Below are 288358 nucleotides of genomic sequence, written 5' to 3'. Positions count from 1 at the left end.
GCATACGTATCTCCCCTTCGCCGTACACACACACAGACAGAAGAAAGGTGTTTTTCCTGCCATTGTAAGACTTTTGCGCAGCACCCAAGTCCAATTAACGGGAAATATGAAAAAGTTTTTAATATGCAGCGCTCAAGCTAAAAAAATCTACCAAATAAAAACGTTTTGCCTGTCAGTCTGTGGATGTGCAGCCTCCTAGGCGGACTCTCGCACGAAAGCAACCAAGTCTAACATGAAATGACAGCGATCAGGCGATCATAGTTTCCAAGCCCTTATTAAAAGACTTCAAAAGTGTTTAACAGTCGCAGTTTTCATGATATTAAATGAATTACGGTGAGTGGCTTCTCTGCTGATTGACTTTCAGTGATTGTAAAGCAATAAAACAACGGTCAGAAAACAGCTCAGCCATGGGAAATGTTTTATTGTAGCTAATGCCATGATGTCCAGCTGTGACTGTAATTAATCCTAGTCTTGAAATAGTATTTTTATAGCAGTTTTGTTTTGTTTTTTTGGGGTTTTTTTTTAATCCCCTTTTCTCCACAATTGTATCTGGCCAATTACCCCGCTCTTCCGAGCTGTCCCGGTCGCAGCTCCACCCCCTCTGCCAATCTGGGGAGGGCTGCAGACTACCACATGCCTCCTTCGATACATGTGGAGTTGCCAGCTGCTTCTTTTCACCTGACAGTGAGGAGTTTCGCCAGGGGGACGTAGCGGATGGGAGGATCACGCTATTCCCCCCCAGTTCCCCCTCCTCCCTGAACAGGCGCCCCGACCGACCAGACGAGGTGCTAGTGCAGCGACCAGGACACATGCTCACACCCGGCTTCCCACCCACAGACACGGCCAACTGTGTCTGCGTCACTAGCCTGAGGTAACACGGGGATTCGATCCAGTGATCCCCGCGTTGGTAGGCAATGGAATAGACCACTACGCTACCTGGACGCCCCCCTATTTCGCTTTTCTTATTGTACACGATTATACAAACGTTCTTACAATAAAATGCAAAAATCTGAATTAAATTAAATAAAACCGAGAAAACCAAAAATGGAGAGGAAAAAACAACTCATAGGGCTCTACTTCAAGCATAACCCTTACTGAAAATACATATTGCCTCCTTTCAACAATCAATAGCTGGAAAAGAAATCGTCCAATAAATGACAAGTGACTAACAGTTATAGTGGTAATATTTCATTTTTTAATCGATAAAATGTTCATATTGCAGTCAAAACAAAACAAAGATGCATGCTTATTAACGCAGCTAGAATGCTTTAAACCTCATTTAAACTACCCACGTATGAATCCACAAGTCTTCACACACTTCACTCTAACAGATGGTGCGTGTATGCTCCCATAAGAACTGTCAATTAGGAACATGTCATGGGATTCCAAAACGCTATTTAAAAGTCTTAGATTTAACACTCGGTGGTGCGTTACCTTGGAATAAGTAGTCTTCTGTGTTCTGGTCGGGGTTGTCGGAGCTCCCCACAATGTCGAAGGGCGACCGGCCAGCCATCATCTCAAACATGAGCACCCCCAGCGCCCACCAGTCCACACTGAAACCTGACATGCACAAATAGCACATATCAAATTATGGACAAATAGGCAAGAAGGATGAGAGAAGGAAGGGTGTGATCAGAACATGAAAGAGCAGCATAACAGTAGAAAAATCAGTCATCAAATAACAGAATTGTGCAAAAACTCTATTTATCATTCAAAAATGATCTCTAATAAAATCAATAGTTTGGTCCAGCTGAATAATTGGTCATTTACAACCATGGTGACTCTGGTGAATCACTGCTACCTGTGAATTATTAATAGCTGGTTTGGTCACTATGCCAACAATTGTGATGAGCAAGGAGAGTTTCAACGCAACATCTCCTTTCTTCTGTTTTCTTCTTTCAGCTTGTTCCCTGTTTCTCAGGGGTTGCCACAGCAGATTTTACAGTTTTCATCGGTACCCTGTGAGGGCACAGCACCAATGGCAGCCGTTGTTAACCCGGGCTTCAGCCAATCCCGTATGAAGCCTTGACCGATCCGGTATGGTCTTGTCAATCCGCATACTGACTTGGCAAAATTTTATGTTGGATGCCCTTCCTGACACGACCACTAACCCTATGTACACGGGCCCAGGTAAAGCGCTGGAAGCCATCCAGGTATTCATGGACATATGCCCATGCCTGTCGCCGGTTTGGTCGCTATGCCAACACTTATGAGTACGGAGAGTTTCTTTTTTTCTTTTTTTTTTTTGATTTCCCCCCTTTTCTCCGAATTGTATTTGGCCAATTACCCCACTCTTCCGAGCCATTCCTGTCACTGCTCCACCCCCCCTGCCTGCCAAGCCGGGGTGGGCTGCAGACTACTACATGCCTCCTCTGATAGATGTGGAGTCGCCAGCCACTCCTTTTCACCTAACAGTGAGGAGTTTCGCCTGGCAGATGTAGTGCTATTCCACCTAGTTCCCCTTCCCCCCCGAACAAGCGCCCTGACCGACCCGAGGAGGCGCTAGTACAGCGACCAGGGCACATACCCACACCCGGCTTCCCACCCACAGACACGGCCAGTTGTGTCTGTAGGGAGGCCTGACCAAGCTGGAGGTAACACGGGGATTCGAACTGCCGAGCCCCGTGTTGGTAGGTAATGCAATAGACCGCTATGTTACCTGGATGCCCCCACTTTTGTTTTAATTACGTGGAAGGACCACACTACTCCCCCCAGTTCCCCCTCTCCCCTGAACAGGCACCCCAACTGACCAGAGGAGGCGCTAGTGCAGTGACCAGGACACACACCCACCCACATCCGGCTTCCCAAGCGCAGACATGGTCAATTGTGTCTGTAGGGACGCCCGACCAAGCCAGAGGTAACACGGGGATTCGAACTGGAGATCCCCATACTGGTAGACCCAGACACCCCGAGCAAAGAGAGTTTCAATGCACCATCTTCTTTCTTCTATTTCTTTTTTTTTTTTTTTTGTCATTCTTGTGAAAAGACATCGCATAAGAAAATGCCTGTGTGGCTCATATCCTCATTACCACTATACCCATTATCATGCTCTCTTAGGTATTACTGTTATAGCCCATCATATATGTTAACTGAAGAATGAATGTACAGTTTAGGTAAATCTGTGTGTTTATGTGCTGGATTTCTCACCATAATCCTCTCCTCTGAGTATTTCAGGGGCTATGTAATTGGGTGTACCGCAGAAAGTGCTGGTTGTATCACCTGGTCTCAAACCCTCCTGCAATGAAAAAAAGAACAAACAAAAAAAGCCACATTATCCCGACAACTTTGCTCACAAGAGTACGTTCCTTCATGACAAGGAGATGGCAAGGATGTCACACACATGTATACGTAGGCCTACATCACATGGACTTTCGGTGCACACTTGTAGCCAAGGCACATTATTGTACCGGGAGTGCACACATCTTTTGACACAGCATACTCACACTTTTGCATGTACACGTACCTTGCACATGCCATAGTCTGTGAGCTTGATGTGTCCCTCAGACTCCAGCAGTACGTTGTCTAGTTTCAGGTCTCTGTATATAATGCCCCGCTCGTGGAGGTAGTTCAGCGCCAGACTTATTTCTGCTGAGTAGAATCTGACAAGGGAGTGAAATCATTCAAGCACAGTTAAAATAGCCTCAGGAAAACAAAGACCAACGCTGTAGTTTCTAAAATAAATTTAGAGGCAGTGAAACCCCCTTGGAGGCAGAAAAATGTAAATACAATGAAAAGCACATAAATACACAAATATATCTAAGCAAAAAAGAAAAACCTGGAATGGGCTCAGTAATGATTCTTGACCTCAGAACCAAATTTTACCTCACTCCAGCCACCACCACCTCAAACAAAACAAAACATTGGCCTACAGCTACCTTCATGGGGGCTAAATGATGTCAGTCTCAATTCTTACTTAAACATGAGGCCCACAGTGAGACTAGTCTAAAGTGAGAATCCGCCTCTACCTTGCATGTTCTTCTGGAAGTTTCCTTTGTCTCTGCATGTGAAACATCAGATCACCGCCGTTAACATATTCGATTACAAAGAAGAGTCTGGAGATGAGAAAGAAAAAGAACCTCTTTAAACTTAAATCACCGGTCATGACAATTTTGGATCTTTTGTTGTGTAACATATTCAGGTCTGTTTAACTCTGTAAGCATTGCAAAGAAATGAGGTGGGAAAGGTGAAGGAGGCAGGAAAAAATAGTTTAAATTCAATTAACCAACTATGTGATCAAAACAAGTCGTGCAACAACACTGTTTTAGTGGAGGATCACACTGCAACTTTAGATAAGGTGTCATGTAGATTGACGGACTTCCTGATATGCGTTTTCAGGTGATTTGTCAAATTTCGGGAACTTTGAAGTATTAATTTGATGCTTCATAGGTGTGAGCCTTTTTAACAAACTCCAATGCCAATGAAGTTGGGACGTTGTGTAAAACGTGAATAAAAACAGAATACAATGATTTGCAAATCCTTTTCGACCTATATTCAATTGAATACACTACAAAGACAAGATATTTAATGTTCAAACTGATAGAAACTTTATTGTTTTTTGCAAATATTCACTCATTTTGAATTTGATGCCTGCAACACGTTCCAAAAAAGCTGGGACAGGGGCAACAAAAGACTGGGAAAGTTGAGGAATGCTCAAAAAACACCTGTTTGGAACATTCCACAGGTGAACAGGTTAATTGGAAACAGGTGAGTGTCATGATTGGGTATAAAAGGAGCACCCCCGAAAGGCTCAGTGGTTCACAAGCAAGGATGGGGTGAGGTTCACCACTTTGTGAACAACTGCGTGAGCAAATAGTCCAACAGTTTAAGAACAACGTTTCTCAACGTACAATTGCAAGGAATTTAGGGATTTCATCATCTACAGTCCATAATATCATCAAAAGATTCAGAGAATCCGGAGAAATTTCTGCACGTAAGCGGCAAGACCGAAAACCAACACTGAATGCCCGTGACCTTCGATCCCTCAGGCGGCACTGCATTAAAAACCGACATCATTCTGTAAAGGATATTACCACGTGGGCACAGGAACACTTCAGAAAACCATTCTCAGTTAACACAGTTCGTCGCTACATCTACAAGTGCAAGTTAAAACTCTACCAGGCAAAGCGAAAGCCATATATCAACAACACCCAGAAACGCCGCCGGCTTCTCTGGGCCCGAGCTCATCTGAGATGGACTGACGCAAGGTGGAAAAGTGTGCTGTGGTCTGACGAGTCCACATTTCAAATTGTTTTTGGAAATCATGGACGTCGTGTCCTCCGGGCTAAAGAGGAAAAAGACCATCCAGACTGTTATCAGCGCAAAGTTCAAAAGCCAGCATCTGTGACGGTATGGGGGTGTGCTAGTGCCCATGGCATGAGTAACTTGCACATCTGTGAAGGCACCATTAATGCTGAAAGGTACATACAGGTTTTGGAGCAACATATGCTGCCATCCAAGTGATGTCTTTTTCAGGGACGTCCCTGCTTATTTCAGCAAGACAATGCCAAGCCACATTCTGCATGTGTTACAACAGCGTGGCTTCGTAGTAAAAGAGTGCGGGTACTAGACTGGCCTGCCTGCAGTCCAGACCTGTCTCCCATTGAAAATGTGGGGCGCATTATGAAGTGCAAAATACGACTATGGAGACCCTGGACTGTTGAGCAACTGAAGTCGTACATCAAGCAAGAATGGGAAAGAATTCCACCTACAAAGCTTCAACAATCAGTGTCCTCAGTTCCCAAACGCTTATTAAGTGTTGTTAAAAGGAAAGGTGATGTAACACAGTGGTAAACATGCCCCTGTCTCGATTTTTTTGGAACATGTCGCAGGCATCAAATTCAAAATGAGTGAATATTTGCAAAAAAACAAAGTTTATCAGTTTGAATATTAAATATCTTGTCTTTGTAGTGTATTCAATTGAATGTCGGTCGAAAAGGATTTGCAAATCATTGTATTCTGTTTTTGTTTACATTTTACACAACGTCCCAACTTCATTGGAACTGAGGTTTGTAGATTTGTGTAGAAACCCTGCACAGAACAAGACAGGAGGAAGCGGGGGGGGGGGGGTGCTCTCACCTGCTCTCTGTCTGGAAACAAGAATGAAGGCCGACCAAGAAGGGATGATTGGATGCCTGTTCAAAAACGTGTTTTTCCGTTTGCACCCAGTCGATGTCCTGAAACAGACACACAAATGCATACACAAACGCGCAAGCACCCACACAAACGTACATTTTTGATCATTCAGACATGAACTTGTGAACGTCGAATAAGCACATTGTATGATCGACCATCTTGAATGGCCAGAGGCCTGCTCACATGTAAGATTCGGTCTGGTAACAGAAAATAGCTGAGCACATAGATGGAAAGTAGACGCAGGCCTCTATTGACAGATAGATGATAATATGTCTGGACATGCATGCTGCTCACGCTGACAGGGCAGGGACGGAAGAACACTCGAGCATCGATTGAGAGGCACTTGTCAATTTGTCAATCACGTTAAGTGCGTCTAATCAAGGCTAACCACCTCTGGTTGCCGTTAGCTGTGCGGCTACATGTGTACGCGGGAATCAATTTTTGATGACATAAATGGTTATCCACACCTTTTTAGAGAGCCATTTGTCTGGAGAGGACCATCAGTATAACCCAAGTTGTTTCAGACGTGAGATACGAGACTCAACCACATTTAACCAAATGTTAATACAGACTCAATTAAAGCAGGATTTTGACACAGGCATCACTCCCATTTTAGGAGGCTCATTGAACCAGAGGAATGAAATGTAGTATGTTTACTGCCTGTCTGATTACCTCGTCGTCATTGACCAGCTCCTTCTTGACTACTTTCATGGCGTAGATGCGCTCAGTTTTCTTCAGTCGCACCAGAAGCACCTTGGCATAGCTGCCCCGGCCGATCACCCGCAGCAGGTCAAAGTCTGCCAGGCCGAGGCTGGATGCCGATTTCCCTGTGTCTCTACTGCTCCGAGCCTTAGTGGGGAGAGGGGATTGTAAGTGGTGATGGAGTGGCTAGAGGGAGGGATAGAGGGACAGGGCGAGGGGAAAGCTTGTTGGAGTAGCATTCCACCATGGGGGAAATGCGATAAGGCCAAATGATGACAAGGAAAAGTCCATCAAACTTATCTTGGCAGGGAAGTTGACAGGCAAAAGGTGTTATCACAATACATTCTCTATTTGTGAAATTGTTGTCTTTTTATTCTATCCAACAGAGACCATTTTTCATTCCCTCAGCTTCTTGACAACTAAGATTCTTAGATTTCCTTAACTAGATATTCTAAGATACTCGCAGATTTTTCTACTTCATAATGTCATCTACCTTAGAAGTCGAAATTTGCTTTGTGTTCTTTCAAATGTTGTGTGTGAGCATCCTACCACACCAAACCTGTTCTTTGTGTAAACTCACCCTGCTAATAAATCAGTTTTCCGGGTGGCGACTTGCTGTTTGCATGACTAATAACTCTGTTTTATGGACCATGCATCTTGATGTACAGGCTGCCATCACCGTTGTTCTTGGTGAGGAAGTCATTGTGATACAATGTGAGTATCACCTTGAAATATCACCATGCTGTCAAGTGCCCATGCCTCCAGTGGATTATGTCAACACGGTATCACCGACTTACCCTTCTTTAAAGGCGCTATGTGTAATGTCTGCTGAACCTGAACATTGACTTTCATCTTTCAGCTAATATGATTAACAACAATAAAAATGGACATGAAGCTCCAGAAGCAAGACAAGCAAAAATAGCAAGGGAGGAAAAGGCGGACACATTCGCCAACGCTATTTTCAAACCCCTTCAAGTAAATATTGTTTGGCACAGTTGCTGCATAGCTCACTGTAGACTGTGAGTGCGGAGTGTAAGTCAAGTCATTGTTGGGGCAAGGCTTCATCAACAGCTAAAACAAGGCTCCTGTTGCTAAACACAGAAAGCCAGGGAGGAGGGTAAGGGGCTGTATGAGTTTGTTTACTCCGCATCAGTCACAACTTACCACCCCTTACTCATATTTACTAGTCATATTATGTTCAGGAAAACCAAAATATTACACATAGCACCTTTAAATCTGGCTCAGTATTCCAGCCTCTCTCCCCTTTACTCCTGCTAAAGCCTGTTCTGCTCTGAAAACCATCCCTGCATCTCGACCATCCATCTATCACACTAACTATCAATCCCTCTTCACCTGATGACCCTCATCCCCAGAGTCTTACACTGTCTGCAAGAGAAGATCCCCAGGACTACTTTTTATCTCCGTCCATCTCTATGTCCAACTTGATCCATCCTTTATCCATCTGCAGTTCTCTCGTTCCATCACCCAACCCAATCCCCCACCCACCTGACGTCCCTGACTGTTAATCAGCCCCTGGTGTTAAGAGCTGTGATAAAAGGTTACTTTATTAGCTCCAGCAAAGGAAATCAATACTCGTACCACTGTGAGGGTGCCTACCTCTGCATGCTCTCTATCTCGTGCACAAGCGTGCAGGCGATCATGTACGCATAGAGTAGCCAAACAAGGACACAAAGATGTTCATGCAGGCCCAGGTGACCTCTTTCTTTCACTCTCTGTCTGTCCACATCACACTAGCTGTCGTTGTCATTCACACTGTCTCACCATTTCTGTCTGTCTTGTCTTTCTGTCTCTCACTCTCATACACTTAAGAGAACACAAACATGTATACGGATGCACACGACGTGACAGGCTGAGACTGTGAGTCACACAGCGGCAGCGTTTGAAAAGAATCCCTCTTACCTCCTTCTCCTCTCCATCGTAAGTCAGGCTTTCTCTGGAGTCTTTATTCTGAGGACCTGGGGGAGGCGTTTGAGAAGGTGACAGACAGAGTGACAGAGTGACAGACGGACAGAAGGAGAGGGGGAGGACAGAAGGAAAGAATAGAATTGAACAGGGGGAGAGAGAGAGAAAAGATGAGAGACAGTCACATGCTTTGTTCACAGCCCGCCACTGCCAGAGCAAATTGTCTGCTGCTCGGCAACCAAGAAAACCCTTCCTCACAGACCAGTACTTCCACTGAAAAATGTATTAAGAAATGACAATAACATTAAACCACTGAACATACACACAGAGAATCAAGGCTAAACTGGGAGGGGGGCACCTCCAGGGGTGACACTCTTCCCTGCTTTAGTTCAAAACAAGAAATTTTTTATATTTCATTATATATGCTGCTTGGTTATGATGCTAGCCATGATGTTGGCATCTTTGTCCGTTTTCTCTGTAAAACAGGCCCTGAAGAGAGACCGCTTCCCGTTGGTGTATGGGTGGCTCGTTCATTTCTGCAGTGGACAGAATTTCAACTGCCCTGCTAACCACAATGACTTAGGCCTTGTTCAGACTGCCGGCATATTGGATTTGTTAATCAAATCAGATCTTTAAGACATAGCGTCTACACTGTTATTTGCAAGTGATCAGATCGGATTTGTGTCCAGACATCACCAAGCTATCTGCATGGGTTGCTGTGGTAACAATATGGGCGTGAACTAGGTACGCTGGTGACGCGGTCTACCAACACGGAAGCATGAGAAATGGAGACCCATCATCTCGCTCTCCCAACAATCACACTGTCAAGTCGCAGTGCAGAACTCCTCCACCGCACCAGACAAACTCAGCGACGGAGGAGGCTGGTAATACATTGCGAAGTTACGTCCTACAGTCATGGCGGGCACTCTGGATTTGACGTCATTGTTGTGTGTTGCGTTGCGAGTAACGCCAAAGATAGTTTAAAATCCGATTTGGCTGGCCAGAGCGTCTGGACTGAGATGCATCTGTAGACATCCAATTGGAATCGCATTTCAAACCACCTCCAAATGTAGTTTAGAGCCGATTTGCAAAAATCGCATTTCATGTAATTTTTTTGCTGTCCAGACTTTCTAAAATCAATCTGGATAGGCCAAAAGAAAAAAAAAATGCATTTGAGCTGACAGTTTGAACAAGGCCAAAGAGCCTAAGCCCTCTCATTCTGATCTACCCCTCAATCACCTGATTGGACTTAAATCTCATCTAGTGGTCAGCTTGAGCTTTCTATAGAAAATGCTCATCTGTTGCCATGAAATTCCCCATGTCTTGTTGTCAAAATCTGTGGTTATTAATCTGTGCTTTTTGTGTATGTGTGTGTGTGTGTGTGCGCAAAGGCATGCCTATGTGTGCATCCGCACGTTACCTGGCTGTTCAGGGTGGTCTAACGGGGTAGGTCCTGGGCCAGGCATGATAGGTTCCTGGACAACAACAACACACCATTTAAAAGACACCACACACAGTGTCTAACAGAACAGTTTCACATGATTATATTTATTTAAAAATATGATTATAATATTCATTTAAAAAATTATAATATTTATTCTCCTCCGTGCAAGATCATATATCAAGTATCATGTTACTCACCTGTATCATCTGTCTGCCACACTCCACGGTGACCAGTTTGTGGCATTTCTTGTGGACCAGCAGTTTGCAGTTGATGCATTTGTAGCCCTGTCTCCCCAGGCCCCAGATACGGTCTGTACAGATGGCGCAGTGGGCCCGCTGTTCACAGAAAGAGAAGAGTTAAAACAGTACAACCAATAAACAAACACCCGTGTTAGCAGAGACACTGGAGACTGTCGAAGACCACTGCAATAGCATGCATCCCCGCCTCCTCGTGGATTGAATCCAACCAAAGCATCCTTTCTGGATTCCTGTCAGACTTCTGACTGTCTCAGTGTGTAGACATATTAATACTAATAACAACAATCATAATAATACTAAGACACAGGTGGCCTGTGGGTGCTGCAGAATAAAGAGGCTGTGACAGGAGATTGTGTGTGTGTGTGTGTGTGTGTGTGTGTGTGTGTGTGTGTGTGTGTGTGTGTGTGTGTGTGTGTCTCACCCTATTGAAGCGCTTGGCCTGAAAGGCATGCCCACTAGCATAATACAGCTTCCTCCAGCGTCGGGCTCCACGCCGATATATCGACTCTGTGGATGGAAAGGACAGCAGGTCTGTGTGCTGTTTTGCCTGTGCATATGTTTGTGTGAGTGAGTGTGTGCACAAAGAAATATCCCAATACGGGTGTCCTTCAGAAACTCCAGTTATCAAATTTTGCTGTTTTGTCTTATTTAACCATTCTGACTGTCAGCTTACAACATCACTGGAACGAAGAAAATGTTTGAGGGATTTGGTACCAAAGCTTAATATTGACAATACTTTGTAAAACGCTGCAAAACTGAATACATGGGTGTCAATGGGGGCAGAGATCACTAATTCATCTTTTTCTGATTACAAATGTGTCCTATCAGATTGCCCTTGAGCAAGACAATCTTCCCACATGCTTTCTCCAATTCCCTCTGCATTAGCACATTAGTTTGATACCCATGATGTAAAATGTGGCTATGCCTGAAAGGTCAGTGTGGGTATGAGCTTCCTGGAGGACACTGGTAGTAATAAATGTGTGAATTTAATGTTAAGGGAAGAAATAGACAAAGATGGGGGGGGTGACTTACTGTCCTCTCCTGGACAGGGCATGCCTGGTTTCTCTGGTACGCATGGGAACACTGGGAAAAGGAAATGGAAAGACAGTATTACGACACAACGCATACTCAACTAAAAACAAAAAGTCTAACAATGTTTATCTGCAGCGGTTTTTACACGTTTCGCTTCCTCTCATCATGTTGATGCCTATTTGTCACACAGACTGGAGCAACTTAGCAACGAAGTTCGCACACGTTGCCCTCGTGATGTCTCTTAATCTCTGCATGCGTTTGACAGACAGAGTGAGGAAAGTAGGAAAAAAAATCTTCCAAGATACACGGGAGCAAAAAATAGTCTCTCTCTTTGTGTATGAACTGAGGGGCAGAGTGTGAGTCAGAGGCAAGACACGGGCAACGGCGGATGTGATCTCGTTAACGAGCAGACCTGGCGACCCCCTGCGGTGCAGTCTCCCCCTCCCCCCAACCTTTCTTCCTCAGCCGCTGAGCTGGCATCCAAAGTACTGCTGACCCCCTCACCTCTCCCATCACTCCTGATTTGTTTGAACTCCATTTACCAACAGGCCCACGCCCCGTTCCCTTCCTCATTCACCCCAGGGTTACAGCCCTATATACACATGGCATGTCAATCAAACGTTCCATATCACTCCGCATATATATATATATATATATATATATATATATATATATATATATATATATATATATATATATATATATATATATATATATATTCTTCCCAAGTCTTAGTCTGCAGACCTCTGTGTTTATGTTGTTGGACAGCTATGTTTCAGAGAAGGAAGCGGGAAAAGCTGAAACGGGGGCAGTAATTGGCTCAAGGGGCCCACACCGAAACATCATCAGCGGAAATAAGGTTTTTTCACAGGTCAGTGCGGCATTTACCATATGTTTTGCTGTTTCATTGTTATGCGTCTGCTCGCCTGCTTTACACTTAAAAAAAAATCATATTTGGCACGCTCACTCTCAGAATGCAGTGAATCGTAGACACAAATAAACAGAAAATGAAGCACTAAAACAAACAGGAAATGACTTAAGAAATATCCCGCTAGCTGTTTGCACACTTGTACATTACCATACACAACTTTTTAGATTGTAGGCTACTGATTTGGTTTACCAAATCAATACTTTGTCTTGGCAAATCATTTCTCCAGCCATAAAACCAGCTTGTTAGTCGACCACATTTCATTTGTGTTTTTTTTTGTTTTTTGTTTTTTGGACAGATGTGATGCAAGATACACACAGAGACGTGAAAATAAACAGGAAACAACCTCATTAGTTGTGCACAACCAATTTGGGTTTCAACCCAAACCAATATCATGACAAATAAGCCATTTCTGGACTGTTGTCAAACCAAATGTAAACTGCTAACAGGCTGCAGTCATGTTGGACGTGTTTTTGGCAGCGAGAGGCGTCTTTTCAGAATTGTTTTCAATGGGTTCCAAGTGTTTTGGGTGCCGTTTTTGCACCCTAAACACCTTGCATTTATGGATAGATGCCTTGAGCATTGAAAAATGTTCAGTTCTGAACAGAAAAACATGCTACATCACTGCGGGTTTTTCTCTTTTGTCCATTCGGAGGAGCAACAGGATAGCAGGCCTTCTCCACTGAACCGTTTACAATAAAGACCAAGGAGAAAGACCTGAACCACAGTACTTTTTCTTTTTCTTTTTGATGATTTTTTTGGGGCATTTTCGCCTTCACTGGCTAGAGTATAGTAAAGTGGCAGACAGGAAACAAAGGGAGAGAGAGAGATGGGTATGACATGCAACAAAGGTCACTGCAGGGCTCCAGACTAACTTTTTTCCACTAGCATTGGTGCTCCTTACTGAAAATTTTAGGAGCACCAGCACAAAATTTAGGAGCACTACTTAAATCGACACGCAACGCAACACACTGATATTTTTCCGTCTTTACTGTATTACTGATAAATGCTTTGGTAACAAATAAGACCACTTACAGCAATAACAATATGGTGTTTTATTTTAAATGTCACAAAGTGAGGTAGTGCTTAAGAGCAAAAAAACAATAAGTTAAATAAAAATGTAAATTTCAAAGTGCTTTTTCTAAACATGGGCACCAACAAATGTAAACATATGGTATGTGGTCAGTAACATTGCTGTCATTACAGCACAAGAACCACTCCGATAAACCGGACACATGCCGTGTCGTTGCTGTATGTGGGGTTAACTTTAACTCCCTTCTTTTTTAATAAGTCTACGTGACCCTTGAATTTTGTGAATGGTAGCTCTTCTTCGGCGATGTAGTACGCTGTACTGAATTTTATTTCCATTTCAGCCTCTTCTGCAGAACGATTTGCAGATGCCTGCCTTTCAAATGCCGTTTGCAGAGATGCTGAACTTCCAACTTCCAGCACCTGTCCCTGCACAGTTTGTGCTTCAGACTGTTGTTGTGCTTAAAGATGGTATCGTGCTTGAACATAGTGGTGCCGGTCGAGGGATCAGCAAACTTGGTTTTCCCCGCAAAAGTTGGCCCACACTGAGAACAACACATTCACACACAAGTTCTCCTCTTACTGGTTTTCACATGATTAAAAAAAACACGGTTATATTGCAAGTCGCACCCAGTGCGCCTAGGTTTAAAATTTATTCGCACCAACGCCAAAACTAGGCGCAAAATGCGACTAAATGGTTGCACTCTGGAGCTCTGCACTGCCTGGAATCGAACCAAGGACGTTGTGGTTATGTGGTATGCGCTGTAACCATTTGGCTACCGGGGCACCTGCAGCAAACACTCTTTCAATCAATCAATAAAGTTGCATTTTTTTATAGCGCTTTGACTCTCTGTGTTTAAGAGAAACAAACAATAATGCAAGCGATAAAAAGAAATACGCCTTTTAACAATAACCAGAGGTAATGATAAACAGGTTAGGTAGATTCATGTAGCCAATTCACTTATCGCTAATGCTGGAACACAATTAATTAACAGGCAAATGCCTCTCATTGTGGAAAAAGCATCCATTATGTGATCTGTGTCAAATCTGATAGGGGAAAAAGGCTGTACGGCACACCTCTTGTTAAAAAAACGCCCAATCTGACTGCAGCCTTAGCTGTCACCACTGTCAAATACTGCAAAATGCATTAATAACTAATGCTAACAGGCATTACAACGAGAGAAAAGTAGCATCACTACTGAGTTGTACCCTGCTGGCTCTAACTACTGGCTTTGCGCCTCAAGCCTGCCTGCGATCAAAGGCTACTAAGGTAGGGTTTCATTCCCACAAGCGGCCACACATCCTGCAAATGGATGCTCTCTGCAAAGCACCTTGATTGAAAACATCCAAATAATGGCATATGGTATGACCGATGGTATTAACCTTGCCTGTGGAAAGGGCTGCCGGACTCACCGTGGATGATGAGCTCTGAGTCCTTGTTGAGCTCGTACAGACGCAGGGCCTCCTCCAGCTCCAGCTGTGATGACACAGTGCAAGGGTCACCTAACCGGAGAGGAAACACACTTCAGGTCAGCCATGAGACTGGTGTCGGCTGGTGAAAACTGGAGAAACAATTTGGTGTACAAGTATCTCTACGCCGAGTGTATTCATTCTAAAATTGACTGTATATTAAGGTTGCATGATGAAAAAGAAATTTAATACTCAAACTGCGATGTGTAAACAGATCTTCTATATTATTTCTTATATCAGTGAAAATCAAAGTTTAAAGTTTGTCCACTAGTGAGAGTGATTTTTTTAGTTACTACTAAAATGGTAGTAACTTTTTTGCTTTAACTTATTATGAAGTAAATGTTGACTGCAATGTAACGGCTAAAGAATAATGACATCAACCACATTTAGACTGGTTCCCTATAAGCCTCGCTTTCACTATGCAATTCTGTCTGCCACCGGGCAGGATCTCACAGGAAAATAAAGGCTTGATTTATGGCACAAAGGAAGTGCATCAACCATTGTGCAACTAAAATAGGAAGAGGATAGTGCTTTTGTTTTCCCCAGTAGCTATTCCCTGAAGTGGAAATGGTGGACAGTGGAACAACTGAAGTGACAGTGGAAACTACCCAGCAAGAGAAAAAGATCTTCTTTGAAGGAGGAGGCAAAGAAGGTGAAGAGGAAGAGTGGCAGAAACAGAGGTAAAACCAAGAGTGAACCTTGGACGGGCATTCCCTCGATGGAGTGAGCTCCGGTGTTATATCGAAATCTGTTTCCCTGCTGAGATCTGTTTCCCCTAGCCAGACGGGAGTGTTTGCACAGACACAGGTTAGCTATTGGTTAGGATTAGGTTAAGGTAAGCGTTACGTTGAAGTTAGGTTAAGGTTAGGTTGTGATTGAGGTTAGGTTAAGGTTATGGGGAAACAGATCTCGATGGAGAAAGAGAGTTCGATACAACACCCGGACTTGAGAGGGTTCCAAACCAACATTCCGTTGGCATTCTTTCTACTGGATCAGTAAGTAACACAACCTGCCTACTTGTTAATACTACTGGATGTTTTATTCTGCCTTTAGCATAGCACTGAGATCGGGGTTTCTAGTTCAAATGGGATTCTTACAGTTGCTTCTTGCTTTGGACAGTAGCCAGGCTGCTGATACATGCACAGCGATCCGGTTGTCTTTGCAACATCCATCCATCCATTATCCAAACCGCTTATCCTGCTCTCAGGGTCGCGGGGATGCTGAAGCCTATCCCAGCAGTCATTGGGTGGTAGGCGGGGAGACACCCTGGACAGGCCGCCAGGCCATCACAGGGCAGCGGCGCAAATAATAAAAACACTTGGAAACGAACAGGGGGGAATGTTGAAAAGTTGTCTACAGCTGCTTTAATTGTGCTGCCCTGTTCAAAACAGCAAATAACCTAGTCATTAATAAAGCAACATGTGTACCCTCATCTAATCATCTTTAAAATGTTAAGTCAGGAGTCAACTGTAGGTGATACAGGGAGGTAGACAACAAAGGCCATTGACTCTACTCTTGGCAAAGTATACGGCTTACACTAATGGCATACAAGTGGCATTATCAGAACAAAAACTGTGAGGATAAAAAGTATTTGACAACTGATAGGATGATAAGACGTTTGAGATACATATTGAACTAATAGGTAGAAAGAATGCAGTAACGGTTACAGAGTAGAACTTACAGAATCAAACTAATCAGTATGTAAACGCACAAGTGTGTGAAACAGAGAGCATCCGGACAAATGGAAACAGCACAAGATCCATGTGTGACTGTCTGCATGTGTATGTTTGGTAGTTGGTGCAGTAGTAACAAACAGCTCCTACTTTTTTCTTTTTTTGGGGGGGGGGGTCATTATTAGCCTCTAGCAATTCTTTCTAGTGAGGTGTGCAGATGGCGATGTGTAGTAGCTAATCAGAGACTTAATGAGTTCGGGCAGCCTGACCTTCTCCCAAGTCCAGTGACATGACAGCTCCATCTTTCCTATGACACGATTACTGGCGCATGACAAACTAACTGACAACTAGGAATCAAGGGTTGTACGTACTTTTCTTGATATACTATGAGTCAAGATATAGTCTGAGAGTCAAGTGAGCAGGTACCATGTGCTCATGAGCAGATAGGAGATTAGCATCAGCTACCACCAATGCTAGCAATTTCACTCTGTGGCTGATGGGTTTTCCCACTCTATAATCCATCGAGGCATGCATCTATCACTGTAGGGTTTTATAAACTGATTTGACTGTAATAAATAGGAGATCATTGCTCAGCATTAAGAATACCAAAGGACATACACAAAATGTTTAAAAGTAGGAAAAAAAAGCATTGTGAGACTATCTGCATAGAGGGACTCTACGTACAGCATTAGAAGCTGCTGCAGCAAGGGATGGTGCTGCTCTGTGGTGACATCCGGGCTTTGTGTGCTTCTGCATGAAGAGCTGTCCCTGTATCCACGTTTCTATTTTGCATTGTTTCATTATCACCAAGTATAATTAATCATCAATTATTTTCACTAAGCATTTTATCTCTAAATCTGTTAACCCATCGTCTACCCTGCCCATTCAGCGCCTATTGTTCGTCTATTCATCATGGAAGAGGGATCCTTCCTCTGGTGCGCTTTCTAAAGTTTACCTTTTTACTCTCTTGAAAATTCTCTTTCCAAGGATTTTTTCTTCATTTGTCAGAGGGCTATAGGGTCTATGGATATAGGGTCTCATCTACTGTATCTACATGATTCTTATTGTGTAAAACCCTCAACAGACTGTAAACAAACTCAACTTGACTACAGTATATATCACAGAATATCTAATTTGGAAAGTAAGTAAAGGAGTAAAGTAATGATTGCAAAAGGCAATAATTCACAGCTCTTATTTAGGGTGCATTTAGAAAAGCAGCAATATAAAGTTAGCAGCTGTAATAAGCAGCTTAGGAGTTCTCCCACTGGATGGAGTTGATATGGAAACAAAGAAAACGGCTCACCTTCCTCATCGATCCACTTCATGGTGAAGAGCTGGTCGTTGTCCATGGAGCACATGTCCCTCACCTCCCCGTAAAGACCCTCAAAGGAGATGGATGGTTCAAAGTGGGTGATCATGATGTCACTGCAAAGGTGAACATTGAGTTTTACATGCTTAGTAGTGGGTTTCAAAACAAAATTTACAATAATGAGCCTTTGTTTATAGCAGATTTTTCATTTCAACAAATCTCAAAGTGCTGTAGAAAAAAGATGATTAAAAGCAGATACAAAACAAGTGCCGATACTAGAAGAGTGCAGCGACAAACCACCCCTTTTTTGGCCTACCGGGAGGATGGAAAATACAGAGGCACTGCCTGCGTATCTCCCCTTTTCCAGTGCTTGGACAAAAAACCAGAAGAGTTAGCACTCAATCGCGGTATAAAACAGGTTTTTCAAAGGATTTGAATCACCACAACCACGAGAGGTCCTTAATCATAGTCATAACTGCACAAAAATTATTAGGCTGACCGGCTCAGTAGTATGCGAGATCAGCAGTGGACTGATACACGCACACGCCATTATAAGACTTACGCAGTGCCCAAGTCGACTGAATGGGAAATATCAAAATTGTTTTAATATGCAGCACTCAAGCTAAAATAATCTAGCTAATAAAAATGTTCTGCCTGTCAGTCTGTGGATGTGCAGCCTCATAGGCGGACCCTCGCACAAATACGACCAAGTCTAATGTGAACTTGCACTTGCCAAAAGCAACGGTTAGCTATAGGCTGACAGGTCCAGAATACAAGATTAGCCAGTAATATGCAAGATTAGCCGCGGACAAATACATGCACAAACACACACACATACATACACAAGCAGACTGCCTGGCAGGAGTAATAAAGAAAATACCCATTTTTGAGAGCAATATCAATTCTCAAGCAAAAGAAAAACATGTGAGAGGCATTGAAGGGCTTTGAAATAAACTGCAAAATTACAAGTCCTGCTCTACTTTTGGGACAACGATCATGAAGGGAACTAGTTTGATTTCATGTAGAAAACAGAAATGAAATGATCTACTCCCTGATGACATGTACTTTTACTCGGAAAAGAACAGGGATTGAAAAAAATTGTTTTTTTGATAAGCTTGCAGTTTCAGGACTGATTAAAAAAAAAAAACAACAACAACTTCCCACATCTATTAATTAAACACCACTAGATATTGTTAGACCTCCCCCTCCTCCCTCAAACTAAAAAAACACTCCACTTGCGACGGAAAGAGACGGGGGTGAGGGAGAGCAGCCCTCTCAGAAGTTGCCGAGTGACTCACAATCTCTCAGTCTGTCACACCGTGCACGCATTTATCTGCACGGCACAATTGTGGGTGTGAGAGCGAGAGAAAAAAGCAAGCGAGAGAGAGAGACGGGGAATGAAAGAACAGGGGTGAGAGAGCAAGCTAGAGGCAAACTAAAACAGAATGGATCACAGTGGAAAACAGTAACGGCTGGGTCGTATCGATGCTCTCACGTCCTCCTCTGTGCCATCAGCTCATGAAGAGCAGAGAAATAACAACCGTCTGTGCTTTCTGGCCTTAAGCAGCAAATAACGACGCCTCTCTGACACACACACACACACACACACACACACACACACACACACACACACACACACACACACACACACACACACACACACACACACACACACACACACACACACACACACACACACACACACACACACACACACACACACACACACACACACACACACACACACACCGAGAGACGGACCAAGAAACATCCACAGACGTAAACGAGCACACACTGACAGACACACACACATCCACACAAACAGGCACACACGTGAAACACACACTAATAGAACGGGGGGGGGGGGTATCTGAGAGGCTTAGTGGGCTGTGACAGAGAATATCGTCCCCAGTGGACTCAGTCATTTGTCCCTCATAATTTCTCCTCAGTGGGGAACTGAGGTAGCGCCAGGATTGATGTCCTCTGCTCGAAGGCTTGTGACCGGAGACTGTGGTGTGTTTTTTACCGGAGAGGTGGGTGCAGACGACACCCAAGGTTTCACAGGCCTGCGGGCAACAGCAGCCCAAGCCTACAGCGGATGTCTCAGCTGAGAGGCGTGTCAGGGGAAGAGGAAAGAAAGGTGGTGGTACGAATGAAGGGCGAATGAAGGGGGCAATGTAGAAAGGAGATGGAGATTGAATGATTGAACTGGAGAAAGAGACAAGAGAGGGGGGAAAGGCTATCCGAGTGGCCAGATTGACCCCTAAGGACAGAAAGGATAAAAAAAAACCTCCGTTTACTGCTGTCGAGGAGCCCAGCCCCATCAGCTAGAGAACTGCAAGTATGTCCATCAAAAAAAAACCACAGGCATTCTCCATATCAAGGACATCCCCAATCCAAGGCCAGTCCAGCCATGGTAAGGTCAGCGCAAAGGCCAGTCCTTTCCCTGAAGCTAAAACGTACTGGTGAAGAGGACAGAAGAATGATTTATAGTGCCAATAAAGAGATGCCTGTCAGTGGCAGTGTGTATTCATTTATTTCATTGCAACTCTGGATGGAGATGCTTTGGCACTGCAGGTAATGCACTCTTTGGGAGTGAGATCCAAATTCCAGGGGAGAACAAACTAATAAAAGGCTCAGATGGAAGCCCGCTCCTCCTCTCTCCCTCTTTCAATCTTCCTCTCTCCTGCTGCCTCTCCCTCTCTCTCTGTCACTCCTCCAGTTGGTGTTAATCATTGCCAGCGAGGGTTGGATGAAAAGGAGCTAGTACCACCATTTAGGCAACTCCAATCCCACACTAATCTCTTTTCACAGGCCGGGATGGCAGCGCTACTTCCTGCTAAAAAAAAAACTACCAGACCCGATAGTTGCGCGAGATAGGAGAGTACATGCAAATAAACATGGAAGTAAAGACCTTTCTACTTTTTCGGCCAATAAAGATGACTCTTTACATGTTGGGAGAGCACCGAGGCAAAGACACACAAACTTCCCCTCACCGAGACTCGAGGGAGGACAGAGACGGCGTTAATACCAGCTGGCAACAAGTCACTGAATCAAGCAGTGGCTGTTCATTAAACACCATGCTGCCACTACAATGTAGTTTAATGTTTAGCCACATCTCAGCCTCTGACCAAATCTCTCTGATATAGACACAGACTGAGCCAATGCCAACATCCATGACAAACTGTGTTGCGATATTCTCTGGAAGACTTACTCCAATTTGCAGTGAGCCAGGAATTTGGAGCATCCTAGGAATAAATTATATAGACAACGGTGTCTTTAAAACCTCGACGGTGGCTTTCTGAGGGCACATAACACTAGTCAAAACTTAAATTTTGAAAATACTGCCACAGCAGATTAGCTCACTGGAATAAATAGATGCATGAATAAACAAACTCGAGAGGAAAATGACGGAGCTATGATACCTAGCGTGTACCAAAAGGAAGGCCTGTGTGTCAGACAAGAAAGTGTGGGAGTTCTCTGGGTGACTAAGGCAGAAGGACTGTAGCCAGCTACTAGCCGGCTCACCACTGGTGAATACAAGGGAGGAAGTGATGTTCCACACAGACCTGGCATTCCTTTCTGCTATCCCACACTGAAGCTTATTACAGCTAAATGAAAAGAGGCGTGGGAGGGTTATCCTTGGGAACCTGATGTATCAAACAACCTGAATGGGACTCTGTGGCCTCATCTGTCCAGCAGGAGGTCATTTGTCACTGGCGAATGCTGAAGTCCTGTACAGCACATGTGCACACACCCAGAGTTCCAGTGCAAGTACAGACAGAAAACATACACACAAACCATGGTGTAAGCTTCAGTCTATAACCACATGAAGAAAAGATGCACATATGCATGCTAAATTCAACACCTACACACACCCCTTCCCCCAGCTCCACTGGCCTAGACTAGAGGATGCTCTGGGTTCCCAAGGCAACACATCGACCCCCTTCGGCAGCAGCTAGGAGGGATTCTCGTTCTTTCAGCACGTTTAGCACCAGACACATCCCGCTGAAGATGAGGATAGGGCTGCTCGTGAGTACACAAACATGTATGTGCACATACACTCACAATGCAAAACCATAATGTGGGAGACTGTCTATCTGCTGTACATCACTCAATATAGGCCTAATACACACAATATACGATGTGTAGTTTTGGAACAGCTGACAATCATAACACTAGCTTCGTCTAGTCAGAAAGGCAAGAACTGAGGAAGCCTATTGGATGAGAGGCGAAACGTCTTCGCGGATATATACCAAGTCCAGTTGCACTTGATTCAACTCCTTTGGATAACCATGACCTGGATGAATGAGAACATTCACAGACTGACAATCATAGTGAGCAGACAAACCTGTTAGCTAACATTTTCACATTTAACTAAAGGGATTGTGCATGTGTGTGTGTGTGTGTGTGTGTGTTTCTTTGTTGGGAAGTTGGAGCAGAAGGTTGGGTGGAGAGATGGTTCTATAGCTTTGTGATTCAGTGCCTGGAGATAGGCTTGCATGCGCGCGTGTGTGAGTGTGTGTGTGTGTGTGTGTGTGTGTGTGTGTGTGTGTGTGTGTGTGTGTGTGTGTGTGTGTGTGTGTGTGTGTGTATATGTGTGACGACGGCTGCTTTGAAAAAGATAAGTAGGTCCTCACAAGAGGAAAAGGCCAGAACTACCCAGTCGAGTCAGAGCAATACCAGTTTCCTGCCAAACAACATGCCTTCCACAGGAATACTAACTGCAATCTGGGCCACTGATCAAGCCAGTTCAGAAGCATTCTGGTATTTGCAGCTCAACCAAACAATGTTGTGTTGATGACGATGGGAGGGTTGGTTGGTTTTATTTAGACAGCCGGTAAATAGTAACGGCGATGGCATGGGGAAGACACAGGGAAAGTTCTGGCACAATTCAATCCAAGGCCAGTGCCAAGGATACTTGACTATCACAATCTCTGGCCACAGAAAATGTGTTTCCAGCTTAAAAGTGACCCACTCGGTATCAGAGAGAAATATTTTTTATCTGGTAGACTTGCTGTACCCATCATCTTTTCTTTTTTTTTTTTAAGATTATTTTTTCAGCATTTTCCATTTTATTTGACAGCGATAGTAGAGAGACAGGAAAGCAGGGGAGATATAGGGGGTGGGATGACATGCAGCAAAGGGCCCGGGCCAGATTCGAACACATGCAGGTGTGGCGAGGTCTCAGCCTTATGTTGTAGGTGCTCTACCCGATGAGCCACTGGGTTGCGCCTGTACCCACTTTTTTTTGGGGGGGGGGGGACTCCCCTTTTTCTCCCCAATTGTATCCGGCCAATTACCCCACTCTTCAGAGCCTTCCCAGTCTCTGTTCCACCCTCTCTGCCAATCCGGGGAGGGCTGCAGACTACCACATGCCTCCTCTGATACATGTGGAGTCATCAGCCGCTTCTTTTCACCTGACAGTGAGGAGTTTCACCAGGGGGACATAGCGCATGGGAAGATCATGCCACCCCCCCCACCCCACCAAACAGGTACCCCGACCAACCAGAGGAGGCACTAGTGCAGCGACCAGGACACATACCCACATCCGGCTTTCCACACGCAGACACGGCCAATTGTGTCTGTAGGGACGCCCAACCAAGCCGGAGGCAACAGGGGGATTTGAACCGGGATCCCTGTGTTGGTAGGCAACAGAACAGACTGCCACACTACCCGGACGCCCAGTACCCACCTTTTTTAACTTGAGATTATGAGCCCCTCTTATAGTTTGGCTGGGGGCTTAATGGTACTAACAAAGGTCTGTGACATTTGTGCGACAGTATGCCACCAAATAAGAACTTGTGTGACCTAACTGCTAAAAAAAAAGAAAAAAAAGAGGCAGTAATAAGTTGTTCATTCAATGGGCATGTAGTAAATTAAACTAAGAGTAGGCTTAACACACACTTCTAATTGTATTTTTTACAACACTAAATATTTAACTCTATTAACTGGTTTGGACAATTTAAGTATCAACTGGATTAAATCATACCGTAATAAAGGACAGGAGCCCATATGGAGCAAAATTAAGGATGAGCAACTTAACATTTCCTTTCACAAGAAGGTCAAGGAACTTAAATATTACAATAACTGCACACCTGATTTTCATTCATAACTTTAAGCGCAGCAGTTTTTATTAGTTATTACACAAAATTGTTGCTGCATAACTACTACTTCTACTACTATTTTCAGCTGCTCCGATTAGGGGTCGCCACAGCGGGTCATCCGTTCCCATCTCTTCCTGTCCCCTGCATCTTCACACATCTCTGTCACACCAGCCACCTGCATGTCCTCCCTCACCACATCTATAAACCTCCTCTTTGGCCTTGCCTTTGCCCCTCTTCCCTTGCAGCTCCATATTCAGCATCCTTCTCCCAATATACCCAGCACCTCTCCTCCAAACATGTCCAAACCACCTCAATCTTGCCTCTCTTACTTTGTCTCCAAACCGTCCAACCTGTGCTGTCCCTCTAATATATTTGTTCCTAATCCTGTCCTTCTTCGTCACTCCCACTGAAAATCTTAGCATCTTCAACTCTGCCACCTCCAGCTCCACCTCCTGTCTTTTCGTCAGTGGCACTGTCTCCAAACCATACAACATAGCTGGTCTCACAACCATCTTGTAAACCTTCCCTTTAACTCTTGCTGGTACCCTTCTGTCGCAAACCACTCCTGACACTCTTCTCCACCCACTCCACCCTGCTTGCACTCTCTTCTTCACCTCTCTTCCGCACTCCCCGTTACTTTGAGCAGTTGACCACAAGTATTTAAACTCATCCACCTTTGTCACCTCTAATCCTTGCAACCTCACCATTCCGCTGTCCTCCGTCTCGTTTCCGCATATGTATTCTGTCTTGTTCCTACTGACTTTCATTCCTCTTCTCTACAGTGCATACCTCCACCTCTCCAGGCTCTCCTCAATCTGCTCCCGACTCTCACTACAGATCACAATGTCATCTGCAAACATCAGTCCATGCAGACTCCTGCCTGATCTCGTCCGTCAACCTGTCCATCACCATTGCAAACAAGAAAGGGCTCAGAGCCGATCCTTGATGTAATCCCACCTCCACCTTGAACCCATCCATCATTCCTCCTGCGCACCTCACCATTGTCACACTGCCCTCGTACATATCCTGCACCACTCTAGCATACTTCTCTGTCACTCCCGAGTTCCTCATACAATACCACACCTCCTCTCAGCACTCTGTCATATGCTTTCTCTAAATCCACAAAGACACAATGTAACTTCTTCTGACCTTCTCTGTACTTCTCCATCAACATTCTCAAAGCAAACATCACATCTGTAGTGCTACTTAGGGCTGGGCAATTAACCGAAAATGTATGGAAACCGACATGAAGAACCACTCACTGACTTATTCTTGCTCATGTCAGTTAATTCAGTTAATAATTTCCCAGCCCTAGTGCTACTATTACTTCAACTGCTTTCATAAAAACAAAAACTTTTACACAGCATTGCTGATGATGAAATTGACAAAAACCCTTGGTACTTCAGTAACCTGCCAATTTGTCGCTGCAAAAACAATTAAAAATAAAGATATTCTAATACTATTATGCTGTTTATATTGCTCATGATGGAAAATAAACCTGAAAATAGTATAACCACTAATAAAAAAATGCACCTTGGGAACAAAATAGTGATGGCTCTATTTTCCTTCATATTTTGTAATAAGTCATGTTTACACAGAACCGCACCGATACTGTACTCACCATATCAGTTACAGTTTTTTGACCACTGTGAAACAGTATCACAGGCATAATCATCGTCTGTCTCGCCATGTAGCCAATCAGCGACCACAGCTCACTACCAAAGACCAGTCTTCATGAGTGCCATGTAGAGAAAAGACTTGAAAAGCCAGTGACAGGCCGGGACTGCTACAGCCTGACACCAGATGTGCTGATGCTGGCACTGATAAACAATAGAGTTATAAATAGAAAAGTATGACCTAATCTTAGAGCTAGCCACTTTGTGATAACAATTTATTTAAAGTTTTGGTAGTACATTCTCCTATTTGGCTTATCTTTTTGCAGAGAAATACATTACTTGACACAATTTAGTCAAAACAGATTAAAAAAAAAAACCTGACAACAAGTGTATCTCATACATTCAATGACGACAATGACGTCAACATCAACAACATCAACAGACCCCCTGAAATATATACCCTAAAACTAGAACGGTGTGAAGCCCTATATTAGAAAAAAAAAGTTCTTATAACACAAGTACTGGAGCTAAGTTTCCATCATAAAGGATGGCACTAGGACAAAGTATTATCACCTCAAGTGTGTGCAGGTAACGTCGCACAGGGGTCCACCACGCTAAAAATGTATGCACCACTTATGATACTGTAGGACACTTTGGTAAACGGTGTCCACCAACTGGTATATGTTAAGCCTATTCTATTTACCCCCCCCCCTTTTCTCTCTAGTTGTACTTAGCCAATTACCTCACTCTTCCGAGTCGTCCCGGTTGCTGCTCCACCCTCTTTGCCAATCCAGGGAGGGCTGCAGACTACCTCATGCCTCCTCCGATACATGTGGAGTCACCAGCCACTTCTTCTCACCTGACAGTGACGGAGTTTCACCAGGGGGACATAGCGCAAGGGAGGATCACGCTATCCCCCTCCCCCCTGAAGAGGTGCCCTGACCAGCCAGAGGAGGCGCTAGTGCAGCAACCAGGACACATACCCACATCCGGCTTCCCACCCGCAGACACAGCCAATTGTGTCTGTAGGGACACCCGCCCACGCTGGAGGTAACACTGGGATTTGAACCGGAGATCCCCGTGTTGGCAGGGAACAGAATAGACCACTACGCTACCCGGAAGCCCTGTTAAGCCTATTTTAAGAATAAAACTAGGCATGAATCCAAAGTCTAAGAGACAATATTAACTGCCATAGATGGAATTCCTGCCAACAACAAAAAAAACATAATGCAGATGATAACCTTGCGTTATGAGTGTTAAAGGGCTGTACTTTGAACATGACCAACAGATTAGACCACTTCCCTTCATCAGTTCTTCTGCATAGTTGAGATTCTTTTGATGCAATCTCACAAACACATCAGATGCCTTGCGGACAGACGAACAGACACTTTGCGATCATAGAGTTTATTGTGTTTTCGGGTGTGTAACAAAGAAATGATAAACATGACGGGTCTGGCAGAGGTGACTTGCAATACACGTTTTTCTTGTCTTGGCTAAACACCTAATGCTGTCTTCACGACCACTGATTTCTGTCACTTAACACAAAGATAAAACTAAAAACTGTGCCTGTGGTGTTAGAAGGCAATTCCTGACACCAACTCAAAACTGCAGTATGGCAGCAACTCAGTCGTATTTGGCAGATACCTTTATCCAAAACAACTTACAAGCATCAGCAACTAGCAGATAAATTTAAGTGTTGGTACCATAGAGTTCTGGTAATTTTATCATAAAACTACTATATGAAACAGTAGTAGTAGATTGCTGAATAATAAGTACCATAGAGTTCTGGTAATCTTATTATAAAACTACTATATGAAACAGTAGTAGTAGGTTTGCTGAATAATGATGACAGCATAGCAGTACAACATGAGGCACCAGTAGTAACACATTTGTTACATAGTAATATCACAGTAGTACAATATGAATTATCAGTAGTAGATTTGCTAAATAATAATCATACCATAGTAGTGATATATATGACGTAGTAGTAGATTTGTTACATAGTAATCATACCTTAATAGCAGTGTATGAAGTAATAGCAGTACATTTGCTAAATAGCAATATCAAAGTAGTACATAGAAATAATATCAGTCCAAAGTGCATGTCATTTCGGGTGTATTAGCGTAGTGTAAGTGTGCCTTAGTATAAGAGGCGGTGAGCATAAGAATCAACACACAAAGTATATTTACACTGCCACATATCAGTGTAACCGACGTATCGTTGACATTGTAAACACAGCACACCATTTTCACGTCAATCCCAGCTCGCCGAGACTGATAGTAACAAGTGACAGTCTGTCCACGATAACAAGATAAGTTAGCTATGTCAGACCATAATTAACGCTGACGTTGCCGACAAATTGACAAGTGTTTTAACGTTGTGAACACCAAGACCTGTGGCTAGCACTTTAGCTAACGTTTGATTGCAGCTAACCAAACAAGCATCTTCTGTGCTTCGACATAAAGTCTTTTGCGACCAAATAAAATATAAATATACGCGGGGGGGGGGACTTCGCTCGTTTCCGCACAAGCAGCGCAAATAACACGGGGACTCATGACAACATGTCCGGGTAGTTTCACTAGCCCGGCGACCCAACACTGACAAGCTTGTTAGCCGCTAGCTAGCTAGCTAGCTAACGCTAGCCAACTGGTAGGGTAGCTTCCAAAGTCGAGAAACACCACCGGTTAGTTCACGAACTTACCCAGTAAACGCACGTAAGCGGAATATGGCTTACCCTTTGTAATAGGCCTTTACCCGGACTTGGTGGGAATTCTCGCCGGGGTGGGACATGGTGCTGTCCCGCAACGTCGGCATCGTAAAGACCCAGTCGCCGAGGAGGACGTGTTCCCTTCACTGTAGCTTTGTGTTTGTGTACCACGCCCCGAAACAGTCGGCTTCCTCGACAAGCCGGGTAACGACGGGAGCAAACGACCCTAAAACGAACGAAGTGCGGTTTCTTTTATGGGGGAAAATCCACATCCGAAGTTGTAGAAAACTTGCCTGGTCCGCCAAACAACTCCCTACCGCAAAGGCCGATCAACGGGCGAGTCCATTTTCGGAATGTCGGGGGCGCGCAACTTCTAATGGATATAGATAAACAAACGCAAATAAATGGGGGGGGGGGAGAAAAAAATCCCACAAACTGGACAGATTATACGGAAAGACGTGCTTTTTTTAAATTAGCATGCTTCAGTTCTTTCGTCTGTTACAACCTTTAGCAAACCACTTCCCTTTTAGTTTACGTCTGTATAAAGGAGATCGTTTCTTTACCAGCATTCCGATTATACCAAGTGGAAGACGAGGGAGGGGGGGCAGTTTTTCATGTGGGGAAAGAAAGCGTCTACTGTCTCTCTCCTCCTGGCTCTGGGTGGCGCCATTGAGTGCTCAAGCTCTTGACAGGACTTGAAGACGATGATGATGATGAATGCAACCATTACCAGCAAAGGGCTGCTGGTCACAGACGGCATCTGTTTGTCTTGATCTGTTTGTCTTGATTCACATTTGTTTTCTCCGTCCTCCTCGTCTCCGTTATCTCTTGTGAATTTCCTCTTCTTTTTTTCTTCTTCCAAATGGCAGATGTAGTTTAAAGGCACAGCTGATAGTAAAACCAAGCACGACTACGGCTTGAATTCGGAGGAAATGTGTTACAACTATTCACACTCAGTCCCTTTCAACGCCAACAACGCAGATTATACGGTGAATTTTCAAATGCTATTGAGCTGGCATGCATCGAATTACAGTAGTCCAGTTAAGAGAAGACTCCACTCTACAAGCAGGCCTTTCTTTATTTCTTTCTTCCTTTCTGTCTGCCTGCCTGCCTGCCTGTCTGTCTGTCTGTCTGTCTGTCTGTCTGTCTGTCTGTCTGTCTGTCTGTCTCTGTCTGTCTGTCTGTCTGTCTGTCTGTCTGTCTGTCTGTCTCTGTCTGTCTCTGTCTGTCTGTCTGTCTCTGTCTGTCTGTCTGTCTGTCTGTCTGTCTGTCTGTCTCTGTCTGTCTGTCTGTCTCTGCCTATCTGTCTGTCTGTCTGTCTCTGTCTGTCTGTCTGTCTGTCTGTCTGTCTAGGAACTGCAATCACTTCAACGTTCATTGTCGAGAGAGGACACGTGATTTTGAATTTTGCAAAGGGTCTTTAGTGACAATAATAACGTGTTTATAACCTCAAATAGAATATAAATCCCGATTCTAAGAAAAAAAAATATTTTTCCTTGTCCCATGCTTTGCATTTTGGTTGATTTTTTTTCTTCCCTTCCCCCTTCAATTTCCCCTCATTGACATTTTCAATGTCAATTTCCCCTCGGGGATGAATAAAGTATTCTGATTCTGTAGCCCGTGGGTCGATATTCTTAATGCTGTGGGCTGCGTGGTTCTTGCTGTCACTTCGGAAGGTATAACGCGTGAGAATATGATGTTGGTTAGGTTAACCGTTCTCATCATGGGAGACAGCAGAGATCCACGCAGGTCAAGTGGTGTTTTATGTCAGAGCTGTAGCTTAGTACCCCTCCAGCGAGTGACGCTACAGAATGATGTGGGAGGCGCGGTGAATCTCCATCAAAACAAACAAACAAACAAACAAACAGAAGTCCTCATTGTCTCTTTATCTTCTGCCCTGATCAAGCTTCGTTGCCCTGGCTGTAATAACCGTCGGAGGTTGTGGTGATTTCAACCACTGTACACCCCCCCCCCCACCTCCGTCCCCCGGTAGCGTTTAGGACGATCTCCTAAACATGGACTCCAGTAGAGATGAGCAAACGGATTTAACGGAATCCCCGCACGCCTGTGAACGGTCCTCCCGCACTGCAAGCGGTGCTGTGTCATCATCTTTTTTTTTTATTTAATGTTTCATTATTATTGGGTGCGATGCGCCGTCTGCGTTTCGCTCCATTTTAGACGGCGGTGACGCGTGGGTGCACGGCGCCGTGGCAGCGTGCCGGGGTGTATGCGGTCAGCTCGTGATGGGTCATGTCCATCAGTTCCAGGCAGGTAACGCCGACCAGAGGTGAATGATTGTGCATGCGTGTTAGCAGTCACCCGTGTAATATGAGCGCCGGGCTCGAGGGGGGGGGATCGATCGGGGGCTGTTGAATGTTGCTGCTGATGGTTCACGAACAATCAAAAAATCGTGGCATGTGACCGCAAATGCCATGGGGCGTGCGGGCAAAAAACATGTTTTTGGGGGAGATCTTCTGCGAGCGTTTAATTAGGGGAAACTGGCGGCGGTGCAGCAAAGCCGAATCAATATTCCGAGAGGCTGCGCTTATGAACCACCGCTGTCTGTAGCCCGGCCACCATACATGCCTGCTCTCTCTCTCCACCTATGCAGCTCCTCTGTGTGTTTGGAAAGGCTGCGCGTGCCCCGTCTCGTTTGCCAGACCCCGTTCTGCAACGCATGAATGGCACAATGGGCCACAAAACGACCCATCATGGAGTCACGTTAACTGTGAGCACACTGTTAGATAGGCCACAGGAATCAGGAGGGACACTTTATTTGTCACCTCTTCCTCGGATCAGAGGACAAATAGGAGCCCCAGCTTTTCGTTTTCTTCCATAATTAATCCAGAAAGAACCGACATCCCGTTTTTAAAAAATGTTGTTGCAATGTCCTAACCCGGGCAATAATGTCCCATACATTGTCACAATTCACTGGTTTACTGTAGGGCTGACGGTCTTTATCGTCTCAATGAGTCGAATAAAACAGGTAGCCAGAAAGTGTATACTTGTTGGCCTAATTTATGCAGTTTTGATAAATTCATAAGCAGAATAGGATTTATCCATCCATGATCCAAACCGCTTATCCTGCTGTCAGGGTGGCGGGGATGCTGGAGCCTATCCCAGCAGTCACTGGGCGGCAGGCGGGGAGACACCCTGGAAAGGCCGCCAGGCCATCACAGGGCGTAAATTCATAACCCAATTATTAAAAAAATGACATGAGGTTTTGCAAATGAAAACGAAACGAAACTCGGCTATAGGGTTTTTAATCATGACAAGTTTTTTTTTACATGTTATTAGACTTGGGGGGGGGGGAGTCCATCGGTTTCTTTGACATACGGGTTAGAGGGTGATTTGTTGGGGACAGTCGAAGTTTAAATGAAAACTACACCAATAAACTCATCTTTGATGGTGGCGAGGAGGTCACACAGATGGCTTTACATCCGTGCAGCACCCAGGAACAGAGGGGTGGGCCTGGGAAACCTTTCCAAAATGTCGGCCTGTTGCAAATCATAGTTTCTACGGGTTCTTGAGAGCTGTTTACTCTCAAACGCGTGTGGGCTGGTTAAAATGCCTCCACCCCCCCCCCCCACACACACACACACAGTCGACATTTTTATTTGATTGCTATGGATTTTCTTCTTCTTCTTCTTTTCCGTCATAGCTCACAGGAACAGGCTCCCAGGGATTTGTGATTCCCATAGGACGGGTGGTTTTGTTCTCGAGACGTGTTCAGCCTGTATACCAGGATGTGCTTGTTCAGTCACAAGCTAAAGCACTCAAATGTCACCCAGAAAACATCGTTCAGCGGCTTTCTGGTTTGGTTTCATACTGTGTCAACCTCACAGTGCAAGTTATCCAAATGCTGCTCAAATTATATATAGTGTTTTATTAGAATTAGTGCTGAAGTTTTAGGGAGTTGTATTTTGCATTTGTTTGTGTGTAAAATAGACAGCAGCTACAGGGGGATGGTTGATATTAGACAGATAAGTAATATGAGCAACGGAGATCTCTCCACTAATGTGAATATTGCGGTTGTTTAATCCCTCTTTGGTGATTATAGGTTTTTGTTGTCTCAGCAGTTCTGCTTTTACTGATTTTCTGTGACCTGGGAGATGGATAGGCAGAGCCCAGGACCGAGGGAGGCTGAGACCAATAGTACTGTTGCTGCCACTGCCCCCAGCCCATCAGCTGTAGTAACCATGGCAACAGCCAGCTCCAGCACCCGAACCTGCTCCCAGGTGCCCTCCACCTCTCTCAGCATCGTCCCACCCAACAAGCACGCAGTCCAGGTAATGGGTAGAGTCGTTCCAAAATGAGATACCCCTTTTTTGGGGGGGGGGTGATACCCAGTTGTTCAAAATAATGAGTTATCAGACAAAAAATGTAAAAGAAGATTTTAACAGTAAAAGGAGTTAACTTAAGTGATTGCCTTATAAAATCAGCAATTTTCAGCGTATTCGCTGCATTTGAATGGCTCAGTTCAGAAAATCTATATTGTAACAATCACGGATGAATAGGCTCGGTAGCCCCTGGCTAACGGGTCGGACCCCTAAGTCGAGCAGTTAGCGATGTTTCCCGCGGTGCGGGCGATATAGGTTCGCGTCCCGGCAGTTCCTGTGGTTGCCCCCCGAATTCGCTACATTGGTGTCGGAAGTGGGATGGTGAGATTGTGAAGGATTGGTGTCATGTAGCGAATTCGGGGGGCAACCACGGGAACTGCCGCAGCCGGGGCGCGAACCCGCATCTCCCGCACCGCGGGAGACATCGCTAACCACTCGACTAAATGGTCCGACCCGTGATCGTTACAATATATTGCATATTGGAAAATGATTTATTCCCAACGTTGGTGCTTTTGAAAATCAGAATACTTTATTTATCCCCGAGGAGAAACTCAATTTCCCCTCTTGGATTAAAAAAAAAAAAAGGTAATAAGACTGTAGCTCAAAGAGTCCAATTTGCTGACAGTGGACTGGTAATGCTCTTGGAGGGGCATTGATGTTGTTGATGTGTGATCTAATAGGTGATCCGGCAGGCCGTCCACAGACCACAGAGCATGGCAGCCCAGTACCTTCATCAGATGTACGCAGCCCAGCAGCAGCACCTCATGCTGCAGACAGCAGCCCTGCACCAACACCAGCACACACCCCATCTGCAAAGCCTGGCCACCATACAGCAGGTTGGATGGTGTGTGTGTGTGTGTGGGGGGGGGGGGTCCTTGCATTTCTTAGCTTAAATATTTCCTGCGTGTTTATACGTGTGGTAGTGTTTATGTTTGTGTGTGATGTGCATCTCCGTGTCAGGGCATAAACAAACCGGGTGTCCGGGTAGCGTAGTGGTCTATTCTGTTGCCTACCAACACGGGGATCGGCGGTTCGAATCCATGTGTTACCTCCGATTTGGTCGGGTGTCCCTACAGACACAATTGGCCGTGTCTGTGGGTGGGAGGCTAGATGTGGGTTTGTATCCTGGTTGCTGCACTGGCGCCTCCTCTGGTCAGTCGGGGCGCCTGTTCAGGGGGGAGGGAGAACTGGGGGGAATAGCATGAACCTCCCACATGTTACGGCCCCCTGGTGAAACTCCTCACTGTCAGGTGAAAAGAAGCGGCTGGCGACTCCACATGTATCGGAGGAGGCATATGGTAGTCTGCAGCCCTCCCCGGATTGGCAGAGGGGGTGGAGCAGCAACTGGGACAGCTCGGCAGAGTGGGGTAGTTGGCCGGATACAATCGGGGGGGAAAAAGGGAGAGAGAAAAAGCATAAACCACCGATCATTCCAATGGCGCAGAATAATTAATTGAGTGTGAAAAAGAGACAGAGGCAGAGTTTCTAATTATCACAGTAACTTAATCAATATCAGGTTTTGTTTTTTGTTTTGTTTTTGTTTTTTTTGTTTCTCCATTCCCCTCAGGCATCTATCCTAGGACAAAGACAGTTGCCCTCATTGCCTTCTTCTTCCAGCGGGAGTTTACCCCAGCCATCCAGCGTATCCGAAAACTCAGTAAGCATTCCTGAGCATATCTACCAACACACAAGGCATGGATACTCATAAATCTGACCTGCACTGAGCAGAAAGATTAACCTGTCTCTCTCCTTTTTTCTCTCTGTCATTCTCACTGCACTGATTCGAAAGATACATCTCTGTCACTCCCAGTCATCCTCTCTTTGTCTCTTTTCTGGGGTTTTGTGTCCCCTCCAGAATGCTCTACCCGCCTCTCCAGTAACAGCCCAGCTGATTAACCAAACCCACACTTCCAGCTCCGCTGCTGCAGGCAGGGCCGTATCCCAGCAGGCCATGCTCCTAGGAAATAGACCGGCCAACTGTAACCAAGCTCAGATGTACCTTCGCACTCAGATGGTACATGCTTCTCAATCACATATCTCTCAAGGCTCTTCTTTTGTCACTGCTGCTGAGAACCGCACTGCCTGTTAGCCTTGTCTCGAAATGGAAAAGAGTTGGGGGAGGGAGGGGAGGGGAGGGGCAGGACTGCTAGTTAGCATTGCATGGGTTTCTTATTCTACCAACTCTAATTCTCTGGAGTTTAAACTGACTCACTTTTCTCTCTCCCTCTCTCTCCTTCCGCCCCGCTCTCTCAGCTAATTCTGACTCCTGCAGCCACAGTGGCTGCAGCTCAGTCGGGCCTTCCCGCTGTCTCCTCCTGCTCCCCTCAGACCTCCCCCTCTCAGGTACAAGGTTTTCCAGGTACCAGGTCCGTGCCTGCCGCAAGAAATGCTGTGTTTATGCCTCAGGCAGTGATGCGGGATAAAATGTGCCTAAGGCATAAGCAATGTTGTAAACATGAGAGAAACATAGTATGTAGCTAAGTGCATGGTGTGCATGTAGTTAGCTACATACTATGTTTCTCTCATGTTTAGAGAAACAAGTGTAGCAACCACATTTAGAATGGGATTTATCCATCCATTATCCAAACCACTTATCCTGCTGTCAGGGTTGCGGGGATGCTGGAGCCTATCCCAGCAGTCATTGGGCAGCAGACAGGGAGACACCCTGGACAGGCCGCCAGGCCATCACAGGGCAATGGAATGGGATTTATATTGCACTTAATTGGAATCATATATGTAGTGTCTAGTTGCAAGTTGCAAGTAATTAAACTTGCTCTATGTGAAGCCAAGGCTAATATTGGACTGTAGGCTTGACTGGTGCATGAGGCCTTAATTATCCAATGTACTAATTAACCACATAAATCCACGGCCAGACTGAACAGGGTCAAAACTTACAGTTTTGTATTCTCAGGTCCAGAGCCTGGCTGTGCGTGCCCATCTCCCCGGGAATGTACCAAGAGCCCAGAGTGTCATCCTGAAGCAGTCATCCCAGTCTCGAGTCTTTTCCCCAACCATGTCCCTGCCCAAGATGTCCATCTGTCCCCTTAAAGCCAGCCAGCAGACCGAACCTTCCACAGAGACAAGAATTCATGCTAGGCCGGCTAATGTCACTCGGCTTACGTCAGGGGCCCACATTATAGCCCCATGTGAGTAAACGTCAAATGTGTTATTTCAGAGATTGCTGTAGGTCCACAGAGAAGTTTGTCACACTCGGAAAGACCTATTTATTTTGGATTTAAGGCGGTCTCTATTAGGATATGTGGTATGGGAGAATATGAAATATAATCTAAGATTGAAATTCCAGCTAACCTGTGACATGAACTTACAATATTGTAGGACAGATTTACTAGCATCATTTTACTTTTTGAGTACCCGACCCACAAAGATTATCTGGGTTGGTGTGGTAAAAGGGTGATGCAACATTCAAAATGTCAAGGTTTTCACAAAGCATATAAAGGTCTTGAGTTAAAAAGTAAATAGAGTGTATCCGTAGGGTGTCTGGGCTCAGCCTTAGTGATAGGGTGAGGAGCTCGGACATCCGGAAGGAGTTCGGGAGTAGAGCCGCTGCTCCTTCGCGTCGAAAGAAGCCAGTTGAAGTGGTTCGGGAATCTGATTAGGGTGCCTCCTGGGCGCCTTCCTTTGGAGGTTTACCAGGCACGGCCAACTGGGGGGAGACGTCGGGGTAGACCCAGAACTCGCTGGAGGGACTACATGTCCAATCTGGCCTGGGAACACCTTGGGATCCCCCAGGAGGAGCTGGAGGGCGTTGCTGGGGAGAGGGACTTCTGGAGTGGCCTACTTAGCTTGCTGCCACCGCAACCCTACCCCAGAGAAGCGGCTGAAGATGAATGAATGAATGAATGAACGAATGAATAAAAAGTAAATAAAATTTTATAGAAATATTTTCAAAAAGCGCTTTAATGCTTTCACATCTGGGTGATTTTTTTCCCGCTTCTGATCTAATGAGAAACGTCAAGCGTTTCAGTTTCGCTGAAGCTGCTTCTTCTGCTGTCATCTTGGCCCCGTTTGCTACGAGGAGTTTTGTTTCTTTTGTTGACTGTGCACGCCCCTGTGAGCAAAAGCAGTAGTGTTTCACTGAAGAACAACTTCATTTGACATAAGCATTGTCTATACTCACCCTCTGGCAGCTTGTGCTTCGGGACGATGTGGAGGGGTGAAGCCCACTGGCTGAGAGATGTAGTGGTGTGCGTAAGATATACAGCGATTAATTAACGTATCTCTAATAGTATCTTTATACCACGTCTGTGTGCCGTAAATCTGTTTGCCAGATTTCACCCGGGAATCTGATCTGGAGCCAAGTGTTTGGATTCATAATATAGCAATATCTAATCTTCTCGCTGATGGTCTCGTTTGGTTATATTGGTCACAGGTGAATAATCAGTGAAACATTCCCAGTAGCAGCTGTAATGGTTCACCAAGCATCATTGATGGAATTGTTCTTGTTTTTCTGCTTCACTGTTAAATTCAAGCACTGTGAGGTTGCAACATTGCAACAATTGTTTCCTAGCGATCTCGCTGTAGTGATATATATATATATATATTATTAGATAGGCATATATTCTATGATTAAAACTGTTTTTTCCCTCTCTCTCTTGTGCATATCCATGTTTTACCATACCAGCAACGTGCTCACCAGTCCAGCCCCATGCTCTGGTGAAGCAACAGCTCACCAGTCCTCCCAGCCAGCACGAGGCGCACCATCAGTTCATCCTCCAGCAGACTACAGGAGGAGCTCCCAGCCACAGACAGCTCCAGCCTCTTACTTTACAGGTAGCGCCCCAAGAAACCAGCAGCAAGCCCCTTCCACTGTCAATCAAACCAATGGCCACTCCCAACCCTGCCACCACCCAATCACAACCCAGCATTGGGACCCCAGCCCCATCTTCTTCCTGTGTCACCAGTGTGTTTGCCTCATCAGTACAACCCTCAAGTCCCGCCTCCACCGTGCAGCTTCTGCCACCTCCTCTGGTGGCAGCTCCCCAGCGACGGACCTCTTTCCCCCCAGTCCAGAGCCAGCCTCCACCTCCTCCCCCACCCTTGGTTCTCCCCAGGTTGCCCAAGAACCCACCAGCCTCAATCCAGAGGTTGTCCCTGCACTCGGTCCAGGCCCTGGCCATCCAGTCTGGCTGTGTACTGACAGCAGAGGAGGAGCTTCCTGTGGCAGAGGCCCTGGTTCAGATGCCCTACCAGAACCTTCCCCCTCCCCAGACAGTGGCTGTGGACCTGAAGGTGCATCGAGTGAAGAACACCGAAACTCAATGGGTGAGGCACTAAGGTTGGGCTTTGCAGAAGCCACCCAGATGCACATATGTGTGTACCTGTGTTTATTAGGGTTTGTTGTGTTTTGTATTTTAGTCAACACAACCAAGCAAAATGAATATCCGGAGTTCAGAGGAGAGGAAAGAGGACGCTTTTCCCAGTCCACAGAGAGGCAAGACCCCCACACCTCCTGCCATGCCTGCTAGAGAGAATGGAGAAGGTATATGTTAAAACCTTTCTTTAAATATTGCTTATGTTAGACTAGAATAGAATAGAATCAGACAAAGATTTCTCAGACACATCGAGTATGAAAATTAAAAGTAGCCTCATAGTCAAGGTCAACCAAGTCCAGACCATTTCTTCAGGGTGTCGAGTTCAAATCAAGTCCAACACTTTAAGGTGGCGAACACAACTGAAGACCAATGGGGCCAAAACCTTCGAGAAAACGGACGCCTGAACAGTGCAAAATCCTATTAAACACCATGACTGTAACGGTAGTATAGTCTACCATTGTAGTCAAAGTAAAAAACTTACTTCACTTTAACATTTATTAAGACTTTTTTTTCCTCTACCAAGAAAGGAATGTTTCATATTCCAATTTTCCAGCCTTTCAGAGGCTTGAGTTAATAACGAAAAGGAAACAAATTAGATTAGGTTGCACTTCATTGATCTCCTCAAGGGAAGTTTGATATTCATCACAAAAAAGTAATTTAAATTCTTTTCCTCAATCAGCCTTCAAAGAATTATCATGAGTCAGCACCGTCTGAGACCAAGTCAAATCTGATTCATTATGCTGTGAAGTCCACAAGACCGAGGACTTCAAAACGCAAACTGGAGACCGGGTCCATACTCATATACTGCAACCCTAATTAAAAGTTTAGACCTTGTATAAAAGGGAGACAAGAGGGAAAAAAATGTTTGACTGAAATTAAAAATCATAGAAAGTGTTGTTATATTCTATCGTTTCCTAATAAAACCACACCTTTCTCTGTTTTGTCTCCATTTACACCTCTCCAGCTGATACGGGTTTGTTGTGTATCGCGTCTAATCATTCGGTGATCCAGTCGCCAGAGGTGGAGGAGCCTTCCCCCATCACCAGCAGTAGCAGTAGCAGCAGCAGCCCCCCCCCTCATCCACCACCACCTCCTCTTCTACCTCCTCCTCCCCTCCTGCCTGCCGTGGTAAGAGGCCTCGGCCAGCCAGGGAGCCCCGAAGGCCACCTTAGACCCCACATCCTCATGCACCTCATAGAGGGCTTCATCATCCGAGAGGGCTTGGACCCATTGCCGGTATGTCCGCTGGATGGTGCGGCGGTGGCGGTGGTCTGTCAGGGCCACCAGGGGGCCTGATTCACAGGTGGATGTCGTGGTTGTGTGCTGTTGTCTTGTCATCCACAGATCCACAGAGTTGCCATGTCTGTTTATTATAAGCGACTTTGGGATCACCCCCTGCCCGAGAAAGTTGCTTGAAAGTCAAAAAGTCAAGTCCCCTCATTGAATTTTCATCCCCTCCCCATTTGCTTCAGATTCCTTTTTTCTTTCTGGCTTTCTCTCTCATTCTCTAGTTAGGTACCGCTAGCTAACAACATGTAACTTAAATATAACCAAGGCTGGCAGAAAAACGAATGGGTTGAAAGGCTGGATTGCCTTGGTAAACTCAGAGAATTGTTTTATTATTATCATGGTTTCACTGCACTGTTATTGCTCCAGCTATGGTGTAATCAATTAAGGGATTTTGTATTAAATCATATCTAACATCAGAATTTCTCAGATAAATGGGGCGTCCGGGTAGTGTAGCGGTCCATTCCATTGCCTACCAACACGGGGATCCCCGGTTCGAATCCCCGTGTTACCTCCGGCTTGCTCGGGCGTCCTTACAGGCACAATTGGCTGTGTCTGCGGGTGGGAAGCCGGATGTGGGTATGCGTCCTGGTCGCTGCACTAGCGCCTCCTCTGGTCAGTCGGGGCACCCGTTCAGGGGGGGGGGGGGATAGTGTGATCCTCCCACGTCCCCCTGGTGAAACTCCTCACTGTCAGGTGAAAAGAAGCGGCTGGCAACTCCACATGTATCGGAGGAGGCATGTGGTATGCAGCCCACCCCGGATCGGTAGAGGGGGTGGAGCAGCAACCGGGACGGCTCGGAAGAGTGAGGTAATTGGCCGGGTACAATTGGGGGGAAATAAAAGGGGGGGGGGGAATCCTTAGATAAAATCTTATCAAATGGGAGTCAGTGGTCTAATGCACATCTGGGGTCATGGACAGAAAAACGTTTGAGTCACTAAAAGCACAAATGAAATGGAATAAATTTTGATTGCTTCTCACTGATATACACTCTGGAAAACACAATTCAGTGAGTGAGTGATAACCCTATCAGATTGGGTGGTTTCTTTTTTGGAGCACATTTTATTTAGGTTGCTTGTTTCTCGCACAAAATCTGGCAACCCAGGGCATCCATGTTCCCCTCCTTGATTAAAGGATCAAGGAAGTGTCGCAGGGTAATCATATTCAATATGTTACAACATTGTGTGTATTAGTCTAACAGGAATTGTTACAGTTCATCATTCCGTCCTTATGAAACCAGATTACTGTAATCCCATGAGATGTAATCAGTTACTCCACAACTCTGTCTGCACATTGTTCCTGTCTTTCCACGCTATTACAGAGGGTTTCTACTTACACTTGACGCAAACTCTACCGTAGGTGGGCCCCTCGCCACTGGTGGCGGATGAGCAAGCCTCACTTCCTGAATCCCAGGAGATTCGGACTCACGGGGACGCGGCGCCTGAGGACAGCCCAGCTGATCCTGAACAGTCAGATTCCACAGACTCGGAGATGGAAAATGATGTAAATGATGTTCCTGCAGCTGATGGTGAGCAACTCCTGTGTGCGTGCACGTGTATGTGGGGGTGGGGGGGGGCGCATGCGCATATGAGTGCGTCTAACAGCTGGTCTTCCAATGTTGCAGAGACAAGGGACAGCGTGGCAAATGCGCTGCAGTGTGAGTTCTGTGGAAAGAGAGGTTACGTTCACACATTCCTGCGCTCCAAGCGCTTCTGCTCCATGACGTGCGTCCGAAGGTGAGCAACTGGCCGGGACCAGTAAGATACTAGCTGGGACTGCTGCGGTGGGCTCACCAGTATCCGCTGGTCACTATGGCTGTCGCTTGAGAGTGTGCTTTCCTTTGTGTGGTAAGTGACCACAAAGGACTGCACCTGTACACTTCAAAAACAGGGGTGTAAGGTTAATATTTCCGTTGCGTGTGTGTGTGTGAGGGAGAGAGAGACTGTGAGAATCCAAGTCAGTGCCCCGTGTGTGTGTGTGTGTGTGTGTGTGTGTGTGTGTGTAAGTAAGAGAGAGGGAGAGAGAGAGAGGGAGGGTGAGTATAGGGGTGTTGATTCATATACTGCTGCGACAAATGTCAGGCAGCCCTGAATGGAAGACACTAGATATTCATAATACAATATTGCTACACATAAAATAGGGCCGGGAAAATGCAGTTACCTCCCGATTCAATATTACGTTATTTCACCGCCAATTCAATTGCGTATTGCAATTTTTTTCAAATATCCAATATATATTGTGATTCAATAGAACGATTTTCTTTTAAGGCTCCATCCCCTCTTATGTACAGCCACATGTGAAAACTGCAATAAGCCAAAGAAAATGTACAACAAAATGCATTTATTTCAAGCCCCATGGCCATGAGTTACAAACATTTAAAGGGCAAGTTTGCTCCCCTGAGTGAACTTTTCAAACAAGTCAAATCCAAACATTCAGAGACGTAGAAGTCTTTACATCGAACCTCTTCGGAGTATCTGTTTGCTGAGCTTCAACACCTGTACCTGCCCCAAAACCGTGTTTATATAGCACATGCTGTACTATTTGGTAACGGAGGTATGGCGTGCTTCTTGGATAACGCGACCAACGTCGGTAACCATGAGTTTGGGTAGATCTTGAAGAGACCGAGTGAAAGACGCCATTGCTTCGCTGTTGTTGTCAGACGGTCGTATCACTTCCGGTGCTGCCCGGAAATGACCGAGCTGGCCGAGTCGGAATGCGGGAGAGAGTGTGCGTATAGTCTACTGTGTCTGTGTCGGAGGCAACACGTTCAATTTCATTTTTCCGCAACAGTAGCTATTAAACTGTAATACCTCCTGTCTTCAGTACTCAAGGAACGTGTCACTGGACATCTGGATCCCGATGAGCTCCGTTTGTCTGATAAGAGAAATTCTTAACCGCAGAATCACTGCCAGGTGTCCTCACACGTCCCTCCAAGCGGAAATCAAAGACAGGAGAGCTTCGAGTCCAGATGCAGACTACCCTTGAAAACCCAGTGGCAAATGCCTACCTATCTGTTCCCACTTAGTAGCAAGGTTCATGACTTGAGTTTACGATACCAACGGTTGAGAGAATCAGAACGAGGATCCGTTTCATTCGCCAACTCTTGGTAGCTAACTTCGAAATGATTTGCAAAACGACAACTCTGCCCCCGCCCCCACCCTTTCTGTGACCAGGTTCAGTGTGAGCTGTACCAAGCGAATCAGCACGTCGAGGGCAGAGAGGACGGGTCAGTGGGGCCACAGGCCGGCGGGGAGGAGAGGACGACCCCCGGGCCGGGTCAACGGGGTCTCCAGAGAACACCTCCTGAGACAGGTCTGATGGTCTGATGTGACACCACAGAGGCTGCTGCCGGGGTCAGGGGTCCTATGACAGGGTGTCCCTGGGGGGCAACGGGTACTGCAAGTGTTGGGAGAAAATATGCAGCCGTCAGTATTCAATCTATCACACGTTGATTGTTTTGTTTTGTTGCAGTGTTCCCAATGGCAGGTTGTCCCGTGACAGCATTTCCTTTGTCATTCAATTTTTCTTTTCTTATCAAACACCCTGAAACGTTACAGTACAAAATATACTTTTCATATGGTAGTTTACATGTAAAGTGCACAAACACAAAAAGAAAACAAAAATGGAAAATGAAAGCCAACACAACGGCACAGCATGATAGAGCACGCCCCCCCCCCAACAACACACAACACTCCACCTGACATACATTAAGGCTTGTATTACATATTACTATCTAATGATCCCCACCATTAATAAATCTGAGGAAGCTACCCCACATTTCACTGAATTTAGACACGGAATCCTTCAGTTTGGCTAACATTATCTCGTATGAGCCAACTAACCGTCATGAGTTCAATCCAGTCCTTATAACAAGGTGAGCTTGTATTTTTCCAGTTCCTTAGTATAATCAGGAACACTTTATTTGTCATTTCACTTCATGTACACGTCATGTACTTGTGTACATGAAATGAAACAAAAATATCGTTTCCCCCAGCCCCCAGCAGCGCAACACAAAGACAAAAACACATATCCAAAAGCTACAAGAACACATATACCCAAACTAAGAACACATCTAAACTAAGAACACATATATCCAAACTAAGGACACATATATCCAAACTATGAACAGATATATCCAAACTAGAACACTTCCAAACTAAGAACACATATATATTCAAACTAAGAACACATCCAACCTAAGAACACATATATCCAAACTAAGAACACATATATCCAAACTAAGAACATATCCAAACTAAGAACACATATATCCAAACTAGAACACATCCAAACTAAGAACACATATATCCAAACTAAGAACACATCCAAACTAAGAACATATATATCCAAACTAAGAACAAATCCAAACTAAGAACATATCCAAACTATGAACACATAGTATATCCAAACTAAGAACACATCCAAACTAAGAACACATCCAAACTAAGAACATATCCAAACTAAGAACACATCCAAACTAAGAACACATCCAAACTAAGAACATATATATCCAAACTAAGAACACATCCAAACTAAGAACACATATATGCAAACTAAGAACACATTCAAACTATGAACACATACATCCAAACTAGAACACATCCAAACTAAGAACACATATATCCAAACTAAGAACACGTCCAACCTAAGAACACGTAAATCCAAACTAAGAACACATATATCCAAACTAAGAACATATCCAAACTATGAACACATATATCCAAACTAAGAACACATCCAAACTAAGAACACATATATCCAAACTAATAACACATCCAAACTATGAACACATATATCCAAACTAATAACACATCCAAACTATGAACACATAGTATATCCAAACTAAGAAAACATCCAAACTAAGAACACATATATCCAAACTAAGAAAACATCCAAACTAAGAACACATATATTCAAACGAAACACATATATTCAAGCTAAACACATATTTCCAAACTAAGCAACAAAAAATCACTGTCCAAGAGAACGAACGCCAGCCAGGATGACTTTCGGAACTGCCGGTCTGCATGGGCTAGCAGTTAGCTTAGTCTGCTCCGCTTCCACGTCCTGTCAGACTGCCCTAGGTGTTTCGATCCTGGCTGCATTAAGAAAGCCTGCAACCTGCAAGGGCTAACCCAAACTGTGCCTTTGTAAGTCCAGCTTTGTAAGTCTTGCCAAAAACATGGCAAGCTTGGCAAGGGTTGATCCAACCACTCCCCAATTGCCCCAACCACTCAGGTCCAGAATGGAGAAACCAGAGGACAGTCCCAGATGAGGTGTAGAAAAGTACCCATAGAGCTGTTACATTACCAGCACTCATTGCTTTGAACTAGACCAAGCTTTTCAAGTCTGACTGGAGTCCAATAATATCCATGAATTATTCTATAATGTATAAATTTACTCTTATGATCTCTTACTGGCCAACGCTTGTTATGGACAATATTCTCCCAGACCTCTTGTTCAAACTCAATGTCCCATGACAGCAGTTCTTGAGATTTCAGCTAAGGCTTGATGCTCCCTTGTGAAAAGCATAAAGGACCTTGAGGTTTTATGAGACAACTGCAAATGCAAATCCCCACTTTAATGAACACTTCATCGTCACTTTTTTTGCTGGAGGGAGTGACACCGGGAAAAGAAAACCATATGTTGTGAATTTGGTTAGCAACGCCTTTTTAAGTGCTATGTGATAATGACATACTTTTTTTTTTTTGGCTACAACACTTATGTTGGTAAGATTGCAATTATACTCTGAGAGCTGTATTGCATTTAGACACGTGTATGACTATTACATAGTTATATGGCTGTATTACACTTGGTAATAAAGTTTTTAGTGCCTTTATAAGTTAAGCGGTGGTGGTATCTAATAGGAACTACAAGTGTCAAAGTAGGCAGACATCAGAGGTGCCAGTATGATATATAGGTAAATACAAACCAATTCAAACACTGGGAAGAGATGCTCATACTGGGATCAAAGCTTTTTTTTTGGGGGGGGGGCAGAAATAGCTTGGCAACAAAAACTCAAAGCCAGCATGTAGCCTCCAAATAACAAGATGACCCAGATAGCATCCAGATGTGGGCCACTTCAGACAATGATGCGGTACTGATGGCCTTCTTCTGGCCCTGACAAAATGGATGTAAGCCTGAAGTGGCCCACATGTGTAACAGCAAATATGGCCCAAATATGCCAAATCAAATGTGGGCCTTTTTTGGCAAAGATACGGTGCTCTCAGCAACATGTAATCTGGATGAGACCCTGAAGTGGCCCGTGTGGTAAATGGTGAATATGGCCCAAATATCACAAAACGAATATGGGCCACCTTTGGCAAATATGTGGCACACTTGGCATTGCTATGGCTTGGTTCTGGCCCAGATCTGGCAAACAGGAGCAGACCACCCAAGTGCCAGCATGCCACGCGGTATGTGGGCCGGATGAAGTGTCGGGTGTGGGACTGGTCCAGGCCACAGCAATTTTGCTATCTAGGGATTTGGTCTTCGTCTGTGTATCGTTTTGGATGTTGGTTCAACAGCCAGACATCTCCTCCCATGTTTCATTTTAATCTCATTCAGCTGATAAAAACACCACGATGCGTCAATTTAAGTTTGTGTGCATGAAGCATTCTGATCCACAAGCCAGTTTGGGATGATATAAAGTCACTTCACACTCAAACTGTCTCATCCAGATTTTTGTTTTGTTGCCCTTTTTGAATCCCTTGCTGGCCAAAACAAGCTGAAACTAAATCTAAACCCTGACTTGACCCCCATTGACATTCTATTCCTGGGATCATTGTTATTGTGCCCCACAGGCCCAGGGGTCATTTGGCTCTGCGGAGACCCGGCAGGACTCACTGAGGAAGGGGGAGGCAGACGAAGACGAGCAGCCGCCCGTTCCCATGGTTACAAGGCTCCGCAGCCAGGCAGAGAGAGAGCAAGAGAAGGAGAGGATGGAGGAGAGGAGGGGGATGGCGGCAGGGACACCTAGTGGTACTGATGGTACTGATGGAGAGGAAGGGGACATCTGTGGTCCATCACAGTGGAACGTGGAACAAGTGTTCGCCTATATCAGCTCTCTGCCAGGTATGATACTAACAACTGACCTCCCCACCTTTCGTCATGGATAAGTAAGGCAATTGATATGAAATTCAGAAAAGTTTGAGTTGTGTTATACATAAGCTACATGAAACAATTTCTTCATTCACATGGTTGATTTTGGGAAGAAGTCCATCAAATCCATGAATGTGTGCCCCAAAATCATTTGAAGGCAAAACAAAAAACAAAAAGTCCTTCACGGTAAAAGCAGAGCAAACGTATGTATGACTGAAATATTAGAGGCAGTGTTCAAGATGGATGGTGGAGTCTGGTGGGGTCAAAATACCACAGTCCCCTTTTAAGCTGTTGCCATAGGCTGACGTATTCTTAACCATGAAAGATTTTCTTACACCAACTGTATTATAAACTATTGAAGCGTTCAGAAAAAAAACACGTCTCGGATTTTCTGAATTTTCTTTCTTTTAATGGTTTTGTGGTTACACTTCCCTTTTACTTACACACACGGTATACTTTTGACTGTGTTAAGAATTCATTTTTATTACGACGTTCATTCAACACAATGTACACAGAACATGCGGTGTGCAAATCTCTCATAAGGATAGAATTAAATATTGATAACAGATTTCTTTATACGTACTTGCATTCCTTGATTAAGATATAACATGTAGCACTTTTAGCCCAAGGGGGGTAGAAAAGAGGGATGGGGGCGTCCGGGTAGCGGAGTGATCTATTCTGTTGCCTACTGAGGTCCCTACAGACACAATTGGCCGTGCCTGCGGGTGGGTGGGAAGCCAAATGTGGGTATGTGTCCTGGTTGCTGCACTAGCGCCTTCTCTGGTTGGTCGGGGCGCCTGTTCTAGGGGAGGGGGAAGTGGGGGAATAGCGTGATCCTCCCACGCGCTACACCCCCTTGATGAAACTCCTCACTTGTCAGGTGGCTGGTGACTATCGGAGGAGGCATGTGGTAGTCTGCAGCCCTCCCCAGATCGATGGAGCATGGACTGGGACGGCTCGGAAGAGTGGGGTAATTGGCCATATACAATTGGGGAGAAAAAAAAGGGGGAACCCCCCCCCCAAAAAAAAAGAAGGAAAAAAAGGGGGATGGTGTTTTTTTTTTATTTGTTTAACAGCAGAGATGGCGTCCCCTTGAACCCCTCCCCCCTTACATCGACCCCTGATTAGAAGTGTCAAATGAAGCTGGAAGTGAATGCAAAAGTAAATCCTTGCACCTGAACGTAGTACGTCAAGCCGTGGGCCCCCCCGGGCCCCCCGTTTGGCTGCAAAACTCAAAACAGTTCCCCCCCCCTTCCCATCTCTTTAGGTGGTCTGGACATAGCCAAGGAGTTTCGCTGCCAGGAGATCGATGGACAAGCTCTCCTGCTGCTCACAGAGGACCACCTGGTCAACACCATGAACCTCAAACTGGGCCCTGCCCTCAAACTGTGCGCCCACATAAACTCTCTGAAGGAGTCTCCGTAGACGGTGTAGCGTTCAGACTGGACCGGGACAAACTGACACAGGTGTCCATCTTCCCGGCTCTCCACTTCCAACCGAGATAAGACCAACAAGGAGGCTCGGCCCTCAAAGTGGCCCGATTCCCATGGAAATTCTCCTCTCATAAAGACGAGGACTGTTTATAAAGCGGGGCAGGATCTAAGCTAGTCTAAACACGACGCTGATTTGGTCGGGTATATATCGCGGTTGGGCAGATTACAGATGCGGATCCTGTTTAACCGACGTCATACACTCCCACGGTTGGTTCACCACGGCGCGGGGCCGCGGCGTAGACCACACACTCGCGCGAGCGACGTGAACGACACTACGAACAGCTCTCGCCAGCATCCGGGGGCGTTCCGCTGTGGTGATCAGCAGCGGTCTGGCTCAAAGTCAGCGGGTGGGAAAATTTGTGTTTTTATCATTTTATCAAACAAGGCTTGCCAGTAAAAAAAAAACAACTCGAATAATACTCATTACACCACTTGAAGAAAAAAATGCTGTGGAAAGTCAAAGTTTACAAAAAAACAGAAAGTTGTCTGTCAATCCAAGGACGGAATTTGATATGGACATGAGCAGGAAACGACGAGGAAGTTATCATGAACTGTAAAAAATTCAATTGATTTTTAGATTGTCTGTTATTTATTACTGCCATACTTAATATACAAATAAAATTATGAAGACCTATGCTCGCTTTCGTATCACAGTGCAAGAACTCTGCTGTTAACAGTGTGACGAGTCCAGTCACGAGGTTGTCGTGAAATTCCAGCGACGGTACCAAGGGGCGGTACCTTTCGCGTGATTGACAGATGACACGCAGAGGATGAACCACACCCTAACTCTAACCCCAACCATCCACAACCTAACCCCTTACCCTAACCAACATATCCGCCTTTCTAAAATGGGAACGTGTATACAGAAAAATAGTTAACAAATATCACCCAGTTTTTAGGATTTCACATGCACGTATGGAAATATCGATTGAGAAAAATTGCCAACACCAGACTACCGAGTGAGAAGTATAACATGATCAGCTTCAGGTGTATTTTCCTTATGTTGAAAGGAGCTGCTAATGATCCCCGTAGACATCCAGCAATTGAGCTAAGCTAAGCTAGGCGAAACTCACCGTTCATCGTACCTTCCCGAGTTTGTTTGATCCCAAGTAGGACATCAAGTAAATGAAATGCGGGAATAATCTGACAGTAAGTCACTCACATAAAGCCTAAAATGTGTTTATAGGTATTTCACTATATTCATAGATAGTTTGGTGAAATACTTTCCCCTCTTCTCAGTACATTGGTACTGGCCAGCACATGCACAGCTTTCTTTTAATATGTGGCTCCGCCGCCTTGCTAAGCTTTAAATACTTCAAACAGGAGTGTACATGTTGCACGATGGATAGTTTAAATGTTGTACTGCGGATGTTTCTATGCTGGGTAGTCAGTCACTGGCGAAAACAGACTGCATTCCTGCACACTACCACTAGAGGACAGGCTTCGCATTGCCACAGTTTCTATGTCAAGGTCGTCAATCTTGAATCCAGAAGTATTTGCAGATGCTATTTAATCCAGGTCTGGTTTGGAGCTCTATCGAGTTCCTGTGTTTAGAGAATTTAGCACAGACCAAGTCAACATCACATCTCTGACCAACTCCTTGAAGGATGCGAGATGAACAACAGCATCAACAGCGATTGTCTCGTGCAGTAACTCTTTTGTAGTGGCTGAGGCAGCAATATGTTTGGATACAGTGTCGAGGACATTCATGTCTCATCCCTGACAAACGGAAAGACAGACAATGAGGGTTCACAAATGAGATTTGGGTACAGTGATGAAATGATTTATTTGAAACAAACCCAGACAGATTGTTATTCAATTTAAAATGTTGTTCCCCTTTACAGCCAGGAGATTGGTTAAAATTTCATTTGGGACACTGCTGTAAGTGCAAATAAGTACATTTTTCTACTGAATGATACATCCTATATATTGTCCATACTAAACATGGGGAATGTGATGCCTGCATGTACAGTAAAACGTATTGATCAATGGAATGTTTGAAGTGTGTGACAATGGTAATCATGAAGTCATGAAAACTAAGAGGTAATAAGGAGAGACAGCTAGTTTTCATGCAGACAATTTGGTATACAAGGCTTCTGTGCAAAAGTTGTTGCATTTAAGACATGAGCAATATTCATGTAATAGAAATGTCATTTATGTCATGAGTGCTTGCTGAGGCAATAAGGTTTATCAGTTTACAGGCACTGCAAAGATGGATTTATTATACATTCCAAATCTATTCCTGTACTTACTAGGTTAATGTTACTGTATCTCATATTGTAGGCTTTGCAAATAATTTTTCTAATATACTTGCAAAATATAAGAGCATTTTAATGTCACCTGCATTCAAAGCTGAAATGCATATAATTGAATTGTGACTTGCTACAGTCCCCTGAATTCGATGAAACCTGACATTGTAAGCTGTATATATTGTGAGGCAGACTATTGCCCCACATAACTGGCCAACCGCCTGAGGCAAGAACACATTAGCAGACATCTATGGCTTTTAAAGCATTGGCCCATTAATTCAGAACCTAAATTATTTCAGAAAACCAATATTTGCTAAGAAAAAAAAGTGTTCATTGTCACTATAAACGCATTAGCAACTGCATAAACTGCAAATATAATTTACAAATTGGTTAAGTACTATCCATGACAATTAAATTACTTAAGAGCCTTTGACATTAATAATTAATTTAGAAAAATACTGGAATGGGTGTTTTTATGAAAATTGCTGAAGTGAATGAGGTCTGTATAGGGCCTCTTTGCTACTTGCTGGTTCTCTAAAACATTACATACAAGGGATGTAACATCCCCTTAAAGAGATTTCTATGAGGGAAGCAGCTATAGCTTATGATGGCCCACATCGACTCCGCTCTGCAATGCATACAGAGACATGGGCAGGAGGAAATTTGAGCATGAAAAAAATGTCACAGTGGGATGATGTCCTGGTTCAGGGCATGCTGCCAGTGGTGAGGCCGTCCCTTGTGACGGATATGGACCGCACCAGCTCCTCCACCCAGCGAACCTCTGTAGCCACCTGCTCCGCCAAGACCTCGTAACGGTTCTCCAGGCGGCCAAACTTACGTTTGAGGGAGTTGGCGGCCAGCATGGCTGCCCGGGCCTCCTCCTGGCTCTGACGGCGCTGGGCCTGGGTGCGTTGCAGCTCCTGGCGGATGTGGCTAAGGTCGCTGGAGATGCTCTGGTTCTCCTCCTGGTACCAGCCCTCTTTCTCCTCATATATAGACAGCAGTGCCGCCACGTCGTCCCGGCATGAGCGCTGGTTGCGCTCCAGCTCCCTCAGGCCCTCCTCTGCGGCTGCGATTTCCTCCAGCACCTGTGAGAAGCGCTCAAAGTTGACGTAGGTATTGTTGGGTGGCATACTAGAGTGGGACTTGATGGTGTACTCCTTCAGACGAGTTGTCTTCAGGCGCCGGCGCTCAGGCTTGCGCCCACTGTCCTCCTGACGCACGTTCCGCCTCTTGATCACCTGAAGGGGAGAAAAGAAAAAAGTAAAGATTTGAATACTGAAATCACAGAGCAACTATCCAGGGCCATGCCAAAGTATGGCAGTCATTATTTGTGGCAATTTTAATATTCATGTGTGTAGCCACAAACTCAAGAGTTTTGGAACCCAATAGAATCTATCACCCTCATGTTCCATGTCTTTGGACTTAAGTCACATTTAAGGCCAGACTTGGTCTAACACCAACATATCCAAAGGAGTTGAATCAAGTGCAACTGGACTTGGTATATATCCGTGAAGACGTTTCAGAAAGGCACAAACTGAGGAAGCCTATTGGATGAGAGGCGAAACGTCTTCACAGATATAAATCAAGTCCAGTTGCACTTGATTCAACTCCTTTGGATAACCATGACCTGGATGAATGAGAACATTCACAAACACCAACATACATCTCAAAACTACTTTCCCCACATGAGCCAAAGCACAGCTTGAGATCCACAAAACACTGCTGACCATTCAAAAGTCAAGATTAAAAACAAAAGGTCAAGTATTTGTCATTAGGGGTCCAAACTTTAGAACCCTTCACGAGGAGATCAGGTCTAGAGTCTGTGCCTCTCTTTAAGTCCCTCCTCCAAACCTACTTTTACAGAACTGCTTTTAATGCTTGAAGCTGGATAACTTTTTAGATTGTGTTTCTGCCACGTCTCTCTTAATAGCCATTCCTTTTATCTGTCTTCCATTAACGTTATACTGTATCTTTACTATATATTACATACAATTCCTTTTTATCACTCCTTACTAATGTGATATTGCATCTTTATTGGATGCTTTGTGTCTTTATTTGCTTATCAAGGCACTTTGTAAGTGTTTCAAGTGCTGTATAAAGTGTCTTGATGCATGCTCAATAATCCAGGTAAGACAATCAAAGAAGGTTGAATCAGTTCATCTGGATACGTTTAGTGACAGATACGTTTCATCACTCAACTAAGTGACATCTTCAGTCAGATGTCACTTAGTTGAGTGATGAAACGTATCTGTCAATAAACGTTGTACCCAGACGAACTGATTCAACCTTCTTTGACATATAAATAAAGATTTGTGAAGAGTAGTGACTGGATGATGGCAGCGAAGAATAAAGCCTAAACTAGTGGAACTTCATTAACCTAACTCATATGAATTAAGTTCAGTGCTGATCTTACTTAGGTGAAAAAAAGGTCTAGAATTTTGTTGGTAATTAAAAAGTAATTGAACGTAGTTGTTGGTGTGGGAGTACTACTCTGCTCTAAAACACCTCAGCTTGATACAGCTTGGTACAACCTCGCAAGTCAATGGACTACAGTTAAATGAAGGCATGAACTATTTTTTTTTTATTTCTCCCCCTTTTTCTCCCCAATTGTATACTTGGCCAATTACCCTATTTTCCGAGCCGTCCTGGTCGCTGCTCCACCCCCTCTGCCAATCCAGGGAGGGCTGCAGACTACCACATGCCTCCTCCGGTACATGTGGAGTCGCCAGCCGCTTCTTTTTCACCTGACAGTGAGGAGTTTCACCAGGGGGACACAGCGTGTGGGAGAATCACGCTATTCCCCCCAGTTCCCCCTCCCGCCCAAACACGTGCTTCGACTGACTAGAGGAGGCACTAGTGCAGCGACCAGGACACATAGCCGCATCCGGCTTCCCACCCGCAGACACGGCCAATTGTGTCTGTAGGGACGCCCGACCACGCCGGAGGTAACACGGGGATTTGAAACAGCGATCTCCGTGTTGGCAGGCAACGGAATAGACCGCTATGCCACCCAGACGCCCTAGGCATGAATTATCTAAAATGTGTAAAACACCCACTTTGATCCAGGGATGTTCAAGGCTGTCGTCAATGGTCATTCTTTTCCTGATTAAAAAAAAAAAAGAATAATTAGTAATTAGTCAGAAAATCATAAAAGTGAGTTCAGAGCTTCACAGTCTCTCTCTCTCCACATCACTCTCTTTGTCCTCCTCAATTTCTCTCTCCCACTCTTCCCCCTACCTGATTTGAAAAAATGCTTACTTAGGATCCTTGACAAGCAGGCGGCGAATAAAATCTTTGGCCAGCTCACTGGTATTGCTGAAGTACTCTTCGTCAAAGTCATAGTTGACGGCTGAGATGTTGGTCAGGGTTTCCTGCTTGCTCTCCCCCAGGAATGGCGAGGCACCGCTTAACCTGAGATGGCCAAAAGGGGTTGGACTCAGGAGGCATGTACACAATGGGCAATGTGGATTTCAATTCATACACAAGACAACAGGCAGTTGTAATCAGAAATAGCACTTACAAAATGTATGTGATCACCCCGATGCTCCTGCAGGAAAAAAAAGAGACAGGATGTTAACGGGGATTGTTGTTCCCGTAAGCACACGGCATCGTAGTTACGAAACATCTTGTAGTCTTACCACATGTCTGCCTCCAGTCCAAGCGGCTCGTAGTTGACTATTTCTGGAGCTGCGGAGGCAAGCACATAGCAAAGAACATTTTGATTCAAGCCAGATGTGGCGAGCCAAAGCACGCCATATCCATTTCATCAGCTGAATGAGGGAAGACATCCTTTCCTCGACAGCATACCAAAATAATCCTGAAGAGTGTAGTTTTTGCTAAACTTACTGATGACTGGGGTGATACTGGAAACTGCACTGGTGTTTCACCCCTCGTAAGTCCCAGAGTCCATTCAAAATGGAAAAAGTCACCATTGCACTGGTGCCAGCATTGTCCCTACCGCTCAACGAAAACATGACTGAACCCAGGTTTTATCTATTGATGTTATATCTACTGGTAAAGGTCTTCTTCAAGTTTGGTCTGTTATTTCTATTTGTAGCCAAATCAACCTCACTTCTCCTTCAATCCTTTCACTACCTGCTTTATTCTTCTGCATCAGGCTGCTATAGTACAGCTATAAAACATTGTGTTATTTACATTATCAATTTACCAGGTAAAACTCTGCCGAGAACTGAAAAAAAAAAAAAAAAAAAAGATTTCATGATTTGGATATTTATGATTCACCTGGTGTCTTGAATGCCTAGAGTTGTGAGTATACCAATAAAAAAGGATCAAAAGCACATGTGTTTGCATATAAAGCTTCAGGATTGTATCTTTCTTTATCTTTTTTTTTTAATCCCCCCCCTCTTTTTCTCCCCAATTGTATCCGGCCAATTACCCCACTTCCGAGCCGCCCCGGTCGCTGTTCCACCCCCTCTGCCGATCTGGGGAGGGCTGCAGACTACCACATGCTTCATCCGATACACATGGAGTCGCCAGCCACTCCTTTTCACCTGACAGTGAGGAGTTTCACCAGGGGGGCGTAGCGCGTGGGAGGATCACGCTATTCCCCCCCAGTTCCCCCTCCCCCCTGAACAGGCACCCCAACCAACCAGAGGAGGCGCTAGTGCAGCCACCAGGACGCATACCCACATCCGGCTTCCCACCCACAGACACAATTGTGTCTGTAGGGACGCCTGACCAAGCTGATGGTAACGCGGCGATTCGAACAGGCGATCCCCATGTTGGTATGCAACGGAATAGACCACACGCCACCTGGATGCCCTGTATTGTATCTATAAATATAAACATTCATTCATTGTGTATATAGATATTGCTGAAATGAGACCGAAACTCACCGACAAACTCGGGAGTCCCAAAGATATTCTTAAACTCATTCCCGGCCTTGATTTGATGAGCAATTCCAAAATCAATCAACTTGATCCTGGGGTTTGGGACATTCTTATCCAGCAGCATGATGTTCTCCGGCTGAGAGATGACAGAATACATTGTTACAAGGACATGGAGATAAAGCACATAACCGTCTTTCTTTTTTTTTCTACTCTAAAACATTTTATTCATGTCCTTATGTCTTTATATGGAGCATCCTGCAAAGACAAATTCCCTGTATGCAATGTGAAAAGTTACCTGGCAGTCAAAATCAACTTTGGAAAAAAAAAAGCCTGCTGATCCATACATTTTTAGATTAATGATGTCATGATGTTAAGTGTTACTTTAAAATAGTGGATATTAACTTTGTAGTGCAAAGAGGATAAAGACAACCTGGTAGTATTGCTAAAGATAAGCTGCACCCCACAGGAACATGAATGGCCCATGTGCATCCACAACACAGCCACGTATTACTGACACAAAATTAACCAGACACTCACTAACAATAGTGAGTCACTAGACTTCCAGTAACACACCATTTGAAGTTCTCACCAACATACTGACTATGACCCCCCCCACCACACACACACACACTCCATCAAGAGCACTGACCTTGAGGTCAAAATGGGCAATGCGTTTGGAATGGAGGTAGTGGACACCGTCCAGGATCTGCTTGAGGAACTGGGTTGCCTCTTCCTCAGTAAGTGACTCCTTCTCTGCCAGGAAGTCGAAGAGCTCTCCGCCAGACACGAGCTCCAGAATAAGGATCACGTCGGTCTTGTTCTCAAAGATGTCATGCAGGGTGATGATGTTGCTGTGCTGAATCTCCCGCAGGATGTTGACCTCACGCTCTATCTCTTCGCGGCTGACCCCCCGCCGGCTGGATGACAGCCGCCGCTTCTTGATGAACTTGGCGGCGTACTCGCAGCTGGTGCTCTTCTCCTTGCACTTCCGGACAATAGCAAACTGTCCACTGCAGAGGCAAGACATATGTAGATTTTGTTTAAGAATAGTTAACAAGGTCAAGTCATTCTGTCTCACCACTTAACATATGTGGCACTTCCCCTTATTTTATTTTTTTAGAAAATTTCATTAAGCAGAAAAAGATACAAAGCAATTACAATGGGTTTAAAAAGAACAGCAGCTCAAAGCGAATATCTGAGAATAAAATAAAACAGTAAAATCAGAAAGGACCCATTCAAATGCTCTTGCAGAATTAAATATTTTTGTTTAAAAGAATCTAGCATTGTGGTCATTTCTTTTTCTTTTTTTTTTTGCCATTCTTCTCCCCACTTCTTCTGAGCCATCCCGGTCGCTGCCACCCCCTCTGCCAATCCGGGGAGGGTTGAGGACTACCACATGTCTCCTCCGTTACATGTGGAGTCGCCAGCCACTTCTTTTCAGCTGATAGTGAGGCGTTTCGCCAGGGGGGCGTGGGAGGATCATGCTATTCCTCCCAGTTCCCCCTCCCCCACGAACAGGCGCCCTGACCGACCAGCTAGTGCAGCGACCAAGACACATACCCACATCCGGCTTTCTACCCGCAGACACGACCAAATGTGTCTGTAGGGACGCCCGACCAAGCCGGAGGTAACACGGGGATTCGAACCGGCGATCCCCGTGTTGGTAGGCAACAGAATGGACCGCTACGCCGCCCGGACGCCCCCATGTCGTACTCATTTCTTGGGTCATTATGCAAGCTATTCCACTTGGAGGGGGTATAGCAGGAGAGTACTGCCAGATATTGTGTGGGTTCATTGTGTTTACAATCCAACAATCTTGACTCAACATCAGAGAAACAATCTAAAATATACGCACCCTCGAACCAGTGATTTTCAGCATGAATAAAGCGCTATGAAAAGATTAAATCTAAACAGCTTAGTCACAAACTAACCAGCCAAACACCAGACAGTAGGGTATGACTGTTCCAACACCACTAAGTCTAGCAATATGACTAAAGGTGGTAATGCTGCATTGTACAATGTAGGGTTGTACCGAATAAGCTTCATTCATAACGTTGACATTTGGATTCTAAATCAACATTCGAATACTGTGCAGCTTTTTTTGCGCATCTATTCATTCTGTAAACAGAATGAATGGGCTGTTTCTGCACAGTTGCAGATATCAACATTCGCTTGGCACTCGGCTCCGTCAAGACGCCATCACTTTCATAACAACAACTGTAGAAAGATGTCGAAGAAATCGCCAGTTTGGAAGCATTTTAAGATCGCGGATGATGATCCTAAAAAAGCGCAGTGAAATGTTCTGATTTTTTTGCCATTTCTCTCACAGCATAATGTTGTTATAAGCTTAAGGGACGCCATTATTTCATGATTATTTTATGCCCTTATTAGATTAGCCTACTGTGGATGAAGCTGACAAGTTATATTCATTAAAGAAAGTTGAGTTATAAAAAAAAGATTACCTCATTTAATCTTATGAATCACCTTATTCAAATTGAGGTTTTTGTTCGAGGATTTTTTTTATTTTTCTTGGAAAGTTTTTATGATGATGTCATAAAATATGACGACAGACAATAGAAGCTTCAAATGAAAAAAAAAAAAGACATTCGGCACAGCCCTACCATGGTGCATGCCTTCTGTAATGTGATTGTGTAGGGAACTGAATGTTCAGCCATTTAACGCTTGTGCCTTTCCCCTCGAGGAAATATACACAGTTCCCTCTCCTTTAAAGACCATAACAAGGCAGAGTGGGGAAAGGCACATTGAGAGGCTGTGACGTCATGATTTTGCTGCATTACTGCAGAAAACAAAACTTGCATATAAAGGTAGGGTGTCAGGTTTAATCCACAAAGACTCGACAACTCATTTACAAAGCTCTGGCTCGGTAAAACGGGATATGGAATATGTCGCTGGACTAATGCACAAGTTAAATCATATAATGCTGTACTACACCATGAGGCATCTGGTAGACGTTTTTAGAAAAAATGTTTACTATCAACAGAAACTGTGAAAATACCCCCCCCCCCCCCAAAAAAAACCAAAACACTGTTTTGATTATGGTGCAGAATTAAAATGGATATAACATACCTCCCAAGCTCCTCTCCCATCTCATAGTAGACCTCAACATCCTCTTGCCTGAAGCCAGCCATGGTTTACAGACTTGGACGCCGATGAGAGCAAAGCCTTAAACTCCACTGGGGTTAATGGAAAAAGAAATGCATTATTGTGAGTGGATGGATAATATATCATCCATGCAAAAAAAAAAAAAAACAAAAAAAAAAACAGATCATACAATGAGACCCAGTGACAAATGAGTATATGGGGGGGGGGCAGCAATTCTGCTCTAAGACATGACATTGCACCTTCGACAACGTGGTTGGCTCTCCTTATTTGGCCTGTGTCAACAACACAGTAGAGATTTGCGGGCCATGCCGGCTTGTGGGAGACCTCTGCATACCAGTCCTACTTGCGTCATCTGCTACTCCGGACCAACTACCTCCAACCCGACGAGGCGCCCGCGTTTGCTCAAGACTTCCTGCTATTTGGCACTGTTGCCGTGTAAACACCGGTAAGGCTGTACTGGGCTGTTACGACACGAAAACTTCATAAAAATAACGGCACAAGTTGGAGAATCGGTGTAGTTAACTCCCTCGCATTTTACTTACAACGCCAAAAGAAAAAAAGCAATAGATGCTGAACAACGACTACGGGCTGGCAGCAAAACAGCGAGCTAATATTAGAAGACAAAATGAAGGAACTCATCCCACGTGTACCTCCCGTTCATTCCTGGTCGTTATAACGAGCTGGGGCAAGCCGTCGCTGGCAGTTCGGAGCCCAGTTTACCTCACCACTGCTAGGCATCGCACTGTGACTGCTAGTCGACTAGCTAGGCAGGCTAACGTGGCTACTCTTGAGCCGAGTTTGCCGACTGTCCATTACACAACAAAGGCACAAGATTGACGGCAGTGAATTGCGGCGGCTAAACTTCGTCCGCTGCTTTTGATTACAGTTGGACACGTCGATAAAATACAACAGCGGATACTTACGTTATGGCCGGCTACGAGCGCCGCATTCCTTCTTCCCGAGCCAAGTGAAAATATTCCCCAACTGGAAGAGTAGGACGGGCATATGGGATGACGTCATCGTGCGGCGAATCAATCCCTCTCCCTTTGCACCTACATGGCCAAACGTCACATGGAGGCCCGAAAGATCTCCCGTCTCCACCACGTCAATTTGGCTTATGGTATGTTATTGACGGCAGTGAAGACGGCTGCATGTTTTGATAACATTTATTAAAAAGAAACGTTTGAGTGACGTTAGTTTGGTGAGTAGAGCAGTGTTTGGGTACATGCAGCACAGGTTGTGATAGGCTCCAGTATCCCCGCGGCCCTGAGAGCAGGATAAGCGGTGTGGATAATGGCTGCATGGATCCAATTTAGTCTTGTTTATAGGAACCCTTCGCCATAGAGTATGCCCCACTGATACATTGGTTAAACAGTACAGACTTGACAGAGCAACCGTTAAAGAACTACTCTCAGCTGATTCAAAATGTTCCCTGACCGGGAATCGAACCCGGGCCGCGGCGGTGAGAGCGCCGAATCCTAACCACTAGACCACCAGGGAGGCTGTACTTGTCGTAATTTTAAAACAGAATATACTCTTCAGAAGAGTGAAACCGAAACAAGGAGCGTGACTCGTTTTAAAACATGTTTCGCTACAATTCGGTATGGAGTATTTTACAAAAAGCCAGAAATCGGCGTATGCTCATCATATTCAGAGTACAGGACGTCTGTCACCTTGCTTTTCTGTACATAAATGGATTTGGTTTGACCTCGTGCCATTCTGCGCAGATAAGCATCACAGCTGTCGCTGATCCGAACACTGCCAGACCAATCTGACAGACGCGCGGCCACACTCTACTCGAATGGGGGGGGGGTGTCCTCTTTGGCCGTGGTCAGGAATCAAGAATCAGGAACATTTATTTGTCATTTCATTTCATGCACTTGAAATGAAACATGATGTGCTATGAAAAATGCAACTTGATTGATTGATTGATTGACTGATTGATCTGGTGCTAATACAACAAATAACTATTAAAGCAGACTAAGGGTGTCCAAAGTTTATCGATGGCCAACACTGTGACACGCTACGATCGAAATGTGATTGGGCACTGTCTATAAATTAACTTGCATACAAGTAGTCCGTTTTTGGGGGTGCTGCAGCACCCCTAAATTGAACCCCAGCACCCCTAAAATTGAAGAGATTTTTTATTTTTTACTGTATGTCCATGTTTAATAAGCTGAAGAAATGTCAAAACCATATCCAGTATATGGTTTAAACGTAATATTTTAACAACAAAATTACAGCACCACCCCATCCTTCGAAGATGGTTTGATTCACCCCCCCCCCCAAATTTATCTTGCCTGGCCGGCCAGCACTCTGGCTGTTCAGCACCCCTAAAGCTCTGATCCTAGAATCGCCCCTGGCCTCCAGAAAACGGTTGCGAAATCTCCAATCCTTCATAAATTTCTTACCACATATACTATGCCATGTTTGACGAGGTCACGACATTTATGTACGTCAATAATCCTGTTTTTAGCATGCACACATAATTTGGCATCAAAATAAAAAAAATGTCAACGAATTTATTTTTGGATTGACTTTGACTTGAACGAATCAAGCGACGGGTTTAGCCGTCCAAGGCTGAGGATAACCAAGCACTGCAGCAACTGCTGAGAGGCTTTCAGTCCCTCTCAGACACCTGAGTGGGAAACGGTGGGGGTGGCGTTATTTTGTCAGTGGACATTTTAGTTTAAATCCAGTTGATGGTCGTAATGTGACATTTCGGACGCAAACCGCCACTAAAAAGAATCAAGAAGAAGAAGAAGAAGAAGAAGAAAGAGCTGACCAATCACAAACTCACAAATGAAAAAATGGGCGGGTTATAGCGAAACAGCTGGTGAGCGCACTCTAGGTGGACCGGGCAGTGCGGTTGATGGAGGAGACAACAACAACAAGCTAAGCGTCATGAGGGTCCCTATAACCCTGGTTTGGGCCGCTTTTTTAACACAAAAGGTGAGAGACGCTGTACTGTTCCCTTCGCAAAATGGTTCTGCGTTCACCTCTGTCGCTGCCTACACGTGTTGTGGAGGAACAAATAGTTTTTTGGACCTTGCATGGTTAGCTTACATGCTACGGCTATGTTAGCTTGCGGAGATCACCGATCGGGCCCGTTAAACTACCGCACATCATTTAACTGTTTTAAACAAATCACCAAACTCAGTTGTTTTGATGTCTCCGCAATGTCACCTAGTAATTCAGACAACTCCGTAAACAAAGTTTTGAGTTTGGGAGCGTTTTGACAACCAGTGTCAATTGTACAGCCGTTAGTATTAAACTGACACGTTAGATGACGGCTATAGGAGTTACAAGAGAGTAAGTGCACGTTAGAGCACAAGGGCACAGTCATTACCGATACGTTGGAATCGAGGAGTGTTTCAGCAGCAAAGTGTTGACATCAATGGCCCATTCCTTTTCTAATTAAAATGAGGTCCAAACGTTCTATAACAGCGTGGGGGAGCGCTTTACAATACATTTGTAAAACAGGCATTTTTGCAAGAGTTTATAAGGTATTGCACAAGAGGTGAATCAATAAATATTCCATCAGCACTTTAAGGATCACTTGTTGATTTAGAAGTTCTTACATCGATTTTTTATATTGACAGGTCGTTGGTGAGTATGGCATGGCCCATTTCAGTGATAAGGGCAAAAGCAAAGGAAAGGACTACTGCATATTCTTCAACTCACAATGGGCACGCCTACCTCAGGACCTCAATAAGGCAGTAAGTGAATGGTTATAAACATCAAAATAAATGTATCCTCATTTTGGGGTTGGCTCAGATTCATTTTAACACATTCAAGTTGTGGATTTTTGAAACCTAAAAGTTTAGCTCGCTTGTAACACAATTAAAAGTCCATCATACCCAGTCAAAGAAATAAAATGAGAATAAATGCTTTCTCATTAGGTTAAATTTACAGTCATGAGCTGGTGTTGGTTGGCCTCATTCCAAATCTTCTATGACTGTAACAAAAGTGGTTATGATGAAGGTCTACCTTCACATACTCTGAATATCATGCAAAGTGTACTTATTTCTCTGGGTTCTAAATTTATAGATCTAGAATGTCTACCAGTTAATCTAATCTGGTGGGATTAATGTTTTATCTCATGTTTTTAATGTTGAAACTTTGAAAGTAATTTAGCTTCCATTTTCTATGTTTACACAGTTGCACGTACAGTTCTTTTTCTCTTAAGTGTTCATTGATATATGTATTCCTCTTTTTCATTCCGTAGTCACATCTCCAGATCTATGACCTGACTGCATCGGTTCTCTGCTCCCCATCTGAGGTCCCTGAGGGAGGCTTCCCTAACCGCATCCCCATGGTGATGAGGGGCAACTGCACCTTCTATGAAAAGGTCAGACTGGCGCAGATTAATGGTGCCAAGGGCCTGCTCATTGTCAGCAAAGACAGGCTGGTAAGTAGCAAATTGCTTTTCGATCAAGAAAAATGTTTGCACCCTCAATTGTGGGAATTTTTTGACCACTAGCAATGCAGCTCAGGGTTTTCTGTATGCAATGGCATTTTACATACAAAGTGATGCATATTGGGAGACTGTTGTCCATACTGTTCAGTAACCAAGGGGGATATCACAAGATTGGCATGCATACTTGGGCACTGCTGTACAATATTCAAGGTTTATACGGCCATGGTAAATAGGAAAAAGTCCTAGAAATTGACATTTATGTTTTTCTAGGCATGGAAATGATATGGAATTTGTATGGCATGTAGCTGTGTATTACTTTTCAAGTTTTAGCTTGGCTGGTCTTATCAGGTGTGTGTCACAGTAGTGCATCAAGTTATTAGAAGCTCAGTACAAAAATGTTAATGCTTTTCTTTGTTTTTCTTTCATTTTTAAAACAGACACCACCAGCAGGAAACAAAAGTCAGTATGAGGAAATTGATATTCCCGTAGCACTGCTCAGCTACTCTGATATGCTGGACATAAGCAAGGTGAGAGGATAACGTATTTGTCAGCCATTTGAACAATGGGCCATCTGGGCACCTTTGGGATATAGCTAACTTTTTAATGATGCTACTAGTCTCGCTCTACGTTGATAGTGTTAGAGAATAAGCACAATGACAACAATGAGTACACACATCTCCATTTATTATTTATCAAATGTGTTGCAGCTGGGAGAAGTAAAGATCCAAAGTTGGGTTTATTTATTTTTTTTAAAATTGCCATAATAATAATTTTAAAAAAAAAACCTCTTCTGTGCCTTCTCAAAGCCGAGGGGAAGGTTCAGCTCTTTCATAGCCAAGCAACCTCCCTACAATAAAAGGGTAATGGAACCCTTTATTCTTAGAAGTGTTTGGGAGAGCCCTGATGTTAGGCCTGACCCATACTTGCTGTCTTCCACCCTGGCTCACAACATGAATAGCAGACCTCAGCAAACATCCCCTCATCCATTTATGACCTCCAAACCCTAGCTTCCATCCAAGTTCTGCAAGCTAAGTTCAAATCTGACTGTATCGCTCTTTCGATCTCTGTACATAGCATTGTAGTTTTCATTCCTTAAATATATAGTTAAAGCTGGTTCATCAACAATGATGTAATGTCGAAGGCAGGAATCTATGAGGGACCATTGTGTTACCTCCAACGAAGTTTCCCCTAATAAGCCCATGTACTTTTAGGTTTGTATTTATGCTCTTGACATCAAGTAAACATATCATCACTCACTTCCCAAACCAGATCTAATTCTGTTTCCTTATCCCTGCAGACCTTTGGGAAAGGAAGAAAGGTTGCCATGTATGCGCCCAATGAACCAGTGTTGGACTACAACATGGTCATCATCTTTTTAATGGCAGTGGGAACAGTTGCCATCGGAGGCTACTGGGCTGGATGCAGGGACAGCAAGAAGTAAGTGGGAATAGCGTAAACAAATGGCGTCCCATTCTATGGGTTTTGATGATCAGGTGTGATGCAGTATGGCAAAGGTACCAAAATAATTTGACAGAACATGCAGCCGATTACAGGATGCAAAATACTCAAAGATTAGCCGTGCATGCTGTGCTTTATTCAAGGCTTAAATATTACACAAAAGTTATGTCTCGGGGAGTCATATCCTTTCTGAGGATTTGTCCTAGTTTATCACTGCCAGGAAGTATACTTGTACTTTTGTGTGGGAACTAGACCTTTGAGCCCTCGTTTGTGTTTCCTGTATGTTTTCTTGATCGCTTGGTCTTATCGTAGAAGAGCTTGCATACGTCTCTTTTGTGTAAAACAGCATAATCCAGTATATATCATTGTGGCTCTGCTTAAGGGGCAGGGCTGTTGCCATTTTAGTCCACCAGCATGACTCACCAGTTTAACTCAATCTGAGTCCCTGTTACCTGTCAGAGTTTCCATGGTGACTAAGGACACGATCAGAAGAGGTCTCTTACGCATGGAGCTCAAAAAGACAACAAAGTTCAGAATTAGAGCTTCTCATCTAGGGCTCCATATTAAACAGCTTGACAACTGTTAGTTGTGATACCGGTTACTATGGCAAATAACTTAACAATTAGATGGCTAGTAAAATGGTAAAAGTGGCAAATGATTTTTTTTACCTGGAACTATGGCGGGGGGGGGGGGGTTACCTTCATGCTCTGATCTGCACTCGTTTGCCTTTTGAGCCGTGACCAAAATCAATATGGTTGTGAGTTGTCGAGGGATCACAAGTCAGCTCTGCTTAAGTTTGAAACACAGCGTTTAAGCTCTCAAACAGTAATTTCTAGTTTTTTTCTAGCCTCCTTGCACCTCTCTCCCTTGTCTACAGGCGTTACATGAAGCACAAGCGTGACGACAGTATGGAGAAGCAAGACGAGGAGACAGTGGATGTCACACCAATCATGATCTGTGTATTCGTGGTCATGTGCTGCAGCATGCTGGTGCTTCTCTACTTTTTTTACGACCGTCTAGGTATAACACACACGCACACGCACGCACGCACGCACGCACGCACACACACACACACACACACACACACACACACACACACACACACACTATCCAGTGTTAATACTGCTTTGGTATTTAGAAGCAGCAATGTGGCTGGAAGTGAAGCTAGGTTTTAGCCCCATATTGTCTTGGTAGGTCTGGCTGAAAAGAATTATTGAGAAAATGTTTCTTGCCTATCAACAGCTACTGTCAAGATAAAGTTGAGCAAGGCATCTAACCCACTATTGCTCCCCAGGGACCTCTCAATAGCCAGCAGTAAAAGACTGTCATTATGCTGTGCATTTTCTAGCTGCAAAGAGGGACATGTTTACTCAGTAAACTGGATAATAATTGATTAAGACAAGTTTTTTTTATTACTGATATATAGCATGCTAATTCTCCAGCACACAGCTGAAGGCAGTTCAGCTCCCTGTCAGTCATAAAACAGAACCAACAAGCCAACAAAAAGGCACTGTTTTCTTCTAAGGCAGACTGTGTTAGTGTATTATATATTTAGTGACACAAACAAAATACATTAAAGTCAAGATTATTTAAAGCACATTTCACAGAGGTTTTTATAGTTAAAAGAAATCAATTAAGAATACACAGATCAAGAATAACACTACAAACCCAAGATGATCAAATTGATTAATTATTAAAGTCCTAACTATCATAGTTGTGATTCTTTCCTTTTGCTGTCTAGCTATTTGGGTGATAGCCATCTTCTGCGTGGCCTCCTCTGTCGGCCTGTACAGCTGTCTGTGGCCTTTTGTCAGGAGGCTTCCTTTCTGCAAGTGCAGGTGAGGCTCTTGAAGTTAAAAGGAACCACATGTACACAGAGTAATCATTGTAGATACATGTGGACCATCCTCGTTCTAATAACGTTAATATGTTTTTTGTTTTTTGTTTTTGTTTTGCTTGCGGCCTTTGTAGGATCCCGGAGAATAACCTGCCGTACTTGCACAAGCGACCTCAGATCCGCATGCTGCTGCTGTCAGCTGTCTGCATCGGAGTTAGCGTCACCTGGGTGGTGTTTCGCAATGAGGATCAGTGAGTGTACATAGTGAAATGGTGTCAAATACACACAGATGGACACCTTGTATGGCTGCCCGTACAAAGGACATAACCTGATTTGCGGTTGGCTTTGTTCTCTCGTGGTGTTGTGCAATCTGATTGAGTGAACAATGCGATGGCATGTCCATCAGTAAAGTTGACCTGGACTGTTTTACACTTAAGGTACATGTATTTGCACATTCTGTGCGATTGGAGGTGAGCTGGGCTTCCACGGTGCCATCGTTTTCATAACATATAGTCAATACTTCTTCTCTGTTCAACACTGTGACACCCTCTCTGAGTAGTGATTGCTAACTGTTTGCCTGGGTGACGTAATATCGCCCTAATGCTCCCGTCTGTGTGTGAGTAATGTCTTGTTCGTCAGAGATGGATGGTGGTGGTGATGTGGAGTTTTGTCCCAGCCAGGAAACTGGGCAGGGCTGACTTGTCTGTTTTTTTTTCTTTATGTTTGTGTGTGTGTATGTGCATTTCCTCCTGCAGGTGGGCGTGGGTGCTTCAAGACGCCCTGGGGATAGCCTTCTGCCTCTACATGCTCAAAACAATCAGGCTGCCCACGTTTAAGGTGGGTGGATGCCGTCACAGGCCGCTTGCAGTAATGTCTGTGCTCTTTTCAGACACTCCGCTCCCAGTCGTTTCCAGTGATGATTCCATGTATCCTTGGATTCAGCCCCATAATGTTTGTGTTTTGTTATCTTGTCCAGAATTATAAATAGGTTTTTCAGTTTGTTGAGCCCAAAAAAATTAATGAGTTTGTCAGTGCTTGTTACTTATGCCATTTCGAAAGCAACTGAGTTGATTATTTCTCTCTGGGAGTGAAAATTTATTGCACTTTTTGTTATCTTGTTTTTATTTTGCAGTACATCCCTGAAATTGACTTTCACGTCCTAATTTGTCTTTGAATGTCACACATTAACGTGCATGAGCACTGTGTGAACGATCGTGGTAATTAAACAGTGTTGATGTCCAGTGTTCTTCTCACCTTTTTTGTTCAGCACAGTCAAAACAATGGATACCTTGTGAACCTGATTGAGTAACCCCTTCTGCCACCAAGCATTTTGGCTTGCTCAGTGTGTGTCCATATACTATGTCTTCTTTTATTCACTTAATATTCTCTCTCTCTCTGTCTCTACAGGCCTGCACTTTACTCTTGGTGGTCCTTTTTGTCTATGATGTCTTCTTTGTATTTATTACACCCTTCTTCACAAAGGTACAGATTGCTCCTGGATAACACACATTTTTGTTCACCTAACCATCCCTCTCAGTTTTTAAAGGTTGAACTTACTTTGCCTTTTTTTCCCAGAGTGGGGAAAGCATAATGGTGGAGGTAGCGGCTGGTCCCTCTGACTCCTCCACTCATGAAAAGGTATGCTTGTTTTTAAGATTCCAGGGGCCCCCCCATTGGGTGGTGTTAGTTTACAGAAACCAAGCCATAACATTTAACCACTGTTCACCTCTGCCTCCAAATGCTCCCATCAGTAACAGGATGGGCAATTCACTTGGTGCGGTTAAAACTGTGGTAACATTAACCTTTTGTGTTTGTTCCAGCTTCCTATGGTGCTTAAAGTGCCACGGTTAAATTCCTCTCCCCTGGCCCTGTGTGACAGGCCGTTTTCCCTCCTGGGCTTTGGTGACGTCTTAGTACCAGGTAACCAACTGCGTTTTTGAACCACAAGTGACTCTCAGCACCAGTACACTTGAGGCCTATTAATTCTTTTCCTTTTTTTAATAAGAGATCCTGAAGCTTTTTTTTTTTTTTTACCCTTACAACCACTTATATGGCTGACTTCGACAGCACTCATATTCTGTTTTTGTCCACTGGAGTGGAAAACTTGCCAGTTGATCGATCACGCTACTTCAGTCCTCAGTTTGCTGTTACGTCACTGGCACAGCAAATGACTATAGGCAAGCTTTGATATGCTTTAAAACCATCGCACAACAATATAACACACCTACACAAAGGGCTACAATGTGTAATTTCATGTCAGCACTTTTGTTAACAAATTGATCTCTTAGGGTTAGGATTAGTGCTGACATTCGTAGTCATGTCAGCACTACGAAACATTTCATTTTATATGACCTTTGTTGAAAACAGTCGATGTTAATATCAGAAGCCAAAAATTAGGTTATTTTGTTCCCCAAGTATTTAGGGGTAATCATGGTCATTGTAATAATTTGGCAAAATAATATGAATTATGAGTACAGCCATATGTCACACTGTGTACAAGTCATGTCTAAATCTACTTACTACATTATGGTTAAACACAGTAGCTGCCCTTGCTAAAAGACTTAAATTTCTCTTTCCTCTTTCCTTCAGGTCTATTGGTTGCATATTGTCACAGGTTTGACATTTTAATGCAGTCCTCAAGGATCTACTTTGTGTCCTGCACCATTGGTAGGTATCTAACATATTTAACTAGCTGATGCTTATCACTGTGCTGTTCTGCTTTATGATTCAAAAAGCAAAACTTAGTGTTGCTGAAGATACTGCGAGACTGAAGATGTCACTTATGCCCCTTTTCCACTACATGGTACTGGCTCAACTCGCCCTTTTTTTCGTTTTCCATTACTGGAAAGTACCGGCATTTTGGTAACTTAACACTTTTCTGGTACCTCCTTTGTTGAGGTTCCAAAAAAACTGGAGCGGGTACCAATATCCCTGTAGACCTCTGACTGGTCAGAGAAACGCATCACTGCATCATTTTGCGTCACTGCGTCGTCAATGCGCATATGGGATATCACCCGGCATTTTTAAAGACCTAAGCGGAGTTATCTTAAAAGTACATTTTGAAATTGAAAACCAGGCGCTGCTATGACGACCAGCTACACTGAGGGGGTACTGTTACAGTAATGGAAAATGACACAGAAGTGAGTTGAGTCGAGCCGAGCCGGTTCCATGTGGTAGAAAAGGGGCATTAGTTGAGTGATGAAACGTATCTGTCAATAAACGTATCCAGATGAACTGATTCAACCTTCTTTGATTTTCTTACCTGGATTATTGAGAATGCATCAAGACATTAGTATTGCTGAATTACTGTACATTTTAAAGAAATAATTTTCCTAAGTGGCTTGTTCCAGTAGTCGCCTACCTTTTCAGGAGTTACCCAGAAATGACATACAGGAGTATTTTGTTACATCCATTGTCTGGGCATTGTTTCTTTGGCCCTTGCAGTCTTAACTATTGGCTTGTTATGTTAGTGATCAAGGAGCTTATCGCACAATGTCACTGTCAATATATGTTGGCTAAATGCTTTAAGTTAGCCATCTCCAGGAGGTGCTATGGAGCCCCAAACCAAGATGGCGGCTTAATGTGGAAACGCTGTACAACCTCGCAACAAACCAACTTTTAAAACCCTAAGTTAACAAAACCAACTGAACTGGGACTATGTCAAAAATGACTAATCAAAGACTGATATCTTCACCCGAAAATGCGGTTCCCAAACACCAGAAATAAGCATTCCATAGACAGAAAAAGACGAGGAAGCTACTAGCAGCATAGCGGATCTATCAGTGGTGCTAGCTGAACTAAAGTCACTTTGCTCTGAGTTTGGAGGATTCGGCTCCAAGCTGGACAGTATAGATGACTGCCTGGCTAAGATGGCCAGCTCTGTTGCTCGGAAAACAGTATGTCAGAAGTGACGCGAAATGTTGCTTCCAATACCACATGGATGGAAGAGGCTGAAAACCAGATAATGTCAACAGAGGAGCACCTGAGGAAAAAAAAAAAACTAGACTGAACTAACCAACGCCATGAAACGAATCGCCGTCCTGGAATCCAAGATTGTTGAAACCTTAATTCTATTAAGGACTCCATGGACCCGAATGAACATTTCTAAAAGGCAATACTGGCATACAATTCAGTGGCTACTTTGGTTTTATTTTTATAATATGTGGGAGTATATAATGTTCCAAGATATAAGTAGGTGTATGGTTGATAGACACTATGTGGAGTTAGCTTTGCATAGTTCAGCTGCTCCTCCATAGAATAGATCAGCACAAGTTCTATAGTTTTTCTTTTTTGTTGTTGTAAGTTAGAAATTCAAATTTGTAAGTGTATTTGTTTTTCTTTTTTCTTTTTTTTTTTGTATGTTGCCAACTCAACACCACAGAAATATTTCTTACTCCCTTTGATATGTACTGTATATGGAACAAACACTCAGAATATCTTTAATATAAAAGTCACAAGCTGGAATGCTAGAGGACTAAGGAAGTTAACCGAATTGAAACAGGTTCAAATAGCTTAAGTCAGTCCGGGTAGCGTAGCCTACCATTGCCTATCATCACGAGGATTGCTGGTTCGAATCCCCATGCTACCTCCAGCTTGGTCAGGCGTCCAGCAGACACAATTGTCTGTGTCTGTTGGTGGGAAGCCAGATGCGGCTATGTGTCCTGGTCACTGCACTAGCGCCTCCTCTGGTTGTTTGGGGCGCCTGTTCGGGGCAGGGGGGACTGGGGAAAATGCCGTGATCCTCCCACGCGCTATGTCCCCCAGGTGAAACTCCTCACTGTCAGGTGAAAAGAAGCGGCTGGTGACTCCACATGTATCGGAGGAGGCATGTGGTAGTCTGCAGCCCTCCCCGGATCGGCAGAGGGGATGGAGCAGCGACTGGGATGGCTCAGAAGCATGGGGTAATGGGCTGGATACAATTGGGGAGGAAAAGGGGGGGGGGAATCCAAGCTTTTCTCAGAAGCTCCTGAATTTGTTTGTCATCATTTTCAATGAGTGCTTCTGGTGAGACTGTTGGGTCGAGGAAGCATGCAGCAGTAATGAGGGGTGAGAACTTTGAATCACTGGGATCAAGGAAACAGCTGAAGCATTGGTCCATGTTTGCCCTCATCGTCTGTGCCAGAGAAGCTAGGTCCGTGTAGCAAGCACCCTGAGCCTGGGGGAACTCGGACAGGTGAGCACTCAGGTCCAGGAGGGCTTGCAACACCAGGGATAAAGACATTTTGTCGCTGTGGAGCATCTGGATGCGCTCAGCGAAGGGGAGAAGCAGATCTCTGAGAGCAGGCAGCTTCTGCCACTCACTTGGAAGTAGACAGTCCCAGCCCATCACGTCAGCTACCTGAACAAGTGAGTCCTTCTCTTGGAAAAGGCGTGATATCATCAGGTATGTACTGGACCTTCTAGTGGGGCAGTCTTTGACCAGAGTGAGTCCACACAGCTGCAGCAGTTTCAATTGCCACAGACAACTTGCAGAAGAGCCTGACAAGTACTCGAACTTTGCCAAGGAGTCGTTTGACAGTTACTTCTTTCTGGATAATGTTCACCACAAGTTGCAGTGTATGGACAATGCAGGGGGTCCTCTTTATGGCTCTGTAGCATTGGTCTTCGACAGCATTGCACATTTGTGTTTTAGACTGAAATAAATGTATATGGTTTGTTGGTACAGTGGGTATTATAGTGATCCAGGGTGCACAGTGCCACAGTGACTTAACTGTTCGTAAGTGTCACAGCAAGGGAGAAGAAACTGTTCCCATGTCTGGTGGTTTTTGTGTACAGTGTTCTGTGGCATCTACCAGAGGGGATAATTTGGAACAGGTTGTGTCCAGAATGTGAGGGGTCTGCAGTGATTTTCCCTGCTTGTTCCCTGACTCTGGAGGTGTATAAGACCTGAATGGTTGGCAGGTCAGCACTGATAATCCTTTTTGCAGACCCAACTGTTCGTTGTAGTCTGTGACTGTCCTGTTTGGTGGCCGATCCAATCCAGACAGTGATGGAATTGCAGATAACAGACTCAATGACTGCAGTGTAATCCTGGATCAGCAGCTCTTGAGGCAGGTTGTATTTTCTAAGTTGGCGCAGGAAGTACATCCTCAGCTGGGCCTTTTTGATGACTGTGTTGGACTCTCACTTCAGGTGCTGGGAGATTGTACAACCCAGGAACCTTAAGGATTCCACAGCTGACAGTGCTGTTAAGTATGGTGAGGAGGAGGGGGGCAGTGATGTGGGGCTCCTCCTGATGTCCACTGTCATCTCCACAGTTGAGTGTGTTCAGCTCCAGTTTGTTGTGACCACACCACAAGGCCAGCTGTTTGTCCTCCCATCTGTATGCAGTCTCATCTCCATCTCGGATGAGGCCAATGACAGTTGTGTTGTCTGCAAATTTCAGGAGTTGAACAGACGGGTCTCCTGAGGTATAGTCATTGGTATGGAGAGAGAAGAGCAGTGGAGAGCGCACTCATCCCTGAGGGGCGCCAGTGCTGACTGTCTAGGTGCTGGATGTGATTTTCTCCAGCCTCACCTGCTGCTTCTTGTCTATCAGGAAGTTTGTGATCCACTGATAGGTGGAGGCAGGCACAGTGAGCTGGGTGAGTTTGGTGAGTAGGACTTCTTCTGGGATGATGGTATTGAACGCCAAGCTGAAGTCCACAAACAGGATCCTTGTGTATGTCCCTGGAGAGTCAAGGTTTTGAAAGATGTAGTGCTGTCCCATGTTGACTGCATCATCCACTGATCTGTTTGCCCAGTAGGCGAACTGCAGGGGGTCTATCAGGGGGTTTGTGATGTCCTTCATGTGGGTCAACACCAGTCTCTCAAAGGACTTCATGACCACAGACGTCAAGGCGATGGGCCTGTAGTCATTCAATCCAGTGATGGAGGATTTCTTGAGGACTGGGATGATAGTGGAGTGTTTGAAGCAGGAGGGGACTTCACACAGCTCCAGTGACTTGTTGAAGATCCATGTGAAGATGGGGGCCAACTGGTCTGCGCAGGCTTTCAGACAGGAGGGTTACACACCATCTGGGCCTGGTGTCTTCCTGATCTTCTGTCCTCTTCAGAGACCGTCAGTGCTGGTGGGGAGAAGAGGGGTGATGGCAGGGGGTACAGTTGGCTGTGTGATGCCTGAGTTGGAATGCTTGAGGGTTGATCAAACCTGCAGTAAAACACATTCAAGTTAACTTTAATTGACTTTGGACTCCTGCAGGCCAGGGGAATGATGGTGTTATCTTAGAGAAAAATGGATATACCTTCGATACATGTGTGGGTGAAAGAAATGTCATCCTGTATTTGAGGAACTGACCTACATAACCAGAGGAAGGGCAGGAGAATTTGAAAAGTGTGGAAAACTTTGTTGGGAGTTTCTTGGACGTCAAGGTGCACAGTCATTTTGAAATTGCTATGTGTTGAGTGCTTCTACGTTGTTTTTTGTCTGCTTTTTTATTTCTTTGTTAATTATATGAAGTATGTGAAATGTCTGTTTTCCTTTGATGATTGTGAAAACTGTAGCTACATGTTTATTTTTTAGTTTAATTATTGTTATTATCTGTTTTTAAGTGTGAAATATATGCAAAGTTCAATAGAAATATTGTTAAAAAAAAGTTGGCGATCTCCAATCATGAGCAATGGAGGGTCAAAAATGTTGCAGGATTTCTTGGTAGCCAATCACTGCATACGATGATTTCACTAACTGGCCAGGGTTTGACCTGACTGAGCATGTCTCTCTCTCTCTCTCTCTCGATCTCTCTCTCTCTCTCTCTCTCCAGCTTATGGCATCGGCCTGCTGATCACCTTCGTGGCGCTGGCTGTGATGCAGATGGGCCAGCCGGCCTTGCTCTACCTGGTGCCTTGCACTTTGCTCACCAGCCTCGCCGTGGCACTGTGGCGCAGGGAACTGACCCAGTTCTGGACTGGAAGTGTATTTGTGGTGAATACCAGTTTGATATGAGTGCCTACTGCCGAAGAATGGGGAAAAAAAAGACTTGAATAACAAAACAAAACAAAAACATCAACAACAACAACAACAAAATCTCTAGTGTTAAATAACACGCACAGTAAAGTAGAATTTCAAGTTGAGTAACCCCTTCAAAAGGTTCCACCCTTTCCAACTGCCTCTTTCTGTTCTGCTGTCCACCTCCCTCTGATCACTGCCCCGTTCCCGACCCCCACCCCCCTCCCATCACTGCCCCCTTCCCTTCTCACCCCACCCTCCAATTTCCCCCTTTTTATTTTACTGTGGGTGTGCTCTAGTCTGGCGGTGAGAGTTCAGCTGTCTGTGAATGTCGCTGCAGGTATCTTATCTGGGCTCACTTCTGCCTCCACTTTCACACCATGGAAGTATTATAACCTTACTTTAGGTTACTTTTTATTGTTGTTGGTTTCGCCTTTTTTCCTAGAGGTCAGATGTTTCCATTTCTTTTGTGTTCACACATCAGTGGTAGACCAGCAATCAGTGAATGGAGACCACTGATAAATAGACCAGTCACTGGTGGTGATGACACACATGCTGCTTACACAACTGGTTATTTCTTAGAGACTTAGACAGTGCTTTGCTTGGGTAGCATGTTGTTTATTTCACCTGTTGGTTTGGAGGGAGTCAAAGCAAGCTTTGGATTATCTTTAAAGTGCTTTCTCTGCCATCTTGTACTTTAAGAGATGCCTGTGTACAGTAATGCCTCTGAAAACAATATCTGGCAAATCAAGCTTCTTGTTAATTTGAGTTTATCTGTAAAAAAAAAAAAGACAAGGAAAACTCAACTATCTAATTAAATTACTTAATTAAATTAATTTAATTTTATCAACTTAATTAAATTGCTTAATTGAAGTACTTGTGGACAGAGAAATAACTGTATATGTTTCCCCCCCTCCTTCTCTATCTGCGCCTCTCTTCTTCCTGGTTTTAATTAGTCATTAAAGGATAGAATCACTTTTTTTTTATCCAGATCTCATTGAAACATTGCTGGATATTTAAAATTATACAGACAAAAGCTGTATTGCTTGCTTCAGTATTGAGAAACTCATCACTTTGCTGAATTTTCTAATTTGAATTCAATACTCAGGAACTCATTTAAGCCTTCAAAAACCATGATATATCTCACGATATAGCTCCTTGGGAGTCCCACTGTACGGTTCCACCGGTGTTAATTTGTTTGTTCAGAAAAAGGATTGAGTTGGAGTAAAGTTTGATTTGATTTGGAATTACTTTTTCAGTTGACAGTAAATCCCAACCATCTGCACTTTTGGGTGTTGGCTTCAAACTACATACTTTCAGATAAAGTGCAACAGATTTCAAATTGACAGAAAGCAAGGTTTGCAACTATTTTTGTCAGCTTGCTATTTTCAAAAAGGAGATATATCAGCGGGCGTCCGGGTGGCGTGGCGGTCTATTCCGTTGCCTACTAACACGGGGATCGCCGGTTCGAATCCCTGTGTTACTTCCAGCTTGGACACAATTGGCCGTGTCTGCAGGTGGGAAGCCGGATGTAGGTTGTGTCCTGGTTGCTGCAGTAGCGCCTCCTCTAGTCAGTCAGGGTGCCTGTTCGAGGGGAGGGGGAACCGGGGGGAATAGTGCGATCCTCCCACGCGCTGTATCCCCCTGGTGAAACTGCTCACTATCAGGTGAAAAGAAGCGGCTGGCGACTCCACATGTATCGCAGGAGGCATGTGGTAGTTAGCAGCCCTCCCCGGATCAGTAGCGGGGGTGGAGCAGAGTGGAAGAGTGGGGTAATTTGCCAAGTATAAGTGGGGAGAAAAAGTGGGGGGAAATCCAAAAAAAAAAAAGGGGGGATCAGTAGCCGGGGTGGAGCAGAGTGGAAGAGTGGGGTAATTGGCCAAGTATAAGTGGGGAGAAAAAGTGGGGGAAAATCCCAAAAAAAAAAAGGGGGGAGATATATCATGGTCTTTGAAAGCTTAAAAAACTGCACCATTGGACTGTTAAAGCCCAGCAAGGAAATTCAGCAGTGATAAGTTCGTACATACTGAAATGACCTGTGAAATTTATTGTCTATACAATTCTAAATGTCGCCCGACGACATCTCACGAGGTCTGGGTTCAGAAAAAAATGAACCTACCCTATAAGATCTGCAAGGTGTATTTCATGTTTGTCTCACGTCGACTATTTTTGTCCCCTGCAGCCTCCCATAGTGCTTGCGCCGATCAATTGTACACAAACTGCAGCACCTCCCACAGAAGGGCAAGCGACCAACCCTGAGACACAAAGCACAGAAGCCACCAATCAAAGTGAGGACCCGCCTCCATACCTGCCTCAGGAAACACAACCTACTGAGAAAGAGGATAATAACAAATCTGAATAAAAAAGGACTGCTAGTACATCTTTTTTTTTTTATTCATTTCATGTTACTTTTATTGTCAAAATTTTTTCTGCGTAGTATCTCATTTGAATTTGTATTGGTTCATAATGGACTAAAGGTATATAGATATAATATATATCTATATCTATATATATATATATATATATATTTCAGTGTACTTGGTGCGAAGGGAAGAATAGAGGGCATCCGCATTCTTAATAGCTGCGTTGACAGGGAACCAGCATTGTACCAGTGAGGAAGATGGCATGGCCTTGTAATTGAGGGGAGGGACAGCTGCACAAAACTACTCACCAGCCCTACTTTCCCCTCCCTCCACCTTCCTCTCCAACCACCTAAAAAGGGAACCAAACACACCTCTAGACTCTGCTTTAGCCGTACCAAACCACACTCTGAACCACAACCCACCACTCTCAGTATCCGTTCAGTTAAGGCTTGTATTGAACAGTTTCGGGGGGGGGGGGGGGGGGGCACAGCACACTTGTGAGGTAAAGACGCGTTGCATCTGAAGCCGTTTCGGGATCTCGTTCCTTTATCCCTCCAATGCCGTTCTAGACTACGCCGGTGTCAGTGTACTTGGAACAGTGGCTCGATACTTTAACACCCTTGTCCCACTAAGCCAAAGGTATCAGATTAGATTTTTGTCGTACTGTTTTTTTTTTAATTTACCCCAAAGCATTGGTTTTCGTTTCGCTTTCATATTACCTTTTTGGATTTATTTGATTTTGCATGCTATGGTTTTTTGGTTTTGAACCTTATCTAAATGTAGAGTATATTGTAAAGTGTACGCTGTTTCGTATACAGTATTGATGGAGAACTGCAAAAATGTTGGCCATTTTTTTATAGTTTTTTTTTTAGCCGTTTTGTTTTTTGCTTTAGTTTTATCATGTCTTAACATTATATTGTTGTTGGTTTTTTTTGGCTTCACCATGCCCATGGATGGAGGAAGAATGTGTATGTGTGGGGGGAAAAACCCCTCAAGTTATTCTACTGTAGATAATGTGCTGCAGTAAAACTGAGCTGAGGAGTGAGTTTGTTGGTGGAGGCTTCTCATGCCTGATGTTCGGGTCGTTTCATTTTCAACGTTTGCACAATATTTTGTAATGGCAGGCTGGCAAGAAGAAGACAATGTTGGCGACATTCGTTCTTGTTTGTGTATTGATATTTACCCACGAGAGTTGAAGAAATTGGAGCTCGTGTGTGTTTTGTAGTGTATGCTTTGTGTTTGTCCAGTGCTAACCTAAGGGTTCATCTTCAGAATGGTGGACGTTTTAATACCAGTTTTAGAGCATAGATATTTACATATTTATGCCGTAGAGCGCAGATATTTTGGGTTCTCATCCAGTAGTCTAGTTACAAGAGTTCTGCACAGAGTTGTTTAAGGTCACGGGAGAAAACGAAGTGCTTGGGGTTCAGAGGTTAAATGTCAGCGGCTTACCTGTCCTGTGCGTGTGCCCTCGCTGATTCAAATGCACACAAACGTTTTACGGGAGAGATTATTCACTGGTATAGTTTGATGTCACCAAGTGGTTTTTAATGTCTCTTTTGAGGGATACATATAATAAAGAAACATTGTATTTCACATTTGGTGTTTTGGGGTTTTTTTTGGATCCCCCCCCCCTTTTCTCCAGCCAATTACCCCACTCTGTCCCAGTTGTTGCTCCACCCCCTCTGCTGATCCGGGGAGGGCTGCAGACTACCACATGCCTCCTCCCATACATGTGGAGTCACCAGCCGCTTCTTTTCACCGGACAGTGAGGAGTTTCCCCAGGGGGACGTAGCACATGGGAAGATCACGCTAATCCCCCCCCTAGCCCCCCCCCAAACTGCCGCCCCGACTGACCAGAGGAGGCGCTAGTGCAGCGACCAGGACACATACCCACATCCGGCCTCCCACCCGCAGACACGGCCAATTGTGTCTGTAGGGACGCCCAACCAAGCCGGGGGTAACACGGGGATTCGAACCACCGATCCCCATGTTGGTAGACAATGGAATAGACTGCTACGCTGCCCAGACGCCCTGTTTCTGTCTTTTTTATTTTATGAACAAAATGAAAAAACCTTTTCAGTAGGGTTTATTTTTGCCACAGCTACTTTTACTCACATTTGGTCTTGAGAAGCAAAAATTGTTGGCGTTTCGCTTAAGATTTATGAATGGTGCAATTATGACCCCATGCAGTGATTTAGGTCAGGCCACAGAGGCCGAAGGTCTCTCCTCATCCTGTTGCTCCTCCTGTGAAGAGGTCCCAACAAAGAGACTCTTGTATTTTGTACGTGTACGGGACTCTGTGTCTGCATTTACATTTGCTAGCTCACCAGGCTGAGCGGTGCAAAGTGTGGCGGAGATTTTAACCAAACTAGAATCAGACTGACTGGCCAACTGAATTTCACTTACCAGCAAATGGTGGCTGGTCGCTCACACGGATTACATTTTGATGAACACAAGATGGAAAGCTGTAACAGAGGGCATTATTTCTTGAGTAAGGTTGAAAGAGTATTGATACAACATGAATCAAGACCTCGCCTAAAATCAAAACAGCAATGTGGGGGCCTATAATAGAGTAAGTATAAATCCTCATGTTGATGCGTGCTCAATAACCCAGGTAGGAAAATCAAAGAAGGTTGAATCAGTTCATCTGGATACAACGTTTATTGACAGATACATTTCATCACTCAACGAAGTGACGTCTTCAGTCTAAACTGACTGCAGGTATCCCCACCCCTTATAAACAATACAGTGGCACAACGACCGAAACCAACGACCAATTTCATATGCGAATATGGTTGTGACCATTAACTAGAGTTTCGGTGGATGGCACAACGCAGGAGAGCTAACACGTCAGGCCAGGACTCCACAGTCTACACCCATCTACAGGCCAGTGGCCACTCTTCCAAGGAAGAGGATGTGCACATCCTTGATGGGGAGGAACGCTGGTTTGAACAGGGAGTCAAAGAGGCCGTCTGTGTGAAGATGGAATGACCATCCCTGAACCGATGGGGGGCTAAGAGTACGTCTGTCACAATCTTACAACGCTGTGATTGCAAACATTCCCAAATCCTCATCAAAACTCTAGTTAATGGCCCTGCCCATATTTGCATAGGAAACTGGTCGTTGGTTTCGGTCGTTATGCAACTGTATTGTTTATAAGGGGTGGGGATACCTGCAGTCAGTTTAGACTGAAGACGTCAATTAGTTGAGTGATGAAACGTATCCGTCAATAAACGTATCCAGATGAACTGATTCCTTTGATATAAATCATCATCATCGGTGGTCACTCGCAGCGAGTATGACTGTCTCCTCCGTTGGGTTGTCTACTTGTGGGTCTTTGGATGGCTCTGGAGGCCAATCCGCGATCCACATAAGGACGCCTGTGTGTGACTTTGTTGAACACGGGGAGACTGGTGCACAGACAACCACCACACTGTCCTTGACAGATCTAGGTCAGGATCCAGTGGCATGGAGTCCAAGACAACAGGGGGCCTATTTCTCTTGCTGCCTTCCCAGCCGTTGCGATGCTTCCCTAAAGTCAGCCATCATCCTCCGCCTGTTCCACCGTTGAGGTCTTGGGTGGATTGCTCTTTGTCAGGGACCTCCTAACTACACAGCACATACATAGTTGACTGCCTCGTACTACGGTTTGCATGGGTACTGGATACCAGCAGTAGAGTAATACCTTCCTCTGTCCAAAGTATTTCCCAGTAGTACAACTGCAGGGATCATTAGTTTATTTTGGATGGCTCACTTGAACTGAATCCCTAACCTAGCATTGTTGCTTTGCCCTGTTCTACCTAATGAGCAAACCTGGACCATCAGTAGACGATACCACAGTTTCTTGTGTGGTACCTCGTGCTCCCGTTGGTCCACTGACATGATGTCCTTTTCAGTCAGGTGGGGCGGAGGTGCGTGTATATGTGTGTTTGTGTAGTGCAGGGCCTCGGTGCTCTGTGAATAGGGTGTCTGTGTGGTTAAGGAGCTGGTAGAAACTGGATGCCTGTCTTAAATCAGCTCTGCTAGCCTGCTGCTGCGCTCAGCACTCACATCCTTCTCCTCATGAGCGATGAAGACGCCTGATGAAACGGTGCACAGGGGAAGGTCTATGCTCTTAACTTAATGTTAACCCAGGAAACCCAGGTCAGTACAAGGTAGCATAAAAGGAGTCCCTAAACCATTGCAAACTGATTCTGGTATCAGCATTGTGTTCAAGAGCCCCAGAGCTGCCATGTAAAAAAAATGTTGGCGCCCCCCCCGCCCCTTTTCTCCCCAATTGTACTTGGCCAATTACCCTATTTTCAGAGCCATCCCGATCACTCCTCCCACCCCCTCTGCCGATCCGGGGAGGGCCGCAGACTACCACATGCCTCCTCTGATACAGCCGCTTCTTTTCACCGGACAGTGAGGAGTTTCGCCAGGGGGACGCAGCGCGTGGGAGGATCACGCTATTCCCCCCAGTTCCCCCTCCCCCCTGAACAGGCGCCCCAACCAACCAGAGGAGGCGCCAGTGCATCAACCAGGACATAGATCCACATCCGTCTTCCCACCCGCAGACACAGCCAATTATGTCTGTAGGGGTGCCCGACCAAGCCGAAAGTAACACGGGGATTCAAACCAGCGAACCCCATGTTGGTAGGCAACGGAATAGACCGCTACGCTACCCAGACGCCCTGCCATGTAATTTTTGTTTCTTCTAGTGAAACTGTTTCTTTTTAAACTTCATGGATTTGGGGAAGGTCATTGTATCATAGACACTCCTTCCTAGCAAAGCCCTTCTTCATATTCATAGTTACACACATTCATCACTGGGAACTGCCCAGTGTATGATGCCACTGGGCAGCGAAGGTTAAAGGTGAAGTGCCTTGTTTGAATTCACCTTTATAGTAACTGAAGTAAGCAGAAGTGCTGTTCATTCATTTTCCACTTTTACATTTTTCCCAGCTGGTCCGGCGAATCCGGTCACAAGGCTGCCTTGTCAAACTTTTTTTTTCTCTTTAAATACGTTTTTTGAAACAGGTATACAACATACACGAACAAAAAAAAACAAAGTAGAAATTCCTCCTCCCCTCCAAGGCTCAAGGAAAAGAAAAAGGACTATGCAGGAACATCTTATTCCAATTCCACATGATAACTAACTGGATGATGGTTCCCATATCTAAAAAGGGGGACTGGAGGGTGTGCTCCAATTATCGGGGCATCACATTGCTCAGCCTCCCTGGGAAAGTCTACTCTAGGGTGCTGGAAAGGAGGCTCCCACTGACTGTCAAACCTTGGATCCAGGGGGAACAATGCGGATTCCGTCCTGGCCGTGGAACAACGGACCAACTCTTTACCCTTGTGGAAGTGCTGAGGGGGGCATGGGAGTTTGACCAGCCAGTCTACATGTGTTTTGTGGACTTGGAGAAGGCTTATGACCGTGTACCCCCTGGCACTCGGGGGGGGGGGGGGATGCGGGAGTATGGGGTACCGGGGCAGTTGCTACAAGCCATCCAGTCCTTGTATAACCAAAGTGAGAGCTGTGCCCGCATTCTCGGCATAAAGTCAAACACATTTTCGGTGGGTGTCGGAGTCCGCCAAGGTTGTCCCTTGTCTCCGATTCTGTTTGTGATATTCATGGACAGGATCTCAAGGCGCAGCCAAGGTGAGTTTTGTGTCCGTTTTGGGAACCTCAGAATTGCATCTCTGCTCTTGGCAGATGATGTGGTTTTGTTGACTTCATCAGAACGCGACCCCCAGCCCGCACTGGGGCGGTTTGCAGCTGAGTGTGAAATGGCTGGGATGAGAGTCAGTACCTCCAAGTCTGGCCATGGTTCTCTACTGGAAAATGGTGGATTGCTCCCTCCGGGTTGGGGGTGAGTTGTTGCCTCAAGTGAAGGAGTTCAAGTATTTTGGGGTCTTGTTCACGAGTGAGGGTAGGATGGAGCGGGAGATTGACAGGCGGATTGGTACAGCATCAGCAGCAATGTGGATGTTGTACCGGACCGTTGTGGTGAGGAGGGAGCTGAGCTGGAAGGCAAAGCTCTCAATTTACCAGTCAATCTTCATTCCAGCCCTCACCTATGGTCATGAGCTTTGGGTAGTGACCGAAAGGGTGAGATCACAGATACAAGCGGCTGAAATTAGTCTCCTCCGTAGGGTGTCTGGGCTCAGCCTTAGAGATAGGGTGAGGAGCTCGGACATCCGGAGGGAGCTCGGAGTAGAGCCACTGCTCCTTCGTGTCGAAAGGAGCCAGTTGAGGTGGTTTGGACATCTGATTAGGATGTCTCCTGGGTGCCTTCCTTTGGAAATTTTCCAGGCATGGCCAACTAGGAGGAGACCCTGGGGTAGACCCAGAACTCGGTGGAGGGACTATATGTCCAATCTGGCCTGGGAATGTTTTGGGATCCCCCAGCAGGAACTGGAGGGCGTTGCTGGGGAGAGGAACATCTGGAGTGCACCACTTAGCTTGCTGCCACTGTGACCCGACCCCAGAGAAGTGGCTGAAGATGAATGAATGAACATATATACACAGCATGATCCTACATACTTAGAACGTACATACATAGTGTGATCCTCCAACACGTTACGTCACCCTGGCAAAAAACTCCTCACTGTCAGGTGAAAAGAAGCGGCTGGCAACTCCACATGTATCGGTGGAGGCATGTGGTAGTCTGCAGCCCTCCCCGGATCAGCAGAGGAGGTGGAGCAGCGACCGGGACGGCTCGGAAAAGTGGGGTAATTGGTTGAATACAGTTGGGGAGAAAAAGGGGGGGGGGGTCAACTGATTTTCCTCAAGTGCAAAAGACTCAGAAAAACACAAAATTTAAGAATTGGCTATTTTTTTTAATTCCATTACTCATCTGCGGGGCTAAAAAAAAAACTCTGAGGGACATTTCCTATGGAGACAGCAACATGTTGTTTGCATCTTAATTCCCAACAGAAAACAGCATCCATCTTAACATTAACGACAACCTTCATTCCAGACCCAGAACAAGGAGCAAACCTTTGAACTGGATCCAGCAGTGATAAACTAACTCATCTGACAGTGATGCTGTTGAGAGTCGGTGTTTTGTCATGGACCGTCCCATCAAAAAGTGCACATAACACATTACCGCAGCAGAACTGGCATTAGTCTTAATCTTTCACAGTGACAAATATTTACAGAACACCCCCTTAGCCAATATATATATATATACTAGGTGTGCAGCTTAACTCTACTTCTTCCACACAGCCTCTTACTTACTTTAACATTACAAAAGACCAAATGAGGGAACAGATTAAGAGTGGTCTCTACATCCTGAAATCAAACGTGTTGGGCTCTTCAGACCTGTCCGCATGTAAACAAGGCAACTTATAAAGTTTCCCCACATCACCAGTTAGCAACCACAAAATAAAAAAAAGCAAACTGTTAAGAGTTAAGACTTGAGCGCTTAACGGTTATAGGCAAGACATATTTTCTTTCTTCTTTTTTTTTAAGTGGTAAAAAAGCACTTCTCATGAAGGGTCTTTGGTAATACAAGAAAAAAACAATAAAATATCTAAAACCTGTCGCAATGTTTTGGTGAAAATTAATCCACACTTCATCCCAATGTACGACCGACTGAACAAAACGGGTCTCTTTTTCGTAATTTCCTCAAATATCTTCTCAGCGCACACCAAGCAGATGTACATCCCAGAGGCGGCGAGGCCAAATGTGTCCGTCACCAGTTCACTTCTGTTCTGTTTAACCTTCATTGTCAGTAAACTCTGACACTTGGGCTCTGGTTGTAATGCCTCACAACAGCGACTGGCAGTCCTGTACTGCACATCGGTGGCTGTGAAGTCACTTGCAGCCTTTCAAACAGCAGATTTCCACCTTTACGAGTGAGTTACCCCTCATACAGAGACCCAGGGGCTATGGCGCCATGGCCCGAACTTAAAGGAATATTACGCGTTCCTTCTCCGGTTTGATCACGTCTTTAGGGAAGGGGGGCGGCTCGGGTGGGAGGTCCTCGCTTTTCCTGTGTGCGCTGAACGACTGAGAGGGCTTGACATTAGAGATGGACCCCGGTGGCTTAAAACGATCTGTGGGGGAAGGTAAATATGAAGTAAGGGTTACTTGTTTGGAACAACAGACCATAGATATTTGACTGAGACATTTCTGGTTTACCGACATCCTAATCCAAAACACTCTGTCTGTGCACCCATTCCGAATGAAATTTGTGCATTTTTTTTGGGGGGGGGGGTTTCCCCCCTTTTTCTCCCCAATTGTATCCAGCCAACTGTCCAACTCTTACAAGCCGTTCCGGTCAATCTGGGGAAGGCTGCAGACTACCACATGCCCCCTCCAATACATGTGGAGTCACCAGCCGCTTCTTTTCACCTGACAGTGAGGAGTTTCACCAGGGGGATGTAGCACGTGGAAGGATCAAACTATTCCCCCAGTTCTCGCTCCCCCCTGAACAGGCGCCCCAACTGACCAGAGGAGGCACTAGTGCAGCGACCAGGACACATACCCACATCTGGCTTCCCATCTGCAGACACAGCCAATTGTGTCTGTAGGGATGCCCGACCAAGCCAGAGGTAACATCCAACCAGTGATCCCCGTGCTGGCAGGCAACGGAACAGACCGCCAGGCCACCCGGACACCCTAAATTTGCGGATCATCTTAAGTCTGACATACAATTTAACGGCAATGTCTTTTAAACTGTTATTTTTGTGAGTTTTACTTTACTTCAAAGAGAATATGAGTTACATCTATTCTGTCCTACAAGTCAGATTTTAAGAGGATGTGCACTTATATTAATGGATATTTCATCTTGTATCCAAACCCTTCTTTTGCAAGATGACACACACGGTGTAGTGCCTATTGAGTGGCAGTGAATGTGTGTGCTGTGTCTTAATGCACTTAGCCTGTGTTGGAATACCTGCACATTTGTTGTCTTAGAGGGGAAAACAAATTCTGAATGACAGGTTTCTGATGGCCGCAGTGTACCTGTGTGATAAATCCTTTGGGGGCTGGCAGTCCTTCTGGCTCTCAGACTCCCTCCCTCTTTCCCAGTCACTCTGATCGGCACCACCTGGCTCATGTCTATAGATGCTGGGAGAGGAGAGTTAGTCACGCATCAGCGTTCATATTAGATGTTCTGAGTCAGCTCAGATTTGTGCGCCTGTGACCACATCACAGTTTGAAGTCGAAAGTCCAAAATTACATTGTTAAATACTAATGCTTGAATTGATAATTACACATTGCCCCTTTAAACCACAAATTCATCCCACAACGAGGGTATTGAACTGGCTTGAGATGACCTCAACAGCCCCGCATGCTAACCTGCGCTGTGTGTCCTCTGGTGGGAGCCCTTGGTCTTGGAGGTCTTCTCCTTGCCCTTGCCGAGGGCTGCCAGTTTGGTGGGAATCTGCTGTTGCACGGCCCCGGGCTTGTGGGCCTGGTTGGTGGTGCTGATCAGGTGGATGGGCACCTCGGCCTTGGCCGGCAGGGGGTTGATGCTCTCCTTGCGAGGGGGCACTGTGGGTGGTACTTCACTGGGGTCTGTGATGGGGATGCGGGGCCGGATGCGGGGCTTGGGGCTTAGGATCAGACTCCCACCTCCACTCCTAATGTCTCCTCGGAAGGACTGCGAGTGTGGCATCGGGAAGAACTGGGGAGACGAAGAAGGTGAAGAGTTCACTCATATACTCATACTAGCCAAGCAAATAAAAATAAGTTGCCCTACTATTGCACACAACATGCTTCTTAAAACACTTAGATTTTTTTTCAAACATTCATTTTATTGAACTGTATGAATATGTACTCTTCTGCAAATGACACATCATAGATTAGATGTGGACTCTAAAAGGATGGGATAGGGAGAACATGCAACACCATTACAGTGAGGCAACGATTATGAAACCATGATGCTAATATGCTCCTCTTTCGTTTTTACGATACCCAATTTTTAAATTATAACAAAAAGTGTCTTTTCAGCAAGGATAACAGGGAAGCCTGGGTGCACTGCACTGGAAAAATACATAAACCAAAACTGCAATTAAATCAGTATATATATAAGGACATTTATATATCTCCTTGGGACAGATTGTTTCAAAGAATTAAATACAACACATGCTAATCAGATGTTCTATTAAATTAGACCATAATATAACTTTTCATCTGGCTTCTCCAAAACCTGTTTTGCATCACTGTCTTTCATTCATGCAATTACAAAGAGAAAACACTAAAACCCAAATTTCGAAGAAACACTTCTATAATCTCATATCAAATATAAATAAATCGCCATTAACATTTAAGCAGCCCGTCATCACATCCCATTTTCCACCTGTGCTGGCTCGTCGTAGTTTAAGTTGCCCGAGTTGGCGATGGTCTTGTGCTTCTTAAACTTCTGCTGCTGCTCCAGTCGCTCCTTCTCTACAGTTTGTGTGGCCACCCTCAGCCTCTCCAGGTCCTGCTGGTAGGTCTCCCTCTGCCTCTCCAGCTCTGCCCGCTCCTCGGCCAGCCGAGCCTCCAGCTTCTGGCACTCCTCCTCCCTCTGGAGCAGCTGGGCCTCCAGTGTCTGGGCCTCCACCCTCTGGCGCTCCCGCTCCTTCTCCCAGCGCTGCTGGGCCTGCCGGTGCTGGGCCTGCAGCTTGTGGAAGTTGGCCAGCTCCTCCTTGTGCTTCTCCAGGTTGCGCTGCTTTTCCTGCTCCAGTAGCACATTGCCACGGTGACGGGAGGGCCGGTCACGCTCCGCCAGCAGGGCGCGCTGCAGCTCCATCTGGCTGTCCTGCTGTACTACGATGGCCTGGGAAGATGGAGAGGGAGGGAGGGAGAGAGAGAATATTAACAAAGTCACTCCTTTACACTAACACATCCAAAAAAAAAAAAGAGCGCATAAAAGACTGAGAAAGAGATGATATATAAACAGGTAGAGGAAATAGTAAGAGGAAGATCACCCAGTGCAACACACTCATCATGACCTCACTTACTTAGCTTTTAAGCTTTTAGAACTTTTTCCTTTATTGGCCTTAAGCATCTTTCTGAGACCTGTTACATGTACTTTCTGCAAAGTTGACATACTTTTCAATAAAATTTCCTGTATCTGGAAAATACTCAGATACTTTCACAGATTTTCCAAAGGTGACATCTAAGAAACCATGAATTTCCTCTCGTGAGTACAGATCTCCAATTTGTGACTGTGAGTCTGTGACAGAGACAGTCAGAGTCAGTGTCATACTCTATTACCTCCACCTTGTCCTCACCAGCAACACTCTCCATAACGCCCGACTCAACCCTTTCTCCCCTTTGCACCACCACCCTGACTATGGCCAGGCCCAGCTGCTGGCCCTTTTCCGCTGCTTTTCCCTGCAGCCAGTTTTTTCTCTACTCCTTTTCTTTCATCTGTTGTGACACTCGGGACAGCCGAGCAGTAATTAATTACGTTCTCACTGCCCGAATCAACTCACTGCTCCTCTGCCTGCCTGCTGTATCCCTCCCCTGCCTCGGGCTCAGTCGGCAGCCCCCCCCCCCCCCCCCCAGCCAGCAGAGCACCGGTGTTAGTGCGCTCCTCAGCCGGCCCGGCCCGATTCTAAATGCTAGTTTTGACCAGTCTGTTGTTGCAGAGCTGCATATGGTTTTCCACAGTTTAGCTGTTGCTTCCCTTATCTGCAGCTTACCTGTAAGCTGTACAGTCTCCTTGAAAGCATGAGCACCTTATCGAAGAACTAGAGAGATCAAGACACAGAGAGAACAAAAATCAAAAGAGCTGCGGAGGCAGATGTTCACACTTGATGTGTAAATGTGCTGTTTAATGATCCAAACAGGTTAGAAGACTTGCCTCCGTCTTAGGGAAAGGAGCGTGAGTCTGACTACCATAGGCAATCGGTGTGTCATCATCAGCCTATAATGCAAAAAATAACAGGAGAACATGATTGCTCCACCCTTTCTGCCGATCCGGGGAGGGCTGCAGACTACCACGTGCCTCCTCCGATACACGCGGAGTCGCCAGCCGCTTCATTTCACCTGACAGTGAGGAGTTTCGCCAGGGGGGTGTAGCGCATGGGAGGATCACGCTATTCCCCCCAGTTCCCCCTCCCCCCTGAACAGGCGCCCCGACCGACCAGAGGAGACGCTCTACTGCAGCAACCAGGACACATACCCACATCCGGCTTCCCACCCGCAGACACGGCCAATTGTGTCTGTAGGGACACCCGACCAAGCCGGAGTTATCACGGGGATTTGCACTGGCGATGTCCGTGTTGGTAGGCAACGGAATAGACCGCCACGCCACCCGGATGCCCCAGGAGAACATGATTTTTAAGAAAAATCACAACAGTCACTAGCATTGTCGCACTTCATTTCTCAGAGTACCCCTCACTCACAGAGAGCTCCACGCCCTCAGAGGCGTCCAGTTCCTGGAGCTGGGGGTCCGAGGCGGCCCGCTGACTGCTTTCCAAAGGACGGCCCTCATCGCTTGATACGCCTCCATCTGGGAAAACCAAATCAGGTGTGTCACTGCAACTCCAATCACGCCACATACATGTTACGCAGTGTATGAGTCACTGTCATGCTCGGCCTTGCCTCCAATTCCCATATAAACCACTTGAATGTCAGTGAACCAAATATAAACGTATATGTTATAATTTAATTAAGCTACCATCATGGGATCCATGTTGACCCCCCCCCCCACGCCGCCCATATATGTTGTTGTATCCACCGTCGAAACACTAAAATGAATCTAACAAATGAAGCATGGCAATAATGTCCAGTCTAAAAACACAAAAACAGAAATGAACAGGAAAACCGGCCAGCGCTGCAGCAGTTTTAGGCACTCACACCTGTGTCTTATATGCAACCCACCTAGTCCATGTTTATCTGTAAGCCCACCGTTATAATGTTCCAGCTCACACAGGTAGTAAGAGGTAAAATCAGATCAAGTCTTAGGCTGAGCCCCAAATCGCATACTAGCTTTCTATTTAGTATGTCAAAATAGTACGCGAGTGTTTTAGGCATGTCCCAAACCACACTATGCCTTCAGGGGTCTCCAACCCTGTTCCTGGAGAGCTACCGTCCTGCCGGTTTTCACTCCAACCCTAATTTAACACACCAAAGGTGTGACATTATCATGACATTAGGGCTGTCATGATATCCAATTTTCCCGATACGATTATTGTGGCCAAAAGAATTAACGATAATGATATTATCGTGATATCTATACAGAATTTGGGGGGAAAAAACAATAATGCTACCAGTCAAATTCATCTTTAAATGTTGGTTTTTTTGTTGTTGTGCATTTTGTCTCTTTTTTGGCAAGTGAATTACACTCAAAATACAAGTGTAGGGAGGTGGAGAGAGTCTGTAACCATAACTGTACAAAAAGCATACAAAAAGAACAATTACACTTAATGGATAGTGAAAAGGATCCAGATGAACTGATAAACAAAAGATCCACAAGGCCTCACATCTGCCATCAATACAATGTCAAGTGAAACAAAACCACTTGTGGGGAGCAGCGGACAGGGAGTTTGTGTGTGAGACCACAGGCTGACAACTAACCACTCTGATATACTGTGATTTATTGTCCACTGACCACATCCTGACAAGTTTTTCCTCTTTCCATTTTTCATGACATGATTTTGTGTGGCAGTAGTAGCCACACACTGTGGTAGAAGCTAGCTAGCTAGCTAGTTACTGCGTCACATCAGGTGTGTGTGTGTGTGTGTGTGGCATTGGGTGAGGGAGACAAAGTGAGAATGGAAAGAAATGGAAATGCACTGGATTATTTACATGATATCATGTGTACTATTAACATGACATCAGTATTTCTTTTTTTTAAATATTACAGTCATCATCATATTGTGACACCCCTAAACTACATCCGGAGAAATTTCAGAGTGCAAACGCTGGACACTACGCTGGCACGAGTATCCCACAATGCATTGCAATATTTCACAACAACGACTAACAATAGCAATTACCTCTCACTATGCTACGCAGAAAGTTGTTAAAATCACCTTTTATTTTTACATTTAAAAAAGAAGAAGCTGTGGGTCACCACACTGGTAGTTTCTGTGCAGCGTGTTGTCATTAACCTGCAAAGAGCTGAAAGGAAGTGGCGTGGCTCTATGACGAAGTAGCGTGTCCGAACAGCCGTTGTACTTTTTACTCACATACTAATAGTACACTGGAAGATAGCACATGTATGTAGTATGTTGTAAGAGCTTTGTGATTTCGGAGGCAACCTTACTATTCAGGGGACTGGTACTGATGTTACCGTCAAACCCCGCAAAGGTCTCAGCCCTCTTGAGTGGCGTCCCCTCTTCCTGGCTCTCCTCCACAGGCAGGTCGGGATCCCCCATCTGAGACAGCAGCAAGTTCTGGAGGTTTTCCACTGTGGATGCAAGATTAGACAATACATGTAAAATCAATCAATACATGCATTTCTATCCATCCATATTATCACAAATTTTAATGTTGCAAATAAAAAAAGCTGGACGGAAGGGATAAAAAATGAAAATTGCAGGAAAAAAAGAAACCAGAAAAAACTCTTGAGATAGTGTTGGGTTTGCTTTCGGTGGAAAAGTTGATATGTTGATAGAGGGTTTATGGATGAATGTTAGAAATGTATTTTCTGTATTTCTCTGTATGAAAGTAGAGTTTATCAATCTTTTTTCTCTGAGACAAGGAGATAAATTCTTTCTTTAAAGCTAATGAAAGGTGGGTGTCTGGGTAGCGTGGCGGTCTATTCCGTTGCCTACCAACACGGGGATCTCCGGTTCGAATCCCTGCATTACCTCTGGCTTGGTCGGGCGTCCCTACAGACACAATTGGCCGTGTCTGCGGGTGGGAAGCCGGATGTGGGTGTCCTGGTCGCTGCACTAGCGCCTCTTCTGGTCGGTCGGGGCACCTGTTCACCGGGTAGGGGGAACTGGGGGGAATCGTGTGACCCTCCCATGTGCTACGTCCCCCTGGTGAAACTCCTCAGTGTCAGGTGAAAAGCGGCTGTTGACTCCACGTGTATCGGAGGAGGCATTTGGTAGTCTGCAGCCCTCCCCGGATCGGCAGAGGGGGTGGAGCAGCGACCAGGATGGCTCGGAAGAGTGGGGCAGTTGGCCGGGTACAATTTGGGAGAAAAAGGGGGGGGGGGAAGGCTAATGAAAGGGGACGTGGTCTCAATTGGATCTTTTTTTTCCTCTCCAACATTCCAGAAGCTGCCGTTTGGCTTTTGAATACGGGGAATATTCACAACACTTCAGTAGCACTGATTCATGACGTAGCTGTGTGGGGTAAAGGGGCGAGCCTTCATTTCCCAGTGGATTTACATCACGACTGAAATCTAAATACAGTTTTTCAGACGGGAGACAATTTTTCACACCCAACTACTTCAGAAACACTTAAGTGGAAGTGCCTTTTCATAGCGAAGAAACGGCTGTTTGCATTTCACTTCCAAGGGGAGTGAATCTAACATGAAGTAGCCAAGGTGTAGCTGACAAACACGAGTGAAATATAAACAGAAATAAAGTCAAACCGTGGAAAGTGGAGACTGAACCACATGCTTGGCTATGTTCCCTCAAAGAGTAAAAAAACACTGGTTTTTAGCCCGTCTCCACCTACTCGGGTTTAGAAGAAGGCTATAAAGGGGTGTAGATGTAGAGGACCGTGATGTTGTTGTGGGTTAGACCGAGGGTGGCAGTGTTGTATCTCATCCCAGCTTCTCACAAGTCTACCCAGAGAGCTTAGCTGGCTAACGTGGGTGTGTTGCCTTTCTGTTCACCTCATATTTTATTGCTGTAAACCACTGGAACCCACGTAGTGTATGTCACATGGGTCTCGGCGTCTTTGATACCCTCATATAAAATTGGCAAATCAAGGGGTTGATCATAATGTGCATTTTCCCCTTAAAAGCACAGATTTTCTCTGTCGTGTGACGTGTCTGGATTTTTGTTGACTTTATTATAAGGTAACCAGTTCTAATATTCCACACCGACATGTTTTCAAACCCCCCCCCCCCAAAAAAAACCAAAAGTTTAACTTGCCCCACAATCTGGCTGTGCACACCGCCTACCTTCGGTGATGGCTCCTTTAAGAAGCATCTCCCCCTGCTGGAGGTCACTGGTATCTCCACGGAGCAGCAGCCCGGTGTGAGGGGTCTCTTGTCCCGTCAAGGCCTCTGTGAAGGCTGCAAAGATCTGCAGCTTCTCTGTCAGGCTCTGAACAATCTGGGCATCCCTTGCCGTGATGTGCTCTGGACACACACACACACACACACACACACACACACACACACACACACACACACACACACACACACAGACATGACATGCACAAACAAAAACCAAGGGCTGTGAGGGTTAAGACTAAATATAAAAATGTAAATGTAAGAATAATATTATTACATTTCTAATAAATGTGTAAAACATCTGGAATATAATATATATATATGGGGCAGAGAACAGAAAAAGAACTCTGTTGGATAGTCTTTTCTTGTGGTTCTGGGTTACTTGTTGGTACCAAAGGTGCCACCAGTTCTACAGATACGATGTGTGATTCGTTATGAATGAGGCTGACTGCCAGATGACATGTTGCTCTGTGTTAGAAAAAGGGGGGTGAACGGAAAGCTTTCCTCAAAAGAAACGGATCCTCCAATGGCTTTGTGCCCTGACAGACCACAACCACCTCATACTATCAACTCTGTTTTCGCTTACGTTGAAATTCCCGCAGCCTGGCCTCCTGTTCTTCATACAGCTCCTTCTCCTCCTCTGGACAGCTGGAACCACAGACACCACATGTTCATCACTTCCTAAAACCCGTTTCTAACAGCAGGCTTTTATATAGCTTGTTTTAACTGCTCTTCGTTCGCCATGAATTTGCTATGCAGCCAAAAACACTCTTGAATTCATGTGAGGCAATTTGTTATTTGCATCGTCGTGCCAGTTACGACTGTTTCACAAGCGACACACACTGATGACTTTCTAGGACGGCTACCTACACAAAGGTGACATTTGAACTCATCTGAAAGTTAGACTTTTCTCAAGGAATAAAGTGAAGAAATAAAAAAAAGAAAACAGTTTATGAGGAAAGTAAAAAAATTAATAAAATCAGTAATATTAGCGACTTAGCCGTCTTCATTACAGGCTGTGATTTCGTTGTCATTAAGTAAATTAATAGCCACACAAAAACAAACGCAAATCACGAGATAAGTGGATTTTATCAACAGTATTTCTGGGTCAACTTTGTCTCAGTTGTGGGCAATGACTTCTCAACTCAGCCAGTATTACTTATTCCTATCAACAGTCATTGGCTAGTATGTGATATTTTATATTTTGTGACCCTTTTTCATAAGATTAAAGTTAATATACAAAGAAAACGAAACATTAGATTATTCAACTGAACATGTGTTTGACAAAAACACGAACCCCCCCCCCTTTTTTTTCCTCCCCAATATCCGGCTAATTACTACCCCACTACCCCCCTCTTCCAAGCCGTCCCGGTCGCTGCTCCACCTCCTCTGCCGATCCGGGGACGGCTGCAGATTACCACATGCCTCCTCAGATACATGTGAGGAGTTTTGCAGGGGGACGTATTGCGTGGGAGGATCACGCTATTCCCCCCCAGTTCCCCCTCCCCTCCTGAACAGGTGCCCCGACTGACCAGAGCAGGGGCTAGTGCAGCGACCAGGACACATACACAGCCAATTGTGTCTGTAGGGGATGCCCGAGCAAGCCAGAGCTAACATGGGGATTCGAACCAGAGATTCCGGTGTTGGTAGGCAATGGATAGACCACCATGCCACCCAGACACCCCCAAAAAAAACCCCCAAAAACCATGAACTCTGACAGAGAAAGAAAGTCAGTCTGTGGCAGGAAAATTTGGAGCATATGCCATCTTAAGTATTATGCAGTTTATAATAATCATTTTAAGTTACATATTAGTCTAGACAGTCGAGTCCTTCTGATGATACTCGATAAATGAAGTGTAATACAGTTGATGAAAATTCAACCAAACGACAAAAAACACCAGATTCTGGGGACTGCTTGCTCTCAGTAAAGTCAAACGTGTTCTACCACGTTGACAAGGTCAGCATTACTGTGTTGATCCCATACGGTAGCAGGAACATCCTGGTGCCCCTACATCCCAACACCTTTAGAGGATTATAGAAGAAGAGGTATATTTCTTTCTGAAAGAGAAGGCCAGCAGCCCACCTGTCCACAGCTTCTCGTACGAGGGTCATCCAGGTGTCGCGGTCCATCTTGGAGCTGGTGTGGATCTCGTACATCTCGGGCATCCTGGACGAGGCACAGATGAGGAACATGGCTTTGTCCTCGTGGGCCACCTCCCGAACGATCAGCTTTTGGAGGGAGATCACCGGTGGCTTGTTGTCCTGGTTTGAAAAATTATTTTAAAAAAAAAAAAGTCAATTACTTTTACAGTTACTACCATTGCCAATGTAGCTTCATGTCAGCCATGACTGCACTAAACATGTCTGTCTGTCTGTCTGTCTGTTTGGCAATCATCCCCCTTAAGGAAGTGCCATGTTATAAGCACTGTTTCTGCCTGAAAAACAAAAAAAGATCAGGTCTGAATAATGGTAATCGAGTTCACCTGTTATGGACGGAAAAAGGAATTTTTAAGAGAATCATTTCAAAGGGTTTGGTGAAATCCAACGACATGATATTTCAGCAGCACAAATAAAAAGAAGAAAGGACTGCGTTTATACATTTATGTAGTGTTTTTTTTTACCCCCCCCCTTTTTCTCCCCAGTTGTATCCAACCAATTACCCCGCTCTTCCGAGCCATCCCAGTCACTGCTCCACCCCCTCTGCCAATCTGGGGAGGGCTGCAGACTACCACATGCCTCCTCCAATACACATGGAGTCGCCAGCCGCTTCTTTTCACTTGACAGTGAGGCGTTTCGCCAGGGGGACATAGCGCGTGGGAGGATCACACTATTCCTCCCAGTTCCCCCTCCCCCTCGAACAGGCGCCCTGACCGGCCAGAGGAGGTACTAGTGCAGCGACCGGGACGCATACTCACATCCGGCTTCCCACCCGAAGATACGGCCAGTTGTGTCTGTAGGGATGCCCAACCAAGCCGGAGGTAACACGGGGATTCGCACTGGCGGTCCCCGTGTTGATAGCTAACAGAATAGACCGCTACGTTACCTAGTTGGCCCCATATAGTGCTTTTCTAGTCTACCGAGCACTCAAAGTGCTTTACAATGTATGCCTCCCATCCACACACACATTCATACACTGAGGGTGAAGGCTGCCATGCAAGGCGCCAACCTGCCTATCAGGAGAAGTTAGGGGTTCGGTGACTTGCTCAAGGACACTTCAACACGCTCTCTGGAGGAGCCAGGGATCGAACCAGCGACCTTTCGGTCACTAGACGACCCGCTCTACCTCCTGAGCTGTGCCGTGCCAAAACAAAAACAAATCTCCACACAGCACACCGGGTTTGTCGTGACAGCTGGGGGGAATGGTGTGACGACTGGGTGAGAACTCACCATGACAGCAAACACCAGCTTCTGATCTTTTTCTTGTAAGAGGAGGAGAACATCCGACAGCAGCACGGCATGAATCTCTAGAGAGATTAAGGAAAAAGGATCAGATTGACATCCAAAATTCAGCAAGTCGTAGGTGTATTTCTCAAAAGCATCCTCCCAATCAGAAGGGATGCCTTGTAACAAATACGGAGTGAAAAATAAATGCCAATGCTCCACAATGCGAGGTGTTTAAGTCTTAAATGAGAGAATGGTGGATCATGTCTCTACTGAAATGACACCTTCCTGTCTGAACACCAATTTCTTTGTAGCATTCACAGTTTCAGAGAAGTACTTGTTTTGATGCATTTGCTATATGTGAACTTGTACTGAGCTTCCTGGTATGTCATGTCGCATTTTGTGGGAAAGTTCCTTGGCTCGTGTGGAGCCACTTTATAAATACCCAATAACCTCACTTTGAAGAACACAAAGGAATAAAAGAGTCAGTCATTCGATCCAGGCTTTGTGCTTACCTTTAGACCTGCCAGATGGCGCCTTCCAGGTGACGGTGGCCTCATGTAGCAGCATCCTGTGGCCTTGAATCAGGTCCTCTCTGTGGAAGAGCCTGCCGTCCTTTAGCCGGCCAGGCGACTTCGGCTCCAGGCGAAGGCTGATATCCCTCAGCCTCATGGCCTTCTCGTGGCTGCTGACCTGTCCATCCACCTGGGTGAGGGTTTCCTTGATCAGGGCTAAGGCCTGCACCAGAGACTCGTACTCCTCTGTATCAGCTGGTGGTGAGGGGGGTCGGGGGGGGGGAATAAAGCAGAATTTAAATCTTTAAATCTGTTGATATATTGGAGGTTCATCTGAAGGTCATGTAAAAAATAGAATTTAAGGTAGTACACAGCAAAGACCAGTGGGCCCCAAAGTGGGGTATGGGGACCCCCAGTGATCCATGAGAGAGAGAGTGTGTGTGTGTTTGGAGGGGGGGGCTTAAGTGGTCAACAGTTATATTAGAAATAGTTTTATTTAACTGTATTATTCAGCAGAAATTCAATTTTCCCACTTAGAGAATGTAAAACCATGACTATTTTCATGTCAGGTTTCAATCTTCCCACTGTTGCCCCCCTCACATACAATACAGACCAGCATGGACAGTCCTAAAATGGGGGTCCCCCAGAAAACATCTTACTCAGTGGGGAAGGCGGGAGGTCCTGTGACCAAATATGCGTGTAACTGTTGGTCCCCAAAATGAAAACATCTAAGAGCCCCTCAAAAAGCCTATAAAAACAACTGTTTGGGGTTTAATGAAATAGCCCCAATTTGACTGGGGGTGGCAGCATTTGGGGTACAGCTCTCGATACAAGTCTCCACATTACAGGAGGGACTGTGATGACAGCCAACACTGTGGCATGGATGACAACTACAAATAGTGTTAAGTGCAGCATAATGTAGGATGAACTGACAGACTTGTGTAGTTGCGGGGTGGGCAACGGGAGGTGGGCGTATGCTCGTTTACCTTCAGTGTTTTGTATGATGCGCTCCACCAGGACGGGATACTTCGTGATGCGTTGGGTCACCAATAGAAAACACTCAGGGATACCCATCCTCCTCACTATGGACAGCTGGCCCATTTTCTTTCAATATAAAGCATTTTGTGTTAACCATAAACCCAGTCCGTACGAGTCTGCCTGCTTTGTGAACTACGAATAAATACATTTCTTTCTATGTGGGGATGGTGTACCTTGAACGTTGACCATTTGAGTCCAGAAGCCTTACCTTGATGAGGTTTTGAAACTTCTTGTTGTTTTGCAGCTGGTCTTTGTAGAAACTGACAGCATCGCTGTGATGGCTACAAAAAAACCCGTAATACTCCTTCATTCTCTCGCCCATATCTCCTGAAAACTGCCAAAAAAATCTGGGTCATGGGAATTGTTACAACCTTCCCCCCCTTTCCCCCCCCCCCAATTATACTTGGCCAATTGTACCCCACTCTTCCGAGCTGTCCCAGTCGGTGCTCCACCCCCTCTGCCGATCCGGGGAAGGCTGCAGACTACCACGTGCCTCCTCCGATACACGTGGAGTCACCAGCCGCTTCTTTTCACCTGAAAGTGAGGAGTTTCACCAGCGGGATTTAGCGCATGGAAGGATCACACTATTCCCCCCAGTTCCCCCTCTCCCCCGAACAGGCGCCCCAACCAACAAGAGGAGGCGCTAGTGCAGCGACCAGGACACATACCCACATTCGGCTTCCTACCCGTAGACATGGCCAATTATATCTGTAGGGACGCCCGACCAAGCCGGAGGTAACACAGGGATTCGAACCGGTGATCCTTCTGTTGGTAGGCAACGGAATAGACCACTATGCTACCTGGACGCCCCAATTGTTACAACCTTATTATAACTTCACCAAGACATCAATTTTAAATGTTCCTCTAGTGTCATTATGCAGGCTGTGTTCGGTATTTTGTCAATCTGGCCAATCTCCAGTACCTGATGTGGAGAAAAATAAGAGTAGGTACTCTCTTTGATGGCATTTTGATGTGTGAGCTCTTGTTTATTAATATACTCAGCTATTTGCTGATGTTCACAACTTGTATTTCTGCACAGAAAGGACATGAATTTCAATTGTAAATTGTAAATAGCCAGTTATATGCAATTGACCACAATATTAAAATGTCATGGTACAGTCTCTCTCGAGTGTGAAGGTGTGCATATGTAAGATCTTTCATTCAAAACAGCGATCTTTTTCCCATTTTATATACATAGTGGAGTTTCTTAGAAGTGTGTTATGCAAGAAAAAGTTCTGAAAACCCCAGTAGAGTGCCAGTGCAATGTATCGGTACTGGCCCACTTTAAGAGCCGTCCATCCAGCATTTCTTTTCATGCATCAATGATGCCTCACAACATGTGTGTTGGAGGTGAAGACAGTGTCGGACAGAGTGATGAGTATGAAGCTGGAAATCGAAGGTGTGATGATGAATGAATTCAGTGCATATGGCCCGCAAGTTGGGTGTGAGATGGAAGCGAAAGAAGAATTCTGGAGTGGGTCGGATTAAGTGGTGGAGTGTGCATCAAAGGAGGAGAGTGGTGATTGGAACGGACCTCAATGGGCATGTTGGTAAAGGCAACAGAGGTGATGGGTAGGTATGGTGTCAAGGAGAGGAACGTGGAAGGACAGATGGTGGTGGATTTTGCGAAAAGGGTGGAAATGGCTGTGGTGAATACATATTTCAAGAAGAGGGAGGAACACAGGGTGAGGGAGACAGCTAGGAATGTACTTGGTGTGTCATCTGGACAGAAGAAGGAAGACAAGAAGACTTGGTGGAATGAGGAGGTACAGAAAGTATACAGAGAAAGAAGTTGGCAAAGAAGAAGTGGGATAGTCAGAGAGATGAGGACAAGACAGGAGTACTAGGAGATGCAGCATAAGAAGAGAGACAAAGAGAGGTTAGGGTGATGAAGGACAGAGATGGAAATGTGCTGACAAGCAAGGAGAGTGTGTTGAGAAGCTGGAAGGAGTACTTTGAGGGGCTGATGAATGAAGAAAATGAGAGCGAGAAGGTTGGATGATGTGGGGATAGTGAATCAGGAAGTGCGGTGGATTAGAAGGATGATGTGAGGGAAGCTATGAAGAGGATGACGAGTGGAAAGGTGGTTGGTCCAGATGACATACCTGTGGAGACATGGAGATGTTTAGGAGAGATGGCAGTGGAGTTTTTAACTAGACTTTTTAAACACAATCTTGGAAAGTGACAGGATGCCTGAGGGCCTGAGGAACAGAGAAGTGTATTGGTACCAATTTTTAAGAATAAGGGTGATGTGCAGAGCTGTAGTAACTACAGAGGTATAAAGTTGATCAGCCACAGCATAAAGATATGGGAAAGAGTAATGGAAGCTAGGTTAAGAGGAGAAGTGATGATTAGTGAGCAGCAGTATGGTTTCATGCCACGAAAAGCACTACAGGCGTCATGTTTTCTTTGAGAATGTTGACGGAGAAGTATAGAGAAGGTCAGAAGGTGTTGTATTGTGTCTTTGTGAATTTAGAGAAAGCATATGACAGGGTGCTGAGAGAGGAGGTGTGGCATTGTATGAGGAAGTTGCAGAGAAGTATGTAGGCGTGGTGCAGAATATGTCTGAGGGCAGTGAGACAATGGTGAGGTGTACAGTAGGAATGATAGATGAGTTCAAGTCGGAGGGGGTTGATTACATCAAGGATCAGCTCTCGGGCCTTTCTTTTTTTTTTAAAAAAAACATTTATTTCTGATTTTTCCCTTTCTCCCAATTTAATGGCCAATCGATCCCTATTTTAATTCAAACACCCACCCTCACACTGCATGCATGACAAGGTGACTCCAGGCCGAGCCACTGCTTTTTCCGACACACACAGAAACGCATTCATGTGACGAACACAAGCCAAATCCGCCCCCCTCCCGAAGACAGCGTTGCCAATTGCTGCTTCATCGAGTCTGGCCATAGTCAGATCTGACGAGACCGGGGCACGAACCCTGGTCCCCAGTGGGCAACTGCATTGACACAAAGCCAATGCTTAGATTGCTAAACCACTGCAGACCCGGCTCTCAGGCCTTTCTTGTTTGCAATGGTGATGGACAGGTTGACAGATGAGGTCAGGCAGGAGTCTCTGTGGACTATGATGGATGCAGATGACATTGTGATCTGTAGTGAGAGTAGGGTGCAGGTTGAGGAGAGCCTGGAGAGGTGGAGGTATGCACTGGAGAGACGAGGAATCAAAGTCAGTAGGAGCAAGATGGAATACATATATGTGAATGAGAGGGAGGAGAGTGGAATGGTGAGGCTGCAAGGAGTAGAGGTGGTAAAGGTAGATGAGTTTAAATAAATACTTGGGGTCAACTTTTCAAAGTAAAGGTGAGTATGGAAGAGAGGTGAAGAAGAGAGTGCAGGCAGGGTGGAGTAGGCAGAGAAGAGTGTCAGGAATGATTTCTGACAGAAGGGTACCAGCAAGAGTTAAACGGAAGGCTTACAAGATGGTTGTGAGACCAGCTGTGTTATATGGTTTGCAAATGGTGGCACTGATGAAAAGACAGGAGATGGAGGTGGCAGAGTTGAAGATGCTAAAATTTTCATTGGGAGTGATGAAGAAGGACAGGATTATGAATGAGTATATTAGCGGGAAAGCTCAGGTTGGACAGTTTGGAGACAAAGCAAGAGAGGCAAGATTGAGATGGTTTGGACATGTGTGGAGGAGAGGTGCTGGGTATATTGGGAGAAGGATGCGGAATATAGAGCTGCCAGGGGAGAGGAAAAGAGAAAAGCCAAAGAGGAGGTTTATGGATGTGGTGAGGGAGGACATGCAGGTGGCTGGCATGACAGAGGAAGATGCAGAGGACAGGAAGAAATGGAAACGGGTGATCTGTTGTGGCAACCCCGAATGAGAGCAGCCGAAAATAGTAGTAGTAGTAGCAGATAGAGAATTTGTGCAAAGGGTTATGGTTAGCACAAAAAAAAAAAAACGATAGATATAGCTTAATTTTCTCTCTTGACATCTTTTCTATCCTGCACTCTCAGATATCGCACTGGTTCAAATTACTAATTCACTTTTCATTTTGGTCTTCAAAACCTGAAGGGCTAAAGCTTTTTGACTCTTCATCCAGCCCCGCGGCTACAACCTCTGTCCCCTACTTAAACATATGATCCGCGATTGCTGCACACTGCGCCTGTCCACCTCACTTCTGCCGCTGTTTTGGTCAGACATCATTTGCCACTTTATTACTTGTGAATGAGAAAACAAGCAAATGCTGGATCACTTAAACTTCCTTTTGAGGCTTTCAGGTGTTGCCATTGGCGAGATATGTCATGGTTATTGTTGTCATTAGCGCGCTCGTGTTGTCACAGTACTCCACTTAACTGTGGCACCACACGCCTTTATCGATTGGACCTTAAAGCTATGAAAATAAAGATGGATAAAATCTCCTAAGTAGCTGTCTGTTACCGCCCCAGTGCCGTGTGTTGTGTATGTGTGCAATTACCCTCTTGTATACAAACCTAGGGTTTGTTTTTATGGGAGGGGGGGTGTTACGGCCCTAGTGCCGTGTGTTGTGTCTGTCTGATTTTCCCTCTCTAGGTAATATCCCGCCTCCTGTGGAGCTGCTGGTTGAGCCCAGGTGATTCCAATCCCTCATCAGCTGGGTATATATCTTGGAGAGAGATGCCCAGCAGTGCCAGTGGGCCACTGTTGGCAGCCAGAGAGCGAGCTGTTGTGTTTGTAGTCAATACTCCTTGAGAAAGAGGGTGAAACCTGTGCTAACTCCTTGAAGGATGGTGAAACCTGTGCTAACTCCTTGAGAAGGAGGGTGAAACATGTGCTAACTCCTTGAGAAGGACGGTGAAACATGTGCTAACTCCCTGAGAAGGGGAATGAAACCTGTTGTAATTCATTGAGGAGGGTGAAACCTATGCTAACTCCTTGAGAAGGAGGGTGAAACCTGTACTAACTCCTTGTTCAGGAGGGTGAAACCTGTGCCAACTCCTTGTGAAGGAGGGTGAAACCTGTGCTAACTCCTTGTGAAGGAGGGTGAAACCTGTGCTAACTCCTTGTGAAGGAGGGTGAAACCTGTGCTAACTCCTTGTGAAGGAGGGTGAAACCTGTGCTAACTCCTTGAGAAGGAGGGTGAAACCTGTGCCACCTCCTTGAGAAGGGGGGTGAAACCTGTGCTAACTCCTTGAGAAGGGGGGTGAAACCTGTGCTGTTTTTGTTTCCTTTTTCAATCTGATCTGTTTGTCTGTTACCTAAGCCTGGTTAGCTAAAAGCCAGCGTCTTCAGTTGTATACATATATTGGCTTAGGATTAGTTTTGTTAATAAACCCTGTTTGTTTTTATACCTGGTTCTGTCTCCCACCTTTCTTATTCCCCCAGGATAATTATCTTTTTCTTTACTTTCCCTCATTCCCTGGACCTTTTAATGGGGAACGTAACACCGTCCAACAGAGGCTAGAGGTGACCAACACAAACAAAACACAGGCGTTGTCTTTGCCTACGCATCTTCATTATGGCTCACATCGTTGCACGCCACACTACTTAAAAGGTTAAGAGCCGTACATTCTAACAGCGCCACACAACAACGGCTAAGTAAGGGAGCAATGCCGAGAATGCCTTAGTGTGAACTACCTTGTAAGCAGATACTCATGATGGGATGCTTGGAGTTCATGAGATATCTCAAGAATGACGTGAGCTAGCCTATCGCACGTGTCCAAAAACATGTTAAAATGTCAGAGACTCTTCAACACATTGTTAAAGGCCGCTCAGGATGCTGCCATGATGATGCTGCATGGTATGTGCAAATCTGGTTGAGCCACAGAGATGCACCATGTGCCACTCATTCTGACTCGAGGATCAGCTCACCTACGTACCTGTTGTTCTCAATGCATCGCTCCATCACGAGAAAAACACATTTTTGAAAAGTTTTCAAATAATTGGACACTTAAATGGTGGTTACTGGCGTCTCTGTGATGATGGCCGTGGTTTGGATCACTTCAACTCATTAACTACATATTACAGACGGTGTATTGTTTTCCTGAACTGATGTCATGCCAGCGACGCCACATCATTCAGCAAACACACCCGTCTGTGGCCTAGCTCAAGAAAAGGAAGGAGAACAATAGAAAAGATAAGACAGATGACTCAGAAGGTTCATGTTTCTGGAATCAAATGGAGAGAGAGAGCGAGTGCGTTTGTGAGTTTGATCACAGGAAGTTGAATCGGTTCATCTGGACAAAACGTTTACCTTGTGTCCAGATGAACTTATTCAACTTCCTGTTATTTCCTTAGCTGGACTATTGAGCATGCACAAAGACTTTGAGTACGTTTTATTCCTCTGTGTGTAATGAGAGAGACTACACCACACCTGTCTGTCCATCCAGCCATTTTCTATACATGCTGATCCTACTCAGGGGTGCTGGAGCCTATCCCAGCATGCACTGGGTGCAAGGCAGGAACAACCCCCTGACAGGGCACCAGTCCATCACAGTGTGTGTGTGTGTGTGTACCTGGGTGGGCTTGTGGATTGTATGAGTATGATTTAGCGCGTGATTTACAAAAATGTTAATTGATCTAAAAAAAAAAAAAAAAGAAAAAAAAGCATGACATCCTTCATGGCATTCTGTTTGTCCTGCTGGAGGACACACATGGTTGTTTTTGTTTGTATTCTTTATTCATCATACAAACGTTAGCACGGTGGTTCTGCTGGCCTGTTCATGTTTCTGTTCATAAATAAAATGTATTTCTAAATAAGTTGGTAACACAAATGTAAAGTGCATGCAAATGGGAAAAAAAAAATGAGAGCGAGACAAAGTAGAGAGAGAGGACAACATACAAGATGTAGAGATGAGTGGAAAGATATGGCGGGTAGGCCAGCAGACAGGGTAGATGGATTAGAGAGGATGAAAAAGAGCTGAGATGTGGGTTCTTGGAGATAGTCGAGACATTATCAAGAGACATCAAGTCACACGTAACCCTGCTGATTATGGAACGAATCCTCTCTCTCTCTCTCTCTCTCTCTCAAGGTGCATAGACCGCACACTCAACCAGAACCGCTTCTCATCCTGCCATGCAAACCGTGTCACCTTTGAATAATGGGCTACAATGCCTACAGACATACTGAGACGGGTAGAAATACAGGCGGGGTTAGAGATTTAACACCACTCTCAACCAGCGTTCTGTCCTACCTGCGAGATGAGTATGTCCCCAATCTGCGTTATCTGGTAGTTGGTGGAGTTGTCTGCCTCCAGGTTCTGCTGGCGCCGTGTCTTGAGGCAGGAGAGGAAGTGTTGGTGGAGGGCGAGCAGGACGCTGAGGCCGGGGAAGAGCCGCTCCAGCCTGGCATCGTCCATCTGCAGGGACTCCCGCAGCTCGTACATATAGACGTACAGCAGGATCTTGAGGGTGCGCACATGGTGCATCTCTGTCTGGATTAACTCTGAGGAGGGGGACGGGGGAGGGGGGGAGGGAGAGAGCTGGCAGATCAAAATTACTGAGTTATCTGTTTTTTTTTTATGTAGGGCCTTTCATCTGGTCTGTCTATTGTTAATTTTCTCCAAATGTCCCAAGTAAGAGGACTTAAGTGATGTCTTTGACTGACCATTTCATCTAATGGGGCCATGAGATGAAATGACGGCACTATGATCTATCAATAGATCACGGATTAGTTTAAATATACAAGCAGATACGCCCGCGAGGATGCGTCAGAAGCCTCCGCCATTGCACTGCAGTATCTTTAACCATGTTTCTAAAGGTGGTCTGTGAGGAAGATGGGTCTTTACAGAAGGTTAGGCTCAAGTACATTGTAATTCAACTGTGAACTGACCATAGATGACGTCTTGTCTTTTGATGGCCTCTTTAGGCAAGGCCTTGAGGTAGCTCTGGTCTACGACCACACTCCAAGATTCTGCCTCCAGGTCCTGAGCGTCACCCTCCAGATCACTTTGCAGCATGGTGTAGTGGTCATCTGGGTAAAATGACAGCGAATTTAAAAACTCCCAATATGAGTGTGTGATGTTCTCAATGGACCTGTAAGCATATGCACCAATGATGATTCACATTACACACATCTACCTGCAGACTGAAAAATAATTTCCCCTACCCAAAGAATGAACATAATTTTTCAACCCATTCTCTTATAAAAAAAAAACCCTGCACATCAAACCCCTATTCCATACACACAATATGATTCATCAATAGCCAACAAAAGCTCATCTAAGTTAAAACTACGGCAAAGCTCCTGGAGCTGGTCTCATCACTGAGGGACCCCATTTCAAGGTGAAGTCGTGGTGACAGGCTGTTTTGATAGCAGTTTCGGGGAACTTTCAACAGGTCCTCATCCCGAACCGTGATTACGTGAGGGCTGACCTTCCAGGTTGATGGGCTCAGCTGCGGAGGAGGCCAGGGACACAGAGTCCTCGGGGAAGAGCCTGACTCGCGGATGGTCGATCTCGTCCATCTGTGCCAAACAGGGTCTAGAGGTGGTACGTGGTGAGAATAAGGATCAACAGTCCAAATTAAAAAGTGATATAAGCCCACGCCAACACATACAATACATACACACACACACTCACTAAACTTTAAGAAGATGCACCCAGACACAAGGTTTGAATTGCAAAACAGCGTATCCACTAACCTGGGGCTGGTATCGTCGTCAAAGGAGGTCAAAGACTGAATGCGGTGATTTTCTGGGGTGACTGTCATGCCTGGACAGTAGTAACAGCAGGGAGGGCCAAGGGAGGCTGAGGGACAGACATCCTCCCCAGGGCTGAGCATGAGAGAGAGAGATTTCCTTAAAGTCACACAACAGTACTATACCCCCCCCCCTTTTGTCTCCAATAGCACCTGTCCAATTACCCCACTCTTCCGAGCCATCCCAGTCACTGCTCCACCCCCTCTGCCGATCTGGGGAGGGCTGCAGACTACCACATGCCTCCTCCGATACATGTGGAGTCACCAGCCGCTTCTTTTCACCTGACAGTGAGGAGTTTCACCAGAGGGACGTAGCGCGTGGGACGATCACGATATTCCCTCTCCCCCCCGACCAGAGGAGGCGCTAGTGCAGCCACCAGGACACATACCCACATCCAGCTTCCCACCCGCAGACATGGCCAATTGTGTCTGTAGGGACGCCCGATCAAGCCGGAGGTAATGCAGGGATTCAAACTGGCGAGCCCCGTGTTGGTACAATACATTTATTTTTAGATGTTTTCACTTAGTTTGTGTATTTCCAAGGCTCAGCGTTTTCGGTTTTTACCGATTTTCACCGAAAAATACCCAGATTTTTTAAAAGGAGCAGATCGGTTTAAACTGATTTTCACCCGGATTTTATGTTTCCACGGATCCAAAAGTTGTTCCTGTTCGTGTGAGGTTATGTAACAGTGTCCTCTTGTGGCGAAATTCGGCATGCTGGATGGCTTTGAAAAATAAAAACCGAAAACGCTGAGCCTTGTGTATTTCACATTTCAATGCATGACGGTAACAAGGTACATGTACTGCGTGGCAGTCCAACAGTCTACCGTCTTTCACACTGTTCATAGCAGGAATTTAGCATGTTACAAATGGTACTATTTCATGATCCTATGTACATTCCACACCCATGTATACGGTATGTTTTACTGTTTGTGTTTACGGTGTTAAGTGTGGTTACTGTGTATATTGTACACACTGTGAGAGTATTTTGTGTATCATGCGAAGTGCATTTTCTGTGAACTGCACTTTACATTGGCTATCTTTCTGTTTATATTGCACCGTTTATACTGCGAAAGTGAGTGTGCAAGATTTCCAACGTAGGAGCTGCAAATGGAAATAAAGCATCTTGAATTTTGATCCTGTTGCATTGCAACGTCTCCCTAACACAGCCAGAACGAATGGTGTGTGTGTATGTGAGAGCAAGAGCGCGAGAGAAAAGAAGAACAAGAATGGGTGTGCGAGAGATGAGAGAAAGAGAGACGGGGGTAAAGTGAAGGAAAGTGCGGAGCGGTTAAATTAAACGTGATAGCTGAAGACAGGAGCTCTGGTTTCCTTCTGTGTGAACACAAAGAGCAGATTAGCTGCCGTTACACATTAAGAGTGACAGCAGTGGTCTGGCATTCCTCCAGTGGAGATCCACAGACAATCTGCAGCAAAGCCGTGGTTCATGGTGCATGGACAATCACACAATTACAGCAAAACATCCATCCTATACTGATGTTTGTCAGTATGTCACACCTACGTCATCTACCCCGGTAGGGGATTTCACTCTCTGTTTAAAGATGTTCTTTTTTTGTTGTTGCATTTTTGCCTTTATTGGATAGAGGATGCAGCACAGTGATGCAGTGGTTAGCGCGGTCGCCTCACCGCAATAAGGTCCTGAGTTCGATCCCCGGCGTAGCCCAATCTTGGGGGTCATCCCAGGTCATCCTCTGTGTGGAGTTTGCATGTTCTCCCTGTGTCTGCGTGGGTTTCCTTCGGGGGCTCCGGTTTCCTCCCACAGTCCAAAGACATGTAGGTCAGGTGAATCGGCCGTACTAAATTGTCCCCATGTGTGAATGTGTCAGCCCTGTGATAGACTGGTGGCATGTCCAGTGTGTCTCCCCCGCCTGCTGCCCAGTGACTGCTGGGATAGGCTCCAGCATCCCGCGACCCCGACTGGGATAAGCGGCTTGGATAATGGATGGATGGATAGAGGATAGTGAAGTGGCAGACAGGAAACAAGGGGAGAGAGAGAGATGGGTATGACATGCAAGAAAGGTCACTGGCTGGAATCGAACCAGAGATGCTGCGGTTTTGTGGCATGTGCCATAACCATTTGGCTACCGGGGCACCGGCATTTCACTGACCATATATCCCTCTTAGGGGCAGCATTCACACAGAATCAGGAGATGCGGCGCCTTGCTGCAGCGATGTGAGCGTATCACTATACGGCCCATCGCGCACCATCACAATCGTGAGCCATGTGGGCATCTGTGGCCTGGTCACTGTCTTATGTGATTGGACAATGCAGCGTGACGTCGGGTTGCATCCCGGCAAAAGTTCAATCCAGTTCATCTTTCTTGCCCGACACCGCAGTGTTTTTTTGCTGAACCCCCTGCGGCACCCACCGCCACAGCGGCAACACACTACCCTCATTCAAAATGAATGGGAGGACTTGGGCGTTTTTGATGTACTGCCTGATTCTGTCTGGATGCAGCCTGAGGTAGGGGGCAGCGGTCAAACACAACCCTGCAGTAAAAGGCGAGGTGGGTTTCAAAGAACAGCTAATTGAAGTTAATTTGTAAACAGGAAGCGTGAGCATGTGGACGTCCGGGTGGCGTAGCGGTCTATTCCGTTGCCTACCAACACGGGGATCGCCGGTTCGAATCCCGTGTTACCTCCGGCTTGGTCGGGCGTCCCTACAGACACAATTAGCTGTGTCTGCGGTTGGGAAGCCGGATGAGGGTATGTATCCTGGTTGCTGCACTAGCGCCTCCTCTGGTCGGTCGGGGCGCTTGTTCAGGGGGGAGGGGGAACTGGGGGGATAGCGTGATCCTCCCATGCACCCTGGTCCCCTTGGTGAAACTCCTCACTGTCAGGTGAAAAGAAGCGGCTGGCGACTCCACGTGTATCGGAGGAGGCATGTGGTAGCCTGCAGCCCTCCCCGGATCGGCAGGGGGGGTGGAGCAGCGACCGGGACGGCTCGGAAGAGTGGGGTAGTAGGATGGGTACAACTTGGGAGAAAAAGGAGGGAAAACCCCGCCCCCCCAAAAAAAGGGACACGTGATCATGCAGACCCATGTTTTGTCACTGATGCCACAACATTCAACCAGGCCGGATCCTAGACCCTCCAAATGGGGAAGAACCTGCTCGAGTAAAAGAAGAACGCACAAGGGCAAAGGGGAGCTTTTCATGGTGTTGGGTCCAAACAAAAGGTTGTTACGACACCAAGTCAGCCCCGTGGAGAGGAAACTGGTTTGACAGACCACAATGGTGGAGCTCAAGTCAGACCAGCTCAAAGGCAAAGACACGTGACACAGGAGTTGCGTCTTGGGAAGTGAAGGAGCAAGCAGAGCCCCGAGCTGTGTCTAGGTGGCCGTCGCCAATGGCCAAACTGATGCCGAACCGATCTATCACGAGGTGGGCTCAGGTGCTGAAGCTGCTGTGCGCGCACACCTGCACCTACACTACACCAGCTTGCTCGCCACGGCACGCAGCAGGTGCGTGCCGCTCCGCTCTTATCTGCTCTGCTATTTTCACTTTGCCCTCAGATGCACATTTCCCCCGGGTGGGGCGTGAAACTCCTTAATTCGCTAACAAACAGTGCCTCTGAAACGCAGCTCTGAAAGTTAACCGTACTGGCAATTCCTAGTATTTAGTCATCAGTTCTTAAAATAGATGGCGGGGGGGGGGGGGCACTCTTTAGAAATGACTTCGATAACTTACCTTTTGGATGACTTTTTTTCCCCCCGTCTGTGGTCTTTTAAAAGGTGATCTCCTTCACAGCTTCCTCACGGCACTAAGGACACAGAGGGACAGCCTGTTAAAACCGACAAACGGGAGAGATTAGGTGGAAAATATGGAGGAAGAGCTAGCGCTGAACGGAGAAACGACTGGCGCTTCGCCTACGGCCTCACAGGACTTTGGGAGTGAACAAGTGGCCAAAACCAACACAAGTCTGTCCCAGATTAAGCACAGTCGTCCACACTGACACACTGGCTGTGTGTGTGTGTGTGTGTGTGTGTGTGTGTGTGTGTGTGTGTGTGTGTGTGTGTGCCGAGCGTACATTTTGACAGTCCCTTGGGGGACAATGACACTTATCCGCTGTTGTGTACACACTGTTGGCCTCCACTTGAATCAGCAGCAGCAGCAGTTGTGCTTCACAGACACGGCTCATTGTGAACACTTAGCGCCAGGGCTGGCGTGAAATCAGACAAAGGGCGAGCAAACACCGGCCTTTCCATCTCACTTCCCCGTGCGGCGGATATCTAACCTACCAGTCTGGGAATATATTTAAACAAAATGCACACAAAAAGATAAGAGTGGTTTTAGGGGAAGGTGTGAGTATTGAAACTGGGAGAGTGAGGGGTGTGAGGAGAGGGGAGCGGGGGGGGGGGGGGTTGGTGTCTCCGAGTGAATTCACGGGGATGTAGGAATTTAGTTGTTCAGGCCTTTGTTACACCAACACAGTTCCTCGTGGACAAGATGAAGCACTTGTTCTCCGAAACGATGAAGACGTCGGCCGTGTTCTTTACACCTCATGATGGGGGCACAGTGCACACGGGAATATTGATGAAATGTACAAAATATGCTCCATTTCAAACAAGGATTCAGGGTTCAGGGCGTCCGGGTGGCGTGGCGGTCTATTCCGTTGCCTACCAACACGGGGATTGCCGGTTCCAATCCCCGTGTTGCCTCCGGCTTGGTTGGGCGTCCCTACACACACAGTTGGCAGTGTCTGCGGGTGGGAAGCTGGATGTGGCTATGTGTCCTGGTCGCTGCACTAGCGCCTCCTCTGGTCAGTCGGGGGGCCTGTTCGGGGGGGGGGGACTGGGGGGAATAGCGTGATCCTCCCATGGCTTACATCCCCCTGGTGAAACTCCTCACTGTCAGGTGAAATGAAGCGGCTGGCGACTCCACACGTATCGGAGGAGACATGTGGTAGTCTGCAGCCCTCCCCGGATAGGCAGAGGGGGGTGGAGCGGCGACAGGGACGGCTCAGAGAGCGGTGTGATTGGCCAGGTACAACTAGGGAGAAAAAGGAGGGGGGGGGTTAAGGGTTCAGACCAGAGGTGGAAAACAAGTGTTGTGCTAATTAGAATCAGCTGGTTTAGTGCATGGATGGAGCAAATACATGGTTAGTACTTCTACTTTCTGAAGCGGAGTCTTCCACCTCTGTTTCAGACACCCATCCCTCCATTATCCACACCGCTTGTCCTGCTCTCAGGGTCGCAGGGATGCTGGAGCCTATCCCAGTAGTCACTGGGCGGCAGGTGGGGAGACACCCTGGACAGGCTGCCAGACCATCACACAGGGCCGACAGACACACACACACACACACACACACACACACACACACACACACACACACACACACACACACACACACACATTCCCACCTAGGGACAATTCAGTACGGCCGATTCACCTGACCTACATGTCTTTGGACTGTGGGAGGAAACCGGAGCCCCCGGAGGAAACCCACACAGACACGGGGAGAACATGCAAACTCCACACAGAGGACGACCCCCCCCCCCCCCAAGGTTGGACTACCCCAGGGCTCGAACCCAGGACCTTCTTGCCGTGAGGCGACCGCGCTAACCACTGCGCCGCCGTGCCATCGGGTTCAGACACGTTAAAAGAAAATTAAGTCTTCACACTTGTCATGCGAGATTAATCCAAAGGTGAGAAAAATACCTTGCAAATGACAGACACGCCTAAACATAAACACACGTTTGATAACCGGAGGAGCTGGGACACGCACACGTGCACACGCATCTACACGTGCACGCCGCTCTGCGGCTCATCTGTGGCCGACCTGCCTGCTGTACAGTGGCGAGTCCCCATGGAAAGAAAGCAGAGGCGTCAGTAAAGCTCGGCAGCGCAGCCCGCAGACACGCGTCGGCTGTGCGTTTCCTGCTCTGGGTTTTTCCTTTCACAAAACGGACATTTAAATGGCGGCCTAAGCCGAACCAATCACCTCGCACGTCAAAAAGAAATGCAAATCTTTTGGTTTTTCCTGCAATACTTCATCGTCCTGACAACAAGATTATCCTTTTACTTGCCCCCCCCACCCCTCCCTCCATGGGGAGGTCAGGGCCTTAAGCAAGGCTCCTGAAGCTGGTAGGGATTCAACGTCTTGCTAAAGGGCACTCGGGCAGGGCTTTTTTTCCTCACCCCTCAGAGCTGAAAAATAAAATATGTGCAAAAACCTGAATCTGCATTCCCCACAGCTCACACACACACACACACACACACACACACACACACACACACACACACACACACACACACAAACACACACACACACACACACAGAATGAACGAAAATATTTCACTGCCGTTCATTATTCGTTCTCCGCCGAAGGGAATTTGATCCGATCCCTCCGTTTCTTTGTCTCTCGGAAACAGAACTTGGCACCATTGGGCCAAACGCCTCTCTCAGAGCCATATATCACATTACTGTTGTGACGCCGTTGTGTGTGAGCCTTCTGCCATGTTATTAGCAATAATGCGAGAGTACGTGTCCGCCCCTTAAGCGGCAGCCACACCTCGGATGATTCACCCACACGAGACTGCGAGGAGGGGAAAAACAGAGAGGACGAGAGAGAGAGAGAGAGAGAGAGGAGCGTGAAATACAGGTCATTCCTTGTGCGTGGCAAAACAAGACCAGCAAGTCCGCCAAGTGCCCCGCCGAGAATGTAAAGATAGAGGGAAACAAACAACGTAACGCTGTCTGTTAAAAGCTGCAGGAGGCAGACAATATGTAAAAATACAGATGTCAGCCGATAGTCTGCAAACCTTAGCATGTGAAAGTGTCCTTTTATCCTAGCCGTCGACTGTAAACAGCCATGGAAATAACCTTTGCCCTAAGGAGGCCATAAACTAATACAAGAAGCCAGTGATCCATGTCGCCGCCGTCCCCAGTAATGACGGCTTTTGGCCATGTTTGTGTAGCATAATCACAGTGGTTTTACATTTGTCAATAGAGGCGAACCCTCAGCGTGTCGAAGGCGCCCTCATTGCAATGACAGTGCCGACAGGGCCACAAGTATTCTTCATGTGCTCTGCCTACTCACCAGCCCCACCATGCAGCTTACTCATTAACAACAAGATAAAATATATACCTCGTGTGTGTGTGTGTGTGTGTGTGTGTGTGTGTACACACATGTGCCCAAGTGTCTTTGTATGTGTGTTCAGATAGAGCCTTCTGCATACCTAAATAAAGGCTTGGTCGAAGCGAGAATGACGCGAGTTTTCTGTCAGTGTGTGTGTTTTATTGTGTTTAATGCAGTGTGAGCCTTAGCTAGGGTACTTCCTAGTTTGAAGCATGTGACTAAATGACATGGTGTGTGTGGGGGGGCGTCATAAAACAGAATCGAAAACGTAGTATCTTTAAAGGCAAGCCCACCTGAACGTTTTATCCCCCAAATTTGGAATCATGTACACACACACACACACACACACACACACACACACACACACACACACACATTCTCTCTCTCTCTCTCTCTCTCTGACAGAAACCTCACATCATTCTCCCCTTTGACCTATCCTTTATTTAGGCAGGTGGCAGGATCTATCTGAACACACACACACACGAAGACACTTGGGCACATGTGCGCGTGCTCACACACATACACACACGCACAAATAACTCTTATCTTTCAGCATTTAGCAGACACCTGTCCTCAGATTTAACTCCAGCTGAGCCAAACAGCAGGATAAATGTCTTTACTTCGGCGCCCAGAGGACAACGGCTGCCGACATTACAAGTAATTGCGATGAGGGCAGTTTGGGAGTTGGGTGGACAAAGTCCTCTAACGTTGAATCCCGTCGCGTCTGCCAAGCTACCACAGCTGCAGGCCCCTATCGGTGCCATGAATAATAACAATAATGATAATAAAACAAAACAAAACAAAAACTAAGACATCCACAGTCATTGCGGTCATGTATGGTGCATGTGAAAGTTTATTCTCATCCTTGCGGGAATGTGCGGAATGCCAAGGCGCGCGCGCACGCACGCACGCACGCACACACAAACACGCGGCGCGCGCGGATCGCTGACCTGGATTCTGAAGTGAACGGGGCTCTCCGCCAGTCTCGCACATTCAGCATCGGATTCGGCAGACAGGTTTGAGGTGCGGGTCTCTACAACGCCTCTGACAGGGGTCGCGGACACGGGCGGTATCGGTGCAGCAGCCTGTTGACGTGCCTGTACAGCGCATTTAAGCGTCAAACTGACCCAACATGGAAACCGAACTGAAACCGAACTTCACTTAACATGGAGTCGGAGGCAGGCATCACGTCAGAACTTTTTTTTTTTTAACAATTCCCAAATCACCCAGTCCTCATTAGTCCTCATTAGTCATACGTGAAACATTTAGCCGATAAAGAGCTGCGTTGTGTGCGCGTATCACGAGTCATGAGCCCCAAATATCGACGTGTGCGCGTGTCTGACACGTCGATATTTGAACTTCCGACAGGTTTATAATCAATCTGTCATTTCAACACACAAACCCCAACCACGAACCCATCCGTCCTCTTACCCATCGCCGAGGCAAACATCGTGGAGCGGAGCGGAGCGGGGCAGCAGGTGGTTTTACAGCCCAGAACAACTTCAGCTGTTAGAGCAGATGACATTATACCGGTAACACCCGGACGGACGGACGGGGGGGGGGGGGGAACACTTTCACCAGCCCAAATGATGGATACTTAAGGAGGAACAAGTGCACAATTTAGGCTAACGAGGGAAAAAAAAGAAAAGAAGCGAGTAAGAAAATCCCAGCCCCTTTGACTCCTCCTCCTTCAGCCTCAAAGCATTGTGGGAAATGTATGTTTACAACGCGACACGGTTCGCAATGGCTGCTCTTTCAACCGGCCGTTCGCATTCATGATACGAGACGGTGGTTCGATTCCCATCAGTCCTGTATGGCGTTTTGGTGAGTAAGCTATATGCTGTCACCATATAAAGCTATGTGGTGTTAAAAATAAACACCAAGGGCTCCATTACGGGGGCAATGAAAGAAAATGTGTTTTGCTATCTATCGCAGGAGCAGATCCTGAGCTCACGTGGCTGGTTCCCATCTCAGACCTCCTATATTATCTTAACACAGGGAATCCTGATTATGTGTGGAAAATTATTACATCTGAAGTGGAAATTGTTTGCTTACGCCTCGGATACTTCTTTAATAGCACAATTTCCAGCCAAGATAGTCCCCCCCCCCAGATGTATTTAGAAACGCAATTCTATTACGCCAAAACACCCTATAATGGCACATGATTGAGAGCGGATAAGGAGGTGTGTGATGAGCATCCAGATTGATGTTTAAAAATGACTCCATGGAAAACTGTCGTCATTGTCAGAATCAGACACCATAGAAAACAGCACCATGATTATATTAAAAAAATGATGCAATTTGGACCAAAATAAACAACTTTCCCTCATCTGCACGGAACATGAACAGGTAGATTTATCGCCGTTAAATTACAACCAGGCATAGTGTAGAGTAGATCTGAGGCAAAATACTTTGATTTAGACAATAGTCCCCAAAGCTAAGGGATTTAACACATTGAACTGGCTTCATAACTTTAGTGTGGCACAAGATGAAACAGGGTGGATGCTGCTACGTTCACCATTCAAGTTGAAAGCCATTCAATTGTGTCAACAGTCATCACCACAATTTATCAGACTTGGGCTACACTGGCCAAGTTTGCTTTAACACGATACAAGGAATTTGTCTTCGCATGTCACTTGTCAGTAACTCAATGTACTTTGCATCCACCTATCCATACGCACATTAGCAAATCAAATGGGCATTCCCAGGGACCACAGTGATGTGAAGTACACATTATTATGTATGGATACAGTTTAACAATTACATACAGAGGGTGGCATGGTGGCGCAGTGGTTAGCACAGTCGCCTCACAGCAAGAAGGTCCTGGGTTCGAGCCCCGGGGTAGTCCAACCTTGGGGGGGGGTCATCCTCTGTGTGGAGTTTGCATGTTCTCCCCGTGTCTGTGTGGGTTTCCTCCGGGGGCTCCGGTTTCCTCCCACAGTCCAAAGACATGTAGGTCAGGTGAATCGGCCATACTAAATTGTGTGTGTGTGTGTGTGTGTGTGTGTGTGTGTGTGTGTGTGTGTGTGTGTGTGTGTGTGTGTGTGTGATGGCGTGGCAGCTTGTCCAGGGTGTCTCACCGCCTGCTGCCCAATGACTGCTGAGATAGGCTCCACAACTGGGGAACAGTCAAAGAGAGTTTGGCTCCGGACTGGAGTCCTCCCAGCTCCTGGGTAAGTTGAGTTGTGGGTTGTGGTTAAGGTCAGTGCAACAATCTGGATTTTTGTGCACATTTACACTAGGAAATCGATAGAAATCATTTCAAGAAATATGCAAATTATTAATTTAACTGTAATGAATAGCATGAGCAATTTGAAATAAGCGATTAGCCATCTAACCTGTTAGCGGTGCACACCCATATGTTGTATAACCAAACATTTGGGAATACATGATGGTTATACACACTTCCTTCCCCCTGTTCCCTTTGCTTCCTATGTCATCCACTTAGGAATCGACGTTGAGCAGGTTTCCATGGTGATCAATTCTGACCTTCCTGTGGTTGTCTACGGTAACCCAGACAACGAGGCATACCTGCACAGGATTGGACGCACGGGTCGGTTCGGCAAAAGGGGACTGGCCATCAACATGGTGGACAGCAAGTTCAGCATGAATATCCTCAACAAGATCCAGGAACATTTCAGTAAGGTCAACAGTATCCGCACACTCAATTTACTGTCATTTTATTGTCAAAGCACACACACACACTCACACACCCATTTGTCAGGTTGATCACTGTCAGATTGTATCTCCTGCCTCCCTGAACAGCATAAAAGTGTCATCCCAAACGGACCAGTGATTTGTGTGCTAGATGTTTGGCTTCTGAGTAAACTTTACCATTTTTGTGTTCTTTCCCTCGACAGACAAGAAAATTGTGAAACTAGACACATGTCAGAACCAAGTGTGGTTTTGCTTAAAATGGACTGTTAGTTATGAAAAAATAAAAAGTGAGACCTTTTTATTTTTCTGGCGAGGATTAAATGAATCCACATCCATCTGTTATCCAAGCTGTTTATCCCAATTGGGGTCACGGGATGCTGGAGCCTATCCCAGCAGTCATTGGTCAGCAGGCGGGGAGACACCCTGGACAGGCCGCCAGGCCATCACAGAGCCGATATATACACACACACACACACACACACACACACACACACACACACACACCTGGGGGCAATTTAGTACAGCAGGTTCAGCTGACCTGTATGTCTTTGGACTGTGGGGGGAAACCGGAGCACCCGCAGGAAGCCCACGCAGGCACGGGGAGAACATGCAAACTCCACACACAGGACAACCCGGGATAACCCACCAAGGTGGACAACCCCGGGGTTCGAACCCAGGACCTTCTTGCTGTGAGGCGACCGCGTTAACCACTGCACCACCACGCCGCCCGGATTAAATAAATCCTAATTTATTTATTTTTTTCGAATTTTTTCCCCTTTTTCTCCCCAGTTGTATCCGTCCAATTACCCCATTCTTCCACATTCCACATGCCTCCTCTGATACATATGGAGTCGTCAACCATGTTATTCCCCGTGCTATCCCCCCCCCCCCCGTTCCCCCTTTCTCCTGAACAAGCGCCCCAACCAACCAGAGGAGGTGCTAGTGCAGCGACCAGGACACACCCACATCTGGCTTCCCACCCGCAGACACAGCCAATTGTGTCTGTAGGGACGCCCGACCAAGCTGGAAGTAACACAGGGATTCGAACCGGAATCCCCGTGTTGGCAGGCAATGGAATACACCGCTACACTACCCGGACGCATAAATCTTAATTTGTGAATATCTTTACAGGCCATGTATAGCTGTGTTTCAGCCACAAGGCTGCTTTAGGTGCAAAGTGCCATTGAATGTTGAATCTCAATACTACAGTATTACAAGAAATCCAAACCAAATCCTCATTTGTTAGTTGATCTTGAATAAGTTTATCAACTACTAAACACACACAAAGTCACCACTACCTATTGCCTTACTGTCATGTTGACATGATGATTCCCAATGCTGAGTCAGTACTGTCCTATATATATATCTATAGTATATAGTATATCTCCTGATGTGCACAAGCTTTTATGAACATACGGTAATTATATTTTTTTCTGTATGAGAGCTGTAAAAAAGTAAATTGTGGGTCAGGTTACAGGTAAGAACAATTTTAGTGATGAATATATTAATACTGACCTTCAATGAACTACACCTATGCAGTGACAAAGCGAGATGTGGTTTGTAAGGGATCTTTGAATTTGTCAGTAAACCATCTCTAGCAATTGATAATAATCTATAGCAGTATTTAAACTTGGTCCTTTCTTTGCTGCATATCATTAAATGTAGGAGGTCAGTATGGGATTACATCCAGCAAGTGTCATTGCACTTTCAGTTCATCTCCCGCAGCACACGGTCACCTTCATGTCATTGGGACTTGCATTATGATGAGCCTTCCATGACATGATGGAGAGGAGGAAGGGAGATATACTGTGTGTGCAAGAGATCAGGTGGAAGGGGAGTAAGGCCAGGAGCATCAGAGGTGGGTTCAAACTCTTCTACCATGGTGCAAATGGGAGGAGAAATGGGGTAGGGGTGGTTCTAAAGGAAGAGTATGTCAAACAGTGTCCTGGAGGTGAAGAGAGTGTCAGACAGAGTGATGAGTATGAAGCTGGAAATCGAAGGTGTATTGATGAATGTTATCATATGCCCTGCAAGTTGGGTGTGATATGGAAGAGAAAGAATTCTGGAGTGAGCTGGATGAAGTGGTGGAGAGGGTACCCAAGGAGGAGAGAGTGGTGATTGGAGCAGACTTCAGTAGGCATGTTTGGTGAAGGGAACAGAGGTGATGAGGAAGTGATGGGTAGGTATGGTGTCAAGGAGAGGAATGTGGAAGGACAGATGGTGGTGGATTTTGCGAAAAGGATGGAAATGGCTGTGGTGAATACATATTTCAAGATGAGGGAGGAACACAGGGTGACGTACAAGAGTGGAGGAAAGTGCACACAGGTGGACTATATCTTATGTAGAAGGTACGATCTGAAATGGGTTAGAGACTGCAAGGTGGTGACAGGGGAGAATGTAGCTAGGCAGCATCAGATGGTGGTCCTTAGTATGACTTTGGAGACCAAGAAGAGGAAGAGAGTAAAGGCAGAGCCAAGGATCAAATGGTGGAAGTTGAAGAAGGAAGACTGTTGTGTGGAGTTCAGTAAGGAGGTAAGACAGGCACTGGGTGGTAGTGAAGAGTTGCTGCATGGCTGGGCAACTACTGCAGATATAGTGAGGGAGACAGCTAGGAAGGTATTTGGTGTGTCATCAGGACAGAGGAAGGAAGACAAGGAGACTTGGTGGTGGAATGAGGAAGTACAGAAAAAGTATACAGAGGAAGAGGTTGGCAAAGAAGTGGGATAGTCAGAGAGATGAAGAAAGTAGACAGGAGTACAAGGAGATGCAGCGTAAAGCAAAGAGAGAGGTGGTGAAGGTAAAGGTGTATGGTGAGTTGTATGAGAGGTTAGACACTAAGGAAGGAGAGAAGGACTTGTACTGATTGGCTAGATGGAGCGAGCTGGGAAGGATGTGGAGCAGGTAAGGGCGATCAAGGATAGAGACGGAAATGTGCTGACAAGCGAGGAGAATGTGCTGAGAAGGTGGAAGGAGTACTTTGAGGGGCTGATGAATGAAGAAAATGAGAGAGAGAGAGAGAGAGAGAGAGAGAGAAAGAGGGTTGGATGATGTGGGGATAGTGAATCAGGAAGTGCGGTGGATTAGCAAGGAGGAAGTGAGGGCAGCTATGAAGAGGATGAAGAGTGGAAAGCCGGTTGGTCCAGATGACATACCTGTGGAGGCATGGAGATGTTTAGGAGAGATGGTAGTGGAGTTTTAAACTAGATTGTTGAACACAATCTTGGAAAGCGAGAGGATGCCTGAGGAGTGGAGAAGAAGCTTACTGGTACCGATTTTCATGAACAAGGGCGTTGTGCAGAACTGTAGCAACTACAGAGGTATAAAGTTGATCAAGGATCAACTCTGAGCCCCCCATTGTTTGTAATGGGGATGGACAGGTTGACGGACGAGGTCAGACAGGAGTTTCTGTGGACTATGATGTTTGCAGAGGACATTGTGATCTGTAGTGAGAGTGGGGTGCAGGTTAAGGGGATCCTGGAGAGGTGGAGGTATGCACTGGAGCGAAGAGGAAGGAAAGTCAGTAGGAGCAAGATGGAATACCTATGTGTGAATGAGAGGGAGGACAGTGGAATGGTGAGGATGCAAGGAGTAGAGGTGGGGTCAACTGTTCAAAGTAACGGGGAGTGCAGTAGAGAGGTAAAGAAGAGAGTGCAGGCAGGGTGGAGTGGGTGGAGAAGAGTGTCAGGAGTGATTTGCGACAAAAGGATACCAGCAAGAGTGAAAGGGAAGGTTTACAAGATGGTTGTGAGACCAGCTATGTTGTATGGTCTGGAGACCGTGGCACTGACGAAAAGACAGGAGGTGGAGCTGGAGGTGGCAGAGTTGAAGATGCTAAGATTTTTATTGGGGTGATGAAGAAGGACAGGATTAGGAACAAGTATATTAGAGGGACAGCTCAGGTTGGACAGTTTGGGACAAAGCAAAAGAGGCAAGGTTGAGATGGTTTGGACATGTTTGGAGGAGAGATGCTGGGTGTATTGGGAGAAGGATGCTGAATATGGAGCTGCCAGGGAAGAGGAAAAGCAAAGAGGAGGTTTATGGATGTGGTGAGGGAGGAAATGCAGGTGGCTGGTGTGACAGAGGAAGATGCAGAGGACAGGAAGAGATGGAAATGGATGATCCGCTGTGGCGACCCCTGACGGGGGTCTGAAGCAGTAGCAGTAGATTATGAAGAGCCTTCCAGCATGGAAACCAATGTCACATGATTTAAAAATACATACTATACTGGATTTTATATATATATATATGATTTTGGTGTTTGCTCTCAACTAAAGCCCTCCAGTGACATAAGCACATACACATCTTCAGTACAGGTGTATTTATGGCAGTGGTGGAATCAAAAACTTAATGCACTTTTCATCTAACAGCACTTTTTCTTTTTTACTACTTTATTAATCCCCCATGTGTGTGTGTGTGTGTGCATGTGGGGAGGGGGATTCTTTCTCTGCATTTGACCCATCCTAGCTGTGGAGCAGTGGGCAGCTGCTGTGCAGTGCCTGGGGACCAACTCCAGTTTGTCTTTCCATTGCCTTGCTCAGGGGCACAGTCAGGAGTATTAACCCTAACATGCATGTCTTTTTTCTCCCAATTGTACTTGGCCAATTACCCCACTCTTCCGAGCTGTCCCGGTCGCTGCTCCACCCCCTCTGCCAATCCGAGGAGGGCTACAGACTACCACATGCCTCCTCCGATACATGCGGAGTCACCAGCCGCTTCTTTTCACCCGACAGTGAGGAGTTTCACCAGGGGGTCGTAGCGCAAGGGAGGATCACGCTATTCCCCCAGTTCCCCCTCTCCCCCAAACAGGTGCCCGACCGACCAGAGGAGGCGCTAGAGCAGCGACCAGGGTACATACCCACATCCGGCTTCCCACCCGCAGACACAGCCAATTGTGTCTGTAGGGACGCCCGACCAAGCCGGAGGTAATGCAGGGATGTGAACAGGCGATCCCCATGTTCGTAAGCAACGGAATAGACTGCTACGCTACCTGGACGCCAACACGCATGCCTTTTTGATGGTGGGAGAAACCGGAGCACCCGGAGAAAACCCACCGCAGACATGGGGGGAACATATAAACTCCACACAAAGGATGACCTGGGATGACCCCCAAGGTTGGACAACCCTAGGGTTTGAACCCTGGACCTTCTTGCCGTGCGGCAACAGCACTAACCACTGCATCACCGTGCCGCCCACTAGATAAACAGTTCAGTTCAAACACGGCTGCACACCAACACAGTGGATGAGCACACCACAACGCGGCTGAGGTGCGATATATAGAAGGAAATAACAGAAGCACCGTCACAGCCTCTTCATGAATGCACCTTGCTGCTTTATTTACAGCAGAATTTTATTTGATCTTGACATTAGGGGTGGAGACAACTGAAGCCAAAGACGCCGACTCTCCTCCTGTGCATTGGATAGCAAAAAAAACAAGTGCTTTTGGTTGATCAATAGTCCAAAAAAAGGATGATTACTATAACATTCTGGATTAGAAAAAAAAATAGCCATAAGAGACAAACATGTAAAAACATATTCTACAACCAGAAATACCTCAAGAATGACAAAACATCATCTATGTACAAAAAAACAAAACATTGATAATATATTTATAAATATCTTTATCTTCTATACCCACTAAAATATACCAGAGAAGCAGCTATTGGTCAATCCGAGGAACTCGTTTTGTCAAAGTGTATTTTTTTTGTTGAAAAGTTTAAATATCCTTCAGGTGTAACTGTGAGAACAAGGACACGCGGTGTCATGGGTGCGAAGCGCTACAGTTACCGAGTCCAAGCAAATAAGGACTTGGTGACTTTGCATTTAGTAAAATGACTCTAGGTGTTTAGTAGGCATGAGGCTTGTCAGGACACGGTTCCCTACGGAGTGGCAAGCAGCTCACAGGAGGAGGACAAGTGATGCGATCCATCTGAGAAAGATTCGCAGACGGCTGAACTCAACTGCCCTTTTTTTTTCTTCCGTTTTCAAGCCTCTCAGAACACGTTTTTCCTCTAATGTGCAAAGCTGTGCACAGCCCACAGACGGACTCCTGTAGCACACCGTGATTATGTGAACGAGTGAGCGAGTTTCTTTTCAGGTCCTTGAGTTGCTTCGCATCAACAAAAAAAAGGAGAAAAAAGACAAACATAAAAAAAGTAAACAAAAAAAAAAGAAGAAGCAAAACATAACCCGACCAAAATCTTATTTAATCCCGTTTGCTGTTGAACAATACTGCAGAGTGTGAGGAGGCACGCCATTTCAACCAGCTTCTCCAGTGGATTGAGGAAGAGTTTGTTCGACGACGTAACATCTTTGGCCGTCTGACGGGAGTTCCCAAAGCTTTTCCGGTACAGTCTGTCATCTGCTGACCGCTCGAGCACAAAGGCGCCAACGCTATTTACACGACAGCCGCTGTAGGCCACAGACAAAATAGAAGGGCACTTTTTTTTTCTTCTCCAAAAATTTAGCAACCCAGGGATGTGAACCCATTTAATAAAGGGGGGGAGGGGGGGCGGGAGACAGTCTGGGGTTGAGAAAAGGGGGACCGTAGGTTTAGCAGCCTTCTTGTTTCTCAAGAGTTTGTTTCACAGTTGATTCCATCATCCGCCCAAAACTACAATCATGGACAAGGGGACCAAGAAGTTTGTCCTTAAATACAAAAAAGTATCTTCAAGTCTCCTTGAGTGGACATACTGCAATGTGTGTGTGTGTGTGTGTGTGTGTGTGTGTGTGTGTGTGTGTGTGTGTGTGTGTGTGTGTGTGTGTGTGTGTGTGAGTGGGGCATTTGAGGAGAAAAATAATATAATAACATCCTGAGATATGCTTCAAGGGGCCTCTGAAGAGACAGTGACAAAATCTGCAATCTTTATAAAATGACAGAACAAAAAAACAAAACAAAACAAAAAGAATATATAGGTATATAGCTTCTAGGTTTGTGTGTGTGTGTGTGTGTGTGTGTGTGTGTGTGTGTGTGTGTGTGTGTGTGTGTGTGTGTGTGTGTGTTTGGGAAGGGAGTATACACAATGTTATGAGGGGCTGGACCGGGGCAGAGCCAGTATTCGTCCATTGGTCTTGCCCCCGTTCATGTGCGTGTAGGGGATGTGGTGCTCCTCGTAGCTGGCCCTCAGGCCAACGGAGGAGGCCTCGTCCCTGTCCGAGCACTGCTCTCTCTGGGAGTAGGACGACGGGTCCAGCGGGATGCTCTCCATGTTCTCCATGTCCAGGTCAAAGTCCTCGCTCTCGGGCGGCTTGTTCTCCTCACTGTAGAAGAAGGAGACCTCCTGGAAGGACGGGTGCAGGTCCTCCCGCAGCATCTCGATGATCTCCTGGAAGGTGGGACGCATCTTGGGGTTGTACTGCCAGCACATCTGCATCAGGTTGTGTCTGGGTGGGGGACGCATCCGAGGAAAGATCAAGGTTCATTATAAAGCAAGACAAAATATTGACATTTTATATTTTGTATCACATATGGAATTTAACATAGGCTTCAATTCAAAGCACCTTCCAGAGTCATGTTTATGTGCATTTTAAACATATAGGTGACTCGGGTGCAAATAGATCCACTAACCCAGGCAAATATTTGTACCATCTCCTCTCAATGTCTTGATGCATGCTCAATAATCCAGGTATGAAAATCAAAGAAGGTTGAATCAGTTCATCTGGATACAACGTTTATCTGTTTATAAACATTGTATCCAGATGAACTGATTCAACCTTCTTTGATTTCATCTCCTCTCAAGTTAAAGTATCACGCACACATCCATACATCATGTTAAAATTGTGTACATAAAAGTTAGAAAGTTACAACCCAGTGTTACTCGGACTTGACTGACAGCCCAACCAGCTCAAGAGGGTCTCATCTGTACGGTTTTCAGAAGAGATGAACAATCACAGTAGATAATGTGGGTTCTGTACTCACAGCCTGTCGGCGCAGTTGTCTGGTCGGTCCAGGTAGCCTCCGTCCATGACAAACTTGAGGACCTGCTCATTAGACAGGCCCTGGTAAGGCTGCTCAGCCAGCGTGCTGATCTCCCACAGGACCACCCCAAACGACCTGGTGGGCAGAGGGCAAAGACAGACAACAACAGCACGGGGGAGAATGAGGACAGGCCAGTTAAACCGCTGAGAGACTATGGCGGGCTGTAAACACTTGAAGCTATGCAGACGCAGACAGAGGTGAGGCGGGTCAAAAGCCTCGGTCAACAGCACTTGGAGAAGATAAGACATCTGAGAGCAGACAACAGATCAGTGACATCATACAATGTCAGGGGCAGCCTGTTCAACACAAATATAAAACAGTGTTTACCCTACCACTGCCTTGGGTGGGTGGGAAACAAAATATTTTATTTCTGTTATTTACCTAATTTACATGCACTCGCTTAATTTCAGCTCAGTGTGAGAGTCTTTACTGTGTTTTGCTGTCATTTACGGTCCAGCTAGTTTCTCTCTTCTGCTCTCTGCTTCACCGAGGGCAGGGCTCAGCCCCTCCACCCACCCACACACACGGAGCGGAGCAGACGAGACAGGTGAAGCGAAGATAACCTTAGTTGAGTTGAAGACAACTCATTACATCACTGTAAGTGCAATAAAAGCTTCCCGTCAAGAGTAAATTATTAACGTAATCTGTCTAAAACCAAACATGGACGGACGTCGACCCAAAACGTCTGAAATTCGGGCCAAATTGCCTGTGTTTTTTTTAAGCGCGCCCAACCTGAACCTGTTGACATTGGCGAGGATGCTAGAAGCTCTGCTGCTGATGGGAGGGGAGCTAGTCCGGGCCAGAGCACTGGCAACCCTCCTGCTGATACGGCTGCAGCCCCTGACAAGCGCAGCAGGACGAGGCTTTGACCCATCCTGGCTATCAGACAGGAAATACGCCTGGCTCTACAAGACCGCTATCGGTAAGGTTAGGTGCAAAAGTAAATAAAAAGGTACACTTAATTCAAATCCAAATAATCTTGTGGCGCTAACACCACGATCAAACTCAACGCAACAGCGCCACCAAGTGGCCAGGGGAGGAAGCGTACTGATCGAATATATTCTTTTTATTTTGAGATACCTTATTGATCTCAACAGGGAGATTACACTCTGCATTTAACCCTTCCCAGCTGTGTAGCTAGGAGCAGTGGGCAGCCGCCATGCAGCACCCAGGGACCAACTCCAGTTCATCTTGGGGGTACAGACAGGAGTATTAACCCTAACATGCATGTCTTTTTGATGGTGGGGGAAACCGGAGCACCCGGAGGAAACCCACCACAGACACGGGGAGACCATGCAAACTCCACACAGAGGACGACCTGGGATGACCACCCCAAGGTTGGACGACCCTGGGGTTTGAACCCAGGACGTTTTTGCTGTGAGGCGACAGCGCTAACTACTGCGCCACCGTGCCGCCCAAATATTAAAAACAATACGCACTGAACTGAATTTTTTTTACTACCAGTTGGCATAAACAGAACGAATGGGAACTATTTCAGTTTTCTTTTTTGGTTTTAGGAACATTCTGCCGGATATGTAGGCAACACAGACGGGATTGTGGAATGGAGCCAGACCCAGGCCTAAGCCAAAGACGAAAAAGATAGCTTTGAAATAATGAATAATGAATTTGTAAAAAAAAAAAAAAGACTCCTTAAACTGTTTGTTCAAGTCCAAATGTTTGTAATATTGTAATTACTTGGGTTAGTGCCACCCCCAATGCATGGCCCATTGGCCTCCCCTAAGCAGTCAACCTAGGGGAAACACTGCAAAACTGCACAAGCCTGCGAAGTGTATCGTAAATATGTGAGGGGTACAATCAGTTTTTTTTATTTCTTTTTACCTGTGAATAAGACAAAAGATGAAGTCAAGCACTCGACACTATTAGCTGTGCAAAGGGAGCTACAGCTCAGGCTAAGTACACGCTTGAGGACAAGTGGGCCAGATTTGCCCCTCCCAACAATAGCGGGATGGCACGGTCATGATCTGTGGCTGCTCGTAACCGATTGTGAACCCAGATTACCATTTAGTGTCGAGTTTTTACAGATGCAATCTTAAGATCAACTCACAAGCCAGTCAGAGCTGCCCCTTAGTGCAGCAGTTCCACCTGGAGATCTGCGTTTCTCCACACGTGCACAGTTTCTCCAAAACATACATACATAGGTGCGTATTTGCGTGGACTTCCTCACTCGCTCTCTCATACACACACACACACACACACACACACACACACACACACATCATCATCATCATCAGCGGTCACTTGAGGTCGAGTATGACCATCCTCCCTCTGGGTCCTCAAGTGGGTTTAGAGGCTGATCCTGGAGCAGCACAATGGGAGGACCCCTGCGCGTGACAGCTTTTTACATGGAGAGGCTGATGCGCCTGCAGCCATACCACGGTCCTTGGCATGGACAACCAAGACAATTGGGGACCACCTCTGTTGCAGCCTTCATCCGCCTTCACTGCCATTGTGACCTGGAGACATCTTCCGTCAGTTCCGCCGTTGAGGTCTTTGTTGGATCGCGCTTCGTCTGGAACCTCCCCCTTGACCTGTCCGCCTTGGGTGACCCTACCAGGAGCAAAGCTCCGGACGGCATAGCTCTTGGGATCATTGGTACACGCAAGCTTCTCCACCGCGGCAAGGTGGCGATCCAGGAGAAGACGCACACCCACACACATACAAAAAGAGTGTCAAAAAGAGAGTCAAAGTTACACTGACCAGCAGTCTGAGTGTGCAGTGAAGACTCCATCCTTCAGAGACTCAGGGGCCATCCACCTTACAGGCAGCAGGCCCTTCCCTCCTTTCCTGTAGTAGTCGGTCTCATAGATGTCTCTGGTCATGCCAAAATCTGGGAAGAACAGGAAATATTCATATTTCAAATACTGTTGATAACTGCCTACCAGTTATTCTTGGTATTTCTAGTATTTAATGTCAAACCTGTGCTGCTGGTACTTTGCTGTGTCTGAACATCTTTGCTGTAATCCATTTTGTATTTGTATTCTTTTCTGGATTTTTCTTGAAAACAAGTTCTGCACGTTTGCTTTTTAACTGTCGTTACTTTGGTTTCTTCGTTTACCTTCTTTATTTCATTGTCCTTTACTGATTAAAGTCTACCATGACGCTTCTCTGTGTAAGTGTACTTCACATGAAACTGATCAGATTTCAAGGCACAGCAAAATGGTGTTTTGGATCATGTAATCTGACAGGAATAACACGATATAAATAAAATAACACCCAAATACAGCACAACTGAAATGTAGAAATAGCATAAAGGTAACTGCTCAATTGACAAGTTGGTGAATTTGCTCAGTTTACTGTGCATATCAAGTCTTGCTTGTGGTATGTGTGATGTTACAGCATGCCAGGGAAAGCCTGTGCCAAGGTGTTTAGAAAGAGACTCAGGATAATATGGAAACTCAGTCAAGGAGGAGCAGTGCAGAATCCATCCTGGACCAAGTTTTTACCCTCTCGCACATTTTTTATTTTGTGTGTGGATTCTTTCCCCCCTTATTCTCCCCTGTTGTATCCGGCCAATTATCCCACTCCTCCGAACTGCCCTGGTCACTGCTCCACCCCCTCTGCCAATCCAGGGAGGGCTGCAGACTACCACATGCCTCCTCCGATACATGTGGAGTCGCCAGCCGCTTCTTTTCACCTGACAGTGAGGAGCTTTGCCAGGGGGATGTAGCACGCGAGAAGCTCACGCTATTCCCCCAGTTCCCCCTCCCCCCTGAACAGGCGCCCGGACCGACCACAGGAGGTGCTAGTGCAGCGACCAGGAAACATACCCGCATCTGGCTTCGCACCCACAGACACAGCCAATTGTGTCTGTTGGGATGCGCAACCAAGCTGGAAGTAACACAGGGGGTCGATCCCATGATGCCCATGTTGGTAGGCAACGGAACAGACCACCACACTACCCGGACGCCCTCTCTCACACATACTTAACAGATTAAGGGAGTGTGTTAATAATCTGGAAAATTCTGGAAAGAGGCGAATGGCTGTGTTGCTGTAGGTATTGCGTGTTGGGCAGTGGGAGAACGGTGTAATCGTGGAGTCTGGATGGATGGACGGTGACAATGGATTTTGTCCTGCACCTAGTATGTCAGACCTGTATAATACACTCTTACTTTAATTCAGCACCAAAACATTCAAGTTATATACTTGGTATACCTGTCTTAACGGATCCTAGATAAGAGAAGTTCTACATCTGATTACTATCAGCTGCCATCCACCCTGGAGTTCATTTCAGTTTTGTCTGACTCTACCTCCTATTTTGACGGCAAGATCGTGAGCCACCATGCAGTTCCTGGCTGCCAGGTCTCTGTGTACAAACTTCTTGGCGTTGAGATAGGCCATGCCGTCAGCAATCTCTGCCGCCATCTGGATCATCTCCCTCAGTGTGGGCGGCGGACGCCCTGGGTTGTTCTGAGGTACACAAGACAGAGGACACGTCTTAACGTTTTCAACTCATGAGCTGTTCACATTGAAGGTTAACTCAGGATGTAGTAGGACCCCCAAAAGAATTCATTGTATGCATCAGATCCTCATCTGGAAGGTAAATAGTTGTTAAGATTTTTCAATTGTACATGTTGGGCCTTTGGCTAACACACTTATGCAGAGCAACAGTTGAAGTAGCTTTAATTTTAGACGGCAAAAATTACAAGCAGCTAATAGTAAGGAGTGCAGACAGCAGGGCCATCATAGATGTCTATGATGTAAGTGGGAAGACTACAGCGGAGAGTCAAACATCTGATCCTTCCATTCAACAAATCCCCTCAGTGGGTTAACACAGTGATGAGCAATTGTGTACCAGCATGGACCAATGTGTACACATACTTTCATTCTGCCATACACCACACCAGCTCATTTCACGAAAAAGCACAAACAAACTAGATTGGGGACGATTAGTGAAAACAGATGGTGACCATCGACGGCCATACGTAGCAATAGCTGCCCGTTTTTGAACTCAAAAAGAATGAAATTAAGAGTGGAAACAGCGGTGCTGCAAAGGAGTTTCCTCAAGCAAAACAGTAAAATACCTAGAAAAGCCTAATCCTCCTGAAGAAAATTAGTGCGCTTGTTCCGGACGAATTGTAATGTCAGTTCAAGTCTACGAGCAGCTTAGAGTGAATTGTGCCAGTCTCCAGTGTCTCTCCACTCAAGGGGATCTTTTCAGTGGCCGTCACTGATTTCTATCACGTTTTTTTTCAAAAAATAAATAACTCAAATAGTATACAAAATATTACATGTTTGAATTAAAGCATAAATAAACTTAAAATTCTGGGATGGGTTGCACGAACAGGTCTTTACTAAGCCTGGCCCTAGCTGCGAAGTCGGACTTTGTTAAGACCTTTCTTTAGAAAGGACTTTACTTCAGTTGCACCAACCAAACTTAAGCCTAGTGTTAGCTACGCCCGGTCTTAGCAATGCATGTCCATGTGAATGCCCATGCGACCATGGCTATTGCCTATAGCCGCTTGACTCCCTGCTGTCCAGCTAATTTGTAGTTAATCAACATCATGGAGGATCAAAGAAAAAGAAAACTCAATTTCATGGAAATTGAGATAAGAAAATTGATAGAGCTGTACAGCCAGCACAAGAAAACGCCGGCTGCTAAGCAGTCCAACGCAACAACAAACTACAAGAAGCAGTCAACTTGGAGAGAAATAGGGGAGGCCATAAATGACTGTTCAATGATTGTTTATTTAGCTTGTTAGTTTAATAATACCTCTTTTAATAATAGCACGCAGGACGTCTGGTAGCATAGTGGTCTATTCCGTTGTCTACCAACACGGGGATTGCTGGTTCGAATCCCTGTGTTACCTCCGGCTTGGTCGGATGTCCCTATGTCCTTATTGGCTGTGTCTGCGGGTGGGAAGCCGGATGTGGGTATGTGTCCTGGTGGCTGCACTAGCGCCTCCTCTGGTTGGTTTGGGGGGGGAGGGGGAACTGGGGGGAATAGCATGATCCTCCCATGTGCTACATCCCCCTGGTGAAACTCTTCACTGTCAGGTGAAAAGAAGCAGCTGGCGACTCCACATGTATCAGAGGAGGCATGTGGTAGTCTGCAACCTTCCCCGGATCATCAGAGGGGGTGGAGCAGTGACTGGGACGGCTTGGAAGAGTGGGGTGATTGGACAGGTACAATTGGGGAGAAAAAGGTGGAAAAATCCAAAAAACAAAACAACACACAAGGCGGCGGCTCGGTGCTAGTGACACCCTGCAGATGGCCTGACAGGCGGTGGAATTGTGGACGCTGATCATGTCTCCAGCCGTGTTTTGAAAGGCACCATTTGTGTAAAAACGAACTGCCATTAGCAGCTGCAACATGGGTGACAATGCAGCGTTGTGGTCCGACACAAACTGCAAGTCCGCTAACAGCTCTTCACTAAGTTGAAATAGGTCTTCCACAGAATCAAAACCACTCAGTCAGCTCCTCATCGTTGTATATCAGAATCAGAATCATGTCTAGTGGATTGTTTCGGTCCATCCCTCTCTCCCATCTCAAAGCCCGCTCGTTGTAAAATCGATATACAAGACGCACCATGATCAGTGTTACAAGCTGTGTTTCACTATAGAAATGGCCTAAATTCTGACTTTACGCCAGCTCCTGACTGGGCATAAGATTTATGCCCGGTCTTAGCGAGAAGAAGGCTTAAGCGTAGATGGTGCAACTGGCGTAACTATTAGGTCAGACTTAGAACGCCAAGTTACAAATCACTTAGCTTAAGACCAGGCGTCAGCCCTGCTGGTGCAACCGGCCCCTGGACATTTTCAGTGTTAAATGGCATTCATAATTTAAACTGTTCAAGTTAACTGCAAAAATAGTGCAAGAACGATAAAGAGCTAAGTAAACGTTTTCTTTTACTTACAAATACAATGATTATCACAAGATGCTTTATGTGCAACTTGCAAGTTACACTGCCACTCGTACTAATGTCAGTATAAGGCATTTCTTTCTTGTCTTCTCACTATGTGATCGATTTTTTTTTGTTTTTCCAACAGTAATCCCCTCTCCCCCAGAAAATCATGCCATGTGACCTAAAACATACACGTCAGCACGGCCCATCCACTGTAGAATCTGGTACACGTGAATGATCACCATGGTAACCTACGTACCTCAGCATCTGGCCGTAGACAGCGCAAGTAGCTCTTGAGGTCTCCATGAGTCATGAGCTCCATCACCACCAGAGTGGGCTGGCCCTTGGAAACCACACCCAGCAGACGTACCTGGGGGGGGCAGGGAAACAATTAGTGACAATGGCGATGGCACCATGTGAATGCACCACTACTTAATTTGACCATAGATGGACACAGAAAGGTAGGGCTAAGCAGGAAAAACATCCTACAGGGGCTCATATTCCTGACCCGCACATGTGGTACAAACAAGCGCCAAAGACCGTTAGCGATGCTAACATGTCAGCTGTACTCTTCACGTATCCAGACTGCCCGCATGCATCTGAAAAGCACGTTTCTCTTTAAGACGATAACGTCTCTGCTTACCACATGGTGACAGCTGAAGGCCTTCATGACGGAGGCCTCGTTGAGGAATTCGATCCTCTCTCTCAGGCTGGCGGACTCGTTGACCGTTTTCACCGCGACACGCATCTCTGGCTCACCCTTAACGATGTCCTTAGCGATGCCCTCATAGACCATTCCAAAGGAGCCCTGACCCAGCTCCCTCAGAATGCTGATCTTGTCCCTGGGCACCTCCCATTCATCCGGCTCGTACACTGCAGGTACAATGACATTAACGTTTTTGCCACTTAGCTAAAATTTCCATCCAGAGTGATGAACGGTGAGCGCAACAGGAGATGGAGGTGTAAGGTCAAACAGTGTCCCTTACAATGGATGTAACGAACAGAGCGGAGTCAGTGAACAACTAGGAAGAATGGCTTATCGATGGCTGGGCAAGAGACGAGGCTGACTTCCAAAGCCACCACTACCAAGCATTGCCCCATATCAAGTTTTCATGGAGGCACCATCTTGGCTTAAGTGCTCTCCTAAACAGCATTACCTTAAAAAAAATATAAAGACATGTCATGCTTGACTTTTTGGCTTTGTTTGATTTTTAAAACTTTTCTTTCAATCATTTAATGTTCAAAAATCGGTGAATTTGGAAAATCTTGTAAAACGTACAACATTGAATTTTATTTTAGTGAAGACTAGAGTGAAAAAATAGCACGGTCTATTCTTTAAATCAGTCACTATATTGAAACTTGTTTGTATGGAAATCACAGTATCTTTATTGGGAATGGTGGTAGTTTTGTATCCTGCCCAAACACTGCCCATCAGCACACTTCCAGAAATACGTGTACTTGGTCCTTATCTTAAGTCACCCTTCATTTTTTGTATATATATTTGTATACTTCTTTTTTTTGGCTTGTTCCCTGTTCTTCAGGGGCCGCCACAGCAGAATTTATAGTTTCCATCAGTACGATGTGAGGGCACAGCACCGATGGCGGCCTATATATATATATATATATATATATATATATTTTTTTTTTAAATATATATTTGTATAGCGTTTATGCATATTCTATATTTCTTGTTCTATGTACATTATCCATGTATACTTTATCTTGTGTAAAGCTTATTGTGCTGCATTGTAAGTATGACATGAGTTTTATACAGAAAGTTTGACTAACAAAGACTTGCGGCACTTTATCATGGTATATTTCAATCATGCAATTTAGCAAAACAGAGATACTGTCCTAACACAACTCACCTTTTCATCTCTGCATCCAATGTAATCTGTTCATCTCCACTGACAGTCACAATTTTAACCTAACCACTGACAACCTCACCACTCACCATCATTAGCACTGAGGTACTCTGGGTTCGAAGAGGCATAGATGGGTCCGCTAGGCCCTTGGGTTTGCCTGAGGAGTGAAAACATACCCAAAAAGAGCAGTTAGGAGAAACACAAAAATCAACAACACAAAATGGAAATGAAAGATGAAGAAAACGTGGAAAAGGCTTACTTCTTTTTGAACATCACAAATCCGGCCGCCACCACGAACAGAAAGAAGACTAAGCAGATGACCGGCCCGATGATGATCTTCACCAAATTGGTGGGATCAACCCCTGTCCAACACATCCGCACATACACTTAGCCAACATTTTGTTTGCACCACAAACAAACCTCTCATGACAGCTATGCATAACAGCTGGGAAAACACTATCAGTTTGTTTAGGTTCAGGGGACCAGCAACAGCTTTCTGCTTGTTGAGAATAGTTTCAAGTTTATTTGTCTTATATGAAAAGCAAGTTTGCACTTCTCATCATGAAATGCTTGTTTTGCTGGCTCAACACACAAATGGGGAATAAAGTACTTAAGGGTATTCAAAGTGCAAGAATAGGATACATGTGCAAAACAGTCAGTACAGACTTAGGATGTACTTTGTTGTTACTCTGAATAGCAAAGGGGAGGAAGGCTGAAGTAGTAAATTAGACATATGCAGGGTACCTACCCTTTTTCTCCTCATTCAAGTCACATCTTTTTACCAGACCTTGCCTAGATCTGAATGTTTTGAGTTGGTGTTGTTCTTCACAACCACAAACAATATACGAACTGAGTCCACAGCTACATAAAACGTTCTGTTACAGACCCACTTTATAAATTTTACTGGATTCAACCCTTTTCCAGACTGGTATCCGAACCCTGGGGACAAACTAGGGGCAGATGTGTCCTGATATGACGGACGCTGACTTACTCATGTCCTGGACGTAGAAGTAGGTGGGCTCGGTCCAGGAACCGTTGCCTGCCAGGGAGGTGGCACGGATCCTCACAGTATAATTCCCAGGGCGCACCACTCTCAGCTTGCAGCCGTTGGAAATTTTGTACATGTTCCTGGACACACAGTGGTGGAGCTCCTGGGGAGCAACAAACATGACGGTTAGAGGAGGAAATACACATTAAAGACGACAACAGTGCACTGAAAAACAACTGATTCACAGCTTCCTGGTGCTACACAAGGTTAAATACGCCATCTAAAATAAATTGTTGACTTGCTTAATAGGATAGCAAAGCATTCCCCGTTTTATGACTGTTTCCATGTTTTTATGTTCAAACCAAGGGAACATTTTAAATTGGTTTTTTTTTTGTTTTTCGCAACAAAATAATAGCTGTTGGTGTTATATTTGTGTGACCGTCACCATAGAAACCAAAATAACATGGCACGGATGCAAGGATGCTAAAATTATGTTTCCATTAAGGTTATCAACCAAATGACATGTGAACTGTGACGGAAACCCAATTCAGAATGCAGACCTTGAAGTCTTGGCCAAGTTTCTGGCCAGGTAGCAACCGCTCCATCTCTTGTGTGCATTTGTGCGTGTGAGAGTTTAAGTTGTATAACCTCAACTTCATTTTGAAATTATCTTCTGTCATTTATTATTGCCTACATGAAGAAGAAAAAAAGTCTGCATGTTTTTGTTTTTTGTGTGTGAGAGGAGCTAGACACAAAAAAATGAGTGTGTGTACATCAGTGTGCGAATGTGTGCATGTGGATATACAGTATATCCATCCATTATCCCAACTGCTTATCCTGCTCTCAAGGTCGTGGGGATGCTGGAGCCTATCGGCAGTCATTGGACGGCAGGTGGGGGAACACCCTGGACAGGCTGCCAGACCCGTCACACAGGGCCGACACACACACACACACACACACACACACACACACACACACACACACACACACACACACACACACACACACACACACACACACACACACACACACATTCATACCTAGAGACAATTTAGTATGACCGATTCACCTAACCTACATGTCTTTGGACTGTGGGAGGAAACTGGAGCCCCTGGAGGAAACCCACGCAGACAAAGGGGAAACATGCAAACTCCACACAGAGGACAACCTGGGACGACCCCCAAGGTTGGACTACCCTGGGGCTCGAACCCAGAACCTTTTTGCTGTGAGGTGACTGCACTAACCACTGCGCCACTGATATATACACACACTCCATGCAACCCTTTGGCCTCACCTCAGCATCTCCCAGTCTCTTGTAGTTGACCTCATACAGAATAATCATGCCATTGGGTGCTTTGGGCTCCTGCCATTTAACATGCACCGTGTACTCGGACACCTTGTAAGCGATGGACCCCACGATGTCATCAGCCTTGTCTGAGGAAAAACAAGCCACATTGCTGTATGATTCAAGTTCAAAGCCCTTATTTTCAAGACTTGTTTCTTTACAGTATTGATCCAGAAAAACCATTAGCACCATCTGTGGTAAGCACAAGGTTATGTTCATCTATTATAATGCAGTTATACAGATATCGGCATGTCCGGCAAGCTCTTTAAAGCAAGCTTGTGAGTTGCAAATAAGAAAAGCTCAATGGAAATACTTGTATACTGACTAGTCTAAAACGTTTGCATATCAAGTAATGAGAAGTCATTTTTGTCAATCATTGTTTTTCTCTTAAACATTTTTTAGTGACGTGGTCCTGCGCACATGGAGACTGTTTAATTGCTTATAAATGAATAATGGAAACACAAGTGATTCCCATCTGTATTTTTCAACAGCGCCAAAAAAATTTTTTATTCAAAAGGAAAAAAGTCTCTGACGTCTACAGCATCCTGGCTTTTTAATAAAAAAGTGTGCTGAGACGAAGGCAGAGATGCAACCAGAGGTGTGTCAGATTCAATCACATCATGCACCTCAGCCGGCTGAGCCACCGGTGCTCATGTCATTTCGTCTTCTTTCGGCTTCCACCTTTAGGGGTCGCCACAGCGGATCATCCGTTTCCATCTCGCACTCAAATCATTTATATTTATTATAGTAAACAGCTCCACATAGGTCAGTTGTTTGGGCATTTTGTACTGACCTCTCCCGCTCTATGCTCATCTCCAGCATCACTACTGCTCACTGAGAAGCTTCACAATAGGCGTCAACCGATGTTCGCTATCACACTCAAGTCAGCGCTACGCGACTCACCATTAGCTAATGTTATCATGACCATCGGCTACCTACGACATGTAAAAACACCAACCCGTACGGGCAAGTTACGTTGCAATGTGGTAGCTAAAATAAGTTGCAGTTGCACTGGCAGCACCAACGTTACTCAAAGATGTGGCATTGCAACATAAATAAGCTCTATTATCTCCTTATAGTTAACTGTATCACTGCAACACAGTGCACGATTCAGGCATTTTCAGTGGCGTAACTGGGCATACTCGTCATGAGAGAGAGAAACAGATCATAAGATTGGGGTGTTTTTATAACTTCGGCGTAGAGGATCATGATGTTTATTGCAACTTCAGCAATATCTGCTCCCTTATCTTGGAAACACAGCTCTGCTCGCTCGCTGGTCTGCAGCACAGTAGTCGTCAGCTGATGGGCTATTACTCGCGACGTGTAACCAATCAGATAGAGTTGTGGGCGGGACATTGCTTGAGACCACAGAGTGGCGACTACAGGCGGAGAGAGCCAGCTGCATCGGAGCCAAAGTAGTGCATTTTTTAAATCAATTTATTTTATTGGCAACCGGATGCAAAAAAATAACAATCCTGGTAATTGTGAAAATGCTGAACATCGGATTCAATAATCGGCCAGGCCAATGTCGACCCCTACTTCGCAATATATGTCTTGCTCGTGGCCGTACTGACAAAAGTTACTGACGCGAGGAGGAGTATGCATTCACTCTTCTCAACTGGTCTGGGACACAAACTGGGGACCTTCCAGTAAGAAACCTGCTTCTCTAACCTCTATGCTGCACCATAGGTGAATGTGATGGACTACTGCCAGAGGCATCTTACCCTCAGGCATGGTGCGAGCGCTGACATAGGCAGCCATGCTGCAGCGGGCTGGGTCGGTGGGGTGGTTGCAGGCATGGATCTCAATCTGGTAGCTGGTGAAGTGACGCAGGTTGGAGATAACAGTGGACTCCTTGGCGGGGACTGTGACCACGATCTTGGTGCTCTCAAAGCTCTCCACCTCATCCTCGGGCGCCCACGTGCCATCGGGCGGGCTTGGGGCGGTGGTGAGGAAGGGGTACGTCCGGTTGGCGATGCCCATGGCTGAGCGCCGTTGTCGGGTGGGTCTGAGGGAGGAGGGGGTTAGAAAGCCAGTGTGGAATATAATATCTGTGCTGTATTTGAGTCGATTTGAAAAATAACAACCACTCTTCTCCATTTCATGAACAAGGCCAAGAAGGGTCTCTGTGAGACAACTTGAATTCTCTCCTTTTGTTGGCCACTAAAACAGGTGTGGCTCAGAGCTGTTAATAACTAATGCTTATAGCTGGTTTTAATCTACATGTTTAATGGACTGGTTGAGAATACTAAACACAAGAGGGCAAGTGTGAGCTTCAATTGTTAAGGGAGAGATGGAATTTGAGTGCAAAGTTCAGCTAGATTAAGTTTGACAGCAGGAGGACTGAAAATTAGATCTTAAAAAAAACTCAAGCTGAAATACTTTCTTGTTGTCTAGCTTACAGAGACATCTCTACTCTTAACCTGGGGCAAAGCACATAAATCATGAAAGCGAAAAGGCAGAATCTCCTCATTCCCCCGAGACCCAATCCTTCAAAGGTCACCCCGTAGTCTTACTTGATCTCAAAGACCTCGTTGTGAAGGTAGTTCTCGAAAGTTTTGCGGTACTCGGAGTCCTCCTTCTCCTTCTTGAGCTCCTTGTCCGTCTTGGGACAGGCACAGCAGCGTGTCGCCTGGCCCTGCTCCTCCGTCTGGTTCCACTTCTGCTCCTCGTCACTGTCCACCTGCGTGGGGACCCGCGACGGCAGCTTCATCCCTGAGGAAACAGAAGGAGACGCCCGTGACTGCACAGGCATCAAACAAAAACAACAAAGGAAAAAAAAAACACACACACACTCAGGCAGAACAGGAACACACATAAAAACACACGCACGGAACCAAAGACACACACACGCGCACAGCCTGAGGGGCACGTCAGTCATTGTCATTCCCCCGGTCCTAACCTTTTCTAGTGGAGATAAATTACCAGTGACACGGCCTCCCTACAGACGCCCACTTCTCAGATGTGTGGGAGTTAAGCGGGCTCGGAGAGGAAAGTTCGGGCTCGCTCGTGTGCTGGGACGAGAGGGCACCGCGGGGCAGCGCGCTGACGGAGGTCAGCCGTGACAGGAACAATTCAATCACAACGCATCTGTCTGAACTCGGTTTGAACCCGCCTTGCACACATAGCAGGAATCTTTCTGTCCCCGTTCCAGCTTTCGGTTTATACTTTGAAAGACACAGGGAGTCAGTATGTGTGGGTGCTAATACCCAGATTAACCGTGACTAATTCCTGCATGTTTACTGCACTTTGTTCTCGGTGTTAATGGGCTGAGCATAGAACTGGCACAGCCGCTCCCACTGGACAGCCCGAGCCCAATACCGCATGGACGCTACAAGGCACTCTGAGAGAAAGAGCCTGCAAAACAGCGCACTTTGTTTAAAGAAGTGTGTTGGATATGAACTTTTCAGTTGTTGTCTTTCATACAGAGCAATGGAAAGGTAAGTCAGACCAGTCGGGCGCAAAGTGCCCCTGCAGTAAGGAAGAGCTAGTTGAGATGCTGAGGAGTGCTTCACCCCTAGCGATGGTGAGAGAAAAAAAGAGCTCTCCTTCTAATGGAGGGATGGCGATAGCAAGTCTCTCTCTCTCTCTCCCACATCCATCTACCCATCCATTATCCAAACCGTTTATCCTTACTCAGGGATGCTGGAGGCTATCCCAGCAGTCATTGGGTGGCAGGCAGGGAGAAACCCTGGACAGGCTGCCAGACCATCACAGGGCACATACACACACACACACACCCATTCATTCTTAGGGACAATTTAGTACGGCTGATTCACCTGACCTATGTGTCTTTGGACTGTGGGAGGAAACCGGAGCACCCGGAGGAAACCCACGCAGACACGGGGAGAACATGCAAACTCCACACAGAGGACAACCTGGGAAAACCCCCAAGGTTGGACTACCCGGGGCTCAAACCCAGGACCTTCTCGCTGTGGGGCGATCACGCTCACCACTGCGCCACCGTGCCGCCCCTCTCACATACAAACAAACACAAATGTAAAAACTGTACTACTAATACTACTACTAATTTCAGCTGTTCCCGTTAGGGGTCGCCACAGCAGCTCATCTGTTTCCATTTCTTCCTGTCCTCTGCATATTCCTCTGTCACATCACCACCTGCATGTCCTCTCTCACCACATCCATAAACCTCCTCTTTGGCCTTCCTCTTTTCCTCTTCCCTGGCAGCTCCATATTCAGCATCCTTCTCCCAATATACCCAGCATCTCTCCTCCACACATGTCCAAACCATCTCAATCTTGCCTCTCTTGCTTTGTCTCCAAACCATCCAACCTGAGCTGTCCCGCTAATACACTCATTCCTAATTCTGTCGTTCTTCATCACTCCCAATGAAAATCTTAGCATCTTCAACTCTACCACCTCCAGCCCTGTCTCCTGTCTTTTCTTCAGTGCCACTGTCTCTGAACCATACAACATAGCTGGTCTCACAACCATCTTGTAAACCTTCCCTTTAACTCTTGCTGGTACCGTTCTGTCACAAATCACTCCTGACACTCTTCTCCGCCCACTCCACCCTGCCCGCACTCTCTTCTTCACCTCTCTCCCGCACTCCCCATTACTTTGTACAATGTAAAAACTGTACAAAGTTACAAAAATACATAAGCATGCATGCCCATATACACTCAGACTCATGCGCGCACACACACACACACACACACACACACACACATGCACAAACACTGTGTAAGCTCACCCTTCTGACAGTAGTCAAATTTATAGAGCTCGCTGGCCTCAGGTTGGCGCTGGCAGAAGACCAGGTAATGAGTGATGTTGCCGTTGGGGTCGTTTGGCGGTTTCCACTTCAAGATGATCTGCGAGGAGGAGTTGGAGGAGGAGATCGGGTCCAGCGGGACTGAGGGCTCTGGGGAGACACCACAGGAACACATGGGGCTTAATTAATATTTTACAATAGGTCTGAAATAAGACTCGAGGTGGGTTTCTGCCCACGGGGGATAGGGGAGTGGGGGAAGTGACCCATCCGTCACAGCCAAAGAAAAAATAGTCACCAAAGTCAACTACCAGTCAGACAATGTTAACAGGATAAGCAGTGAATTTATAAAAACTCCACAAAATATGTGGTGGCGTCTGCCTTTGTCTGTGTGTGTCTACAGAGTGTGTGGGATGGTGTGCGCTTCTTTCTCACACGTGCTGGGCATGCAGAAGAGCGAGGGGAGATGGTCCTCTGGTTAACTGATCGCGGATGGCATCGTTTTCTTAGATGGATAAAAAAAAAAATTCATAAAATTGTCAAAAATGGATTTAGCGCCTCCGCGGTGACGCAGCGGTCTAAGCATCGGCTTTGTGTCGATGTAGTTCCTCACCGGGGGCCAGGGTTCGCACCTCGGTCTCGCCAGATCTGACTATGGCCGGAGTCAATGAAGCAGCAACATCGGCAAATGCTGCTTTGGGGGGGGGGGGTCGGCTTGTGTTCGTCACATGATATAAATCTCTGTGTGTGCCAGGAAAACAGGCGTTGGCTTGGCTCGCCTTGTCACAGAGGTGGCGAGGTGGTTCCTTCGACACTGCTGGTTGGAGAGGTGCAGTTGGCAAACACATACAGTACGAGGGTGGGTGTTTGATCTAGAATAGGGATCGATTGGCCACTAAATTGGGAGAAATAAAGGGGAAAAAAATCAGAAATAAATGTATAGGAAAAATGGATTTAGCCTGCCTATGTGTGTGGGAAACACTATACACACTGCACGGTTCAACACCAGTGTCTCAAATACTGTAAAAGTGACAGTACGATATGCTTTAAATTCAAAAAGTGTCGGAATTTCTTTTTTTCACATTATATTTTTCAAGTCCGTGCTACAAAGGAAAACACCTTCTTCACCAAAATGAAAAATTTCCCCGGTTTTCTCCCCAATTGTACTTGGCCAATTACCCCACTCTTCCGAGCCGTTCCGGTCACTGCTCAACCCCTCTGCTGATCCGGGGAGGGCTGCAGACTACCACATGCCTCCTCCGATAGACGTGGAGTTGCCAGCCACTTCTTTTCACCTGACAGTGAGGAGTTTCACCAGGGGGATGTAGCGCATGGGGGGATCATTCTGTTCCCCCCAGTTCCCCCTTCCCCCCCGAACAGGCACCCCGACCGACCAGAGGAGGCGCTAGTGCAGCGACCAGGACACACACCCACATCCGGCTTCCCACCCACAGACACGGCCTAATGTGTCTGTAGGGACGCCCGACCAAGCCGGAGGTAACACGGCTTGGCGCCATGAGAATGTAGTCTGCTAATTCACGCCTGAAGAAAAATGAAGCTTAAAACATGTGCACACTTGAGAGAAAGTAATTGATATTTTCCTCATTAATGATGTATTATTTCACCCACCCACAACCCGTCCGCTATTAACCAGAATGTCTTTCTGCATGCTCAGTAATCCAGGTAAGATGATGACAGAAGGTTGAAGCAGTTCATCCGGACACAACATTTACTGAGAGAAACGTTTCATCACTCATGATGAGGTCACTGAGAGGAGTGACGAAACACTTCTCTCAGTAAACGTTGTGTCCGGATGAACCGCTTCAACGTTCTATTACTCAGAATGTTAAGTTTTATGACTCGGCCCGCCCGATCCGCGAATTAACCGTGGTGCCCGCAGATATAACTGTGATCTGCGCATTACAAACCGAGAAGCAGACGAGCACAGGGACGTGTCATTTGTCCAAACGCAGTGGGAAATGACACAATTTTGAGCATTAAACCTGAGTAAATTATGTTATATCAGACAGACTTCTCTTGTAGATTAGTCATGGAAAATGAGAGCCGGGCAAATCTTCCTTTTGTTTCAAGCAGCAAAAAGCTGTATCATGGGCGTCCGGGTGACATGGCGGTCTATTCCGTTACCTACCAACACTGGGATCGCCGTTTCAAATCCCCATGTTACCTCTGGCTTATTTGGGCGTACTGGCAGACACAATTGGCCGTGTCTGGGGGTAGGGAGCCGGATGTGGGTATGTGTCCTGGTCGCTGCACTAGCGCCTCCTCTGGTCGGTCGGGGCGCTGTTCGAGGGGGAACTGGGGGGAATAGCATGATCCTCCCACGTGCTACATCCCCCTGGTGAACTCCTCAGGGTCAGGTGAAAAGAAGCAGCTGGTGACTCCACATGCATCGGAGGAGGCATGTGGTAGTCTGCAGCCCTCCCCGGATCAGCAGAGTGGGTTGAGCAGTGACTGGGATGGCTCGGAGGAGTGGGGTAATTAGCCACATACAATTGGGGAGAAAAAAAGGAGGTGGGGGGGGGTTTATCATGAGGTGTTTTGAGTTAATTTGCCTCACTTCACATCACACGTCCTATGATATGCGCACATCTCGATGACGACACTGAAATGACATGTCACAGAAAGTTGAATCAGTTCACCTGGGCACAACCTTCAGTCTTAACTGAAGAGGTCACTTAGATGAGTGATGAAATTATTCTCTCTCAATAAATGTTGTGTCCAGATGAACTGATTCAACTTCCTGTGATTTTTTTTTTATACCTGGGTTATTGAGCATGCATCAAGACGAAATGACATATCGTGCAGCCCTAGCTGCTATGGTGAAGACACTGCAGTGAAATGCGGAAGAAGGCTGCAGCTGAGTCTGAAGAAGAAGCAAAGCTGATGTGGTTAATTTGGCAAAGGTAGATCGTAGCAGAAAACCTTTACCAACAGACACAACAACATCCATGTTTTAAACACAGATTCAACCACTTTTTTTTTGTTTGGCAGTAATAAAGACACTACTAGGTTGGTGGGATACAAAGGACTACAAAGAAGTGCGACGCATGTATAAAGGTCTCAAGGTGGTGAAAAAAAAATTCAGTTTGTTACTAAAATACAATGCATAATCAATAAATTAGCTAAGATGTTGTGGGCCATCACTAGTATGAAATATATAAAAATATAAACATAAAATATAATATAAATAAAGACTATATAAAACATATATATATAAATTATATATATATATGATACTTTTTTATAAAAAAATACATATAAAAAAATATAGTAGTATCACTAGTATGGCTACCAGTATGAAAACTGGGCCTCTTGCTGTTTTGTCTACAGAGCCTGTAGATAAAACAGTTTCCTGCCTTGACAGCAATGTAAGCATTTCCTCTTAAAAACAAACCATTTAAATGTTATTTAAAACACCATATTCTTTAACTAAATTCTTCCTTACAGGAAACCCTGTGAAACTCCCTGGTTGGCTGTTTTGTGGACCTGAAGGTCAGACTAAGGAATAAGTGAGGCATATTAGTCAGGACAAGCGGGGAAGAACAAGTTTTATCTGGCTCAAAACATGTGGGACTCATGCGACTGACTAAAATGGCACAACATATGCGGCAAGACTGACAGTTTTGATGGTTCAGCAGGATCAGGACCTTCTACTACCAGATGTTCAAAAATCACAAGAGCTTCGCTCCTGCAGTCATTACACAACTTAACAATTTTGTGAGACTTGACATTTACACGGCTACCGTGTTACTGTTTGTTTTGTGTGGTCAAAATTATTTTTCTGCATGGTGAACCCAAATTTGGTGGCCCAATGGTTAGCGTTGTTGCCTCACAGCAAGAAGGTCTTGGGTTCGAACCCCGGGGTTGTCCAACCTTGGGGGTTTGCATGTTCTCCCTGTGTCTGCGGTGGGTTTTCTCCGGGTGCTCCGGTTTCCCCCACCATCAAAAACACATGCATGTTAGGGTTTATACTCCTGTCTGGGCCCCTGACCGAGGCAATGGAAAGAACAAGTGGAGTTGGTCCCCAGGTGCTGCACGGCGGCTGCCTGCTGCTCCTAGCTACACAGCTAGGATGGGTTAAATGCAGAGCATAATTTTCCTACGGGGATCAATAGTTTATCCAAACAAAATACCCATGCTACTGTGAGAGGCTTGATGAGCACGAGTCGGTGACTGCGATTTGCATAAGCAGGGTTAAGGTAACTGACACCAGCCACCAGGGAAACGCGGATAAATTCAGGCTGTTGTTGATAAGCTTTACGACCCTAAAATCCACACTGGCAGCAAAACATCACTGTTTGATTTACTTATGGGTGGGGTGGGTTCTATTCGACTCTAAAAGTGGTTCAAAAGCTTGGAAAGCTTTATGCAAAAGAAGGTAGGTCTACTGCACTGCTTAAGTATTACACAGGCTTTGTTGTTCAATGTTACTGATTACACAGAGCAACAACTTTGGCTGGGGTTTCTACACCTCCGTCTGGTAAGGCAATTTCTGAGTAGATTATAGGCCATTTTAATCAGATGTTTTAGTGAGGGGGAAAAAAAAAGTAAGACATTTCAGACGTCAAAAACCGTTTTAGCCCAGGGTTAAGGCAAACAGTTCTGACAATTAACTTCCCCCTAGACAACGACAAAAATATCACCAAACAAAAAACAAAGTTGTATGAGGCAACGGTTTGACTTCATGGAAATGTGCATGAGCACGAACACAGAGGTGGTAGAATTAGCCCTCAGGAGACAGAGAGTCCCGTGCTTTGTCATAGCGAGATTAAACTGTCCCCGCGTGATGACAGTGCGACACACTGGTCCAACCGCATTGTCAGACTACATTTCACAGCCAACAGTTAATTCCTAATTACATCTCTGCCCCTCTGATGAGCTGTGTGGGTTTCGACATCATACAGAGCTGGAACGTGACGCAGTCGCCAGACGGGCAGAAAACAAGCCATCCTTTGCACGGCTGGCTGAAATGTCTCCACCGGCAGATTGTTTCGTGTGAGGGATGTGATGCTTGCTGAGGTTTATGAGAAAACGTGTATTGTGTAAAAGGAAGCCAGTTAGACAGTCCTTTGTGGCTGTGATGAACACCTGACGGCACGTGCACACTCTGTGGGTGGCGAGTGCAATTAAGTGCCAAGGAAGAGATTTATAATCGCTGCGTGACTGAGTGAGACAGACATTTTGCACAAGGCAGCGCCCTGTAGGTTGGTAGCACCCCGGGCGATTTGTTCCATCTGTCTTCCTCTTCCTTGTTCTTTTGCCAGAGACGTTTTTTTGTAGCAGCCAGATTGACATAGAGAACATTGAACCCACTTGTCAATGACAGTAAATAAGAGGCACTGTGCATTCAAGATCATTCCAAATAAAACTTATTCATTGATCCATTAATCAAGATTTCGTTAGAATTATTATTAAGAATACACAAACATATTACAAATTGTACTTCTGGTTGTTGGAATTTTTGGGTAATATCTCCTAACATAACTGGTACACAACACATATCTAAATCAGCCTTACTGGTGGCATTGGTGCGCACGTAGATGATCTTGCTCTTGGCTCCATGGACCTGGTGCTCCTCAGTGGCTGAGAGCTGGGTCTTGACCATGATGGCATACTGCGTCCAGGGCTTCAGCGGCAGGATGAGGTGCCCTGGTTCAGTCTGTTCCTTGCTTCCCTCAGTGGCTCGCGGTGGCGGTTCCACATCTGCTATCACCCAACTGTTAGAGCCGCAGGCATCCTGCCCATCAAACTCTGTCACGTTCTGGAAGGGTCTGATGATAGTGGAAGAAATACATTTTTAAGGCCTAAATAGTTATTCCCAATCAAAAGATGAGATATTACAGTTTAGTCATAATCCTGTCAATGAGTAGAACTACGACAATGACAAGGTATGTGTCAGGATGTCTCCAAGTGTTAAAAACTGGTCAAAGACGCAGGGCTTGAAATGAACTCTGGCTGCAAGCCATAAACTGGCCAGTTTTGACTATAACTAGGACAAAAAAAAAAGAAGAAAAAAAGGGGGCCAGGTGCCAAAATTTATGATAAGCTTTTTCCATTCTAAAAATGTCTTGAACTAAATAAATAAAAATCAGGTTACTAGCATGGATTATGAGCTACCTGCTGTTTCTGCGCATTCATGAAGTAAGGCAATAACTTACGCTTCTTTGTAGAGAACCATGAAGCCCAGGAGGTCTCGGAAGTCCGGAGGCCAGAAGGGCTCCCACTTGATGATGATCTTATCGCTCAGGGTTCGGACCTGGGTGAACTTTAACACCTGGTTTTCACCTGAGGCAAACAGAAACATACCTTGATGAGGGGTAGGGTAGGTTTACTAATTAAGACGACAATCTTGTTTTGTCTGTGCTGTTCTGTTTTGTCTCTGCCCATCTGTTCTGGAGCAAGACACTTAACCACAGCCTACTCATGCGTTTTAAGCATCTCTGGATAAGTGCCAGTAAAATGTTGAAATTCAAAATGGAGCAGACAATAAAATGGTCTGTACAGGTAAGTACACATGCAAAAGTGATTAGGTTTTTAAATCAATCCCTCTGTATCAAGTAGACAAATGTGTAGTGTGCAGTCCTGCGCAAATGTTAAAAAGGCTTAACAGTTGGAATGTACTGGCTACACAGGAAATGTGTTTTGGGTGGTATTATTCATGCTAGTGCTCGTCAGGTTGAGTAGATGACTAGTGATAAAAGTTAGATGTTTTCGTAGGCTGCACTCCACAACTGCTGGGCCCATTTTCTTGAGCAAGTATAGTGCCTTGGCACTATACTTGCTCTCTAAAAATTGTGCTACTATTAAGTACTCAAAAGAACATTTAAAGAATGATCATGATAACAATAACTGTGACTCTGTGTATGGCTTTCATTCAGTGCTCATTGATGCCAGCGTAACCAGAAGAATGGTAGTTCTTATAGCCACGTCCAATATATATGAAAGGCTATCCAATATAGCCAGCTATATTGGACATTGGACATCCTCTCCACCCAGAGGTTCTTACAGGAGGCCTGGTCTCCATTGGTCTTTGAAGAAATTTCATTCTTGACTTGGCGTCCTTTTGTCCCTGTGACCTCCTCCATCTTGTGGATCTCAGACATACAGAGCTTGGAGTTGTAGTGGAAGAACATGCGTCCCTGCAGGATGGTCAGTTTGTGCTTGGACCAGTCCCAGAGCTGGCGTAGGTTCTGGTTGTCCAGGGCATAGAATGAGTAGTTCCTGAGAGAAACACAGAAACTACATGTCAACTAACATCTTACTCAGAGATACACGTATCGCATCTCACTAATGCAATTTGCCAGACGCTGTTATCCAAGGACACTTGAGAGAACCGTGAATGCATGCGTTTTGAATTGACATTTTTTAGCAAACCCTTGGCAGAGTTGGTGCTGCATCCTACCCAGTGAGCTACACAGCCCCTTTCATCCACAAAGCCTGGATGAAGCCTTGTGTATGATTTGGGAAAGACAGACTATATATGGCTACCACAGAGAGACATTTTGAAAAGGTCAGTTCTTCTGCTTTTAACTCATAATTACAGGAGGAGGTTTAAACGTGGTGTGGATGAGATGAGACTTGGACTTACCCGACTTCCTGGACCTCTCCACGGATGACACGGAGCTTGCGGAAAAAGGAGAGGGAGACAAGGGCGTAAGAGCGCCGCACCGTCAGGTAGCCTGTGATTTCCTCCAGCTGGCCCAGGTTGGCCTCCAGCTCGGCAGCAATGTTGGCTACAGAGACCCAAGAGACACAACCTCAGCATGACCTTTGACACAGCAGCATTCTTAAGTAATCTGCTGCAGATACGAAGGTCCACCTACAGCTCTTCCCTGATACCAAACTATTCCTTCCTGTCTGTGTTTCAGCCGTCCTTTTTCTGAAATCTTTGTATTTTCTTGAATCCACTGTATGTCACAAATGCTTAATTTTCTCTAAGAACTCAGGTTCCTTACTAGAGCTGCAGCTGATTATTAAAACCAAGTCTGTTATGAGTCTGAAAATGAGCCAAGGATACTCACTTCCTCCCCGCAGATTGATCACCAGGTTCCCATTGAGAACAGTGCAGCCTCTCAGAGCTTGGGCAGCCGTGACAGAGTCCACCGTTTTAAGACCCATACATACTTTGGGACAGAGACCCGCACAGGGAGTACAATTGAGCCTACAGAACAGAGGAAAAGAAGGATCTGTTAGCCAGCTAAAACATACATTCAAGAAAGTTTTTGGAAATATGTTTGCACGATGAACATTGTAAACTTGTCTATAACTGCCAGATTCGTGTAGCCACCACTGATTTATACCCAAGCGGGATATTGCAACTCCCTAATTTTTTTTTTCCTCACTTAAGTTTTTATTGAGTTTTCAAAAAGATATAAACAGAACAGTACAACAACATCAACACAAAAAAGAATACAGTAAGACACTGGAAATATTTCAATATTCACACAAATATTTTAATTAGGCATTCATTTAGTCAGTGTCATTTCCTGTATAAATATTCAGTTTTTCCCAGTTCTTTTTAAATATATTCTCTTGGACTCTCAAAATGTATGCCAACTGTTCCATAACAAAAATGTCTTGGACAATTTCCATCCACTGTTCCTGTTTTGGAGTGTTAACATTAAGCCAATTTTTGGTAACGGCTTTCTTACTTGGTGCAAGTAAAACTTAAGTCAAGTAGCAATCTTTTCTCATCACAACATCATCAGTGTTACCAAGATACATCACAGGGCAGGTATTTGGGATTTCATATCCCAAAATATTGTTGATATCTATGTTTACATTCTCCCAATATAACCTTATCTTTGTGCATTTCCAGAAAATATGCGAGTGGTCAGCCTCCATGCTCCCACACAGCCTCCAACACTGTTGTTGTGCAGCAAGTTGCCTGCTTTTTATTTTGGGTGTTATGAAAAAGCGAGTTAAATTCTTCCAGCAGAATTCCCTCCATATTTGTGAGTTTGTGGATGTACATTGTGTCTCGCACATTTGATACCACTCTTCCTCTGTTATCTGAATCTTCAACTCTGCTCCCCATTTTGCTTTTATGTAGAGCGTTGAATCCTCCCCGCCTCCCCCCAAACCTTGGTACAAAGCAGAGATGACCCTAAGCCCCCTCTGTTTATATGCACCCACAATCACCCCAATCATATTATTTGAAGTTTCACCTGGTTCTGACCTTACCTGTTTTGTAAAGTAGTCTCTTAACTGCATGTATCTAAAAAAATCTTTGTTTTTGAGACCATATTTTGCCTTTAAATCTTGGAAGCTCATCAATCCCCCATTTTCTAGAACAGCGCACATTGCTGTCATTCCTTTTTGTGTCCACTCTTTGAATATTGGATCATACACCCCTGGCTTAAAAAACTCCCTAAATTAGATCTCAGGATTGGGATCAATTTGCTGAAGCAGATTTTCATCCATCCATTATCCAAACCACTTATCCCAATTGGCGTCGCGGGATGCTGGAGCCTATCCCAGCAGACATTGGGTGGCAGGCGGGGCGACACCCTTGGACTGTAGGAAGAAACCGGCGCACCCAGAGGAAACCCGCAGATTTTCATGAAAAAAAAAAAAAATCTCGTTTTTATTGTATGAAAAGGTTGAGAGTCAGTCTTAATGTGAATATGTGCTGGAAATGTGAAGAGAGGATTGAATTTAAATTTCGAAAAAAAGTGAATTGAGAATGAACTGAACTCAAACCTTCACCTTAAAATCTAGGTTAAACAACCTGGGCTTACACAACCCTTTCATAACAGCCTCCTCTTATAACAAGTGTGGGCGCAGTTTCCCATGCTGCCATATTAGCTAATTTCCCAAAAAGAGGTCTAAACATTTTTTTATGCTCCTAATGGGCTAAGCACAAATATTCATAAGGTCAAGCCGGAAAACCACCACACCCCCTGCACCCTCTTAAAACCTCTCAGCAGGCCCAACCGGCAACTTTCAGTGGCGTCACATGCTGAGGGGAGAACACAGACAAAGTTGTTTTTTTTATGGTTTCAATTTGAGGGGATTAGGATGGGGATTAAACAATGATGGGTGATTTACTTGGGGCCTTTGTCCCTGGGTCAAAGTTGTTTTTCCGCTGGCTGGTTTATGAGGCGAGAATGGCCTTGTCTACCAACTGTCTGGTGAGCTGGCAGAGCATTTAGGGGAAACAAATGGGGCATTCCCTCCTCGCATCTTTGCCAAATAACAGGGAACCAGGTACCAATGGGATTCTGTTACAAATATAGCCCTAATGGGGGTGACGTCACTTTAACTTTACGTGCTTCACATCTCGCCCTGCAAAGTTAGGGCAGCGGATATATTCACTGAAACATTTCTCATTTACAGTTTGTCATTAACAGAACAGAAACATCTATGAGTTGCAGGACATCCAGAGATTGTGGACTTTGCAGCAATCTTGTACTTGCAAATGAAACGGTGGTTCATAATTATATCTTGTGACTGCTGTATAGAACAAACCATGAACATCAAATTAATGCTTGTAAACCTAACATGTCATTGGCAGCCACACAACTTCACCAAAGTCGACTCGGCATTTTCCCCCTCTCCGAAACCACATCTGCAGCTCTAGGCCAGCCTCTCATAACCCCTTGGAATACAGTGCATATCCTCAAAGCACCTTCTACAGTTTGGCCTTGGGCCAAAACAGGGCGAGGTGCCAACAGAGCGAGAGAGAGCGAGAGAGAGAATGGCCATGGGGAGGACTGGGAGGCAAACGAAAGGCAAAAAGCAGAGAAATGAGTTCATAAACGCACACACAGGGAAGTAGCAGCCCAAAGTCAAGGGAGGTGGGATTCTGACGAGAAGGTTGATGGTTCACAAAGTCTGAACAGGAAAAACTGTGTTTGTAAAGAGTTTTAGTCATTTTTCCTTTGATAAAAACTGCTTGAGGTGCAGTTGAACGAGACGCTTAACTCCATTCCCCCCTTTTTTTCTCCCCAATTGTATCTGGCCAATTATCCCATTCATCCGAGCTGTCCCGGTTGCTGCTCCACCCCCTCTGTCCATCCGGGGAGGGCTGCAGACTACCACATGCCTCTTCCAACACATGTGGAGTCGCCAGCCGCCTCCCTCCACCCGACAGTGAAGAGCTTCGCCAGGGAGACATAGACGATCACGCTACCCCCCCCCCCCCACATGTTCCCCCCCGAACAGGCACCCCAACCGATCAGAGGAGGCACCAGTGCAGCGACCAGGACACACACCCACATCCAGCTTCCCACCTGCAGACACGGCCAACCGTGTCCGTAGGGATGCCCGACCAAGCCGGAGGTAACACGGGGATTCGAACCGGCGACCCCCGTGTTGGTAGGCAACGGAATAGACCGCTACGCTACCCGGAAACCCAGCTTAACTCCATTTTGCTCTGATGTTGCTGCTCAAGGGGCAATGGTAGAAGACACCGGTAGCACTTCAGCAGCTTTCAGGTATGAATGTGTCGGTCAGTGAATGTGAAGCATCAAGACAAAGAGTAATCATGCTCAGCAAACACAATATGGATGAACAAAGTTCAAGTACACAAGTTATGCGTACATGCACGTACACAGGAAACACTGTACTAGTGCATCCTCCTTGCCATGTCATCACAGTGACAGACAGCCTAGACCACTCTGCTATGGCTTACTTGCCAGACACAGCCTTTCCTTAGCAGCACGCTGCAAGAGCAGGCTGAGGCCTCTCTGGACTGGCAAACATGTCCCAAATGCTTCTAAGTCCTCTCTATGTCCTCTGGGGCCCCAACTGTCAGCCAGCGAGCCATGCTGTGACAAAAGGCACCAAAGCTCAAACAGGCTAGTTGCATTCCAACCTCTGTCCAAGCAGATGATTAGTGTGTCTGGAGTCTATACTTCTCGACGGGCACTCACACAAACACACATACACTGCACAACCACACACACAAACAACAGACGCACAGCCTTGCCGAGGGTCAGTGAGGCAGTCTAGGGCTGCAACTAGTGAAGGTCAGCCATGAGACACGTTTGTTTGGATTTTTGGATGCTCTCTCTCTTGTTCCTTTCTCTCTCTGTTTCTCACACACATACACACATGCATGCCCTTGACACTTGGCAAGGACAAAGGAACACACACCACACAGCTGCAAAGCCACAAATATGCATACAAACACACATAGTTACACTCGACCACACACACACACACACACACACACACACACACACACACACACACACACACACACACACACACACACACACAATTCATTTGTTTAAAAAAGTGGCATTAAGCATAATAAAACTACTTGAAACTGGAATTATGGTTCCAAATGTAAACAGCAGGCGAAAGACCATAACTGAGCTACCATTTTCCAAATTCATTTTTATACCGAAAAAAAACCCCCAAAATTCTTGACCTTTTTCCATCAATATTATCACGTTTTTCTTAAAAAGAATAATAAAAAAAAATTGGCAATGGTATGGGGCAAAATGTCTCGTTTCCAATTTCAGTTTCAAAATCAACTTATGTCCAGCGTTTTGTCCAGTCAAATGTCAAATCCTTCTTTCAGCAAATCCCAGAAAAGTTGACTCAGTTCATCTGGACACAAGGTTTAGTGGGAGAAACGTTTCATCGCTCAGCTACGTGACCTCTTCAGTCTCAACTGACTGCAGGTGCCCCCCCCCCCATAAACAACACAGCGGCATGACAACCGAAACCAACGACCGGTTTCATATGCAAATTGCCGTGACCGTTAACTAGAGTTTTGATGGCCATGTGTGCTATTCACAGAGGATTGGGGAATAGTTGCAATCACAGCATTGCCCTTAACAGCGTACACTTAGCAGTCGGGGGACCCGATCCTTGGGGTGGACCAACTTCTGCTGCAGCGTGTTTTGAGGTTTGAAAGCAACTGAGACGCGGTGTTTGGAAAATACAGGTCTCAACTGTTCCCACACACCCGCCACATATGGAATCACCACAGGTTTACGCTTAGACGGCTGTTGTCCTTGTCCTCTCTTTGATTGGCTGGTGCACTGTTTGGACACCTTCCTGGCTTTGACAAACGCCCAGGTAGGATAACCACACTTAACCAGGGCCTGTTTAATGTGGGATTTCTCCCCTTCCCTGGCCGCTGTGTCGGTGGGGACGTTGTCAGATCGGTGGTACAGCGTCCTGATGACTCCTAGTTTATGCTCGAGTGGATGATGAGAGCCAAACCTTAAAGAGCAGGGTAACCAAATTGACAGATTTGCTTCAAACTACTTTATAAATGTGGGAGATGTATTGCTGTTGACATGTTAAAATGTGTTGAACCATGTATAGAACTGATTTGCGGAGTTAGACCGTTTTTGGGTGTTTTTCCCGTTTTCCTTTCTTGATTTTTTGGCCGGCTTCCTTGGTGACGTCGCTGTCTTCCTTTCGTTGCCAAGCCCCCAGAGTCTGAAACCAGTGGACGCTGCAGATTTTTACATGTTTTTGAAGCTTTGTTTTAGATACTTCGCAACATTTTCAATCATACAGAATTGGCTGGGTGGTTACTGATATGTTTTCCTGGGGTATGGGTATCCCAAAACACAGATTTGAGCTCAGTTACCCGCCACTTTAAAAACTGATCAGTATGTGTTGGTTTACAGTAAACATCAACAATCACTGTCCCCCATCACCAATTACAATTTCACAGTCTAAGATTAAGTTTCCTTTATTAATCCCCTTGGGGAAATTCAGTTACTGCAAATTAACCCATCCTAGCTGTGATCTGTGTAGCTAGGAGCGGTGGGCTGCCGCCTTGATGCGGCGTTCAGGAACCAACTCCAGTTCTTTTCCCATTGCCTTGGTCAGGGGCACAGACAGGAGTATAACCCCAACTGCATGTTGCTTTTGATGGTGAGGGAAACCGGAGCACCCAGAGAAAACCCACCACAGACACTGGGAGGACATGCAAACTCCACACAGAAGACGACCTGGGATGACCCCCAAGGTTGGACAACCCTGGGGTTCGAACCCAGGACCTTCTTGCTGTGAGGCGACAGTACTAACCACTGGGCCACCATGCCGCCCTAAGAAGGCTAACCTGTCATTTTTCACATCCTCCCTGGTGAACTTGATATGGTTGTCCACAGAGTTAATGTGGTCGGTGAAATGTGGTACATTCTGAGATTTAATTTTAACTCGGGTGTCGTCCACAAATCTGAACCAACGGATCGGTGGTGTCCCTGGATAGAACATCAGAGTCCTCTTTTCCACTTCCTCCATGTACAAGTTGGCCACTGTAGGTGAAACTGGGGAACCCATAGCACATTGATGCTATAGTGCTGCCCCCTATATGTGAAGTACGTGGACTGAAGACACAGCTTCAGGAGCAGACACACTTGGTCAGTGTTAAGGGCGGCCCTATTGCTAAGGGTGGGGTCATTTTGTAATTTCATATGGACTACCTCCGCTGCTTCATCAACAGGCACGCACGTGAAGAGAGACGTAACATCATAAGAGACCATTGTTTCATCCCCCTCCATAATGATGTCCCTCACCTTATCCACAAAATCCATAGTGTTCTGAATGTGATGTTCATTACTGTCTACCAACGGGTTAAGAATAGATGCCAGAAACTTAGAGATGTTGTTGGTCACTGAGTTAATCATACAAACAATAGGCCTTAATAGTACATCCTGTTTATGTATCTTAGGTAAACCATACACACTAGGTGTAGCTTCTCCTGGGTATAATCTGTGGTACAAAATTCTGTCAATAGCATTGTCCCGTTCTAACAGCTTCAGAAATTCCATCACCTTTTTCTTGCAACCACTAGCTGGCTCTCTTTTCAGGGACTCATAAGTATTCATGTCGCTAAGTAATGTCATAACTTTCTCACGATAGTCCGTCTGGTTTAATTCAACAGTGCATCTGTCTTTGTCTGCCGGAAGGATGATGATGTCACTGTCCTTACTGAAAGTCATGAGAGCTTCCCTCTCATGTCTACTGATGTTGGACAGCGGCGGCTTCGCATTGCGCAGGCTGAAACTTTCATCTGCAGTTGCTCCGCTTCCGGGTCCACGATATTGTTGTTACGGATCGCTGATTCAGTGGCTGTGATCTGTTCTGCTAGCAGGATTTGCCTCGACGTGACAGCAAAATTCAGCCCCTTAGCAAGGATGTCTTTCTCCGCCTGGGTGAGTTGTCTGTCGGACAGATTCTTCATCCACTCGTCCACATCGCCGGCGTGTGTCTGGCATCCGTCTCTCCGTCTGCCGTTGAGGGCACTGTCCGTTGTCTGCCGATGTCTCTGGCATGCAGCAAGTAGGACCAACTTCTTTTGCCACCTGGTTTATCTACTTTCCATGTTGTGCTAGACGAGCATTTACTGTGAACTCAATCACCTGTTGGAAAGTGGTCTCACCTGGATGCAACATAGGTCTCTGTTGGATCTGCTCCTCTTTGGCTTTCAACAGGTCGGATCTGGAGGATCTTGCTAGCTCGGTGGCCCTTGACAGAAGATGTCATTTGCAGGCTCTTAGGTGTAATCTACTCTGTCTGCACCTGAGGCTGAATCTCAAGTGGTTCCTGTAGTCTGCCATCCGAAACGAGTCAAAATGTCTTGATGCATGCTCAATAATCCAGGTAAGGAAATCCCAGAAACCAATAGTGTAATTAGCTTGATACTGTTTCTAGAAAAGAATTTGTCTCTTACTAAATGCCTGAAAGAATTTAGACTGAATAAGAAATTACACGACTCGTTTGATTGGCAATTTTTGAAAAGCAGAAGGAAATTAAGTTCATCAACCACAAACCCTCACACTATATGAGACACGGGAGGAAAAAATAAGGGGGGGGGGGGCTCTGCAGACATTTAGCCCTGATTCGCCTGCAGCTTGCACACTGCACTGCAGACTCCGGCTGTGGAGCAAACAACTATCAATTTTGGGCTGCGAGCAAGACACCAAAAATGTCAGGGGCTGATACTGAGTCAAAAGCAGACACAGATGAGCCAACCATCCTGCTTCGCTGCGCCACTCTGACCTAGCTGTCTGCACCCTACTCCCACTCCCCCTCACCGAGGGCTGTCACACATACAGAAGCACAAACACACAGCCCAAACTGGAAGACACACACATACATCAGCACAAACAAGATGCGTGTAAATGCATACTGAAACTCACTATACATGTGCCAAGAGATGCAAAAACAAGCAACAACTAGATAAGCGCATACACACACACACACACGCATGCATGCACACACGCTGCAGTCTAAGCACATCTAGGAAACCTTCAGTTCCTGCACTGTGGCCCTGTGTCTATAGACACTGTGACTACATAGAAAAAGAGCGATGCGACCGTTGTAGTTCTTAGCCTCGCTCTCACCTAGCCTGGGACTCACTGGCTAAGCGTGTATCAGCTTTAGCTCAAGTTAAGAGCATTAAAGTCTCTTTTTTGCAGTAACTATCGTAACAATAGTACACGTGCATTGGAAAAGTCAACATTTCACAAGTGCAGTCATTTTCCTTTTATTTGTTTACTTTTATTTTGTTGAGCAAGGCTGTGCAAGAACAGGGCGCCAATGCAGGCCGACTGTAAAAGGACTTACTGCAGTCGCACAAATGTTGCTGCGGCTGTCGCCGTAAAGTGACTTTTAGGCACGGCTAATGGAGGACACGCAGATGTTAAAACGAGGCATGTTGAGGTGCCCAGGTAGCGTAGCGGTCTATTCCATTGCCTACCAACTAGGGGGTCGGCGGTTCGAATCCCAGTGTTACCTCCAGTTTGGTCGGGCGTCTCTACAGACAGAGTTGGCCGTGTCTGCGGGTGGGAAGCCGGATGTGAAGAGTGGGGTAATTGGCCAAGTACAATTGGGGCGAAAAGGGGGGGGCAAGGCATGTTAATCATATTTATTACACGTGTCGCATGTGGAAACGTTGTCATGGAAATGCTGTTGAAACGCCGGTGAAAACATAACCCAGCTACATGTCGACATCTAAAAAATGTCCACTTTTCCACCAAAGGCAGCCCAGTTTTAGCCCCGGACGCCTTGATGCATTGTCTCCTGCAGCAAATCACCCAAAAAACGTTCAGCGAGATGTCTAAGGCCGATGAGCAGGGCTCTCGGCGTTAGAAACAGTCTGCTCCTCTCTCTGTGTTCGCGTGCATGTCGAGGTGCTCGGGTCAAACAAACTGATGAGATTATTGCTGCATAATACCTGAGAAAGTTTTTCATAATACCTTGCATAAAAGTCAAAATGCATTTGTAAATGAATGCTCGGCTTTTCCGGCACAGTGTGTTGTGCGGTATAGCGTGAATGCTTATAAGTCAGGCTTTTACGGAAATTATGCACAATTAGAGAAGTCGATTAGTCTGAGCACAGGGAGGGGATTGTGTGTGGAATTGTCGTGTGTGTGTGTGTGTGTGTGTATGTACAAATGCTCTCTTGGTGCCCTCTTTCTGTAAATGTTGGGGGAGGGGCTAAACTTGGCTTCAAGACCTGGGTTCCTTCCTGGGCAATTTACAGGTGTTGCAGTTTATGAGGGGTTACTGTACTTTATATTTAAAGAGATACCTTCATGCTGTTTCTGAGCACATTTTTAACATGGGTGATTTGAATTACAACCGAAAGGTAGGTGTGGTTTTATGATTTCATAGCTATTGGCTACTGAAATTCAGGGCGGTCGTGTGGGTGTGGCTGGGAGGGCTAAGCACTAGGGCTAAACCGCTTCCTATAGAAAAACGAGAAATTCGCTGGTGACAGCCCCCTTCCTGCTCTGTCATCACTTTACAAAAAAAAAAAAAAGGCGAGCGACGAGTCCACCAACAGCAGCTTCGAGGTTGAGGATGTGGAAGACGATTCCTCTTTCTCAGTGGAAGTTGACTACTCGCCTCACGAATATGTTGCTCAGTAAATACAGCCGTATTTCTTCGAGCCAAAAGGGCGCGTCTCCGCTTTTATAGCGTCACTCTACGGACACGCCCCTATGCTAATGGTAATTCGTGACGCGGCAAGTTGCCACATTTTCACCAACTGGAAATCAGTTACTCGACTGCCGATATCTCTCGTCTGGTCATAAATGTGATTTTAGGGCTACCACTTGTCTCACTGATCACATCCACACTGCTTACATCGATTAACAACAGTAAAAGTCGGATTTCGATGCAAGTATCTCTTTAAGGCCTTTTTTAAAATTTAATCATTAATAATTCTCATATTTGATATTAAGTTCCTGTTAAATACAGGACAATTATCCTGTAACTGTTAACTTCCTGTTGGTTCTGGTAGGATGAGGTCGCTAAGAACTGAGGCCTGGTGATATATTTTCACTGAAGGAGGCAACGCAGCTAAACCAATATCAAGAGCACTAAACACTGTCCCCAGTTCACTGATCACAAACCTACTTCACTGATCACACACTCACACACACACACACACACACACACACACACACACACACACACACACACCCTCTTCCACACTTGTTCTGTTGCAGTTGACTAGGAAAAGCACAGCGAAGTGACGTGTGCGTTTCCACTTACGAGGAGGAGTTGATGGTTGTGTAGCCGGAGGGACACTCAGGGATGCAGGCTCCGTTGTGGATGACGTACTCGTGGCAGTCCAGACTCTTGCTCTGCTCCTTCTCCCGCTTGCATTTGTTGTGCAGGTCCTGGCAGAAGGCGAAGGAGACACAGCGCCAGCCCTTGAAGGTGTAGTGATTGACAGGGCAGCGCTCCACACAGGTGCCCTGGTGTTGGAGGTTGCGGCAGGCCACACAGTGACTAGCAGAATCGGGCTTCAGGCAGCCCCCGAGGCACTGGCTGTGGCAGCACTGGTCGTCTCCAGTGCAGGCACGGTACTTACAGTGAACAGGGCACACTAGAGGGAAAGAGAGGAAGAGAGACATGAGTCAGGTCCGCAAGCTTCACACGAACATTTGAGAGGTGACGTGGGAGTGAAGGGTGGCGTAGCTGTTCGAAATAAATAAGAATCAGAAACACTTTATTTGTCATTTCATTTCATGCACTTGCGCCCATGAAATGAAAGGAAACACCGTTTCCCCCGGCCCACAGCAGTGCAACACAAAGCCAAAAACACATATCCAAAAATTACAACAACACATATAGCCTAACTAACACATATCTAAACTAAAAAAAAAAAATCACTGTCCAGGAGAATGAACGCCAGCCAGGATGACTGTCGGAACTGCCGGTCTGCATGGGCTAGCAGCTAACTTAGCCTGCCCTGCTTCCGTGTCCTGTCAGACCGCCCTCAGTGTTTCCTCTTCGGGTGCAGCTCCGGTCAGGGCCGTGGTCCTTGGGCCCACAGGACGCAGCAGACCAATGTCCCTCAGCTGATCCAACGCCAGCTCTCCCAGCCAGACACCTTCAACACCCCTCCTCGCACTCCACACGACGATACTATAAACACAGCCAACGCTAGGCGAGGCTGCCGCCAGACCGCCCTCGGTGTTATTGGAACTGCCGGTCTGCATGGGCTAGCAGTTAGCTTAGCCTGCCCTGCTTCTGTGTCCTGTCAGACCGCCCTCGTGTTACCTCTTCGGCCACAACTCCAGGCAGGGCTGTGGTCCCTGGGCCCACAGGACGCAGCAGACCAAGCTCTCCCAGCTTATCCAGCACCAGTTCTCCCAGCCATCAAACGAAGGCAAACTTAGACGCAGACGTGGACAAAGACATTGCATGGATGGTACTGGGTGAGGCTGCTGCAAACGTGAATTCCCGTCGCCATTTTCCCACACTGGTACTGGGTGAGGCCACTTGCAAAAGTGAATTTGCGCCGCCATCTTCCCACACTGGAAGTGGAATATCCTATAAATTAATATCCTATAAATTCCAACAACGGACAATTTTTGGTCCAAGTATCACCGAGTAATGGACCAAACCTTTATCAGATTATTTCTCCTAAGACAGATAAGAGCATTACCTGAGTGACCAAAATTATAAAAGGAAAATACGAGATATTGAATTATTCAGGCCTTTAAGTATACAATTCTCGAGTGCTCAATGTGAGCCTCAGAAGGAGGAACATCATTCAAACACCTATTATTCTACTTCCCCCCACATGACCATGATGATATTAACCTGTCCTGAAAAAACAAGTTAAATGCCGTAAACATCCTATATGGTCAGACCAACGTCTCAAGACAAATTCTTACTGAACGCTGATGGCTTTAAGCTAGCCATGCAGAGGAGCATCTTTCATTCACCAACATGCACGCCTAACACAAACAGCAGGGTTCCACAACCAGTCTGCAAGAGACAGATAGTCGTCCAGAAGGCTTGGTGAAAAAGTGAGAAAGAAAAAAAAATCCATGGCTTTATGATTTGTATTTTGTGAGAAGATTGCCACTATTGTTTGTGATGAGCCTCTTTTCATTTCTCATCACTTTCAGATAGCGCGTGGTTGCACGGCATTTAGGGTCATTATATATGTGACTGAAACGGGGTACGGGGCTCCACGGGGCTGACTTCTGTCGTCCGTGGCGAGGCCGTGCCGACAAGCCCCTGTGCCTTCAGAGTAACTAAATTCAAACTTTAACACGATGGCCCCTTTCTAGCAGTGTGACTTGCACAAGCTCCTCAAGAGTTCACAGATGAAAACAAATTGTAACAGAGAGCTGGGGTGCAATGACACACAGACACACACACGCACCAAGGCACACAAACACGGTCAAGTTCGCCAGCATTTCGGCATTACGTGCACATTCTGCGCCGGAGGGGGGCCCATTCATTTTACTGTGGGCATACACACATGTTCTTCCAACTAGGAGTGACCCTCTAAATCTGTCACATAACACCAGTCTCTCTGGATTGGCAGGTGTGTATGTGTGCCTCTGCGTGTGTGTGTGTATACACCAGTGTTTGTGTGGTTGTTTGCCAGGATAAAATCTCTTGAAAGGTAAATACAGCAGACTGAGCTGTCCACCAGGATTAGTGCCTCATCCCAGAGAACCAGATTAGGGCTGGCCAACAGGAGGGGGAGATAATGAGGGGTTTGGGTTAGGGACAGGTCACAGTTCACACCCTAAGGGTGCACACACTCTTTTGCGCATGCACATGTGGGGGTTTGTGTATCTGTGCTGGTACACACATGCGTCTTGTGCAGGGTCCGAACAAACGACATCCATCCGTGTGCACCTACAGGGCCACGAGGCATGCGGGCCGTCATCGGGGGGGTCGACTTGCGTAAAAAATGGAAATGCAGGCATTTGTACTCCGAGTTGCGCGACGCGTTGAATTTTAATGCGATCGTCTTGATGTCCTGGCCCACCAGGCGCTTTTCTCTGTCGACGAGCGACGGTTGAGTGTTATTTTAGCGTGTTTCCAAATGTGCTAGGGTTCATTAGTCGCACAATGTGATGAGAGGTCAGCCCTTAAAGGGAGAAAACAAGACGAGCCCCAGTCCTCCTCGGTCTTTCAGGTGCCTGAAAAAAGGCTGTGTGTGTGTGTGTGTGTGTGTGTGTGCGCGCGCACACGTCTGTGTGTGCAAATGTGAGAAAGGGTATTAAAGGCAGACGTTGTGGGGAGGTGGTAATTCTAGGAAAAATAATGATATAACCGACTTTTGTCTACCTCAGTGCTGGCTGCATAACCTAGTCCACGTTGGATTTTCAAACACAAGGATGAGCTTTGAGATATATATATATATAAAGATTAAATTCTATGGTTTTCCTTTTTACAAACGTTTTCTTCCCTCTTTCACGTCAGCGTGTTGCAAAACGCCCGACTCCCCTTTGCGTCCCTCACAGCAACATGCATGTGCACGCACATGTTCACACCCACGTGATTACACACACACACACACACACACACACACACACACACACACACACACACACACACACACACACATGGGCGAGATGCTGGCTGCTCTTGTTAGCTCCTGATCCCCCTGAAGGGCTCCATGCCGGAGCACAGGCCCAGCAGCAGATCCTCCCTCAGCCTTAACCAATGTGTTGGCTGGCTGGAGAAGCGAGCCATTCATATGGCCTCTCCCATCTCCAAGGAGGAGCGGTGCACAGCTTAACCCCTTGTGTCCCTCTCTCTCGCGCCTTCCGCCCAAGCAGACAGCCGCATCAATGGCAGGTATGCGGAAAAACCGACACGAGAGCCACACAGAGACAGGCAAGGGCCGAGTGGAGCTGAAAATGGCCTGCACTTCGTCTCCGTCTCCTCTCCTCTCACTGTAAGGGATCAGAAACGCTGGAATTAAGCAAAAATAGAGGACATTTGTCATTTATTCTTCTGAACGATTCTGTAATCTGATGAATTCGGGACACAAAAACTTGCCCACTTAATACTCTTTTTTGAATAAGTGGAGAGATTTGTGGTGCGCTGAGAGTTGTTGAGTTCCAACTGCTGTCTCAGCAAATGTCTGTGTGATGTTGTGGCTGTGCCACACAGCTAAATGACTATTCCTTATCACATTTTCCCCTCAAAAAGAGTTTCTAACCATATGAAAGATGGGCAATGTTTTTTTTATGCTGTTCGGTTCCAAAACTTGACGTATGATGAGCGATTCCTCCCCTTACAAATTTAGGGAAGACACGAGACTGAAGTCAGTAAGGGTTTTTTAATCATTTGTAGACTTTTACTTACAGATTTTTTTTTGAGGACAGAATCGTGTGATGTTTGATTATTTATTGATGATGTTTTCAGTTAGAAATACTGGCTAAGAGTGTCCGGGTAGTGTAGCGGTCTATTCCGTCGCCTACCAACACAGGGATCTCTGGTTTAAATCCCCATCTTACCAGTGGCTTGGTCGGGCGTCCCTACAGACACAATTGGCCGTGTCTGTGGGAGGGAAGCCGGATGTGGGTATGTGTCCTGGTCGCCGCACTAGCGCCTCCTTTGGTTGGTCGGGGCACCTGTTCAGGGGGGAAGGGGAACTGGGGGGAATAGCGTAATCCTCCCACGTGCTATGCCCCCCCCTGGTGAAACTCCTCACTGTCAGATGAAAAGAAGCGGCTGGTGACTCCACAAGTATCAGAGGAGACGTGTGGTAGTCTGTAGCCCTCCCCGGATTGGCAGAGGGGGTGGAGTAGCAACCAGGATGGCTTGGAAGAGTGGGGTAATTGGCCGGATACAATTGGGGAGAAAAAGCGGGAAAAGAAATATTGGGCAACAAGAATACAATAAAAAAGGGTCGGAACATTTCAGTTCCCAGTGTACCCAATTTTACAATAATTGTGATATTCCACAAAACTATATTGATAAAAACTGTATAAAAATAATAATCCAGCTTGATAATATTGCACACACAAAAAAAAGATCATACGGGGATAGCCGCTACTGGAGGAATGTTAAGCCTTGCTCTCAGCAATTACGTTTTGCTCAGAATTCTACTTTCTTCCTCTGTCTCTACTCCATCTCTCGTTGCACGTGACATTTACTCAACTGCAAATAATGTGGCATATTTTATGACATGGAGACAGTCCAAATAGATCAAGTGGCCACCACTTCCTCTCCTTAGAGCTGACAACACCAAGTCTGCTCATGTGAGAACAATGGCAGTGCTGCGGGATCATAAATCAGTGGCTTTCCCTCACGAGTAGACATCTCAGCAGCTCATACAGTGTCAACAACAGCAACGACCACAAGTACAGTTGGGACCAATCCGATCCAATATCAGTATCGGGTGCCGATGCTGACGTAAATCATTCATCGGATATCGGAGTGACGTTACCGAGCCACAACCGATCCAGATTCCACAGTCTGAATCGGCTGTACTAAATTGTCCCTAGGTGTGAATGTGTGTGTGTGTGTGTGTGTGTGTGTGTGTGTGTGTGTGTGTGTGTGTGTGTGTGTGTCATCCCTGTGATGGACCGGTGGCCTGTCCAGGGTGTCTCCCCTCCTGCCGTCCAATGACTGCTGGGATAGGCTCAAGCTTTCCCCGCGACCCTGAGTTACGATAAGCGGTTTGGATAATGAATGAATAAATAAACACTAGTGCGGTGCCCGTTCGGGTGTAATCCCTCCCCCGGCCACAGCGTGGGTTGCGATGGCAGAGTGGCGCTGTTCATCCAGTCGCCATGGGAAGAACGTCTCTGTCTGTATGTACGTCTGTCCTTCGATTTTTCTCGACAACCGCTCATCAAAAAGACTTCACACACTCGACACTGCTCTTCCTTGGGTCCTCAGCAATACACACCCGCCAAGGGTGAAGTCGACCGGGTGAACAGTTGTCGAGAAAATAGAAGATTCTTTCCATTTTAGTTAGATGTAATAATGCAAAATGTTGCAGCACAAATTAATTAATCAATTAGTAATCAAACAGTTCTACAAAGATATCCAGTAGTCCCGTTATACATACCGCCGCTTCTTTTCACCTGACAGTGAGGAGTTTCGCCAGAGAGACGCAGCGCGTGGGAGGATCACGCGATTCCCCCCAGTTCCCCCTCCCCCTTGAACAGGCGCCCCCACCGACCAGAGGAGGTGCTAGTGCAGCGGCCAGAACACACAACCATATCTGGCTTTCCACCCGCAGACATGGCCAATTGTATCTATAGGGACGCCCGACCAAGTCGGAGGTAACACGGCGATTCGAACCGGCGATCCCCGTGTTGTCAGGCAACGGAATAGACCGCTACGCTACCCGAACACCCCAATCCCGATATTTTACCTACTGCGGTGCACTTGATTTGTTCAAGTTTCTCTAAACATTAAAGGAGTTGCCATAGTAATATATATTCCTACACCTCTTTGTACGTGAAGCCTACTTACATTTAAATTTATTCCAAAGCAATTTATTTGAAGAACAACAACAACAATAATAATAATAATAATAATAAGAATCCACATCCATAATCCATAAACCCTGGTATCTGTGTCGGTATCGATAGACATCCAAATTCAGGTATCGAAATCGGATCGGAACTGAAAAAAAGTGGATCAGTGAATCTTTAACCACGAGAGGCCACACAGAAGAAGACAAGACTTGCTTCTTGTGTGCTTGTCAGAATCTTCTCCATGCCGTGACCCATGGGACCTTTCAGAGAGAGGCCACCCCAGGCCCACTTTCATCTCCAAGAGTGAGGAGGACGCTGAGGAGGCTGCTTGGGGAGGCAAAGTGCATCGTTCTCTATTTAAACATGCAAATCTCTCAAAGCTGAACCCAGTCTTCTGTATTATCGCCGCTCCTGTCGCCTGCACTGTTCTTTCTAGGAGCCGTGGAAAGCCTTGGTCTTTTCTCACATTAATCTGTGTCACTTAGTAATGCTAAGCTTGAATGTGGTTTGGTCAGCATCTTCGATGCTTATCTCTGACAGGGACTATGTAAAATCACTTGACAACAAGAAATTGATGGGCTTTTGGGGGTGGCGAGCATCAAGTTGGTAGTTGGACCCGGACCTGTAAATAATTGGCTACATCTTCAAAAAAACAACAACAAAAATTACAGACAACAGCCAGTCTTAGGGCTGAAGGTGTAAATCCCCCCGCCTTCTTCAGGCTCCTTATCCTCAGTCTACTCTGGGTCCAAGGTCCGACTGATCTCCTGTCAGCGGCCAGAGCAAAGTGCAGAAGGATCTCATGGAGGCTGGAGGGGAATAATAAAGCAGTAGGAATGCCTGGCTCTTCATCTCATTACCCGGAGTTTCACTTGGAATTCTGACAAATCCACACAATGAGAGGCTCAATCCTCTCCTGTACAAACACACAATAACAACAACAAACCAACCCAATGCTGGGCCCCTGTGTGTGTCGTGAGGGGGATGAATACATGCTGTCAGGATGATGCCAACATGAAATGGGAGGTGACAGAACAGATTTGCACAGCCAGCCAGCAGCTAGCGCCAACGACATGGGGTGTCAACAAAGCAGATGGAGTCCGCATTTGCACGCAAGAGATGGCTTGCACTGAACAGCTCCTTGTAGAGGACTGCTCCTGTTGTTAACATACTGAACAATACGCATGAGGAATACCTGCTAATTATAAAGTTCAAATGGGAATGACGTGGCAGCGGAAAATAACACAGTAATGCACTCATCTCAGAATTTCTGTCAAAAGAGCTTCAGTCTTTCACACACCCACAGTCCTCATGGATGACAGACATACTCTGCAAGATTTCACAATTAGGGGCATCCGGGTCGTGTAGCGGTCTATTCTGTTGCCTACCAACACAGGGATCACTGGTTCAAATCCCCGTGTTACCTCCGGCTTGGTCGGGGGTCCCTACAGACACAATTGGCCGTGTCTGCGGGTGGGAAGCTGGATATTGGTATGTGTCCTGGTCGCTGCACTAGCGCCTCCTCTGGTCAGTCGGGGCACCTGTTCGGGGAGGGAGAGCTGGGGGAAATAGCGTGATCCTCGAGTGCTACGTCCCCCTGGCAACACTCCTCACTGTCAGGTGAACTACTTCCTCCGAAGGCTGAGGAAATTCAGGGTCTCACCCTCCATCCTGAAGACACTCTATTCCTCGGCTGTGGACAGCATCCTAACAGGTTGCATCACCACCTGGTATGGACTGTTCTGCCCGTGACCAAGTTGACCTGCAGAGAGTGGTGCCTCAGAATCCTGCAGGACACTTACACCAGAAGGGTGAAGACGAGAGCCAAGAAGATCATGAGCGACACTTCTCACCCTAACAACGGACTGTTCAGGCTACTGGGGTCTGGTAGATGCCTCTGTAGTCTTAGGGCCAAAACAGAGAGACTAAAGAGAAGCTTCTATCCACAGGCCATAAGAACTCTCAACATATACGACCTTTCACATACTTGAGACAGCTAGGTTTATTTTATTTTTTTAATTGTTTATTTTGACTTAAGAATGCACTGATCTTTTGTCTTTTATCTAGGCTTATGTCTTTTTCACATAGTGACAGATGGAGTATCCCCCTCCATTTCACTGCATGTTTTACTTTGTAATTCTGTGCATGTGACAAATAAAGAACTTGAACTTGAAAAGAAGCAGTTGGCGACTCCACATGTATCGCAGGAGGCATGTGGTAGTCTGCAGCCCTCCCCGGATTGGCAGAGAGGGCGGAGTAGCGACCGGGACAGCTCGGAAGAGTGGGGTAATTGCCCAAGTATAATTGAAGAGAAAAAGGGGAGGAAAAAAACCCCCAAGACATTCAAGATATTCACAACTGCCTAAAAGCAGGCCGCCAGATTTTGCATCATAGTATGGTATGGCTTTCTCCCATTCAGAGAAGCACAACACATTGGGGCTTTTTAGGACCCAATCACCAGTTGACAGCTGGCCTGCTGAGCAGCTCTCAGTGTGACAAGACTAAGACCACAGCAGAAACACAGATCCCAAAAGTTGACAGACAACACTGGGTTTCTCTGCTCAACTGCAACAGTGCTTAATACAATGGAAACGGCTTATAGCGATCACATCCGTCTGGGCCAATAAGATCACTGTAAGCGGTCGATCGCTTTAAGCGAAGTCAGGGGGGGGGTTTTCATTGGCTATAACGCAATGGAACAGACAACTGTTCTATTTTACTGGATTTAACTGACTGAATGACAGCACACTACTGTAATGTAATGTAACAAAATATCAGCTGCTTCAAACAGCAATTCAAAAATGGACTACAGGTCACAATGATACTTTAGGCAGCGCTGCCTAAAGTACACTTTTAATAACAACAGGGCTCGGCCTAAAAATTAAAGTACACCTTTACCACTTTGGGCTGTCTGATGATTTCGGAGGCTGATTTATGGATTTTCGGAGTAGATGTAACGCTGTTCTGTCTCATGGGAGGAAATGAAAATGTGATTAACATTACATTAGATTTCCCGAATTACCTTGCTTTCAACATGGTTCTTTTTTAATTTTCCCAGATTTAACACTAGAACCACCGGGATTTCACTCCTACCTAAAATGACCATGGGCGGTCAAAATGACCGCCGGTTTTTAAACTCCATTCTGTCAAGATAAATCCCAGTTGAGATATTAATGCATTGCATATGTTAGTATGTCTGTTAGGAAACAACTGACAACAAAATTAACAACTTTAATACTATCTTTAAACAATTTAAAGTCGCCGTTGTCCAATCCTGTAAATACTGCAACGCCTCGGTGGTAGTCATGGTGCGTCTTTAACGGCGTCTGTAACCAGACATGTTGCCAATAATCAAAAATCAAGTTTAGACTATTACTCTGCACTGGAGAACGCTAGCGTGTTTCTAGGACAGAGCAATGAACGTCGCGAAGGAGCTGACGTGACCAACACACGTCATAAATGACGCGCGCCATGACGCGTGGTCATTTTGACCGCTCATGGTCGTTTTAGGTAGATCTTATCGTAGCTTTTTTGTGTGCAATTGATCTAAAACTCATTTTAATGCAAATATATGCAATTTTAGCAGCATTCAGGGAGCGGCAGGTCTGTATCCCCCCCCCCCACAAAGTTATTAACCTTTTAAAATCCAAAACGGTCAAAATGGCCATCTTGGTCGAACCACAGCGATCTCTTTAGAAGGACTGTTAGATCACAATAACTGGATTTTTAAACAGCATTACCATAGGGATTATTCCAGCCACTTTTGATCAGTATGAGAAATTGATCACTATAACCTTGATCACGGTAAGTGGTTTCCACTTTATTATGATGTACAAACAATTCTGAATATTGGATAAATGAAGAACACATTTCTTTTTACCACTGTTTGTTTAAGCCCAAATATTGAAAAAAAAGTGTGCTCTCTTGGGCCTAAATCACTCACTCACTCACACACACACACTCACACACACACACACACACACACACACACACACACACACACACACACACATGCGCGTGCCCGTGTTTGTGCAGCACAGATGTCTGTCATTAATGCAGCGCTGTCTGGCTTTCTTTGTGCTACAGAGGAACAGATGCGACACTCCGGCACTGAAACTCCTAGCCCTGTCTGCACCTACTGCCGTTCCATCTCTACCTTCAGTCACAACGAGACGACAGCAAATACAGCGGGATAACACAGTGCGATGTGACTGTAGTCGCCAATGATTAACTCACCGATTCATGGATGGACAAGAGAGTAAGGGAAAGTCCAATCCGAAACAAGACCTACCAACGGTTTGACATTTTTGCCTAGATATTGGAATTTCAGCAAATCTCTGAATATAAACATCAGCTGTGGTAACTGACTGAGTGACTGAAATGCAAAACTATCAGCAAGAAAGTGGCCTGTGTATAGTATTTATATAATACTATAACAATACTAAATATAGTATAATATATAATACTATATTTAGTATTATTATATACCACTAAATGTATATTTAATACTTAATATAATAATGCTAAATATATTATTATTTAGTATTAAATAATATATATAAATACTATAAGTATAGTATTTATACTTATTTTCTTGAAATATGTATAAATACTTTTCCAACACAAATCTAAAATCTATTTCATCACAATTTTTTAGGCGCACAAGGTCTACCTTGTGTGTCTAAAAAAAAAAAAACCCAAACAAATTTGTCGAGGACGTCTCTGCAGGTTTTGCTGCCTGAAAACGTTGCACAATCGAGTCTCAATTGTCTATTCACCGGCTTTAGAGGAGCCGATGATATTCAGAAGAACAAGTCGTCCGAGATGATAGGAAACGTGTCAGTGGTGTTTAAAGAGTGGATTTTGTGCTTTGATTTTTTTCTGTGTCGGCGCCATTTCCCTGTCCTCAGACAAGGAGGGAAGACATTGATTGGGAGGAGGAGGGGTGTCTGAATGACTGGTCGAGTGAGGTCAATGAGGGCTGACATTCACCTGTTCTGGGCAATGTTTCTTGTCACACTCCATTTCTAAATTAACACCTAACCGCATAAAGATGAAAACTAGTCTTGGGCAAAAGCCCAAGGTTGCAGCTCTCTGTAAGACTAATACGTGTTACTCTGCAATCCACATATTCCAGCTGTCTGTCAGCCCATGATAGAGACACAGACAAAAACACTGCTGCCCCAACATCCTGTTAATTCTTTTTTTGGCTTTATTCCCCTCTTTTTCTCCCCAATTGTACTTGGCCAATTACCCTATTTTCCGAGCCGTCACGGTCGCTGCTCCACCCCCTCTGCTGATCTGGGGGCTGCAGACTACCACGTCTCCTCTGATGCATGTGGAGTCGCCAGCCGCTTCTTTTCATCTGACAGTGACGAGTTTCCCCAGGGGGACGTAGCGCGTGGGAGGATCCTGCTATTCCCCCCGGTTCCCTCTCCCCCTCGAACAGGTGCCCCGACCGACCAGAGGAGGCGCTAGTGCGGCGACCAGGACACATACCCACATCCGGCTTCCCACCCGCAGACACGGCCAATTGTGTCTGTAGGGACGCCCGACCAAGATGGAGGTAACACGGGGATTCGAACTGGTGATCTCTGTGTTGGTAGGCAACAGAATAGACCGCCACACTACCCCGACACCCACTTCATGCTAAATTAATGGAAACGTGAATACAGATCAGAACATAAACAGCGGCATGAGGCGATGAGAAAACATAGAAATTGTTGTTCCCCTATATTTTAGTTGTAATCAGACTTAGAAAAGTAACAGCCTGATGACACCGGCTTATTTATCTGATGTTTTTGTCCCTAAGAAGCATGTGTGAAGTGGTGTGACTCAACAACAGCGAGGCTCTGCTGAGATGACCAGGGCAGCAACAGGAACCATCAACAATTTCATTAGCAGATCCTGGCCTCCATTAATGGAACAAAAACACACAAACAACATGAAAAAGCACTTTTTGTTTTTAATGCCGCCCGCTGCCGCTGTAAGGGGATGGCAGGATATCCAGTTTGTCCGTGACTGCGGCTGAATTGGCAAGCAGTGAGGCTGATGGGTAATAAGGCTGCAAGCCTGACTGGCAGATGACGCACAGCGCAGCCTCGAATCTCCATTTCATCTCAGTGCCTCGGTGCTGGCCTTAAAAGAAATGACCATCTCTGTGGCCATCTCACAAGTTTTACAATCTAGAAGCATTTGCATGATAATGCAAGCTTAACTTCGCAATTTCAAAGATTACATTTTAAGTTTTCATCCCGGGCAACTTCCACAGAGAATAATAAATAAATCAAGATGAATTATGTACCCGAGACAGCAGCACCAGGTCAAAGACTTGATGGATCGAAGTTTAAATGAAATGTGAAAACCTAGAAAATATCAAAATTCAACAAGGTGAACAAGCATTTTTATTATTATTTTTATTTCGGGGCTATGGATATTGATGTTCAACACATGAGTGTGAAACTGCAGTAAAAGCACCAAAATGACAGCCCAAAGTTAAATAAAATGGCAAAATCCCTTACTTTTTATTTAATTGGTTACGATGACGACACACACTAGAAAAAAATATAAAAAACTCCAAACTGCAAATCAGGATATGACCACGAAACGAAGGCCAATTTTAACCATTTTCCAGAACTGAACCGAAAGGGCTCAGGAAAAAATGGGGCAGTGAGAGCCAAAATTATCCCCATCCACACCACTTTAAAAAATAAAATAAATAAATAAACACACACACACACACACACACACACACACGGAAGCAATTAATTGGCATTCAAAGCTTTTCAGGACTTTCAATCAGCTACCCCATGACAACTTCTACCAGCACCTTCATTATGTGCTCTTTCATTCTTATATTAATTTACTGCATTGGGTTGTAAATAAAGAAACCTCAGGGCTTGGTGCCAATATGTCCACCCCGTACTGCGGAGTGAATTGATGTGATATTATACAGAACCGATTCCCCCTCCTGCAAAATGAAATCTTGGGTTTGTAGACTGAGACGTGTGGGTGATGGGGGTACGTCCCTACAGAGAAAAATGTGCCACCGGAGCACATTCACAGCCCAACCGCAACCAAATTATAAACAGACTATGTGACATGTCTTCATGCATGCTCAATAATCAGGTAAGGTAGAAAGCTGGATCAGTTCACCTGGACACAGCGTTTATTCAGAGAAACGTTTCATAGTCTGCCATCTTACACGCTGTTCACTCATAGTCACGTACAAGTTTTTTTTTTTGTTGGACCCCCCCCCCCTTTTTCTCCCGAGTTGTATCCAGCCAATTATCCCACTCTTCCGAGCCGTCCCGGTCGCTGCTCCACCCCCTCTGCCGACCCGCGGAGGGCTGCAGGCTACCACATGCCTCCTCCGATACATGTGGAGTCGCCAGCCGCTTCTTTTCACCTGACAGTGAGGAGTTTCACCAGGGGGACGTAGGGCATGGGGAGGATCACGTTATTCCCCCCAGTCCCCCCCCCCCCGAACAGGCGCCCTGACCGACCAGAGGAGGCGCTAGTGCAGCGACCAGGACACATGCCCGCATCCGGCTTCCCACCCCAATTGTGTCCATAAGGACGCCTGACCAAGCCAGAGGTAACACGGGGATTCGAACCGGCGATCCCTGCGTTGGTAGGTAATGGAACAGACTGCATCGCCACCCAGACGCCCCTACTCACGTACAAGTTTAAGGCAATCCTCGCCGAAAAGACAATGTGATGGTTTTCAACCACCAACAAAAACATCTTGTTTTGAGGTGGAAACAGCACATGTAAAGACATCTATTGGTATCTAACTGTTTTCAAACCGGTGCTCAACTGGTGGGAGTAAAGCACCTTCGCCGAGGCCAATCTAAAATCTGGTTGAGCTCTCGTCAACAGAGCACCTGCACGGCGGCTGAGGGAACACAGCAGAGAGACAACGCTCATCTCCCCTGCTTCAACAAATGCCAAAAATGTCTGGGATTCCAGGGGAAGGGCTTCGGCAGTTAAACTGAGGGCTCGCAGGCTGCAAAGCCACAAGACTGAGTGCCAGAGCGGTTAAGTCAGCTCAAAGGGAATGGCTTGTGTGTGTGTGTGTGTGTGGGGCTGCATTTTGGATTTAGGCTAGTAGCACTCAGTGTGCTGAACCGTGAAGAGCGAAGACATGGAGCTCACCAGGGCTGTGAACAATTGGGTTAGATTTTTATGAATGGTATGCATCCGTCTGAGCCTGTCTGACACGATGAATTTCAACTGTCAATCAAAACCGTCCAAAATCCAGAAAAGGTGCCGTTAATGCCCGATGAGTCAGTGCATTAAAAAGTTTTACATCAGCAAAGAAATGTCGTGTCCTCTACTCATTGTGATCCCATTACGTAGCGCACATCAGAAGGTTAATTATCATATAATGAAGACAAAGTTCTTTTTTTTTTTAAATTTGAGTTTTTGGTGCCTGGGGGTTAGGGGGGCAGAAATAGAGACAGAGGGAATGACTCATCGTGGCTGGAGGACAGACTGGCTTGGCTTTCAACCACGTTTCTTGTTTTAGGAGGCAACACAATGGGTAATTAATACACAACCCTCGCAGGGCTGTTGAAACTGGCTCACACCGGGACTCTGGCATGTCAGTCACACATCCATTGCGTGGTGTCCTTCAGGCCCCCGGGAGAAAGCCCACGAGTTCTGTACGGACAATCTTCAAGAGTTTGCATCAATGAAGTTCTCATTCAGACCACATGCTTTTTAAAGCTCTGTGACGCCACAGCCCACTTCCTTCCTAAAACAATACAGCTTAGCGACAACATCCTCCGACTCCCTCGAGACCAACTTTTACTGGAGGCTCAGTTTGTCCTTTTTAATGCCTTGCTGACCTCCAAGGGGTAACCTGTCGGTATTTTGGTCTCGTAAAAGTGTCTGGGCTACCGAGGCAGCGTTCCAGACCCCCCCCCCCATGTCTGTTCATGACCTCTGAGAGGAAGTAGACCAACAAAGACAGGAAACAATCGAGGAAGAACACTGTATAACTTATATTACACCCATTGTTCCACGTGGAAGATGTGACATGGCGCCAGAGGGGACTGCGAGCCGTGAAAGCCACGCTGGTGGGCCACAGAGGAGACAGTCTGAGGTCAGTGTTGAGGTAGATACATCCCGACGGTGACCCCTGACCTGGTTTTCCCTCGCCCTGTGGCCTTGGAGAGTGTGTTTTGTTTGTGTGTGTGCATTAGTGGGTACGTATGTTTGGGGATGGGATGTGCTCGTAGCAACCATTACAGCAGCGTTGGCCCTTCTTTTTTCCTACCAGCGAACACAAAACAATAGTCGTCATCTCTGTTTGCACACACAAAGACAGACACCGAGGCATGTACCGGTTTATATATCTGTGCCCTTGCAGTCAGGGCGACGCATAGCCCCACACGTAAACACATGTAAACACACACACACCCCGCCCCCGACCAATCTGGGAGCACATCTAATGATTGGTGTAAACAGACGATGACATAAGCCGAGGGGGGTTCATCTGGACTCCTTGCATACAGTTAGCCCTGCCACAGGTCCCCCACCTGACCCGGCTCGGAAAGACTCGCAGCAATGCTCCCACTGTGACAGAGGCCTGCAAGCAGCAAACAAGAGTCAGCCTCTGCGGGCACATTGGCTGGGCTACGGAGGGCACACATGAAGCAACAGTGGAGGGTGCCAACCAATCAGGGAGCAGGAACGGCTGCTAAACCCCCCCACACACGCACACGCGGTTGGAGCTAATTAAATATGTACCGTATTTTATTAACCCTAACACTAGCTGTGGCGGCTGCTGCTGATGGAGACAGCACCCCCCCCCTCTGCTCCCACCTGCTTCCTCCTCCCTCCGCCCCCTCACTCTGCCTCACAGCTGGGCGTCTAATCTCCTCACCAGGGCAGATAATGACGATCATTTCATAACGTGCGTAAAATACTAGCCGCTTGGGAAGCCCGCGCCGGTTTTGATCTTTCTGGGCTTGGCGACGGGCCTGGCCATGGAAGCGGCAGTGCTCCACAAAGGGCTGAAACGCAGCTCAAAAGTGATTATGATGTGAAAACAAGAGACTTTCAAATTGCCCCTTGGAGAGCAACCTGTCAAGAGATAATGACATTAAAACAAAGAATTCTGGGGAGAAGGGCAAAAACCAGGCAGTCAATTTAAGTCAATTACTGCTTCACCCAATCAAGCCATGTGCGCCGCCATAAATACAATCATAAAAAACGGCCTGGGTCAAGTTAATTCTCCTCTATGACAACCCTTACACGGTTGACTAAGTTTAAAAGGGCATAGAGCCACTGCCGACTTGACCGCCTTCCTTCAATGTGAGCGCTTTGATAGCCGTCCAAGGAATTTTTCTTCATCTGCTCCCCTCATCTCCATCATATGAAGAGCTCCACTGGGCTCTCTCGGAGACCAAGTTCAAGAGATTACCCTAGTGTACGCTCGTGAAAAATACCTCATCCATTTCAGCAAGATATTTAACTTCGGTCGCTGATTTAAAGTCTAGACTAATTTTCTTTAAGTTTAAAGGTGGCGCTCAACACTGGTCTCCTCTGACAGATTGATGTTACTCACTTGCTTTTATTAAAAAGAAGAAGAAAGAGAAATTATAATAGGGCCTTTGTCTTAAGGGGTACTGCAAGATAAAATTACTTAAAAAGACGGACATGTTTTGCGGCATACCTGTTAGCAAAGTTACACCCCAGAAAAAACAAATGAAGATTTTAAAGGGGGTGGGGGTGGACTTCTTATTGAGTCACAGCCCATATCTTAGGCCGCTAACTCCAGTCTGAACTCAGGCTAATCTGACATCCTCACAGCTGAAGGAGCTGTGTCAAATAATCATTAGCACAGCCATTATCTTTAGATGATTTTAGAAGGGCCTTGTGGACATCCGGGTGGCGTGGTGGTCTGTTCCGTTGCCTGCCAGCACGGGGATCGCCGGTTCGAGTCTCTGTGTTGCCTCCGGCTTGGTCGGGCATACCTACAGAACACAATTGGCCGTGTCTGCGGGTGGGAAGCTGGATGTGGGTATGTGTCCTGGTCTCTGCACTACCGCCTCCTTTGGTCGTTCGGGGCACCTGTTCGGGGGGGACTGGAGGGAATAGCGTGATCCTTCCACGCACTATGTCCCCCTGGCGAAACTCCTCACTGTCAGGTGAAAAGAAGTGGCTGGGGACTCTACATGGATCGGAGGAGGCATGTGATAGTCTACAGCCCTCCCCGGATCAGCAGAGGGGGTGGAGCAGCATTGGGACGCTCAGAAGAGTGGGGTAATTGGCCAGGTACAATTGTGGATACAAAGCCCCTCCCCCAAAAAAAGAAAGGCCTTATACCTTCTGTTGTCCAGTCAATTTACACAGAATATAAATTAGAATAGCCACATGAAGAGGGATTCGGGGCTGTGTATAAGAAGCCTTTGACATACGAGTACAACATGCCCATGTCTGCACAAGTTTGCCTTTCCTTACATCTGAAATATCGATGACAACTGCAAACAAAAATCATTCAGGAAACCCCCCACCCCCCGCTGGAAAAAAAAAACACAAAATAAAACAACACTACAATTAAAACATAAAATAACTTGGGTAGAACTGAAAGCCGAATCTGCAAAGGACAAAATCTGAACAAGACCGAGACGCTTCAGTTGGAAGGTGCCTCGAATTTGCTGTCATCCTCCGGATGTTGTGATGGTTGTGAGTGAGCATGTTTTTGTGCATGTACGTGAGTGTGTTTGACGAAATCTAATCAGCTTTGGTAATGAGTATCTCCTGCAAACCCCGCTTCGCCACTTTGCTAAACGGAGGCACCCAATTTAGAGTAAAAAGGAGGCGCTGTGTGTGTGTGTGGGGGGGGCAGGGGGGATTAGCAGCGGCTGCTCTGGGAGTGGCTCAAATTACCCCCGTTATAGAAGTAGAGAAAGGAAATGGATTGTGACTCTAAACATGGGAGCTAAGCCAAGGCTTGTGGTTATGTAGCTTTGTTTTCTGTGGGCACACAAACTGCAGAAAGTGTGTGGCCCACAGTCACCTCTGGCACAACCCGAAGCAGTGGGGAGACGAACACATACTACTTTCTCACTGCCAGCACTGAGCTTTTTATACGGTAAACTTCGAAGAGTGGATACTTATCTGAGTGGATACTTATCTCTCCCATTCGTATAACAATACAGGCTTAAAGAGATTATTCCAGGACATGAAATTCTGCAATTCTTGCAATCTATTACTAATCTGTAAAACTCTTTTAAGGCGTTCTATATTGCCAGTTAGAAAGAAGACTGGTTTTGCAACTTAAATGAAAGTGGAAACCAAAGCGACATCGGATCCATCTGCCTGACTGAGGTACTTTCTCACATGAATACTGGTGTTCCAACACACCGCATTTTCAACACAGCCAAAACTCAATTCAAAAACCAAATGTCATATTCACAGCTACAACCTTGACAGGCGCCTCCATAGCCAAATGGTCGCAACGTCGCCGGTTCAAATCCAACCGGTGACCTTTGTTGCAAGTCCTACCCCTCTCTCTCTCTCTCTCTCTCTCCCCCCATTTCCTGTCTGCCTCCACTATCGCGATCCAGTAAAGGTATAGAGAAAAAAAAACGTAAAAAGAGCTGCAACTTTGATCATTTCACTTCCCGACACCTGTCGTGACAGTCAAAACGGCATTGGTTTTTGACAACTCTATGCCCAAGAGATCCATTCAAAATGAAGCAGTCACCAGTAGTTGCTGTGTTAGCATCCACCCACCACTTCATGATGAAGCAAAGTTGAACTTGAATTTCAGCTGCTGATGTTGCAGAATCTGGTGCTAACAGTGAACTTGTTCTGCCATATCTGCGTGTTAGCCTCAAAAATGTTGCTCATTCAAACTTGACACTACCTAAATTAATCTTCCATGCTTAGCTGTTAGATTTAAGTTGTAATACGCAACACGGCGGGCATTTGTCTACATGCAAATCTTTGTATCTTTGTGACTGTAGGTTTTTTTTTTAGGATTCCCCCCCCCCCCATTTTTCTCCCCAATTGTACTTAGCCAATTACCCCACTCTTCCGAGCCATCCCAGTCTCTGCTCCACCCCCTCTGCCGATCCAGGGAGGGCTGCAGACTACCACATGTCTCCTCCGATACATGTGGAGTCACCAGCTGCTTCTTTTCACCTAACAGTGAGGAGTTTCACCAGGGGGACGTAGCACGTGGAAGGATCACGCTATTCCCCACAGTTCCCCCTCCCCTCCCAAACAAGTGCCCCGACTGACCAGAGAAGGCACTAGTGCAGCGACTAGGACACATACCCACATCCGGCTTCCCACCCGCAGACACGGCCAATTGTGTCTGTAGGGACGCCCGACCAAGCCGGAGGAAACATGGGGATTCGAACTGGCGATCCCCGTGATGGTAGGCAATGGAATAGACCGCTACGCTACCCGGACACCCCAGTCTGAATATTTTTAGCCACTGCTGTGGCGCTTGATTTGTTCAAGTTTTTCTAAACATTAAAGGAGTTGCTAACATGTGATTGTAGTTTTAATTGTATTTAATACCTTTTAAGGCCTTAAGAGCAATATGTTCCGAGACCATTTTGGACTTTTTCATGATCACCAGATAACTTGCATTGATTAGTGCACTCTCAAAAGGAACAAAAACTCAACTAAGTTGCAATGAAACAGCAGGATTGATACCAAATGAAGAATGGAAAAAAATACAGGCCACAGTGAATATGGGAAAAATAGCGTATTTGGAAACTATTGTGGGTCTTCAAACAACAGACACAGGCTACATCGGCACCGGGAACCAAATGCCTTGCGCTCTGTTCTGTGGTTCTAGTCGGAGCTTAACGGGTCTTTTTATGCTTTAGTGAAACGAGGCCAAAAACCACAGGCCCCAGACCACAAGACCACAGGCCCTGCATGTGCCTACTGCATGCCCATGATTGGAGATCAGTGATTGCCAGCTGGCTTCTAGTCTTGGTTAACTCAGAGAATGGCATGTTAGCTCAATTTGGGATCATCTCTCCTAGTAGGCAGTTTAACAACACTTTCTCCTTCACATCACCACCACAACTTGACAAGAGGCCTTCTGGGCCTATACTAAACATCAGTCCAAGTGCTAGCAATGAATATGAGCCATCACCCAGAGGACGGAGTAATTAGTGGAAAAACCATTGAACCACACTTAAGTGGCTATGGGGTACTCAAGAGCAAAGTCTAGGCCATAGCTCTGCTTTATGGAGACAGTCTGTATGCAGCTGCTGCAACAAACGTCAAACTTTACGCATGAGAGCTTAAAAAAGAAAACATGCACAGAGGAGAAACAGGTTAAGGGTGTCTACTCTGAGTTGCATATTTGCCGAGTGCTGTGTAATGGTGTAAACTCAGGGGTCCAGACAGCACCCATATGATACATTCTCCACAGTGCTCAAACTTAAATTGTATGATGGTGTGAAACAGAAGGGTTTGTCATTCTACAACAAAAGCCACTTCAAAGGAACCGACCTGTTTCCTGAGAGCAGTTAGTCAGTTCTCCAGAACGATCAGAAAAGCAGAGTCGCATCCATCAACTCCTTTTCCCTGGTTTCTCCACAGATCATGAGTAATGACAACACTCCCGTTTATTAAAAAATACACGTTCACAGACAGGCTGGAGAGCTGTTGCGTCACATTAAAAGAGTACAGTTCAAACTGCTTTGACACGAAACTTGGCCTACTTTACTAAACCTTAGCATATGACTTGGCTCTGTCATTTCAACACTTAACATAGCCCACAAGCCTTGCAAAACGAACCCCCCCCCCTTCTGACTCAAACAGATACATTCCTTGCTGCCTATGATACCCATTTAACCAGACTTGCATAGAGTCGGCAATAAATGTCAAATGGTTTCTTCTGTGTACCTAGTATCTCTAGTTTGGGAAAAACACTCTGCATTCTATCAGCTAATATTTCATAGACGAAGACAATACTACGTTCAAAAAAGAATTATTTTATACGCAAAGGTATAATGATGACTTGGAATTTTAACAGTAACCCATAATGTGCTTTACTTTTTATCCCAACAATAATTTTGAATAAGAAACCACTAAATTCTAAAAATAGTGGCATTATGGAATGCCCTGAAAGTTTGTACTGTACTGTATTGTAGTGAATTCAGATGTGATGATAGATTTATTCTAGCGCCAGCAGAAGGCCATATCAATACAAACGTTAACTCTAGTCTACTGAGAGTCATTTGCCTCAATTCTGCTAACCTGAGACTAGTTAGTTTTCCATCAAGACCAGCAGGGAATGGAAATGAAAGAATATACTGATGGAAAGCAATGCACAGTTATAACTCAACGTGCTGCTGTCAACCATTTTCACAATTCACCTGACATTAATGTTGATAAAATCCCACAAGTTGCTTTTAGGAAGCATGGATTTGATATGTGTTGAGCAATATCTCAGAAGAGGACATCTCCTAATAATTTCAGGTTGGGTTAGAGACACTTTTTTTTAATCTAATCAATCAAAACAATCATTGGTACAATATCTTTCAAAAGTAAAAAACATGATCCTTTGACTGCAGATTATCTACCCAGAATAAAAATTCTACATCGTATTTTAGCTTAAACAGCTAGAGGTCTGATACACAGTAGGAGAAAGCAAATATAGGAACCAAAAGACTGCTTACTTTTTTGACAGTGTTTCTGTGTCCAGCAGCGTTCACTGAAGTGTCCATTGATGGTGGTCGTCTGGCAGGTGGCTTTCCCCTTGGCTGCCCCAGGGCACACATCCCCACACTCACGGTCATTCTTGTTGGCCACAATGTAGTTGTCCTCCACCGAGTCCAAGATCTTGGACCAGTCCAGCGTGGACAGGTAGCAGAGGTCGGGGTTCTTCTCAATCCTCACAGCTCCTCTGGTGATGTTCATCAGACTGTGGAGGCCGATTTCTCGAAGCTGGAGCATTTCGAACACCACCAAAGCATAGTTGAAGAACAGGTTGTTGCCCCTGATGACAGTTAGGTTGGGGAAGAGGTCACTGAGGCTCTCCATGCCATACACCCTGAAGAGCAGAAGGTAGTCTGTGACCACTGTCAGCTTGGGGAAACTGAGGCCTCGGAAATCTTCAGGCTTAGTTTTGAACATAAGCAGAATTTTCAGATGGCCTTCAATCACTGTGCAGTTCTCTAGTGTGTGCATGTTGGTCACATTGTTCCGGATGTCCTTGCTTGAACAAACTGAATAGACAGAAAACAATAATTAGTAACTGGATTCTTTCACAAAAGGATCAAAAGATCTCACTATGAAGAAAAAGAGCTGTTCTCATTTTAAGAAATTTGCCCTTAAAATGAAAATAAAGCAGGATCATTCATTCTGCCATGAACAAGCTGGCAATTTCATCTGCATTATCTTATTAGTAGTCTAGTTCGAAGGGTGAAAGGTCAATCCATACAGTTGACCCAATACACTTCTTCTTTTTTAAGTATTAGTTGACATGCTAATCATGAACTATTTACAATGCGTAAGCAGGTATGAGTTCAATGTCTTGTAAAATTATGTCTCAGCATGACATGAAAATTCCTATGATTGAACCTGAGACATTTTGGTTATGGTGGTCCCTCCCTCACTGCATTCTGCCACTCAATTCAAAAGGATATAGCATTATTCAAATGCAATATCCTTTTGAATTAGGCTTATTCAAAAGGATAATGCATTGCCAAAAAGGGGGAAAAGTTTTGAAAATTAGATAGCGAATAAAACAATACTGATAATCAAAATTTTCTTGATTTAGAAATGAATACAGATCAGGGTTGTTTTTTTTCAATCTTGGCTTTAGCAGCATTCCTATCCTGTTTACTTGCAGATGAGGGATAAAACGATAGCCAATCATGTAGCTAATCATGTAACCTGCACTACCTAACCCTGCAGAAACAGTTTTGTTAAAGCTATAACACAGGACTTAGATATATACAAATGAATGTGATAGGCTTAATCATCATTGTATTTCGCAGTATAATACTCTATGTATTTATAATACTCTCGCAGTATAATACTCTTTGTATTTCGCAGTATACCAGCGTTTTAAATCTGGTGTCTGTGGCAACATTCCTGTACTGCATTCCCATGCTGATACACTAGAGGTGATACGTAGTGTTGCATTTTACGTTAACCAGCAATGATTGCTTTGTCAGAGCTGAACTTTTGTGTGACAAAAGTGTTCGTGTGCCTCTGACTGACTTGCCCTCAGGGCTTTCTGCCAGAAAGCTTCCAGGTTTGGAGGCAATGGTGGAAAAACTCAAGAAGCGTCCAAGAAAAGGCAAGTCAAGGCAAGGCAAGGCAAACTTATTTGTATAGCCCATTTCAGCAACAAGGCAATTCAATGTGCTTGACATAAAACATAAAAAGCATTAAGACAAAATATAAGGCAATAAAAAGATATTTAAAAACAAATAAAAAGATTAAAAGTTACAGTCCAGTGTAAGATGATAATCAAAAGCTTCAACTTTGATTTAATAAAAGGCAGCAGCAAATAGGAAAGTCTTCAGCTTTGATTTAAAAGAACTGAGAGTTGCAGCAGACCTACGGTTTTCTGGGAGCTTGTTCCAGATAAGTTGTGCATAAAAACAGACAGCTGCCTCTCCATGTTTAGTTTTGACTTTGGGGACAGAAAGCAGACCTGTCCTAGAAGACCTAAGAGGTCTGGATGGTTCATAGTGTAGCAGATGAGAAATGTAATTTGGCCCTAAACCATTCAGTGCTTTATAAACCAAGAGCAGAGTTTTAAAATCAATTCTTTGACGGGTAGGAAGCCAGTGTAAGGACCTCAGAATTGGAGTGACGTGAGCATAATATAAACTAGTGGGAGTATATAGATGTTAAACAGAAGCGGCCCGAGAATGGTGCCTTTGGGAACTCCATAGGTCATTTTTGTCCACTCAGATTTGCAATTACCTATAGACACATAGCAGTCCCTGTCCTTTAAGTATGACTAAAACCAGTTTAGTGCTGTGCCAGAAAGTCCCACCCAGTTTTCCAGTCGGTCTAGTAATATGTTGTAGTTGACTATGTCAAATGCAGCACTGAGATCCAATAATTCCAGGATCGAGATTCTGCCACTGCGTGTGTTTCTGATGCTCCAGAGAAAAAGAAGTTCGGCGTTCAGAGGAAAGATTAAAGTCAAAAAAAGAAAGCAATTGATGGCAAGGACAAATACTGATACCATTGGTGTAGCTTTTCCTTGTTGGACAGCGCTGAAAGAAGAGAAGTAATTACTCTCACTGCCAGACAGGGGAATCAAAACTTCCGCACTGCAGGTTTAAATGCGTTTGTGTTTCTACACAGACCATGCGGAGTAGCACGCAAAGCCTTACAGAGAGGGGTGATGGAGAAGCAAAGTACAGCGGTGGTTTCAGGATATTCTGAACTATATGACAAAAGATATCATGTAGATCGAAACTTAAACAACAAAAATCCATCCATCCATTATCCAAGCCGCTTATCTCAATCGGGGCCGTGGGGATCCTGGGGCCAATCCCAGCAGTCATTGGGCGGCAGGCGGGGAGACACCCTGGACAGGCCGTCAGGCCATCACAGGAACGACAAAAATATATTTCGAAATTTAAATGTCATGCAATCACCAATAATCTTGGGATCAGCAAAAATTTGTAACCAACTTGATTGTAGCCATCATCTTGTGTACAAAAGACACAAACTTTAGATTTGACATAAAACGTCTTTTATAATTAAATCTACTGATCTGCATTAAAAGAAGTTTTCATGCACAGCCTCGGGAAATAGCATATTCTCATATTAAGAAAAAATAGTCTCAAGGGCAGTAAAAGTTCTTCACAATTCATTTTTCATCCAGGAACAAAATAATCCAATTAAAGTTGACATAAACAGTACTTTTGTAAATATGATTAAAATGATCTTATTTGAATTTCAGCCATATCACCTGGCAATAAGCTTAGATATAAACAAATTGTCCAGACGCTCTCAACACAATGATTAGAATGTCATCTGGGACCATTATCTTGTTTTCAGTCACTTATTGATTAGAACTGCTGGATGTAACTGCTATGGGATGCAAGATGTCTGTACTGAAAACATCTATTGGAAAACCAGTTTTGAAGGAGGGTAAAAAATGGTCTCGACAGAAGAAAAGAAAATGCTTAGGCTGCTTGGTAATGAAAGAGGATATTTCATTGAAAAATATGTGGTTGTGTCTCTGGCTTTGATGACAACCAGGCCCCTTCGCTGACATTGTTTAGCAACCACATATCTGGCTATTAGCCTCAGTCAAATACAGAATGCTGTCATCAGCGTCAAGTTGTGCTCATCCTTGGCTACTCAAATTTGGTTTGTGTAGCTGCTGCTGTAACTCAAGCACACTAAAAACTTTAGCTAATGTATTAAAAGTATGCCTCCACAGGGCCCCTGTTCAAGCACTGCTATGTATTGCAGCTTACGTTAGATTCATGGCTTATTCAGAGCTGGCTTCTTGACACATGATCCCATTCAAAAAACTTCCATATTAATGCAACTATGCAGCTGGCCTACATTTTTTCTATATCAGCCTGTTCCTAACTAAACTATGTCACAATAAAATAGCTCTCTTGATGCAAAGCCTTATGTGGAAGTTAAAGTGAAAATAGACAACTTTTTTGCTTTAACTTATCACTATGAAGTAAATGTTGATTGCACAGTGTAATGGCTATAGAATAATGATACCATCGGCTAGATTGGTTCTCTATAAGCCTCACTTTCACTATGCAATTCTCCCGCGAAAATGAAGGCTCAGTTTACGCCACAAAGTAAGTGCATCAACCATTGTGCAACCAAATGAGGAGCCCATGCCCACGGTTGACTCAGATCGGGCAGCAATAGAGAGCGGTCGCGCAAGCTAGAGAGTGAATGAAGAGAGGGAGCGGCGATAGTGAGAACAAACATTCTTCAAAGGTTTTGAATCCCGCAACCACGAAAGGTTCTTCATCATGCAGTCATCACTGCATAAACATTTTTAGCCTGATGGGTCCAGTAGTTTGCGAGATTAGCCGTGGACAGACACGCGCACACACACGCGCGCGCACACACACACACACACACACACACACACACACACACTGCCTGGCGAAGATAATAAAATTGTGACAATTTCAATTTACCTCTTCAAAGAATATGCTTCTTTCTTCTCTCTTATTTCCAAAGTGATGTTGATCATTTCTTCCCGAGGCTAGGCTCTGAGGAAAATGGAAAGCAGTTCGGTTGTCTTTGGGGCAGCGGCGCAAACAATACAAAAACACTTGGAAACGCTGAGGGGGGGGGGGGAGTTGTCTATTGCCACTTTCTACCACCCTTGTAGCACATTGGAGCTTCTAGTCTATTGCTTGTTCCCAAACACTGCATATACCATTTAACACGCAATACATCAGTCTATTCAGTTCATGAGGTGCTATTAGAAGGTAAAACCCAAAAGTCTGACAGGAATGAGGTTCTCCTAAACTGTATGCAAACTCCCGCTAATGCACCAGGCTCTTTTCAGCAGATGTATTTTGTGACATAACATGAGTAATGAAGGCCATAAAAACTTTTCCCATTACAGGTGGTGTGTGGGACAGTCCAGGACCAATTTCACAGTTCACGAGTTGTGGGTGCAGCTGGAAGTGTACTGCCTTGTGTGAGGGCTGTATTTGTTTATCAGTCAACGCACAACTGAGGTGTGCACATCAGGCCAACCGGTCAACTACACTGAGAATGGGTAAAAAAGAGTGAGACTTACACCTCTTCACTGCAGCAGCTTGTTTTACAACCTTGTGTTTCATAACAGTACAAGACAACTGGCACACTCAGTGTCCGATCATCTTAGCTTCATGATGACAAACAACATGGTTTCTACCTGGTGACCTTTAGAGCCAGAGTGCTAAAACCATGGAAATTTATCTGTGCTTAGGGCTACAGCTCTTAGGCTCATTGTAAACATGATAAAGATTCTTAGCGGGCTTAATTACAGGCTTTTCAAGGCAACTTAACCTGTTTAAGAGGAAGGCACATTTCCCCTTGAAAACTGCTTTAACATCCCATCTGCAGCCCTCCCTGTAGTACCAGGAGCATCACTGCATCATAAGCATGTATGGCATCCCACAAACACACATTATCCCACAAACCTGTGATTTCACCACATTGTTGTCGAAATGAAACACTTCCCATGTAAGTGTGGTTGACCTGGGTTGGGGGGGGGGGGTCTAGTGGAGTCTGCAAGCAAGTCTAGCCCACTGAGTCACTCGATCCATTAACCGGGCTTAACCCCTAGCAACTCAATTACCTCTAAATGATCTTAGCTCTCTCACTCTCTCTCTAAAAACAGAAACGTGACCCAAGTAAAGAGGGGACCGGAAGTGTGGAAGCAGAAATCGAACATGGCATCCGTGATCTGAAACAGCAGGGAATAAGTGCCACGTGACGCCCATGGAGAAAGCAAAGCATCATGGGGCGACAGGTCCGGGCTCCCGTCAGTGTTCACTTTCAGCTCCGCCAGTATTTTTAGCACCGCATTCCCAATAGAGAATCTAATACATTCCGGCCGTACTGATAGTGGCCCATGTTGGAAACTGGAACACAGCAATCCTAGTTTGGGTGTGAGGAATCCTGGAGCAGAGGGAGGGCAAGGGCTAGCCCGGCTGAATTCACCATATGTATTATTATTAGGCTTGGGTGTGAACTTGGGAGGAGCGAGAAATGTCAGTGTATCTGATAATAAATAAATAACATATCTTGTGTTTAGGATTATTGCACAGCCACTCATGAGAGATGAAGCCAGACATTACAAAGGGAAATTACCCGGTGCATGCAAAACATGAACCTAGTAGGTCCTATCCAGAATTGAAATACTTCCTTTAGCATTAACCAAAAAGCGACAAGCAATAGGGTTACCATGGCGACTGGACTGGCTCAAGCTCTTCATTAGCTTTCAGTACACAGTCTGCTCAAAGCCAGACAAGACTGAAAACACAGACACTGTGCTTCGGAGTGTCAATTAGAGTCATGAGGACAGCAGATTTCCACTAACCAATAACATCTGACAGCCCACTCCCCAATTCTCTTCCTCCCCATCACAGATGCATTTTTAAAGACAAATCAAAAAGAAGCGGTATAATAGATTTTCCACATCATCAACACCCCAAGCAAGGAAAAACAAGCTTCATTGTCCATAAAATACCGCTTTTTCCAGAACTTTTCCTCCAAAGAAAAGATATTTACAGGTGTGACTACCACCCTAGAATGAGCTCAAAATCACCGTTTAACTCTGTCAAAAGATGGTCCTTAATTCAGCTCAACATGTGGTGAAACAAGCGTCTGCCGTAGGGGCTTTAGGATCAATTCACACACAGATCACTTGTCTGTGTTACAGGTGGTCGGTCCTGCAGCGTCTTACGTCAGGCAAACAGGCAGCGACAAACACAGAGGCCCGCTTGAGCCGTCGTCACAAGAATTGTGAAATGCAAACACAGCAGTATATCTGCTTAATCGTAGCTGAGCTCAGCTGTCGGTCTGCTGGTGGGGTAAGTGACACATAAAGCCCCACCAATCCTTTTCCTTCTGTAGCAAAATAGCCGTAAGCAGTGAGGATGTCCATCTTGTGAAGGAGGCGGGGGTTCGCCAGACTGATTGTGTACCTTACTGCTGCACCACTGGGAGAACAGAAGCCTCAACAGTTGCGCAAGAACACAAACACTTGACAAATGCGACACTTCCCTTTTCAAGGTTTCACTGGTCTGCTGCCCCCCCAATCTAGATGACAACTCGGTGGGGTCTGGAGAATGCCCAGGTCACCAAGGACCAAGTTCAACAACACTATAGTATTGTGTGATGTCGCCTAATCCGCTTAAGGAAAATGTTGTAAATAATTATGCTGACTTGTCTCTGGAATTTACCCTTGAATTTTCAAAAAACCTTTTTCTGGATCGTTGGCAATCATTTGATATTATTAGCTAGGGTATTTCATTAGTACATTTAGACAGTTCATTATATATTATACAAGCCCTGTCTGTTCATTATTTTTGACTGCATCTTTCTGCACACTATGGGCGCACAGCCTGCATGTACACAGCGTAGTACGGTAGTTGTAATAATGTAAGTACTTAAGCGAAAATAATATTTTGCCTCTTGACACCGATTGCTGCTGCACAATTCCCTACACCCCTGATGTGACAAATTAAGTTAATCTCATGATATCCACCATCTTTAAAGTACAGCGTAAACACACACAAAGCTTTGGGCCCAATACTTCACTTTCACTTTTTTTTTCCATCAGTGAAACAGGCCTCGTGCTATCAATTACACTACAGTCATTGACTGGATGATTTAATACTGTTTATTATTTATCATTCATTCACAAAGGGTTGAATGTATGGGAACACAAAACATGCAGATCTTATGTCCATCCTTGTTTCATCCCAAGGCTCTCTGATACGTAGCTAGGTGTAAAAGCCTTGAAATCTGAATTGCTCAGGTTAGTGAGTACGGTTAATGAAGATGGGATGCATTTCATCTCTTGACCTGCAAGGGCTTAAATATTTGCTGGCAGGTGATATTACTACAACAGAGAGGGATACTATCTTGTTGAGGAAAAAGCCCAGCAGAGTCAAGGCCATCCTGACTTGTATGAGTTACCTTTTCAAATGGCTCTGGAGCAAGGCGTTGGGTGTTGACAGGTTATTGGGTTTGGTCTGAGGTGACTTCACGAGCACATCACATAAACAATACAGCAAAAATATATCTCCGATAACATTACGTCGCAGGAAAAAAGTCAATTTACACAAGGGAGAAGCCTGCCAGAAGCAAACCACAAAGTTCCCCAAATGAGTCAAGGATGTGTCTCCTGTGGAGTTATGGTTTTAGGCTAAAAGAAAGACAACTTGGCAATTCATCTGTCCATCAGCTGGTCTCACTTCCACATTTGCCCCTCTGAAAACAGGATGAGTATATGGCACCTTATCTAGAAATAAAAATTGTCTATGTGCCTTTGCTATTTTCCTTCATTTTGAATCTAGATTTGTTCTTTTGGCTACCGTGCTGGACTAGCTGTTACATCTGCAACCCTTCAAAGATGGCAGAAGACCCAGTAGAACAACTTCAAAATGATCTGCAGGGCCTCTAATAACTCGACTCTGACTGTGAGAGCATTCATGAGAGCTTCTTGAAAACTTTCTACGCAAACTGACATCCTTGAGGGTGTAAAGGCCACTGTTGACATGGAGGTAATGATTACCTTCAAAGTGTGAGCGCACAATAACAAGAACATTTCCTTTTGTCAGGGGCATGGTGTCAAGGGCACAGATCTGAGAAAACAAGGTCTCCTTGTCAGACACTTGTGACAGCGTGATGAGGCAGCTTACTATAATACATTTCCACTAATACAGGTAAATATTAACCAGAATTAAAAGGTCGCTGTACAAGTTGACAATTATAAATATCCCTTTTTGTATATATGCCCTTTTCTCTTATGTGTGTGTGAGTGAGCTAGAGAGAGACAGAGAAGGGAAGGAGGATGTCATTTCTCAGTTTTATCACCTGACATCACTCACCTTGTGAAGAGTCATAAATCATAGGCAGCTGAGCCTTGGATTGCTGCCCACCTACCAGACTTCCTTTGAAAAGTGACTGATAAACAATAGACTGCCGGTGACTCTAACAGGAGTCTCTGTACTGTTTGACACTTGCAACAAAGGGACAGCTATTTACGTGTAGCATGGAGACAGAGTGACATATCTGTCTGACAACCTGACCACCTGAAACGAGACACACGACCTCAGCTGAACCAAGGTGGCAAGGGGCACAACGGCGAGCAGTGACTGGTGGAATGCGGCACAGACTGAGGGATGAATCTTGAGAAGTCGTCAGTTTATTAAAGATTGAAATTAAATCAAATGACCACCAAATTGTTGCTGCCCCTTTCCAACCGAACTTTTCCGACAAGCCGAGTTGGAGGGCTACCAACTCGACTTTGAGGCTGGTCAGTCCGAGCTTATGAAACCAGCCAATGTTGAGGCCCAAGTTCCACTCTTCCCATGTGTGGTTCACTCTCAAGTCTAAGAAAACCAAGATGTGTGCCAGTCACACAATTGCACAACTTGTTTATGATTTATGTCCTGAAAATCTCGCACAAACTGGTTTGATGACATAACCCATCCACCCATTGCCCCACTCCTACCCCATTTCTGATGAATGGTGAGTGCACATTTCTGATAATTAACAGCTCTCCTTAAATCCACTTACGGATGAAATATGATGAAATTAGATTAATGAGGATTTTAAGGTACCTGGGAAATCTCAGTATTATCATATATCTTCTTCTTTCAGCTTATTCCCTGTCAGTGTTATCATATATATTTAAATACATATCATAACACAGCATGTTTTTCAAGCCCTATCCATACAAGGTATACATTATATAAAACATTTCAACAGCGAGTGGTTGAGAAAACCACAAAGTATGTTTCTGCACTGAAGTTGTCAGCCGACTGACAGATGTAGCACGCTGTTTTTCAGATCGCAAACACTTTCAGTCCTGTCCAAAATTGTCAAGCTACCAAATTAATAGAGAAATTGCCTAACAAATGAAAGAACACACTTTAGTCAATGCTTAGGCTGAAAACAGCATCACCAGGAAAACCCTGATTCAATACTTGTAGAAGTGTGCCACCAACATTTTGTTTTGCCTATGTTGCTTTAGTGTGCATCAATATTTCCTCATAAAATAACTCAATAGTTAACCCATAAACTACACACAATTAACTTGCTTAACAAATACGAGAGTGATATGGACACAGAAGTAATGACTTATGACAGATGGGCTGAACACGGGCCAATGCTTCACCCAGCTAGACTGAACCAAGTGTCACAATGATGGTTTCGTTTATTTTGCCAATCCAGAAGATCCCTCTGCCCAGACAGATCACAAACAAACCACATTAATAACTATTTGGACAATGAAGAACTAACTTAAAAAGAAAAAATAATGCAACCAATATTGAAAGATGTCCTCTAATAAAATGACGAGCAGGTCGTTTCTATATGGATCACTAGATCGACAGTCATGAAACGTTTCTACGTGTTTCAGATACGACGGGAACACAATATTTAAAAAAAAAGGTGTTAATAACTGCACAGTCATACATTCACGAACAATAACCAAGACACGTGTGCACGTAATGTTGCATTTGAGAAACGTGAAATGGACTGAGTACGACTGCAGATGTGTCCATTCATTCACGTGCAGTTGTTTCACGAGGAGTCAGATAATGGCCAAGTGCTGCAAAGCGGCGTGTCACGTTCCCATTATTATCCCCATAGCAGTAAGTCAAGCCTCTATATAAGTACAATATGAGACGCTTTGATCTAAAATATCAGAAATCTACTTTGGGACAAAGGCATTTTGTTTACAGTCCTTGCGTGGGTCAAATTACCGATAAGTGTTCACCTTTGTGCTTTCGATACGGTAAAGATATTCAACACTTCTTGCTTGCCGACCTGTCCGCCAAATACCTGAGCCGCGCAGCTGTCAATCAAAGAAAGCGCTCTACGTATATTTCACCAAGTTATGAGGTTTCTAGTTCAAAACAGATACAGAGCACAATAATTCTTCCAACAAGAAGAAAAAAAGAAGAAGAAGTAGTAGTAGTAAAGGGCGATGACATTTACTCACTTTCTCCGTCCGTCTGATGACAACTCCACATAATGCAGAAAAACGTCAACCAAGTCCGGAGCCTCATATTGACTGACCAAGTCGATATCGAGCGTTGCCCGGAGCAAATTGAGACTAAACCCCGGGAGCACAAATCAAACCCAGCCGGAGACAATTTGGGGGGTGGGGCGGGGGGTTCCTTTTCTTTTTGTGTGTGGTGTGTTACGCCGCCTGATCCGACGAGCAAACAAAAATAACAACAGACATGCCGGAAGATGGGCGGAGGGACAGACCAACGTGTTCAGCCCAAGAGGGCTAACGGCGGCGACGCTAAGCAGCCTCACGGGTAACCCGCCGCGGACGTTAGCTTCGCCCGGAGACGCCAACTGCCGGCGGCGGATTCGCTCGTGAGAAAACGCATCGTCTGACTGGAAGTAGCGCGGTTTTAAATCGCGAGATGGCGACTGGGGGGAAAAAACAAAACAACAACCTCCGCGCAAACTAATAACACGTATGAGGGAGCGACTAGACGTGCTGGCCGGTCGGTGGCTAACGGCTAGCTTCGCCGCACTGATCCAGGCCACGGGCGAAGTTTTGCGCTAGCCCGCAAGTCGCTCCGGGAAGGGGGAGGGGGGGATACCTCAGGTATCGCACGCGCGTGTGTGAGATTGCTCAATGTCACATTGCAAAAATGCGCGCTGAGGCGCGTGAAATATGAGCGATCGTCGGTAATCCCTGGTAGCTCCACGCTACGTAGTAAACGCACGGCTCACTCTCGGCGAGTATTTCATACAAATCCAAACTCTTCAATGAACTCAAGCGGGGGGGGAGAGAAACGCAACAAAACAACAACAACAACAAAAAACGGTGCCTATCGTTTTACGCGTCGAGCGAGTGAAAGAGGCGAGAGGGTGCGTCGGGCGGCGTTGAGAAAACAGATCCGAGGCGCAAAACTCTTCAAGTCAACGCTGAGATTTCAGCGAGACTCGGCGGGGCTCGTCTGTCGGAGCTCTCGGTGGCAGTCCGCTCTTGTTTAGGACAAAACGGCACACTGGCTCCGGGGTTTCCACTCGACGGGCGGCCGCCGACGAGCGCGGACGAGCGCTTGTTTGAATGAAGGGGTGGGGAGGTTGCGAACACGGGTTAAAACTGAAAAAGTTATAAACTTGTTTTGTTTTTTTTCTTCTTCTCCCCCCCTCTCTCTTCCACGCCAGAGGTAGATTGTACAGACTCCCGGGTCTCCTCGGATCCCCTTCTTCCCTGCCTCTCCGCCAGTAAACAAAACCTGCCAGCGAGCCAGATGGGGTGAAGGGGAAACACGGACTGGAGCTGTTGGGATTACACAACAAATAGTTCACGGAGAGAGGGTGCAACTACAGCGTTTCTGCATGTCTGCCCCGGCTAACACAAAGCAGAACAGTGGTAGCCAACGACAGAATTGAAATGACAGACCTCTGTTTGTGTGTGTGTGTGTGCGTGTGCGTGCGTGCGTGCGCATAGGGAAAACGCCAAAGAAACGATGCTTGGCTCACAAATACACGCCATCGAAAGTTGTAACATTCTCCATTACCATTTACGACCTATGCTAGAAGCACATTTCAAATGGCATACCCGCTGAGCACCCCACAGAAAGATACAAGACTATTTAATGGAGTAACTTTGCAAAAAGGAAACGGTTCAAGATTTGGCTGAACAGCGCAGTTAAAGGTTGTGCAGAACACACATTTGGTGCAAAACGAAGAAATGGGAGGGGGTGTAGGGGGGTTGGTTGGTGCAAAACGAAGAAATGGGGGGTGTAGGGGGGTTGGTTGGTGCAAAACGAAGAAATGGGGAGGGGGGGGGCGACCAGGCGTTGGTCTACGAAATCTAGCCCTTATGAGTCTGTCATAACTTGGGGGGGGGGGGGTAAATTTGGCACTTCTCTGGAAAACTAATTTGGACGTCGACGTGCAGTTCACAAGCGAGCGGAGACAAGCGGTGGGCCCATGAAGCCCTGACAATGACCGAACCCCCCCATCAAGACCGGGCCTTCTCTCCCCACTTAAGGTCAAAAGCAAAGACGATCCGTGGTTATTTAAAGAAGCCAAGAAAAATGACAGGGAAGGAAACACTTCCAACAATCCAGCCATTGTTTGAGAGCGGACCTCGCTTTGCCCTCTTGAACTGAAATGGTTCTCACACTGGAACGGGATAACGTTGCGCGTCCGGACGGAGTGACGTATCGCGGAATGACCGCACGGTCACAAGGGCGGAAAGTATCAAAACTGCTTTTCCTGGCGCGTTTGTGCGTGCGAGTTGTGCCTCAATGCCACCTGAATTAGCCCCCCCTAATTACCCCCCCCCCACTCACTACCTGTTTACATTGTTCCTCCCGTGCAGCGCTGTGGCAGATTAGCATGTCCTGTTGTGAATTCAACTAAAATAGGCCTGTAACCTCACCGGAATACTAAATGATCTTTCCCTCAGGGGGGTAACTCCAGGGCAGCTGTGCTGATGACAAACAGTCCTGACTGGAATCTAAAATGGGCAATCTATGCATGCGTCAGACAAAAGCCCACTTCCTCTTCATCTCTAATTAGCACTGGGTGATATGGAAAATACTGTGGTGACTTTTTTTTTTTTACAAATATATATCTTTTTATATGTACAGGAATACCACGTTTAAGAATCCAACTGAGTTTGAATTCTAATCTTAATCATCATGTTGAAGTGTAATCTTTAAGGGCGGCACAGTGGCCCAGTGGTGAGCACTGTTGCCTCACAGCAAGAAGGGCCTGGGTTCGAACCCCAGGCCATCCCAGGTCCTTTCGGTGTGGAGTTTGTATGTTCTCCCAGTGTCTGCGTGGGTTTCCTCCGGGTGCTCCGGTTTCCTCCCACCATCAAAAAAGACATGCATGTTAGGGTTAATACTCCTGTGTGTGCCCCTGAGCAAGGCGATGGAAAGAAGAACTGGAGTTGGTCCCCGGGCGCTGCAGCTGCCCACTGCTGCTGTACAATAGGATGGGTTAAATGCAGAAGACCAACTTCACTGTAACCTGTACAATGTCAAATAAAGTGGTTTTATGTCTTTAACCAAAGCTAGGTTTTTCAGATAATTCTCCCTCAAATATTTAACCCATTTAAGGTCTCCAAAGGGGGAAGTGACCAGAATCACAATAACATTAACGGAGACAGCAGCCCCACAGCAGTATCACTGAGGCCTAGCAGATCCATAAATCAGGTGGGGCTTAGGAGGAGAACTCAGCAAGACCTTCACACGTACACTACAACATATCTGAAGTGGTGAAATGAGAACTGGAAGAGGAGGGTGAAGGGGCAGGGCTCGCCGCGGTTTGGCTTTCAACAAGTATCGCTCACAGGTTACTGAGTAGGAGAGAGGTTACCGGCGGGGCTACGGCAATAAGCCAGTGAGCCGATTTGACCACCTCGCCAGGAACATCTGGCATTATGGAGGTGGAAGAGCTGAACTGCATCGCGGTGGAGTCTGTAGCCAGACCATAATCCTGTATCGAGTCTGCAGTCTGTAGGTGTGAATCAGCATAATAAGATTAAAGCAGGTTGGATGGAGCCATGTCCCACTTCCCAGTCATACCATTTAAATCACATCACATCACACCCGACCTCTTTTCTCTGCCCGAAAGAAAAGCAGTAAATAGTCAAATCAGGTTTTGTCTGATTTGCCGGGTGTCTGCAGTATTTGCGTGTCTAGAGTGAAATATGAATGATGTTGGTAATACAATCTGATGGCAGGGACGTCATATTGTTTCGCTTCTCAACAACATTTTGAATAGCTCAATTAACAAATTAGAATGTAAAAAATTTGTACAATGAGTTAATTTGCTGTAATTTCTATATCTTCAATTGACTACTTTGTCACTCTGCAAAAGAAGACATTTGTTGATCAAAATTTAATTGTTTTTTAGGAGTTTTAAGTTATTTGGTGGCCCGCTGGTTAGCACTGTTGCCTCACAGCAAGAAGGGCCTGGGTTCGAACCCCAGGCCGTCCCAGGTCCTTTCTGTGTGGAGTGTGCATGTTCTCGCCGTGTCTGCGTGGGTTTCCTCCAGGTGCTCCGGTTTCTTCCCACCATCAAAAGGACATGCATGTTAGGGTTAATACTAACATGTCTGTGCCCCTGAGCAAGGCAATGGAAAGAAGAACTGGCCTTGGTCCCCGGCCGCTGTAGCTGCCCACTGCTCCTATACAATAGGATGGGTTAAATGCAGAGAACACATTCATTGTAAGAATACAGTTCACTGTACAATGTCGAATAAAGTGGCTTTCATTCTTTCATTCATTATTTGCAAACAAGGGAAAATGCGGTTCTGTGGCATTATCGAATTGCATGGACACTCATGTGCCCATACATAAGCACCATGAGCAACAGGTTCATGAGACAGGTTGATGATATCATAGGATCCCATCGTCATTTCAATATTCATGTCTGAAAGGCTTCCTGTTTTAATTTGGTGCCAAAGCGGCGCTTGCAACGCTGCATGGAATATGTTTTCGCCGAGCCCTTTTGTCAGATTAGGGTCATTATGGCTCAGCGGTATTGACGTGTTATTGATGCTAAAATGAAAGAAAAACAAATGACTCACAAAACACATGATCAGAGTGCTGACAGTGTAACCTGTTGCTGTGGAGCCGAGGGGGTCTGTTTGTTGAGCTCTGACTCCTAATCCTGATGGCCCTGATCCGGTTCCAGGGGCCTCTCTTGGATCCTTGGATCCGAGCCTCGCTAGGTGGAGGGGGCGTCACCGCAATCCCATTATGCACGACATGGACACAGTGCCCAGTCTGATACAGGCCAAAGGTGCTGAGCAACTGCTTAAACCAAACAGCAACAGTGGCCGCTCAAAGCCTATCAAACCACCACTGATGGAGTTTGGGTTTTGCTGACCGTGCATGCAATGTGACGCATGTAGTAACTGACACCCGATCAGTATTATTATATGTATCTTTCAAATGAAGCAATAAATAAAAGATAAGGGGAAGAATGAATCCTTGGTAAGTAACTCCCGGTATGTCACGTCATACCTTGTGTGTCGTCGCCCTCAGTGATGATATGAATCAATTTGAAAAGTCACCGAAGAGGAGGATTAAGGGGCTCTAAACACCAGGCCTTTGGCTATTGTTTCTGGAACACTTTGTCCGTTTCGCGCAAGCAGCATTAAAAATCCTTCATCGCAAACGAACCTTCGCTTTAATCCCCGCTATATAGGTATGTAGGTAGCACCCTGTTTGAACATGACGACTGAAATAACAGGGTCAGGGTTCAGTGATAACACGGCGCTGGAGGCCTGCTATTGCTAATCTGACACACTCCAGTCAGTTTTACTCGTTCTACAATGCCGCAAAGGGGGGTTTCTTTCAAAGACAGCCGAGATTTCTTGAAGGTGGGAGATAACATGTCGGAGATAAGGGTTTGTCTGACTGATCAATCAGAGAAAACCTACAGTTTACCATTAGAACAAACAGCCTTGCGTCCTAGAGGTTGTGTTGCTTTGAGTCGACCAGGTAGTGACCAGAAGCCCACACCTCTCTCTTGGTTAATGGTTAACCACATATACCTGGAAGTCCCACGAAGAAACATGGATGGTCTGCTTATAGAGCATGGGAAAGCAGGCATTATGGCAGAGGTTAGTAACACTCGCCTGTTCAGACGAGCCTGTTTGACAGGAAGAACAATGAGGTTCACGCATGATTCATCCTGGGGCTCGTCCAAGGCGCCACTAGGCTCTATACCATCGTAGCGAGAAAAGGGGATGCCGTGTGTTGGGGCCCGAGCGTGACGTCCGCCACCCAGTTCACTTCCCCTTCCCAAGGTGCCTTTGGGCTCGAGGTGTCTCGCTTTGGAAGAAACATTCCTTCCTGCCGCAAAGGTTTACCCAAAGACACTATTTTGGGTATGGAGGAAAGAGCTGATGGATGCAGTGCTTCTCTGAGGTTAATGGACACCCAGATTCATACTAATGGTACTTGGCCTTTGGGTCACTCCAAGAGGCCAGTTTTCAAGCGTGTGGACATTCTTCCAGTCTTGTGCACCTAACTGGAGCCAGCAAAGTAATGTGCTATGACAGCGACTCTGCATCACAATACATTCCAGTAGGTCCCCAGAGTCACATGGCTCTTTTCATCGCTGACACGGGCACAGGCAAACAAATGATGGGGGAAACGCTTGCCGCTCTTCTCCTCACTTTGCGCTTGCACCTTGGAAGTGATCGAAGCATCTGCCGTCTTTAAAGGCGCTCCTCTTAAGTTGCTCTTGTTAAAACACGCCCAATCCTTTCCCTGCCAGAGAGCTGTCAGATTAATCCTTACAAAGCTGTGCACCTCTAATTCCCTCCCAAAAAACTGGAAACGGCTGTTTGTTGATGTGTTGTGCGGCTGTGAGCTTGAAAGGCCATGAGCTGCAGACTTTAAAGGGCAATGGGTGGTTTAACAAGAAAACAGCTCCACGTTTATGCTGACCACACATGCCTGGAAGCCTTGCTGTATAGAAGGAAAAAAAACCAGCCCAGATATTTCACATGGGGAGCAAGGTTGCCAGTACCCAGGTGGCCATCTCTGATGTACCTCCAAAAAGACAACTGAAGCTGGCATACCTGGGAATGGTGCAGGTGATTATCCGGTGCTTAAAAAGAGACCCCATTGTGCTGATGAGTCTATCATAGCCAAACCCATATGGCATAGCCTGGAGCCATCACAGCGCTCATTAGAAAACAATGGGCATGGATTAAGGCTAAGCGTCTTATTACTATCTCTTCCATCCCTGGTTAAGAACACCTAACACCAGCTGCTCCACTTGGAGACTTTCGCCTACATCATCATATTCCAGCAGACAAACAAGACCCCCCCCCCTCCCCTTATCCGTCCAGCAAGGCCAACACCTCAGGAATGAGAAGATTATTCCTTAATATTGGGCAAGAGTCTCATTACAGACAACCTGGCTAAGGAGACCACATGGCCTGTCTAGGCTCACTAATCACTTCAGCTCAAAAGTAACAAAGATGTGAAAATGCGATTAGCTAACGCACAAATGTGCTCTCAAACGCGCCACGAGTACTTGGGTCCACTTGAATTCATTACAGCTGTGTTTATTGTAATAATCAAGTTTGCAACACGGGATTTTATCTGCCTATTGCTGGCCGTCTTGAAAGTCGTTTTAGACGAAAGGGTCTGCGCCTACTGATTAAATGCTAAATGTAAACGAGTGATTCACTGAAAAAGTATTTCTTATAGTTTAGCTTACAACAGGATCGGTTCCCATAAGGGAGTCTTTTGTCCGCTCTTTAGTGTAGGATTTCATTAGGATGCTGAGAACAGGATTTACCGCTGAAATACTAAGAAATACATCCCTGGCACAGGAAAATAAGAAAAACGTTGTGGTTTTTCATGACCACGATTGGCATTTAAATGACTTTTTTTTTTAAAAACGAATGAGATTCACTCGTGCGTCCTGTTCTAACTAATTCTTCTGAAGTAACTCCTGAAATGGAAATTGTGAAAAAATAATTGTGGAACTAAACGTCCCCCATAGCCTTGTTGTGGATTTCTGTGAAATTTCACTACTGCCTCCATGTGGCTGTAACCAACAGCACAGACCAAACAAACAAAATGGATTTGGGATTGTGCAACGTGGACCTTTCGAGAGTGAGTCCGAGACATGTGTGAACTTCAGGATAGGATTGCTAAGTGAACACGCTACGGTACGATACCACCGAGCTAAATCTGATATTGTGGCTCATCAGTTGATTCTGGGCAGAATATGAGCCGTGTGGAATATGATCTAATATGAGTTAGCGGCCATAATGGAGAATCTCTGAAACTCGAACCTTGTTCCTTGAAATGTAACTTGATAGGATACACTTTGCTAGTCATTTGTTGACATTTTTTTCCCCCTTTCTTGGAGACCACACCCTGATCACTCCAATAACTGGCCTTGGCACAAACAGGAAAAAAAAAAAAAAAAAGCACGCAGGGAGCATCTGGTGCACCCACAGAGTCAAACTCCAACAAATCAATGTACAATAAACCTTTAATAAATAGTTTCATTAGTTTCCCATATTTACATAATATCCACCATTTACTCATGTTGCCATATTCATTTCTTGGCTAATATTAGGCACACAGAGAGGGGGCTCGGCCACAAACCACATTGTACTAAAAACAGGAGTGGCTAGCAGGTAAGTCTTAAGAAATATATAATTGCACCGTACAACCAAATAGATCAATAAATGGCCATCTCCATGAGCAATACATATATACACATCTGCTGTATGTACAGGTGATTTTGTACATTTACGCTCTTCTTGAGAGCTGTAGGTGTGCACACGGGGCTGGTGCAGAATCTAACCAGACCAGATAGAATCTGAATTCAGGGGTTTAAATTGTGTGTTGGTCCATTATATAAAAATAAAGACAATGGGGGGGGGGGGGGGGGGAGAAGCACACCATCAGTGGCCTCATGCATATACCTGCTCTGAAATGATAAAATGAGATGGCAGGCATAGTCACGGGTTTCATGGTTATGGTGTAGCATTTTTGGTTGGTATGCATTATCAACATGTACGACTTTGTTTGGAACATTCAAATAATTCTCATGTTCTCTGTTGATGAAACTCTGGAGAAGAAAAGCTAATCAAGCTCAACCAAGGTGAAACGCTTGTTGAATGAAAACTGGAACGCACAACAAAATTGACATTCACCATAACATTGAAAAGATTCCTAAAAAGGGCTGGATCGATTTTTAAAAAGCTATTTAAAAAAAAAAACTTCAGCAACTGTAATTAAGACAAAAAAAATATATCCAAAAGCAGTCTCACACACACAAACACACACTCAAACACAAAGCAAAAGTACAAAAGTAGCAAATCAAAACAACAAAAATTTGGCACAGAGAATATGAACGTATATTTCACTTCAGATAGGTGTTTTACAGCTAGAGAGCCATTGTTAGCTAGTCCAGATCAAGTTGTGATTTGGTTATTCCAATGCACTTGAGGCATCTACAAAAATTGATCGTTCAAAATTACAACAAAGCTTCACCGTTTGCTAATACAGTTATCTGAAAAATTCTCTGCCGTCACTAACACACCATTGCAGAAATGTCCAGTGCCTATTTATAACCATTTACATTAGAATTTAAACCTCGTGGGATTTTTGAGACGGTTTACACTCCATACCGAAGTACCACAGTTGAGAGTTTTCTCTGTCCAGCCATTTACATCATATTACATGTAACCATTCCAAGTACTTCTGCAGCAGCACAAGTGATATTCTATTGAATCTAATGATATTCCCCAAAACACATCAGAATAATAAAAACAAAAGATGGCAAAATCATAGCTCAGAGTGCTCCAGAGGGCTTTGAGATAAAACAATGAGCTGAGAGATTTCTAATCTTCCATATGTTGTGGTCAACTTGCCTCCATAAATCTAAATGGTGACGTGTGAGAGAAAGATGGCAACAAGCAAAATATCTGTTGTTTACTTCAGATTTAGGACAAAAACTTTTACGTTTTCCTGCCTTACTGCTAACTTCACTCAACACACACAAATGTGGAGTAAATGAGAGCAAATAGATGGAGACAACAACGCAGGATACCAGGCAGGGCAGGAGGGATTTTTGCTGGGCGAGGTATTTCACACCGCTAACAGCCTGTCCCCCCCCCCCAACAACTTAATGCTCCTTCTCTTACTGCCCCCGGCCCTGCCGAGTCCACACCAACTCACCAGCTTCCTTTGCGAGTTCATTTCTCCAATTCATCAGTCTGTCAATGGTCTGTTGCCCCAATACCAGTCAGAGATGCTGTTTTCTCTCTGTCAGTAAACGTGTTGCTACGCTTCTCATAATAAAAGTGTTCAGAGAAAAGGACGAGGAAAACAACATTGTTTCATATTTTTGGAGCATAAGAATACCTCAGTTACTGTTTCTGAGAAAGTTCGAATCACTTCTGTTATGGACCATGACGGTTAAAAGAAATCACACTATGTTCAATGGTGTTACCATGATCTTACTCTTCTTTTGTTTAATTTTTACCCAATTTCCCCTCGGGGATGAATAAAGTATTCCGATTCTGTAACTTAAGATGGCTTTGATAGCTGTGTTTTTGTTTGTTTTGTTTTTGTTTGTTTTTTCCAGCTGGAGTTGATGGAACATAACCGACTTGTTTTATACATCTTCTACAATACATTATGGTTGCTAAAATAAACATACCTGGCAAAAAAACAAAACAAAAACAAAACAATGGTTATGTCTGTTTTTGTTTCAACCTCCATGGTGCTTAAATGTCAAGTGGAGAAAGAAAAACGGTGTCGAGGGAGGGGTGCACTAAAATGTACGTTGGGGCTCCGATAGGAGCAATAGTAGATTACAGAGCCTTCTCAGACCTCGGTCTTCATACAGGTTGCGTAATTTCAATATATATGCTATATAAATGACTTCAAGGCAACATTTTGTCTTTTTGAATAAAAACTTGAAGCACAACTAGCCTTCCGTCTGAACAGAGGAAAAACACACAAACCAAACTGTACTGCTAACCTAGAGAATGGCAGGTAAACATTGAAAACGGCGGTGGCTAAGAGTGGTCTCTCTGGCACGCTTCGCTCCGTGGGGAAGTGTGATATTCCAACAAATGTGGTCGTAAGAATTTTTCAAGTCGACCAAAAGGCCCTCCTTTAAAAAAAAAGAAAAAAGAAAAAAAATGACCTTTTTTCAGCATTGGCTAACATCCTGATCTAGGTAACTTCTCTTAGAAATCTAGCTTGCAGAAAAACACTTCTAGAGGGTTTACATTCACTGTGCTCCCCCCTGCAGTATGCAGAGAGGAACGCCTATGCTCCCTCAGACACTCGCGCACAGCCTCAGCCGCGACAAAGAGCATCACAACAGAAGTTAGCTTGTGTATGGCCATTAGACAAGTGCCCGACTACCGGTTCATTACACTTTTTGTTGGTTGTTGGATCAAAAGGGTCAAAGTTGCCACTAAACGGGGCTACGGAGGAATAAGAAGTATCACACAGGGATTTAGTAACAAGTACGATAGCCACTCACACCCTCAACTAAAATCACTGTCGGTGTGCCCGTGGGGTGGTTCTCTCTCCACTGGGGGGCAGAATGCTACGTGTTCCACCCTGTGACTGCCATACAGAAACTGAGTTTTGGAGTCCAGCTCAGCAAAGTTGCTCTCCACATTACACACACACACACGCGCGCACACACTTCTCCAAAGCAGCCTCCCAAAACACTCGTCAACAAACTTTCAAGGTCCATAAAAAGTCCTCACGCCACCCTGCTAAAAAACGAGCTGCTCCGGAGGGACTGCCCACTTTGTGCTGTGGACACACATACACACGCCCACACCTTTTACTGGCTCTCCGGCCTCATGGTGGGCCAGGGGTGTGAATGTGCGCACGTTGTAAAATGAATGTATCTGTCCATGTCTGCACGGAGAGGAGGGTTGGGGTGAGTGTGCCCCCCTCCCCTCCATAGCTGGGGTTATACACTGCTGTCCTCCAGTAGTGGCTCTTTGCCCTCTGCCCCACTACCTTGGGGGCTGTGGGAGTGGCTCTGTGCTCCATTGCTGTGTTTCTTGTAGGCGCCGGGCCTCATGCCTGGCCCCGTGTGCTCTGGGATGAACAGGGCCACCAGCAAAGACAGCAGCACTGAGCATGCTCCAAACAGGAAGGGAGGGCCCGGGATGATGGCACTCTGGAAGAAAGGAGGAGAGAAGAAAGAAGGGTCAGACACTTGTTGGGGCCAGATGTCTGTGTGTGTGTTTGAGTGTTAATTCAAACTTCCATCCACCCATCCATTATGCAGACTGCTCATCCTGCTCTCAGGGTCACGAGGATGCTGGAGCTTATCCCAGCAGTCACTGGGCACCAGGTGGGGAGACACCCAGGACAGGCCGCCAGGCCATCACAGGACCGACACACACATTCACACTTAGGGACAATTTAGTACAGTCGATTCACCTGACCTACATGTCTTTCGACTGTGGGAAGAAACCGGAGTACCCGGAGGAAACCCACACAGACACGGGGAGAACATGCAAACTCCACACAGAGGACACCCCCCCAAGGTTGGACTACCCCAGGGCTCGAACCCAGGGCCTTCTTGCGGTGATTATAGGATATTTGCAAAAATTTCAAGACAGACAATAGTTGCTTTTAGTTGGGCAGCATGGTGGCCCAGTGGTTAGCACTGCCGCCTCACAGCAAGAAGGTCCTGGGTTCAAATCCTGGGGTTGTCCAACCTTGGGGGTCATCCCAGGTCGTCCTCTGTGTGGAGTTTGCATGTTCTCCCCGTGTCTGTGGTGGGTTTTCTCTGGGTGCTCCGGTTTCCCCCACCATCAAAAGAAACATGCGTGTTAGGGTTTATACTCCTGTCTGGGCCCCTGAGCAAGGCAATGGGAAAAGAAGTGCAGTTGGTCTCCGGGCGCAGTACGAAGGCAGCAGCCCACTGCTCCTAGCTACACAGATCACTTCTAGGACAGGTTTATTTGCGGTAACGGAATTTCCCCAAGGGGATTAATAAAGGAAACTTAATTTATGGCTGACATCTGTCCACACAACAGCCAAGATGGACTGGCCCAAAAAAAAAAAAAAAACACCCCAGCGAGGATGGAGAAACTCGAAAGTAACTGAATGTCAGCAACGACCAACTCTTCTCTTCTAGCGTTTGTTTGTCTATATTACCATGGTTTTTAATTTTTGTTTGCTTGTGCTGCTGTGCATGTGAGTGCTCGATTTGATTTCACGCTTCACACACTGTTTCAATCTCATCGAGGAGGACTGTGGGGCGGGAATCATCTAGTGGGCTCATAGGGGCCCTGGGGTTTGAGGGAAAGAGGGTTTGAAATTGTAAAAATATGAAAATACCTATTCTTTTGTGATTGTGCTTTTGTGTTACACCATTGTCCTAATAAAATGTTGTTAAAAAAAACTTGAAAGTAACAAAATATCAGGTATTAATAAGGAGGTAACTTGGCAGTGAAAACCAATTGAGAGCCCCTAAAATAGTTGGGAAAATGAAAAATCCACCACAAAAATACAGATTTTTTTGGGGTGAGAGGCACAATATAAAAATCTCTCTGCTGTTGTGAAATTTAAATGTCAATATAAATTTCATAATTCTTCATTTGCGACTTGCAAAAGAATAATATCTTCTCCTGTGTCAGGCTATGAAAGGCTGAAACTGGGGAAATGAACACATTTGTTCATTTTCACTGTTCATTTGTTTATTGAACATTTGGTGTTCAATCCCAAACAAGCATGCAGCGTATCACAGACAAACCATGATCTGCACGCTCTGGTTGTGGTGTTTGTTTTTTCTGAAGTAAAGAACATGGTTCACAAGGACACAAATATCACCTTTGTCAGTGGTGTCAGTTCAAATCAGGTAATAGTTATAATTCATATGAGTTTACAAGCTGTGCCTCTACCCAGATGCTATATCTCTCTGTTCAATACAAACGTCAGACATATTTTCTCTCTCCCCATTCCCTGGTGCTCACCTCGTCAGTGGGATTGGCCATATTGGATTTGGCACCTTTCTCTGAGCCGTCAGTGTCCGTCAGCTCCACATGGAACAGGTAGAAGACAAAACCGTAGAGCGCCGGGCCTAAGCCATTGCACAGGCCTCGGATCCCGGTGATCATCCCTTGGACCACGCCTGCAAACCAAACAAGGCTTTGTTCACCAAGTGCAATTAAAATGAAAAAGGCATACTTTTTAAGTGTGTCTCAGCACCAGTGCCACCAAGAAGACTCCATCGCTGTTGTTGGATGTATGGCATCCAAGTATTTGTATATTTTGTTGAGAGACTCACCCTGTTGGTCAGGGTCCGCATTGCGGGACACGATGGCGCTGATAGCGGGGAACGTGATGCTGGACATGGCAGCAACTGCTCCAGCCGCCCACATCATCCTACATGTTTAATGATAAAAAGAGATACAAATGGGAAATAATTTAACCATATACATCTTTGATCTTGACTTGCATAAGGAAAAAAAAAACTTTAAAGGGCAATGCCTTCTACTTTCTTTTCCAGGTTGTTCAAATGGAAACGCCCACTCAGCCGTTAACAAAAAGCAGGGACACGGGTTAGGGCTGATGCCTGACCCTCCCTCTACCCCCACACATAATACAGTCCCGGTTTCTGCTCCATCCCCTCTGCCAATCCGGGGAGGGCTGCAGACTACCACATCTCCTCAGATACATGTGGAGTCGCCAGCCACTTCTTTTCACCTGACAGTGAGGAGTTTCACCAGGGGGACGTAGCGCATGGGAGGATCATGCCATTCCCCGCAGTTCCCCCTTCCCCACAAACGGGCACCCCGACCGACCAGAGGAGGCGCTAGTGCAGCGACCAGGACAGATACCCACATCTGGCTTCCCACCCGCAGACATGGCCAATTGTGTCTGTAGGGACACCTGACCAGGCTGGAGGTAACACAGGGATTCCAACCGGCTATCCCCATGTTGGTAGGCAACTTAACAGACTGCTATGCTACCCTGGACACGAAGACACAAACTTAATTTGACACACCTGTGACGTGCGTAGGTTAGCGGTTAGGAGGTTTGAACAGGGATTCTGGCACGAGGGATAACAAAAGCTTCAGCATGAATTTGGAAAAGGTCTTGGTCCATTTATTTTAAAACAACAAACAAAACATGGTTTTGTTTGTCCAAGTATCGAAACAAAACAAAACATGGTTTTGTTTGTCGTTTTAAAACAACACAACATTTAAACACACGTGACAAACACAAACTGCAAACACTACTTTCAATTTAATGCAGATCCTAGAAATGAAAACAGATGGAAGAGAAACATTTTCGTGAATATGGAAATCCCTTCTCATCATAGGTATAGAAAGCTAATTTATCCCCAATTTCAGCTATTTACCATACAAAAAGAAACATCAGAAATATCATGAATCCAAAAAGAGGATTAGTTCATTTACCCTTGCTAGACTTGAACAATAACTGTAACTGATGGTGGCTCACTTCATGAGAAATAAAATCTTGATGTGACCAGGATGGCTGTGGTGTTGAAATGGGTACAATGGATATCAATACTTTTATTCAGGTCTCCAGGTTTTAAGTGGAAGGAAAAAAAAATTAATTGCAATAAAAACCACTCCTTGAAAGAAGGCATCACTGTCTGAATGAACCTGAATCTCATCTGGTGATTTCATTTACTATCCACTAGAGATAGGTCACGACCCCCATATTACCTTATTTCAAAATTACCCGACTGGGTCTTTTAAAGACTCGACTAGTTAGAAACAGTGCTATAACCTAGCAAATCTGCTACTATTCATTGATCCTTTACCGGCCTCTGGTGGTTTGCTAGAGCACTACAATAACAGTAACCTGTTGCATTTTTAGTGGCATTTATAGTTCAGAATAGTTTTGCATACACCTCAGCCTTTGTATTCAATAGAGACGAATCGTTTTCCTGCTGTGCTTAGGTTCAATTAATTTAACTTTAGCCCCCTCAAGCCACTGACCCCCCCCTTTTCTCCCCAATTGTATCTGGCCAATTACCCTACTCATCTGTGAGCTGTCCCAGTCGCTGCTCTACCCAACCCCTCTAATGATCCGGGGAGGGCTGCAGACTACCACATGCCTCCTCTGATACATGTGGAGTCACCAGCCATTTTTTTTCACCTGACAGTGAGGAGTTTTGCCAGGGGGATGTAGCACGTGGGAGGATCACCCTATTCCCCCCCCCCCCCCCATTTCCCCTACCCCTGAACAGGTGCCCCGACCGAACAAAGAAGGCGCTAGTGCAGCGACCAGGACACATACCCACATCCGGCTTCCCACCTGCAGACAGGGCCAATTGTGTCTGTAGAGACAGCTGACCAAGCCGGCAGTAACACAGGGATTCGATCCAGAGATCCCCGTGTTGGTAGCAACGGAATAGACCGATACGCTACCCGGATGCCCTAAGCCACTGACCTTTTCACAAACAGCCAATGCCTCTGTAGTAGGCAGTCCAAGTGATCTAGTTCAGAACCCTTTTGTAGTCAAGTCTTTCTTATATTAGAAGAGAAGCTCTGTGCATCTGTCTGTGTGTATCTGAGTGTCCTGACCTGAGCTATACATTACCCTAGCAGCATACAATGAGCACAAAGAAAGGCATGTGGCATGGAAGAATGTCAGTTTTCAAATGGATTTACCAAGTTTGTACTGACATTTGACTGTAAGTAGAGGAGCTAGAGATCCGAACTTACTGTAACAGTATTTATCTATGTGTAAGCTAGCATACCTTGCTTATAAATTAGCTTAAGCCATGTCCAGTTAGCGGCAAACTTTTTACTGTGATGGTTAAGTTCTGCTCTTAACCAAGCATGCTCACCGTGGCTCTTGTGCTGTCATATGAACACCGCTTAATTTATCATCTATATATGTTTTTTAAAGGTGGTATTATTTTAGTACTGGTAGCAGGGTTTGAATAAGATTAGGAAGACGTTAGGGTTTTGGAAACTTAAGAGGGTTAAAGCTGAAAGGGAAGGTGGTTGTGAATGGATTAGTTATGTGTACGCTTGTGTATGTAATGAATATGTTGGATGTGCGTGACAGAGTGTTGAAGGAGGTGGGAAGATTGGTGAGCGAGTTTCTGTGGGATGGGAAGGGAGTTAGGATAGCAAGGGAGGTGATGGAAAACGAGTATGAAGATGGTAGGTTGAAATTAATCAATTTAGGGGTGAAAAAGAAAGCACTTGGGGTGAAAACGATGGTACAATATTTAAGAAAGAAGAGGGACCATATATGGAAAGTGTTTTTAAAAGAGGCAATTTATAAACGTGGTGGGTGTGGGGAGAGTGGAGTGTATATGCAGCTGAAGAAAGGCGTGTTGAGTGGAGTTCCTATTTTTTCTCCCAGTTAACGTTTTTTTTTTTAGGGAGTTGATCCTTATCCTATGCAAGGGTCTAAGGACAGGATGTTGTGTTGCTGTAAAGCCCCTTGAGGCAAATTTGTAATTTGTTATATTGGGCTATACAAACAACATTGACTTGACATGTCTGAGCTTTACAAGGAGGTGCTGGGAGCGTGGGGAGAGTTTGTGAAATGTGTGCAGCAAGAATGTGAAGCAGGTGTGGGAACAACCAGTGTTTTTAAATCCAAAAAACACATTTGAGGGGAACACAATTTATAACAGGGTGACCTGGAGAACAGGGTTTAGGAAGATAAGGGATTTAGTATACGAGTATGTACCAGGGTTTATGAGGGTACATGTAGTGGTAGATGAAGTGAGGGGAAGGGGTGATGAAATGTGGTTGGGAACAGTGGAGAGGATGTTTGGAAAGCTCAAGGGGGGGATGCCGAGAGAATGGGTCAGTATGATTGAGAGAGAGGCTGTGTTGGATGAGGAAGGGGAGATAGAAATGTATGTGGGAGAAGGAGAGTGAGTCTAATGAGTGTGAAAACGACAGTGATGTAGAGATGTTTAAGAGGGAAAGAAGTGAGAAGACCTGCTGCGGAGAAAGTGTGGGAGAGGGTTATGAATGAGATGGATGTAGGGAGGATATGGATGAATCAGAGTGAAATGGAACAATATTGAATTTGAGAATTTTGACTTTTTATTAAGGCACAATAGGGTGTTCAATAATTTAATAATTAGTAAGTGTGATGTGAATGTGAAGACAGAATGTGATGTGTGTGGTGTGGGAGTGGAAGCATTTATGCATGAGTTTGTTGAATGTTGTGAGGTGGAGAGATACATGTTGAAAATGAAGGAATGAATAAGTAGATATTGGAGAGGTGGGTTTGTTGAGAGAATGGAGAGAATTGTGGTTGTTTGGGGTGACTGGTAAAGTGAAAGGATGTAATGTTAATTTATGAAATTATGTTTTAAGCAATGCAAGCTTTGCTAAGGAGGAATATAGCCCATTACGAAAAGAGGAAAGATGGGGTGTGGAATATTTTTAAGAGGTTAATGGAAAGAGATGTAAATATGTTGTATATCTGGATTTATGGAGGGGAGCACTTTCATTGTGATTGGGGAAGGAGGGAGGGCGATGTTGGATTTTGGCTAAATAGTCTAGTGTGTATAGTATATGTGTATTTTTTGTTTGAGTTCTTTGATTTGGTGGGCAGTCTGTAGGCTGGAAGCCATGCCAAAGCCTACAGATACCTCACTATTTTCTGTCTCGTCAACCTGTGTTTTAATTTTTAATTCTTATCCTCTTTGATTCTGTAAAGTTCGATGTGTTGTGAGATATTTTATTTCCCTATTGGTTTAAAATATGTATGTTGTATTTTGATTCTTCTTTCTAGAAAACAAAAGAGGGAGAAAAAAAAGCAGGGTTTACTCCCAAACTTATCCTGACTATCATGTTTAATATATTTGTTATTTTCAGTAATTGTAAATGTTACTAAAGAGATTTGTTCTGAATGGTCAACAAGCCCAAGGAAAATAGAATTTAATTGTATGAGACATTTTCTACAGTGGGGTGCAATTTTTACCGATTGACTGTAAAGGAAAAACAAAACAAAGAAAAAAAATGGTATGTGTGCGCTGAAGATGACAAAAGTTACTGACCAGGGCTGGGAGCCGAAGCCATACCAGGCCAGCTGGAGGATCTGGAAGCCCAGACCCAGCAGGATGGTGTTCTTATTCCCTATGGAGCGCATCAAAATCCCCAGCACCACCGTCTGGGTAAAACAGAGATAACAAGTCTTATGTTACATCATTCTTCATTTCTGACTGGTTAAAATATGATAAAAACTTAACTGAAGTATACAAATAAATGCAGACTTGTGACCAGATAACATAAGGTTAAATAACAATGCACTGTATGAAAAAAAAAAACACTAATAAAAGTACTAGCGATATACCTTTTTTTTAGAAATATCAATTATCACAATAAACTTGATTTACATAGTACATTTCTACAAAGTGTTTACTGTGTTTAGCAGAGCACATATAGTAAAATAGTAAAATAACTCAAATACCAAATAAACTGGTACAGGAAATAGAATGAGGGAATAGAGAAAGAAAAACGACAAACTAAAAAAAATAGTATGAACCATAATATAAAAACTAGATCATAAAAAGGAAAAATACGCATGAAGATAAATTGGAGAAATTCCTAAGCCTTCCTGGAAAAATACATTTTTCAAAGTGACTTAAAAGTAGAATGAGTGGGATTTTCCTAAAAATCAATATACAGACTCATACAGAAATAATCCTTCTTGATCATCACATATTACCCGCTAGATGTGTATCGCAGTGTCTGTATTTTCTTATTTTGCTGCGTACGTGACGTTTCTGGGCATTAACCTCTGGGCAGCATGACTCCATAAAAACGTAGCGACCAGGTGCCAGATAAGGACCGTAAACACACATCCAAGAGGAAGCTACAACAATGGCGGACACGGCGCTGAAACAACGCAAATATAGCGAGGCAAATCGCCACTCGGATAAAGCTCGTTCCAAAACGAGAGTGAATCTGGCGTTGTCTTTCACCCGCTGGTGAGCACTGAAGGAGAGGGAGGGAATGAAGAGTGACGCGGAGTTGGTCTGTACACTGGGATGTGTGCTGGCAACTGCAGCCAGGGGGCGTGCCCTTCTGGTGTCATTGAGCCGGGGAGGAGGGGCCAACTTTGAATGTTGTGTTTACAAACCGTAACCGACAAATCCTACTCTCTCTACCTTTAAATGATGATGCAGATTTAATGAGTCTTACCTCCATAGGTAGATCAGTCTTAAGTTCAGGGGCTCTAACAGTACTAGAGCAAGGTACACTTTAGTTTAAGTCTAGACTGGCACAGACAGGACCTTATCTGAGGACAGGATTGCAATCTGTTCTCGTGGGAGGTTAAAATGTTGGCAATGTAGGCATTGGCACGCTTTAAATGTAATTAATAGAACCATAAAAAGAATTCATAATTTAAGCGGAAGCCATTGTATGGATGCTAAAATGGAAGTGATGTGGTCTCTTCATTTGGTCACAGTTAAAATCCAAACTGTGCCATTTTGCACAAGCTGGATATGAGGAGAGTTTTGCCAAAGACAGGTGTAGTAAGAGCTGAAATAGTCCAACAGAGATGAGAAAAACATAAATTGCCTTTTCCAAATCATTATCAGATGAGGATTGATTTTTGACACATCCTTTAACTGAAGGAAGCAGGACTACACTCTCTGAACATGGTCCCCAAATGTCAGGTAGCTTTCAAATAACTCCCTAAATTTCAGGTCGATGGATTAATATAAACAGATTTACTAGGTTGTTTAGAACAAGATTCCGCATGTTGGCAGGGCCAAATAAAACTCTCAGATTTAACTTCATTTACCTAGAGAAAAGTTTGGGACATGCAGCTTTTGATGTCCCTGGGGCAATTACTGAGAGTGAGAATTTGGGTCACCATGTTTTCAAGACTAAGTACAACTGCTGTCATCTGCATAGCAGTGGAAAGGGACATTATAGTTCCCAATCATATGACCAAGCAGGAGCTTAAAAAGGCAGAAGAAGACAGAGCCAAGTATTGATCCCTGCGGAAACCCATGGGTAATGTCTATATGGATGAGGATGAACTACCTACATTTATTGAGTGTGTTCTGTTTGATAAATACAATTCAAGATGACTCGCTGCTAAGCCTGGTATTTATGTCCATTGTTCTAGACTGTCTGTTAAAATTGTGTGGTCCACTGTATCAAATGCTGCACTCATATCTAGAGGGATGAAGACTGAACACTTTCCTGCATCCGCTGTTTAGGAGATTGTTTGCTACTTGCTACTGAGAGGGGCTGTTTTAGTGCTGTGTGATGCCCTGAATCCTGACTGAAACATATTGTAGCTGTTTAGGCAGATATTAACTGGGTAAAAACTACCTTTTCTAAAGCTTTAGATAAAAATTTTATTTTTGAAATAGGTTTATAAATTTGTGAGACTAAGTGCTGTTATTGCGAACAGAAACGTCTAGGAGCAACAACAGCTCAGCTGTGAAGCGGTAGGCCACACAAGCTCACAGAACGGGACCACTGAGTACTGAAGTGCATAAAAATCGGCTGTCCTCAGTTGCAACACTCACTACGGAGTTGTTCCAAACTGCCTCTGGAAGCAATGTTAGCACAGGAACTGTTCATCAGGAGCTTCATGAAATGGGTTACCATGGCCAAGCAGCTGCACACATGCTCAAGATTACCACGTGCAATGCCAGGCATCGGCTGGAGTAGTGTAAAGCGCACAACCACTGGACTCTGGTGCAATAAAAAATGTGTAATGAATCACACTTCATTATCTGGCAGTCTGATGTACCAATCTGGGTTTGGCGGATGCTAGGAGAATGCTATCTGCCCAAATGCATAGTGCCAACTGTAAAGTTTGGTGCAGGAGGAATAATGGTCTGGGGCTGTTTTTCATTGGTTGCGCTACGCCCCTTAGTTCCAGTGAAGGGAAATCTTAATGCTGCAGCACACAATGATATTCTAGAGAACTGTGTGCTTCAAACTTTGCGGCAACAGCTTGAGGAAGGCCCTTTCCTTTTTCAGCGTGACAATGCCTCTGTGCACAAAGTGAGCCAAGTCAATTTTATTTGCATAGCCCAATATCACAAATTACAAATTTGCCTCAAGGGGCTTTACAGCAACACAAAACATCCTGTCCTTAGACCCTCGCATCAGATAAGGAACAACTCCCTAAAAAAACCCTTGAGGTCCATAAGACATGTTTTGCAATGTTTGGTGAGGAAGAACTTGACTGGCCTGCACAGAGCCGTGACCGCGACCCCATCCAACACCTTTGGGATGAATCAGAATGCTGACTGCGAGACAGGCCTTCTCCCCAACATCACTAATGCTCTTGCGGCTGAATGGAAGTGAATCCCCGCAGCCATGTTCCAAAATCTAGTAGAAAGCCTTCCCAGGACAGTGGCGGCTCTTATAGCAGCAAAGACAGACCAACTCCATATTAACATGCATGTTAATATGCATGCATGGTTTTAGAATGAGATGTTCAACAAGCACATATGGGTGTGATGTTCAGATGTCCATATACTTTAGGCCATGTAGCGTACATGGAACAGACATCATGGGGATGATGACTTAAAAAGCACCAACTTCACTAAGTCTTCAGTCCTTAAGGACAAGCGTATGATCAGACAGCGTCAGGGCCCCTTTCCCCATCAGGGTGAAGGTTGCCCTAATTTTAGTAAATAAGCTTGCCCTGAATAAGTCAAAATTACAAATCCCAATAGATACACAGAGGTCTTTTAGCCAGGAGTGGAGTCTGAACATATCGGAGTTTGCTGAACCTTTGTTATTGCCATGCTAAGTTCTTTGAAAGCAGCAAGCCAACAACCCCATGAAATTTATGGTAGTTTTTGAAGAACAGTGTCCACTTTATGTGGTGCCTATCCACACCTCTTTGCTCTTCTGCTTTGCTGATGCAGGGCTGTTTGTGTCCAATTTCTAGGTTCAGATTTTTTTTTAAAATTTTTTATATTTCATTAAGAAGCCTCTAGACATAATGTGTGCATGACTGCCCGTTCTGAGTAACCTTCAATTATGTCCAATCTCATCGTTAATCTGGGAGTGGAGGAAAAAAAAGAATCTGCAATTTGTGATATGCACCTGACCATCTGATACTCCTAACAAATGGTAGAACAGAAATAGTTATAATCCATTGCTTGTGGGGTTTAACTGCAAATACATGTCATTGTTGTGACAGAATTGAATGACCTATTCCAATACCTGAGCCAGTATGGAGAGGATCCCCACCACGGCGATAAAGGCAGCCACGGTCTCTGATGAGAAGCCGATGACCTGAGGGGGGATAAGACAGCATCAACACAATGTGGGTTAGGAAATTGCCACTTGGACAAAGACAATTGTTTATTGTTTAGTCTCAGCAGGAAGCATTCACCCATTTTCAGATTTCCCAAATCAGGTGAATGTGACGCGAGAAAAGGGAGAGGCAGGGTGGTGGAGGTGTCCTTTGATCCTTTCGTTGGAATAACAAAAAGACGCTTTTCTAGGTTCTTCCCTTGCCTTCTCTGGTGTATCCAGGTCAAATATAGTCTTGTCTTTATCTCCCTCTATACAGGCAGCAGCAGTAGAAGAGCTTGTGTGTATAATTTATGATAATGAGCATGGGGGTGGGGTGGGGTGATATACGATGAAGACAATCAAGCACAAGGGAAAGGAGAAGGGGAGCTGGGACAATAGGGCAGGCAGGCATGGTGAGAAATGCTATCCCCTATGCTCCAAAAGTCTTTAAGACAGAGGACATGTACAAGACCGTGCACGTGTGTGTGTGTGTGTGCGTGTGTGTGTGTGTGTGTGTGTGTGTGTGTGTGTGTGTGTGTGAGTACACGTCTATGCAGGTCAGACTTGCCTGACTTGTTTTCCTCTTACTGGTAGGGATACATACAAAACACAAGCCAATCCCCAATTCTGTTCGTTTATCTTGAGGCTGTAAACCAACCCTTCTCTCTGCCTTCCCCTCCAGACACTGCAATTCCACGTAAATCCTCATAGTCTGGTCAGTTAAGGGCAAATATGGGGTCAAGGCTGCAAAAAGTCATTCACATTTGAGCCAATGTTTTTCTGTTAATTTAGGGTCCAATAAAGAAAAAAATGCAAGGAGCCCAAAATTTTAGGTGGGGGAAGTCTCTGAAATGGCTACGCCCACTTTTTAGGCCTGGAAATCAGTATCTCGGCTCCTGAATGTCGCAGAGAGCTGATCATGGGCTCAAAAGAAGCAGAAGCACCACATTTATATAAGCATTATGAACAAACATATACCCCAAAACCTTTACTTTTTCAGGTATTTACAAAAAACTAATTTTCACTGGTCACATACATGGCCACGCCCACTTTTTAGCCCTGGGACTATATCTCAGGCTCAGCTCTCGGAGGTTGCCCCAAGTTGATATTGGGCTCAAAAGATGTGGAAATAACTATTTATATTAGTGCTCTGAACAAATATACTGTATGCCCTAAAACCTTCACGTTTTGAGCTATTCATGAACATGTTCTTTTTTCCAGCATGCAATCAACTTTAGCCAAATCTGTGCAAGAAGGCTATACAGTTTGTTTGAGTAAAAGTGTTACATCTACTCATGGAGTGCTAGTATTCAAGTTGACTCTTTGTTATAAGAGGAGGAACCCAGTAACCACCAAAGAAACAAAGCAAACCATGTGAGGTCCAAAAAAATCTTTATTTTAACCTCACACATCCCATCAGACTGGATTCAAACACTTGCTGAGGCACTTGCAATAAATGAGACATTTCATCCCTCTGCCAGCACAAGAACATGAGGTACACTTATTAGATCTGCAACTACACACCCCTGTTACTTGAGACAATGTATCTCTTGTGGAAACTGTGCTCCACTTGACGAAGAGTTCCTCTCCTTCGGTAGTCCAACCCCATTCAATGACAGGTGGACAAGGGAGTTGTAGCAGGCTGTTTCCCCACAGCCATCCTGCCTGGAATGTAGCTCTCAACAGATGCTGTAGAAGCGCATCCTGACTTGGGGGTAGGTCTCTCAGCTCATCATTAACTGAGTGCTTGAACAGCTGGAATCTGAGCTCATCTATACTGACACAGTTGTACAGTCCAGTCTTGTTGTACCAGCTCATTACCCAGGGCTCAATAACTTCCATGCTTTCCTTAACTGTCTCGATACTAGGGCAGCAACTTAGTCCTCTCAAAGCAGCAGTGAGTTCTGTGGACTTACTGTGGTTTATCCAGGCTTTGTATTGAGCAGTCTTTGAGTGGCCAAAGAAGGCGCTCACAGAATCACAGCCACTAAAAGAATGGAACACAGGCATGGCATCGGCCACATCTCCACCAAGCTTCTTGTGTGCTTCTGTGATTGAGTAGAATTGGCGTTTGCCAGGAACTGCAAAGTCAACTATAAGTTGCAAGTCATTACATACTGATAGGAACTGTGTAGTGAACCCTAGTAGGATGACTACCACATCGGAGTCGACTGTTCTAACTGTAACTGACTTGATCCCCTTGTTTAGCATGTGCATCACATGGCAAACGATGCGGTTGTCAGCCTCCTCAAGCATATCTATGCTGTCATAAAGCTGGATCTCGAAGCTTTCGCCGAAGTTTGCAAGCACCTTTCTGCCGTAGGTGATGCTGATCTCCTTGTCCCAGTTCCACGCTTGTGCCTTAGCAATCCTGGCGAACATTAGATTCAGGGCTACTTTGTTGTCTACATTAGACAGAAAAGCTTCAAAGAATTGCTTAGATTCTGGCATGGTGTCATTCTCACTGAAAGCCATCTGTGAACTACCTGCTGATCCCCGGTTCTTCCTAGTCGCAGTCTTGATACTCATATTCTGGTAGAGGTCAGCCACAATGTCAATACGATTGGCTTTCTTCTCATGACCGATCCTGGCAATGCTGTTCAACACTTTGATTACAAAGTCTTGGAATGTCATGCCTTTGGTGAGAGACTTTGCCATGATTCGTACTTGCACAGACAAATCTATCACAAGTCCTTCTGAGGATGTAGATTGAACTTGTACACCGATGTCCTTAAGAATTTGAGACTTTTGGCTATGATAAATATCTCCATCCTTTGTTGACAAGGCGTCGGGTAAACCTGAAATTGAAATGAATAGTTAAGCTAAGTGTAACTCTTGGGCTTACTGTCAAATCAATTAACTTGAATGTGAAATTGAATCAATGAATATCACTGTATTAAAAATCTGGTAAGACTTAAGTAACATCTAAAATATTTGAATAACTGACTTTATATCAATTAGTTTCACCTGTGAATTCACCACCAAATAACTTCCTTGTCTCTTCTTCTCTTGATCTGCAGGCCTCCTTCAGCTTTGCAAAGGTTCCTTTGGGTGGCTTGATTGCAGGGCTAGCGAGTTGGACTTTTGCACATGAACTTGGGAGTTTCAGGGCATTTTGTGAGATGGTTGCATTGACATCCTTCTTACTTAATACAATTTGCTCCTGCACAAACTGGTCATGCTGAGTTTTGCCGACTGTAAAGACAAAACTGGAGTCTTTACTTATGACATCTGGGAAGGGAATGGATGAGTTCAACCTCATGAACTGAGCTTCATCGAACGGGTTGGTAAGGATACCCTGGTACACCTTGAGTGTGTGGCTTGAAAATGTTTCCTTGAAGGAATCCAGCATTTCTTTGTGCCCGTGTGATGGATCTTGACCTTCGACCTCATCTAGGTAGCGCTGGATTTCGGGTAGCGCAAGTTCGAGTTTCCTGAAGAACTCTTGATCTTCCCGATTGATGATATCGACATATCCAGTGTCAGACTTGATGACCTTTATGTTATGTTCCTGCTTTTGATCACATGCAATCTTTGAGAATGGGTTGTCTCTGGTGTTTACTGTGAAAGAGCCTGAAAGAAATTCCTTGAACAAGTATGGGTGTCTCCATTTGAGCTCTTTGAGATCCTGAAGAAACACTGATGCCCATCTGGCATAGTGTGTATGATCAAGTGCAAAGAAAAGAGGAATGAGCTGCTCAAGTGCACTGATCATCATGATGAAGTTTGCCTCTCGAAAGGATCTTATGAAGATAAGAACCTTCTTGATTGTGTCAACAACATTGTTCCAGTAGTGAAACATGGGGCTGTTTTCATTGGCCACCCAGTTACTCCAAGTCAAACTGTTGTCCTCTAGACGTTTTGCCTGAAATGCTTCATCTCTCTTCTTGGCCAGCACCACAGCCAGGAGTTGAATACAGTATCTAGCCTTCTTTATGGAATTCACATCGCAGACAGCAGTTGTCAGACCTGTGATATTCAGATTAGCTGAGGTTAAGATGGTATCAAGGCCAGTTCCTTTTATCAACTGCCCAACACAGACAAGAGAAACCTTCTCAAGGTGCAGCCCACCCATGAACGCGAAGTATGAATGAGAAAACTCTTCCCCCATGGCCCACTGTATCATCTTCTTGATGGCATAAAGGGGCTGATCGGATCCACCCACTGCAACCTGGCCTGGGTTAAGATATCTTGTGTATGATACTGCTATTCTCATGACATGGAGCTGAAGACAACTAAGATATTTTCTAAACTCATGATTCGTGTGTGTATTGTGCTTCAGGCTTTATAACATAGGCAGCGAATGAGATTCATGTCAAATATAGCTTTTTACAACCTTCAGGAGCTGATACGTGAAACGTGACCAGTAAAAATTAGTTTTCTTAAAATATCTGAAAAAGTAAAGGTTTTGGGGTATATGTTTGTTCATAATGCTTATATAAATGTGGTGCTTCTGCTTCTTTTGAGCCCATGATCAGCTCTCTGCGACATTCAGGAGCCGAGATACTGATTTCCAGGCCTAAAAAGTGGGCGTGGCCATTTCAGAGACTTCCCCCACCTAAAATTTTGGGCTCCTTGCATTTTTTTCTTTATTGGACTCTAAATTAACAGAAAAACATAGGCTCAAATGTGAATGACTTTTTGCAGCCATTTTGCCTTAACTGACTAGACTATCAGAAAAATCTAAACTGTTTCAGTCTCTCTCGCTTTAAAACGCATTGATTTTCTGCACTACGGTTTGGCTGAGACATCCAATAGATTTGCTCTAATCATTCACATACTGAAATGAGCTGGTCAGCCAACCTGATGATGAATTCTCTTAGCAGCATATGTGAAACTGTGTGGCTGGCAACTTCTCATTTGTACATAAATCAACCTCAGTGCTATGCAGCATATGCAGTTTCAGCCTTCTCATTAACAACAAAGATGGCAGACTATGCAGCCAACACAACATTATTGTCCCTCTTACAACCCATGTCGTTCCCTAAAAACCTGATTATTCTGGATTCTGCATTTCTCTGCAGAAACTTCCCCATTTCCCCCAAACCACTAGCTCGTAACAAAGGAAGGAATTCAGTTGGTATTGTTTTGTGAATACACCCAGTTTACAAATGTCATCTTTGTTGCTATCACAACTGCTTCCTGGAATGAGGAGCACTGCTCCATTAAGTCAGACAGATATTAGATGCGATGGCCTGAGGTAGCAAGCAGCACATGCATGTCAGCAGTTTGTGTAAATAGTTTCTGCATTTCACAATCAGCAGTGGTGAGACCTTTCTGAAAGGCTTAGCAAGTGAACAAGAGTCAGAGAGAAGGAGCAGGGTTACCTGTCTGAGATAGAGGAAGAAGCTGGAGTACTGGCCGGCCTCAGGGAGGTAGGAGAGGAACACTGTGATACAGATGAGCAGCACTGTCGAGTCCTGGCCCACCTTGCGCAGAGACTGGCAAAAGAGAAAAAAACAAAAAACAAAAAACACATGACAAGCTAGTTAAAAATGTCACAACTACAGGACGGTGACAACTTCCGTCAATACCATGATATCTTTACTAGAGATCTCCAAAGCATTGGCATATTACTAGTATCTCACCACTAAGTAGTAACTTTTACATGAAAAGCTAAATTAGAAGCTCAAATGGAAACGAATTTGATGATTGTTTTCCTCGAATAGAAAAATTGAATCCTATAGCTAGAGATGTTGTTTTGTTGTAAAGCCCCCAGAGGAAAATTTATAATTTGTGATACTGGGCTATATAGATAAAACTGACTTGACATGTACTCTTAGGCCCACCCCTCAATTCAATGACGGTTGTCCCTCTTCACATACATGGCCTCCGACTCCCCATTCAAACCAGCATTCCTCCCTATCTAGGATGCGCAAATCCTCATCCTTGAACGAGTGGGATCTGATAGGATGAGGACCTTGCAAGGATGAGGATGTGGTCATCCTTGATAGGGAGGAACGCCGACTTGAACGGGGAGTCAAAGAGGCCATCTGTGTGACGAGGGAAGGACTATCACTGAATTAAGGGGGCATCTTAAGAGTACATCTGTCGCCATCTTACAACGCTGTGATTACAGCCATTCCCCAATCCTCAGTGAATAGTACACATGGCCATTGTAACTCTAGTTAATGGTCATGGCAATTTACATATGAAACCGATTATTGGTTTCGGTCGTTATGCCACTGTATTGTTTATAAGAGTGGGGATACCTGCAGTCAGTTGAGACCGAAGAGGTCACTGAATGATGAAACATTTCTCTCAATAAACGCTGTGTCCAAAATCCAAATGAACTGATTCAACTTTGTGATTTCTTTACCTGGATTATTGAGCATGCATAAAGATGTAACTAAATGGCTTAACCTTACATTATAATCTAGAACAGACTATGTTCACTCACAGCAAAGGGGTCAGCCTGCTCCCAAGAGATGGGTGCTCCCCATGAGGCTGGTCGCATCTTCTCTGGTAGGGACTCTGGCACAGCCACCAAAATGAAACAGATGTCTAGCAAGGCAATGGCTGTGGCCAAGATCACCACCAGTGTGTCGCCGTAGGCCACCGACAGGTAGGCCCCAATGGCTGGACTGGTCACCAGGCTAGCTGCAAAGGTAGCCGACACCTGAGGGAATGTAAATGAAGTGGAGACAGAAGGAGAAGCAGGGTTCGTCAGTTACTAATCTGACAACAAATTGTTGGAACTACAACAGTCCCCCCCCCCATTTTGCCCGTGTCCCATTTTGTTCTGTGGGCGTATTCATGTGGATAGCTTTTTGAAGATGTTTCGCCTGATGAGAGGCGATATATCCGTCTTCACGGATATATACCAAGTCCAGTTGCACTCGATTCAATTCCTTTGGATAACCATGACCTGGATGAATGAGAACATTCACAGACATGTGCTGTTGTTAGTGTGAATTTGCGAGGTCTAACAGGTGGGTGAATCCCTCTGCATGTCTGATCTTGTTTTTGTTTGCAATTTTTTGATACCATACTGTGTGTGTAAAATGTACTAGCTGTGAAATAATAATTCCTCACTGAGGACAACATACTATTTTGTGTGGCTTGGCTTGATTCCATACCACATTACCACAGGTTATGTTACACAGTACTTCATTGATGCATGGAAGGAGATTATCCTCTCTCTTGCTCCTCTCCAATAGGAATTTTTGAGCATACAATGCTGTGATTGCAGCTATTCCCCAATCCTCTGTGCCTCGTACACATGGCCATTCTAACTCTAGTTAATGGTCATGGCAATTTGCATATGAAACCGATCCGTTGTTTTCTGTTATTATGCCACTGTATTGTTTGTAAGGGTGGGGATACCTGCAGTCAGCTGAGACTGAAGGGTATGACGCTAGAAGGCACAGACATGGTGGACATTTTACAAGCACGGACCAGGTAAAGCAACTCCTTTTCTCCTTATTGTGTAATTGTTCTCTGCATTTCGTAGCAGCTTCGAATTCTATGAAAGAAAGAAGCAACTACTATGCTCTGTTAGTAGCCATAAGACTCAAGAATGTATTCAGCACATGTAAATGGGCCTGTGCCCACCAAAAACGCTTTGGTGGACACAGGCCCTAACTTGACCATCACGCAACATGCAGCAAACTTGTCCTGGCTATATACAAGATTATTTTTTTTCTCTTCACATTATGACAGTTATAAAGACACAGACTAACTTAGTAAGGTTAGACTGCTAATTTTTCATGCACTTAGTAGGGCGAGTGAATCTTATCTTTCTTTCAGCACTAAATATATTTTGCATCTAATTTCTGTATAGTTAATTTAAAGTCTGTTTTTCAGGTCAAAACTGACACAAGAAACAGACTGAAAGGGGGGCACCTGGCTGCATGTAGGCGAATATCAATAAATGGACCAGCACCAGAGGCATGTCGATATGCACAGGTGGTGGAGCTCTTTGAAAAACCTAAACACGCTAAAGATTTTCTTTTTACTTTGTCTTCCTCTTCCCATGTGGGTAGATGGAGGACATTGGGAAATTAAAAGAAATACGCAACGAATCAAAATACTGTGTTAGAGGTAACACTATTTGTTTGTCACATGTAGTAAGCCATTTTATGCTGGCAGGTAATGCCGGCCACCACCACAAGTATATCTCAGACCTGTGTGAAACACTGCATGTTTCCCACATAATATAAATCTGCATGTTTCCCACCACATAAAGGGGTGGGCATTATGTGGGTAATATAAGAGCTGTCCTTAAATTCATGGTTTGGTTTGCGGGTGAAATGTGGCAAAGCGTAGGTCCATTATATTATTCTCTCTCTCACACACACACACACTCCAGTGATTCAAATAAATTCTTTATGAGACAGTACAAGCCTGTTTCATGCCATAAGCAATCATCAGATGGTTGTTTTGAATGTCATACTTCTCCCTTCCCCATTGGACGTTGTGCATGTGATTTGCATGATGAGGAAATAAATGGTATGTTCTTTCCCGAGTAGCTTTATTGACAGCTGACGATTGCTTATGGCATGAAACAGGCTTGTACTGTCTCATAAATAATTTACTTGACTCACTGGATTATTTTGCTCATTTGCTGAGCATTGTCTCTACTGTTAAGTGTTTCTTTAAACAAAGTTTTATATATATATATATATATATATATATATATATATATATACACACAATCCAGTGAGTCATGTAAATTCTTTGAGACAGTACAAGCCTGTTTCATGCCATATATATATATATATATATATATATAACTTTGTTAAAAGAAAGTAGAAAAAGTAGCTTTATTGACAGCTGATGATTGCTTATGGCATGAAACAGGCTTGTACTGTCTCATAAAGAATTTACTTGACTCACTGGATTTTATATATATATATATATATATATATATATATATATATATATATACACACACACACACACACACACACACACCAACCAGCGAAAACATTAAAACCAACTGGGGCCACTGCCATCAGGGAATAGCGTTGCCATGAAGGGGTGCACCTGGTCGGCAACAATGTTTAGGTAGGTGGCACTTGTCAAAGTAACAACCACATGAATGCCAGGACCCGAGGTTTCCCAATAGATCATTGCCCAGAGCATCATACTGCCACCATCGGCTTGCCTTCTTCCCATAGTGCATCCTGGTGCCATCTCTTCCCCGGGTAAAAGACGTATACGCACCTGGCTGTCCACATGACTTAAAACAAAAGATGACTCATCAGACTAGGCCACCTTCTTCCATTGCTCCATGGTCCAGTTCTGACACTCACGTACACACTGTAGGCACTTTTGGTGGTGGACAGGGGTCATCACGGGCACTCTGACCGGTCTGTGGCTACGCAGTCCCATATGCAGCAAGCTGTGATGCACAGCGTGTTCTGACACCTGTCTATCATGTCTAACTTTTTCAGCAATTTGAGCTACAGTAGCTCTTCTGTGGGATTGGACCAGCCTTCACGCCCCATGGGCATAGTGGTTTTACTGTTTTGGCTGATGGGTGTATGTGTGTGTATATATAATCCAGTTTTTGACAAGTTGACAAGGGTGACAGACAGCAGTGAAGCAGGTGGAAAACAAAGAGCATATCAAGCCAGCTAGAAAAATACATTTCCATGAAACATGTCCATCGCCAGCAAATAACTTAATGATCAATTAGTACATCAGACTCAGTGAGTCCTCCATTTATCATATTTAATATGCAATTGTTATTTTGGCTTAAATACACTTGCCACACTGGCTGTTTGTTTTTGGATTACCAGTTCTAATTTCTGTGCAGAGCCGGCTGCTTGGCTGGATATGTGCGTCTATGTGTTGTGTGTCCAAGTCACTAGGCTTGAATTTTATGACGATCTGCTGAATGTTTGTGTTGTTCTCTGTTGCATTGTTTTTTTCTAGTTTGGTGGGATGGGTTGTCGGTAGGCTATACAATTTTTTTTTGTCCATGCAATGTGATGTGTTTTGGGGGGCTTACATGCCTGTATCACAATATGATTTTTGTGGTTACCAGCTGCTAGAATACCGTAGGCCTATAGGCTATGTCCATCCATCGATCTGTTAGCCAGTCTATCCCAAAGAACAGGATTGGACTCGTAGCTTACCAAACATTATGTTTATTTATAAAAGAATTGCATCGGAATCCTAAATCCGTGTATTTGCATGTTGAATTTTGAGGAAACCCACTTCCAAAGACATAATCTGTCACCCTATAAATTGATGTGTCGCAGTTTGGGTCTGTGATTAATTTCATATGGGTCGGGTGGGTACCAGCATGGGTGACATTACGGGGGGGGCATTTGCCCCCCCCTAATTCACTAAGAATAATTAAAATAATATATCACACAATGTAATTTAAAAATATACAAATATTATTTGCTGTAATTACACCTACGAGCCGCTGGGGGCAATGTAACGATCTGAAGCGAACCATGTTATCTAGCTATGGTAGGCTAATTGAAAATGTCCAAACGCGGTAACAAGTTGTTAAGTTATTTTACAAAGAAAACAAAAATCAATCGGGCTGAAGAGAATGAAAATGAAGAATCGCATCAGGACGATGATGTGTCTCTCACAGACAGGCAAAATTTCAGAGCAACCCGTGCGAGAAGTGGACAATGCAGAGATGCAGGTTCAGCAGCGAGAAGCAGGCAACGCCGTGGTGTTACAACCTGCAGCTCGAGATCCTATTCTTGGTGTAGGAAACTGTTTGAATTTCGTGGAGAACGGCTCCTACCAACCTATTCTGTTATTCCCAGCAACAGGAGTGAGGAGATTTGGAAAGAAATGGTATGTTACCTACCCGTGGCTTGAGTACAGCCCCGCCCGCCGCTGATCGGGCATTCTGTTACTCATGCCGCACATTTAGCGTTGCTGGCCACAACAAAGAAGAAACATTTCAAACGGTAGGATTTGAAAATTGGAAGAAGGCATTGGAAAAATTCGGCGAACATCAAAAATGCAACGCACACATTTCTGCAGCTACGAAGCTGTCCGCTTACATAAACTCATTAAAAACTGGCAGCGTTGCTTCCCAAATCAGTATAGAACCTAGCAAGGTAAAAAAATAAATAAAAAGAGTAAATGTGTTAAAGTTTTGTTACTTATCTAAAATACAAATTTGACATTGAAACCGCATGTTTTGTTTATTGCACACTAGTTGTACTTTTACATTGATACAATTATGTGATTAAAAAAATTTTTGCCCCCCCAATTTTGGTACCCAAATGTCGCCCATGGGTACTAGTATCGATTTTTGTTTTGAAGACAGGTACATTTTGAGTCGGGAATTTAATGTGAGCCTAACGGTCAGTTGCAGTTAGAAAAAAAAAAAGGTGCCCGTGCAGGACTCTACTCCCTATACTGCCCTTTAGCGGACTATATACACAAATACCCAATAAATAATTCATCTATAATCCAATTCAAACCCCTGCCTCCTTACCAAACCGTATGCCGTGCTCCTCTCATGCTCCTGGGTGATGTCCGCCACATAGGCAAAGATCACAGAGAAGGTGACGGCAAAGACACCGGACATGGAGATGACTGCAAAATACCACCTAAAGCACAGGGGAAATCATCTGGTCAGACAGGCACTGCCAGGAAAAGCAGTAAAGCTGAAGTAGGACAGTAATGACCGAGTGAGCAAACTGACAAAGAATATCCTTCGAGAGCATGGGAGCATAAACATCCATGGCATAAAACTGTCAATCGCCATCAACTGTACGTAGCACCCCATGACGAAGGACAATTTACATCACAAACATGTCAGTGAATTTGTTAGGATGAGGATCTTCTGGAAATTGCTGATTTGACTGTTACTAGACTTATTTCAAAGAACAAGCAGGAGCCCTTGCAACAATCACAGCCACCAACTGATACGTAGGGCCTAACTGAGGTTTTGTTCCTTCAGAAAAATAAACTAAAATCTAACAGCTACAGTCTCACATGTAATAATGGTTTAAAAACAAACACCTCAAACAAACAGCTGCAAATTTTTCAAAATATCCAACAACTCTGACGTTATTAAAGATGTAATCTGCAACATTTCTCAATTAACTAATAATTATTTCCTCCATCTGGGCTATGTAGTCAGGTTACACAATACTAGTTGGAGACACTCTAGTTTCTGTATACTGCAGTTGAAATTTTTTGGTGGGGTAGCACCCACTTGTACAGTGGCAAACGCGTTGGAAACAACTCCAGCAGGAAAAAAAGATTGAAATGTAATGCTGACGTGATGACGCTTCAGTCAGTTAGGTAATCAATATAACCGTACAACAATGCCGCGATGTAGTATGATGAGGTTTAGACCGCCAATGTTAGCTTTGGTTGAGGGATCACATTTTACGGGGGGGGGGGGGGGACTATTTGCTGGTGAGCTGATGGCACATGAACCACAATGGCTGCAACACCTTGTTTGGGGTGTGAGAAGATCAGGTGCAATCAATCTGACTAGCACACGTTGGAACGCTGTTCTACTGTAATATTGATCAACTGTCCAACAGAATCACCACATTGTCATCACATTTCAAATGGATAAAATAATGTAAAATCTTAGGGACTGCAGTCCCACCCCCTTTTCCTCCCCAATTGTAGCCGGCCAATTACCCCACTCGTCCCGGTCACTGCTCCACCCCCTCTGCCGATCCGGGGAGGGGCTGCAGACTACCACATGACTCCTCCGATACATGTGGAGTCGCCAGCCGCTTCTTTTCACCTGACAGTGAGGAGTTTCACCAGGGGGACATAGCACGTGGGAGGATCACGCTATTCCCCCCTCAGTTACCCCTCCCAAACAGGCAACCCCGATCGACCAGAGGCACTAGTGCAGCAACCAGGACATGTACTCACATCCGTCTTCCCACCCACAGACATGGCCAATTGTGTCTGTAGGGGCGCCCGACCAAGCCGGAGGCAACACGGGGAGTCGAATCGGGATCCCAGTGTTGGTAGGCAGGGACTGCAGTTTTAAGCAGCATTATTTTTAAGACACGCATTGTATTCCACATTTCTTTTGGTGTAAATCTCACTTATCGAATTCCATGATTAAGGATTCGAAACAGTTTCGAGTTCAAAATAAAGACCTTAATTTGTTGTGTGGATTAATGATTCTGTAGTATGCTTAATGTAATTTCTGAAATTCATACTGTGCCTTTAAGAGCATCCTTAATCTCCATCAAGGCCCAAGAGAATGGGTTTTTTTATTCTAATCAAACACTATATGAATCTTATTTATTAATCTGTACACCTCAACCAGAGACTGAGAAATAGTGAATTTAAACTACGTAGCTTTTGATTAGAAAATTAACCTGCATTTTGGCTCTTGCGGCGTTGAGAACCACTCTATTGTGGCAATTGTTTTTCAAAACAACAAATACTGTAATACACGATGACAGGAAGTGTAAAATAAAGAAAAGGTGTATTGTGTATGAAAATATAGAAGCTCTTAAGTTTGTTCCCCCCAATTTTCACACACAAACTGTATGAGTAATTTGTAATCTCTTCCAAATTTCCCAACCATTTTCAGACCAAAATAGAAACCTTGTTCCAGCCACAGCTGAGACCAGATGGAACAGGACTAGGCTTGCCCTGCTAGAAACAAGCAAGCTTAAAACCAATCTATGAAAATACAAGCTGAACAGTGACGTCAGTGTGGCGCTCACCATGGACTGATCTTCATCAGCGGGATGGGCGCGCACGTGAAAAAGACCGTTAGCAGCAAGAACGACTTGCGTCCCCATACGTCTGAGAGGGCGCCAATCAGAGGAGCACTCAGAAATGATAACAGGCCCTGGGGGGTGGGGGTGGATGTGTAGGGGGGGGGGACAGACAGAGACAGAGAGAGAGGTGATTTGATATATATGAAATGCATGACAAACGAGACATTCCTCGTTTTCCTTTTCATTCAGTGTGATAACTATGCATGTCAAATATCACATAAACAGGATTTTTCTATTATCATTATGACTGTTTCATTTCCATTTCTTTGGCAAAGCAGATCTAGATTTCATTTCATTTCTGGTCTTCCTCCTCCTTCTGTCCTTACTGGTTGGTGGAACTACAAGTGATATTGATGAGCTGTGGACACCAGGAGGAGCTGAAATTCTTTCAACTTTGGAATGAGGTTGAGCGCTCATGTCACGAGACTTAGAACAGATTAGGTCCCAGCGCTCAGTAAAGAGTGCTTAAATCAAAACCTTTCCATAGAAAATGAAAAACTGAGCTAGCACTTCTTTACAAGTCTCTGATGGAGACACGGCCAATCACGTCATCAGAGCAGCACGCACAGATTTATCTGTCAAATTTATGTTAAATTTATCTGACAAAGTTAATTTACTTGCGAATGATTACGGGTTGGCTATACATAAATGTTGGCAGTCCTGTGCTGTTAAAATGATCTTGAGCAGTATACTTCAAAAATACCAGTGATGGCATCAGGTGAAAGGACACAGTGGTTACAGGTAAACCGGACACTGGGCGTTTATTCAGCTCAGTCTGGCCCCAACAACCCCAAGTCTGTTTTTTTTTCTCCTTTTTTTGTGTGGATTTTTTGCCCATTTTTCTCCCCAATTACCTCACTGTTCCGAGCCATCCCGGTCGCTGCTCCACCCCCTCTGCCGATCCGGGGAGGGCTGCAGACTACCACACGCCTCCTCCGATACATGTGGAGTCGCCAGCCGCTTCTTTTCACCTGACGGTGAGGAGTTTCACCAGGGGGACGTAGCGCATGGGAGGATCATGCTATTCCCCCCCTCCCCCCCGAACAGGTGCCCCGACCGACCAGAGGAAGCGCCAGTGCAGCGACCAGGACACACACCCACATCCGGCTTCCCACCCGCAGACATGGCCAACTGTGTCTGCAGGGACGCCCGTCCAAACAGGAAGCAACACGGGGACTTGAACTGGCGATCATTGTGTTGGTAGGCAACGGAACAGACCATCACGCCGCCCGGACGCCCAACCCCAAGACTGTTTAACATGAAAAATCTCTTACCTTGACGCCATGAATAAGCCCATTCATCAGGAATGTATGTTGGGGGAATGTCTGGTGTAGTACCTACGGAACAAAAACACATAATACATTGTGAAGCTTAACAATCCAAACGGCGCTAGTTCATATTTTCAACAACAACCTACAGTAGCTGGTTCACCTCACAATGTTGACCAAACTACAATTAGGGTGAGGAAGCAAAAAAGGCTGACCACAGTGTACACAAATCTATAAACATGGCAAAATGCCCTTCAGACAGCGAGATTAAAAAGAACGGACCTTCGGCTGAATCGTGGGTGCTTAATGGGAAGATGACTACAAGGCACTAGTATTTATTGTTACATAAGATACTAAAACCCATGATAATGGAGTTTTATTTTGGATAAGCTGTAGGTTTTCAGCTTCTATAAAAATTATTTCATATGCAACCAAGGGTCCTGAGTCCCAAACTGACAGCCACAGTACAGCCATGAAAAACAGACTGAAAAAACCCCAGTCAACTCATGAAGAGGGGCTTGATTTTCCCGATACGAATTAATCTGTTGTCCAACATCTTTTCAGTGCCATTTTGTGCCGTAGGACTTGCTTTATTCTTTACACCAGCACTCATTTGTATGTTATATATCAGGCAGTTGAAATAATAATAAGATGAAATATATCAGTTTCCTTTTTGGATTCACACAGTAGAAGGTGTCTTGGTGGGTTCAATTCCCTAGACTGCTGTAACCATAGCAGCGTTCACCACGTGCCTCCTTCAGGGGGCAGGGTTGGACTCAGGGCAATAAAAATGGATTGGATTTGAACGTGTGAGTGAGTGATGGTTGAGCCTTAGCTCACCGTCTCTGTGCTAAATCTAACCCACCCCTGATCGTTCACCCCTGGTCACCTTACCAACAGCAGTATATCAGTCAAGACTGGCCCAGGTCAAAACATTCAAGACAGTGCAACAGCAAGCCTTGGTCCTTTCCCAGTCTCTTCCTCATCTGTCAAGGCCAGTAACAACGAAGCTATATACTATATCTGCTGTTGTTTGCCACTGTCAGAAAGCCCGCTCTGAGTTCAGAGTCAAGTGAAGAACGTTGTTGAAAGAAAAACAAAAAATTAAAAGTCCCCATTATAGATAACCTGAGATGGAAAAGAAAATGGGTACTTGGTGACATCTATACTTGAACAGCTGGGTTCTTCTCAAATGTTCAAGCTCTATAAATACTTTTTCTTCTTTTTGTAGAATATATATTGAAAGGATGAATAAAAACAGTTTTTGCAGACATAATTATTAGAAGCACCCCAAAGCAGCTGATTCAGTTTCAGCCAAAGAGTGGCATAGTAGTGAGACTTTTAAGTTCAATATCAAAAACCGTGTGTGAACATGTCCGATGTTCTAGTGCAAGAAGCCAAACTCATGATGTCCACATACTAGAAATGAGCTGAACTGTTGTGCTGACAAGGGGGAGGATAGAAGGTTCAGGAATGCAAATCAATGCGAGTTCAAAGTCTACTGCGTTGGTGAATGAATGGAAAGCATAGTGTGGAGGTTTCCTTGACATTGGTACAGGTACACGAACCCTTGGCTTAAAACGACCGGGATTTCACCCCTACCCTAAAATTACCATGGCTGGTCCAAATGACCTCCGGTTTTCAAACTCTATATCCTGTCAAGATAAATACCCAATTGCGATATTAATGCATTACATATGTTAGTATGTCTGTTAAGAAACTGACACCAAAAATTAAAATTTTAACATCTTTAATACTATTTTTCAAACAATTTAAAATGGCCAGTGCGCAACGCCTGTAAATACTGTAACGCCTTGGTGGTAGTCATGGTGCGTCTGTACCGGCGTCTGTACCAAGACATGTTGGCAGTAATCAAAAATCAAATTTAGACCATTTCTCTCCACTGTAGAATGCTAGTTTTTTTCTAGGACAGAGCAATGAAGTTCGCGAAGGAAATGATGCAACCAAAACACGCCATAAATCGCAACATGACGTGCACGATCACACAAAAATTACAAGTGGTCAAAACCGCTCATGGTTGTTTTAGGTAGATCTTATAACTTTTTTTTTGTGCAATTGGTCTAAAGCTCGTTTTAATGCAAATAGATGCAGCTTTAGGAGAATTCAGGGAGCGGCAGGTCTGTATCCCCCCCCCCCCCCCACAAAGTTATTAAACTTTGAAAATCCAAAATGGTCATAATGACCGCCTTGGTCGTTCTAGTATTCATTTGGAACTGAACAATAATAGAAGGCGTGGGGGGCAATAATGACTAAGGATATGAATACCCCCTCTTACCCTACCCTGAATGCAGTGGTAAGAACAGTATTGGTCAGGGCTGTCGCTGTTGGATACTAATGAAGCGGCGTTCTCTTTGAAAGCAGTCGTCCAGTCCCCCTGATTCCCTGGCACCCTCTCATTAGCCCAAAATGCAAATCCTGCCACTGCCCAGGGATCTTAAAAGGCAACCATCCCCAGGTAATTCAGGCCAAACTCATCACACATACAATCAGAACTTCAAACAAGAGACGGCGAGCAATATGTCCGAGCAGTAAACACTATGTGGCTTGAAGGCATTTGCATATCATTTGTTTTAGATAGGAGTTTCCCTCCAGAGAAAAAAGTAAATGTGACAGCCAGGGAAACAAACTGACAAATAAAAATCCTGGACTATTGGACTATGATGCAGTAAAATGTTTACACTTACACAATGATTCCTGCAAAAGAGTAAAGCACATTATACATTTAAATTACAGCTGGGAGCCATCTTAAAGTTATGATTATATTCAAACCATTACAATGCCATTATCAAGAATAACCTTTGAATAACACAACAGTATGAATTTCAGTTCTTAAATCACTTAAGTAATGTTCATTTTGTATAGCCCTAAATCACAATTGCAGTTTCAGAGGGCTATACAATCATAGTGAGAAACGACTAGATGAATCTCTCTATATCTCTCTCAGATAAATGATTTAGAAATAAGACACATCATAACTATAACCAGACAATTAGTGATAACCAAAAATCTGGGGTACAAAGGTATGGGCCAAATGGCCTCAACAGTTTTGTATTTCTGGATTGACTGAACTGATTTTCTTTTAAACATTAACCAATGACAATTTAGATCGCTACAGCAATCGTCCAAAAACTGAAATGTAACATTCAGTAATAACACCTCTCAATTTATGCCCATTATCTTTTCTAGCAAATATTTGCCTTGAAACAATAACCATCGTGCATGGAGGTGAGCTTGTGACATGGTTGCCTGGGCCTACATCTGTGCCATGGCCTGACAGCACAAACCACTGACCCCCTGATAAGCCTTTCAACAAAGAGCTGGTGCTCAACACAATATGCCGTTTGATGCGCTTTTCATATTTCTGTCCATTAGCGCCAGGCTAGCATCTGCCAACACACTCACACACAACACGAACAAAACAAGGGTGCGTCATGTAGCCCATTTGATTAGCAATTCAGTTATTCGGAGGCCAGTGGGCCTTGTGTAATTCCAGTCAATGGAAAATGTTACTTTCTGGCTGGCGCTTACGGGGGAGAGACGGGGTATGTGCACAGTGTTACTTGTTGCTGTCTAAGTGGGCGTCATTAAAAAGGGCAAAGACTTGGCTTCTATAGACTTACCGAAAGCATTGGGGTGGTAAGGAGACCCCATGCAAAGAACTCCAGGAAGATGACCACCACAGCATGATAAACACTGGGCTCACCAATTCCTTGAGGCTAGATGGAAACAGGATCAGAGAGAGAGGAGAGAAAGTGAGAAAGAGTGGCAGTGTGTCAGATACAAAAAAAATACATTGGCCGATTATGAAATCTCAACCACACAGGTAAAGTGCCTGTTAATAGTAGCTAAACAACAGGTGGTTGAGAATCTGGGAGAGGACAGTAAACTGGATTCCGTTTCACATACAATATTCACCATATTATACCTCTGATGTGCATGACTTGACTAACTGGAGTAGCCACTGTTTAAACAAGACAGTTGATAAAAATAATCCCCCCCCTCTAGTTCTTCAGATGTATTGATTGCACTCGGGTAACCTAATGTGGTGAGAGGTAAAACATCAGCTGTTTTAGTGTGTCATCATAAAAATGGACTGAAACAAACTCAACTTACCAATGGCAATTTGGCACTTAAGTTCTGAATCTTGAATCCTAATGAGGCACCAATCTAATTACTGTGCCCCTTTTCCTTGAATTTCAAATTCACTGATTTAAATGACAAGCAACCCTTAAGAAAATGACAGCTTGGAATTCAAAACTATGTGTGGCAGGAAAACAGAGTTTGGTTCAGTTAGAGACAATTCTCTAAACAGGTTTACCAGTAATTAGATGTATTGCATTAGGGCAGAACAATATTCATAGATCAACGGCCGTAGAACTGTTTCAGGTATACTGATGATACACGGACCAATAAGGACTCATAATTCTGTGGCCTTGGACAATAAGGTTCAACCTGTAGGCCAGTTTAATTAGCCTATCTTATGCCATAGCAGTTTACTAGGTCACTGGAAATGCAGATCTAAAGATGAGTAAAACACAAATACAGATCTTTTCTGTCCTTTATAACCACTCTCACCAGAGAAACTCACTTCTCTGCGGTACAATAAAATCCATACCAGTCTATAGGGTGGTAGAAGAGTGTGACTGAGTGACCACGGATGCTAAGCAGAAGCCTTGGCAGGAGGCAGGGCGGTGTGAAAAACATACTGATTGTAAAGTAGGCCAGTGTGGGTTTTTTTTCTCTCTCTCCATTTCCCCCATGTTGCAGGGCCATGAACATCATATAGAAAAACAGACCACAAGCCTGGGTCCAAGGAAGATGGGTTACAAACTGGGGAATAGGCAGTTAAATCTGAAGAAAAAAAAACCCTCTGTGGTTTTTTTTCCACAGCAAAAAAAATAGAACCCGCTAGTTCTGTATTGGCTTCACAACTTCCCTTGTGCTTCATATGACACATTTATGGATTTTGACAATCCTATGCAATTTAAGATACCATGTGAGAACACTAGAATCCGTGGCTGGGTGAAGGTCTAGTGTTAAAAGTGAAACTTCATAGTTCTGTAGGTAGGCGTGGCCACAGCAACATCGTGGTGCAACAAGACTGATGTCAAATAAAAAGTCTGCTTGCCAGTATAGGCCACATCACCACAGGTGTTACGGCTAATTGAAGGCACCACGGCTATCATCAATGGATTGCCTCGCTGAGCCCAAATGGCACATTTTAGTCTATCTCAGGCCTGAGGGTTGTCCAACTTCATTCCGAAGAATTTCAACATTTCTACACATCGGATGTAGCTACCCAGCACGCTACATAACACCGGATGCCTCATTTCTTTCAAAACAAACGTGTTTCACCAGACCAGCTGCTTCAATGCGCAGCGTGGATTTAGGAGTCCTGGCTGATTGCCCATTAGTACCGAGCTCATGTCAAATCACCTGTAGGTAGCCGAGGAAACGAATAGGCTTTCTATGGCACGTTTAAAACGCCGCATCACATATTTATATCTCACAAAACGGGCTTGTTCCGTTAAAACGGACAAAAAGTAGAAGGGTAACAAATCGCACCACCCGCATTTAGCCAGATATCGATTATTGTTTCCAAACAGCTGCTAACATCTCCTTACTGGTTTAATCGACTTAAACCGAGCCTGCCATGCACCTATTTACTCGGGACTTCCAACATCAGGCTGTAGCCAATGTGTCAGCTACCCGAGGCGAGCCCGCATGGCACAACTTTGAGAGTTCACGCAGTTTATCGGCCAGCCGACTAAGCGTTTTCTCGTAAGTAGCAAGTAAAACAACACCGAGCAAAACATCTCGTACACTCGGCGTGCCTTTAGAAAAGGGGGGGTAGCTGTAGTCGAGACGGTTTCTAAATAAACACACATGCTAGCGAGCTAACGCCTCGGAAAGCGTTGCAGTGTCAACAATTTGGGACGAGGAATTAACGACGAAATGACGCGGCGTCAGACCGCGTTGCCAAACAGGCCTTGCCGCCGGGGCCAGGCTGACAAACGGTCTCTGTAAAAGTAGGCATCTTGTAAACACATGGATAACGTCGGCTAGCTACGGTCACCTGGGCTAAGCTGACGTGTAAACGCCGTTAGGCCGCTAACGTTAGCTTGAGATAATGTAGCTTCTTTTCTTTTTTCTTCTTCTTCTTCGTCCCCTTAGCTCGCAGCCACCCAGCAAGCGGCTAACGTCACCCGCTCTGGTAAGTAGCCGAAACGTCGCGGCGTTAAAAGCGTCCGAGAGACGAAAACGAGCCACCTCTGACCGTCGCAGGGCAGTTTCGGCTCGCCGGGAAAGCTTAAACGAGGGGAAAAAAATAAATATTTAACTCACACTGCCTCCATCTTTTATTATAATTTTCTTTGCAAGAAGAATGCTGCGGTTCAGCCGCTTTTTCTTCTTTTTCTCCCCCGTCATTGTTAACTTATGTCCATTCTTGGGTTTTAGAGCGGCATCGTTTATCGAAAATACTCTCGGATTTTTCGCGATTCCGTCACCCCCGCTACTCGGCTCCGGCTAGTAACGAGCTAACTAGACGGTTTCCCATCCCCGCCTCACTTTGCACCGTCTTCCGGAACTTAAGTGGCCCGCCCCCTCCGGTGCGATCGCGCTCACCAATTGGCCCACGCGGATAGGAGGAATTCATACCTATGAATTTGATTGGTCGGGTGAAGCGTTTGTACGATTGAGCCCGAAATGTTATTTGCGAGCATCATCGCGGGTTTGGTGGAACAAAGAGGAAAGCCCTTATATAGTGAGCGGCAGTGTTCATTATAGAAAATGTACAAGATGTTCAGCAACCTCCGTTCAAGCGCATGGCATCTTTGATCACTGAGCCCACGGAGTTATTAAGGACCGGTGATGTTTAAAGTTTCATAAACACCAATTTACAGAGCAACTAATACAAACACAGATAATAGATAACACCTGCTCGACCTAGTTAAAGCAAATGCATTATTTGTCTCACAACCAGGATAACCGTTACATCTAAGATGTAAAACCTATTACAATGTACAGAAGTGATTACGCTCCGTTTATTCCGAGTCAGACTGAGAATGTCAATCACAATATACACGAGGTTTGAAGCCTTAGCAAATATACAGACATGCATGGGAAAAAATGCATAGCCAGGTTAAACTACAGCGTAAATGGGAACTGCAATGCACCCCACACGATATGGGGGGGGGGGGGGGTCTGACATTTGAAACACACCTCTTTGTGAACAAACAAGACAAAAATACGACCTTTCAACAGTGTGAGATAAAATTTTAAAAAAGTCTTGTGTAAAAATAATTGTTATGATCCCACAAAGAAACAATTTCCACAGAGCAGGAACTTCATCCAATAGTGGTGCTGAATTTTGAAGCATGTCCATTAGGCGCAACTTGAAAACAAAGCACCTGTAATGTCGTGCTGCAGCTAGATCAGCGGTTCCTCATCATATTGTCCCGTAGTGTTTACAGATTAGGAGATTGCGAAAACACTTTCCAAAAACTTGTCCAAAATACTTACCCTTTTAAGATATGTACATTTATGGGATATGTTTGACATTACATACAACAATAGCAGTCATGTAGTTGTCACCTCACTGTCAAGTGGTCCTAGCTGTTATTTTTTGTACTCCAGATAGAATGAAAATACTGAAGTAACAGTCTATATAACCTCCCATTGAATACACATAAATCCTCAAGTGACTCCATTTCTGCAGCAGTATTGAGCATATCAAAGGGATACATTGGGGGAAAAAAATACATGGTTTGGGCTCACTGTAATACAGTTTCTTTAATTACTCTTACTTGAGACCATAATGTTCCTTACAACTGCTGCCAGCATAACTCTTAAGTACTCTTCTCAATGTTCTATGATCATATCAGACGTCATCATCTATGAATGGGATGTCCAGGTCATCAAAGCTTCCATTCACACTTTGGCAGGTAAGCTGCGGCTTGTTGGATGGCTTGGGGGAGCTTGGGGGTCTGTCTTGACTGGGGTCAAGGCATTGTGATTGTGATTTGACAGTACCATCATTTGTCTGACTCATCAAACTTTGAATTCTGAGTGCCAAGTCAGGAGGTTTAGGTGGGCAGCCAGGCCTCTGGATTTGGGGTCGCATGGCCACTTTTCCTGGTGGAGAAACTTCAGATTAGACACATTTTGTCTGCCTTTATAGTGCATAGTATTGAACATTACTTCACAGTGTATTTTCACATATTTGTGTTTATGAATAAACAATTCAAAGTGACTACTGACAAAAAAGAATAAATCAAAGATAGCTTGTCATCGCTTTGTCTTCATAAATCTAAAGGGAGCGGACAACACCATACCTTTCTACTGACCTTCCGAGTCAAGGCTCCCTATGTGGTCCTCTAGTAGGCTGTCTGAGCTCATGGATGACTCAGAGTCCAGGTTGTCATTATCAGAGTTCTCCTGTTCCAGCTCAGGCAAGCTATAGGCCAAGTCGTCCCTGGATGCAACACACCAAGGCAACAACATCATTATTACTACTACTACTACAGTAGCACAAGAAAGCTAGAATGCATTGAGTGCAGTGCCGTCAGTTAAAAAAAAAGAAATGTAATGAAAAGAAATCAGGTTCAACTCACTTCTCCTCCTTGATGGACTTGATTCTTTCAATGAGCGTCTCAGTTTCGTTGTCATATCCCTTTAACTCAGGAACATTCAGCTCTAAGGAACTTTCTACTACCTATGCAGAAAACAGTGCAGTGTCTTAGGTGTCTTTTTCCCAAGTATTCATAGCTCTAGACCTTAGCAAAATAGTATGAACAAAATGTATGAAAAATTGCATAATGAAAACTTTGAGGAAACCAATGGGTCAAAATGATTTCTGCCATCAACTTTTTAATTTCTTTGTTTTTGAGAGTCCTTGATAAAGTAGCTAAAACGGTGAAATGTGTGCATTTATCAAGTATTTACAAGTTTCAAATTTGACTTGGCAAGAAATGAAGACTGGACTTCTAACATTTGCAGTTTTTAAAGTCCAAATAAATATTGTCATATGTTTTGTCCTCATCTGTGCCAGACCTGATCCGCTCCAATTTTATAAGCCAATGAAAGTATACTACGCCTGTCCAAGAAAACTGCCCTGGTACTAGCTGAATGATCTTCCTGGAGAGCTACCATCCTGCCGGTTTTTACTCCAACCCTAATTTAACAAACCTGATTCTACTGATTACCTACTTACCAAGACCTTGATTAATTGAATCAGATGTGGTTGGAGTGAAAACCAGTAGGATGGTAGCTCTCCAGGAGCAGGGTTGATGACCACTGGAGCATACCCTGTCATTCACAGTCAAGCACTATATTATATCTTTGATCCCCCCCCCTTTTTTTCCACCCCAATTGTATTTGGCCAATTACCCCACTCTTCTGAGCGTTCCTGGTCATTGCTCCACCCCCTCTGCCGATCCTGGGAGGGCTGCAGACTACCACATACCTCCTCCGATACATGTGGAGTTGCCAGCTGCTTCTTTTCACCGGACAGTGAGAAATTTCACCGGGGGGACGTAGCGCGTGGGAGGATCACGCTATTCCCCCCAGTTCTGCCCCCCAAACAGGGGCCCCGACCGACGAGAGGAGGCGCTGGTGCAGCGACCAGGACACATACCCACATGCGGCCTCCCACCCGCAGACACAGCCAATTGTGTCTGTAGGGACGCCGGACCAAGCCGAAGGTAACGGGGATTTGAACCGGCGATTCCCGTGTTGGTAGGCAACAGAATAGACCGCTCCGCCACGCGGACGCCCTCAAGCACTATTTGATCCAGATCGGATTTTTATGCAACCCTCCATGTTCTTTATGCTTTGCATTTATCTTCTCACTGTATTTTGCCGCCTCAGTTTGAGCTCATTGACAGCCAGGGCCTCTGCATATTCCAGCTCCTGGATGTTCTGCATCTTCTCTTCGTAACGTCTGAGTTGCTCATTGATTAGAATCTCCACGCACCTGCAAACAGCAGGGGAAACACATTTGTCTAATTACACCACAATGAAACTATGTGTCCATACACATCAAACCCACATCAAAGAAGAACTTTGGGATTTATTTTTTTTTAGCAATTTTTACTTTTTTTCAATAGAATGGAGGAGAACTGTAGGAATTATAGGGTGGCAAGAAAAAGGGGGTGACATGTAGCAAAGCCCCTGAGTCAGATTCAAATCAAAGACAGCTTGGTTTGAATCTGATTTTTGAATCTGAAGCTATATGGGCGGCATGGTGGCCCAGTGGCTAGCTAGCGCTGTCGCCTCACAGCAAGAAGGTCCTGGGTTCGAACCCCGGGGTTGTCCAACCTTGGGGGTCGTCCCAGGTCATCCTCTGTGTGGAGTTTGTATGTTCTCCCTGTGTCTGCAGTGGGTTTTCTCCAGGTGCTCCGGTTTCCCCCACCATCAAAAAGACACGCATGTTAGGGTTAATACTCCTTCTGTGTGCCCCTGACCGAGGCATGGCAAGACAAACTGGAGTTGGTCCCCGGGCGCTGCACAGCGGCTGCCCACTGCTCCTAGCTACACAGCTAGGATGGGTAAATGCAGAGCATGAATTTCCCCTCGGGGTATAATAAAGTATGTAAAAATCCAAAAAATAAATAAATAAATATGGTACACACTTGTCTAGTTGAGACACCAGTACACCCCACTAGAACCTCTTCTCCCCTAGTAGCATGGGGAAACATAAAAAACCTGACCATCTTAATAGAGATATGTGTATTGATCACTGTCAGAAAGAAAATGCCATGCTGCTCTGGATGCTGGGGAATGTAGGGTGTGTGACTCACAATGTAGTTTTGGACACATCTTTCATGCCAAGAAAGGGGTCATCAGCATCAGGGGAGCGCAGAATACAAGGGGCAAACACAATAGCAAGAGAGCTCGGAGACATTCTGTTGTGATCTTCCTCCTTTGCAACTCTAGAGAGAAACATTCACATCAGGATCTCACGAGACTTTTCTCACTGTGATAAATAACATCATAAACATCGTCCAAGGGGATGGAAACCTTTTGCTTTGGTAACACAAATGACGCAAGCAACAATGAGTTACTGGGAGAATGTGGAAGAGTAGAAAGTAATAATAAGAATCTCCCTACCTTACAAGATGAAAGATGAGCCGTTCCAATGTGTTGTAGTTAGCAGAGGGAAGTGCATCAAGCTTTTGGTAAAGGGCCCTCATTCGCTCTGATCTCTCAGGCAACTCTGTGGAAAGGATATCAGTAACTTTTGTGTCAAAAACACAAACCAAAATGTCACGTTCAAGATGAGATAAACAGATGGATTTGATGGTCAGGGGTTTAAATCCCAAGACTGGCTGGGGAAAATCTGGCAAAGGAAACTGAAAAAGTCAGAAATGCTCTAATTTTGGCTCTCATTTTTGAGTACAACTACTGAGCTGCCTTTAAGCAAGGCACTTAACTCAAAGATTTCTCCATCGTGGATTAGGTATCTGTGGGTGAGCCTCCTCATACTAGCAGACTGCAGTTATCCAAGTTGAAGTGGGCAGCTCCCTGGTGTGTATATGTGTAATTGAGTAAGTGTGAGCAAATCCATCACTAAAAAGGGTATTTAAGAGAACATATATGTATATGCTTAGCCAGTCCACCTTGGATTAACTGAAGCACCTCCAACATCCATCCATCCATCCATCCATCAATTATCTTAACCGCTTATCCTGCTCTCAGGGTCACGGGGATGCTGGAGCCTATTCCAGCAGTCATTGGGTGGCAGGCGGGGAGACACCCTGGACAGGTTGCCAGGCCATCACAGGGCTGACACACACATACACACCCATTCATCCCTAGGGACAATTTAGTACGGCCAATTCACCTGACTTACATGTCTTTAGACTGTGGGAGGAAACCGGAGCCCCCAGAGGAAACCCACACAGACACGGGGAGAACATGCAAACTCCACACAGAGGACGACCCGGGATGACCCACCAAGGTTGGGCTACCCCGGGGCTCGAACCCAGGACCTTCTTGCTGTGAGGTGACCGCGCTAACCACTGTGCCACCATGCCGCCATATCCAGCATACATTGTGAAAGATGCCATGGGACAACAACCATGTAGCTGTATGTGTACACACAATCTTATCAAATATCATTAAGCATATAAATCCAGCATATGAGCATGAGCTTTTATTAAAAAGATGTAACTTTGACATGACAAGCTCTCTCCTTCAGAAACAGAAAATAAAGAAAAATAAAAAAGTGTAGAGTACTGACTGTCAAAAACTACACCGATTATAAAATCCAACGACTCCTCCCTCACCCACACCAACGTTGCTTCTAACTTACAAAGGACATTTGGCTGAACAAGTCCCCATATCGCACTTGGAGGCCAAACTCATATTCTGAATGGTTACACATGTCAACCACCTTCAGATCATGTCGGGAGCGTGCATGTTTGGAAAGACTAGGTGAAGCACTGCCTCAGGGAGGGTGTTTAAAAAGCTTCATAATCCATAATCAAGCAATAACTTATATAGTCATCTGTTGATGTTAGAAAGCGAAGCAGGGAAATTTCTACCTTACGTAAGTTCCTCTTAATTATCTGACGGTGCTGTTGTGCAAGATAAATTATCAGGCTTTTTTTTTTAACCACAGCTCTTTTGTTGACCTCACAGAGGAAATAACTGTGCACTTTTGCTAGCATCACAGAACAGCTGTAATGATGAAAGATATTTTATTTGATGCAAAGGTTTTTTTTTTCTTGGTGAAGCACTGCTTTATCTGGTGTCCTAGAGAAATATCCTTTGGTATCAACCCTTCAGCGCGCACACGTCCTTTAAACCGGTCATCGTGACAGATCATTTATCTCCCTGAGTTTCTGTTTATGCTCAGTATCATCTCTTATCCTGTCGCTATGAATAAGGCCATTCATTACAGAGGGGACTGTGTGAATGTGAAGCAGGGACACATAAAGAACTGCAAGCACACTCACTAGACCTCTCTCTGTTTCAGCTCACAAAAATAAATACGGCCAAAACTTACTCACCCACAGCATGCAGGAAATCATTGTAGAGGGTGAAAGTCATGAGGGGGTCAGGCAGCTCCCGGAGCCAGCGTTTAACTAGGCCTGTAATGGTGTGGATGGGGTAGTTCTCTAGACATGCTGCCTCTGGATCTGCAGACAATAAACCAGACATATGTGAGATGAACCATTCCACAGTCGACCCCCACCCCTACTTAGCCCCATACTAATGCAAATTCACAGTACAAGACACATCATTCTCTGTGTGAGTGTTAATCCATCAATTGGACTGTTAACCTGTTTCTGAAGCATAGCTGTTGATGCAAATTCCTGTACATGTTTTACTATTTTACTTGGCATACAAACAAGGTGTCTAAACAAAGGTGCATTACCAGTTTCCAGAATCTGGTGCAGTTCCCGAGCTCGACAAGCTGACCCAGACTTGCGATAGATACCTTCCGTGTAGAGGCCATTCATCTCTACATGCATTAACAACATCTCCACCACCATGGGCACTGTGTTGGCTTTGCTGGTGAGGACCCACACATGCACTCCAAAGTGAAGGGAGCCAGGCTTGCTGTCATCCTATCCCACACACATGCACACACATGAAAACAATAAGACAACGAGAGGACATTTGAAAGACAGACAGCGGGAGAACGAGAGAAAGTGATTATGCTTTATGATGATTATGTACAGCCAACTATTCCAGGTGCACCGGAAAAATGAATCCCTACCTTCCTGGCACACCGCGTCGAACAATCGGTAATGACTTTGGTGAGACATTTCTTGTGGCATATTAACTTACAAGCTGAAATGAGTACCAATGAAACAAAACAGAGACCAGTAATGAGCAGAGCAAAACAGATTCTGGATCCATTAAAGTCATTATCATGGTTCTATCAATTATTGTAAGTTGTAAACTCACCACTACACATATAGGCTTTCTCCATGCCCCAGATGTAAGAACCACACAAGTCACAAGACTGCATGATGTTCACCTGGTATGTACTGAACATGTGATCCAGAGGGCCGTCTGGCTGTGGGCACAGTAGAAAGGATATGAAATGAGAAACGGCACAGCAGGATGATTTGCCTGGACACATGGTACAGAAACTTCAGAAAACAGGGGATACCCAGTTTCCCCTCAGGAATGAATAAAGCATTCTGATTCCAAAGTAACGGGGAGTGCAGGAGAGAAGTGAAGAAGAGAGTGCAGGCAGGGTGGAGTGGGTGGAGAAGAGTGTCAGGAGTGATTTGCGACAAAAGGGTACCAGCAAGAGTTAATAAGATGGTTGTGAGACCAGCTATGTTACATGGTTTGGAGACAGTGGCACTGACGAAAAGACAGGAGGCGGAGCTGGAGGTGGCAGAGTTGAAGATGCTAAGATTTTCATTGGGAGTGATGAAGAAGGACAGGATTAGGAACGAGTATATTAGAGGGACAGCTCAGGTTGGACGGTTTGGAGACAAAGCAAGAGAGGCAAGATTGAGAGGGCTTGGGCATGTGTAGAGGAGGGATGCTGGGCATATTGGGAGAAGGATGCTGAATATGGAGCTGCCAGGGAAGAGAAATAGAGGAAGGCCAAAGAGGAGGTTTATGGATGTGGTGAGGGAAGACATGCAGGTGGCTGGTGTGACAGAGGAAGATGCAGGGGACAGGAAGAGATGGAAACGGATTATCCACTGTGGTGACCCCTAACAGCAGCAGCCAAAAGTAGTAGTAGATTCTGATTCCATTTGCTTACACATTTGTCCTTCTTCCTCCTCTTCTTGGTTTTCTTGGTGGACTATGGGAAGTTGGACAGGAGTCTGTCAGTTCAGCACCACACAATTTTGTCTTTACAAAAATGTAAAGCAGCGGAGCCCTAGTCTCGCAAGCCAAAACTATCACAAACTGGCAAGGGCCATCTGTCCCAGAAAAGCTAGTTTCATCAGACAAAACACTGATTAACATACAAAAAACATACATATGTTTGATTATATGATTGAGTAAATGCCAGTAAAAAAAAACTAAAGAAATGCACATCCCTAACACATAATTCAATTCTGACTTATAACCGTCTCATCTACCTTGACTGGTTCAGCCTCCTCTCGTTTGATCTCTCCCCTGACGAAGCCGTCCAGCACAGACCTGAACAGATTCACCACCAGCTGGACCTCTGTTTTCTGTCTGGGCTTTGCTAGGCTCATAACTTTGTTCTGGTATCCCTTCATCAGGTCCTTGTATGCAATCTGGGGCTTCTGTAGGTCAGAACAATTTGATGAAGTTAAAAACAGCAGACTTCTTTACTCTGATACTGATCTTATGCTGCGCTCTCTCGATCTGATCCTGCCTTTATGCTTGGGAGCCATTTTAGTCGACAGTTTTATACAGAGTGACTTACTGCAGGTGCACCAGGTTTATATTACATTAACTTTATTGTCATGGTACAGCAGACATACATTTACAGTAGTACAACGGTACCCCTGTTATGCCCCCTCTGGTAAAACCATTAAGTAATACAAGTAAAACAGTGTGCTTGTACAGCGAAAGGGGTGAAACTGACCGGGACGGAGTACATGCTTTTTATGGTGTCTCTAAACTGCATGGTGGCTGTGAGGAAGATGGTCTCCGTCTCTGACAGCTCTTTTACCCTGGTGCGCAGCTCATTCACCTGAGAATAGAGATGAGTGAACGAAGGAGACAACATGACCGAATCAAAAAATGTGTCTCGCATGACACTTTATATAGGTTGACACTATAAATCCATTGAGATCCAGTCTATGTGTGCTATTTCATCCAACCCAGACTTGAGTGGACCACGTGCGGTTCAAAAAGTAACATGTATTAGGGTTTTGTATTTTCATCATAGTTATTGTTTTGGAAGAATACTTGGCGCCATTTTAATTGTGGATTTCTCATATTGGAACAAAACTCTTCAAATAAATGACATGTAAATGGCCCCCACCTGACTGCCCAGGAATTCATCCAGGTTTCGCAGCTCTTGGGTGACGGTGATCTCACGCTCCAGAGAGGCATTCCACTGTCTGGCCCGAGTGGCCCGGCTGATATGAATAGTGGGGTTGCGGCGTGTTCTCCCAGTGCTCTGGTTCGGCGTGTGGTAGGGATGTGGGGAGTAGGTGAGTAGGGGGGCTGTGATAAAACCAGAGTAGACGATGTTTGTCGCACACAATATTTAAAATCTCAACAATACATTTATTGTTGCGTTTTATGCTCTACTTTACAAATCTATTTATTCTAACTCCAACTCATCGGACTATGTCATATAAGCTGCTGCTCCAATGATTAATTTTCCGTACAGGACATTAAAAACTAATCTAATCTAATCTATTTTTCATTGGATGCATTTTGGAGTATTCAATCAAAATTAAGTCTAAGGAGGTCTTTTGTATTTAGTGGAGCCTCCTTAGCTAACCAAGATATACTACAGAAATTGTGTGGGTACAATGAGAGCTGCGTCAGTCAAATGTGTTACAAACCCACTAGATGGTAGTAAAGAGATAACGCGTGCCATTCCATGCAGTACATGGCACATGTAAGTTTATGACACAACACTAAATTGACACGTATGTACTTCAGGGACTTTTTTCACAAGAAAGTCAGGCTACGTACCTTCTTTTTCATTCTGAGACTCATTCGTCTGTGACTCCTTGGGTGTTCGCTTCTTCAGAATTTTACTGAGGAACGAAAGCCTGTAGAAAACACAAACTTTACAGTTAACAACTTGACATAATAGTTTCATAATAGTTTGAGTCTGTGCTTTATTTATTTATTTATTTATTTAACCCCCCCCCTTTTTCTCCCCATTTGTATCCAGCCAATTATTGATCTCTCCCGAGCTGTCCCGGTCGTTGCTCCACCCCCTCTGCCGATCCGGGGAGGGCTGCAGACTACCACACGCCTCCTCCGATACATGTGGAGTCGCCAGCCGCTTCTTTTCACCTGACAGTGAGGAGTTTCGCCAGAGGGACGTAGCGCATGGGAGGATCACGCTATTCCCCCCAGTTCACCCTCCCCCCGAGAACAGGCACCCCGACCGACCAGAGGAGGACACATACCCACATCTGGCTTCCCATCCACAGACACGGCCAATTGTGTCTGTAGGGATGCCCGACCCAGCCGGCGGTAACACAGGGATTCGAACCAGCGATCACCATGTTGGTAGGCAACGGAATAGACTGCTACACTACCCGGAGGCCCGAGTCTGTACTTTATTAAGTGGGGTTTACCTCTCTGGAGTCGACGGCTGTGGATGGTTTGCTCCCCGGGATCCTGAGCTCTCATTGGTACTCTTGGGAGGAAGGCTGAATCTCGACCCATCAGGTTCTTGTAAGTTCTGGAGCATGATATTTAAAAATGACAACAAAACGTGAAAAACGTTTGATAGTTTTTAAGTCCAAGACTAACCAAAATCACCACTGAGAAAATTTGTTGTCCCATTTCCTCTCATATTCTAAATAACAGAATTAGTCCTCATTTTCCACCATGTTCCCCTTCAGTGACCACACACATATCTCCTCCATTAGGAATCCCATAGCCTCCCCGCCACCAAAATGGACCACATGTTTTAAGAAAAGCAGTTAAGCCAACAGCAGAGAAGCTTTGTAATAAGGGAATACGGCTAGACTGCTTCACCATTTGTCATTGCATCATGCAAAGCAATACCATCACAAACCGCCACCTGAACCTTGACCCAATTAACAGACTTCTTATATGGCCAAATCTAATTAATATGTGTTACCACGCTGTATTATCCAATAAAGGACACAAGGACACACACTTGTTGACAAGCATAAAATTCAACATAAACCCATTTTCAATCACGTGTCCAATGTCCAACATAAATTATAATTTACTCCCACCCAATTAGTAAATACACACTAAATTTACAAAATAATTAGACCACAAAAACAAATTGTTAGTTTATTCTCATGGACATATCACAAACTTATTAACTATTTTAGCTAAATACTAGTTGCTATTTAGGTTCAGAACTGCACCTATTTGCCAGACTTATGTAGATGAGTGAACAAAACAAGGGTCAGACATGAGCTGTGAATATGAGAAATTGACATATTTGAGTTTTCTAGTGACAAGCAATGGTTTATAGGGGAAATCATAGCTCAGTTTCTCAGAGTCCTGGGCTGCAGAGCAGGAACTGGGAGACCCGGCACATTGCAACCGGATCTGGTTGGGACATATAAGGAGGACACGCATGCAAGGCCTGCATGCAGAAGACAGCTTTGCTGGATGAAGTCTCCTTCCGGTCAGTACCTTGACCTGGGATTTGTTGCTGCGGACGTCCACGCTACTGGCTGAGCTCTTCAGTCTGGGTTCTTTGGGACTGATGGGAGGCAGAGGAAAGCTCCAGTACTCGCTCTCCTTGGAGCCCACAAAGTTAAATCTCAGTCCGCTGCGAGCATAGGCTAAACGCCTCTTACGTTTGGGCCGCATGCGGAACTTGACCTAATTGATCCAAGAAAGGTCATAAGCCACAGAGTGGAAGACCTCCATCATGGGAGGTCTGACGAGCCTCCAATCAATGCTTTTTGAAGAGCAGGATGCAAGCTCATCGCACATGTAACTAAAATACCTCATTCATCAAAACCATTTGAAAACACAATCATAAACAAACAAAAATGACTACTGGTTACTGGATCTGGCCAGTAATAGATACAGTGTACATATGACTTAGTGGTAATACATAAACAATTATACATTACCTCATTTGTAGAAGGAGAACTATCTGACCCCGAGGAACTGAGCTTGGACAATTCGTCAACAGACATAGACTTCCCCTTTTTCCTGTTTTACACATGAATTTAGAGCATAGCTGTAGATGATGGCTGTGATGGAATGAAATAACCATGCTTCTAACTATTGTCAACCATGTCTGGGCAAGTAATAAGTCGGTGTCATATAACATCTTTTTGTGAACCTGATAGTTTATGACGTTTGGAAGTCTGATGAAACCGAGACATGACAGGAATTTAAAGACTTACTGGAGCCCTTCCGCTCTCTTATCTCTCAGGCACAGCCTTTCTGGACTCGAGTCATCTGTCCTTTCACCCTCACTCCTCCGTCCCTTCCACCTGTCAGCCTTCTCCCTGATGCCATCCAAGTTGGTGTAGCGGTGGAGGGGGCTGGAGGATGAGGGGCTGGTGGAGCCCGCACATCTGCCAGCTTTAGAGTCCAGGGGGACAGAGAGAGGTCTGTCGAGATACGGTGAGGATGTCCTGCACTCCTGCCTCCCCTCGTCTCTGGTCCTCTCCCCAGGCTGCTCGTCTCCGACGCCATCCTGGTCACTGACAGGGTCAGGCTGCTGGCTCCTGCTGGGACTGTGCTCGATGCCCTGCTGTCTTTTCAGTTCTCTCCTCTCCAAGCTGGGTTTTGTCAGTATAATTCATTCAAGTTTGCATAACAGCAACAGCATTTGCAGAAATCCTAGTGATTCTTGATGAATCCATTTGCTCTTATTCAAAATGAAATTGCCTGATGTAAACATCTTCGCTGGATTACTACATGGGAAAGTTGGCGTAAACCTGATTAAAACTGCACCAAAGATAAAATTCTGACACAGATGTGGGATTTATTTTTATGTCAAAACTGTCAGGTAACTAAAGCCAACCTTAAACTTAGGAATACTTTTTTGGGATAAACAATATAAAATGCAAAGGACAGAGTAAATCTGTAAAAGCCCTGCTCAAGGCCACACCACTGAAACCAGTACTCACTGCCAGCCAAACATTAACAAAAAATTCAGCAAACTACAATGTTGCCTGTGTTTAGCTAAATAAGAGGCCTTGTGTAATACAAGATTCAAACGTTATAACAAGAAATACAATTGTGCAGTCTGTACAATTAAAGTAAACAAACTTTGAGATTTTTCCAATAGACGGCAATCAAGCTGTGTGGATATCATATGAACTTTAAGTGTGAATTAAATTCTCTTGGTAATTTCAACTAGAAGATAACTTCCTTATTGTTTCAGTTGGTTTACTTAGACAGGGTTTCACCTGCATCCTGCACTTAACTATGGCCTATTTCAGTATGAAATCACGTGTACCAAAAAGTAAATTGGACATTTTCAGCTGAATACAAAAACCTTGCATCATTTTGACCACCTGATGAATCTGACAGCCGGCCAAAATATAAGGCAGGTAGGCGCTGGTAAGGCTTCCATTTTTAAACTTAACAGCTCACCTGACACCAGCAACTGTTGTAAAATGAGAGGGGTTTAGCTAGCGTACCTCTGGCATCTTCTGTGTTTTCCGGACATTTCCTTGGCATCGTTGTTCTGCTGACACAAGTTCTCCGGCTTCTCCTTTGAAATCCGCCATGCCATCTGAATAACTGTGGCAGCTTGGCCTCGGCGTTTGTCATAAAAGTGACGCCAGCACCTCTGAGATACAAGACACGAGCTGTCAACTCAGTCATGGTGTTTGCTTATCCACTGAAGGTTTGTTGACTGTGCATACAGTTAATCTGTCTGCAGTTCACAAAAATGGCGTGGAAGTCTACGGGAGCAACTGGGAAGTGAATGCCTTGCTCATTTACAAAGATAGAAAATGTTTTGGACATTTTAGTCATTCTCTTTCCCTGCCTGGACAGTTGTGGGAAGACAGCTATAATCTTCCTGGTAACAAGCCCCGTTTTTGTAAACCAAGTAATATTTTGTGTCGTTTAACATATGCAATTTATCATATATGTAATGTAAATGTTACCTGTATAATCATGGTAGCATCTTTCTTTTGCAGGAAGTGCATTCTTATGAGACAGCAACGGAACCAGTGCTGCAGGATGATGATGTGACGCATCACTTCCTTATTGTGAGTGTCTTGGAGCCATTGTCTCTCCTTCTCCTTCAGAAACACCTTAGTGGAAGAATGATAGCAAACTTTTAAATTTGTTTCAGTATTTTTATACCTTTATTAGATAGTGATAGTGGAGGCAGAGAGAGAGAGAGAGAGAGAGAGAGAGAGAGAGAGAGAGAGAGAGAGAGAGAGAGAGAGAGAGAGAGAGAGAGAGAGAGAGATAGGGGTAAGACATGCAACAAAGGTCGCCAGCTGGATTCGATCCGGCAATGGTTGCAACCATGTGGCCATGTGGTATGCGTGCTAACCATTCGGTTATGGGGGTGCCCCAAACTTTTAAAACGTAACCAAAAACAAAATACTCATGACAAAAAAAAAAAAGAAACGCCAATACTCATAACACAAGCATTCATCACACAGTAGGCTCTTTCAATGAACTCATCTCAAAGAACGAGCAAAGACAATGGTGGACTTTGTGTGAGCAGTGTTAGTGCCACACTAGCAATTTTGCCATACAGAACTACAGCGGGTCACAACCACAATAAATAATTGCCATGAACTATTACCTTTGTTTTCCCTGTTTGGTAGGTGGTTGGGTCCAGGCCCATCTTCTGAAGCATTTTAGTTATCTCCTCTGGCTCTGCAGCAGCATCTTTTGGCAGCAACATTCTGAATTTCTTAACAAATTCCTTTATCATCGAGAAAAAAAAAAAAGAGTATCAGCGGGTGTCAGTTATTCTTCCTGTACAATCTTGTGGAAAGGCATAAAAATGAAAATAACAAAAATGTTCCAGTTTCAAATTTACTTTAGGAATAAGCTGAGGAAACAAAACAACAGACTGAACAGGTGATATGAAATGACCCTTAGTGGTTTATAAAAATCAAAATTTTCTCAAACATTATAATCAACAATATGGGTATTAGTGCTCTATTCTCAAGTGAGCAACCACCTTAAAAGTATATCTTGCACTGTAGCCCAACTTCTGGATGCGAACCGTCTCCAGCAAGCCCATGTGTCTGATTTGCTGTAGCACCAATTCGTCATCAAAGTGCATCTTCCGCTGCAAAGAACATTGGACTGAGTTTGAATATTGTCGAGCACAGTATAGATATACATATGACTACATATTCAAGATGATATCACAGACTCAGTGACTTCTCCTTCATGGTGCTGTTACCTTTTCAGCATTGGAACGGATACAGCGAATGAAAAACGGCTCAGCTTTTTCAAGCGTCTCCAGCAGCTTAGTGAGTGATGACTGCAAAATACACAAGTTAACATGATTTTGAATCAGGTTTATGGTGAAATTGCCTTTAAATCAATTTAAATAAGAAAGTAGTCTTTATGACTAAGAAACCGCCAGTCTCTTACCATTAAAAGGCTCGAATGGGTTATCTTAGATTAAATCACTGAAACTGAATGCTGTCTTTATCATGTGAAAACACAACTACAACTGAAAGGTTTCCGGACAAAAGGCTACATAAATTATTGGAGAGAAAAAAAAACTTCCTGAAATTGATCTGACAATATTTCAAAAGCATGACTAAATATGCCAAACAACTACTTTGTGCACCAAAATGACCTAGAATTTGAACAATGACCTCAATGGGCTTCATTTTTATGTTAATGATCATTTGGTAAGCAGAGATAATTTGAGACAAATTTTTTTTCCCAAATGGGGAATGTTACATTCTGAATAAACTGAAGTTACTTTTCCCCTTACCTCAACACATGCTTGCATTCAACAGACATATGCTACTACAGAACCTCAATAATCAAGACAGGTTGAGAGGAGAAGACAAACCTGAAACTGAGCACTAATACTGGGGGTCTTCCTCCTCTGATGAGGATGAAGAATGGCTTTGGTTGTCCTGTCATGCAAAGTCAGTCCCATGATGTGTTTGATGGAGCACGAGTCCATAAGATTCTGTTGGACACAACATAACAGCGTTCTGTACTTTGTGACTTCCTTGGTCAACAGTTTGCATGGCAATTAAAACTTTTCTAAGGCAGAGAACTACTGTTTTAATGGGGGGGGGGGGCAGACAGACAGGCAGAGAGAAGGACAGAGAGGACAGACAGACAGACAGACAGACAAACACAGATAAGAAGACAGACAGTGAGAGATACAGACAAACAGACACATAAGGAGAGAGACAGACAGACAGAGACTGACAGAAAGAGAGTGACAGAGACAGACAGAGATTAGGAGAGAGAAACAGACAGAGAGAGATAGATATAGACAGACAGACAGACAGAGATACAGACAGACAGATGTGTGTGAGAGAGAGAGAGAGAGAGAGAGAGAGAGGGAGAAACAGACAGACAGGCACAGAGAAAGAGACCTTCAACCAATCCTTTATTAGCACAATCACTCTAGTCAAGACACAATCTCAATACATCCCAATAAATATAAGAGAAAAGAAAAAACAAAACCACAACAAAATCACACAACCTCATAAACACTAATATTATAGTGTTAATATTACATTCATTCAATTAATAACTTATTATGATCACCATTTAAAAGGACAACTGTAGTGAGTCATCAAACATACTACACAAACCAACTCCTTGTCCCAACATTTCAACAAATTCATTTAGGCATGAGATCATTTTATAAGATCCAAACTCTATTCTCAGGCAAGCTGCCACTAGGTCCTTTGGTCATAGAAAGAGGGTCAGCTGACCATAATCCCTGCATTTTATTTCTTCTTGTAAGCCAAAAACTAATTTTAGCCTGACCTATCAAAAAATTAATATGACTTTGACCTGACGCTTTGTACTTTGGGCCAAAAATAAAAATCACATCACTTAACACCTCTTCAAAACCCCTGAACCATTCCTGCAATAACTCAAACAGACTTCTTTGCCTATGACACTTCAGCCACAGAGGTTGTAGAGTTTCTTCTTCCTGACAGAAATGACATCTACTATCTGTTCTGGGATCTAAACGTGCCGCATCTGTTTGTAGCCACAGCCCCATGTAATATTCTCCACTGGAAATCCGCAGTGGGTTTCTCTGTGGGAGCTTTGTACAAGGACCTCCACCATCCTCTGGGGCATGAGCCTGGTGCAAACAAACCCAACCACCTTGACTCCTGCAGTCAAACCAATGTCGCCTTGTGATGACCTTAACATCGGCAATAGACAGTGCATCCGGAAAGTATTCACACCCCTTCACTTTCCCCACATTTTGTTATGTTACAGCCTTATTCCAAAATGGATTAAATTCCTTTTTTTTCCCTCATCAATCTACACACAATACCCCATAATGACAAAGTGAAAAAGGTTTTGTAGAAATTTTTGCAAATTTATTAAAAATAAAAAACTCAAATATTGCATGTACATAAGTATTCACACCCTTTGCTATGACACTCAAAATTGAGCTCAGGTTCATCCTGTTTCCACTGATCATCCTTGAGATGTTTCTACATCTTGATTGGACATGATTTGGAAAGGCACACACCTGTCAATATAAGGTCCCACTGTAGACAGTGCATGTCAGAGCAGAAACCAAGCCATGAAGTCAAAGGAATTGTCTGTGGACCTCTGAGACAGGATTGTATCGAGGCACAGATCTGGGGAAGGGAACAAAAAAATCTCTACAGCTTTGAAGGTCCCGAAGAGCACAGTGGTCTCCATCATTCGTAAATGGAAGAAGTTTGGATCCACCAGGACTCTTCCTAGAGCTGGCCGCCCAGCCAAACTGAGCAATCGGGGGAGAAGGGCCTTGGTCAGGGAGGTGACCAAGAACCCGATGGTCACTCTGACAGAGCTCCAGTGTTCCTCTGTGGAGATGGGAGAACCTTCCAGAAGGACAACCACCTCTGCAGCACTCCACCAATCAGGCCTTTATGGTAGAGTGGCCAGACGGAAGCCTCTGCTCAGTAAAAGGCACATGACAGCCCGCTTGGAGTTTGCCAGAAAGCACCTAAAGGACTCTCACACCATGAGAAACATGATTCTCTGGTCTGATGAAACCAAGATTGAACTCTTTGGCCTGAATGCCAAGTGTCACGTCTGGAGGAAACCAGGCACCTCTCATCACCTTGCTATTACCATCCCTACAGTGAAGCATGGTGGTGGCAGCATCATGCTGTGGGGATGTTTTTCAGCGGCAGGAACTGGGAGACTAGTCAGGATCGAGGGAAAGATGAAGGGAGCAAAGTACAGAGAGATCCTTGATGAAAACCTGCTCCAGAGTGCTCAGGACCCCAGACTGGGGCGAAGGTTTACCTTTCAACATGACAATGACCTTAAGCACACAGCCAAGACAATGAAGGAGTGGCTTCGGGACAAGTCTGTGAATGTCCTTGAGTGGCCCAGCCAGAGCCCAAACTTGAACCCCATTGAACACCTCTGGAAAGACCTGAAAATAGTTGTGCAACGATGCTCCCCATCTAACCTTACAGAGCTCGAGAGGATCTGCAGAGAAGAATGGGAGAAATACCCCAAATATAGGTGTGCCAAGCTTGTAGCTTCATACCCAAGAAGACTTGAGGCTGTAATCGCTGCCAAGGGTGCCTCAACCAAGCACTGAGTAAAGGGTGTGAATACTTATGTACATGCAATATTTCAGTGTTTTATTTTTAATAAATTTGCAAAAATTTCTACAAAACCTTTTTCACTTTTTCATTATGGGGTATTGTATGTAGATTGATGAGAAAAAAAAGAATTTAATCCATTTTGGAATAAGGCTGTAACATAACAAAATGTGGGGAAAGTGAAGGGGTGTGAATACTTTCCGGATGCACTGGATGTTTCTGGGAAAACCGCTAATTGAGGTGTCTTGAAGGAAATAAATGCCTGTTCCTCTTCATCCTGCTCCTCCACTGCTGTAGATAACCAGAGGTGGGAAGAGCATTTCCCATCCATGCTCACCCAGGACAGATTCCATCCCTAATGCCTCTCTAAAAGCACCAGGAAGTGTAGACACCACTTCATCCAACAGTCTCTTCAACAGACGAATTAACTTAATTCCAGTTTCCTTAGTCAGTGTATCAGCTGATTTCCATGTCCTTCCTGTCCTCAAATTTGCCAGCTTCACAAGTCCAGATCTTACAAAAGCTCTTTCACACTTACAGAGCTTAATATCCTGTTTTGTATGAAGGGATGGTTCCTCTCCTACATAACCATAAAACTGCGGCGCATCTCTCTGAGCCTTTATGACCTTGCCCCAAGCCTTAAGAACTGCTTGATAAAAACTTGTGCCCCTGGACAAGTCCATTCCTTCCAGTCTCATCAGAAAAAGATGTTTATCACAGTACAGATTTCCAACTTCGTGTAAACAGGCTATTTTTGTCCATGCCAAATCTCTGCTGTACAGAAGACGCTGTGCATCTGTAGATGAAAAGCTGTACAAAGACTATGTAAGTCAATTAGTTCTTGATCTCCTTCACAGAGGTAAAAAAAAGAACAGCAGGTCTGGTCCAATGACATCGCCACCAGAAAAAAAAAATTCACCAGCTTCTTCTGAACCTCCTTAACCAGTGGGTCTGGTGGCTCCAAGACAGTGAATTGGTGTAAGAGCATTGAGGTAATCAGGTTAGTGCAACCAGAACTCTCCCCTTGTATGATAACTGGGGCAGGACCTAAGTTCATCAAGATAACCTGACATTAATCTTCTCTACGATCCCTTCCCAGGTTTTCTTTTGAAAGTCAGCACTCCCTAGAAAAACTCCCAAGTATTTCATCCCCTCCCTACTCCTCTCTAATCCTTCTGGCAAAACTGGCAATCCTTTACCTTGCCACTGACCCATTACATACCGGGCACTTTTCCCCAGTTCATGTTGGCAGTTGATCCTTGTTCATAGACTGTTAAGCTACGAACAAGATTCCCAACAACTTCCTGCCCTCTCATAAACACAGTTACATCATCTGTATACGCAAACAAAGCTACAGTATCTTGCTCACTTACTTCTGAAAAGATAAACCCATTAGATCCTACCTAAGTTTATTTAACAAGGGCTCTATTGCCAATAAGTATAACTGTCTCGATAAGGGCCAACCTTGTCTAATCCCTCTGAAGCCTTTAACTTCCCATAAAATGGAGGGAAAAATGAAAAGAAAGAAACAGTAAAGCCATACAAGTAGAAAAAAACACCTTTTGTGATTCACCCATTTTCATTTATGTGCATGGAGAGGAAACCTTTTCCCTTTTTTCCTTTCTCAGTCAAGTCAAGTCAAGTCAATTTTATTTGTATTTGCCCAATATCACAAATTACAAATTTGCCTCAAGGGGCTTTACAGCCACACAACATCCTGTCCTTAGACCCTCGCATCGGATAAGGAACAACTCCCTAAAAAAAAAACCTTTAACAGGGAGAAAAGTTAGGAAGAAACCCCAGGGAGAGCAACAGAGGAGGGATCTCTCTTGTCAATGACTTTTTTAAGCAAAACCCTTTCTGTCTGCTCAGTTGTTCTACACTAGCTTCTTTTCTGATTTTTACAACAGATCTTATCAACATCAGGGAAAAAGTTAACTAAATCCACAGTATATTTCCAGAGTCTGCTTTGGAATGAGAATAACTAAAACAATGAACCTCAGGGCCACAAAAAAAGAAAAACCATCACTACCTTTGGAATGAGCTGTTTCTGTCGACTGCCTCTGTTTTTCCTATGGGGGTTAAAAAAAAAGACAAAAGGAAAGAGTGTGTACTCAGTTAGGCTGACTTTGTGAAGTAATGGTAAAAGTGAATCGTAGTATACAAAATGAAGTACAAATACTGATGAAAATAACGTAGACAAAGGGCCACTTACTTCCCTTTTTCATAGTTGGCAAAGATGTCCTCAAACACATCAAGAGGATGCTCGTCAGACCGATCAAATGAGAAATCCAAAGTGAGGCTGTTGCTGTGAATGTCAGAATTTCAGTATTTGGATTTCTTAATGTACAGGCAGAACAAAAGTGTTTATTTTTACAGGGATATCCATTTGATAGGACAGGAATATTTGTCCACGCTCACACATGTCTGTGAGTTCATTGATTTGTCACTAAACAATAATGGCTGTTCTGGTGATCTTCTGTGAATCAATAAAAAAAAACAAAAAAAACTGGTCTACCAAGGTCAGCACACACCAGCACACAGGCAGATCAGTGAGTCAATTGATTCAAATTAAGTCCCATCTGTAGTGTACACTGGAAGTGCCAACTGAAGCCCGTCAAATATGAAATCCACTGTATCTAGCACTGCTCAGCAAAACTAGCCAACAACTTTTACCCAGAGAAAATACAAGTCTGGGGCGCCCCCTGGCAGAGTGTGTACTACATAAGGCTGAGTCCTTATTGCAGCAGCCTGGGTCCAAATCTGGCCTGGGACTTTTGCTGCATCTCTACTGTCACTATCAAATAAATGCAGAAAATGCCAAAAAAAAAAACCTAAAAAATAAAATACGAGTCTGCAGGAGCATTGACGCCTGGGAACAGAAGTGTTGTGAAACTCTGCAGCTTGTCAAGTAGATGCATTTCAATTCGAAGTTAGACATCAGCAGTGTGGGGTGGGTTTTAAATCGAAATGAATAGGAGCGACTTCATGTATGCCAGCTGGCACCAGTGTGTGCGGTCCTTAACTAGTACTTAAAACATGTAGAAATAAGGCAGTAGACAACAAGTGCATCAAGGCGATTTCTTCTGTTTCTTTTCATTATAAAGACAGTAGCAATGTTGAGATGGAGAATAGGGGATCCTGGGCTAGCAGATATGCTCAAATGTGTGACTCTAGAGGCGGTGGGCATAAACGCTCAACTATCTCTGAATTACATTTACCTTCGTCTCAACTGATTTCCTATTCTAAAACAAAAATCATAAAATTAAACTTTTTTTTAAATGGCTTTGTCACTAAATTTGAAAAAAAAGTATATCATACCATTTTTCTGACAAAAAATAATTTATTGAAAAAGGCTTGAAATTCTGTTTTTTTCATTTGCAAGTTTAATTTTTCTTGACAAGATGCTCCCTATCTAGGGTTAATATTATTAACCCATTAACCCTAACCCTTCAACATTAACAACAGTTCAGTTATACCTAGGTTGTGTCAAATCTATAAATCCCAATCACAGAGTGGCCCACACAGAATAAGTGCAAGACAACAGTGGTCTGTCTACAGTATGCGGGGTAATCTCCTGACTATTTTATCAAACTTAATAGCCTATCCATGCTCATGAAAATTCTCAAACTCTAAACTTTTCCGACCTCAACATGAATTGGCTGCGAAATGATCGCACATCCTCTGTTAATATAACACATCCACTAATAGGTCAACAGCAGCCCAGTCCTGTGGCAAAATGAATAATCAAAGCTATACAGCACTTAGGCCTACAGCACACATTGAGGACTCTACCTACCTATTATAAAAGTTGACAGCAGCGTGTTGTTGGCTTGAAATTCCATAGGAGAGTTTTCTTCCACTGTCACACTAACAGAAGTGTGGAATAGGTCTGGCAATGCACAGTCCGTTATTGAATATTTGGTTGAAAATATGCCAGCTGATAAAAGCTGCTAACAGTAATTATCCTCTCGCAAGAAATGAAAACCTTGTTGGCTAGCCTACATATTAACAGAACATAGGCTATGGTTTTGGAAATGTTAACTGAATATAATAAATGTTCTCACATGGCCACAGATCCTATCGACACAGCAATAGTTGCCAAATAGAGCCTATGATCATAGTTAATTAAATCTCATCAGACATATTTGCCAAAACGGAAAGGTTCAACCATTGAAAATATCAACCCTGACCATAGAATAAGTAAACCGGCTATAATGTATCCTCGTTTTTTCACCACAATTGGACAAAATTAAAAATAGGCTAAGCAATTTACAGCCATGTTGACAATACAATAGCTAGTCTATAGGCAAACGGGGCAGGGAAGAATGCTTGGATCTTGCCTCTCAGGTGCTTCCAGAGTGAACACTGAAAAGCCAAAGCCACTGAGCACCGTCAGTCACCGGCGTTTCTATTGCGGTCTGCAGTCACCTTAAGTCATCTTGACAGTGGAAAATAAATGCTCATACATAGCAGTGAAGGCATCGAAGGGCAAATTCCTTTGCGAGGATATTACACATAACCTTCAGTGTTTTTTCGATGTGCTGTAAGCGCCTTATAGATCATCAGCTTTTGCTTCATGGCCTCTCCATCCATTTCTGTGGCCCAAGGTGCACGCACAGGCAACGTTGTGTGAGCTCGATGTCTGCCTGTTCATAATCTCCTTCCTAACTTGCATCTTGTCTAGAATTAACTACTGGAGGAGAGTGGATCCATTTTCTGATATACATATTTACTATTGCATATTTCGATAAATAGCCTACAACTACATGGCTGGAGTCCGAGTCCTTGTTGCATAACTGGTACTCTTCCATACCATACTCTTATTACTTGGGTTGTATTATCTAAGCAGTGATGCAAAGGAGCTATTTTATAGAAACAAAATAATTACACTTGATTAATAAACTTGATACTGGTTCACTGTGTGGAGCAAGCATAAAGCTGGAGGTGTGCAATGCACCCCTCTGTGCCGACACAGTCAAGCAGGCCTACCAGAAGAGTGCTCGCGCTTGCCAACAGTTATTCATATGATCAATTTGATAAATATGAATGCATTTTGTTAAGATTGCGGGCAATATCGAGCAAATATTTGAGTCTACTCATCAGTCCACAACCCTGAAGCCCTATCTGCCATACCTTTAGATTCAGAGATGGTCTGTTTGCATGCTTTCACACTGACAAAGTGGACGGTACCGGACGGATGCGGATGCTTTGAATTGGGTACCGTCTTATATTTATTGTTGACTTAATGGCTATAATTAATTCTAGCCAGCACATTAATTAAACTTCAAAAGATGATAATAGCATGTCTGTGTCTGTCAACTCAGGTATCATTCAGGGTCCTAGGATTGCGGTCCTGAAACTGCAGCTTCCTCTATTGCAGGAACACACTGTAGACAGCTTCAGGCTACACCGTGTGCTGCACTCAGGCCATCTTGGCAACCATGAGGCAATGAACAGTTTTATTCTTTTCAAGGGAAAAAAGAGGATGACCCCCAAGGTGGACCACATGATTGGTGACAAAAATCGCCCCAATTTTGCATTTTGTAGTAACGGAAACTGATTTTTCATGTTTGACTCACTATATGAAAATCCATAATAAGGAAACAACACAAAATTCTATTTTGAGGACAAAATTTAAATGGAAACTGGCTCTATTTCTGCTTTTAAAACATTGTAACAAACATAATTTAAAAAGAAAAAGAAAAAAAGGCCCATTTCTCAATCCCGATTTTCATTTCAGAATAGGAAATTGAAAAAAAGCCCCATTTTTCATTTTCAGATTTTCATTCCAGAATAAGAAATCAATTGAGAAGAAGGTACATGGATTCTCTGAGTACAAGGACTGGGGCAAGCTGAAGAAGTACATTTGCCTGTTTGAAAGAACCTATGCTGAGAACTGAAAATCAAATGTGAATGTCAATGGCTATAGTGGATTGTGAAAACTTCTGCTGGTGGCAGAAGGAAGGAAGTACACATGCTAAAAGAAGCTCTGCCACGCACACAGCCAGCATGTAGTTGTATGAAAGGGAAAATGAGACTTGAAAATGAACAACCCAAAGTGGCACAATCAATTGTCAAATCAGATATGATGAGAATTTTAAGAGCCGATTCCTCTGCCACTACCTGGATAGCCTCTGCATCACAGTACTTGGCGTCTTCGTGTCTCTCAGGGATTTGCGGACGTTGCGTTTTGCTGCCACTGTGGAAATAATACCGTCCGTGTGGCATTGTTAATCCTCAGAACATGCATCAGAAAACACTCATTTGAGATACATGTTCATAGGACTGAATTAAAGAGACAAAGAATGAGTATCTCAGGAGTAGGTTACAAAACAATGGTCATCGGGGTTAGTGACATGCCATGGTCTACCCTGGCTACGTCTTTCGTCATGTGTCTCTTGCAACAGAACGACTCATTCTAATCAAATCTGTAGTCTACATGAGGTCTACAAATGTCTATAAATGGGTCCATAAAAGTTGCAGTGACATGCGTCACTGCAATTTATTGCGACTTCTTATATTTCCAAAATGATTTTGTATATGTGCCTGTAAACGGAGCTCTTATCCAAGAATACAGGTTTTCAAACCTAGATAGACTTACTTTTTAATTCATTAATGCAGCAAAAACCATACAACAGAGAAGAAAATAAGCAAATTGTTGTCCCATTAGCACAAAAGAAAATATTTACCCTAAAAAATATGGGGGCTCATAAAAGGTAAGTTGTGTTTTGCAAACAAATGTTTACAGACCTATACGGTAGCCCTTCAGCTGCAAACACCTTTTCTTCCATTTTGTGTTACAAGTATTCATTCTCTACATAGTGCTCTTGCCTTTATGCTTTTGAATGTGCCGCTAAAAGCAAAACCCCTTTGGACACACCAGAAGACACTGCGACCGTCACAGACCTAAAATGAGACGACTCACTTGACTCCGCCCTTCGACGTCCCATCTCCTTGAAGGCTGCGAGGATGCGGATGGTGGCTCGGAGGATGCCCCATCGAAACACCGCAACTGGACTGAACCCTACTAGCTGACGGAGGAACGCCCGCTTGCTGCTCCGTAGTAGCGATATGCTCTCACAACGCATGTGGTCTGTGTTCTTCTCGCGGAAAGCCTGACAGAGAAAGAAACATATCCTTAATACGCCACGCATTTTTTTTGGCCGTTTTTCAACTGGTGAGCAGCTGGATTGCTTAGTAGGTAAGAATGTCGGCTTTCCCGCCGGAGATCGGGGTTCAAACCCCGGTTGGGACGAGTCTCCGGAAAGAGTCCGTGGCTTAGACTCCTAATGTTATACAAGCCAACTACTTCTCAGGTGTATGTCACTTTGGATAAAAACGTTTGCTAAATGAAATTATAAATTACCTGCTATTGGCAAAAAAAAAAAACCCTGGTGGGTCACAAACCTGTTTCTTTAAACTTTAGGATGCTATCGAGGGCCATTATGTTACATCAAATACAGGGATCAAGTGTGATGGGAATGCTATACTGTGTGACATTACTTTAGGTAGCCTAATTATTATTTCTTTGTAGGAAAGGAAATGTTTAAACTGTTGGGTTTAATATCTCACCTTGAGCTGATATTTTACCATACCAGCAAAGTGCTGGATGATAAAGGCTGGCTCCATCACTGTAGTGGGTACAAACAGTGGGTTGCCTTGGTGCTGCTGCTTGAACTTATCCAATAACGTCTCATCTGTGGCCTGAGGAAGGCTAGGGATATTCAGAAAAAGGGAGAAAAAACAACAACAACAAAAATGTATGCTTCACTTAGGAGATATGAGTTTAAAATTAAGGACCAAGCATTTTACAATATTTAAAGGTAGAGGACAAGTAGGCTTTTCCTAAAAAAAAAAAAATCAATTTATAGACTCCAACAAAAATAATCTCTCTCAATCAGTTATGACCCACTAGACGTGCGTAGCGGTGTTTGTATCTGCAGAGACCCTGTCCTCTGCCTGAATTTTCTTACTTTTCTTATTTTCCTGTGTACGGGACGTTGCTGGCATGAACCTTTGGGCAGCGGGACTCTATAAAAACGTAGCAGCCAGGTGCTAGATCGAGACTGTAAGCATGCATCTAGGAGGGAGCTACAACAATGGCAGACACAGCAACGAAAAGATGAAAATATAGCGCGGCAAAACACCAAGCAGACAAAGCTCGTTCCTAAATGAGAGTGAATCTGGGGTTGGCTTTCACCCACTGGTGAGCACTGAAGGAGAGGATGGGAATGAAGAGCAACACAGAGTTAGCCTGTACACTGGGATGTATTCTGGAAACTGCGGTCAGGGGACGTGTCCATCTGGTGATGCTGAGCCGGGGAGGAGGGGCCAACTTTGAATATTAAGTTTACAAACTGCAACCGACAAATTCTACTCGTTCTACCTTTAATTTTGCAATGATTTATATACTTGGCACAAAAAGTAAGGAAATTTGTGTTTGGTAGATTATTTCTTTGTTGTAACAATGCTTCTTGGCAATAAATCTTATATCAGGCAGCTGATTGTCAGCACCTGGGGTACCAGAAGCTCAAAACAAGAGTCAATAGCAACAGCAAAATAAGCTGTTTGGCATTGGCAGAGAAGATTTGGCAAATTTGTCATGGGTGCAACCCACATACTCAGCCCTGTTGCTCATCCTACAAATGCATGTTCCTTACAAATGTGGCCCCATTTAAAAGGGAAATAAAAAGGCTTTCCAATGGTATAAGATTTATTGACAAGAAGCATTGTTCAACAAAGAAATAATCTACCAAACGCAAATGTCCTTACTTTTTGTGCTAAGTATATATATCTATATATAGATATAGATATATATAGATATATAGATATAGATATAGACAGATAGAGAGAGAGAGAGAGAGAGAGAGAGAGAGAGAGAGAGAGAGAGAGAGAGAGAGAGAGAGAGAGAGAGAGAGAGAACTCTAAAGCTTGTATTCTCACATCTGTTACCTCAGCAGTTCAAAGGAAGGGATCAAAAATCTTTCTTAATGATTTGATGATTATAGTGAAGATGAAGAGGGCTGTCTTGCATTTTCTTATGTGCAAAAATAAAAATAGGAAAGAACAGCGCAGGACAGATGACAGCAGTTGACACCGGCACAAACTTAGTGTACATACCTGCTCTCCTCATCCAGCAGATGAAAGAGTCCACTTGGTTTTTTGCTGATCAGCTGAATGCAGCCCATGTTGTCAGTGTAGTTTATGTTATTCCAGGTGATACCCTCTGCCAGGTACTCGTCCTGGAAGACAGACGATATAGACAGGCACTTTGTCAGACTCGGGATCACTTCATTTCACATAATTTTACTTCATATTGCCAAATGTGAAGAATGTGCAGCAACTTATCGAGATTAGTGCATGGAAATGTTGAAGGTTTAAGTAGTTGCAGTAGATACTTGTACAAAGACAAGCTCTACGGACAACTACAATCCTAACACAGTTTTCATGGTACTCAGAGAATAGACAACTCTAATTACCAGGTATCTAAAATAAAACTAGATGGTGATAAAATATAGTTATAGGACAAGTGCCCGCAACACTGCATGAGAAATAATGAGAAATAATAGAGAAATAATAATGAGAAATAATACTAAATAATTTCCTAACAAGGACTAATAAACTTACTAGGGAAGTAGAAGATAATAAAATATTATCAGGAGAATTCCTATAAGAAATATGAATTAAGTACTAAGTCATTATCTAGGGTTGTTGGCACTTCCCAATAACTATACTTTATTAACATCTTGTTTTCCAGTAAATACCTGGTAATTAGAGGACTGCTAAATAAAGAATTGTCTAGATTTCCCATGCAAAGCAAATAGGCGGTGCATGACAGGTGAGTTCTGAAACCGGATAAATATAACTTTGTTGTGAGGAAATGAAAGGCTTTCTTATGTGATAATGATATTAATATCCACTTACCTGCTCCAGCTTGAAGATGTGCTGATTAAAGTAATACTGTAGTTTCTCATTGGCATAGTTGATGCAAAACTGCTCAAAGCCGTTTGACTGGAAGTTCTCAAACCCAAAGATATCCAGGATGCCAACCCACAAACACTGACACAAAACAGCAAATGAGACACTGGATCATCAATGGAGACAAAGTACTAAATGACAAAGGGGTTTGTAAGAAATAGCAAAGTTTTAAGTGTTCAGCTACAGAAGATTTGTTCCATATCACTAGAATAATCAGCCTAAAAACATTTCAAGTGGAAAAAATGAGACGCTAATGATTGGTGTAAATATAGAATACAACAAATACAGACTATATCAACAAATTGCTGGTGCTTTGCAACTCCATCTTGAGGCCAGGGGTAATGCACAGAACCAGATTACATTTTAGTAGGCTGTCTCTCACACCCTAAACTTCAATTGTAAATGTAAAGATAGATGGATAGATAGCTCAATAGATAGACAGACAGATAGACAGACAGACAGATAGATAGTCATTACTAATCATAATAACATATCCTCTGAGACTAACTCCCTAACTTATTAAATAAGTCTGAGAGTAAGTCAGTACCATACACAAATAAGTTAACTAATGAATAAGTAGATAAACAGATAAACAAATAAAATATAGTCTTGCAGCCAATTTTGCATTGTAAATTCTTATAAATGGATGGTATATACGTAAGAGACAGAGGACAGGGAGAGAAAGAAACGGATGATCCACTATGGCGACCCCTAACGGGAGCAGCTGAAAGTAGTAGTAGTGGTCTGTGGCGGCTGACGCTAACAATTTTTTTTGGCGGGGGGGGCGCAATTTACTTTGGCGCAGCACACCTGACAGCTGCTTTAATGTCCACACAGTCACAGAGTTATTAAGAAGGACGATGAAATCTATAGGCTACATTGTCCTTCTTAATAACGCTGTGACAGAGTGGACATTAAAGCAGCTGTCAGGTGTGCTGCGCCAAGGTAATTGCCCCTCCCCCCAAAAATTGTTAGCACCAGCCGCCACTGGTAGTAGTAGTAGATAAATGGATGGTTTATGATGAACAACTTACAGAGACCGACTCCTCCATATCCCGCCTGTTGAGGAGCGCATGGTTAATGTGCAGGACGATCCAGTCAAACAGGGCGCTGTACAGAGACTTAGCCATGGAGTCTCGTGCTGTGGTGGCCTATTCACACCATAAAATTGTCAACAAATTCAAACAACGAAAAGAGAATCAATTACAGTAAATTCTATTTGGCTTTCTGTTCAGAATGAATGTCAAAATGCTGCAGTTAAAAAACAACTAATGGCAGGTGAAACACAACGGGAAGAAAAATGAAGCAGGGATGCAGCGGATTACTAAAGTTGTAAAAAATGTCTTTTGAAAGAGGAAGGACTTCAGGGTTTATTTATTTATTTTACAAATCAAAGATTCCAGCCTCTGAGGTATGCTCAGACCCAGCAGTAGTAGCTGCAAAGCAGGTAACTCCCCGACCCCCCATGGGTAAAATGCTCTTCTATTCCACCCTCAGCGCACTCAGTCTACAATGAAACTGTGATAATTTACCTCTTTCGATGTGTACTGTAATATTAGCGTATCGCTAGAGGTCACTGCTCTTTTCTTGGCCAGGGCTTCCACCAGTAGCTCTTTTTTCACCTGCAGAAAGGAAGCGACAGTCATAGTTATTCAACGAAACACATGACATACCAAATAGTGTATAAGATGGGTCAGCATGGCTTTGACACGCTCTCCCCCAGAGAGCGTGTCAAAGAGTATTTGAGCAAGACACTGAACCCCTAACTGCTCCTGATGAGCAGGTTTGCGCCTTGCATAGCAGCCTCCGTCATCAGTGTATGAATGTGCGTGTGTGTGAATGGGTGAATATGAGGCACACACTGTAAAGCGCTTTGAGTGGTTGGTAGACTAGAAAAGCTTTATCTAAATGCAGTCCATTTACCATTAACCAACATGTTTGGTGTTTAAGTGAAGTACCTTGAGCAGGTCAGACAGTGTGGACAGGACATCAGCAGGTCCAACCTCCAGCACCTGACCCTCCTCTGTCAGGGTGTATGTCACATTTCCCAGGTACAGGATGGCAGACAGGATGGAGAACACCCTGAGTTGTATGAATGCACACATACACACAGTAGTGAAGACACAGGCACACACACAAACGTACAAGTGTGTACACAGGTGCATTTACCCGTATGCATACTCAAAGCTGTACGTACAGTATGCGCACAAACACACTCACGTCTGCAAACACACCATGCCACACACACACTAACACAGCCACAACTTGAGGAAAATGTTAGCATGCATGTCTAATTGTTTCCTGAGGTCTTATCATAGCATTATCATCATTATAATTGAACATCAGGCTTTTGACTCATTCACGTAGACTCATTCAACAGCTGACAATAGTGAGAAATAACGCTGCTTCCATTTCAAGCACATGATGCACTGTGAGGCAGTTAAGACACCTGCTGACATGCTCACTGCATTTTTCTGTTGCTTGCCTTGACAAGCTCTGACTCGCTCCTGCCACCAGTAGACGGTGCAGGAATTCTGGGGTAACCCTCTATTAATTTCACTTGTTGCCATACAGAGAGGTGTGGGTATTCATACTTTTTAGCGGGAAGTATCAGGAGCACTAATGAAGTACTGTAAAGTTGGAATGGTATGAAATTCTATTGCACATAAAACTATACTACTATTTGCAAATAATAAGCAGCTTTTTGTTTAAACCTACTTGGTGTACTGCTGGGTGGCTTCTGTGTACCAACTTGAAATAAACCATTCATTTTTAATACAGGTACAAGCATAGAAAAATTAAACAAAAGCCATTTCAAACAAATCATATTGTCCTTTAACTACACTTTCTGGAACTTACAATAATGTCCGTGATGGCAAACTCCTTTCCGTCTAGTACTCCAGATAGGTTTAAACCATTATTATCAATTACACTGATGAGCCAAAACATTATGAATAGTCATAGGTGAACCATATAATGTTGATCATCTCCAAATAAGGGCACATGTCAAGGTCTGGGTAGAATAGATGGTAAACGGACAATCCGTTCTCCTAGTCAATGTGTTGGATGCAGGAGAAATGGCTAAGAGTGAAGACCTGAGCGACTTTGACAAGGGCCAAATTGTTATGGCCAGACGACTGGGTCAGAGCATCTCTGAAACGGCAAGGCTTGTGGGGTGCTCCTGGTCGGTAGTGGTGAGGCCCCACTGACAGTGGTCCGAGGAGGGAAAACCCACAAACTGGCGACAGGGTGTTGGGTGCCCAAGGCTCATCAATGAGCAAAGGCAATGAAGGCTATTCCGTCTGGTTCAAACAGACAGAATGTGGCACAAGTCACCGAACATTTTAATGATGGTTATGGGGGGAATGTGTCACAATACACAGTGCATCACACCCTGCTGTGTATGGGGCTATGTAGCTGCAGACCAGTCAGAGTGCCCATGATGACTCCTGTCCACCGTCAAAAGCTCCTACAAAGGGCGAGTGTCGGAACTGGACCTTGCAGCAGTGGAAGAAGGTTGCCTTATCCGATGAGTCCCGTTTTCTTTTAGATCATGTGGATGGGGGCATCCGAGTAGCATAGGGGTCTATTCCGTTGCCTGCCAACATGGGGATTGCCAGTTCGAATCCCTGTGTTACCTCCGGCTTGGTCGGGCATCCCTACAGACACAATTGGCTGTGTCTGTGGGTGGGGAGCCAGATGTGGATATGTGTCCTGGTCACTGCACTAGCACCTCGAGATGCCTGTTCAGGGGGGAGGGGAAACTGGGGGGAATAGTGTGATCCTCCCACGTGCTACGTCCCCCTGGCGAAATGCCTCACTGTCAGATGAAAAGAAGCAGCTGGCAACTCGACACGTATTGAAGGAGGCATGTGGTACTCTGCAGCCCTCCCCTGATCGGCAGAGGGGGTGAAGCAGTGACTGGGACGGCTTGGAAGAGTGGGGTAATTGACCAAGTACAATGGGGGGGGGGGGATCACGTGGATGGTGTGTACATGTACGTCGTTTACCTGGGGAAGTGATGGCACCAGGATGCACTGTGGGAAGACGACAACCCAGTGGAAGGAGTGTGATGCTCTGGGCAATGTTCTGCTGGGAAACCGTGGGTCCTCCCACTCATGTGGATGTCAATTTGACACGTGCCACCTACCTAAACATCATTGCAGGTACACCAGGTACACCCCTTCATAGCAACGGTATTCCCTGATGGCAGTGGCCTCTTTCAGCAGGATAATGTGCCCTGCCACACTGCACACATTGTTAGGGAATGGTTTGAGGAACGTGATGAAGTGTTCAAGGTGTTGCCCTAGCTTCCAAATTCTCCAGATCTCAATCCAATTGAGCATCCGTGGGATGTGCTGAGCCAACAACTCCGATCCAGGGTGGCTCCACCAGGCAACTTACAGGACTTTAAGGTTGTGCTGCTGATGTTTTGGTGCCAGATACCACAGGACACCTTCAGAGGTCTTGTAAAGCCCATCAAAAAAGACATGCATGTTAGGTAGGGTTAATACTCCTGTCTGTGCCCCTGACCAAGGCAACAGGAAGAAATAATTGGAGTTGGTCCCTGGGTGCTGCACAGCGGCTGCCCACTGCTCCTAGCTACACAGCTAGGATGGGTTAAATGCAGAAAGTAAATGTCATTTGTATGTATGTATAAAATGACTAATAAAGGGTATTCTATTCTATTCTATACCTCGGCGGGTTTTAGCGGTAAACGGAGAACCAACAGCATATTAGGCAGGTGGTCATAATGTTTTGGCATCATCGGTGTATTTACTGCACTAAACATGGCCAAGTAGTACTTCACAGCATTTCTAGGGGCAATATTCACAAGAGAATGACATAGTGCTCTACTACCTTGACTGTTTACTTTTTCTGAACAGCATTTCAGGTTAATATCACATTATCAAACTCATGCATTTCTGTTAGGTGCTACATTATGAAATCCATACATACTGTTTCTTGGTGGCATCAAGGAAGCCAACCATCTCCATAGCTTGATGGAGCCTCTTGTACTCCTGCCTAAGTTTCTCTTCATCTTTATCTAAAAGGAAGTCTTCCTGTAGGGCAATAAAAAGAAAAAGACAAATTAAAAGAGAAAGGGGAGGCATGTCTGACACAAGTAGTGGGATATTCTCCTGGTAACAGACAACAGGCTTGGGGCGTGCGTCTCACCTTCTGAGACCTCATATCTTGATACAAGATCCAGTGCATCTAGATGCATTTTAACAACCCAAAAGACTTATATGACTGGAATCAGATCCTTATTGCTACAGTGCAATGCTGTGTGACATGATGTGATGCAATACTGCAGATGGTTCCCCGTTAACTCTGCAAGAAGAAAATCCTAATAGGTTCATATCCTCAACCCAGCATTGAGAGAGGGAGAGAAGGAGGCTGTCCTACTTGGAATCTCATTTGTTGGTTGTAAAACCTTAAGTTAGTCCACACTTCAGGTGTTAGGTGTTGCATCATACTTTTACTCATCGTCAATCAGGCAGGGGAACACAGAAAGTTGGCTTTATATGAGCGTGGGGTGGGGGTGGGGGACATGTGAAGACAGGCAGAGAGAGAGGGAGAGAGAGAGACAGGAGCAGTAATAGCAATTATTAAACGCTAAAAATAAAATATACATGTCATATCGGCCTTTACTAAGGATGGGTATTGTTAAGATTTTAATGGTAATACAACTCTTACTGATACTGCTTATTGATCTGGTACTCTCTTTGGATCTTTTTGTTATTTTTTTAAACAGTGTTTTGTTGTCTCATGTCTGGGCAGAGTGTTACTTTTAATCATTAACCCGTGTTTGTATAATTCAGATAACGCCGTGCGGGCTCCAGGCTGCTAGCATACATAACATACCTGAGGTGGATGGGGCAACGAGAGATGAGCTACAAGCTAGGCAGTCGAATACAGTGCATTTCTCCGCCTGTGTTTGATGCACTGTCACTAGATGTTTCAAAAGATTGCTTGTGTTTCTGCCCTTACATGCAAAAGACTTGTGCACTTGTGGCAACGAGCATTGTCAGTATCGACTCTAGTGAAGTACAACCAGACTGTTGAACGTTTAGTTCTCCCTCCGCCATTGCCACTAAGAGCAGGCTCTGTGTGTGTGTGTGTGTGTGTGTGTGTGTGTGTGTGTGTCTGTGTGTGTGTGTGTGCATGCCAGAGAGATAGGCAGAGAGATAGGCAGAGAGCTGGCCCCGCCCCTTGGCTCGCACACATACGACAGGCTTCGAGAGAGAGAGAGATCGCGCTTCAGGCCTGGGAATAGGGAAAATGCATCAGCCTAACTAAATGTAGCCTAAATAAATAGGAAATGTATTTTCTTAACTTCTCTAATACCGATAGCAGATCGGTTAAACGTTGGCGCTTATCAGTACTAGGGTCTTTAATAATTTAGCACCGGTGCTTGTCTAATACTGGGTTTCGATACCCGTCCCTAGTCTTTACTGATATAATGATATACTGAATGTGGCTTTGCGTCAGAAATCACACAGGAATTTGGCCGTACAGGAAGTATACCTGCTTGAGGTAGAAGTAATCCTGGGGCTGCAGAAGCTTAAATTCCTTCCGCTCCTCCTTTGACGCTCCCATCAGCAGATAATAGAAAACGTGGTAGTTCCTGTGGGTCAGAGATCAGACAACCAAAAACACAGGGGGTTTAATATGTGACCATCATCCATATCATTTATCAACACGAGAAATTCATTTTAATCATATTTACTGAATTTGCGTAGGATGCTTTGAAGGTGACTCGAGCACAGTGGTGCCTCCACATAACATGCTTTGAATTGGCTCTCTATCTAGTGACCATATAAAACTTCAAACAAGTGATATCAGTGTGAGAATCAGAAGAGATATGAACGGCCAGGGAAATAGGATGTCTGGTTGCGCTATACGATCAAACGTAGCTCAAACAAATGTGCCGGGTGCTCTTGGAAAGCGGAGAAACAGATTACTACGAACAAGAAGGCAATCCAGGCACTCCAAATATAAGAAAATATTAAGCGAGGGAGCAAATGTTAAAAAGCCTTTATTGTAATGGCTACGTCATTAAAAAGCCAACATGTTTTGATCACTAAGGTCTTCATCACGTTTCCTTCCTCACTTAAGATTTTCTTATATTTGGAGTGCCTGGATTGCCTTCTTGTTTGTAGATATAAATGGCCATGTCTCCCCCCCCCCTTTTTTCTCCCCAATTGTAGCCATCTAATTACCCCACTCTTCCGAGCCGTCCCAGCCGCTGCTCCACCCCCTCTGCTGATCCGGGGAGGGCTGCAGACTACCAAATGCCTCCTCTGATACATGTGGAGTCGCCAGCCGCTTCTTTTCATCTGACAGTAAGGAGTTTCGCCAGGGGGACGTAGCGATTGGGAGGATCACGCTATTCCCCCCAGTTCCCCCTCCCCCCTGAACAGGCACCCTGACCGACCAGAGGAGGCGCTAGTGCAGCGACCAGGACACATACCCACATCCAGCTTCCCACCGCAGACACGGCCAATTGTGTCTGTAGGGACACCTGACCAAGCTGGAGGTAACACGGGGGTTCAAACCGGGATCCCCGTATTGGTAGGCAACGGAATAGACCGCCACGCCACCCGCACGCCCAAAAATAGCCTTTTTTTTTTTGGAAGGCAATTAAAGTTGCATTCTTGAAGATTGTAATTTTTTTTCTTTACTAACTCTTGTAGTGATACTGCGTGGGCAGCCAATATGAAACTGCTGCGGTGTCAGTACCTTCCCCTTCAGCCAAACAAAAATAGATGTGGTTAAACATGAATTTTATTCATGTTGTAGTAACTGTTGGTGCAGGTCTGCAAATTGTCAGTCATGCATGCTTGTAAACCACACGGCTCTGAGTCGCCTTCAGACTCACCACCACCTCCCTTTTTCTCCTGGATGTAAACTGTAATGTATTGGGACTTATGTTAATGCGCATGCTCTCTGGTTAGTCTTTGATGGGGGGCTCTCGTGAGACGAGACCAGGAAGTAATGTAAAGTATGAGCCGAACTGGAAGAAACGCAGATGTAGCCTGATGGCTGAGTATCCTAAATTTGCTAAGTTCTAGGAGTTTGTTACAACCAATATCTCTCTCGTCTCTAAGTCGAATCTTACATAAACATTAAAATGAAAAGCTGCACCAGGTATAATGATTTGGATGTTCGTGGACTAGCCAGTCTTAAATACTTAAGGAAGAGAACAAAAAGGACATTTGTCTGCATGTAACTCTTCAGGGTTGTAGCTTTAACTGACGTATATGGAGATCCCAATCTGATCGGTGTTACCAACACCCATTTCGAAATAAAACATCTGCAAAGCTTTGTTTATCGTCCAAGGTTAGGAGTTGCTTCTCTTTGTTCATACCTCTCATTCTTATCCCTGCACACAAGGCGAGACTTTTCTAGCAGGTACTTCTCAATTACAGCCCTGTGAAATACAGTTAGAGAAGGGACAAGACAAGAGAAGAGACACACCAACAGAGACATTAAAACAACTAATACATACTTACCGATTTAACTTGGTGAATGAGAAGAGAAATTAAACAAAAGGAAAGTTACAGAGACCAGCCAAGGGAAAAGGAGCTGAGCCGCCAGGGGTCACATATAGAAAGTTAAACATGTCAGTTTGATTTAATTCATTTCGAGCTACTGACTATACAATACAGACACTGTTACAAATCAGGCGGCCAACATAAACCAAAGAGCCTGGCATGAAGGTCTGTGATTATGTTTGCTTTTCTTGCAGTAGCATCAGGGTGTCTCTGAGAGAGCAGGTGAGAAGTAGAAACGTAAGAAAAATAAGAGATGATGCCTCACCCTCTGACAACACCACTCTCTAGATAGTTGAGCCGGATGAACTTTCCAAACCGACTACAGTTGTTGTTCTGCACTGTTTTGGCATTTCCAAAGGCCTGTTCAAAACATAGGAACATTGTGTTAGAGTGGAAAAAACTGTGAAATTAAGTTCCACAGATAGCTGGTACACAAAATTAAACATTATAAAGATTTGCTGTACAGGAGACTATCAAATACATTACTTCAGGTGGTGGATGGCTGTGGCATTGCCTGCCAAAAGAATCCAGTATGGGTAATGTTTGGGTTTTTTTGGGGGGGGGGGGTTCCCCCATTTTTCTCCCCAATTGTACTTGGCCAATTACCCCACTCTTCCGAGTCATCCCGGTTGCTGCTTCACCTCCTCTGCCTATCTGGGGAGGGCTGCAGACTACCACATGCCTCCTCCGATACATGTGGAGTCGCCAGCTGCTTCTTTTCACCTGACAGTGAGGAGTTTCGCCAGGGGGACATAACGCGTGGGAGGATCACGCTATTCCCCCCCAGTTCCCCCTCTCCCCCGAACAGGCGCCCCAAATGACCAGAGGAGGCGCTAGTGCAACGACCAGGACACATACCCACATCCGGCATCCTGCCCGCAGACATGGCATATTGTGTCTGTAGGAACGCCTGACCAAGCCGGAGGTAACGGGGGAGTCAAACCGGCAATCCCCGTGTTGGTAGGCAATGGAACAGACCGCTACGCCACCTGGATGCCCCTTCAATATGGGTAATGTTTAACCATGCTAACCTATGTAATGGAAAGAATGAAATCAGCCTATAGTCTGACTCTGAACTGTTGGGTTTACTGTTAGCAACAAAAATATAAAAAAAATGGGTAGATCTTGTAACAAATTAGTTAGAATATATTCATAATGGACCAAGTGTGTCAGGATGTCAGCTTCCTCTATCAATTAATCATTAAAACCCTCCTTGCCCATCCCACAATTCATTTCTAGTGTTCCGGATAGGCAAGATTTCAACTGATTTCAAATGAGGATTTTCCAAGATACTTGCGTGTGATAGCCACTTGACTCATTTATCAGAAGCATGGAAAGTATGACCTCAACCAAACAGAAACCTACTCCTTTTTAATGAGGCATACGAGTGAACACTGAGGCTGTACTGCATTCCCGTTTGGCCTATTTTGTCTCGCTTGTATTTCTGTGTATTCCATCAGCTGAGGTAATACAAGAATTTCCGACCGTGGAATTTGTTTACACCTACAACCACCGTTACTACAACTGCTACCTCTACTGCTAGTACTAAATCCACTTTTACCAATTCTACAGCTACTACTGCTGCTATGACACACTACTACTACTGCCACAACCTACCACAACACTACTACCACTAATATTACCATTACTACTACTACTACTACCAATACTACTACTACTACTACTACTCCTGCTGCTACAATGAGTGGAAATATGGGAAGCATTATAAAAAACTTCAAAGTGAAACTTGAAATTAGGGTTTTTCCCATGTAAATTGTGTAATTTACAGGTAAACCATTACTCATGTTCACTTCTAACAACTGGATAGGTAAGATTTTGCGGTATATGCTACAATGCTTCCTTGGCATTCTCCTTCATCAAGGTTTATTTTTCCTGTAAGTGAGGAAAAAAAATGCAAAACCCACATCAGCGTCTAGGGGGTATCGTTCTACTCTGTTCCAGTATGGGCTGTATTAAGGGCCGTGTCCTGACAGGCCAGGGCAATAACTTCACAACCAGACTTACATACCGCGCTGATCCCTTTACAGGCAGGTATGGTGTCAAGTCCATAGAATACCCGCCCCTCTATCGACCCCCCCCTCTCCCACTCACACACACACCTCCAGTAACAAACCTCTGTGGAAACACTGAGGGACTTCTAAACCACATTGTCCTAAACATATGCATGTGGCAGAGAAAGAGGGAAGTGGAGAGAACATGTGTGGAGAAGTGAGAGAGAGAGAGAGAGAGAGAGAGAGAGAGAGAGAGAGAGAGAGAGAGAGAGAGAGAGAGAGAGAGGTATGGGGGGGGGCTTGGAGGTGGTTTTTATATATTATAGTTGTGTAGGCTCGTCAGATGACCTACATGAGCCTGTTCCGACATGATCCTGTTTCTCTACTCTCCTCGATGCTGCCTTCGAGCCAACGCCCTTCACATTCCCCCACTGGAGCTCATTGCTCTCCTTCCTCAACCCTGACACACAACGCAGCCCTCTCACAATATCTGGCCAATCAAACTCCAAACACACTATTCTTCATAAATGCAATAGTAGAACAACAGGGGCCATCCCCCTTTTGTTGTACCATTTTTTGCATTTTTACACCACATGGGTTCAACAAGACACTGATACCTCAGCAACCAAGAATTAAAAATCCCATTTCCAAACCATTTTGAAATGGGATTTTACTAAACAGGCTGGAATCTTACTCGACCCTGTTTAAGAATCACAACAGTAAGCAGGGGGCCAGTGAGAGTTGAGATTTTTGGCTGGACTGGCCAGCGGGGCCAGTCCAACAAACACAATGTCCCTGACTGACTGACTGACAGAGTGATCAGTTTGACATGATTGGGCTGCTGGATCAGGGGACCAACAACAGTTCCAGCAAGCGGGAAACAACGATGTCACTGAAGTTACACAATCGGTCAGCCAACCAATAACATCGCTGGTAACCAGGGAAGTGGGAGTTTCGCTATGGTTGGTGCTAGGAGAAGGGTATGGCCCAATGTCCACACTCACAGGCTTTGAGGTGCTTTCTCTCTAAACCCATGAGGGCTTAGAGTTGTCCCACAGTGAAATCGTCAAGTGTGCGAGGACTCTCGCAGACATTTTGAGCCCTTTATGCACACATTGCGTGAGTCCACATTTCTGCAGACATTGCCTGAGGGAATTACCCACAGTTCATAGCATTGTGATGTTAAACTAGGGGAAGCCCGGAAGCGCAAAAAAAAAAAACAAGCATGGAAGGACACATTGGCACATGGGTGTTCTGCCTGGCATATTGGGTGTGCTGGTATGCCTACATTTACAAAGAAACTACATTAACAAGGATTTAAGATGGTGCATAAAAAACAGAGGAATGCAAGCATATGTTACTACACACCTAATTTATTCATCAGCTATTTCTTTTCATTTTTGCTTAATGGTGCTGCCCCCACCCCCCACACCTTTTTCTATCCAAATGGAACCTGGCCAAATAACTCCACTCTTATGAGCCACCCCGGTTGCTGCTCCACCCCCTCTGCTGATCCGGGGAGGGCTGCAGACTACCACATGCCTCCTCCGATACATGTGGAGTCGCCAGCCGCTTCTTTTCACCTGACAGTGAGGAGTTTCGCTGGAGGGACGTAGCGCGTGGGAGGATTACGCCATTCCCCCCAGTTCCCCCACCCCCCTGAAAAGGCACCCCGACCGACCAGAGGAGGCGCTAGTGCAGCGACCAGGACACATACCCACATCCGGCTTCCCACTTACAGACATGGCCAATTGTGTCTGTAGGGACACCCGACCAAGCTGGAGGTAACACGGGGATTTGAACTGGCGATCCCCGTGTTGGTAGGCAACGGAACAGCCCGCCACCGCCACAGTACCCGGATGCCAATGGCGCTGTTTTGACAAAAACAAATTGATGTAAGACAAGAGCCTGGAAGATGTTCAAATCAGGCATTCGGCAAGTGCCTTGGCCATAAAGAAGTTAAAAAATATAAAATAAAAAGTCCCAAACCCACAATAGTATGAAACATGTTTTGGTGTTGTCAAGGTAATGCACTGATATGTCGCAAAGTGCTGTTCCATTACTATTTATACTATTTTGAGTCCTTGCAGCCTCTCACACTCAAGCACTTAGAAAACCTTTTTGTAATTGTACAGTTGTTTGGTTACAATGAAATCTGTCTTCTGCATTCAACCCATCCTATTGTACAGGAGCAGTGGGCAGCTGCACCACCTGGGGACCAACTCCAGTTCTTCTCCTACTGCCTTGGTCAGGGACACAGGCAGGAGTATTAACCCTAACATGCATCTCTTCTTTTGAGGGTGAACCGGAGCACCCGGACAAAACCCACGCAAACATGGGGAGAGCATGCAAACTCCACACAGAAAGGACTTGGGATGGTCTGGGGTTCAAACCCAGGACCTTCTTGCTGTGAGGCAACAGTGCTAACCACTTGGCCACCATGCTGCCTTACCAGGTGATGTCAATTAAGTCCATGATGGTTCAGGGCTTAGGCTTTAGGGGTGACATTGGGTTTGGGCATCTGCGGACTGCAAGACAAGGGCAGAACTGTGTAGGGCGCAACTTGTGGCAGGATGGCCATCACTTGCCCCTCCCAACCTTAACCTCAGCGCGGGTTCTTGTACTGGGGGTATTTCTTGAACTGGCAAGTAGGCGTTTCTTGTACTGATGCGGGCGTGTGTTGTACTTCGGGGGCGTGTCTTGTACATTACACCCCTGTCTTGTAGTCTGCAGACAGATACTGTTGGAGATCGATGGATCAGCTGGAGGGACGGGAAGGGTGCGCTGCTCCGTGTGACAAAACCATTTGCATGGCTCTAATTGGCTAGCCCTCACCTTCACCCTAACCTTAACCACTCACCTTAACCAAATGCCCAGAGAGTCATTTGTCGCCTGACAGTGAAACAACTAATCAGAGTGAGAGCCTCCCTCCGGCCAATCAATTCTAGCACAAACCTTTCCCTATTGGCTGTGAATCAGCGTAGCGGTTCACACGATAATGAACGTAATATATTGCTGCTCGTGGAAATGCCTAATTGCAAAAATAGTCCAATCACAAACACCAGTGCAAATAGCCACACACATAGGGAAAATGATCAGCATCTTCAGAGTTGGTGGTAACTGAAGCGCATTTATAAAGGGTGTCACACCCAGACTTTCCAGTGATCATGGCAGCAGTGATTGTATTTCATATAAAACATAAATTGGTACTATTTAACTGTATAAATAATCAGGGTTTGAAAACTGCTGTACAGTAGAGCTGCTGTTGATGGAACCGATGTCAAAACAGCCACTTTTTATATGTAGTCGTGGTCCAGCTGTATACCAGGTTTTAACCTTGTCTTGTTTAAAGGGCCATTGGTCAAAAACATCAAAAGCATGCGTTGTTTTTCCATTCGATGGGCTTGTAAAATATTACTGAAGGGGAGCTTTCAGGTGAGTCATAGTCAATGATTTCAGCTAAAGAAAAAGGAACGATGGGCGTCCGGGTAGCGTAGCGGTCTATTCCGTTGTCTACCAACACAGGGATCGCTGGTTCGAATCCCCGTGTTACCTCCGGCTTGGTCAGGCGTCCTTACAGACACAATTGGCTGTGTCTTTGGGTGGGAAGCCAGATGTGGGTGTGTGTCCTGGTCGCTGCGCTAGCGCCTCCTCTGGTCGGTCGGTCGGTCGGGACGCCTGTTTGGGGGGGAGGGGGAACTGGGGGGAATAGCGTGATCCTCCCATGTGCTACATCCCCCTGGCGAAACTCCTCACGGTCAGGTGAAAAGAAGTGGCTGGCGACTCTACATGTATCGGAGGAGGCATGTGGTAGTCTGCAGCCCTCCCGGGATCGGCAGAGGGGGTGGAGCAGTGACCAGGACAGCTTGGAATAGTAGAGTAACTGGCCGGATACAATTGGGGAGAAAAAAAAAAGGGGGGGGGGAATCCAAAAAAAAGAAAATCAACCCATTGACTTATTTATGGCTCTGAACGTGGGTCAGGGAACTTGGCCCTTTCAAACATTCTTCTGCCTCAGTGCATAGGTTGGTATCTGAACCGCCCCTGTCCTTCTAGCTGCACCTTAGTCCACATTATCTCACTCCTCAATTTTTCCATTTATCATCAATCTAGTTGAAGAATTCAATTTACCAAAGACAATAATCTGCCAAGCCCCACCTCCAGCTATGTAAATCTAACCCCCTTTGATAAAAAAAATTTGAGGGAGGAGCAACATGAAGAGTCAGTGGAAGGCTGGCATAGCTGTCAGGCTATTCAGAGAAACCTGCCAGACGTGTTCACAGAGGAACAAAGAATTCAAATTCGGTGAAATGTCTGAGAGAAGGCTGTCCTTTTCGGTAGGGGTGTGTGATCAGCAACAAGTGGGGTGGGAGGTGGGGATCACAGTCCATTGTGTTAAAGGTTATGTCTTATTTGTGATCAATAAGGCACCACAAGGCTGCCCTTCTGGCCAGGAGCTGGGTTACAACATAGAAAGAAAATCTAGCATGTATGACACCACTGATTGAATTAGTGACACGGGGCACAGAGAGGTGAGAGAAGCAACAGCTACTACTGTCAGTAGCACGTGGGGGAAAAAAAGTCATGCTGAGTCTCATACAAGTTGTTTGTACAGAACTGATACCAAGTCATATCATATCTGGTGTTCCTATTTCCTCGTCCACCCTCAGACCTCGTGTGCTGGAAAATGGGTTCCTCGAACAACGCTGAGTGGGTGTTTATCAGAAGTCACTATCATTTTCCCCAAGAATTGAGAACACTGGAAATTCCCTGAGAATGTGTCGGCCTATTTTATTTGTTTATAGCCTTGAAACACAAAACGGTACAGATTTTTGACAAATACTTTTGTTTTTAATGCCTTGAACCCAAACAGGAAGCAACCTTCTGTGGAGGCAAATGTTTATTATTATTATTACTGCCGGCAGGAACTGAATCCGTATGTCATTGATTTGGACTTCAGTTCTAAAACAACTGAATTTGAGTTGTAAGTATGGCTTAAGTTTCAGAAATAAACTTACAAATTTATAAAACGACACCAAATGCGTTTGCTTGGGTGAGCGATCACCACTTAAGTCAAGGAAGAGTTTTGATGACACATCGTGTCCCATGTGACAGCAGTCATCACTGATCATCCATTGTGACAGAATTACTCCGGTTACTCTACTTCCTGTAACAGATGCCAAGAGGAGATGATTGGATGAAAAGGAGGTCAATTATCTTTTCTTGATCATGTTAGATGAGTCTCAGAGATGTGAATCTAGATTGTGAGGAACTAAAAAGCATGTTGAGTGTTGAATTTTCACTTCAAATAACAAACAAAAGAAGGATGCTGAACGCAATAAAGACAAAATTCAATTTCGAACCCTTACATTCAGTTTCAAACTCCAAAACTGCCTTGAGATGAAGATTAGACAATTCAAATTCAGTTTCTGCCAACACAAACCTCTGTCCCTGGCTTAGCTGTGTTACTCATGGACATATGTGTTACTCATGGACATATAGCACAACACTGATGGGAAAGCCAAAGAGGGAACAAAGAGACCCTCTTGCTCAACATGTGAAACTGATGCTAAATTTGCACTCCATTATGAATGGATGAAACCATCATGTCCAAGTCCAAAAACAGATAAATTACCGCGGAACAAAACAGCTGTAAAAAAGAATACGACTTCTCAATCTTATTTTTAAATATTTTACAAGAATATAAGTCATCTAAACTCTTGCAAAAAAAAAATCTGACTATCACACAGCGGGGATTATGAGGTTGGCTCCAGAGTTAGTTAGCACCGCCGTAGCACCATTATGCGTCACACTGACAACTACTTGTGCTGTATCCTTTCCTCGGCAGTCACTTTCCAGGCTTGAATCAGTCAGAAATGTAGTATTTTCGGTCACACGTGCACTGCACAACAGATGCAAGGAGCATTCTGGGGGTTCGCTTTCCTTTTCACATACTTCCATTCAATTATAGTTTATAAAGGGAATGAATTATCCAGCAATTTGTTTTCAAATGAATGACAGATGAACAAACCTCAGGTTGGTATTCATACATCTACACGTGCTTGAGGTTGTAGAAGACCACCAGGATATTGCTAATAGCACACTATAGTCATATGGCTATCATTTTACTCTTGTACTATAGATACTGTATATCTCTAGTAAAAGAAAAAAAGAAGTACTCTTTGGGAGGGTAAAACTCAACAGATGTGCTCTGAGAGTTACAGGGCGATGTCGCATGCAGCTTTGTTCGAGGTGATCGCAGGTGGGTTTTTGTCTTCACTGCAGGAGATGCAGATGTTGTGGATAAATTTGTCTTTCCTTCAAGTGGAGGTGGTTGTTCTCGTTGCTAGTTTGCCTACCGTCGCGTCTCCTTTTTTTCTTTTCTTTTTTGCTTGACAGAAGCCGAAATTAGTAAACATCAATGGCGTGCAGTTACAGCGCCAGCTTTGATTGTGACGGCAGACGGTTTTGGCACACAATGAACCTCAAGCTGGTTACACATTCGGTGGCAAATCCGATGAACCTGTTGGGAAACAAAGTGATTCTGCTTCCCAACAAATTTGTGTAAACGTGATTCTAGATATTCAGGATGTCAGTAGCTCATTAATAGGCAAGTCCAGTCAGCTCACTTATTATTCCCTCAGTTATGGATGAAAGTGCTTGGTTAACACCAAGTAAACAAAACACTGAGACCAGTATAGAATAAAGGGACCAGGTGCATCCATATGATAGGTAACTGTATTAGGGGCAGAATGGGGGGGTTGATTCAGTACAAAATCTCGATACTAAGCCGTGACCATTTTAATATCACAGCATTTCCCCCAAATTGCAATGTTGAAACACAATTAAAAGACACCGTAAAGATTTCTACATCTCTGAATGGTTGAATTGTTTTGATGTTTACTCAGGGGAGCATACTCTTATTTTAAGCTTCTATAACACATGGGGCTATTTTACTGTTGATAAGAGGGGGTGGAGCCTTAAATAAAGTCATATCATCAAATCACAATATTTCTGATATCATGATATTTGAAAAAACACAACATATATTGAATCTGTACTAAAAATATTGTTGCAATATCAAATCGGGAGGTACCTGCCAATTCCCAGCCCTAGCTGTGATGCCTGTTTAATTCAGTTTATTAAGGGTGATTTCGTCATGAAGGCAAGGAACAAGATGGGTAAGAGAGGAAATTTCTGAGCCTTGAGATGTGGATTGTGCAAAAGGGGGTCAAACTGTCTGGAACAAAGTGCAGTCACTTTGTAGAACAGTACCAGAAACACGTAGCATGTCTCACACAATTGCTGCTAATAAGTTCTTATCTTTTCTGTACAGTTACAGATATAGGACTACCACAACTTACACAAGTGACTGACAGTGTTTAAGTTGTGTATGTGTATGTTTAAGTTGTGTATCAGTGACCTACCTCTAGTACTGGGCCAGCCCCCAAAATGGTTCGTTCCACCCCACTGCAGTAGAGTTTCTGGCTTAGGGCAGTCAGACAGTGGATAAGAAAGCTGGTGCTCTCAGTCTTTCCTGAGCCACTCTCCCCTGATATCACAATGCATTGGTTCACCTGCTTGTTAAGCATGGCACGGTAGGCCACATCTGCCATGGCGAATACATGGGGACTCAATTTCCCCAGGGGTTGGTTCTCGTACATCTTAACGTACTTGGGGTTGTAGTACATGGGCAGGAACTTGTAAGGGTTGACAGCGATGAGGATACCACTGGCATAGGTGTAGATTTTGTGTTTGCTGAAGCGCTGTCGTAAGGCCACCAGAATGCTGTCCTCCGTCAAGGCGGGCAGATTGCAGAGGTTGTCATAATCCTCCCCACTATTTGAAACCTGGCTACTTCCGCCTTGGAGGATGAAGTAGTACCCCTGGCTCTGAGGGTGACTATTGCGGGCCTCTGGGGGCCAAAGTAGAAATCTCTCCATGGGGCACTCCTCGGCATCCAGCGCTCTCTCCTCCCCTCCGTTCTCCCTGACTTCCAGCAAGCTGTACGCCTGGTTCACATCCAGGCCCATAGTGGCCACTGCGTTCTGGATGACCATGACGGTGGTGTCCGTGGTGCTGACCTTCAGGGTACAGCAGGGAGCTGTGCACTGGGACAACCTGGAGTAGATCTGTAAAACACAGACCCGCCCATCTTCACTGGCAGCCCCTTCTCCATCCATAGTGCTCATCCTGAGGCACAGAGCCCGGCTTCACCATACCCCACTCCTGCCCCCCTCAACGTCCACCCACTGGGAGGGAGGGAGAGAGAGAGAGAGAGAGAGAGAGAGAGATAGAGAGAGAGAGAGAGAGATAAGAGATAGTTTCCATTAACCATCTTCTGTTCACTAATGGATGTACTGTTCGCTGGTCACAATGAACCAAGCCACCGTTGTATCTTATAGCAATCGTAGAATTAATTTGAAAATAATAATAATAAAAAAAATGTCTCAATTATCAATCAAATTAACACTACTTATCGGTAAGAGTTGTTCTTTTAAACAGGTCCTTAAGAGCACAAAGGTTACGGGGCATAGCAGGAGAAATGCAGTGTCAGTCCTAATCTGTATGTCGCATTTTAGTTTTTTCTGCATTTGCACAAGTTAAGACGTAAGGTGCGTGTGTAAACTTGCCTATGCAGAGAAACCACTGCAGACATACAGAGGGTACAGAGGGTACAGAGGGTCGGTGTCTTATAGGAGGCTTTCTCTCAACTTCCTTCATTAGCACATGATAAAACGCAGCTAGACAGGCATCAGTACACACACACGCCATTCATATCTCACACGATCACAGGCAGTGTTCCTCACCAAGTACGGCCAAGTGAAATTAGTTAGAAGTCAGACAAAGATTAAAATCAACACCAGACAGTCAACCAAAAAGTAATACTCACCTCCCAAGGCAGGAGCAGTCACGTTGCTTTCAGGGTTACGAACATTGCTGACAGCAGCGGGGTGGGGGGGAGGTGTACAACTAATATTCCAGTAAATGTAGATCAACAAAAAAACAAAAAACAAACCGTCGTCGTTCACTTGCGCTTGCTAAAAGGTGAGCAAGAAAAAGTACCTATTCTTACATCCAGTTCCCCCGGGGAGGGGGGCAGTTCTTCCAGTTCGGGCCCGCTTTGTGTGTTATGAATCACAGTGAAAAGAAGAAGAAAAAAGAAAAGCGTCTGGGAAGCCTTCCTCGTCTTGGGTGGGTGAAGCCACTTCCTATATTTCAAGCCGCCGTCGGAGAGGTGGAATTAAGTGGAGGTGTCCCTCCGCTGAGGTGAGCCGGGCGCGAGAGCGCGGCACCTGACGACGAGGCGAGCGCCAGCAAACTCACGTAACCGGGAGGACTGAACTAAAACCCTCTCGGCAGCTAACAGCGGGACTTCACACGTCTTTCTTCCCCTCCCCGTGTATTGTCCCCCCCCCCCCCCCTCGATGTGACCGAACAGTTTAATTGACTTTCTTTTTTAATCGAGGCCTGTGAGACAGCACCATCTAGTGGATAGGCGATGTATTACCACACAATCGCTTCACGGTGTCGTTCAATTCAGTTCAGTTTATTGTCACTAAAAACAAGTTGCAGGCACGTGTTAACAATGAAATGAGGGCTGTGGCTTCGCCAAACAGTGCAAGACAGACACAGACAAACACAGCAAACGCAGCATAAGATACACACACACGTCACACACGTCACACACGTCACACACACACACACATCCTTACAACTCAGTTTATTTAACAGGGGTGAAATGATAAAAAAAACAACTATGGATTTCACCCCCATAAAATTATATTTCTTAAAGTATACCTAGGTATAAAAAGTACATCAACTTTGGTGGAGCTAAAATGTACTTGTAAATATGCTATTATGATACTCTGGGACTAAACTGACCCACCCAAGTATACTTCAACGTGTACTGTAAGTTAACTAGAAGTATAAGTATAGGACTGGAATGTATATTTTTAGCTGACTTACACAAATGCTAAGAGCAGTCCAAAAAGTATTCGACGAGCTTAAAATTGCAAGAAAAGTTTAAGCGTACTATTCTCAGCTTTACTTTTTTGCAAGTGCACCAAACCTTAAATTAAAGTAGGCCACACTTGCTTATCTATAGTTTAAAAGAGCCATCCTTAAAGTGCACTGAAGTAAACTTTTTTTTCTTCTTCTCAGGGTTGGTTAGTTGTATGAAACTTAAAGGGGTCACATAATGCAGGACTGTATACAGTTTTACCCTTTGGTGAAATATTGCTGTTACAGAGCCGGGCACAAGTTCATTCTGAAATGAAGAATCAGCTGCTGCTGCATCTAATTTTTTATGTTTTAAAAATGACTAAGTACTACCCCTGTCTAGCTTGATCAGATGTGTCCCTTAATGGTTTCAGATTGTGTTTCCATTCATTCATTCATTCATTCATTATCCAAACCGCCGCTTATCCTTACTCAGGGTCGCGGGGATGCTGGAGCCTATCCCAGTAGTCACTGGGCGGCAGGCGGGGAGACACCCTGGACAGGCCGCCAGGCCACCACAGGGCTAAATAGTGTGTGAGCGAGTGTAGCTGAGAAATATGGCCTACACACCCTCCCTTAAGGGCGGCACGGTGGCACAGTGGTTAGCGCAGTCACCTCACAGCAAGAAGGTCCTGGGTTCAAGCCCTGGGGTAGTCCAACCTTCATGGGTCATCCCGGGTCGTCCCACGGGGAGAACATGTGGAGTTTGCATGTTCTCCCCGTGTCCCGGTGGGTTTCCTCCAGGGGCTCCGGTTACCCCCACAGTCCAAAGACACGTAGGTCAGGTGAATTGACCATACTAAATTGTCCCTAGGTGTCAATGATTGTGGGTGTGCGTGCGTGCATGCGTGTGTGTGTGTCGGCCCGGTGTGATAGTCTGGCGGCCTGTCCAGGGTGTCTCCCCGCCTGCTGCCCAATCACTGCTGGGATAGGCTCCAGCATCCCCACGACCCTGAGAGCAGGATAAGTGGTTCGGATAATGGATGGATGGACACTCCGTTAAGACTGCATAGGTTTTGTTTATTTATTTATTTATTTATTTATTTTATTTCACCTCATCTGTAGTATCGCTGTATCTCCATCCAGTAAAAGTCACAACAGAGCAGTTTGATGGTAATGTTTGTTATGACCGTCAAATGGCACTTGGGTATGTAGACCTTTTTTAGTTCACATAAGGCTCAGTTCTTGGTTAGTAGTAATCCACACAAATGCATATTGAATTAAAGTGTAATCTCCATTTTATTTTTCCAACATGGCTTTAGTAAGACATGATATTACTGTGGAAGGGGAAACATATGTGTGTGTATGTGCATGCATGTGTGTGTGTATGTGTGTGTGTGCGCACGTGCATACGCCCGCATGTGCATGCACACATCTGCATAATTTTTACCACAAATTGTCCATGAGAGCACTCCCCAAGGTGAAAAATAATTGTGGACACGACACCCTGGCAACGAAAGCCATTCAGAATCAATAAGAGGTGTGCAGTTGATCAATTTTGTTATCTTAAGCCGACGCCTCTTTCCATGGGTGAATCTAGCCCAGCCTAGTGATATGCAGTGATGAAGTGCTGCAGAATCAGCTTATTATACGCCGAAGAACGAGGAGTTGCAACTTTAACATTTACTCAGCAAAAAAAAAATCAGAGACTGTTCACAACAAATGTATGCACAGAAACACAACGACAGGTAGTCACACACGCAATAAAAGCCGGAGGGACGAATTGGGATGAATGCACATAGGCAACACATTTCTGTCTCAACACCAGACAGACCTGCAAACTGACGACAGTAAAGTTAAAATGTGTTCTCACTCTAGTGCTGCTGACCATAGTAATTGTATTTATGGCAACATACATTTCACTGGAGGATGATGATGACGATGATGATGATGCTAGTGGTGAAGACTCTAAGGTGTCACTCTTGTTCCTGCTGGACTGAGCCAGTTCTTTAAAGACACACTGAATCCAGTTCAGTAGGCACAGGAGTACACAACCCCTCATCCCAATTTATGCAAAAACCGTTGACTAACAGTGTTCTCTCCTCCTCAATAAGACATGAAATGAGCAGTTTGAATTCTAAAATGAGATATCGAACTTTTGAGTTGTCCATAGCGCACGTCCAAAATGACTTGTAACACAAAACTGAAAAACACACTGTGATAATTTCTGCAAGGACGTTGGGAAAATCTGGTCCAGAGCGAAAGCACTTTTACAGATCGAGTCCACTGTATTGTAACAGCACGGAATAATATTCTTATTTTTCAAAAGCGACATTTACTGTTCCTCACACATTCCTCACACAATTACAGTAAAAGGAGCGGCAACGAGACCACCCATTGACATCCAGCGCTGCCCATCACTCACCAGCAATGCAAACCGTAAGAGCCAGGGGCAGCTGAATAGTGTAGTATAGTGTGTCCAGACATGCAAGATATTTACAGCATTCCTCCTGTCTTTTACAGGTGTCCTTGTCTCCGCCATCCTTGGCGCTGTCTTCTCTCACCTTGATGGGGGGAGAATAGCCAGGGCCCTCCGGTTCGCATGAGTTCATTCTTTCATGGCAGACACTGAACTTAGCCACTGTGAACAATTCCTATTGGCTTCAATGCTCACTAATGAGCTAAGTTCTGCATCTTCAGAAAAGTCACTTCGGAGAACGGGAGGTGGGGGGGGGGGGGTGCTGGGTGCGTTTCCATTTCTTCTTCGTATTTGCAGAGAAGAATTTCTAAGCATAAGTCTCTCTGAATAACTCACAGCTCACACAACGTTTTGTATTTGTCAGACACGGTCATGTTCCACAGTGCAGGGAGGTCCACTGACACCTACACCAATTCAGCTAGAGGCCTGATGCAGCGATTTACCCAAAAGCTCAAATCCAGGTCCATCTTGGGGTAGTAGCCACGTCACACCGGACGCCTCTATAGGAGGGGGAAATGATTAGAGATAGAAAGACGTGGAAAATGGTGAATCGTTTATCTATGAAAACACAGCATGTTACACA

General features: G+C 44.9%; 8 protein-coding genes, 1 long non-coding RNA gene and 1 other non-coding gene across 14 annotated transcripts in view; 3 read left to right on the top strand and 7 right to left on the bottom strand.

Annotated features, from left to right (window-relative positions):
- Nucleotides 1-28669, bottom strand: part of prkci (protein kinase C, iota) — a 37033-nt gene extending 8364 nt beyond the window's left edge. The window contains exons 1-14 of one of the 2 annotated variants that reach the window (XM_056292553.1): nt 28357-28669; nt 17894-18015; nt 14861-14950; nt 11491-11541; nt 10880-10965; nt 10399-10536; nt 10178-10232; nt 8755-8810; nt 6805-7020; nt 6076-6173; nt 3966-4052; nt 3464-3599; nt 3148-3235; nt 1435-1560 (exon numbers count right to left, since the gene is read on the bottom strand). In XM_056292553.1, coding sequence (XP_056148528.1) covers nt 1435-1560; nt 3148-3235; nt 3464-3599; nt 3966-4052; nt 6076-6173; nt 6805-7020; nt 8755-8810; nt 10178-10232; nt 10399-10536; nt 10880-10965; nt 11491-11541; nt 14861-14950; nt 17894-18015; nt 28357-28436 — 1429 coding nt within the window. In that variant the 5' untranslated portion in view covers nt 28437-28669. The remainder of the gene's footprint in view (nt 1-1434; nt 1561-3147; nt 3236-3463; nt 3600-3965; nt 4053-6075; nt 6174-6804; nt 7021-8754; nt 8811-10177; nt 10233-10398; nt 10537-10879; nt 10966-11490; nt 11542-14860; nt 14951-17893; nt 18016-28356) is intronic. The other variant, XM_056292554.1, reaches the window with a different exon arrangement.
- Nucleotides 28670-32441: 3772 nt separating this feature from the next.
- phc3 (polyhomeotic homolog 3 (Drosophila)) lies at nt 32442-47896 on the top strand. The gene is made up of 14 exons (XM_056293791.1): nt 32442-32618; nt 33350-33453; nt 34257-34326; nt 34525-34683; nt 34923-35012; nt 35581-35815; nt 37306-37952; nt 38046-38169; nt 38967-39238; nt 40649-40817; nt 40914-41025; nt 42463-42601; nt 46093-46363; nt 47658-47896. Exons 1-14 carry the CDS (start codon nt 32442-32444, stop codon nt 47813-47815), a joined length of 2727 nt encoding a protein of 908 aa, XP_056149766.1. The 3' UTR covers nt 47816-47896.
- A 1754-nt stretch (nt 47897-49650) lies between these two features.
- On the bottom strand, nt 49651-59099 carry dapk3 (death-associated protein kinase 3). The gene is made up of 9 exons (XM_056292556.1): nt 59032-59099; nt 58073-58179; nt 55635-55995; nt 54992-55121; nt 53774-53822; nt 53656-53682; nt 53394-53546; nt 53192-53237; nt 49651-51373 (listed from the first exon to the last, which is right to left on the bottom strand). The coding sequence occupies exons 2-9, from the start codon at nt 58132-58134 to the stop codon at nt 50837-50839; spliced, it is 1365 nt and encodes a 454-aa protein (XP_056148531.1). The 5' UTR covers nt 58135-58179; nt 59032-59099; the 3' UTR covers nt 49651-50836.
- Nucleotides 59100-59536: 437 nt separating this feature from the next.
- Nucleotides 59537-59608, bottom strand: trnae-cuc (transfer RNA glutamic acid (anticodon CUC)). Its single transcript has one exon. It is a non-coding gene; the product is annotated as a tRNA-Glu (tRNA).
- A 1380-nt stretch (nt 59609-60988) lies between these two features.
- sppl2 (signal peptide peptidase-like 2) lies at nt 60989-77710 on the top strand. Of its 2 annotated transcripts, none has more exons than XR_008811319.1 (15): nt 60989-61060; nt 61711-61827; nt 62337-62519; nt 62966-63055; nt 63826-63965; nt 64864-65006; nt 65728-65824; nt 65958-66074; nt 66579-66660; nt 67231-67305; nt 67399-67461; nt 67644-67743; nt 68413-68490; nt 73584-73888; nt 75951-76077. XR_008811319.1 is itself a non-coding variant. In XM_056292555.1 (15 exons), exons 1-15 carry the CDS (start codon nt 61013-61015, stop codon nt 76128-76130), a joined length of 1674 nt encoding a protein of 557 aa, XP_056148530.1. In that variant the 5' UTR covers nt 60989-61012; the 3' UTR covers nt 76131-77710. The 2 variants fall into 2 exon arrangements, 1 of the variants encoding a protein (XP_056148530.1); XM_056292555.1 differs by having other exon boundaries at nt 73584-73744; nt 75951-77710.
- A 5253-nt stretch (nt 77711-82963) lies between these two features.
- On the bottom strand, nt 82964-109588 carry arhgef18a (rho/rac guanine nucleotide exchange factor (GEF) 18a). The gene is made up of 20 exons (XM_056292551.1): nt 109483-109588; nt 105719-105850; nt 105451-105557; nt 104909-105049; nt 104271-104521; nt 97347-97472; nt 97087-97204; nt 96101-96355; nt 95592-95668; nt 94288-94466; nt 92791-92852; nt 92151-92330; nt 90333-90476; nt 88468-88574; nt 87924-87986; nt 87763-87810; nt 86430-86891; nt 85427-85754; nt 85091-85195; nt 82964-84180 (listed from the first exon to the last, which is right to left on the bottom strand). The coding sequence occupies exons 2-20, from the start codon at nt 105784-105786 to the stop codon at nt 84032-84034; spliced, it is 2970 nt and encodes a 989-aa protein (XP_056148526.1). The 5' UTR covers nt 105787-105850; nt 109483-109588; the 3' UTR covers nt 82964-84031.
- Nucleotides 109589-114623: 5035 nt separating this feature from the next.
- LOC130123407 (uncharacterized) lies at nt 114624-116401 on the top strand. Its single transcript, XR_008811320.1, has 3 exons — nt 114624-114698; nt 115936-116047; nt 116323-116401. It is a non-coding gene; the product is annotated as an uncharacterized LOC130123407 (long non-coding RNA).
- A 7102-nt stretch (nt 116402-123503) lies between these two features.
- Nucleotides 123504-192785, bottom strand: insra (insulin receptor a). Its single transcript, XM_056292550.1, has 21 exons — nt 191687-192785; nt 180672-181220; nt 158798-159134; nt 148339-148478; nt 147906-148050; nt 147324-147538; nt 146476-146602; nt 145835-146088; nt 140282-140449; nt 138084-138282; nt 137292-137575; nt 135517-135656; nt 134226-134385; nt 133494-133596; nt 133324-133391; nt 132013-132242; nt 131629-131739; nt 128775-128934; nt 127225-127354; nt 124447-124581; nt 123504-123911 (listed from the first exon to the last, which is right to left on the bottom strand). Exons 1-21 carry the CDS (start codon nt 191751-191753, stop codon nt 123554-123556), a joined length of 4080 nt encoding a protein of 1359 aa, XP_056148525.1. The 5' UTR covers nt 191754-192785; the 3' UTR covers nt 123504-123553.
- Nucleotides 192786-199692: 6907 nt separating this feature from the next.
- mfsd14a2 (major facilitator superfamily domain containing 14A2) lies at nt 199693-235959 on the bottom strand. Its single transcript, XM_056292801.1, has 12 exons — nt 235788-235959; nt 233063-233158; nt 229428-229490; nt 228097-228224; nt 225876-225990; nt 220854-221072; nt 219781-219894; nt 214379-214450; nt 210226-210338; nt 205501-205598; nt 205187-205344; nt 199693-203379 (listed from the first exon to the last, which is right to left on the bottom strand). The coding sequence occupies exons 1-12, from the start codon at nt 235869-235871 to the stop codon at nt 203167-203169; spliced, it is 1473 nt and encodes a 490-aa protein (XP_056148776.1). The 5' UTR covers nt 235872-235959; the 3' UTR covers nt 199693-203166.
- A 518-nt stretch (nt 235960-236477) lies between these two features.
- On the bottom strand, nt 236478-284675 carry myo9b (myosin IXb). Of its 3 annotated transcripts, none has more exons than XM_056292631.1 (41): nt 284248-284675; nt 282782-283606; nt 273608-273702; nt 273156-273218; nt 271313-271412; nt 269741-269844; nt 266740-266863; nt 266314-266403; nt 265816-265932; nt 264728-264862; nt 263924-264045; nt 262376-262517; nt 261729-261918; nt 260927-261002; nt 257016-257108; nt 256833-256872; nt 252058-252180; nt 251431-251511; nt 251203-251313; nt 250819-250941; nt 250163-250312; nt 249689-249840; nt 248441-248821; nt 248162-248243; nt 247713-247904; nt 246668-246774; nt 246051-246130; nt 245386-245570; nt 244984-245091; nt 244508-244678; nt 244183-244224; nt 243363-243474; nt 243172-243245; nt 242827-243019; nt 242459-242587; nt 240555-240660; nt 240245-240376; nt 239295-239418; nt 238058-238158; nt 237791-237918; nt 236478-237578 (listed from the first exon to the last, which is right to left on the bottom strand). In XM_056292631.1, exons 2-41 carry the CDS (start codon nt 283544-283546, stop codon nt 237325-237327), a joined length of 5697 nt encoding a protein of 1898 aa, XP_056148606.1. In that variant the 5' UTR covers nt 283547-283606; nt 284248-284675; the 3' UTR covers nt 236478-237324. The 3 variants fall into 3 exon arrangements, with proteins under 3 accessions (XP_056148606.1, XP_056148607.1, XP_056148608.1); XM_056292633.1 differs by having other exon boundaries at nt 237446-237578; nt 237779-237918; XM_056292632.1 differs by lacking the exon at nt 247713-247904.
- Nucleotides 284676-288358: the final 3683 nt, after the last annotated feature.

This window comes from Lampris incognitus, chromosome 14, assembly GCF_029633865.1.
Source record: "Lampris incognitus isolate fLamInc1 chromosome 14, fLamInc1.hap2, whole genome shotgun sequence".
NCBI classification, from domain to species: domain Eukaryota; kingdom Metazoa; phylum Chordata; class Actinopteri; order Lampriformes; family Lampridae; genus Lampris; species Lampris incognitus.
This window is presented reverse-complemented; position numbering and strand designations above follow the sequence as displayed.

Coding starts and splice junctions, on each gene's coding strand:
- sppl2 (XM_056292555.1), top strand. CDS start 61,013: ATGAGGGTCCCTATAACCCTGGTTTGGGCCGCTTTTTTAACACAAAAG. Junction 61,061..61,710: donor CCGCTTTTTTAACACAAAAG/GTGAGAGACGCT, acceptor TTATATTGACAG/GTCGTTGGTGAGTATGGCAT. Junction 67,306..67,398: donor TTACACCCTTCTTCACAAAG/GTACAGATTGCT, acceptor TTTTTTTCCCAG/AGTGGGGAAAGCATAATGGT.
- myo9b (XM_056292631.1), bottom strand. CDS start 283,546: ATGAGCACTATGGATGGAGAAGGGGCTGCCAGTGAAGATGGGCGGGTC. Junction 242,588..242,826: donor GCACCAGATTCTGGAAACTG/GTAATGCACCTT, acceptor TATTGTCTGCAG/ATCCAGAGGCAGCATGTCTA. Junction 240,377..240,554: donor CTCATCTTTCATCTTGTAAG/GTAGGGAGATTC, acceptor GTTTCTCTCTAG/AGTTGCAAAGGAGGAAGATC.
- mfsd14a2 (XM_056292801.1), bottom strand. CDS start 235,871: ATGACGGGGGAGAAAAAGAAGAAAAAGCGGCTGAACCGCAGCATTCTT. Junction 214,451..219,780: donor TCTTCCTCTATCTCAGACAG/GTAACCCTGCTC, acceptor ATCCCCCCTCAG/GTCATCGGCTTCTCATCAGA. Junction 203,380..205,186: donor TGGCCAATCCCACTGACGAG/GTGAGCACCAGG, acceptor CCTTTCTTCCAG/AGTGCCATCATCCCGGGCCC.
- phc3 (XM_056293791.1), top strand. CDS start 32,442: ATGGATAGGCAGAGCCCAGGACCGAGGGAGGCTGAGACCAATAGTACT. Junction 34,327..34,524: donor CCAGCGTATCCGAAAACTCA/GTAAGCATTCCT, acceptor TGTCCCCTCCAG/AATGCTCTACCCGCCTCTCC. Junction 39,239..40,648: donor AGGGCTTGGACCCATTGCCG/GTATGTCCGCTG, acceptor ACTCTACCGTAG/GTGGGCCCCTCGCCACTGGT.
- arhgef18a (XM_056292551.1), bottom strand. CDS start 105,786: ATGACAGTCACCCCAGAAAATCACCGCATTCAGTCTTTGACCTCCTTT. Junction 88,575..90,332: donor CAGTACCAGTCCCCTGAATA/GTAAGGTTGCCT, acceptor TGGTTTTCCCAG/ATGGAGGCGTATCAAGCGAT. Junction 84,181..85,090: donor CCAAAGGATTTATCACACAG/GTACACTGCGGC, acceptor CTTCCCCCACAG/ATCGTTTTAAGCCACCGGGG.
- insra (XM_056292550.1), bottom strand. CDS start 191,753: ATGAGGCTCCGGACTTGGTTGACGTTTTTCTGCATTATGTGGAGTTGT. Junction 132,243..133,323: donor GTACCTCAGTGCTAATGATG/GTGAGTGGTGAG, acceptor TTGTACCTGCAG/TGTACGAGCCGGATGAATGG. Junction 128,935..131,628: donor GTCTACGGCCAGATGCTGAG/GTACGTAGGTTA, acceptor TGTGTACCTCAG/AACAACCCAGGGCGTCCGCC.
- dapk3 (XM_056292556.1), bottom strand. CDS start 58,134: ATGGCTGGCTTCAGGCAAGAGGATGTTGAGGTCTACTATGAGATGGGA. Junction 53,823..54,991: donor TGGGACTCCCGAGTTTGTCG/GTGAGTTTCGGT, acceptor TTGCCTCCGCAG/CTCCAGAAATAGTCAACTAC. Junction 53,238..53,393: donor CTGCTTGTCAAGGATCCTAA/GTAAGCATTTTT, acceptor TTTTTTAATCAG/GAAAAGAATGACCATTGACG.